The sequence below is a fragment of the Dermacentor silvarum genome, chromosome 11, assembly GCF_013339745.2.
Source record: "Dermacentor silvarum isolate Dsil-2018 chromosome 11, BIME_Dsil_1.4, whole genome shotgun sequence".
Classification (NCBI taxonomy): domain Eukaryota; kingdom Metazoa; phylum Arthropoda; class Arachnida; order Ixodida; family Ixodidae; genus Dermacentor; species Dermacentor silvarum.
The window spans coordinates 101,133,893-101,382,884 of NC_051164.1; the positions used below are offsets into that span (position 1 = coordinate 101,133,893).

The 248,992-nt window shown below is 47.6% G+C and overlaps 1 protein-coding gene and 1 long non-coding RNA gene across 2 annotated transcripts in view; both read left to right on the forward strand.

The window, feature by feature from the left end:
* Positions 1-14,717: 14,717 nt before the first annotated feature.
* Positions 14,718-140,360, forward strand: LOC125941477 (uncharacterized). The gene is made up of 3 exons (XR_007464362.1): positions 14,718-15,295; positions 87,105-87,141; positions 140,308-140,360. It is a non-coding gene; the product is annotated as an uncharacterized LOC125941477 (long non-coding RNA).
* Positions 140,361-195,304: 54,944 nt separating this feature from the next.
* Positions 195,305-248,992, forward strand: part of LOC119433519 (latrophilin Cirl-like) — a 290,667-nt gene continuing 236,979 nt past the window's right edge. Inside the window, 1 exon segment of the mRNA XM_037700760.2 lies at positions 195,305-195,367. The gene's annotated coding sequence lies outside the window, so the exon portion shown is untranslated.

Sequence of the window (248,992 nt, forward strand, 5' to 3'; positions counted from 1 at the left end):
CTCAAGAGGGCGCGACCTACAATTAAGCCGTTGTGCAACGACTTTCTACTCTTCAGCGCACTCTATACAGTGCGAGATTGTTTGCACGACTAGTGAGTATTAGCGAAGCGTTTATTTTTTGAACGCGACGCGACGAGCGGCCTCGGGTCGCGTTGGAACGTTGACCGATTAGGTGTGCGTGGGAAGTGGCATTGTCGTTGTATAGTATCTAGTTTAAATTAGCAGACGCCGGGGTTGCTCAAACCGCACATGGCGAAATGCTGTGTCGGTGTAGGCGGCAGTGTGCGCTGCCCTGAAAGACCTTTCTGCAATGATTAAAACGAAGCTTTTCTCGCATAGCCTTTTCGCCTCTTCGTGACGTCACGTAGGACCAAGCTAGGCCTACAAAGACAAATGTTAACGGGGTAACAGCGCCCACAGACAGGTAGAGAATGAAAAAACAGAAGGACACAGCGACCTAGCGCTGGGTCCTGTTGTTCTTCACTCTGTCCCTGACTGTGTGCGCAGTTTCCCCTTTAAGTTGATTTACCAACTAGCCCACCAAGCCATCCCTGTGAAGAAAAATGTGTTGGAAATAAGCTTCATGCGACTGTTCTTGAAGTGTTATTCCGCAAGGTTATTCAGTTTGTTAGATGGTATGTAGGCCGGAACTTTTGTGATACAGCGCTTTTGTTCGACGTATATAGCACGACTTTCTCGCTGCTACCCGCACTGTCACGGAAACAAACCTGAATTCCAGTGACCAGCGGCGGAAAGGTCGAGATAATGCGTCAGTAAACGAACCCTCGCCCCCCAAAATGTGGTTTCTGGACCGTCGAAACCCTATTCCAACCAACCCTTCTTCTCTCACTCGCTTGGAGGCTTTAGAACAGCCCTGGTTACGGTGGCAGTCCCCCGACCACCGTGCTTCCAGGAAGACGTAGAACCTCTCATAACACCGTCTTCGCTTACCCGAGTTGTCCGACCCCGCCCCCTAATGGCGGCACCAGAAGCGCGCGCTGCTCCTCCTCTTCGGAGCCATTGTCTGGGACCCGTTATTGGCCGGTGGAAATTCCGCGCGAGCCGCCGGGATTGAGCGTTATTGCCGTTACCGGGTGTCGACCTGCTCTTCGCTTCTCTCGCGTCTTCTTCGCACGAACGCGTCGCCCTCTCCGCCGTGCGGCGCTGGCCCGGCCGCGTGTTCACCGTTCCTAATAGACACCCAGAAGAGGGGGATGGCAGAGGCAAGCTATAGGCAGGTGAGGCAGCAGCGGCGGCGGCCACTAGAAGCGGAAAGGTGCGATCTCTGACAAATTACGTCGGCCGGCGGACGCGCGAGCCATCCACCCCGCACCACCACCGCCGACGCTGTAGCGCGCAACACTTCTCCGGCGAAACGAAACACGAACTGTCTGTCGGACACACAAAAACAAAACGAACAAACAAAGAAACAAGAAAGGGCATCGCGTCTCGGGCGCCGCGGGGAAATAAGACGAAAAGCGAGTCGACAAATTCGTTTCAGCAGCGGGCGCCCCAGCGGAGTCCAGTCCTAAATCAAACTGACCGGGCGGCCGGCCCTATAGCCGGCCGGCCCGACCCTTCCCTTTGTAGTTTGCCGCCGTCGCCTCCCCGTTCGCTGCGGCGGCGTGTAGCCGGCCGTGGCGCGGGATGATGATTTTTTTTTTTTTGTTCCTTCTCTGCTGTGGCACTGCTCCTCCATGGGTTCATCCTCTCAAACCTCTCAGCGTCCGCCGGGCATCATTCCCACCCTCGCGCTATATACATGCCAAGTGGTTGGACGCGCTCACGGAGCGGCGGTGCGTCGTTCCCTATAAAACTTACTAGAGGCACCTTTGCCGCTGGCATTGAAAAAAGTTAGAGATGTATACAAAAATACTACAATGAAGGAGGTGTATAGCGTACCTGATTAAATCAAGCAAGCTAAGTGACTGTTTGTCACTGCCCCGTTTCAGACGCGATGTCAATAAATCATCATCATCATGAAAAGAGTGATCTATTGCGAAGGATGGAGAAAAAAAAAGACCAAGTATATTTACATATGCGCCAACGAAAGAAATTGGCAGGGGAAATGTGCACGATTACACAATTGGCAGTGTTTCCAGAGGGGGGGAAAAAACGTACATTCGCAACAGGAGGAGGCATGTGTCTTCTGCAGAAAAGGTCGGGAAACGACTCGGCCCATCGTAAAGGAATGCCACGAAATTCTTTCCAGTAAGAACCGCAGGAAACATCCACCTTCGAGAAAAGCGCCGGGATTCAAAGCGGATGGAAGTATTAAGCGTTGAGGCGGTCGAGATAAGCAAGAGACGTTCGAAGCATTGGTGAAAAAAATGTAGGGAAGAGAGTGATGGAACCGGAGTTGTTGCAGGTCTAGGTAACTCCACAGTGTACAGATAGATCGTTTTATAATGAAGGCAAAGATCACGGAGAGATAGGCATACTATGAGACTGCGATAGATGTCTTGTCCTTTAACGTCGCTTCCAAAGGCCAATACAAAACAAATTTTTTCTCGCTTTTTTTTTTATTGGAAAGTCTGCCCTGCAGTATAAAACGTGTGATGCATGCACGTCATCATCAGCCTATATTTGTGTCCAATCCAGGACGAAGGCCTCTCCCTGTGGTCTCTACCCCTGTCTTGCGCTAGCTGATTCCAACTTGCGCCTGCAAATTTCCTAATTTCTTAACCGCACCTACTTTCTGCTGTCCTCGACTGCGCTTCTCTCCCCTTTGCACCCATTGTGTAACTATAATGGTTTACCGGCTATCTGCCCTATGCACATTTCATGACCTGCTCAGCTCAATTTTTTTCTTTCTTTTTAGTGTCAATTAGAATATCGGCCATTCCCGTTTGTTCTCTGATCCACACAGCTCTCTTCCTGTCTCTTAACGTTAGTCCTAACATTTTTCGTTTCATCCCTCTGTACGGTCCTTAACTTGTTCTAGACTTTTTTTTTTCTTTAACATCCAAGTTTCTGCCCCAGAGAGTGGGAGAATGTAATGATTGTACAATTTTCTTTTCAATGAGAGTGGTAAGCTCCCACTCAGGACTTGGTATGGCCTGCTCTACGTACACCAACCCATTTCTATACGTCTGTAATATTTTTTCTCATGATAAGAGTCTCCTGTGAGTAGTCGACCTAGATAAACGTACTCCTGCACAGACTGTAGAGGCCGACTGGCGATCATGAATTATTTTTCCCTTGCCAGGCTATTGAACATTATCTCTGGCTCTGCATACTAATCTTCAACCCCACTCTTACACTTTCTAGGTTAAGGTCCTCAATCATTTGTTGTAATTCATCCCCTGTTTTGCTGAAGAGCAGAATTTCATCTGAAAACCGAAGATTGTTGAGATATTCGCCGTTGATCCTCACTCCTAAGCCTTCCTTGTCTAATAGTTGAATACTTTCAATAATTAGTTAAATGCAGTTAATAACATTGTAGAGATTGTGTCTCCTTGCCTGACCCCCTTCTGAATGGGTTAAAAATTATGGGGTTTTACGTGCCAAAACCAGTTCTGATTATGAGGCACGCCGTAGTGGGGGACTCCGGAAATTTTGACCACCTGGGGTTCTTTAACGTGCACCTAAATCTAAGTACACGGGTGTTTTCGCATTTCGCCCCCATCGAAATGCGGCCGCCGTGGCCGGGATTCGATCCCGCGACCTCGTGCTCAGCAGCCCAACACCATAGCCACTGAGCAACCACGGCGGGTAATCTGAATGGGTAATGTTCAACTTTTCCTGTGGAGAAACAAGGTATCTGTGAAATCTTTGTAGGTACTTTCGCAAGATATTCACGTATGCCTCCTGTACTTCTTGATTACGCAATGCTTCTATGACTGCTGATATCTCTACTGAATTAAATGCATTTTCATTATCTATGAGAGCTATATAGAGAGGTTGATTTTACTCCGCAGATTTCTCAATTACCTGATATATGACGTCGACGTGATTTATTGTAGAATATCCCTTACTGAAGCCAGCATGTTCTCTTCTTTGATTGAAGTTAAGTGTAGGGCTGATTCTATTAGAAATTGGTGAATATTTTATGCAATAGTGAAAGCAAACTGATGGGGTGTAATTCTTCAATTCTTTAACGTCTCCCTTTTTATGGATTAGTGTAATGTTGACGTTCTTCCAACTCTCTGGTACGCATGAAGTCGTGAGGCAGTTCCGTATAAAGGGTCGCAAGCTTTTCAAGCGTAATATCTCTTTAATCTTTGACATAAGCGACTGGTACGCCATCTTATCCTGCTGCTTTTCCGCGGGACATGTCTCGCAAGGAGGCCCTTCTTGCTCCATCGCTACTTATAAAAGGAGCCTCTGTATCCTGTTCATTACTACTTCCAATGAAGGTTGCGTGGCTGTTCTGGTTATTGCACAGGTCAGTATATAGAATTGTTCTGCTGCTTTTACTATATCTGCTGCTAATGACATTACCCTGCTTATCCTTCACTGCATACATCTTGGCCTGCCCTACGCCAAATTTTATTCTCACTGATTTCATGCTGCGGCCATTCTTTACTGCTTCCTTAATCTTTCCGACGTGATAATTTCTAATACCAATAACTTATATTTCTTGTTTATCATCTTTGACAGTTGAGAGAATTCTATCTGATCTCTTCAGTTAGACACTTTCATGCTTTGTCGCTTCTTTATTAGGTCCTTTGTTAGTTGGGTGAGCTTACCTACTGGCTGCCTTGGTTCCTTACCTCCCACTTCATTCGCTGCTTCTGAAATCAGCGTGCTTACGGTTTCATTCATTACATCTATGTTATCTTCAACTCTCTGTTATAAAGCTATATATTTCTTTGCGAGCACCAGCCTGAATTCGTCTGCTTTTACATTCACTGCGTCTGGGTTGGCCTGTTCCTTCTTGACGAATTTCGCTCTTTGTGTCTTCAAATTGAGAGCAAGTCCTAGACTTCACTAACCTATTGTCACAGCCATTTACCCTACCCAACACTTATAGATCCTGCACTATGCTGGGATCGGCAGAGAGTATGGAATTGAGGTTGTATGTACATGTTGTGTACTTTACATGCAGAGGTTGTGCTCGATGAGAGAGAAACATTTATTATGATAGAAAGGCTGAGAATTCGGCCTTAATCAAAGTTCTCACCTGCTACTCAGCGCTGTGTGCTTGATGATGTCCAACAGGTATCTATAGTTCGAATCATAGATCCATATACGGCAGTCACGTAGGGCGGCTTGGGTGTAGCCCTTCTCTTTATAGGTATCTCGCGCCTTGATTAGTGCAGTCCGGCACAACAGCACCTCTTCTGCGACCGTGGCCTCACGCACAGTCGCGACCGCAGCTGACACCGGCGAAAAGGGGTGAAAAGCCCTAGTAACAGTTTCCATGTGAGCGCCCGCACTGGCAACACGATGTTGGTGCAGCTCTCTCGGAACCAGAGTGTATACGGAATGCCCACGGGGGTGGTCAGACCATTCATCGCACACGTGACCGTTGACATCGCAGCGACCACGTGATGACGCTGCGCACTGTGCATGGTAGTGACCACTGGCAGCCCCACCGACGACATACACGTTGCAAGCCGCGGTAGTCAAATATTTTTTGGTCACCAGATATTCGCCTTCTAGTTGGGGACAGGGTTCGGGCTGATCATTGCTATTCGGCCTAAACGGGCGCATGTGAGCAGCACCCCAGGTCGTCCGCTCGTGAGACCAGCGTTGACAGACAGAACCTTGGTGACAGGGCCTGGGCGAAGACTTACGGTCGAAGCGAAGGACTGCAAGAAAAGGCAGGTGACGTTGGTAGCCTGCGGGCCCGACGGTAACAAGAGGACCACGTTCACCGTCGATGACCGGGCAGCCAGCATCAACGATACGAGTAGAGCCTTGGAGGTCATGATATTTACGGTTACTCAAAAGTTCAATACTTTTATGTATCGAACGCAGTAGACCTCGGGGAGGCAAACTATCCAGGGCCTCTCCCCACATGGACTCTCCCCGCACGGAGTTTCCTACAAAATGACTAGAGGGGAATGAGGTGCTATAGTGTCTATACAAGAGCTTCAAGCACGCTGGTTTTGGCTGCGTGGGAATCATGGTTAGGGCATAAATTTGCCTTGAAGATCGTCGTTCTGGCTTCAAACGGCTTTGTGACTTCAAGAGCCAGTCATTTTCAACAAAATCTTGTGTTGTAAACGCCGCAATTCACAGGTATTATGCACGTGGGCAGAGTAGTTATTGCCTTCGGCGTTTATAAATGTTGAATTTCTTCGAAATTTAGGCCTAAAGAAGGCGGAAAAAGCGTAGTAAACAAAGCCAAATGAATGTCCTAATCAACCAGCACGAAGACCAGACCATGTACTACCCATCTACTTTACACGCCACTGGCGTGTAAAGAGAGAGAGGGGGGAAGGAAGGAAGGAAAGAAAGAAAGATGGAAGCAAGGAAGGAAGGAAGGAAAAGTGGAAGGGAAAGTAAAAACTAGAAATATGTGTTCTCATGCGCGTCCTTCCTTTTATGAAGCGAATATCTGTCTTGAATCGTTCGGCTATTCGCTTAAATTGTAGCATTGTCGATGGTTCCTGCAAAGTCTTTTTTTTTTTTTTTGCGTGTGAACTTTCTTTTTCTTTTTATTTGGAGATCATGCGGAATTTTTCAAAATCGCTGGTGACAGATGGCATAAGTGTAGTCCTCGAGCTGGATTACTCAAAGAGGTGCACATTACTTACACGACAAATTGAAATGTCTGACGGACTAATGAACAAAAATTAACTACTTGACTTTTACGTTAATTACTTAACCGCACATATGGCAATGTATGAATGGTAGCCGTTCCAAGATGGCAAGGCCATCTTGGAACGATCGGACTTTCACGATGGCACCTGTTTCGAGATATTCATTCCCAATAGTGTGCGACGAAATACACGGGCGCCACGTTTCACTTATGCTTCAATACATAAAACGCTTGTTTGTTAAAAAAAATGAAACAATAGTGCATTTACCGTTAGTGTCACGGCGCATATCACGAAACCCGTGCAGTCCTTGAATGTCGTTTAAGTGGATATGCCGTGCAAGCTCACCGGCTGCAATTTGCAAATTGCAATGTGTGCCCTAATGTAAGTAATTAGTGAGTTTTGTTCATTACTCGGTTATGCATTTTTCGAATAAGCAAGCACAATCACAACCATTACGTTATTTGCAACAGGCAAACTGTGCTAGAGCAAAGAAGACTACGCACGTACTTTACTAACCTTAGAGGAACGTCCACCCAGCTCCGGTAAACCTATATTTCAAACCATCCTTGTTGCTCAGGTTCGAATAATGTTGTTGTCGTTCAAAATGTTTAAGGAAATGCAACAAGTTTCGAACTCTCAAAGAGCGAATATAATATCTTCTTTCACACAAATCTTTTAGCATATTGTTACGTGTAGCTGATGTCCAAGGCCATTTACAATTTATTTACACGGAGGCCAAGATGGCGACGCTATATCAAGCGGGAACACGTCGTCTTCCTTCCCCTCATTGCAGCCACACTGTGGCTTCACTGCTAGGCTATCGACCATGGGACACTTCACTTTATTTTATTTTTTTCCTAAATTTATGAATATGCCCTCTCAAAATCAAAATTTCTGTTGGCATTGAGTTGACTATTGCTTTGTGTTAAATGTTTGCCTTTCCCCCATTATGTGTTTTGTTAGACGCACATTTCAAACAATCCAATGTGGCCAATCTACCCTGTGGGTACGAGCCATATTTTGAGGCAACAACAACAACAACACTGTGGCGCCTGTTCCGTATCATCACCCCCGGCAGTATAGAAGCGCCGTCCCGGTGCTTAAGCCTACACATCCGCGGTGAAAGGTGTGTGATGTGGCTTTAGTATCGCTACGTGAACGACGTCACTTGCAGCTGATGACGACGCTGAGCGGTCAGCGAGGATGATTTCATATGCGACATCGGTAACTTAATTGTCGCACCACGCGGTATGGACTAGTGTAACGCGACAGCAGCTTTGCGGAAAGGCCTACACGGTGGATGGGTGACCAAAGAACTCGAAGAAAAGTGCACGTCGCGATGGTGGGAACCGTAGAGGCGTCTCTGATGCTCTTTTGAGGGCAGTGAGGCCTCGAGACGGGTGCGGGCGAGCTGCCGCGCGTGGTCGGCGCGTGCAATCGCGCCGCGGGCGCATTCAGTGGCGGAACGAGTGGGAACGAGCAGCAAGGTGTCCGAGGGAAACGCGGGTTCTCGGCCGTAGAGGAGATTGAATGGTGAATAGCCGGCAGTGTCGTAAGTCCTGAGGGCTTTACAGGTTTTTCTCCGGGACAGTGGCTTGGTAAGTTCTATATGTACGGTAAGCAGTTCATAAAGATTTTACCGCATGAAGCCGTTTTTCTTGAGCTCTCCCGCAGGCTTCCCTTCCGCAGAAACTACGTGACCGCTGGACATGCATGGCTCAAAACAGCACAAGCGCACGTTTGCGAAGTTGACGAATTTATTTAACGCGTGTACAGGGTGTCACACGTAAATTTAGCCAAACTTAAAAAAATACACAAATGCCATGTAGCTGGACAGAACCAAGGAAATGTTGTTTGCCGTCGCTTGGAGATTCTCAGATTGTTTTCTTTTTTTTTTTTGCATTCCACATAATTACCCAATTAGTCTTAATTAATTGATAGGATTTTCAAATATATTAACATGAAAAATGTCAATGAGAAAATTGTAGAGCAACATGAGAAACTCCCGGTGCAGATTTCTGTTGCTCAATACGTGCTACATAATCGAGTTTTTCCGAGCATGAAAGATGCCCGCGAATACGAGTAAATTGCCACGACCGGCCAGCCGCACGGCAATTTTGCGTGTATTCACGGGCTTCTTTCACGCTCGCAGAAACACTTTTATGGAGCACGTATTGAGCAACATAAAGCTGTACCGGGAGATTTTCATGTTGCTCTGCAATTTACTCATTGACACTTTTCATCTAATTCTAATATTCCAGAAGTTAATTAATTACGATAATTACGCATATAGGCGGAATGCAATAAATAACCTGAGTATCTCCAAGTAACGTCAAACAATGTTACCCTGGTTCTGTCCAGCTACGTGGCATTTGCATATTTTGAAAGATTGATGCATGATAGCTGGGACACCCTGTATATGTTTACGACGCGATATTCAAGAATTCAAAGCTTGTCCTTCGCTTTGTCTTCTAGTATTCAACCTCTTTCCCCTAAATGAAGAAATTTGACATTTCGAAGAATAATTTACCAATTTAAGTTGGTTAGGTATTTCTATTTGTTGCCTCTGAAGTTTGTGCCCTGTAGAGCAGCACTGTCAGGACTAACATGTGCCGCTCCATGTCGCCGAGCTCGTTGCTGCCTGCGTTCGCAAGTGCGGGGAAAAAAATGGACAAAGCTCTGTTTTAAATGTCATATTTGCCCTCGATAAATGTGCAAGTTGAGAGAGGGGTTGTCATCGAGCAAACGCGTCACTTTTGAAACTCTGGTGGCCGTAATACGCCAATCGCCGATGCAAACAGTAACAACGTCATCATTCGATGGAGTCTCCCGGCTGTTTCTGTTTTTTTTTTTTTTCGATTTTTTATGAACTGTTTTGCGAGCGGGCTTAACAACTACGTTGTTTTCAAGTTTAGGGGCGACGAATAGCTTTGTCAACAGAGGAGGTTCAAGAGTTCATTCTCGCATTGCAGAAGCTGCAGAGGGATATAGCGACGAGTGAATTCGATAGGTAGTGCGTTGGTGCCGTTAGGAAAGGTCCTGGTTCAGCAATCGCTAGTGAAGCCGAAGTGGACATGATGCGGGACACAAAATCCGCGACGTTGCGAGATCAGGTTGCTGCACTTCAAACCTGGAGATAAACGCTGCGACTGCCGAACACTCTGGGAGCCGACAATGTCTCATAAAGAGCAAGTGCACGCAACTGATGCTCGAATGCGGGTGCGCGTTTGCAGTGGCACCCCACAGTGCGTGGTTCAGGCGGTGCAGTTTAACTTCTTAGAGACAGTGAAGCAACTGCGCGAAGATTTCGAGATTATGGAGATCGCAGAAGGAGCCTATTTAGAAGATGTGTACTGAAGAAGAACGAGCAGTATGCACTGCTTCAAGAAAGACGACGACGACGAGTTGGTCGAAGCCGTGTGCCTGTGTTGCCTGCGCTGTGTAACCTCTCGTTGCAGTGCTCTACGCCCTAATTAATTACACTATAGTGCCTCTCTACATTTGGTGGAGGTGCTGGGCCCTTTACCGACCTGGAACTCCGCAGCCGGACGCTCCCTCCCGTCTCTGCCATGCCTGAGGACGCCGAACAGCCCGATCCTCCCCAGGCTTCGCCTGTTGTCTGCTCCGGTGCCCTACGCCACCGCGATCCTCCTGTCTTCAGTGGCGCCGACGATCATGACGTCGAGGATTGGCTCTCCTAATACGCCCGCGTAAGTGCGCAAAACAAATGGGACGACAAGGATAAGCTGACTAACGTCAACTTCTATCTTTCTGGAGTCGCTCATCTCTGGTTCCGGAATCATGAATCCGACCTTACCACCTGGACTGCTTTTACTAATTATTTCAAAGAGGTCTTCGGTCGCCCTGCTGTGCGAAAGCTTCGTGCGGAACAACGCTTGCGTGGTCGCGCTCAGCAAAAGGGTGAAAACTGCACCAGCTACATTGAAGATGTCGTTGACCTTTGTCGGCGCATCAACCCCACTATGCCAGAAAGTGAAAAGATAAAGAATGTCATGAAAGGCATCGACGATGATGCCTTCCAGATGCTCTTGGCGAAAAATTCTCGAACGGTTGACGAGGTGATCACCCTGTGCCAGAGCTACGACGAGCTCCGCAAACAACGCCTCACTACGCGCCGAGCTGCCGCGCCGGACGACACGATTTCGGCCCTCACCGACAGTTTCAATGCTGCTCCCGCCCACTCCGCGTTCCTCGACCAAGTCAAACAATTTGTTCGAGAGGAAGTGGCGCGTCAACTGTCCCTTTTGCCTGCTACCCGGTCGTCTGAGTCCTCCTTGTCTCCGGAACTACGTCGGGTCATACACGACCAAGTGAGCGACGCGCTACCTCTCGCTCATCAGCCCCCTCCAGCGCCGGTTCCGCTCACGTACGCTGCCGTCGTTGCCAGTCCAAGACCTCCGCCTGCAGTTTCACACTACACGCCCGCAAGCGGCTTCTACGCGTCGCCTTCTGCAGCTGCAAACTACGTGCCCAGAAGCGACTTCTGCGCGCCTCCGCAGCCCCTACGTCCGGCTCAACATTGTGCACCCCAGCCTGGGCCCCCTGTTCACAATCCGTGGCGTACCCAGGACAATCGGCCGATCTGCTACGCGTGTGGCTGCACCCTATGCTCCTGACTCACTAGTCTGGCTTTGGGTTCCCGCCACCAGCCCTGGTCTTTCAGCGAAACTCGTTTCCAAGTACCAGGGTCCCTACCGTGTGGTCAGTCAAACGTCTCCTGTGAACTACATGATAGAACCCCTTGAGCCACCTTCGGATAAGCGCCGCCGAGGGCGCGAAATCGTGCACGTTCAGCGACTAAAGCCTTATTTCAACCCCCCTGTGCTCTCCTGCCCGTAGGTCGCCGGGACGGCTCCTTTTCTCCGGGGAGATAATTGTACTGAAGAAGAACGAGCAGTATGCACTGCTTCAAGAAAGACGACGACGACGAGTTGGTCGAAGCCGTGTGCCTGTGTTGCCTGCGCTGTGTAACCTCTCGTTGCAGTGCTCTACGCCCTAATTAATTACACTATAGTGCCTCTCTACAGATGCAAGGAATACAGTTTCCTATTAATGCAATACTACTTCGACCAATGCCGATTCGTTTATGGGGGTTCGTCAAACGCCGAGGCAAGTAAATATTGGCTTCTGTATTTCGTCGTACAGTTTACCTTAAGTAAAACCTCGTTCTAACAAAGTTGAAGGGGCAGCCAGACATACTTTGTTATATCCATTACGGCATGTACTGCGTATGAATCTCTACGGGGATTTCAAGGGGAATTTCACCTACTTCGTTATATCCATAACTGCATTATATCGTTTCATTATAACGAGGTTTCAATGTACATTAATATGTATGCGCATGATCGAAGTGTTGTATATACATCCTGTGAAGAGATATCGTATATGGAGAAGGAAAGGCAGGGAGGTTAACTATGGTCGTGCTCACACACACGTGCTCGGTGGGGGAAGCTTTTATTGCATTATGACACTTGTGCGTTCATCATGTCGGCCCGTATCTTGTTTGTACCTTGGTTTATACGCGCAGGTCAGTAATTTCAGACCGTGCTAAAATTTTGCCACTGATTAACATATGGTATGCCGGGGTGTTTACCGCCAGTATCTTCGCATCTCTGATCTCGTTATCATCCTCCCCCATCACTCACCACAGCTGCTTTTCTGTGAATAACTTCTCTCTCTTTTTTGGTCCGTAGTACTAAAAAATAAGCAACCATTGCTACGGAAGTTTGTCTAGTGATTTCACTTGCTGATGCTTTCTGATTAGCAGTCCTGTCGAAGAATCTAATCAATTGTACTTTCCCTTAATTTTGATAAATATGCATTAAGAAGGAAGGATCTAATTGGCGCACTAAGAAGCAACGCCATTCTGAAGTGATTTCCCACAATTCTAATATTGTAATATGTCGTTTTACTTGACCCTTCTTTGATCTTTTCGCAAAACGGTGATTTATCTCTTCGGCTATAGTTTTGACTTTAGAGGATTTTATGTGCAATAATGATTTTTACTACTTGAATGACTATAAGACTATATAACTGTGAAATCTTACATTGTGATGTGCGTATCATAGCCTCATTAGCTATTGTGCCATACAAACTTACATAGCTAATCTTCTTTCTTTTATTTAGCGAATGAACACTGATGATTACTGGCAAAAGTAAAGCATAATGAACGTGTTTTCTTGACCACTGCACATAAAACTCGTTGTCGTAACATTAGTTTGACGTCACAGATTCCAATCTATTTTCTCTTAAATGCGAGAGATTTCCCGCAACTTGGTTCATGTAAAGTGTAATGATATCTTTCTTTACCGACAAGGTGTTGATAGTGTCTGCGCAGACACTATCAACACCCATGGCGCCCTCAATCGCATCATATCTCTATCATTGCCGACGGGAGGTATAACGCTAGGAAATTTGGAGACTCTCCTAAGCAAGAAAAAAAAAATGCCGGCAGATCCCACGCCTCGTGGGAATCGATGTTAGGCGAAGCAGTGTGCGGGCAGCCTACCAAGTTAACGAAACGACCATGTGAACACCGAGGCGTAGGCGGCTGTTTCATGACCGTCATGACATGCGGAGATTCATGTCATGCCAAAGGACGCTCATGTCATCACTTATCATTTATGGCCGAACCCATTTCAGTGGTTTTTGAGTGTTAATCTTTTTTCGCTGAGTCATTGTCACTTTTGCTGAGTCATGACTTCTACCATGTTCTTTTAGTGTTTCCTTCTCTTAGTGCCCACATCCAAACCCATTTCAGTGGTTTTTCAGTGTTAATTATTTTTGCTGAGTAATTGTCACTTTTGCTGAGTCATGCTTATGACTTCTCCCATCATCCTTTAGTGTTTCCTTCACTTAGCACCCACGTCCGAACCCGTTTCAGTAGTTTTTGATATTAATCTTTTGTCGATGAGTCATGCTAATGACTATGATTTCTACCATAATCCTTTACTGTTTCGTTCACTTAGCACCCTTGTCCGAACCCATTCAAGTTACATACCAAGTTAATGAAACGACCATGACAGCACCAAGAATTAGGCGGCTGTTTCATGACCTGCATGACACACGTGTCATGACATTTATGTCATGACCTATTAGTTATGTTCGCCATACACTTTTGTCATTTTATGCCTATTTTGGTACATACCAAATTAACGAAACGACCATGAGAGCACCAAAACCTAGGTGGCCGTTTCATGAACTACATGACACACATGCCATGATATTCATGTCATGACCTATCATTTATGTTCGCCATACACTCTTGTCATACTATGCCAATTTCGGTTCCTACCAAGTTAACGAAACGACACGAGAGCACCAAGACGTAGGCGGCTAGATATATAGATACTGTAAAAGTGGCAAATGTTCGCCAAGAAGTGCTTCGCATTTAAATGTTTCGAGAATATGGACCCAGAATCAGCTACAACAGCGCTTCTTATGGCCGCAGTCAGCGTGAAATTAACAACAGCGGTAATCGTGCAGTTGTGTTCGTTCGCAAACGTCAACTCCATGCAGCCGAGCTCCATGAAAAAGTCACTGCCGCTCCGCTACTCGGATCGCGCGCCGCTCTCCTCTTCCAAGCCGGCATCATCGTCTTCGGCGTCGCGCGCGCTTGCGGGCGCTCGAGCCGGTTCTAGCGACGACCGCCAGGCGTCGCACACGTCCCGAAGACGACGCGGCCAATGGGAGCGCGCCGGAGCCTTTGAGCGGTCAGCGCCGGCGTCGTCTGCAGCGTCACTCCGTGTCCGGCGATGTTGGCTGAATCAGCTGAGCCCCGGAGTACCAAACGGGCGTTCGAAACACGCGCTCGCGACCCGGAGTCCGCGCCCCAGTGACACTCATTGGGGCTGCCGCCGCCGACGTCGTCTGCTGTGCCGCGCGCCAAACGTGTCTGCTCTTCCGACCCGGACAGACGACAGAGACCGTCGTAGTCGTCTGCCGCGCCGTGCCACGCGCTTTTGGTCCGTCAGTTTCTATCTGAAACGGGAGCAGACGACGGCCTGAACTGTCGCGGTCGTCTGCCACGGAGCACCGCCTGTTCCGTCTGGTCCGTCGCTGTCGTCTGCTACACCGTGTCACGTGCTGCTGCTGTGGCAGTTCCTCTTTTGAAACGAAACAGTCGAAAACCTGAACCGTCATCCTCATCTGCCACGGAGCTCTGCGTGCGCATCTGCTCCGTCCGCATCCTTCGCTCCGTGCGCGCCACGTGCTTCGTTGAAAGTCGTGCTCGCTGATGAAAACGAAGCTTTCAACTACCCAATCGCGACGCAACCATCCACGAGGCGCTTTGATAATCAACTCGCACTCTTTTGACGAGCCACGTGTCGACTGCTTCTAGTTTCTCGCCTGTGAGACCCGGTCCCTGTGTTTGTCCGCCTTCTTGGGTCGCCTGTGCTTGTCCGCGTGTTTGAGCGGCCTCCGTTCGACGAGTTCTTTCGAGATCTTCGGAAGTGTGTTGTTCCCACGTCGAAAACTCGCGGAATTAAGTGCGAACACGTGTTCCAGAGACGTGCTTGCGGATCGACAGAGACAATCATTGGCCTGCCATTAAAGACTGGGTGAGTCTGTAGTCCGCATTCAGTGCGTTCGAATGGAACAACCTGATCAGCGCGCTGGTTGCAGCATAAAGCGGTGCTCGCGTTTCTTTGTTGTTTTTTTTTTCCTCGTTAGAAACGGGGTGAGAATACAAATGCGACCTTTCTGTCCCGCTATAAGGCAAATGCGAAACGAATGTTTCGTGGCCCGAGATGCTAAGCGTTGGATTTAACGTTGTCTTCTTGGAGGGAATCTATTACTAATGCACGACGTTGCTACAAGAAATGGTTAGGTTTAGTTCAACGACCATGCACCGCGTTTACATCTGTTTCGTGGCCTGGCGAGAGAATTAACGTATTCGAGCAGCTCGCTCTCCGCAACGATTAAATGCACGCTACACTTACAGCGGGGTTAAGCATCGCTTGAAAAAAAAAACCGACGGAAGAAACGTCCTCATTTGCATACGCGCGTTCTGCTTCGTATTCACGCCGCGCTGTGATTTGAATTAACGAATTCAGACTCGTCCCGCCTGCAACGTCCCTAATACCCCGCGCACGCTTAAGTTGCCCGATGCCGATTCATTACCGTTTCTTTGTTAGATAAATTGGATAATATCTAGCCATTCAACCGGCTACCTCCTTCTTAAGCCGTAATGGGGCATTGTTCTTAAATGGTCACTTCTTTTATTGCACCCAGAAATCGGACTTGAAGAGCTTGTTGGCCTAGTTGCCGTGGTAATTAAGGCGAAGACTTAGTCTGCTTGCTACAAAATTATTTTTTCCCTTTGTATTCTTTGTATAATCGACCCAATTGCGAACGATCAAGCTATGTAAGTTTTTCTTTTTCCTTTGGTTTGAAAGATAGCCCTCTCCTAAAGTTCTCGGCAGCATGCAAAGAAAGGCGATTAAAGAATTCAGCCTTCTTGATAAAGCGTTCGTGAACTAAGCCACGGGTGAACTCGCAGTAGTGCCGACTTGCCAATACATTGCAACGCAACTAATATCCCGCCGACGCCCTTGCGTATGGCTTTCTTCGTGACGCCAAACATGAGCCATATCTTATCTTTCTCTGCTGACTGGTATGGCTAAATGTCTGCGCCACGGTACAGAAAAGGCGGCAAGCAAAACGACTGCCGCTCGCTTCAGAATGAATGGGAACCCGTTGGCCAGTTGGACCGTGCCGACGTTACGAAACGCGGAGGCGATCGCTTAAAGTGCACCGTCATCACTGTATGTCAGCTCGTCATCGGCCGGCGCAAAAGAAAAGAAAAATGGTGACCCGACACACGTTCTGGGAAAGGGTTCAAGCGGAGCTTTGTCTCGTCTTTGTTAAAAACGCTGTTTTTGTTTAGCGACCGTTTGCAGGTGTAGATCACATGATCAAGTAGGACACCTTTTCCCCAGCTAACGCCTCGCTGAATATAATTGAGGCGCTGGAACATTTTAACGGCCACCTCCGTGTCACTTCACGAAATTTCTGTCAGCAGGATGCTAGTTTGGGAGCACCTTATAAATTATCGTGCGAGTCGGCACGCCTGTCTATATTACTTCGTAAGCGCTGTGAAAAACTTTAATGAGCAGCAAAAAGCGACCGTCGCTAGAAGATGAGTTCACACGAGTCGTATTAGCGCACTTACTTATTGGTGCGCTTATTCGTTCAACTGCATCTGGCCTACACGCCGATCGGCAATCACCGATCCCCACTTTTCAAGCCACGAAGCGAAAATGTGCACGCAGTGAAAACGCTGCGGCTTGTGGACCGTTCCAAAATGGCGAATAGATTCTCTATAGCGGTCTCTATAGTTTCGTGGTACACTAGTACTCTGTGTCGGCACCCGGAGACGTATACAGCGTTTTGGCATTGAAAATGGTAGGGAAGCTGTTGTGAGGTGGGGATACGCTCGAATGGCGAAGCAATGATGATTAATTGCTCAATTGGTTCAAGTAGCCAAAGAAAGCCGATTTAAGATTAATTAATTAAAAAATTAATGTCTGGGGTTTCACGTGCCAGAACCACGATTTGTTTATGAGGCACGCCGAAGTGAGGGACTCTGGATTAACTTTGACCACCTGGGGTTCTTTAACGTGCACCTTAATGCACGACTTAAGATGAAGCTTTAGCTCGGGCAATCCTATCTAAATACGTGGGACCGCAGAAATCGTTTTTCTCGGCAACCACTACGGCGATTTTGATAAGTTATGTTGCATTTAAACGAAACAAAAGAAAGATCTAGTAACTGTAAAACGGATTATTTTTATTCATGCCGTCATTTTTTTTAAGAGAAATCGGTTAACTTATCGATTTTCGAGGATTTTTGCACAACTTTCTAGGCCCTCAATCAAGAGTCTGTTTCCTAGAGTCAGTAGAACTCATCTATCTATCTATCTATCTATCTATCTATCTATCTATCTATCTATCTATCTATCTATCTATCTATCTATCTATCTATCTATCTATCTATCTATCTATCAAATGCAACAAATTATATCCAAATCGGTCGAGTCGTGTCATAAAATCTTTTCTGCGTTTTACATGTATTAAAGCAACGAAATCGGAGTTGGTACCAAGCTGAAGCTTTGGGGAAGTTTGTCATTAAGGTTTATGATGATGATCATCATGAGCCTATATTTATGTCCACTGCAGGACGAAGGCCTCTCCCTGCGGTCTCCAGTTACCCCTGTCTTGCGCTAGCTGATTCCAATTTGCTCCTGCAAATTTACTAACTTCATCACCCCACCTAGTTTTCTGCCATCCTCGACTGCGCTTCCCTTCTCTTGGTATCCATTCTGTAACTCTATATGCTCCACTGGTTATCCATCCTACGTGGTCTGCCCAGCTCCATTTTTTCCTCTTTCCTATGTCAACTAGAATATCGGTTATTCCCGTTTCCTCTCTGATCCACACCGCTCTCTTCCTGTCTCTTAACGTTAGGCCTAACATTTTTCGTTCCATCGCTCTTTGTGCGGTCCTTAACTTGTTCTCGAGCTTCTTTGTTAACCTCCAAGTTTCTGTCCCATATGTTAGCACCGGTAGAATGCAATGATTGTACACTTTTCTTTTTTTCAACGACAGTGGTAAGCTCCCAGTCAGGATTTGGCAATGCCTGCCGTATGCACTCCAACCCAATTTTATTCTTCTATAAATTTATTTTTCATGATCAGGGTCCCCTGTGAGTAATTGACCCAGATAAACGTACTTCTTTAAAGACTCTAGAGGCTCACTGGCGATCCTGAATTCTTGTTCCCTTGCCAGGCTACTGAACATTATCTCTGCATATTAATCTTCAACCTAATTCTTACGCTTCCTCGATTAAGATCCTCAATCATTTGCTGTAATTCGTCTCCATTGTTGCTGAATAGGACAATCTCATGTGCAAACCGAAGGTTGCTCGGTTATTCGCCGTTGAACCTCACGCCTAAGCCTTCCCAGTGTAAGAGCTTGAATACTTCTTCTAAGCATGCAGTGAATAGATGATAATGAGGATTTATTACCCTCCGCGTTATCTCAGTGGCTGGGACGTCGAGCTGCTGAGCTCGAGGTCCTGGGTTCGATCCCGGCCGCGGCGGCCGCATTCCGATGGGGGCGGAATGCATAAAACGCTCGTGTGCTTGGATTTAGGGGCACGTTCAAGAACTGCAAGTTGTTCTGGAGTTCCGCGCTTTTAGCGCGTAAAGCCCCAGAACTTTATGGTTTTTTTTTAAGTTTAATCATTACCTCGGAAGTTATCTGGGATTGAACATATAATTTTGCTAGGCGTCAACTGCACCAAGTTTGACGACAGGCCATCCTTTCCTTGAGAAACATGCTTGAAAATGGAACGAAAATGATTGTAAAATGAAGCATCAAGTTTGCCAATGTTTAACAAGGGAATGAAAAACGATATAGAAATTATGTAAACTGCACACATCGACACATCTATATGGTAGAAAGTTGATGCATAAAACAATTTTTCGAAGTATATACCGCTGATTTCTGAGTTGGACTTTTGCAAAACCCTCCTAAACTTTGTAACGTTTCCAAGTAAGCTGTAAATTCGTGTATAAAATTTCTCCGTTTGGGATTCCTTAATAGATTCAGTTAGGGATTTATAAATTGCTTACTTCAATTTTTTTTACCTGACCAATTGGCGATAATATTTCGACATTTTCTCTAAAATAACTATAGCCCTGATTTAAAATACTGCTTCCGCAGTCAGTAGAATTTCGCTTTTTCTTTTAAATGAAACAAATTTGATTAATATCGGTTGAGCGGTTCTTCCAATCCGAGCATATCTGCGTATCACCGCATCCTTTACTATGCGTAGACAGCCTGGGTTACCAGTCTGATATATCAGACAGAAGTGACGTTCGTTACATTTAAACTGGCGTGTATTTCGGTAAATTTAAACAAACACCGGCAATGCTCTTTAACTTGTATGTCTCCTTTCTGCTGCTGAGGTTGAGGTTGTGGTTTCGACTACCGCGTTGAGATGAAGGCGGAATGTAAAAGCACTCGTGCACGGTGATTTGGATAAAACATTAAAGAACCTCACGTGGCCGAACTTGATCAGGAGACTACTGCGTCCCTCATAAGCGTGCAGTTTCAGGGCGTTAAGCCCCGTAAATTAATTTATTTCAACGTGATTCATTATTTGTAATTTAAGTCATCGTTAGTTGTAATGATAATCTGCGTGTGGACCTTTCTCGGTGCTGATTGCTCCAGTGTTCTCGTGTCGTAAAACGAAACTTCTTGTTTCTTCTTTCTGCTCTTCCTTTTTTTTTTTTTTAACCCACTTAGAAAGTGAGACGATTCTAGACAATCTTGAGAGAACAAAATGGTCGGCGTTGTTCTGAAGATCATTTCCGTAAAGAGCAGTGTACTCGCTCGGAAGTCTGTGCAGTACTGACGTGATTCTTGCCGGAGAAGGATGCCGGAGGGGCTTAGACGAGTGCGTTGATGCTTGCGAATTTTCTAAAACCGATACCTCATTCTTATACGTGTAGTTAGTCATGAATCATTTGTTTTACCGCATTGTTTTCCTAAACAAGTAGACATGCGAACACTGTTGACGACGCGCCACTGCGCCAACTTTCTAAAGTGACTGAAAAGAGAGGGGGAAAAAAAAAAGTGAGGTTGTCGACGGAATTCAAGGTTCTCCCCATAGATGGCGCCAGCTGTAAGGACCTCGCCGCTCCGGATCCACAGTTACTCCGCATCGGACGTCGCACTTCGGAGAAGTCGACGCCTCGTGTCCTGCCAGAGAAAAATGTAGATGGAGAGGGGGGAAACGTTAATGACTATTTCCGACTTATGCAAATGGGGATGGAGGAGTTAGAAAGGGCCCACAATGGCGGTACGTTATGGGTGTACCCTGCACTCAACGACCGTGAAAATCGCCCGGGTCATCGACTTCCTTTCGTCGCAACGGTTACGACATCGAATGACCCTCGCGCACCTTTTCCGAGCCGAGCGCGACTTCGCAGTCGCGTAATGGATAACCTACGTGGTCAGCACGGCAGTACGCTGTTGATCTTTAACTCGTTTCCTTTTTTTTTTTTTTTTTTTGGGGGGGGGGGGGTATTTTTTTCCTACTTCGCTTCTGAAGACAAGTAGCTTGATCGTTTCCCGAGTAATATACCAAGATTGATCTCTTGGCGCCACCTTTATTTTTTCTAAAGACCCCCGGTATTTCAGGCTGGAGGACGATGTAGTGTGCAAACGTGTGCGTTTACTTGGACTCCTGTTGCACGGCTTTAGCAGCAGGTCAGCGAGGAGGTATAGTGTGGTTTGAATTCGTGACTACTGAACAATAGACGAGAACGCTGAAACAGTCACAGGGACAAGCGCTTCTGTGACAGTGCTGGAGCAATTGCATGCAGTGCAACGGGTCCTCTTTCACGCTTTAAACGGACAGTATATATAAGCAGAAACAATAACTTTGCTCAGACTGGTAGAGCATCCTTTCAAAAGTTTTTCATTTAATTTCGTTGTAAGAAGTTGATGATCAGACGACAAAATGAATGCAAAAGTTCCTTTTCAAAATACAATTTGGAAAATACGCTTGTGTGACGTCACGAAATTATTATTATTATTATTATTATTATTATTATTATTATTATTATTATTATTATTATTATTATTATTATTATTATTTCGTATTTGAGTCGTTGTGGAGCAAGAAGTGTTCTCAAAACTTGCTGACCTTAATGTTTGTCTGACGTTTCCCTGCATTGCGAATGGTATAGCTACAACGTTGAGAGTATGTTTGCCCAACTCTGTGTTACGTTCCAATAAGAAGGGTAGCAGATTGCGCTAGCTGTTATTTCATATTGTTGCACGACGGTATTGCGCGAATCAGTAAACCAGGACGAGAGATCCTAGGACGAAAGGCCCGACAGGTCTAAGATGGACACAGAAATGCTCTCAATGCATGTATCCTAATGTACGCAGACAGTGGGCTTGTAAGAAAAGGACAAGTGTTCCACCTGCTGTGAAGCATGTCCCTGTGTGCTATGTATCCTTTCTTTTTTTCTTTTGTGAAAGAAATTGCAAGGAACAAAGTAAATGCGGGATCGCCGAACACATCTCGATTTGTTGTTTTTGTTCATGGTTTATATATATATATATATATATATATATATATATATATATATATATATATATATATATATATATATATATATATATATAATGTCACGAGCTATCATAACAGAGGGCAGAAACAGCGCGAATGCCCGCGGGGACTGTGGGTGGAGAAGGAAGACGACGTTCGGCTGGTTGCTTTTGTACCGGCTTGCAGCACGCCAACCGTTCTGATTTATCTGCCCGGCAGATTTAAATAAACGCTTCATGGCGTAACATTATATATATATATATATATATATATATATATATATATATATATATATATATATATATATATATATATAATGTCTGCCAACGAGGATTTGTATAGCGGGGTTCTGTTATAGCCGAGCAGCTCACTTAGTCATTACATGTTATTCTAAGAGGTTTCACGTCCACGTGGCCTTGGCCTATCGTTCGTGAAAGTCACCATGAAAATCCCAAACTTTCGGCTGCCAGACGACAAAACCCTCAATTCCTTCCCGGTTTTTCTCTTTGAAATTAAAGCCCGATTTTCAACCCCAAATTTCAAAAAAAAAATACAAAACTCGAAAATGAAGGACTTCAAGGCTATAGACATTTGTCAAGGCTATAGACAAGGCTATGGAAAGGTTTGTACATTAAGAACTGCGCTGTATTCAACATACACTCGGGAACCGTTAAATCCCTGCTGCCATCGTCCGTCCATTGTGGTGGTTACGACAGCAGAATCGAACGTCCCTCCCTTATACATTCGCTGACCTGAAACAGTTACTCGTTGTCGCATGATGAATAACCGAACAGTTTCAGGGCGCCTTCGTGTTGCCGCCCCGTTTATATTTCTCGGCTAGTTCGAGCGTATTGTCATGACGGGGCCCCTTGATCGATTGTCGAGGATCACTTTCGTCGCTTGTCGAGTGTACTTCGTTTTCTTTCATGCTGTACCGATTTGTTATACTGTCGCCGAACGATCGAACGCGTGCGCAGCTAACCCGGCCGTACCCCGTGTCGTACGGACGTTGGCGGCGTCGTGCTTGTTGTGTGAGCTGCTGACTTTCTTTCTGTAACATTTCGCAGTTTAACTATATCATGGTGCCTGTACATTGTAATTGTTCCGATGCGGCTTTGAAGTCTATTTGCTGACAAACGATGGGGTCTTGTTGCGTCTATAAAAGCTTGAACTGGGCATATAACGAGCGCTTCGAGCTGGACACTTCGTTGGTTGTTTCTTTACTTACTCATGCCCGGCTTAACCAAATGGAAAACTTTATGGGAGACGAAATGAACACGTGCTTTCGTTAAAGTAGCGAACTTCTTTCTGCAAGGGCTGGCGCGATGCGATAGCCTTGCTCTTTCTTTCTCTCTCTCTCTCTCTCTCCTTTGGGAGTCAGACGCTGTAATACAGAACTACGCATTTAACTTGACTAACTGTGGTTCGTTAAAGGGACACCAAACGTGATTAATAAGTTGAGATTTTTTTTTTTTGTGAGTTGCGTTTCTTCAACCGCAAAGCGACCGCTCTCACCACCAGAGGGGGTTTCCAAAGCAGAATGGACGCTAAAACCAAATACCGGTGGCGAAGTCGCCGTGGAGTTACCGCCTCAGATAGCCCTGACGTCACGGATGTTGAGTATAATCTGGACTGGCTTCATCGCTTCATTTATTTGTATAAAATTGCTTTGTCGACTACTGTGTCACCGGCTTCTTCAAGAAGATTAAATTGTTCGCGTTGAAGATCGGGCGAGTTGATATAGCATACTTCTCGACGCGCACACTGCTCCATCTTCCGACAAATAAACTGTTTTAATTATTGAAGCAATATATTCTTAATTGCAAGTTTACTTCGAGCCCAGAAGAATAGCATATAGTACAAGGGGCTAACTGCCCTATTGAAAAAACACCGTATTCCCCACAACTCCTATATCCAATCGCATCATATGACATATAGGAAAAACTGGTTTTTGTATGGCATCCTATATGTTTCATAACGGATTATGGGGCATAGAAGTTACGGGGCATATGAATGTTTCAATAGGGTGGTATAACAAGAATAACAACTGGTGGTATAATAACAGGTGGTATATTAAAAATAACAAAACAATAAAACACCACAAATCCAAAAGAAACCATCGCCCTTATTGCAGTTATAGTGGCCGCTGCATCGTACAGCTACGATTCTTTAATCTCACTCAATCTACTTTTATTGTGCTCAAATAGAGTACAAACAGGCATTTCAAGTGGCGCTTAAAGACCATATAAAGGTCTACATAAATATACAGGAAAAAAGAAAGAAAAGAAATCCCGCAGGAAATAAGCAATTAAAGTCAACGAGCCCTTAGCGTCGTAGATATCAATACCACGCATCTTCGCTAACGATCGAAACGATTTGCGGGAGCTGACGCTAACGCCGACCGCCTGCTATTATATCGAGACGAGATGAACAAGCTCGCCGCGTTCTCTAAAAAAGCTGTGTATAGTACGTATAGTCGCGCGGGGCAGCTGTTGGGGCCGCCGGCTTGTCGGCGTAGAGTGTATCGCCGATTGCTCCCAGCGCTCTCGACGAAGCGTTCGAAGCCCTGGAGAGGCTGAGGGCGAGAGATAAGTGAGAGAAAGCAGACCGGGCCGCGGCGGCTTATAGCTTAGAGGCGAAGTTCGCAGGTTGGATCGCACGCGCGGCCAAATGGAGCGTTCACACGCGATCGTCGGAGGGGGGCGATTGTTAGAAGAAAAAAAAAATACAGAAAAAAATACGGATCGACGGCGTTGTCCCGCATGAACTCGGTGCCCACCGGGTGCGAAACTCGGCGCTATGGCCGAGCTGACTCTCGTAGTACCGTATTCTCGCGCGTACAATACGGCAGTGAAAGGAGGGCAGCGCTGTCACTTCTCATTTTACACCGAAGCTGTATATTCCCAGGCTGAAACGCTCGTGGTCCGACCACAGAAACCCTGCGGCGGAAATACAACTATCGAAAACTCGCGTCTCGTTCACTTGGTATATACCAAAGTTGGCAGGGAAGGGTACAAATGTATGACTAACGGGACTGATAGGTCATGACATCAATAACATCACATGCTCGTCAGTTACGTCACAATTAACGACAATAGAATCACGTGTGGCGCATACCCGCATTTGATTTGCGGTTATGAGCCAGGGACAAGAAAGAATGAAAGAAAGAAATCACATGGTGGGCTCATACCGGGGCCGCACATTTCAGCTTCGCTGGTTTACCATCTGTACGGGGTGCATGGGCGGTGAATCTATTTTTTGGTTTTTATGCGAAGTTTATTACTTCGCCTTACAGGAAATGATAGTTCCTTCAAGTTGCTGGGCGAGTCGGGACTTGATCAACGACGACAAACCGCGAAAAAGAAGCATGCGAGAGATACTATGAGTACAAGGAGATAACGAGGAAGGAGCGAGGGGAAAGCGCTTGTCCGGTGTTCCTTCCTCCCTTGTCTGTGTTTATTTAACGCAGTTTTTTTTTTTCACACAGATAGATTCGTACCAACTAGCTCGCATTCATACCCTTTTAAGACAAGGAGATAATCGATATATTACTCTGAAATTCGTCGTGCAAATCATTCACGACATTCAACCATATTTCAACAGAAATTCTATTCAACGTAACGAAAAGTCAGCTGAGACGCAACTGAATGTCAAATTATTGTTCTAAGGGAAAGTAATATAAAGTCAATGCAATAGACATAGCAGTTGATTCCGAGATAGCGCGATACGTATTTCCGAGCCCAGAGAAAAATTCAGCGCAATGACCTCCCGACTCTACGACGTATACAAAGGAACGGAAAGCATTCGTGAACGTTCGGTATACCCTTCGGCTGGCACAACGAGTTGTGAGCGTCAGCGCCGCCTATAATGTACGATGCCTGGGAGTCTCTTTACCGGGGTTAAATGTACCGCGCGTTCCTTTTCTTTTTATTGTTCCTCTCTGCCACCTGCTTTGACTTTGCGATAGCTCAATGGTCGATCCGATTCAACCTGGCCGTGGGTCTAGACCCCTTTTGGCGTTCACTGTGCGCATATGCGTGTATCACCTGCCGTTTGCGATCTGACGAGACCACCGGGACAGCATGCCAACTGCGAAGGGAATCTCGAATGAGCCGGCTGGAGAATATCGTTGTGTCTATCAGCAGTGTTGTTTATTCTTTCTTTCTCTCATTCTCCCTTTATTTCATTCTTTCATTCCTTCCTTCCTTTGTTTCTTTCTTTCCCTTTTATTATAGGAAGGCTCACTTAGCTGCCGCTTCTTATGCTGCAAGCTAGCTTGCTTATTGGGAATGGCGATATCTGTATGGTATGTTTAAAAGTAAGGCCGCAAAAGTCGTATTGTTCCTTTATTGAGGCGGCTGGTCTGAGCGACCTCCTCTGACTGCCAGTGAACGTTCCTCTGCAAACGTGCCCACAGCTACTGAGTGTTTATTATCTATGTTATTTTCCTCCTCGTTATCTATCATCCTCCTTCCGCAAGTGTATAGGAGAGCCAATCAGGTACGGCCTTGATTGGCTCCTGTGCCTTTCCTTCTTCGTCTTATTATTCTTTTTTTTTTCATCTTTCTTTTTGTATTATATATTTTTGAACAATATCATAGCGAGGGTTTAATATTTGCTGTAGCTATTACCGCGTATGTCATCGTCGTCGCCATGTTTAACGTCACGTTTACTTGCCAGAACAAAGAAATTCATTTGCACCCATCCAGATTTGAAAGCCGAGTTAGACTGTGAATCACACTTATCTAGAATGGTCGAGCGGACCGCTGCCGCCCTCAGACTGCGTCAGCGTCGCCTATATATAGTGGTATAGCGTCTGGGTTCGAGATCTGTTATCTACAAAAACCCCTTATGTGGATGTCGACCTGCACATTTGCCAAAGTAAGTACACCTGGTAATGAAGCTTCTATGGAAGCCCACACGTTCAAAACATGGCGAGTCATCGATCGGTGGTTCATGGGGATCAGCGCGATCTGTGGGACAGGGGAACATTTCCGACGGAAGGAAGAAATAATGTGACGTAACATTCGTTTAAAACAGAACTGACGTCATACTTGTGGTCGTAGGCGCGAAAATTGTTTTCGTGATTCGTGTTCTCGTTTTCGCCATTAGCGCAGTACTGGGGTACATCGCGCGACCAGAAATTCAGACTTGTAAGCGTTGACGAGCACAACAACACAACCTGTGAGGAAGGCGTACAGTAGGCGGTGAACTTCATAAGCGCGCCTTTCTGCTTGCACTTCGAGAGTTGCATTGTATTGCAGTTAAGAGTGACGTGAACGCTCCTTTTTATAGCGGGTGCTGAAAAAGAGGTATTTTTATTAAATGACCAAGAAGAAGGGAGTTCCTTTTTCTTTCCTCTCCATACGTATGTTACATTGATGAGGGATATTATTTTCGTTGAACTAAATCAATCTGCTTCTTGTTTTATTTAAAAGTTTTTTTTTTCTCTCAATGGTTGTTCCCTCCTCACATAGTCGCGTTGAAATCGCTGCTCCCATAACCGCAATTGCTCATATCGATGACAATTGGTTCTGGACCGCTTTTCGCCCGAAGCTTCGCGACCCATTTGGATTGACCATGCATTTACTCTGAAACGATGGCGAAGGAATCTACTTTTCTTTTTTTTTCGTTTTAATGCGGTTACCAACGCGGGTCGACGCGGTGGCAGCGAAATAAAAGGCGTGGCCTCGCCGATCCTTGTAATGCTGCCTCATTACAGTCGTTCAACTGTGGCCAGGCGACATAACCGCTTTTGTTTTATGCGTACGAATCGCCAGGGTCTCAAATTAACATGCATATATCTCGACTCGCGCTTTCCTCGATCTCTGCGCGCATCGGTTGGTATAAACGCTCGCGTCGCTTGTTGCGTTCGCTGGTCGCCAATCCCTTTCGCAAACCCACACGCCACTGTATACTAACACACACACGCAAGCCACTCGAGCGGTCGTCGTCTCGGCAGTTTTCGGTCGCCGCTCCATTTGTCATAACTCTCGATAATCGCCCTTGTTCGAAAGAAAGCGACGCCACCACCGCTTATTCTTTTTTTTTTTTTTTTTTTAAGTACTGCCTCAACTCACCCGCATCTCCATTGACCCCTTCCCCCTCTTCAGCCACTGTTCTTTTCTTTTTTTTCGCGCTATCTCTCTCTCCAACGCGAAGGACGTTTTCACGGCGGCGTTTACACTCCATTAGGTCAACGTGCCGCTCCGCGACGTGTACAAACGGCCCGGACTTTTATCCGGCAGCCGGCTAGACTGACACAGTATCAAGCCACGAAACAAGGCCCAAAAGATACATACAAACTAACAAAAAGAAACAAGGACTGCGTGTCAGATCGCGCTAGATCAATGCGAGCTACAGCAACAGATGCGTGGCCTCTTCACTGCTGTTACGCAAAGCGAGCAAAAAGAAACAGTCAGTGCTCTACTGTCGCGAAAGGAAAAGAAGAAGGAGAGAAAATGCTGAATGCGCACTGCCGGGGTTTAGACTCCCCCTGAAATATTGTCGTGCCGCGAGATCGGCGCTGACGTTGTTATGGCCAGTGGGAAAGGGCGCATGGGAGTTTTGGAGGAGGGTGTTGGGGCTTTTGTTTCTCTCTCTCTCTCTCTCTGTCCCTCATTGCCTTCTTGGTGTTCGAGTTGTTGCTGTTGCTTCCTTGTAGTCCTCCCGCTGTTGTCGCCGCCGCGATTTTGTTCCGAGTACTGTCCGTGCCCGAAAAGCTGTGTGCCCCGATCCGCCGTTGTTAGGGCTTTCTCCTTGTCGAGGTGGTGGTTCGCAACTCTTGGCGCGCCAGGCGCGGTGACGTATGCGGCTGACGCCCGACCTCTGACCGCGGCTTGGTTTGTTATATCGTATATACACTCGCTGGTTTCGTGTGTCTTTCGGTTGGTGTGCCGAGTCGCGGCGCTGGTGTCGGGGATAATGAAGGGCGAATCTCGAGCCGAGATTTCACCGCTTGGTGCGGCCGGCGTTATACGAGCATCCTTTTGTCATAAAGTTTCTCACTCAAATTACTAGGGGGAGCTCTGGCGCTACTATTATTCAGTTGCCATGGAAACTATGGTTAGCAAATTGATTTGTCTAATCTTCCTGCTTTTGGCTTTAGACGTTCTTTAGACTTCGTTTGCTGCGGTTTATCGGCCCTTAGTGCTTTAGCTCCGGAGCAGTTCTGTTTTCCCTAAACATAGGAAAGAAACAAGACTGCGCAAACGCGTAATCATTGCGAATAGGGGATATGCAAAATTTCTTGAGCAGGCTTTCCAACGCACCTAGGTTGACCTAACCACGAATACTGACCTTAGGTTAGAGTTGTAATTAAGGTGCCAGCATGCGGGCTGCTGACACCATTCCTGCTGCCCTCCATCTCTCGCACCGTCCAAGCTTTGAAAACGCCTGTCTCAGGTTTAACAGTGCGACTAGCTTTAACGGCGGCCATCTTGGTTAGGGCAAGTTAGCTGCGTGGGAAAACCTGCTTAAGGAATTTCGCATATCTAGTATTGTTGTGTTTATAATGCAATGTTTTTATGGAATCTGATCAATTTGAAAAGCCACAAGGCCGTTCGAAGTCCCGTGAACGAAGTTTAAGCAAATTTATTTTATAGACCCGTCGTTTTACACACTGGCTGAACGGCCGTGCTTGCAGACCACCCAGACACTAGCACCACACTTCCATCTAATAAATATTTGTTGAAAACTCCATGCCCTTTGCATGCATGGCCTCCGACATCTACGCCCAATCTCAGAGGCCATGCCCTTTACCAGTAATTCTCGTCATGGCTGATTTGATAGACGAGAGATGACGCCGTGGCGGAGATTAACACAATTCAGCGAGCGCTGCCGCGAGCAATCTGAAACGACTTTCTTATTCCCCACAGCCGTGAACAATAACGTCAAAAATAAGATTTTTTTTTTTTTAGTTTAGGCCGGCTCTTCAGAAGGCAAATTTTAACGCACTTTCGGAGTCCGCAGCAGTGTGGCGCCAAATGATAACTGCTGATCACAGCACCGTTACCACGTGCTCCGCTAATTCAAGGAGTGGTATTTGATGCCATCGCAAAAGCTGTCGCTCATTGCCTTCTAATTGTCCGTGTTGTTGCATGTAATTAGTTATAGACAAGCGGTTCTCATAAACTTCTTAAAAACAGAGCTTTCACTATTTTACTGTCTGAGAAGGAGGAGAAAAGAAAAAGCAGGAGACAGGGATGTTAACCAGAAATGCGTCTGATTAACATCTTAATGCTGGGGGAAGGGAAAGGGAATAGAAATATGAGAGAAAGAGAGAAAGAGGGGGGGGGAAAGACGCGGTGAGTTCGCGCATGCGCGTGGAGGGCGCCACTTAAGTCAAAACCGTTCACGTACTCCATTCGCCCTCAAGAAACACGATAGTGTCTTCATAGCCTTGTGGGTGGACGAGCGTTGGGGACGGTGCTCGGGTAGCGGCTGCACGTTCAATGGCCGATCGTGCAGTCGTCCCTGCAGTACGATAGATAGTGTGTCTTTCCGACTGAAATGGACGACAGTGGCACAATATCTGAGAGTGCAGCGAAAAAAAAAAAAAAACGCGGGATAGCTTACCCGGGGTAAACTAGCAATGTCTACCGCATTTCACGCTGTTAATCCACGCTCAAACGAAACGAGTATACTTACTGAACCACCCTATAGTATGGCCTCCAACGCTATTTCAGTCGTATTCCCGATCATTCAAGCATCGACTCTCCAAACTTCGGGGTAACTTCAAGGCCAACGAGACACGAAGCAGGGAGTACAAACCGCTGTTCCTTGCCACTCCTAAACGAGCGCTTCGCGTGCTCCATCTGTCACCTGAACCTAAGTCGTCTCGAGTTCTCAGGTCCTATAGGGCGCTCGACTTGTATGTCGCAAGAACTGGGGAAACTTCTGCTTTTTTTCTTCGTTCTTCTTTTTTTTCTTTTTTTCTTTTCTCTTTTTGGGGCCTCATTGTTCACCACGCTCTCGTCTTTCTTGAGGTACGACTGTCCCCTACCACTTCGGAGTAGTGCGACTCAGGCACTTTCTTCAAGGGGAAGCGCACCACATACGCGAAGTTTTAGGGCGCCACTATTTCTTACGACCCGACTGCGCCACCGACACCCCTACGGTTGACGGAAACACTCTAACGCCGTAACTGGGGTCCTCCCGCCTGTTTAGTTTCTTTTGCTCGCTTTCTCTCGAGTGCTGCTGCTAATTTGGGACGCACGAACGAACGCTTTCTTCTTTCGAACAACAGAGGCACTAGCAGTATAATCCAGGCAGCAACGTGGACAGAGCGGCGAAGCGCCATTAGGACAACCCCGCCGTAGGGAAGTGACTGACATATTCGCGACCCCGCTCTGACGCGACCGTGACGCGGCAGGACGGGGCAGACGTAGGCCTTTTTGTTTTTAATATATATCCAGTCTGCGCGACTCACTCGCGAAAATTGATTTATAATGCAGTTAAAAAAAGGAGCGCTAGCGTCATATCCTCGGGGATTCCTTTTCTGATTCCTTCTTTTGTTTCATTTGTTGTTTTCTTCCTTGACACAGTATAGGAAGCGTGACGGGGTGTTGTCAAGTCGCGCCTGTTCCGTCCATTGCCTAAACGAACCACTCCGCGCAACACCCCCACAAACCCAGTGCACTACACGAACACCCCCCCCCCCCTCCCCCCCCAGCTTGCGTTTTACTTTTGTCCTGTTCTAACTCACCCCTTGTCCCATAGCGTGCCGCTTGTAATTTGCTGCTACAGACAGCGATACAAGAGAGAGAGAGAGGGGGGGGATAAGGGTAGGGTGTAGTCTGGAGCATGATTCTCTGTTCTTTCTCGTTTTGGGGCTCCTTCTGGATGGCTTCGTTAGTGCGGTTCTGGTTGTTTTTCTTCTGCTTCTGGTCCCCCGAGCGACCCAGTAAACGACGCACAAAGTGCGCGCGTGCGTGCGAGCGTGCGCATGCGTATAAGGCTTTGCCTTCTCGTCTTGTTCTTCATTCGGTCGTGTTACCTCATTTCGTTATAGTGCAGTGCGAGCGGACGCGTCGTGCTTGTTTCGCAAGTGGCGCAACACGCGTTTTTTTAGCCACGCAGGCCCGTTTCGCTGAGCTGCTGCTACTGCTATACATAACGGCCGTGTTGCTGGACGGTGTTTGCGACACCGTGCCGCCTAGCGGGCGTGCGGGTTTTACGTGGGTTGAGTGCCCGAGCGTTGTCTGGTTGCCGAGCGGGCCCCGCTCTATGCATTCGTGGAGCTCGCGTGACAACCGCGAAAGCTTCGCAAACTAAAACCGTACACGTTTCTGGAAGCTGTGTAAGGTGGACTGTTGTGGGGTGCGACTGTTAGAGGGCGCGCGCGTTGCAGATAACTTTTTTTCCCCTCCGCGGAACATAGACCCACTCACACATCAGCGCGCCTAGATTCGTCGTCTGCTCACTGGAACGGTGCGAGCAGACGATAGTGCAAAACTGGATTCTGCGGCACCTACACTGAAGGGCGTTTGAGTGACTGAACTAAATTGAGAAAGCCCCAGCTCTGTCCGAAACTGAATCTCTTACAATCTCTTCTCACGCTATGCACTGGCAGAGGGACCTCGAAGTATCAATAACGCTGAGTGTATTTAGGGCGTGACAGTGTTTATAGCGACACTGTTGGTTGCGTCGCGTGTGGGCGTTTATTATTATTGTTTTCGGACTAATGACTAGACATATCCCTCCGCACGTGTGTGACACCAAAGCCGAGTTAGCAACACCGCTTTTGGAGCAAGAGAAGCTCTTCATTAACGCTGCGCGTTTGACGCTGTATATATAGTGTTGCATTACTGGATCTAAGATATCAACGCGAAATTTTGCTAAACGAATTCTTGTTTTTTTTTTTTTTTTGCCGTCCTGTTCTTTACCCGCAATGTTGCAAAAAGGGTATAACGGTGTTTTGAAATGCCCGTCTCCGAAATTACATAATGACGATTTATATCGCAGTCATGTTGTCCCGCCCTTAAGTGGCTTTCCGCGTTATTTGACTCCGCTGCTCCGCTTATAACCTTCTTCTAAGTTTTTTTTTTTTTTCGTTTCCTCTCTTTTTGTTTTGCGCTCGGTGTCATTCGTCTCTGATTCATGCCGCAATTACGGCCCGATGTGAGCCGGAGCTGTTCATTATTACCGCAGCTGTATTTGTTTCTGCCTTAACGCCGTGCGCGACATCAATCTACTCTCGTTCTTCGAATCGGGTTTTTTTCTCATAGCGTTGTTCTCTCGCGGTTGCGTACAAGTTCGTTCTGCGAAAAAGAAACGGTTAATGGTATATAGTCGAACACTTTCTATAGAAAAGCTGTGACACCATTACTTGCCACTGTCCAGCAAATATATATATATATATATATATATATATATATATATATATACAGCGAAGGCACTGGCTTTTGGGCCGTTGCGAAAGACTGGACGAGGACTTTTTTTTTGCAGTCGGGCAACCTCATACGACGGCTTTGTTCCTGTGCTTGGGTGCTAATCCTCTATAAAGCTGGCCGGATAATGCGACACGTACGCACAAAGCCGAAGCGCTACGTCTGCGCTCCGACAAGAAAAAATAAACGAAAAAAAAAAACGATTCAAACAAATAAGAATGGTGGAAGAGAACTCCAGCAGTCGCCGCCTCGTTTTGTGCCCCCTTGGCGTAGCATTTGCGGCCATTGTCGGTGGTGCTGGGTGTTGGCAGGTGGAGATGTGTCGACATCGTAAGGCCAGCGCTCGGCGTGCACGCCTGCGTTGATTAGATTCGTGGAACGCGGCGCAGCGCCGAAAACATTTGTCTTTTATGACGCGTCCGAGGTTGTATATAGTCTGCACCCTTCTCAGTTCGGCGTAGAGCTGTGGAAGCTATATGCGACTGGCACTATATCGCGGAACTTCTTTCCTCCGCGGACGCTGGTCGTCTGCTGCGACGTTCTCCGGAGCAGACGACGTTGCGAACTTAATTAACTATGATACACTATGGCGGTGATGAGGGGCGCATTGTGGGAATGTCTGTCGTAGTTTGAAAGAAATGGGCGTTGAAATTCAGCAGAGGACACGATGTCAAAAGTCTGCGTTCGGGGGTAAATTATTTGTAACGGGCACTGGCGTGGCAGGTGTTTTTGTTTAGGTGATTTGTACGCACTGCGTAACAATCGTTTGAAGCGCGGCTGCGCCGTCTGCTACGTCAGCCACCTTGCACAGCGAGCACTTCATTGGAATTCGGTCGTGTTTCACAACATTGCGCCACATTTGTGCTTTTTCGTTCGCCATTCTGACTAAATTCATAAGTGCAGCCATAGGTTTTGAGGTTTCAAGCGCTTCGGATCAATTCTCCCTATAATGAAAGTTCGTGAACGTATGCACACCATATTAGGCACACGAACATGATCCTCATATTGAGCATCAGAACACCATCAGCCACTCTACTAAGCCACTGCGACTGATATCTGACCCACCAGTCTGATAAATTAGGTATGGCCTTAGCTGTGGTCTCAGCGCATCAGAAATTATTTTTGATAACACGGTCTGTTGTTCCATGTGGCAGTATGCCACCTTCTTTGAAAAAGAAGCTTCCCAGCTTAGCCGAGGAGTTTGACCATAGAAGCACGAGTTATCTGCTCCATAAGGTAACGGGAATTCTCCCTATAAGAAATCCAAGCATGATAAAAAAAGAAACAACTCTTCAGAGCATAGGTCACAGCAGACGTCTCGGTCAAGTCATCTGATTAGCATTTTTCCAGTCGACTCCATTTTGTTCGAATACAGCGCTGCCCTCGAAGAGATGAAGCTTGGCTTGAGGACTTGATAACTTTGCTCGAGGACGTTCGCTCGACTGCCTTCGCTTTCTTATTCTTCCTGGCAGTCGCGGTCAGCGTGAGAAAAAAGAAAATCTTGAATGGATTCACGCACGGACTGACCGCACCGCGTCGCTGCGTGCCGCCCCCGTCGTCGCCGCTCGCACAACGCGTGTCGCTCAGAGATTGAAGACTCGTGGCTCGTCCTAATATGTATGCAGATCCACTCAGCGGTCTCTTCCCTGTTCCATCATGCAAGCGGCCAGGGAGCTTTAGCTTCTTTCTTTTTTTATCTTTCCTCGCGATTGACGCTCAGCTTTCTTCAAGACAGTGATGCCGACCGTATGCCACCCCCTTCCGTTCGCGATAGATAGATGCGTATTGTGAGCGAAGGGTTCACGCGAGGCGGCGCTGTCGGCGAGCGCTCATGATTGGGCCGTCGGGCGCGGAGAGAAGACGGTATGCGGAGAGATGGATTACTTACCGGAACCGCTTGTCTTGGCTTGGCTCCTTTTGTTTGTCCTCTCTTCGGACACTACCGTTTCGGTGACGGCTTGAGATGGAGGAGTGGGCAGATTACGTCGTGACAGCGGGCTGGGCCGGGAATACGGATTTGGTGTCGGCAACTGGACGTCCCTGACAACCTTCGCATAGAGATGGCTTTCTTAGCTACACTTTGCGGTGTTTTTGACGAGATAACTCGTCATGACAAAGTTGTGCTGCCTTGTAATTTTGACGCATAAATAAAGAATTCACAATGTCGTTTGCTATATTTTTCTCAACAAGAACAATAAAGGCGCTATAGGCATTCGTGGTATCATATTTTTAAAGAGAAATGGCAAAGTAAATGCAAGTTTTACGTAATTTGCAGTTTTCATAAATTCAAACACTACTCTTGCGGTTAAAAGATGCCAAAGTCACTGTCCTAACTCGTGCAGCAATGGCAGGTCTTTGAGTGTGTTTTACAAGGCCGGAGAAATAGTGCAATTAACTGGTTCACGTAGAGTGTTCGCCACACGTTTTGTTCAGCACTGGCATTAGATTGCTGCTTCAAGTTGCTTTCACTGCACAATAAACGTCAATGAGGTGAAGCTAACTCGCTCCTAGTGGATTCTGCGAACCTTTCATGTGGGTCTGTGAATTCCACTTTCTAGTGTGAATAATAATGATTACAATAAAACTTTGTAGCCATTACATGTGTGAGCATCCACGTACCTATATTCAGTCCCCTAGTGTCATTCTGCAAAGAACACATGCAAGGAAGTCATCTCCAAGAAAAGAAAGATGGCAATTACCTGCGTTTTGATCGCTTCGGTGCGTGTGGAACATGCTTTCGTGCGCTCCCGCCAGCCTTTCCTATGTCTGCAGCTTTTCAGACACAGAAACTTCTTGAGTGGGCATTTTGTAGCTGTTCTTTAGACGTTTTTAGTGCGAAATCTACAAGATGTCTGTAGATATCCTTTGAAATCACGCTCTACCGACACATTCTGCGTGCAGCCGATTATTCGTACATGTTGAAAATAAATATAATCCGTATCCTTTCGCCGCACTTGCCGACGGCACGCTATTCGCTCTTCAAGCGCGCGCTGATTAGTTAATTAAGGCTGCAAAGTAGGAGTTCCGGTCTCTCAAATGCACCGTGTAGCTTTTATTCATTACGCGGAGAGAAAATAAAAACTGCGAAATCCAGAATGAAGTTATACTGTCGCCCTCATTTGAGATCGATCTAGAAACTTTTTTTTTTTTCGCAGCTCTTGTACCGTCAAAAGGTTCCGGCAAGCAGAATGCCGTACACGTCTGCATTCGAGGGGAAAACTCAATTGCTGCTTCTGCTGCGGCTGCTGTTGGATGTACTATATCGTTGAAATAGGATTACTTCTAATCCGATTTCACCTCACTGGTTGCGTTAAAGGTATATATGCCCGTGCTTGTTTCCTTTCCGTAAAATGTGGAGAAAGAACGGCAAGAAAGCAAACTTAAGAATGCCAGCGCCTTGAACTGCGGGCTCTGTGCCGATGCATTTTGTCTTGCGCGCTCGCTTAGCTCGACTTAGTTCTCCGGCGCTGCCGAAATACCTCTCGCGACTATTTTATAGGGAGCGTTATGTTGTCGTTGCATGTTCCTCTTCATCAGGTTTTCCGTTTCAATTTCTATCTTCGTTCGCTGCTTACTGTTTCGCTGGTTTTACATTTCCTGTTCCTACTCTTGTCTTCTTCAGGTTCCGCCTCTTCTTTCTAGTTCCTTTCTTTCCTTCGCTTTCTGTGTTCTCTCGGCTTCATCTTATTTTTTTTGTACGTTTTATCAGCTTTTACTCCGCTATCTCATCCAGTTTCCTTCGGTTTGCTCTGCATATCTGAGTCTTTTTTCGTCTTCATGTGCATAGTTTTCTTACCCTTGCTATCCTTCTTCTTTGCACCAGGCCGCTACCTCCTTGAGTCTGTACATCTAAGTTCACAATACTTATCGTATTTGTCTTCTGTATCACGCTTTCATAATGGTTACTTCCTTTGTGGGCTTGACCCTATCGGAATTGGATGATCAAAGGGGCTGTCAGTGTATAAGGTGTCTAGTTGGACACATGAGGGTGACGCAAGAGCCAGGCTGTGCAGGAGTGATGCAGTGTCACCAAGTCCTAGGTCACAGATTAGGTGTCCTGGTTTCTCTAGGGAAGTTTAGAAGGTAAAGGTGAGGGGAGGGGGGGGGGGGGGCAAGGGAGTCTTGCCCAATCCCACTTATCTGTCCTTCAACAGCTCCCTCAACTTCTCATTGCTCCTGGTTGCGGTTGCATAAGGCTCCTGCATTAATACGCTCCTATACGTGAAGAGTATCCCACCGGACAGATCTAGTTAACCTCCCTGCCTTTCATTTCCTTATTTTCTCTTTCAGATCTTGCCACTTCATCATTCACCATGTTCTTCGTCGTTTTCATAACCCAGTCGTTCTTCCACGTTTTATTATTCCTTCTTGAGCTCTTCTTCACCGTCTTCCTAAACTTCCTCTTCTGTTTTCCCGCTCTCAACTTCTTATCATCTCGCTTTCGCCTCTTCTTTGCCTTCTTCCTGGTTCCTCAGACCTGCAATCGAAGGGTCGCTCCCGCTTCTTCATCTGCGGCGATACATTTCATCAGCTGCTGGCCCCGCAAGCTGCTCTCACTTACCCCTCCAATCTTCCTTTCTTGCTTTTGCTTTTGCGTTCTAAGAGCAGCGTTTATGGAAGCATCTAAGCGTATAGTGTGTACATACATTCATATCTGACCTCCGCCTCCTCTCCGACTCATCGCGGGGGTCAATCCCATTTGTAAGCGGTGAAGGGGAAAGCGGGTGTGTATGTGTGTGGAGGAGGGAGTGCAGGTTCGGCACGCGAAGGAGTGAAGGAAGAACACTTACTCTTATTTTTGAGATGGACGCGATACGAGACGACGAGGAGAGTTACACGAGAAAGGGCTCATGGCCGGCCTTCCCCGCTTATAGCGTACACGCCGGGCTCGCGCGATAAGAAAACGCCAAAGCGACACTCGGTGGTGAAAAAAAAAAAAAAAAAGAAGCGAACTGCAACTCCGCTAACTCACGGAGCTGCGCGCCAGCGACGAATAAAAGAAGGGTGGAGACGAGAGGCTCGCACGCAGGGAAAGAGAATTCGAGCAGATGTTCGGTCCAGCCCCGGCACACGCGGCCGGCTGGGCCGTCGAGAAATTCGGATCCCCGCGCCGTTGATCCCGTAATGACCGGTTTCTGCTTGCTCTATCCACAGCAGAGGGGAGGGTTACCAGCCGCCGCCATGTTTGGGAGCCTGGCCGCGTCTCAGCCCTTCTCCCTCTTCGTTTTCTTCTTTCATCTTTCGCGTGTACCGCTACCGCGTGCCGGCCAGCGCATCTTCCCTTACCCTCCCCGCTATACGTGAGGTTATATGCAAGGGAGCTCGGTACAAGAGGCAAAACAATTTTCTTCCACCCCCCTCGACTCTCCCCCCTGTTCATTTTTTCTCTTGCCGAAGACAAACGGATGGACTTTTAATGGACCCGGAATTGGGGGCCCTCCCGCCGAGGGGGGCTTGAGGTGAGGGGGGCAGACTCCCCCCACCCCCTTACCTTCGTCTTCTACCCTCTTCTGCCACCACGAGAGAAAGACCACTGGTTCCCCTCCCTTCTCCCGCGTCGGCTCTATACGTGGTATATATACCTCTGGCCAGCGCAGCGCGGCGGTTCGGCTGCGGAGGCTGTTGAGGTCTCTTAATATTCAAATCACGGCGGCCCGGGCCGGGCAGATGCGGAGGCCCCGAGCAATAGCGCTTTCGGCGGGGCAACCTCAAATCACGATCACGCCGGCGTTTCTCGGACGATGGCGATGCTGCTGCTGTTTTGTTACCCTCCAGCGCACAGGGGTCTGATGATGTCGATGCCGCTCGGGGCGAGAAGATGATGATGCAGGCGGGATTGGTGGAGAAGCGTGCGTCGGTTGCTCCCGTTTGAGAACCGCTATAGTATATATGTATTTATACATACACACACGCACACGTACATGGTGATTTCGCTGGATCGTGTGGTGGCGAAGGAGCGCTGCCCTCTGAACCAGGAGACCAGCTATGCTTGATTAGCTTGTTCGAGAGCCATCGTTTTAGTATATCCGTTCATCTTCGGGAAGTGAACGCAGTTAATCTCTAAACTTGATTTCTAACCAAGATTGTAACGGCTTCTTAGCTTCGCGGGATAGTGGTCGGTGTTAACATTTTCAGGCGGCTCTGAACCGACGAACTATCGAAAGTGTGACTGCTCATCGAGAAATCTCGTTCATTCGGTAAAATGTCCTAACGTACCATTTGGCCCGCTGCAGCTCGAAGATCCCTTTTGGGATCTTCGAGGCTTCGAAATGTGTCATTTCGTCTCGGGAGAACGAGCAACCGTAGCTCCGCACGTGGAACTTTTCTGTACACAATGCGAGTGCGCGCTATTTAGTTCAGCATCGTCTTGCTACTTAACAAGATGCCAAATTGGACTAGCTGGTTGTTTTCACAACATTATGTTCTAGTGATCTGCACTACATAAAGCAAGGAATGCAATAAGACCGAAATATGTCTTCCGTTTACTTTAATTTCATTGTCTTACGTGATGCAGCTTGTCCCAACGTCTTTATTTTGCTCCTTGAAGTCGAATCAATGAGCCGTACATTCGGCTACCGTGAACGCCGGAACAGCTGGGCAAGTTGGTGTGGTAACATGATGAAACAGCTCCAAAGACAGACACGCAGAAAAGATACAACAGTACAGTGTCCCGTGTCTGATGTGGACAATGCCCCGTGTCTGATGTGGACAGTGCCTCGTGTCTGATGCGGACAGTGCCCCGTGTCTGTTGTGGCGTCACAGTTACTCGATTAGAATATCAAAGTGATCTGACTGGGGGAACTAGGCAATGTAGCCGTTCCGGTACGCGACAGGAATGCTTGCCGTGTCACGAAAAAGCCAAGGGATTTTTTTTTTTCGTTTTTTTTCCAGCCAAGATACCTCGCTTGCTTGTTCAATGACTCACAATCGTGAATGACCCTTTGCATGCCCCAAAAAATGTTCGCCTATCATTGCCGCCTCTTCGAGTTTTTTTTTTTTTTTTTTTTTTTTACCCGTACATGTGCCCCCACTGCGTGCGTATAGCCGCGGGGTGGGACTCTTCTAGCTTCGCGAGCCATGCCGACGCGCCCCGGTGCGGCAGAGCGGCGGAACCGGTTCGGCCACGTCATAAAGGGGAGACGACGCGGCTTCTCCTCCTGAGAAGAAGCAGTGGCTAGGGCGGCGGTGCGGCGACTGCGGCGGCTAGCCGGGCTAGAGCTATTGTGGTTCGCTCTGGGCGAGCTTGTGATATCCGCCGTAATGGCAGGCCAATTTGGGCGCGCGCGCGCGCGCGACCCCCTTCCGGTCCTCCTCCTCGACAGGCCGAGGCAGCCGCGCGATTAAATACGCGCGTCCTCTACTTCTTCTTCCTCCTCCACGTCGTCGTTGTCGTCTTCTCTTGTGCTTCGTCTTTCTCTCTCGCAAGGCAGCTCTCTCGGAGTGCCCGCGACCGCCAGAGGGCGCCACGCTCGCACGGGCCGCAAGGCCTGCAACACTGCCAGTCTCCGCCGTATACTAGTTCGGTGCAGCCGTGTCGCAGCTGAAACTGTGTGCATTTTTGTAGCTTCTGCGCTAAAACATATTTTGTTAGGCGATGTACTCACTCATAACCATGTCTACTCAAACTCGTCGAGGCACTCGCTCGCGTTTCCTATTGATTGTTCGTCAACCCTCACTCGCGTTCATAGTCGCTTCCATTCACGCTTAATACTGCACACTCACGCTCATACTTAAGTCAACTCGCACATCACCTACATTCACTCGCATACACACTCAGGTCCGCTCGCATTTGCCGATATTCACTCGCATTCATATTCACCTGCACTCAAACTCACCGCCGCTGACTTTCGTTCGGGCTCACCGCGTAAACCGGCACCAATCCCATTCATAACGACGCGCTTTCACACCCTTAGTGCCTTTAGTCACTCCCCAATGCTTTATCTCACGCCAACGAAATATAATGAGGAGTCAGTACGACCCAATGTTCGCTAGTAAGTATGTCGACATGTGGTTCACGATCAATGCATTCACCATGATAAGCGGGAAAGATGTTTTCACAGCACTTAGGGTGTGCTGTCAGTTCAGCGTAAATCGGACCCGCCACCGGCGCTGTTCAAACCGAACTCGCAAATACGTAAACAAATGCGTTTCAGAGCGCTTGTTACTTAACGGTGCACAGTAATTTCAAATGCTGTTTTTGATGGTTATAGAGTAGTCCTTCACAGAGCTCACTCAGGTGTGCAAGCGTGGGTAATATTGTTCTCTTCTACGGAGACGCGTACGGCTCGTATTGCCTGTATAGCGTATTACCCTTAACATAATAGAGAGCTCTAGCTTCTCCGTAAACGAGCTACCGTTTACGGTGTACCGGGTCACCCGGGGTCGCGAGCGGCAGTAGCAAAGATGGTACCGACATCTTGTGACACTTGATCAAACTGCAATGCGTTGTAGACTGTTGTTTTGCACGAGTTTTCTCGTCGAAACAAAGTCATAAAAAGGCTGCATGTTACCGATTATGTTGCTACCAATGCTTAACACCAGCAGTCAAGCTGAATATGATAGGTCTCTGAAATGTTAACTTTATGTGGTCACTGGCTAAGCGCTTTATTGCAACGTCGCTACCAGCGTTGTTGCTGCCGTACATCTATCCTGCAACCCGATGTCCCGCTAACAGTAATAAGCTTACGGATAAGCTAAAGCTAATACCGGGTTACCGGAGACGTGGAGGGCAGTGAAACGCTGCTATTGACATCCTGCGACTCTTTGTCGAATCACAACGCGTTAGTAATGGTTTCGCGCTACACGGGTGTTCTCGTCGACTGACAGTAATAATAAAGAATAGTACTACATGTTAACGATTATTGTGTAGCCAATTCTTTACACTAGCAGCTAAGCTGACTAAAGGTCACTATACCACTGCAATAAGAGCTCTCTGTCATTTCTGGTTAAACTATGCGGCACAAGATGGTGCCACGTAAACTTGCTGTATACAGACTGCAGCTAACTGAGAAACAAGTATAGCCTGTACGTATTCGTATTGCAGTTTACGGAATACCGCTTAAGTGTAAAGCACAGCAGCAGAGCCGGTAGTGACATCTTGAGGCGTCTTCTTAAACTACAGACCGTTAGATAAGGGCTAGCTCGACGGTAAGAAACGTTCTTGCGTTTTTCTCGTCGAGTAAAAAGAAAGCGCCATTGTTCACTTATTATTCTGCGGCTGGTAGCGTTTTAACGCCGTCCGCTTACAATGGCCATGTCGAAATGCAATAGCTTTTCATTAAAGAAAGTCCGTCAAAAGCTGCATGAGTGAACAGGAAGACTTTACAAGGTCAGCGAACACTTTTGTAAGGAAGGCTAAGTTAATTATTGCATATCAACGTTGTGCACAACCCGTCCCATCATTAATTGTAGTCCAGCGCGCTCTGATTAAATTTAGCTGAAGTATATAAAATTCAAGTTTAACACTGAGTGCTGAATTATATTTCTCATTTTGATATAAGCAACGTGGTGACTAAGATATATATGTTTTCTGCTCCCCGCCTTAAACAAACGCGATTGAGACTGGGACTATTTTCAAGGGCGGAATGTCACGCTTTGCGCCTGGCCTCCATGGCGTTCGCTTCATTGCAACAGTTTGCAAGTGTAGACACACACACACACACACAAACGCACGCACTAACTAACAGAGTTAGGGGAGAAGCACCGCCACGTTGCAACTATCGACACCCGGAGAAAACGAGAGACAAGAAAAACTCGAGCAAATAAACCAAACAATAGGCACAAGAAACGTCACGAAATCGTAGTGAAGGGGCAATCTCTTTTCACGGCCCCAACGGCATCGAGTTCGTTTTTTTTTTTCTTGCGCCGATATTGCGTTGCGTATTTGAATGCGAGCTCCGACTGCGAACGAGACTGCATGCGCTAAAGAGAAAGGGATTTAGATGGTCGGGATGTCGGGCGAGATATATGCGTATATAGAAAAAGGAAGCAAAAAATAACGACAGTATACGAATTCAGAAGGATAACCGTGGGAGGGAAATAGAATTACGATTAGAAGAAGGATGTGAAAGAGGGTGGGGGATGGGGAGGGGAGGGGAGGTTGGAGTGGGGTAAGGGTGGAGGGGGGGGGGGGGGTCGAGTGTTGCGAATTTCGCGTCTCGCAGACGAAACGCAAACCGGCCTTTGTTGCGGGGGCGAAGATAGCGTAAGAGAGAGGGTGTACTTGTGCGTCCGGTCGAAAAAAAAAATAAAGACGGGGAGGGGAATTTACGACGTCTAGAAGGCCCGGGACACCCGAACATGCTAGCGAGCGGGCCCGGAGACTCGACAACAGTTTTGTTTCGTCGGCATCGCATCGAGCGATCCTAGCGGAGACTGCAGCCGCGTATATATAGCCTTTCTCTTCTTGTCGTTGTCGCGGCTGCGTTTTCTGAGATGTACGTTTTAAATCTCCCGGCGCGTTCTCCTCGAGACGCGACAAGGTCGCACGTCGTATTTGGCGAACCTGGCCTCAACCGACCTCCCGTCCCTCTCTCCTCGCTACCTCCTCTCTCGCCGAACACTGCGTAGATGGCGCCGTTATCGTAGCCAGCATGCTTTCTATGGTGAATAACGTAGCTTGCTGTATGACATTATTTGAATATTGATACGTACTCATAGTATCGCTCGACATCAGCTTTACATACTTGTGTGTCCCAGGTGACATTAGGCAAACTCTTCGACGAAAAGAAATATGAAAAAAAAAAGAAAGAAAGGCGGTGCAAGGTGCAATTATAGCATCTTTGGTGTATGGTTGTCATATATCTGACGGCCGAACACCATCGATCTTAAAATCGTATTTTGCACCGTGTTTTGGAAATAGTGTTTTTTTCGTTTTTCGTTGAGGAGCTTGGCTAACGTTAGCTGGGACACCCTATATAGAGGAACATCTTAATCGCGCTTAATATAAGTTCCAGCAAATATGTGGATCGTACGAGCAAAAATTGTTTCACATAGTGTCGTTTATGAGGTACGATATTAAGAGTTAGTCACGCGCAGTGGCTTCAAAATCGAGCTTGTGGTACTTGCCACCGTGAATCCCGCCTCAAAGGGGGGTGGAGGTGCAGGGGAATTTGTGCTTGTGCCTAACTTTCTTGTCCTGTTTTCTGGCGCTGTTGTTAAATAAAAAAAAATGACCCAACTAGCCCCGCAGAAAACTCTCCTAAAAGAGAAGTAGAGAGGAAGTAGTAGAGAGAGGAGAGAGAGAGATGGTAGAAAGATGAGGTTGTGGTAGAGAGGAGGTAGAGAGGTAGTGAGGAGGTAGAGAAGATGTGGTAGAGAGGGGAGAGTGAGATAGATGTGTTCGAGAGAGAGGAGATGGTATTAGGAGTTAGAAAGGAAAGAGGTAGAGAAGAGGTGCTCATATAATCGTCAGCACAGCCGACCTCCTCCGTACAGTACTGTTGGGGCTTATCCGCAAGCCTATGCGTGCCAGTGCGTCCATTTGCGCACACGCTGGTGTGCATTTGAGAGTGATGCCGCCACGAGGTGGAGACTCCAGGATGATAATCTCCATAACTGCAGCCATGTCATGCAATCTGTCTACTTTTTTCTTCCACGGGAGACACATACGACGAAAATGAATTCGCGAATTACGCAAGTTGCACGTATGCCAGGCGCTGTGTACGCCATTGTGTGCACCTCAAGATAGCGCATCATAAGCAGAAGCACTGATGATGATGAAAATGATGATCATCATGTTTAAAACATATGTCGCGTACGTCTTGGCACTTCTGATTTAACTTGTCTCCAAGTGGGAGTAATGAGTTAAACTGTGTCGGTGAAAGGAACTGGAAGGTAAACGTCTGGGTGCTTATATTCTTGGCGTCAGTGTGTTGTCATGTGCTAGACGGTTCACTCCAATCATTGTTCGCGACAAGGGTTTGCCTTCGATATATTTTTTCAAGTGTCCGGGTAGGTACAGGTATGCTTCTACAGGTATGCCGTACATGAAGTAGTTTGTCTAATATATGACGCTGATGTATAAGTTCACGCATGGAGTCGATATTCTTCAATATTGTTCAATAGTTCAATATTCTTAATCTGCTCTGCCGCAGTACGCTTTTAACGGTCCTTAAGACGCAAGGAATGTGGTGAAACTTGAATTTCAATAGAACTGAATTAATTGGCGCCGGAAGAGGGTAATGACGGTGGTTGGCAGTAGCTGTCATTCAGATAGGCTAGCGTTAATTAATGAGTTGGTTAGCCTTCCCTGCCTTTCCTCTCCTTGATTTATCTCTCGCTCTCTTCTCTCTCTTTCTGACAACGCTATTATGCGATGCAATGCTAACTGAGGTATAACACGTGTCCAGCTATCCTGAATCACCATTTCTTTCATCGTTGTTGCTCCCGCTGTCCTGCTTAAACAGCCGAATCACGTTAGCTGTAGTTAAGACTTCCGCACTTGGGGCTCTCTTGAGGCTAAACCTGTAATCACATCAGGTACTAATTACGCTTACTTACTTGTAATTGCTGGTTACCGTTGCTAGCACGTAATTTTGCGCTGTCATCGGCTTGTATATACCGTGAACGCCTATGCGCGGCCGGTGGTTGGTGACATCGTCGTTTTCTTCTCGTTTCCGTAATGCTTTTGAGGACCGGTATAGCCTGCGCCATTTTCCGCATGCCAGCTTGTTTTTGGTGCATGTTTAGACGCAACAACGATACCAAGAACAGCCGAAACAACACAGATACGGCAGCCGATGCAGACACATATCTGTGCCCCACGGCGACTCGCACGCAACCGATGGGAAAGCGACGCGGAGGTCTCGATGATCATCGCTAAACATAAATAATTGGCTAGCCTAAGGACACGGGCCGACGATTAATTCATTCGCACTAGAATTCGTTCAACTCTAATGCGCTCTATTGAAGTAAAGAAGGGCATCTTGTGCGGGAAATGGCCGTATGTGTGTATACACTAGCAAAATTTTTCAACCCGCAAAAGCGCACAGTGGCGCTTTGTCAAATAAATGTTTGTGAGAAACCCTTGCGCATTAGAACCTCATCGTCCGAGTCGCTGATAAGATAATAGTGACAGTTTATAGATACTAGGAACTATACGCCTGACATCTGTGAGGGATACCGGAATAATTAAACTCAGCGCCCATTTCAAGCCGCAATGGCCACTTAAGAGGAAGCTACGCTGGAGAAACTTTTACTCGAGGTGTGTCTGTTGAGAGCAGGGCGGCTGGGCGATTATGGGATATCAGTCTGGGAGATGAGTATAGGGGGCGTTAGAAGCCGCTAGAAGCTAGATCCTCTTTACTAGAAGCCGCTATAGAAGCCAACGCGTACCACGGGAGTCTCGCAGATTAATAGATAAAAGCGCAAAGAGCATTATCTGTCCACCGGTTACTCTCGTCGCATGTGCCCTTGGATTGAAGCCCTCAGGTTGACGCTCAGCCGAGGCTTCGCGAGGTCGATGCGCTTCGCGTTCGGCGAAGTGTCAGTTTGTTAACCCAATATAAAGCCTGAACTACATCGTATACCGAAGGCCGTGAAACAAGTCCAAGTAGTGTTTAGGGCTTACTTCACTTTGGGCACGCCGCAAATAAACTTTACCTGAGGAGCTCCTATCTAGATACGTGGGAACGCAGAAGTTTGATTTCCTCGGCATCTATACATCACTAAATTCGATAGCGTTTGTTGCATTTAAAAGAAGCGGATAAAATCTGATCTAGCAAATTTAGGAAATACATTTTTGATTTTATGACATTAGTGCTTCTTTTTAGAAAAAAAATGGCGAAAGTCGCTAATTTTTGAGGAAAAAGCTTAACCACTAAGTTTAGAACTCTGTCGAATCAGCAGTAAAACACGATGTCATTCACACTTGTCTATGGAGCACCTATTGACGCATCTGAAGCGCACGAAATCGTCCTAATAAACGCGCCACTCTGGAATGTATCACTATACTCGCGGACAACTTTCTGTGGCAATGAAGGGAAAGCTACGGAGACAAAGCGTTCACAAGTGAGAGCGCTTCTGAAAAGAGTCCCGTGTTTAAATCCACGTTAGTATAGGCTGGAGAAGAGAAAACATAAACACCTTATTAGAAACAGTTAAATAATACAGAACACACCACTGAGTGTAAAAGATTGCTTATTTTGCGGTTTTTCCCTTCTGCGTCTCGGCAAGCGCGAAACCGTCGCACGTGGAAGCTGCGTCGATTCAGCGTCTGTTCCGAGCAACCAAAAGCACTGTCAAACGCTGCCGGACTACTTGGCGCGGTAACACATGTGCAGCAGCCACGCGCCCGTAGCTTTCCCTTCATTGCCACAGAAAGTTGTCCGCGAGTATAGTTTGAGTATAAGCACGAACCAGGAGGAATATTTGGTCTCTAATATACAAAAAGGCTGCGGCGGCTGCTCGCGTACGTGACGTCATCACGATGGCTGCCCGCATATTCTCTCGGCGCGCCTCCTTCATCGCGATTATTTCGGATTTCCCCCGGAGCTTATAGAAGTCTTACGCTCAACTCGCTTCTCGAGAGCAATTAAGGCCTTGTTTTGAATACAATGAGAAAAGGATGTGGATGCGCGGGCGGGGAAAATAATGCTTGCCCGATCAGTATGCGTACATACTCCTCGCTCGCAAATGAGCACTAGGGCACCACCCAGAAACAAACGCCGCCATGCTGTGCCTGACGGGGCGATTTTTCTCTCGAATCCTCCGGTGCAGTTACTTTTCTCCCGCAGTTTCTAATTCTAAGCCGGCGCGGTGGCGCGTTCGGACTAAATTATTCGCCCGATCCCACCCGTGAGCGCCTTCGCTTTGCTGAGAGAGAGAGAGAAATGGGGTTGAAAAGGCAAGGAGGTTAACCGGAAGAGAATGTGGTTTGCTACCCTTTACTGGGGAAGTGTAAGGGAAAATGAAAAACGGGAAGAATAGCGGAGAGATAAAGGAAAGGCTTCCTGCACGCTCCTGTAGCGGCGGGAGCTCGATTTTATGAAGTGTGTGCGAGTCCACGTACAGTAAGTACTATACCTTTCACGGGAACATTTAGCGCAGCTTAGTGAAAGGCCTAACGAGTGTCAGCCAATTCGGAGACCGATTGGCTCTGCCTACTGACTACGACGATTAGCTAATTAGTGGCTTTATGGCTATCTTTTTTTTTTGCGATTTCATGTCCCATTTGAACTTGTTCTTTTTTTTTAGGCAATCGATTATTTGTGGAACCTGCCAGATGAAATATTGATGTATCATTGCATTTTACAGACTGTCTTGTTGTATTCGACTATTCGCCAAACGTCCGTGTGCTGCTCAGTATTGTGGTGGCTGCAGGTCCCTTCAAAGCAACCCGAAACAGCTTTTCTTTCCACGTGTAGTACTTACTGCCTTTGTAGCTGTTTGCTGCAAATAAATTCAAATAAATTTTATGAAAGGGGAGATTTCCTACTTCTTGCGTCGTGTAAAGAAACGGACATCACTGAGTGCACGCACTGCGACACAACGGAGGCTTCTTGTTATTTCGTTATAAACTTTTGACAGTGTTTTACATTGACACTGCTTCACAGTGAAACCGCAGAAACATAGCGTTGGACATTGTATGAAGTCTAATATTTATTTCTCGTATAGGCAACAAAGTCGCTTTAGAAAATTCATTAAACTTGAATTGGCTTTTTTATATGACGTCGGAGGGAAGAGAAAACGATGTCACCTTGAGAAAAAAAGCTGTCAGGTCATGATGGAGGCAATTTATACCTGGCGCGAATTTATTTAGGCAACCTATACATGTTTTCCTGTGAAATCGTAACATTGTATTTGTACCGTTTACACAATCTTTGTGCTGCACGGTTTTGTCTAACAATGTTTCTAGACTTGGAGAAGCAACTCGTGTGGAAGTCTCTCGGTGACAATTGGCCAAGGAAAATAGACTTGTTAGCGACTGTTAGCTGATATAGCAGCAACGTAACACAAGTGCATCAGAAGGAAAAGTGCATCCGCATTCATGAAATGCCTTCTTACTACCCCTTTCACCACAACACTTACTACGTTTTGACTTTCTTTTTTTTTAAGTGTGAATTTACTTCGCGACAAGACTCTGAGATGTCGCCCAGTTATCGATTTCATATATACTCCACGTCGTTTGCGTTTTATAAGTGGTTTACGACTTCTTACCTTCTTGGATATCCTTTGTTAAAGTTGATCGAGTCATTTCACGTAGGCTACTGAAAAACATATCCTTATACTGCTGAAGAGATATTGGTTGGCTAGTTTGTTCGTCATTATCGTTCTAAATTCAGCGCAGGTGTGGACACGTGGGCTAGCATTCATACTGTTCTGCTTCAGCATTTAGAGTGAAGGGCTTTCGATGGGGGCGAAATGCGAAAATACCCGTGTACTCAGATTTAGGTGCGCGTTAAACAATCCCAGGTGGTCAAAATTAATCCGGAGTCACCCACTATGGCGTGCCTCATAATCAGATCGTGGTTTTGGCGCGTAAAACGCCATAATTTTTTTTAGGGTGAGGGCAATTGTTTAATAAACTGGTAAGGAAGCAAGAAACAAGATGGTGGTCGTGGGAAGGAAGCAAGAAACAAGATGGTGGTCGTCACGTCGGAAAATGATACTTTGGCAATTAGTGAGTTCAGAGCAGAATGAATCGTTGCAGTCTGCTATTATGGTCGATCTTTTATATCCGGTATACCACTAATTACAAATTGAACAAAAGTGTATGGCCCTCTACAGGCCATCTGTAGATGTCTACCAACTTAGATTTATGGCCCGTTGAAAGAGTGGAGAGAACATATCTGCAGGGAAGGCTATAACTTACACTTTACTACTTAACTAGCCGCTCTGGGTCACGTGAACTGGGCCTCTAGATCAACTCGCGCCATTTAAAAGCTTCCACTCTGTTGCACCGTTTTTATCGCCTCAAGAATAAGAAGGGCGAGGCTTCACTCTGCAGCCTGCAAAGGGGAGCGTACAGTACGCATCGCAGAGGCAGAACACACTTAGGTGCAGAAGGGCAAGAAAGCGCGGGAGGGCGGTGGTGGGGGCAACACTAATTAACATCTTCGTAGCATGGACCATCGCAGCGCGCCATGCCATTATTGATCAGCGAAGAAAAGGAGCGCGGTACATAAATTCGGTGAAGTAAAGTATTAGCAGGCATTCTTTCGGGCCGATACAAGCGGGAAACTTGTTTTTCGGTGCAGCATTATAAGACAGAGAGAGAGAGTTTTGTGTTCAAGCAAGCAAGCTAGCAGCAGACACCGGATAAGAAAGCGGCGAGAAAACCGTTTTACTCACTTCGTTAACGCGAAGCGTGCTTCTTAACGATGCACCCTATAGACTCTCCCCCACCCCTGAGCCACTCAATGTGTGTGTGTTTGTGTACGCATGTATTTGTCGAGGTTGCTGGCGGTTCGATGCAACGCCCCGCTCAAACTCAAGAGAATCGCTTATTGTAAGATGTACTCGCTGAGAAATCCACTCCCCCTCCTTTCCTCTTTCCTCCTCACTCATCTCCTCCTCACGCTAACCTCGAAATCGTTTCATACGCTGTATACTCGCTGAAAACCTCTGGATGCCCCTTGCCCTCTCCCCCCGTTCACGCATTATCCCGCTAACCTCGAGATCTCGCGTCGCTCTCGCCCGTTCTTCTTTGCCGCCGCGATAAATAATGCGATCGTCGTCGCTTTCGGCGGCGCCCCGTTATTTTCGCCGGGGAAGTTGAAATGAAACAGTGTCTGTCTCTCATTGGTTGATTAGGGGGCAAAAAAAGCACAATGACGAAGCGATTCTTTGTATAGTTTCTTGTATTTATTCATCGGAAGGGCAGCCGCTCCGCGTGTATATATGTATATGTATGCATATATATGGTTGTCCGTGAAATTAACGTTGCTTGGCAACGTTGAGCTGCTTTGCTTGCCTCGTCTCGCTTCCATTCTGGGCAATCGTTTCGTAGTCGTCTTGTATAATTTATCAGCCATTGGAGGGGGGGCTTAATTTTACTCCCGATCGCTGGTGGACGGAGCGTATTCTTTAATTCCTCCTCCCATTGTCTCTTTTCGGAGTAAATGAATTTGAGGAATAAAGGCCTCGTATTGTTATTGTCCGCATACAGAGCTGCTCGGAATAACGTTGTATCCGCCTCCTTGCAACTGCGGGGTCGTCTCTCGGTGATTAATGCGACGCTGTTGATTAGATTCACTATGGAGGCCTGCTTTTCTGTGTTATGGGGGTCAGTGTATAGAAGTGCGCTGCTTACATCTGCATTTGTTGAGGGTTCGCGCGTTCTAAATTGTTTCAATTTCCTTCGGACTCGGAAGGCCATCGAATTCGGTGTTGCCTCTTTTGTGGATGGTTAGCATTGCTCGGTGCTCGTATTGACGTATTGAGAAAAAAATATATTTGAGAGAAAGTGGCACGGCAGCTCCAGGTGCTTTACCTCTGCCTCGTTATTGTGCCGTAAGTTATCCCGCAATTAATGTTACGTCCTTAATTAGATTATGTTTGCAAGTGTCAGCGCCCCAAGAGGTGTGATGCCTGCAAGAAGGTGGCGTAATAGATATATCATATTGCGATCTCGGTCGGGATGCTCTCATTCCATTTGCTATGCTTAGCTTTTCATGTTATGTGAAACAGTCATCAAAATCGCTGCCCATCTACAGCACAAAAGGCCATGGGAAACGGACAACGCCATAACGCCATATGATTTGTTCTCGTTGTCAATTTTGATCACGTACCTTAAGTTGGGGCTAGTTAATGAAGCACCCTTTTAGTTCAGTTTGTGCACGTTGATATTACATTAATCGACATTAATTCCCTCTTTGTATTCGGTGCGCAACCAATCTTTTTCTAATTGCGACTAGAAATCACGCTTTGAGACTCTAGAATAGAACCACCCACATTTGTATGACTTCGCATACGTATATAGTACTGAATGCCCCGTTATGTATGCTTCTCTGCTGTACGACATTACTCATTCTTCAATTATGCACCCAGCGGTCCCCCTGAGATTGAAAAGGACAATATTCAAAATCGTGTTCGTCACATCAATCAGAACCAGCCGAATTCGATTGTCTTCGAATACAGCATAGACAGGTGCCCCCTCAAATGTTTCAACAACGCCGCTTTACATATCCTTTACTTATGCACCCAGCGCACCCTCTGAGATGGAAAGAAAGTACAAACAATCCAAATGGCGCCGAAGAGTCCAGGGTATAATGCAGCCAGTACACTACACACAGTCCCATAGATTCTGAATCGGACCAGCTTGTTTCCACAACCATTTCCGTGCAGTACAGTCAATACTCATTTTACACGGGATTCTCTGCAATGTTTCTTTAGATATATGCACCCATGAGCACGCTTTGAAATGTAAACGAAAGAAGGACAGACCAAATGGCGTCGATAAGTCTACGGTGTATGATACAGCCAGTATGCTGCGCATGTATTCCCAGATTTCGAATCGGGCCAGCTTGTACCACGCCCTCACACAACCCCGTGTGTTCGCCCGCGCACCACGTTTTGCAAACCGCTGCGCGCGTTCGCGTTCTTTTGTTTCGCACTCGGTGCGCACGTGGTTCCACGAGGGTCCCTTTAAACGCGTAGAACAGCGCTCACCGCGAAAGAATAAAAACTGAACGCGTGGTATATGGCTGACAGCGTCGCCAGGGGTCGCTGTTCAACACACCGCAGCAGGGCGACAGCCGTTCCAAACAGCTTTCCCCCTCACCCCACCCCTCATCTACTCCCGTCTAACCCGGCACCTTGCACTTTGGTGTGGCACGGTTCTCCCCCCCCCCCCCCCCCCCCCCCTACGTGATCAGGAGCTCCCCTGACTGGCCTGTCTGCCACGCGGGGCTTAAACCATGAACCCGGACGCCAGTTGGCGCTGGGGAGAGCAGGGTTCGCCAGCAACAAAGAAAACCATGTTTTCCTTTTAAATTTCTTTTTGCTTTTTTTCAGAATTCGGAAACAATACAGAAGGTGAAAGGACAGAATAAAGCGTTCGCGTTCCATCTGGCTTCGGTCTCATTGTTCATCGACGTTTCCACTTTTTTTACCCAGCGACGTATTCTTCTTTACTGTTCTTTCCCCTCCTCCTTCTTTATGTGTCTTTTTCTTAATTTTTCTTTACTGCATTTTTGAACGGCATAACAAGTCCTATAGATTGCGTCCCCTTCTCCGGTTTTATTTATATCCATGACATTTCTTCCCAAATTCGTTTCCCCTTTGTTTGTTTTTTTAACGCGTTTTTACGCATCGACAGATTCGGGCGTGTTGCCTACACTTCACATATGCTCTCTGTCACACGCACGCGCACCCACACAACCTAACCATATATGCACATACAGACCTAAATAAACCAACATAAAGCAAATGCACACGCACATATAAGTGCACATGCACACGTGTACACATTCCAGCCACACAAGCAAATGCATACACATACGTAGTAGACACACACGTGCAGACACACATACACATACCTATGTGCACATATACACGTGCGCACATGCTACCCGCACAAGCAAATGTACGCACATACCCCGGCCGCTGGATGGAAAACCGTGTGCCTTTCAATCGAGCGGCTTCGCGTGCACATACATATGTACATACACACGCGCAGACACATATATACACGCACAAAAGCGCGAGGTATACCTGCCGCTGCCGATGTGCTGTCAGGCCAGCTCAGCCACGTCTGGCCTTTGTTCGTCGGCTCGTTAAAAATGTAACGGGCCTAGCGCACGGTCGTCACGTGATCGCGCGGACGGGAGCACCCGCTAACAAAGGCGGGTTGCACCGCTGGCGTTGAAGCAAAGAAGGCGCTGCCACGGCTGCGCTAACAGTAAGAAGGCAAGTGAGAAAGCTACATGAACGGTGGTGCAAAACGGAAGTAAGGGTTGATGACGAGGTGTGGGAGGGGAAGGCCGACCGAAGGTTCGAAGCCTTGAATTTGGACGTCTGTATCTCGTCGAGAGTACGTCACGACCGCGGGCTGACGTGATCCTGTTCACCCGTACAGCGAGATGTGCCTGTTTTTACGCACGACGACGCGAGGCTGGCAGGCGGTGAATATGCAAATTACGCACGCGCCCACCTACTCGTGCATATATAACCCCGCGGAGGGCGTCGATCACGCGTGTATAGCGAACGGGGTGACGACACAATTGTCTGTTATAGGCAAAAGGCCTTCAGGGAGCTGCGGGATGAAGAAGAAAGGTGCTTTAAATTATGCTGTATATCAGCACGTTATGCAAGAACACCCCGGCGGATGGGAGGAACGGTGGACGCTGGTGCGTGCTTGGGCTTGTGAAAGCCGCTTGAGCGCTGCTGTAGCTCGTATCGTTGTTCTTTAAAGGTACGCTTCGAAGAAAGGTTGCAGACCTTTTTGTGTAGGGTGTAGGGGGGGGAGACAGAAATATCGCCAGACCTGTTTAATAAAGACCAGCGTTTGCGCGTGAAGTCAAATATAAGAAGGCACGAAACGAGGTGTCTCTATTAAACAGAACCGAGAAGTGGGGTTGTCTGACGTGCGCCGACAATAGAACAAAACAAGAAAACGTCATATGGTGAAATGCTTCATTTGAAAGGCGGGGCACTTTTAGGGTTTGCGATGAAAGGACATGCTAAAGGTGTGCTTCTGTCGAGGAATCAGGACGTCGTTTCATTTTATGAAGATATAAAGGAGTGTTGCTGATGCGCTTATTGAATTGGTTGTCGTTTAGATAAGCGGCTGCCTAGTTACACCCGATGTCGTTAAGCTAAGCTCTGAACGTCATCCCATGAAAAGCGCTGTCAGAACTGGTATCTCGCTTCTTGACGCAGAGAAGATGGCGCGTTTTGTCGCTTTTTTTTTATTTCTGAATTGTTAGTGCGTGTGGTTGAGGCGTTGGGCCAGGGTATGGTTGCATGTTAACATGTTCCTGTGCCTGTCCTTTTGCGTAGGGACGCATATATATATATATATATGGCAAATAAGTTCTGTGGCACTCCGCAAGGTGAAGGAAAGTAAATGAAAGGCATAAATTGCTCTCCACTGGTATTGTAGCACGAACTTACTAAGGAAACCAGCACTGGTCTCTCGGGAAGTATCGCCTTTTTAGCTTCGTTTTACAAGATGCGTGGATGACAATTTAGCACTTCCATGAACTTTCCTCGCTTCAACTGAGTTGATTTCCTATCTACAACTCTAGTTTAACTGGTCACTGGTACGTTGGTCAGCGCGTTAGGTATTCTCTCGTCAACGTCGCGTTTCCCGCCATAATTATGGCGGGAAACGCGACGTTGACGACCAGATGCTGGCGCCACTCGAAATCAATTTATGAAAAGCAGGGGACGAACAGGATAACCCTCGATTAGGAGCCGCCGTTTTGACGAGGGGCTTCGTTTTTGTCAGTTTTCTCGAAACCCTGGCTCTTGTCTGAGGCTAATTTTATCAGGTCATCTCAGGCTAATCTTAAGATTATACAAACCTTGTTCTTCTTGCGTACGCCTTGTTTTGACTTACTGAGATGCACGCATCACTTCACCCGCCACTATTCGTTAGCGGCCATTTCAAGAACGCGAAGGATATTCTGTTCATTATTTGAGCGTAAAATAATGCTTTTATACCGTGCTATACTTCGCTCGGCTTTGCTTTTTAACTGACAGCCACCTTTCACGTAACGTTTTTGTTGCGGTACCAATTATATGGACACTCCAAGCGAATTTTTGCCGTCGTCGTCGCCGTGAGGTACCCTATATATTTAGGTATATGTGTGCTATATGACATGCGCTATATGCAGGTTATATTGCCACACCATCGTACCACTAAAATTGCTCATACCAGGTCTTGCATTCTTCACAAAACTATTCCTCAGTATTTTGAAAATAGCAGCTCACAAACAAATGTCACGAAACAAAACACTGGCAATGCATGTCCTTTTGTCTTAAATCTTCTCAGACTTTTCTCTTTCCCCCCAGCTACCAAATCGCCGGACAATCCCCTTTAAGGAGCCGCCGCTTATTCTCGTGTATGATATCGCAACCCTATAACGCAGCTCCACTGGAATCCGCGATCACTCCTTTTGAATTCTTTCCAAGTTTCGGCGTTCTTTCCATTTCTGTGTGTATACACCAAGCGCGTTTCACCGGTATCTCACGGACGCGTATACATAGGAGTCGGTTTGGGTGCGGCAACAACCCGGAGTGCTGCGAGCTCTTTGTGCCGCCCCAGGCGGTCGGATTAAAAAGAGAGACGGTCGAAGGTAACGGAGTGCTCAGTAAGGCTTTGGGAGGGGGGAGGGGCTGGGGGGTTGTAAAGGAGCAGAGGGGGTAGACCGGGCACCATCAAGTCACTGTAGGAGACGCGCCAATACCGTGAGACAAGCTTGAGGGACGGGCTTCTCCGGTTCTTCGCGCCGGCTAGGCCCGTGCGGCGATACATCAGCGGATTAAAAGAGGAGGGATAGACGCGGTAAGAAATGGTGGGTTGCAGAGTGCGACCCCCCCCTCTCCTCTTCCTCATCTTCAGCTGTTCTTTCTTTCTTCTTCACGTCGTTTCTCATTCACCTGCATAGCTGCCGGCTGCTGTGAAGCCATAAACTCCTTTCATTTTGGCTGCCGCAAGACGCTTCGGCGGAAAGCGAAGTTGAGTGTTGCTCCGTGAGGTTTAGCGTTCTCGGCCAAACTTTTTTTCTTTCATTTTTTTCTATCGAGGGTACAGATCAAACGGGGATTGGGTGTCGCATCGACGCCGTCTAAGCATAGCGAGCCTTACACGCGTCGCCTTTGGATGTCGCTTTAGGTGTCACTTTGATGTCCGGTGAAGAAACTAGGTCGGTCTTTTATGTAGAAGTGTGTATGTGTGGTGTGTATATGCAGTTGGAGACAGGAGGATCGCGTGGTTTAGCATGCTATTGCCTGTCGATCCTTTAGATCGTTCAACTCACCGGTAATGTACGAGATCGGTTACAGGGATGTGGAGGAAACTTGTCTTTTCTTTCATTTATTTCGAAAGAAGAAGAAATGGGGGTGATGCCTTGGCTTTAACGCCCAGCAGAGGTAGGATGAAATGCTGTATTGGAGTACATTGTGTATATGTATATATATATAGCTTGCGTGAAGCCTCGAATCGCGCTAACGGTGGGCTTCTATTCTTGAAAGAATTACTGCCCTTTAAATTTAAGCTTTCTACGGGTCTTCCCTCTCTCTCTCTCTGCCGATGCTTTCTGCACAACTTATTTGTATTGCGAACGCTAGGCAATTCGTACGCAACCGCGATGCTTGAGAGTACGCGTAGTCAATACAGCATCGGTTAAGTCACGTATTCTCGACGTAACGAGTGATACAGAGAGTTGGCAAGGTAAAATATACCTGGTAGCGAAGCTTCCATAGAAGCCCATACGTTCAAAACAGTGGTGGTTCATCGACGGTTCATGGTGCTTAGCGCCATCTGTGTGAGAAGGAAACACTTCCGGTGGAACAAAAAATTATGTAACGTCATATCCGTTAAAAACAGAAGTGACGTCATTTTGTTCTCAAAGGTGCGAAATTTGTTTTCGGAGGTCTGTCATTAAAGCTATATATTCAAATGCCCCGCCACTCGACTGGATGGGCGTTCCGAGCTTTCAGCGCGGAAAGCGATACAGGAAAAGGTCAGCTATAAGGGTGTCGAAACCGTAACCTTGCACAGAACATACTTTCTTTCGGGGCCGACGAACGCTTTGGGCGTAGAGTGATCATCCTTTCGTCGGACGCCAAGCCCGTCGACCAGCGCTGTCGCACGAAAACAACAAACAATTATCTGCCGGTCGCAACTCGCTACTTTTAACTGAACAGGTTAAGAAACAATGAAACTACCCGCGTCACCAAATTGAGACAAACTTCGACAAGTAAAACAACACAACATGTGAGGGAGGCGTATTGTAACAGGTGAACTTCACCAGCGCGCCTTTCTGCACACTCCAAGAGCTGCATTGCATTGCAAGCGATAGCGGCGTCATCGCCCTCCGTTATCGGTGGGTGCTCTTACGGCGGGCGCTGAAAAAAGGTATTTATTGATAATGATCAAGTAAATAAAGTTGTCTCTTCTTTTCTCCCCATGCGTATAAAAAATTGATTAAGACTTTTATTTTCGTTGAATGAATCTGTGTCTCGCTTTAACTAAAGAACGCTTTTTTTTTTCTTTCCCAATGTTTGTTCCCTCCAAACATAGTCGCGCTTCAATCAGCTCCTCCCATAACCACGCTTGCTGATGTCGATGACAATTCGTTCAGAACCTCTTTTCGCCCGACGCTTCGCGACCTATTTGGATCGACCTTGGAGTTGGTGCGACTATCTAGCTTCGCACCCGTCATTCGAACTGTATGATCCTATGATTACTTACTTGCAAACCTAACATGTGCGCTATCTCGCGACCGCGTGGACATCGTGTTCGCGATAAAAATCTTGCCCATACGGGTCTAGCACGGAATCGGACGCACAATAGAGGCATGTTGTTATCGTCGGGCGTCCTATATGCTCCGGGAGACCTAATTTTACTTGTACGCTTACTACAGTGGTCTCGCTTATCAGCCGGGGGCACGTGTGCGCGCCAAAAACGCGGCAGGGTTGGCTGGTCACCCAACTACAACAAAAGCGCTGCTGCTATGGACGTGACGTGGCAACATCTACATCACGCCGGAGTGGTTTCCTCGCATACAATGCAGAACAAGCAGGCCAAAGTGCATTCGAAAAAGAAAAAAAAAAGTAAGAAAAGATTAGGGGGGGGGACATCGAGGGGTTGCCCGTGTATACGGGGGAGGAGGTGACCACTCCGTGACCCGAACAAAAGTGACCACGCGGTCTCGTACAGAAGGCCCGGCTGGCGGAAACCAATACCCACCCATTATCACGCGTGGTGCGTGCGGCTTTGCACGCATTTGTTGCGTGTAAAGCCGCACGGCGTCCGCCGCATTCGTTATCCGCCGTACAGGGTGCTGTTAGTACCGTGCAGTAGCGAGAAAGGCTTGAATGTGAGAGTAGGCCAGCATGTCCTTGGACGCAGTTACTAATGCCGCTTTCACAGCAGAGCGATTGGCTAAGCTTACGAACGGCCTTCGCCTGCTCTTTAACGTGAAAGAGCGACGTACAATGTAGCATTGAGATGTCGCCTTCTTCCTTCTGTCGCTCATGGTGCAAGCAAGTTGAGAACACCATTTTTTATGTCTCGAAAATGAGAAGTCGGGAAATGCATGTACTCTCACGAAAGTACAAAACGGTAGCTAAGCCAAGCAGGGTCGGCTATGCGAAAGTTCGCGGTACAGGAGTTCCAGGGCAAACGTGAATTACACCGCTGTGTTAAGGCATGCGGCGCTTTTAATTTAATGGATCACTGTGTAGATCGCAAAAACTACCGCAAAGTAAATTCGAGAATTTGAGCCCAAGCTTTGCGGGGAATGCAGCGTTTTCGGTGTCACGTAAACGCTGCATTCACGTAAATACAGTGTCATGTAAACTTGTGCGGGTGACTTTTCATTACTCACTATGACACGATCGTTTACGGAATACACACTGTTCGACCGTGATGAACTCAGTCCATAAGCGAAGTAGTCATGCGTGTTTCATGTTACAGTACTACTTGCTGCTTACGCACGTATTAAACGCTAATACAAGGGTCACCTGCACTGCTTACATTTACGCCCGAACGTATCTGCAGTCTACCACATCGACTTCACGTACGTGATATGCATCAGCTGTAGGACGCCACGTTAGCCATACTATATATACAGTTGGTATCGGAGGCTCAAAAATTAGCTCTCGTGGGCCTGTTCGAGACGTCAATGTCTCTGGTATCTGTCTACCAGTGAATGAAATAAGGGAACAAAAAAGTCGCGTTTGGGTTCGTGTGCTCTTTCCCGGTTCGCCAATTGATGTTCGGACCTAGTTACGGGACAATGGTTTGTCCAGACGAGACAGCTCGGGTCGAAGCACACAGTGGCGGTGGGGACGACCCCTTCGTGACCCGAACAAAAGTGACCACGTCGCTCATCTGGCCGGGGTTGCCACCCTAGCTGGGGTGGTTGAAACCAATACCAGCCAATTATCGCCCCCACCACCCGCGCACCCCCGCCAGTAACACCTCGTGTTCCGTGCGGCGTGAACGCGTGCACGCATTTTTTCGGTTCCCCCTTCGCATTCAACGCTCGATCGTGGCATTCGTCATCGGATTAGGATCCGTTTCGCTGCTGAGTTCCGTGCAGCACAACGTAAGCTTGAGCGTGCGAAGGGCTCCCTTCTTCACCGTAGGGTACACACTGTCTTATGCTCGGACTTTCTCAGGACTGTGCTTCGTTCAGTGTTCGGCCACTTTCCCGAAGGCGAGTTATAGCTCTGCTCAAGAGTATCCTGGCAAGGAAATAATGATTCTCTTTGCTCTCGTTCGGTTTGATTCCATCCATGGCAATCCACTGAGCAGTGGATTGCCATCCACTGCTCCGGATGCCCAGTTCCGGTGCTGGCGCTTTAGGCATCGGCGACGCGAATATCACACAGGAAGTTTATCATCATCATTAATGAATCGTCCCTTGGCGACAAAGCGGCTCGTAATTACGCGTAGTCTCGACTGCGAAGACTATCTTCTTCCGCACTGCCCATGTAGAGTTGATGCAGACTAATACGTAGCCGAATTCCTGACACCGCTGCATCGAATAAACTGAAGCCGAGGTTCGCAGACGCTGCTCAGGCGAAAGCGGCTGTCGCAGCCCCCTCGAAATCTTTCAAACGGCCGGCCACGCGAAATCGGTTTCGCGGGATTATGAAACTGGGGAACGCGGCAGGCACAACTGGGACTCCGGCCCGAACCCATAGCGTGCCATTCGCACTCTCCCGCCGTTCGCGACGCCGCCGCCGCCGCTGGAACTCGGGGTTCCCTTTACCGAGGCTTTCGCCGAGCACACCAGCTGCCGATTCCCGCTGAATGCCCGGATGATCGCTGTCGCTTGGCTAGCGGCGAAGCCCTGTCGCCGCCGCGCGTCGCCTTTTGTGTCCCACGTGACTAAGTGACCCCTAAAGGGACCCGCCTCGGTGCCCCTTCCCTTCCTCCCGCGCCGCTAAGCAAGCAATACCCCCCTCTGGCGGCGTCGATTGAGACAACTTTTCCGCGCGTGATCCCCCTCACTAGTCCTAGCTGGCAGCGGCGCGCGCTTGATCGCCGCCGGCCAAGTCCTTTTTTTTTTTTTTTTCTATCCGGCCGACAGATGCCGTGAGAACGCGATACCGACTCATCCGACCGTTGTTTGCGGCCGTGTAAGGCCTCCTTTGTGTCCCTTTTGTGTCCGGGATTTGTCGACGCGTATCTGTTTGGCTAGCTCGTGTTCGGAAGCCGAACTACAAGCGTGTATGTTGTCTGTATGTGTGTCGGGCCAGGGATTTTGTGGTGTCGGCCTTTGAGGAGCGTCCGGACGTGGTGCCGCGGTTAGTATGTGTGGCGTGATCAATGGTGGGGATTTACTCTGGGAGCGGCTATGGCATATCGGCGGCTTGTATTAGGCGCGGCCGCGGCGATGTCTGAATACGGCCCCTTGTAGGTGCGTCTTCGCAATTCTGGGTTTAGCTTTGACTCGGATGACAATAAAATGAAGCCCCGTTTCGGCTTCGTCTTCTGCCTCGCAGAGTTACCTCTTCTTTACGAGTTAGCAGGGACAGCTGAAGCTTGCTCACCGCGCCCTCATTCGCGATGTGGAACCCTATAATCGGTGTATAATGTTGCTTTATTCTGTTGCGATGCAACGTGTTTCTTGAAAGAGGCGTTACAAGGAACAGAGGTTAGCACAGGTTGTTCGGTGCTTTGCATGTAGTAAGAACGAACCGCATAAGAAGTTGATTTATACAGCGAACTAAGTGAACTAAACTGCACTCGAAACTGGCCAGAAGTTAATCATGCATGAAGACAGGGCCTGAATTCGCGTTACGGGTGCAGCCCGATGGTAACACAATGCCTGTTTCCTTACGGTTTAATACTTTTCGAGCAGCAATCACGTTTTTCACGACGCTCCTTTCGCGTACAGGCATTTACTGTGTTGCTTCATTGGTTATCTTTTCTGCGTGTATATATGAACTAGGAAGCTGTATTTACTTTTAACTACAACTGAAATGTTAGGCCTAACGTTAAGAGACAGGAAGAGACCGGTGTGGATCAGAGAGCAAACGGGGATAGCCGATATTCTAGTTGACATTAAGAGGAAAAAATGGAGCTGGGCTGGCCATGTAATGCGTAAGATGGATAACCGGTGGACCATTAGAGTTACAGAATGGATACCGAGAGAAGGGAAGCGCAGTCGAGGACGGCAGAAAACTAGGTGGGGTGAAGAAGTTAGGAAATTTGCAGGCGCAAGTAGGAATCAGCTAGCGCAAGACAGGCGTAATTGGAGATCACAGGGAGAGGCCTTCGTCCTGCAGTGGACATAAATATAGGCTGATGATGATGATGACAACTGAAATATCAACTAGCGCATGTTTCTTTATATATGACGGCATCTTTCTCATCGTTACCCCGTGTGATCGGCCTGCGCTTGGAAGTGCTTAACAAATGCACTGTAGGTCAAATTACACAGGGAACGTCGTTAAAGTTGTATGCTTATACAACTGTATGTTTACAAGAAACTGTAAGCTTACGCGTTTCCTGCCAGGGGAACCTGCAACGCGACTTTGTATGCGTTGTGAATAAATTTGAATTCGAAAGTGTGGGAAAGTAGCAGAGATACGACCTTACAGAACTGAAGGGACCAGCAGGGCAAGATCTGAGGAAGAGCTCTCACCACTAACGGTGAGGGACAAGGGACTCTGTGACTTCGCTTATCATCGTCGCCAGCGGGCTGACTGCACGGCGAATGCTTTGTCTTTGGATGTCCAGTTATCGTCTGTGTGTGTTGCGTTCAGTCTAACTTACACTCTGCCTTGTTGTGCAAGTTGGGGGTCCGAGTGGCCACGAAGGTTCCGTGGCTGGTGATGTTCCGGGTGCCGGGCGAGAGGGAGGTCCAGAGCGACGTCCAAGAGATGAGAAAAAAAAGTTTTACGTACAAATTTACATGATGATGGTTTACAAGAACAGAGTCCTGATTCTCGGAGCATCGGAGCACACTACATGTCAAAGTCTTTACATGCCCGAGCACTCTCTACACCGCGCTCAAGCTCCGCTTTATAAGCAGTTCATTTCCCCATTTCGCTTGACGCGGGAATTCAATGTCCTTCTCTCGGCCAATTGGGATTGTCGCACAGCCCGCGAAATCCAACCCGTGCTGTCGCGCCACGTTGCCGGACTCCGCCTCTGGTGTGCAACCTTCGACCCGCCCTCGATGCAATGAAGAGGCAATTGCTTGTGAAACATTCGGTCGACGCTGTTCCCACAGAAGTCGTCGTTGTTGGCTCCTTGCAGGAATTAGTGGGCTCTCCGTAACGGCCAGCTTGTAGCGATTTTCGTCCCGACTGTCGCCACCGCTTCTAAAGAATGCGGCGGTTGTGCTCACCTTGAAGGGTCACCTTCGGTTGTGGTCACCTTTGTCTGCCCGTCAGTAGTCGGCGCCGGGCTCCGTCGCAGTCCGGACGGGCGGGCGCTGGTGCTTCACGGGAAGCACTCAAAGTACGATGATTCCTTTAAAGACGCGCGTGGCCGATGACCAATTATCAGTTTGGGGTTCCAGAACGCGTGTCGTTCGTCAGCTCTGGGTCGTGGAACAGATGAAGACGCGACAGCATAATCGCTTGTCAATTAGCTTGAGGCGACGCTGATTTCGTCGTCAGCGCTTTGGCGTCAAAAGCGCGAGGAAGCGTGAATGGCATTCCATAGCTACACGCTCGCCGGTGAAGCACCATTTGTCCAGAAGGACCGCCAGGCACAGCAGCCTGCAATTTTGTTCTTTAAACCTCATCAATCTATCTAATCTTCTACCGCCCTAGACTGTGTTACTCATCCTTCAGCATGCGCTCCTTCGCTGTGTAGAACGCGCTGAAGTAGTTTAACCACTCAGTTATCTTGTTGATACGACCAGAACCGGAGTGGGCAGACGGGCGATGTGGTTAATGCCTGATAACTGCACATCGATCGTGTATATTTTTTTTTATATTGTGAAACGTATGTACTCGAAAGGTGCCCTTGGTTGAGTGTATGCATGTGCGCGCAGGTCGGCCCCTTTTTGTTTTTGTATTTATTCACTAGTTTTCGAATAAAAAATATCAGCTGTCACTACTTGTTGCTGGGCTAGTTTACACTCATTACGGCGTAGTAGGACGCGTAACGATGTGAACTGAAACCAGGACAAAGAATGGCGTCCCTCGCGGCTACGTTTATTCAGGAATACAGATTACCGCTACAAGGAAAGAAAGACTTCATAAGGAACGCCCGGCTATGTTTCTTTCTACTCGCTCCTTTCTATAAGTCTTCTTCTTGTGGCGCTAATATGTCTTAGCATTCAACCGACTCGCCCAGCCATAAAGCTTACCAATTTTATACAGAGCAGACAGGATCTATCTGCTCTGAACCTGTCTGTCATTACACCATGATATATCAGTTGTAAGTCATCAGCGCCTGCCCAGTGTACATTATACCGTGTCTTTCTTCCCTTTCATGCCGTTTCAAAAACGATCGGAAGTAATGCGACGACTCTGTTTGGGTCCATGTTTAACTGATCTACGCGGTGCCTCGGGCGAATAGGCAGTGTACACTCTGTAGCTGCCCAGACGTCGAAGTTCTTAGCCGCAGGCTTCTCGTTACAGGATTCGCTTCGTGCGTTATGCAAATGCGTGCGTGTGGTCCTCGCCAAAAAAAAAAAAAAAAGGAAACGAGCGACGCCTATACGTCTCCCAGAAAGGTTGCGAGGCCTAGCTTGCCATGGCAGACGGTATAATCGTACAGCGAACCAAATTACGTGTAATCGGTCACATCTCTCAGCTTATAGACCCCCTACGCGAGCGAGCGTGTCTCGAAGACACCGTATACTCGTATAAGAAGAGCCGCCCTTTTCTTACGAGGTCAGTGTATTACGCGCGCCGGACAAGTTGTCCTTTAGGACCGGTCGCCGCGCGCGCGCACCCCCACGAGCTTTGCACAGCGGGGTATGCGATATTTCTCGGCGGGGTGGGACGTGTACTTTGTTTTCACTAAGAGGGTGCAGCATTGTGTAGGCTCAAACTTTGTCTCGGGCGGTGAAGAAGCCTATAATTCACGAAACTCCTCGCAAGGCAAGCACAACAACTCGTGGAAGGACGTTCCACGTCCGCCGCCATGACCGGAAGTGACACTGGCTAACGCTCCCAAGGCTTGTTCTATACGGTCTATTGGTCTATTTAAAGCATGAACGAACTAGCCCAACATCGCATTCTGCTACGCGGTACACTTACACAGCTACGCAAGAATGTGGATGGCGAGAGAGCCGCCGCCGTAGCTGAATTGGTATGCCTCACCAAAAAAAAAAAAAAAAAAAAACGATTGCTATACTGTTGTGTTTCTGTGGACTCTGTCTTCCAGTATTCAATGAAATGTGTGTTGAGATACAATTGAATGTCACGCATTATTTCTCTCTAGGTAGATCATCGCACGTGTCAAGCCGAGATTGTAAGCTCGGCTCTAACAGATGGCAAATTGTCTTTTCTCCACCTTCCTTTCCTTCATTCTCTGTGGGTTCGTGTGGGAGGAACTAAAGTAGAATAATGGAAGTGAAAGGGCATCAGTACCGTGTGAGCGTTTTCACGAGACAAAGCCGAAGCCAAGTCGTGTCGAAGCTTTGAGTGAAGTCTTTATCTTGCGCACGGGGCTCCTGCCGAGCAGCAAAAAGCTTTGCGAGCACCACGCCGCGTACTTGGCCAACGTACGTCTCCTGCGTCTCCGACAACGTACGTCTGAGACATGCGAGTCCTGTCGTCAGAATAGTGCGCCGACGTTTTTGTTGCAAATCACGCGGTTAGCATAACTTGCAAGTAGTAAGCGGCGTTGCCGAATCTACCCGCGTCCCTCGCGCGTCTCCATCAGGCCACTATAGCACAACGTCAAAGCTTCGAGCTTGCATGCAGCGTCGAAAGCTACGCCCTTTTACGTGCGCCGTGGTTGTCATGATCTGATCGCCACCATCATAAACTGTGCTAATGCTTTGTCTGAGTAACGTAACTGCGGTGGTTCTTAAAGAAATCGTGTTAGTGAGGAAGCTATCGCTAATGGATGTCGTACGCACACAGATATGCTTGTGATTTACCTTTCAGGCGACATGCCATAATATAGCCATAGAAGAATGGAGGAACATTAGCAAATAGCCATGGTGGCATTTCAATGTATGTCTTCGGCCTCTCGGTAAATTTTTTTTTCACTTACCGGGTTTGTTCAGACGCCGAAACTAGCAAACAAAGAATTCTGGTGTTTTACTTGTCAAAACAACGATCTGATTATGAGCCATGTCGTAGTGGGTTACTCAGGAGTAGGTTTGACCACCCGGGGTTCTTTGACGTGCATTTGAATTCGAGTCCACCAGCGCGTTTGCATTTCGCCCGCATCGAAAAGCGGCCGCCTCAGCCGGGGTCGAACACGCGACTCGACATCGAAACACTCCTGCTGGGTACGGCAGTGACGGGAGAATGTCGAAGATTAATTCTTATCCATACACTTCGCCAGCAGCTCACGACTTCCGATAAGCGGGCGTCAAAATAGTCGGAGAGCTCCGGAGGGAATGTTTGTGCATGTTCGCACAACCACATGGTCGAGAAAATTACGTTAATGTTGAATTGTTGCGGCTGCTTATTAAATGAAATGCACAATTCAGACGCGTCTATCCCTAACCAAGCTCGCGGCTGACAAAGCAACGTGCAACATCGAACTGAAACTGTCAACATATTTTAGTTTTTCTGCGGTGCTGTAGCATGTCTTTAAGCATGCGGAATGTGCAAGAAATCTAGTTAATGGAGCACATTCTACGGCAGACAAAATATATTTGTTTCTATTACGTAAGAACAGCATAATATCGACGGGGAGGCCGGCGAACGATGAACAATTCCCAAACGAACCCGAAAGTTCGGCGAATTAGGGCCCGGGTTCGGGAACTCGAACTCCTTCAGCTCGGCTTATAGGCCGACATTCGGCGAGCTCTCACCCGGAGCTGCACCGTTTTAAGCGTAGCAGGGCCTGGAAGAAAAAAAAAAAAAAAAGCACCGGCAGGCGTCCCAACCTCCTTTGGGGCGTCCCGCCGCGCACGATGCACTATACGGCAAAGCTATAGGCGCGCGCCGCGCGGAATGCCCCTGCTCAGCAGCAGCATGCGGGTGGCATCGGCCTCCCAAAATGCGCAGATCGGGTCGTCCTCGTCGGGACCGCCGTTGTCGTCGCGATGAGGAGAGAGACGGTAAAAGTAAAGAAAGAAAAGGAACAGAGAGAGAGAGAGAAGAAAAAAGGTTGCCTCATTTGCATCCGTATTTGCATTTATCGAGCCTCTTTTACGGCAATCGATGGATGCCGCCCAGCCCGCCTGCCTGCCTGTGCGTGGCATCGCGACTCTCGTGGCTTTCTCTTTTACCGTCGCATCGCTCGCTTTCTCGACGATCTTTCTTTCCTTCTTTCTTGCCTGCTTGCTTGCTCTCCATTCTTCTCCCGCTTCTTCTATTTCTTTCAGTCTTACTCTTTCTTTCTTGCTTGTGGGTTTGCTAGCTTTGATTCTGTTTCTTCTTTCCCTTTCCTTCTTTCTTTCTATCATTCTTCCTTCCCGTCTTTCTCTTTTCTTTCTTTCTTTCTTCCTTCTTTCTTTCTTTCTTTTTTCTTCTTTCTTTCTTTTCTTTCTTTCTTTCTTCGCGAGTTGTGCTGTATACCGAACGCGTGCATCTCTCTAAGCGTCGCCCATTCCGCGCTTTAGCGGCTTTTCGCTAACGTTCTGTTTATGCAAGCTTATTGCGTTTGTCTTCCGTTTCCCAGCGCTGGACGTGATGCCTGCGAGCTTTGCCGATTGCGCACGGGCGTTAAGAAAAAGGAAAAAAGGCGAGTGTCGAGCTGCTGCTTTTTCGCTGACCTCGCGGGTTTCCCACCCTTTTGAGCGAGTCGGAAGAAAAAACACTTTCTCGTTAGGTGCAAACAAAAACGGAAGCACGGAGACTGGAAACAGCGAGCGTCAGTGTTTTCGTTGTTTCTTCTTCCGGCTCCCTTTCTATGCTTCCACCCTCTCTCTTTCACTCGGCCGCTCTCTGTCTTTTCTCCGCACGCGAACTGTGTTCAGACATTCAACCCTGCAATGCCTCAACGTAACACACATGCTACGCTGTTTTGATACCTCCAAATGCTGACTTAAGCGCAGGGAACTTAACCCATAGCCTAAAGTAGAGCTCTTGATTTTCTTTCTCTGTGTCTCTCTCTTTGCCCTTTTTCCCACCCCAGTGTAGGGTAGAAAACTGGAAACTGGTTTGCCTCCCTGCCTTTCCTCTCTCGCTCTCTCTCTCTCTCTCTCTTGATACGCTGGAGCTAGTTTTCTGTTGTGGATAGCGTAATAGACCAACTGCTAATTAATTACCGTATTAAGTAACTTATAGCTCAAATAACATTACATTCTGTTTTTTTTTTCTTTTTTTTTGTGTGTGGAAATATACACTCCGGGGCAAGAAATAAAGGTGGCAAGGTTGTTCTAGTTTTCCTTGATTTGGAGCTGTGTTTGGGCCTTACAGGGCAAAAGAACGCTTAATACAATTCCTAAATCAGTTTTACACTAATGTGGTATTATTCTCAAAAGTTCATTTTCTTCAATTTTGCGGGAAGGCGTTGATTATTAGAAGAGGAAATTAAGATTAAAGTTTGTTCTCTCTCTCTCTCTCTCTCTCTCAATTTTTTTGTAATGTTGAGCCGGAAAAGCAGAGCTGGTTCGTCAATGCGCTGTCACGTATTTCGAGGTATTTTCACGTATCGTGCAGGACCTTTTTAAGCACAGAAACACGAATATGGAGGACGCTTAAGCTTCGCCTTTAAGAGTGGAACGTGATAGCATTCAACGATCCCTGGCTGCTTATCAGGCTTCCCGGCAACTGAATTATATTTTCTCGCATATTCAAATTACAATACGACGCTATCACGTCTGTAGGTTGAGGTTAAGTCGTACTTCACGATTTTTCCGACGGATTTTACTTTGAGAAATTTAATTTTTGTTCACTAACGCCTTGCGCCACGCGGAGGGCCTGCGCAGTCGAGATGGTTCGGGATGATTATTTCTGCCAATTAACGATACCGGCGCGCCCGCGCCCACGCCGATGCTGAATTTTCTGCGACACGGGGCCCTTAACGCTATCGCGTTAAAAGAAGTTATCAAAGCTTGCTACGCTTACTCATTGATTTACTTACAATGCGTCGTGTTCTTTTTGTAAGGATAAACTAGGCAGGAGGGAACGCAGTCAAATCCTTGACGTCACAGGATCTTGGTGCGGGATGGTCAAGGTGGCGTCGCCGCCGGACGCTCGATCTTGCGCATGCGCAGATCTTGCGGGGGTAAGTTCGAAAAGGCACTTTCCGGCTTATCTGAGCTTACTGTGAAAGTGGCCTATCCGGTATTCTAGAAACGTAATTTACTATTTAAGTTTAACTTAACGTTCCTGGTTGGTGTTTCAAAGCAGACCCGAAACCCGCATGGCAACGTCTTTAATCGCGCCGCCGCAATTTCTGCACTCGTTTCTCACGGCTTACTATGCGCACAGTCCTTGCTCCTTGTGCAGAAGCGACCTCACAGCTCCGCGAGCTTATCGATTACGAAGAGGCTTCCCATTTGAATATCCGCGCATAATACCCAAGTAACTCCCGGGCTCCGTCTGTCTCTGACTTTCTGAAATATTTCATCGGGGGCTCTTATCGCCAGGTTGAAGCACGGCTTGTAATGTGTCGTGCAGGGCACGGGAGAGAGCTGCGGTGAGCGGTTCCAGTGCATTGTCAATAGCGCACACACGCGGTCTCGTATAGCTTCGGTCTCAGAAGGCTTGAAGTTTGGTTTCGAATGGCTGGGCTTGTCCTGCACTGTCCCTCGATATAGAATTTCAGGAGTGCATAAATTTTCACTGACGCGTGCTGATAACTGGAACTTGTCGAACAAGATGTGCGGGTCTTATTCCGAACAACGCGCGCCTGTCTGTGTGTGTGTGTGAGAGAGCGAGCGATATATGTAGAGAGAGAGCGCTAGAGAGGAAAAGACAGTTGAGCAAGGCCGTTGTGTTCTGTGCTGTTTTGTTCTGTTATCATTTCTGCGTTGCAGCCAGGCTTGGTTTCTCGGCTTCTACAGGTTAAGGAACTTGACTTTAATAATAAACCAAATTTGAACAAAAAGTTGGGAGCGCGGGGGGGGGGGGGGGGGGGGGGGGGCTATAGTTGGCAAAGGGTAACTTGTTGAAGGCACTGGCTAAATGCCAACCAGCCTGAACTCTTATTTCAGCAACGATAGCAGTGGGCAGTATGATTCAAGTACACCCTTAGAATGGAGTATTGCGCTTCGAAGCCTTAACTCAAGATTTACATAAAATGACTTGGGTGATTCAGCAAGTTATAAAGGATGCCTATAGTCGCTGAAGTGATTCAAGCTCCTCCAACTGGTGATATAAACGGCTGGACGCTATCTTGTGTAGTCAGCCAAACCGATAAGGGATTTGTAACGACGCTCTATGCATCAAAAGTTAATAGTCTGGCTGATCCTGATGTTCCTCTCCGCAATGTACGTTCTGGGATTAGTTCCATTTACACCCTTTCCCCCGCCACAGGGTAGCCAGCTGGTCCGCACTGGTTAACTTCCCTGTCGTTTTCTCTTTCTCGTTCTCTGAGATATCCTAATAAAAAAAAAGAAAAATTAGTCAGACAACCATCAAATAAAGCTGCCGAGATTGATATCCATCCATTGTCCTTGGTGCAATTAATAAACCAAATATACAAGCCTATTATATTGCCGTGGGATGCAACCCTCAGTCAGACTCTGTATATACCTTTTTTTCAAATACATTTCGTGATCGTGTATGTATTAATGTGCGTGTGCTTTTTGTTTTTGTTCTTTCTATTTTTCTTTCGTCCCTTTTGTTTCAAGCTTCATCTCAACTGGAGTAGCCTGTCTAGACTGCCGCTAGTCGAAGCTCTCCAGATATCCTGAATATTTCTCTCTCTCTCTCTCTGTCTCTCTCTCTCTCTCTCTCTCTCAGTTTCGCATCTGTAATCTGTTCTAGTCGGTCTAATCAGCGGATACTCCTGGTCCAATAAAAAGAAAGTATGCGCTTCTTTTGTGAAAATGCAAAAATTAATGTCCCGTGTTTACGTTTTACCTCGAAAGAGTGCGGGATTGAATGTAAAAACTAGGAAGAAATGATTCTGTGAATATGTGGTCATTTGTGAACTTACATTAATGGAACAATTAACGACGAAAATTTTAGAGGTGCCATTAGCTGTGAGTCGCACGATTTTCTTGAAGCAGCCTGACGGCCAAGGATAGTTTTGAGGGGTGGTTCGGCGCGTCTGTAGTTGGTAAATTGGATAGGAGACATATTATCGCGAAAATTAGAGTTGGCACGTCAGCGCCTCGGGAATCTGGGATAAAATTATGTTCTCAGACTGTTGCTACGTGCGAGGAAGTTCCAAATGATGTGTCAGTGGCGCTAAAAATGGCCGGGAGATACAGAGAGACACAGCCGGACGCCTTTTTATTCCAGGCAACAATCTTTTGCTCGAAATTTTGTCATAGCTAAACGTTACCAGCACACACTGAACCCTCACATATTTGTGACTTGTGATTAAAGGGGCAGTAAAGACTACTATTGGATCATTACAGACAAAAAAAAAAGAAAGAAAAGAAGGAAAATAGACAACAGTTTGCTGTAACTACAGGACCACATGAACAAAAACCAAAGGTGGATGACGACATTCAGATGGGACGTTGGCTATATCTTTAATACATTCCCTGCCGTTGAATGTGTGCAAGTCCTTCCCTATAAATAGCGTTCTTTTGTCCTTTTCTGATGTAAGAACATCTTGTTCCTGTTTGTTAATTGTTTAAATGCTTGCCAAAAGTGACTGGTGTCGAGCTGTATTTTCCTGATTGTTACCTTTAAATCAGAGGGCAGGCGTCGCGTCAGTCTGCTGAGTGCAGCAGCTTTTATATGGCTGGTTCTTTCATTGACTGATTGCTTGCTTTCTTGCTTGATTGATTGATTGATTGATTGATTGAAACACAAGTTAGTCAGCGCTTGTCTTTTTCCGTTATCCAGTAATCCTGTAGCTGCGCCGTGTTTGATTATGTCTTTTTGTAGTAGTTTTTTTTTTATGTTGCTTAATCAAATAGCCCAACACCGCACTTTTGTACTTCTGGATACTAGCCTACGATCCAGACTTACAAAAAGCTTACAAAAAATACACTTTAAAGTGTATTTTTTGTAAGTTCAAGGCTTTATTTTCACTAACTTCTGCGAAAAAGGCTGATTATTAGTGTAGAAAAATTAATGAGAAAGTTGTTTAACTGCCACTGATGCGTCAGCACTGGTAAGTGCATATACGTTTGTGTGGTCCCCTTCACAGCATCGACCGATGTTAAGCTAAAAAGAAAAATTTTTAAAAGGTTGCCTTGAGGTTGCAGAGAGAGAGAGAGAGAGAGAGTGATTGGAATGACTTCTAGAAAACTTTTCCAGCGTCTTGCAGGATATAAATCGGGCACGGTATACAGCTATAAAACGCCAAATTGCTCTCGCTAGACTTGGTACTTTTACAAATGCGTTGAGCCATTGCTCACCTTAGACCTTCAAGGAGGTTTGTAGAAAACCTAGCCATAGATTAAGGTCATCACATGGCATGGTTCTTTTGATTGTATTTGTATTATTTGTTTTTCAGATGCGCGCAACCTACATTATGTTTATTTTATTTCCATTACGCGTTGATGCCAGTGCATTTTGATGACTGGGCACTTTCGGCTGTTGCTGTTTTGAAATATTTTGTCGACAATGTACTTTCTTGCGTTTAGGATAAATTATGAATTCTAGATATCTTGGTCGCAAGTAATAATTTTTTCTCAATATTTTGTATCTTGCTGACTGTCCGCGTGATTGCTTTATATTGTGCTTTATATTGCTTTATATTAAAGCGCTTTGTTATTTTCCCGTCTTCTTTTTCTGCTATGTTATCTATGTTGCATATCTGGCGTTAAGTAGGCCTACTTTTCCATTTAAATAAGAAAGAAATGGCCTTTGTAGTATCACACGAGGGCCGGGCCCGAAAGGGCATTGAAACATGACATTCAAGATACTCAGTAGCCTTCTATTTTTTCTTCTGTTAGTACCCTGTACGCGTCTAGTGCATTGTACCCGCGAGCTTTCAGCTAAGCGCTAAGACTTCGGGATCACGCTCGAAGAGCGCGTTATAGCGGGCGATCTCGCGAGCAAGAAATGCCAAAAGGCGCACGGTAGCAGCGCAAAAGGCACCAAAAAAGGAGCGAAGCGCTAAGCGCTTCAGACGTAGCCACCCTTAGTCTGGCAAAGGCCGCTAATTACCACGTTGCTTGGCAGCGTTCGCGAAACGTTTGCTGCTGTTGCTGTTGTCCCAAGAACCTTACCGCTGCTGCCACCGCTTCTATCGGTGCAACCGCTAGACGGCGTCGTTGTCGGCGTCTCGGGCGGCACGTCTCACCCTATGGCCGGCACGTCTGGTCGCGGTCGCGGCTATTTTGCGCTTACACTCACCTCTTCGGCTGGTTCTCTCTGCCTCTTTTATGCTCAGATGCCTTCCTTGCTGTCTGTTCCATAGCGTTGATTGTCGCCCTGCGTCTTCTTCAGGCGTTCCCACGAGCGCTGTTTTTTCTCGGCTGTTGATGCTTATTCTGCAGCGTGCTCTTCCTCCTGTCCGACCGCGCCGGCTCTGCTGTTGTCGGTGCCCTGTGTTGTTGTTGCTCGTGCGCTGTTGTTACTCCGCTTGTTGCCGTTGTTGCTTGCCGATCCTCTTGTTTTGATGCCACTGCTGCTGTTTCCCCCTGTAGCTGCTGTGTCATTGTTGTTTTTCTTCTTGTTGTTGTTGCATGCTCTGCCGGTACTGCTCGTTTTGTTAATCGATGCTGGTTTTTCTTTTAATTTCTTTCTTTCCTTCTTTTCTTTTTTCCTGTTGTCGCTGTACTACTGTCGTTGTCACGTGCCTTCGACGCGGTTGGTGTAGCGGTTGCTGCTGCTGCTGCTACGGTCGCTCTCTTTGTTGCATGTTGCTGTGTCGCTGTTGCCGTGAGCTGCCGTTGCTGTCGTAGCGTGCTGTAGTGTTGTTGCGTGCTATTGTGCGGGTTGTGTCACGTTGATACTCTTATCGGTGTTGCGGCACTTGCTATCGTATCTTTGCTTATTCCGCGTATACTTTGGGACATCGATAACGCTATTTTATATCGCTGCATGCTGTCGCTTTTCTCATTGCTGCTGGCGTGCTCTCACAGTGTTGCTAAGCGCTATTGTTTCTGTTTCCGTTTTTCCTATTGCTGCGCACTGTCCCGGCGCCGCTGTTATCGCTAACTATACTTTAAATGCTAGTTAGTTGTGATTTCGTTATCACCGTTTATTATTTCCCCGTTTCAGCGCACGAAGCGCGGCCGTCGCTGCAAGTCGCGCCGTCTTGCAAATTCTTGAAACTGTCGCGCAAGTTGTTTGAGTGCACTCGCCTTCCTAGAGACAAGCTCAAAGCCCTGGAGATTAGCGCGCTTCGTCGTACGCAGACAAAAGGTATTAAGCGGCATATAACAAGAAATTCGTTGGCTCTCAGCGAGAAACTTAAGGTACATCAGCACGAGTAAGAAGCACCGTTCGGGTTTTTTTAATTAGTGAGGCTTAACTATAGGCTAACAAGACTAATGATTACGTATAGAGAAAGTGGATGACGCGACACTAATAGCAATTTGATTTTCTTGTTTCGTTGTCTCTTCTTTCTCCTTCCTTTTTGTAACGACGCATCGACTGCCATTCTTAAGCTGCTGTAATTCGGGTACCTTAAATATTCAGCGCTTGTCTTAAGTGTAAAGCACGTTTGAATCTTCTCTATCTCTTTTCTTTTTCTCTTTTTTTCTTCATAGCCGGCGTGGTTGCGCTATATGACGTTGCGCTATTAAGCCCGAGTGCGCGGGATCGAATCTCGCGCGCGGCGGCCGCATTTCGACGGAGGTGAAATGCAAAAAACGTCCGTGTACCGTGGATTTGGGTACACGCTAAAGAACCCCAGGTGGTCAAAGTTAATCCGGAATCCCTCACTACGGCGTGCCTCATAATCGGATCAGTGGTTTTGCCACGTAAAACTCCAAAATTAAAAAAAAAAAACGCTGCTTCACGGTTGTGGCTTACTATATGTGTGCCTATAGTGCGTGCCTGATTGCACACGTCACGTGGTCACAGAGAGGCGCTCGTGCCACATGCTCGCGCGTCCGTCGTCTGTCTTTCTTCGCGTTACTCCTGCTAGAAACACAGATGGTTCCTGCTGACGTGCTTTGTTGTTGCTTACGTCACAGTTTACTCATGGCACTTTATTTCCATCGACACGGTACGTGTACCACATTTCTAGTACTCTAAGGCTGTCACTTTTCAAGTCTACGTTATCCTGTACACTTATATTGTGGTCAATACTGAAAGATGGGGAAAGTTCGACAAACGTTTGGCGACGGATGATAATCATATCGTGGAGTACGTGATGGTACTTGGAAGCTGGGATGGAGGAAATGCAAGAGAGTTTGGCCTTGAACTAAGAAGCTGATTAATTAAGTGATCTCGGCAGGCATGCAGTCGCCAAGAGGCTACAGTAAGTGCAGGTAAATGGAAATGCATAGTGAGGGAAAAAAAAAAAAAACAAGATGAAAAGATCGACCGGCTAAACTACAAAACGTTTGACGGCCGCAAAGTTGCTGCCTGTGATGCAGGTATTCAGTAGACAGGTGGTAATACTAACACAACACACTACCTACACCTACGTGCACTAAGTACAGTACGAGTAACTTGGGCTCCATGTACATGATGCACATCTCGCGAGGAAAAGTTTGAAGACGAATGGTGACACGAAAAAAAAAAATGTTTTTCTCCGCAGCCTGGGCATATTATAGGCTGAAACATAGTTGTACAGCCTACGTGGGCGTACTCGACAAATGCAATGTATTCAGGCAATTCCACGTTGCGGAGCTGTGCTAGAAGGCATTTAATTCTTTCTGCCGATGACGTACGTGGTCTCGAAACTTCTGTTCGCGAGTGCACTTGGCGAAGCTTCGCACTATCTACCACAGAAAACACATCACAATGCAAGTATTTCCCTATGCAGGCTGCTTCGAAATTATCAACGTATCAACTGAAAGCCCGATGTTGTCCCGAATGACCTTACCGTATCTGTTATGTTTATTTCGTGTTGCGAGGTGTTGTGCCTATTCCTGAGCCGGTTGATACCTTTGTCGAATATGTACAGTCGCGTTCAATACGAGCTGCAACACGATGTCCATGATCGAAGGGACCCCGATACTATCTATACGGTGGCGTCAACATACGAGAAACTGGAGAATTAACACCGTTCCAATTACTCGCATTGATTAAATAAATATTTTTGAATTCAGGATCCGCCGTGCAGTCCTGGCGTTCCTTCGACCATATAGCGCCGTGTTGCAGATCATTCAGAACGCGACTGAAGAAACAAACAAACAAACCAAACAGGAACTAATCATCCCGTGTCTGGAACTCCTCGCTGGTGTATTCGTGCACGTCCCAATGATTCTCACTTTCACATTTCCCCGTTTTAAGCGTGCGGCTCATTCATCAACCGTTTCGCCTAGAATAAAGCGATAACTTTCGAAATATATATATATATATATATATATATATATATATATATATATATATATATAAACAGAGCAATGCCCAATCAAAGGGGATGTTGAACTTCTGTCACGTCGAAAGCCGGGAAGCAGAATTGCGCAGCGGCGCATGGCGACACTCACCCTCGCGGCAATGAATCAAACGGAACAAAGAAAGAAAACCCTGTGTCGCAGCAGGCGTCCAGTTTTTGATTGAGCAGTCAATCTAAAACGAAATTTCGCCCCAATGTATGAGAGATGCTAACGCTTCTCCCACAGCGCTTTGCGGTGACGATGGCGATGGAGATCACGGCAGTCTCGCGCGATCGCCATCGCCATCACGTAAATGTTGTACTCATTAAGAAAGTGATTTGGGCGGGCAGTGCGAATCAAAGCGGACGGGCTTCCACGGTACCGGTGCTTGGAGCTTTGCACGTCGCCCCGTCCTATAGGTATAGCCTGCTGTTTTTTGATCGCGGATGGAAACTTCGTGACGAAGAAGGGGAGGCTACTCTGCAGCCAGCCACGTCTCTATCACGAAGCAATTAAGGAATTGGCGAGTAGAATTTCCTGTTTCCCAGCTGGACCGCTCCTCGCGTGTCCCGCTGGGCCCCATTTGACTGAGCGGCGAGCGCTGATACGCTGGCGTATTAAAACAGACCTTGTTTGTGCTGCTGTGTGTTTCGTCGTGTGTGAGATGTAGCAGTCCGTGTTTCTTTAGACTAATCGCTTTGTGGAACGTGTACTTGAGTTTGTGTTGTTGGTTTACCATCTAGCATTCATGTTAGGATTATTGATTGACTGATTAATTGACGCACTTTTTTGTTCTTTCTTTTTTTTTGCTAGAAAACTTTCAAACACTGAGCGGTGGGACAAAATGTAAGAACCCCCGTCTACCGTGCATCGGGTGCGCGTCAAAAAAGAAAAGTTGGTGGTGAAAAGTAATCCGGAGTTCCTCACTACGGCTTGCCTCATAATGATATCGTGGTGTTGGCTCGTGCAACCCGATAATCCCCCCCCCCCCCCCTCCATTCTCGGTTATCTCAGGCGAGATTGAAGAAACATCGCTGTTTTATAAAACTCTTTGTTGTCGCACTAGCGTCGGCTGCTTACAAGTTCCGACCGGCGCCGTCGCGACGTCCCAAAGCATGCTACTCGGCAAAGCATGCAAACCCCACCTCCTCTGACCACGTCTTTCGCTATATACCTGCGCAACTTCAGGCAAGCACTCGTCTCTCAGCGACTGACGAGCGCCGTGACCGCCTCCTAATGTGCTACGGGATCGGAATGCCGCATCTCCTGCGAGGCAGATCTGAATCTCTCCTTCTGTTATCTGATTCACCGAGAGCCAAACAACTCCTTTGTTCTTCGCCGTTTCTGTTCTCGTTTCGTGTCGTCTCGCGTTTCCAGCCCCGCTGAGACGTCCTCCTGATCTCGCCGATTCCGCAATAGCAAGACGCGCGCTGTCGTTCCTCCCATTCCTAAACGGAGCGTAGTAGCGCGTTGCACCGCCAGCTCGGCGTGTGTGTGTGCTCCTGTTTCATCAAGATTTCCTGCAGCGTTGAATAAAGCACAAGCGTCCCCGCTTACTCATCGTATGAAATTTTGTTACGAGTGGGCGCGCAGATAGATAGATAGATAGATAGATAGATAGATAGATAGATAGATAGATAGATAGATAGATAGATAGATAGATAGATAGATAGATAGATAGATAGATAGATAGATAGATAGATAGATAGATAGATAGATAGATAGATAGATAGATAGATAGATAGATTTTAAAGTATGCTGCTCTCTTGCATTTAGATAATCAACGAAGAGTGCCCCTCATTTGATTTGGTTTGGTCGTTTTCCCACTCTGCATTGATTTGATTTGACTAGCGTGTGCGCATATCGCGGATTCCGCACCGTATTAGCAGACAAGGCACGGCTTTGCTTGACGAGGCACGCGAATGCTTTTTGCGTCTTCGTTTACGATTACAGGCAGGGTGGGCGTGCCCACCTTCTTGCCTTCTCCTTTCGCGGTACTCGCACCCACACCCTCATCTTCCTTTTTTTCTTTTTTTTTTTTTTGTTCCGGCTCTCTTGCACGTTGTCCCAAACGTTCTGTACAGTGGCTAGCGCTGCGCGCACTTCCTCCTTTTTGAATCATCCCCACCCAAATGCGTGCAGCAAACATAGCTCCACCCTGCCCTTACTATGCTCTTCATAGAGACGCTATCATCCCGAGGATTCTTTCTTTCCTGCAGTTTTTTTTTTTTTTCGGTCTCTTTTCTCGCCGAAGGCGAACAATTACCTCTCTTTGTGGGCCCTGAAAAGGCACAGCGTTTAGTTCCCATTTTCATGATGATTTTTGTTAAGCAGTACGCCGGCAACACCCTCTGCTCTTCCGCACAGTGCTAAGTATTTTCGATTAACTCCTCTTCGCGTCTACAGCTGCCCCCCCCCCCCCCCCCCCCCCCGCCTTTCGACTGGAATTTTCCCCTCTATCTCTCTACCCATCTCTCAATTGATGCCCTGCAAATAACAGCGTACTCCAGCAAGAAGCGATATGTGTGTTTGGCCAAAGGAGAAGCTGCGTCTACATTCTTCTGTTTGGATTTTTCGCTAGTCACTGTGAGCGTTTTCTTTTCCGGTGTTTGACTGGTCTACGAGTAAGACGAGCCTGCGCGATTGCTGAAGTAAAATGAGAATACGGAGATTAAGATCGCGGCCATATTTTCTGTAGCTGGGCTGAGCTTAATTGCGGAAGGGAGTTGCTCGTCGGTATTGTGGAGCACGCGTAAGCGGCATATTTAAGAGAGATATTAAAGGCTCCCGAAACGATGAATATGAAGTTATCCATGTAATGCCCCGAACACAATTCCAACGTCAAGAAAAATTATAACTACTAGTTCATCTTCATTTCTGGCCATGGAGACAAAGAAAAGCGATGAACGTTACTTGAGTTATAACCTAATCATCATAGTAATTAAACAGTACTTTGTTTTCTGAACTATCCACTACTGAAAACTCTCCAACGTGTCACAGAACACTACTTTAGGCTATGCGTTAAGCTTCGCGTGGTATAGTGAACGAAATCAGCGACTCTTCACTGCGCGATACTTGCGGGGTTTTCTGTAAGTGTCCACCTAGTGGACATGTCAATTTCGTCTGCTGCTGAAGTGCTGATTGGCTGGGCGCTAGTCTACCTCTGACGAGTACCCCAGAGCAGCCAATCAGAACTTCAGCAGCAGACGAAATGAACATCTCCACTACGTGGACGCTTACAAATACATGCCTTGATCTGGCTCCGCTGCTCTTTCCGAGCTGTGCTCGCTGGCCCGTTGCGATCATCAAGATATCGCCAACAATTTGGTGGAGTAGCGGGGCATTTCAACTTCTGCATTCTGCCTCAACAATGCCAAATTAAGCCAACGGACGAGGCACTCGCTGTCAGCCCCCGGCCGTTGTCTGTTTCTGTAGCGTCCGCGACAAGCACTCAAATCAGAATTTTGACGCATTCAAAAGCGTGGCATATATAATACGTTGCGCATGACAGGGCTAAGCTGTGCTAACATGTAGTTTCTCAAGAATTTAAGGGGCCCTTAGTTATCACTGCGGGCATGAATGCGATAGCATTGCGACCACCAAAGGTCGAGGTTTCGACTCCCACCAAAGGTGGTGAGTTCGAGTGCCTTAGTTATATATATCCTAATTAAACCAGCGCCTTGAATAACTTTGCATCAATTAACTGTGCCTTAATTAACTTCGCCTTAATTAACGCCAACGGTAGTGGGCCCGACTCCCGCCAATGGTCGTGGGTTCGAGTGCCGCAACGAACGCTACCTTAATCAAACCTGCCTTAATTAATTTTGCCTTAGTTAACTTTGTCTATACTTGACGTCATCAGCTGCCTCGCTTGGACCTTGGACCATCGTGGTCACGTCAACGCCGGATTCTCCGCCTCACGAGCCATATAATGCTTTCGTATTTATAACAGGCTACTCTATCGAGCGGGGCGATTGGGGTTTGGTGGTCAGTAATTTAGAACTGTCATTTTAGGGCACATATCAGGTACGAGGCAACGTCAGCACATCCATACAAAAAGGAACGAGAAATGGGTTTCGTAAGAGAATACTTTGGAACCCGTGATGTCGCAATCACTTGCTCAGGTTGAGGATTCGGCCAAAAGATGTAAAGGAGAATTGGTATTGGAATTTGTTTATTTAAACATACTGTTAACCCTCATGCGAAGGTCATTACAGGAAGATAATACATCACAAATACAAAACTGACATGGAAGAAACTTTGAAGTATCATCAAACTTCAACAAAGCATCATCAGAAAATATCAAGATCATCGAACAAGTTGCATAGAATGTTTGACAGGAACGCAGAACACCAAGAAAACATTGAATGAATTTCAAGGAACAAAACTGTCAAGAAAAGTTTCAAACGCTTTTACATCAGTGCATTCAGCAATATGTGCAGGTAGTCCATTCCATTTTTCGATGGCATCAGGAAAAAAAAAACGAATAACGAAAGACGTTTGTGCGGGTGGCATAAGGACGGATGGCTGCACTATGATTTATTCTCTTGCTAAGTCTACCAGGTGTACGTATGTACCTGTTTTTATCAATCTTTACATGACCATTCAGTAATCATGAACCATTTCCCACCGAATGCTTAAAGATATGTATTTGAGGAATTTCTTGCCAACCTAAACTGATTTAGTGCTGTTCGTTGGCGCACCTCGTTAACCTAATGTTTAGTGTTGCTGTATTGCTTTTTCAGTCATTGTAGCGCACATAGCAGCTTATTTTAGAAATAAAAGACGCGAAGTTAGGGGACCCTATCGACCAGGCGTACAAAGGAAAACGGAGAGAGTACAGCTAATATTACGCAAACGGCCTACAAATGAGTTTGGGTTTTCGGTTACGTAAGACACGCTATTTCTGAAACTCCCTAGTGTGTTTTGCTCAATGCATTGTTATCATTAGACGGAACAGTAGGGAAAGCAAGATCCTTTGTCGGGCTTTATGACCTTCTAGCTCTTACTCCTCTTTTTGTAGTAGAGAAAACGCCAATAAGCATTCAGTAAACTTACATATGACATTCAACACACATACACAAACATCCAGAAAGAAAGAAAAAAAAAAGCTCTAACGTCCCTTTGGTTCGCTCATGTGCCTCCCTGGTATACAGCTTTCACGCAGAAAACCACCCGGCGGCTGTAACCGTTCTGGCGGAAACTGCTGTTTTCGGGTTGGAATACGTGACCGGCCTGACATTATAAAACAAAGGTGCAAAAGAATAAATGCGGCAGGAAGTCGGACACGTCCGGTACATAAGCCCCTCCGGGCAGTATTGAGGCCGCAACTGGCGACCCGCAGCGTGAACTGCAATGCCGACCTGCGGTCTGTTCCCCACTGGTCGTTTTGTCGTTACCTCACGTCGCGGTTACCGCTGGACCGCTGGGCTGGTGGCGGGAACGGCGAGCGCGCGCGGTCAATGGATGTCTCGGAAAACGCACGGAGAAAAAATGATCCCGTTCTGGGCCTGCCTGGGCCGTCGGTTGAGTTTACACAACGGGGGACGCGGTGTACGCGTCTAATAGCTGGCCCTCCCCCAGTATATAGTGCAATGTTTTGCGCCGATGAATCAAGGGCCGAATTTATTGTCTACATCCAATTAGAAGGAAACGTGTTGTTTCAAGGGGAGGGAAAAGGTCAAGCTTTGTTTTTTCACCTGGACTGTCACGGTGTGAAGAAATTTAGCTGTTTGTCGTCTGTGGCTTGTTGTCGTGCTTGCCAAGTCACGTTTTTAAGTTTTGCAATGTCGCGCTCTAAATTTTTACACTGTCGTGTTCTTAACGTTTCTAAGTTACGTTCGCAACTTGTACCGAGTCGTGTCTTCAACTTTTACTAAGTCACGTTCTGAATTTTGCCGTCAAATTCCGGACAGCGAGCTTTTTTTTTTTGGTAAGCCAAAAATACGCAGATGAAAGACTGGTGGCGTCGACTGCTTGAAGACGGCGTACCGGTTATGCTGGGGAAGTCGGGGGCTTTGACAGCTTCTGCTCTCATGTCGTTAACTGTTGATGAGTAAAGAAGCATTACGTTGATATTCTTACAGCACCAATGGTTTTACCGTGGAAGCTCTGATAACTTTTTTTAACACTCAGAAACGGTCCAAATACGGGTAAGAGAAACAGCAGAGAGAGAGAGAGAAAATACAATCTTGGAATTTATAATTTCACAATGACGTATCGGCACTTCTGTTCGAGCACGCTACTCAAGACAGCGTGGGGAAAAAAAAAAAAGAAAACTTCGTTCTTCGCGCTAGTAAAAACCTGCTGAATAACCCAGTCAGCAGGTATCGCCAAAATTTATAACGTCGCGGGACGATATAGTGCGCTAACTCTAACGAGGCATCGCCGCATGTCTTGCGTTTTTGCTCTCTGGCTGTCCTAAACGCGTGCTCACCTTAACGTTGACTAGAAGTGTAATGGTCAATATAGCTTAATTTAATATTACTCTTTAGTGTCTTTTTAACGCCTGCATAAAAAGCAAATTAGACTTGTCGTTTCAGATCGATCCGATGAAGGCTAAGAAGGTCGTGCAAGACAGTACCGAGGCTTTTTTTGAAAAACAGGGAGAAACCCTCCTTCATAGATGCTGGAGATATGTATACCTGATCATGTGCACGGTATGCTACGCTTATATCATACCGTGTTGGTGAAGCAGCGCACTGACCAGGACCAACACGGTATGATGATTAGTCACCAACTCGCCCAACTTTCCACATTACTGATGCTACTCTAAAGCTGATGAGGGTTACATGTTAGGGATGTGTTCCAATACTCGCCGCAGACGGCAATGCACACCGCGGCCATCTTAAGTTTCGTTCCAATCCCGAGGAAGCCGTCAAAGAAGACAACTCCGGCAGCATCGCAGTAGAAAACGATGCAGGCTACTTTTGCTGCTCCAAGGTTCAGTTACATGGTGCAACTCCAAGGAGCTACCCCGTAAATTTGAGGCTGATGCTAGAATAGCCCGTTGGAGCATCATTGGAGTAGTCCAACTAGAGTAGTCCGTTGGAGCCGCTAAGGTTGGAGGACAGACAAGGTCCGCGCTCACTCTGCGCACTGTATTCTAACCGAACCAAATACTGAACTTAGCAAGCTACACGTAATTACTTATTACTGAACCACAATAACCAAAATATTAAGGGATACTGTAAAATTCGTGACGTCACGCCGACGTAACGTTGCCGGGGCATAGACGCGAAATTCGAAACATCGAACTTTGACCTTCACTTTCTCTTCTAATATACAAGCATATGACCGGAAAATTAACGTAAAGAGAGTGGTGAAAGAATACTTCATCAGTCTAAGCTTCTAGTGTTTATCATTAGCGTCCATTTGATGTCATTTTACGCAACTCTCTTATCACTGCCAGAGCGCTCTGAAACGTGTCAAGAGCAGTGCATGAGGTGGCTGCGGCCGGAACCGAGCCTTGTTCTGTGGATGCTTTAGCTTGGAAAGCGGCGCCGTGAACGCCGTAGGCTAGAATTCTGACACGTGGATGAACTTTGTCTCCTCCCTCCGACGCCGGTTCAGCACGCGCCGATGCCGCTACGGCTAAGAGAGCACATAAAACCGGCCCTGGGAAAGGAAAATTTGCTGGGTGTGGCCTCAGACGTCGCTTCCCGTTCTTCAGCGCCACTGGCGCGTGCACGGTCGCTGATGGATGTCTTCATCTCGAGGAAAACGTCCGCAGCAACACCTATTCTACTGCGAGGCGAAGGATGTTATAGTGACGTCGATTAAGCCGCCGTCGGGGTCTAATCATCGACGCACTCTAGCGTCGTCTACTCTATACCCGCTTTGAACAAACTACGAGTACCTGTTACGACAACTGTGGCTCTGTGGAATCGGTGCAGCCCATTACGCTAGCATGCGCACTGAACAACGTGAAGAATACATGGCATACGGGACAAATATACGCGACGAATGCGGAAATGCTCTATCTCGGCCGTTTCACACTTAAGCGCATATTAGGTACCTGGCACTTTCCGTCAGCCCAGCGTCAGGCACTCGATTTCTTGTTTAATGACCTTTAATCCACTGGACTGCCTCTCAAAGCTCTAGCTGCCATTCGGACTCCAACGCACGTTATGTAAAAAAATCAGAAATGCTGATGCTGCAAATGTTAAATACGTTTCACGGAAAGCTTCCGCGCATTTAGAAGGACAGTTAATTTTAGGAAGCATAATTTCGCAGTACAAATGCATCGTCTCCTATACTTTTGAGCTGAAAGAGAGAGACAAGTTGGGCAATAATTATCGTATACAAAGTAATCAAACAAAAACACCAACAGTACATACACTGTAAAAAAAAAAAATGTTATGTAAAAAATCCTGTAGTGAAATCAGCATAACAGGTTGGACTCAAATGGACTCACTGAAGATGCCAAAAGTGAAATCACCATATCAAGTTGCTTTATTTTTGCATTTCGCTTTCCTCTGCCCTCCTTCTTCTAGGGTCTTTCTCTCCCCTCTTTTCCCTCCCTTGCAGAGTAGAATGTAGGCGAATACTTCTACGATGGCAAATATGGCGGATGGAAATTAACTGTAGGATCGATAGAGCATTGAGTCTTGCAGGCGCAGCCTTGACAAGCCAACTCCTCGTGAAGCCATTTCGTTTGATTTTTCGCTAGCAATATCGGTCTAACACGTGGCCTCTGAAACTCGGCGCATTGGCGGGGAATTTTCAGTTCTCGATAACGTTTAACCGTTGCACACTTGGTTGACTGCCCTGCCGCAGCTGAGTCTAGCCAGCGAGAGTACTAAAACCTACCGCGCTCTCTGAGGTGGCGATCACGTGTCGGGCTAGCTCGTTTGGCTTCAATTGTATTTCGCGATGCTCTCTCCTAATTATTTCTATCCTCCATATATCCGGCTAGCAGGGTATCTGTCTCTCTCTCTCTTTGGGTCCGAAAACAGTGTAGGACGAGAAACGAGTCGTAGATCGCTGGAAAAAAGCGCTGGCGTTCTTGTGCGACCTCCGTAAAAAAGGAAAGAAAATTTACAAACTCACAGCTCAACTCGCTGAACGTTCTGCGGCCGTTGTGAGGCACCGGGTGCGCTTTACACGCAACGGATGTGCTCCAGGTATTCTTGAAAACTACAGTCATTTCAAAAATAATCCATGACATTCAATCGTATTTCAACTGAAAGTCTGTTGAGTGCAACGGGAAATCGTTTGGAAGGTAACAGAATGTTTATGGCGCCTTTTCTAAAGGCTTTTGTAAGGTCTTAATGAGACTTTGTGAATATCTTTAGTTTGTGTATACGGTGTCCGTGCGTGTATAATGTACTGTTGGCGTGTTTGTTTGATTACTTTGTGGACGATAATTATTGTCCAACATGTCTGTCTCTCTCAGCTCAAATGTAGCAGACGCTGCATTTGCACTGCGAATTTCTGCTTCCAAAAATAAATTTCCTCTAAACGCGAAACTTTTCTGTGACATTTATTTAGCAATTGAAACATCAGCATTTCTGCTTTTGTTTCCCCTGCCCCGTCAATCCCATGTCATAGCGTAATGCAATTTGGCGTTATACTCGCAATTCTGGGTTAATAAATAATGAGCAGACAAAGTTCAAATGGGCAGTGCCGAAACCAGAACTCAAAGTGCCGAAGTCAAAGTGTAGACCAGAGTTCTCGACGTAGCAGAAACATTGATTCGTCTCTAATCAAACGGCTAATTTTGTGTCAGTGAATGAGGTTTGGCTTATAGGAATATTGTGCATCGTTCGCATGTCCGTAAAGCGAGCGCGTGGGTTAATTTTGTTGAACGTGTTTCTAAAGTGTTTCAAGACAGTATTTTGTTGCAGTTTCACTGACTTAGGCCTCACAGCTGCATCTCTGATGACTTACGTTACGTTGCGCCTAAAGTAATTAAATTACCAGCCGTGCGCCATGTTTTCAACCCACAAGTGCCCTAATCTCCCGCACGTTCCATAATGCCTTAATTATATTCTTTGTTCATGAAGGAAAAATGCCAAATTTGTCTGATCGCCGACCGTTCTTTTTCTTCCAGAATGATCCTGGCTTCAGCGGGCCACCGTTCCTGAAACGTGAGTTTATACTTTTTATTTTCGTCAAGGAATTTGTCGAAGAGGCTTCCTGTTCCTTTCGCATTACTGTACTGAGTAATTGTTTCCTGCAAAATATATTCCATAATTTTTTTACGTGCAAGTGTACTTTCCATAACTAGAAGTAAAGGCGGACAAGTTCTTCAATTTTTACTTGATGTGAAATGGTGTTTGGAGCTTTCCATTACAAAAGTAGTTTAAAATATGTTGCGTTTATGTTTACTTTTTGTAGTATTTCTGTTGAATTGATGCAGAATGTCACGTATAAAGGAATCGAACATTGCAAACGACATCACTGAAAAGGAGGCGGTAGATACAGCGCTTACTATTAACCATTACTTATTGTTTATCGTCTACCTGTCCACTGTGTTATAGCCTTCAGGAAACTCAATTTGCCCAGCAACCATAACGACCATTTCATCACAGGCCGCTGCTGTCCGCAGGTTACCACAAATCCAATGTTTGATAGTCTACGTACAGCAGTGGCCTGTGATGAAATAGGTCTCGTTGTGTTTTCTGCGCTGATTGACGTTTCATATTATATTGCGGCTGATATGCAAGAAAGAATTATTGTTAGTCAGCCCTGTGTCTGCCATGTCCCATTAATTATTGTCGTCTGCAATGGTCGATTCCCTCCGACATGCACCAACCAGCCCAGTTAAGCACACTCCTGATATGTCCCGCATCGTTCGTGCAATAGTTGTTCGGTTAAACGAGACAAGCAGTTTTGTGAGGCTCGAAAAGAACAATGCAATCTCGCTCATACATCTTTGTCGGGCGTATGCTTGTCTGCTTGCATTATTTTGCAAGTCATGCATATAGCGTCTTTTATCCACGCATTCGTGCTCCAGAAATAGACTGCTGACCTTTCGAGTGGTTTGGATCGGCTTCACGTTTCGTCAGGCTGATCGCAATCGAGCGAGTGAACGCGTTTGAAGCATACGTGATGTCCGACGGGATGAGCTCCGTTATAACTGTCGCCGAGCACGCTATACATAACGCTCGCTTGCGTGTCGAGTTAACCCTAACCAAGCCATACGTGACCACTGTCGTACAGCGGGGGCTACGCAACCGTATGGACTGAATTTCGATGTCATCTCTGTAACACGCCGTTAAGCGATTCTCTCGTCTGGAAACCGTTGTTTTGCATTTTCCTTTTTTTTTTTTGTCATCGTCGTTTTGTTGCGGGTGTATATTGTTTCGGTCATTGTGTAACAGTCGGGTGTGGATTGTTTGCTGTAATGGGACACGGCGACCTCGTTAGATCGACCAAGCGTTTCTCCGTTTAACTTTTCACGAGGTGATATTGACTGCGCAGGTTACAATGTGCGCTTCAGAATGCAGACGCGTGTGTTGAATTTTTGGGCATTTGTGCGAGATATAGCAATGGAAGTAATAAAATAAGATGTTTGTGTTGCACGGCGAGCCCTAAACGTAATTCATCCAGTCACGAACTATTGCGGGGTTTGGAGACATTATGATACGATATAGAAACATTATGATATAGAGGCATTTTATGGCTCTACATCATTGTGGGAAACGATGCAAATTCAAAGTGAGAGATAGAGAAGCGCTTTCTTGAAAGGCAGACATTTTTGATGGCGTGCACGCAATCGCTGTCGTGCTGCTCTGCAAATAAAATGGGACTTAAGCTTCCAGGCTTGAAAAAAAAATATTTTGAACATTAACTGTGTCAGTTAACCTTATATTCATATTTACAAGTGCGGCGGTGTCGATCTTCATCCGAGTAAGTCATCGAGACGTGTTCTTGTTCAACCACGTGACATTACCAAGCAGCGTACCTTGGTTAAAGCTTTTCGAGAATGCCAAGTTATGAAAGGTATGGGAACAATGAATTCAAGGCCCGCCGCTGTGTTGACAGGCAAGGTCATATGAGATCTAAGATGTGACGTGTTATATCTTAGTGGAGCATGACAAATTATGTCTATTTGGCGCTTATGGCAAAGTTTCTCGTCGCTGTACGCGTGGTATTAAACTGATGTGTGCATCACTGTCTGTGTAAACTACCGCGGTTATCACAGTAGGGGTCGGCGGTACGCCCTAAGCGACGCAGATAACTGTTCCTGCCTGCTGCATTCAGTCGAAACAACCTCGCCCGTAGAATGAACATTCAAGCCAGTTCTCACCTGCGCTCATAGTTATGAACAATGTAATTAAGTGATTCAAGGTACAGCAACTGCCAAAAGAAACGAACCCAGTGCATGGATAAAACGTGTGGATAAAACGTGAACTTGGATAAAAGGCGTTGGCGGGCTGGTTGTTTAGAATCCATTACAGAACGTGTAAGCGCGACTGAACGATGACGTAGAAATAAACAAACACACAGACAGCACTGTCTCTATGTTTGTTTATTTATACGTCCTCATCCCCCCCCCCCCCCCCCCCCCATATATAATTCAGCGACTCAACTTTCGGCCTCTTCGGAGCGATGTTACATCTATATTACGTCATTGACTGCAAAATTGACAACTCATTACCATTTGCGCCGGGTGCTCTTTGGGCCACATTCTGGCCCTTGAGTCACAACACAGCATATCATCATCAACACTCAGAAATTGCGCAATGTCAAAAACAACGCATATGCGCCACGGACGAAATCAACGAACCTGTGTGCATTCAACGAATCCTGTGCGCTCGGCTTTAGCGGTGATTCTCCGGAATTTGCAATCGACGAACCGGAGCTTTTCGAATGCCGCCCTGTCATGGCTTGTTTCTCGTCTCTCTAGTCTTTCAGAGTTAAACATTCTTCCCGAAATCCATGTTTGGGCTGCGCAACGAAAACATCCATCCGTTTTCCTTCTTCTTCAGCGGGCAGCCAGCAGCAGTATGCAACATCTGGGAGCACGCCAGTCCATAACAAGGGGCCTGCGCCTTAGCGCGCAGCGAAGCGCACACACGCGCTCTCTTAACAAGCCTGCAGATCGGGGGGGAAAAAAAGAAAAGAAAAGCCTTCCCGTTTTCGAAGACGTCAGGCTGCTGGCCGGCCCCTTCCAACGGAACTACAAATCAGTTCAAATAAAGAATTGAATTCGACACAGCTTGGACGCTTCTCCGCGCAACAGGGCGTCTTTTTCCGGGGTCGTGGATAAAGAACAGAGAAACCTTTCTAAAAGAAGAAAAAAAAAATAAATAAAAAGAGAGAACGCTTCTGCCTCAGCGTCGCTGGCCCTTTATACATACGCACGGCTGTTTTGCTTCTGATGCCCTGATAGCAGAGCGTTTCGTACGCGATATATGCACGAAGCTAAATGCGCGTGTCGGGCCTATGCCGCACGCGCACATGCGCGCGCGAGCGAAAGACAAAAGACCCGCCATCGAGAAAAGCCGATGAATGTCGCACGCTCGCGTCAGAAGGGGGCGCGCCGCGCGTAGCACGTGACATTATGTCGTTACGGTGACAAGGTGTCCTCCTCAAGCCGACGACGACGACGACGCGTCTATCGAACACACACACAGGCACGCCGTATACACGTTACTCCCCGCTTCCTGATAACCTTCTTTCTGTTCTTGTCTTGCTTTAGTTTGCATTGCTCGTGCCAACGGGCTTCATAGAAGCAAGCGCGAACGCTTTTCTTTTTTCCCTTTTGCGTCGCGTGTCTGCGGGTGGATGCGGGCAAATGTGCGGCGTGCCTCGCAAAAAACAGCTCGCTAGATCCTTGCGTGGTGCGCTCGTTGCAGTTTGTCTACATAGCGCGTGCTGCGGCGAGAGAAGGGTGATCGTATACGCTAAGCTGTCCTCGAAGAAGGCCGTTTCGGGTACGACACGCATACAACGTTCGAGGAAAAACAAAGGGAGAAAGCTCGTTGCCTCGCAACCACAGAAAAAAAAAAACACCCAGCCGCTAAGGCCTTTCCCGTACCGACGGCTGCGTAGGGAGAATGGGTATTCGGGAAGCCAAAGAAAGAAAGAAAGTGAAAATGTCGAGACGATCTTGTGGTGCACGTGCCATGGGAGAACGAGGTGAAAGAACGTTGCCCGTTCTTTTGTTTTTTGCGTTCGCCACGGTTCGAGGAGCGTTCGTATAGGAAGGTAAGGGATGCGCGCATCTTTTGTTTTTCGCCCCCGGGGCTCTGCGAGGCGGCGCCGCTTAACCCCTTTCCCCACATCCCTCTTTCGCGTCCCCACAACCAACAAACAACCCCAGCGCCCCCTAGCCGCTTCGTGCCACGTCGTCGTTGCCGCCGCCGCCGAATCGTGGCGTCTCGAGCTGTTATTTTTTCCGATGGGAAATAAAGGAGCGTTGGGGAGGGGTTGGTTGGTTGGGCAGGAAGACGCGTTGATCGTCGTCTTCCCTTACCGCCGAAGAGTGATCGTGGCGGCCCGGTAAGCTTTTGTCTTTTCGCGTACGACGTGGCGCCTGCTGGGAGAGAAGCTATATGTATAGGGGCGGTGATGTTTGAACCGTGTTTGCGTATACATACGTGGCGCGTGATGATGCCGCGTCGTTGTCGTTCTGCCGAGGCGTGCCCGGCGTCTTGCGTTCTTTGTCGTTCCGACCGCGCGACCCCGCCTGTCGTCACCGCCCCACGTGCCGCCTCAGTTTTGTTTCTATTTGGCGTTTGCTGATCGGCGCGCGTGGCGTCTTCCGTGCGTGCTTCCGACCCCTGTGTATCGGAGCGCGAGTACCGGGGATGCCAACCCGGGCGGTCGCCTAATGCTGATCTAAACGGCTCGCGTTCCACGTTAAAAAAATGAAAATAAAAAGAAAAAAAATGAGCGCGCTTGTCCTGTTCTTTTTTTTTTCCCCTTCCTGTTCTTTTTCTGTTTTTGTTCTCCCTTTCATCTTAATGCCTGGACGCACTTATCTGATAACAACGTTCGGTGCTTCTTGTGTCCCTATAAATATTCGGGCTGTTAGGTGTTCGCTGACTGACGCACCACTCGAGGACAACGACGGGTGTGATAGAACGCCCCTGTCTATAGAGCGCTACAAAATAAGACCTTGACGGGTACTTTTATTGAAGGCAAATAACGACCTTTGCGATCAGTACTTAACTTTTTCAGTCGGATTAGCGTTTTCGAGCAGTCTTTAGTAGACGATAAATATAGTGACGAGTTTCACTTTGTTGTTGACAGGTGATACGTCAGTCAATGACACCCTAGGGCTTCTAAATAGGGATACAGTTATTGTATATAGCATGCACAGTAACTATATTAGCCTCCCGTCCCCTACACACACATTGATTGAGAGAGAGAGATTCAAAGGGCGTGCCAGGAATTTGAACCGCAGTTTTGGAGCCCCTATTATCCAAGAACTCTTGATTATGCAACTCGACAGGAAGGGATCGACGATGACTACGCGTAGTACACGCTGAAGAGATGACGCGCTGCACACATGGGATTCGCAGTATTCATAAAGCTACCCTTTATCAATCTTCGTCAAAGCGAGCGTGTGCCATTTATGGCGAAAAAAAAAAGAAAACAAAAGTTTCAACGTTTCGTTCTTCGTTTCGCCCTATAAAGGTCGAAAGAGCACGATATATATTTACCTGCGCTCATGAATCATACGGCCTTCACCCGTTCGTATACATCGGAACTCCTTTTTCTTCATCCATCGCCGGCGCAGCTAACGTTATCCCGAACCCCTTCTGTGGCCCGGCGTTTCGAGATCTGCTTCCTCGTTTCCCCAAAGCCTCCCCGCTCCTTTTCTCCTGTTTCGCCTTTTCCGGTTCATGTCGCAATTTCTATGCTTCCTTCTCCCCAGTGCGCCGTCCTATTTGTCTAAGAAAATTCATGACGCAGGCACGCGAAAAGTAAGGAAAAGAAAAGAAAATTGAACGCAACGAGAGACAGCGAAGGAACTCTATCCGGCCGTGCATGAGTCCGTATATAATGTACACACCACGCGCAGCGGAGAAGTCCTTTCAGACCGGGCGAGATCCTTTTCTCCGATCTACATAAGCCATTAGCAAAACAATGACCGGAACCTTAACCGAATCGGCCGACTTCCTTCCTCCATTCCATCCTTCCTGCCTGCCTTCGCTCACTTCTACGTTCTCTTATGTCTCGGCTGTGCGCGCCCTCTACCGGCAACTCGTTGCATTTCAATCGCGAACTATAGAAGTCAACAGAAGAAGAGTGCAACGAGCTTCGAGAACGAAACAAGAAACCGGAGAGAGCTGGAGGCAGTATTCAGAGCCTCCTGTCCTCCGTCGCGTTGCTGCACACACACACACACACACACACTGCTTCGAGTCACCGTCGTTCAAGGTTTCCTCGTGCGTGATAAATATTCGGCGGGCCCCGGGTTCTCTCCTCTCTGGCGGCTGGCTCGGCGGCTCTCTCGAAATCGACTCTAGCCTCGAGGCGCGCCTGTCTTCCCCTGCCTGCCTCGCCGGTGAGACCGAGTCGGCGGGCGAGCGAGAAGCGAAGTCGGCGAGGAAAGATGAGACGAGCGTATGTGCGTGCGGCGGAGAAGCGGATCGCCGAGAGAAACGGAGCGAGGTGCGCGCGCTAAGTGCTCGTGCGACCCTGAACGTCGCATTGTTTCTATGGCTCGTATTTGCGTTCTGGACTCCATTTTTTTTTTGCCCCTGTTCATCGCAGTGCCCTAAAACCGTGCATCGCTGTGGGAACTCGTACTGGAGTTCCAGCCAACCTTGGCAAGAGTATGACTGAAGAGATCTACACAGCTTTTTTATTAATATTATTATTTTGATTTTGATAGACTGCGCATAGACAACTTATATATACTGCTTTGGTTCGCACACTGTGGGTGGTGGGGCTGTCGAATTCATATTAGTTGTATCGGCTTATTTTCGATATATGATGTTTGTGGGCGGTGTCTAGACAGTTCCTATACACTGCTCATGGTTCCTACAGGGAATACAGAGTGGCCATCGCATATAATATTCGATATATGATCACGTAAGTGTACTTGCAACAGATATGCGTTCGTATGAGATTGTTGGCTGTTTGTAATTGGTCACTTTTTTATACATAGTATGCATGTCTATTCATTTTGTGTGCAGGTCTCCAGAAAAATGCTGTGTTTATACGTAGCATCATGCTATTAGTCAAGTATTCTTGATAGGATGTCTGCACATTTTGTATGAACTAGACTGAAAACTCTATCGGTATTCAAAGGAATGAGTGTGAGTGATTTGTTCTGATGACTTTGGAAACGTTGGCAGCTGTTGTGTCGCTGGCTTCTTCGCAAACAAAGGAAGCTTACTAGCTGGGTTATCAGTGCATCCTGCAGATAATAATTTAATATGGCATAGGCCTATATTTTAGGCCTTACATCTTATTATACAGTGGTATTACTTACCACTGTATAATATGCGAACTGTAAACCTACTACATGATCATGGGAAGGAAATTTACAGAAGACTAAAATTGGGGTTCGAGTGCACACGGCAGGCGTTACCAAATCCAGACTGGAAGCCTACCACTGTCGTGAATAGAAAAGTGTACAATCATTCCATTCTACCAGTGCAACATATGGGACAGAAACTTGGAGATTAACAAAGATCGAGAACAAGTTAAGGACCGCAAAAGAGCGACGGAACGAAAAATGTTAGGCCTAACATTAAGAGACAGGATGAGAGCAGTGTGGATCAGAGAGCAAACGGGGATAGCCGATATTCTAGTTTACATTAAGCGGAAGAAATGAAACTGGGCAGACCATGTCATGCGTAGGGTAGATAACGGGGACCACTAGAGTTACAGAATGGATACCAAGAGAAGGGAAGCGCAGTCGAGAACGGCAGAAAACTAGGTGGGGTGATGAAGTTAGGAAATTTTCAGGCGCAAATTGGAATCAGCTAGCGCAAGACAGTGTCAATTGGTGATCGCAGGTAGATGACTTCGTCCTGCAGTGGACATAAAAATAGGCCGATGATGATGATGAAACCTACTACAGAACATTTGTCTTAAGCTGTCTTAAGCCATAGAATGTATTCCGAACACCAGTCAAATTTAGGGTAATACCACGGAGTAAGTCTTATCTTACTCCGTGGGTAATACTCCGTATTCTAGGTAATTATTATGCTGTGCATTTGGCCTATGAAATATAGCCTTACAATATTCGCAGAACTTGTTCCTATGATGTGTACTGATTATACGTAAGGCAAAAACAAAAAGAAATAAATAATAAAAGAAAATACAGGAGGTGTCTGTGAGGCGTCTGTATAAGGGAAATGCGTCTCTGCGCGATCTATTAATTAACGGCATTTTTTACTAGTGCATAGCTTTTGTTTCTTTGCCTAGTGGTATTTAGCTGGTCACGGCCACATTACAACCACTAAGATTTCCTTCCTAACCGCGAGTACCTTTTCTAAATTCAGCTCTGTGTAGCCGCACTGTTAATTTACATTAAAAAGGTGCACTGGCTTTTGTCGACATTCAGTTGACTCTGTTTCCTTTAGTATTTACACCGAATTTCGGTGGACGTTCCTGCGAGAGTAGTTTCGAGAATACTGCACGCTATTATCGCAACGGTGTGACACCTATATAGAAACGGCGCGAGCTGCGCCCTGCGACTGCAACGTGTGTAAGGCACGGAACGCAGTGCAAAGAGCTCGCGGCAAAAGCGCTGAAAAGGTTCGGGGCACCTCATTTGTTATCGTTAAGTAATAAATTACTCCTCGCCCGCTTTGGAGAGGCTCCGCGGATGTGGCTCCTGCCAGTGAGTGAACGCTGAATAATGGATTGTCTCTCTTTTCCTCGACGGCTCGTTTTTCCTTTAGCTCGCACTGGATGCGCTATTCCTTTTTCTCTGCTCGCGAATGTGTGTTCGCAGCGCCGCAGTTGGTGCGCGTGTGTTTGTGCCTTATTTTCCTCCGTGCGCTCCGTCCCTCTCTCCTCGTTCGTTCAACGTAACACGCGTCGTAAGGAAAGCGGCGGCGACGGCGAAGCCTAACGGTCTGCTTCGGTGCATGCCGCGTGGGGACTGTCATAAACTGCGTTTACGTGAACCCGCCAAAGTCGAGTCACGTAAAGTCGAGTCAAGTCCATTCGAGTCAAGTCGAGTCAAGTCGAGTCAAGTCAAGTCGAGTCAAGTCGAGTCCAGCCGTGTCCAGTCAGCCGTGTCCAGCCGAGTCCAGCCGAGTCCAGTCGAGTCCAGTCGAGTCAAGTCGAATCGAGTCGAGTCGAGCTGACCATTTTCAACAAAATATTTCGTTTCGAACGTTAGAATTCGCAGTGATTCTGCATAAGGGCAGAGTCTTATGGTCTTCTGCGTTTTGAAAAGAAGGATTGCTTCGAAATATAGGGTAATAAGCGTAGAGAAAGCGTGGTTAAAAAAGCGACAAGAACGTCTGAAGTGCGCAAGCACGAAGATCAGGCAAATCCATGTACTAACAATCATTCCGGCGGTAGCTGGATGCAGTGCGAAAGTTCGCTCGAGTAAATTTACTACGAAACTCTATGGTGGCACTTTTTAAGCCTCCTTGTTTTCTTTCAGTCATCGCCTCCGAGATTTGGGCGTGGTGCGCTCACCGCGCCCGTCTGGTGTCGGAGGCCATGTATTAAGCGATAGGTGCCGGAACGAGTCCGTTTCGGGCTGCCGATGACGTTATACCCTTTATTCGATTCTTTTCTCTATTCCTGGCTTCCCTTACCAGAAATACTCAAGCCTGTATTTGGTGTGTGCTTGTTCATTCGCCATTCCTCCACATAAATGTTCACTTACCCTACAAGCTGTCTATACAAATCAGGTCTACCGCGTGTTGTCATTGACGTCGTGAATGCGCACGAGCCGGTCCAATTTTCATTCCTCTTCAGCGCTATTCGACTTCGCGGTTCTTACTTCTTGATTGAGTTATTGACTGATTGATCGATTGATTGATTGATTGATTAATTGATAAGGCGATTTGGATATTTTGTCGTCTGCTTTCCCAAATTTGTCATGAGGAGAGAGAAATGACATGATGTACAGAGAAGTATAACTAACTCTAACTCAAGTTTGCACACATTTTGCACACTAATTTAAACAAATAAGAACGGGCAACTTGTTATTTCGCCCATATAAGTGATACAAAGAGTTAATCGAATGAAGCCGTTAAACGTGCATGTCCTTTGGTCTCACTGCGACCCGCAGGCTCCCAAACTGTCCGCTCATGCCTATACGCTTTGTACAAACTAGCTATGTCTACATCTCTGCAAGAATCTTTGTTGACATTCTAACGAGTTTAAATTGACTCTCCAAACACACCAATGGAGTATTTTAAGAGTCTGTTGAGTAATTTTCTTTGTTGAAGAATAAAGCCATAGCCAAGATGGCGTCAATAAACATCGTATCAACTTTGTATGGACTGTCTAAATCTTCTATTCAAAGACTCACCGTTCGCCTTCTAATTGCTTGGCTCCCCATACACAGGAATAAAATGTCTTGACAAAGTCCGTTGTGGTCTATATTTTGATTTTGGAAGGGTAAAGCCACTAGTGCATATGGCGTCTATAGACATCGTATACACTTTCCGTGGACTGTCGAAGTAGATTCTAATGGAGGCTCTACTGCTTCAGCACGCTGTCGTGAAACGCTGCCTAGGGTTTGCCCTTTGTTTTCGAGGCCCGTTCTTCGCTCCTCGGTTCGCAGTCTCGTTCGACTTCCTCTCATGCATCTTTCTTTTCTTTCTTTTTATCTTCTTCTTCCTCGTGTCTTTACCCGGCTGCCGGTGCCCCCGTTGTTTCGGGGTCGGAGAGTGCGCGCTGCACCAATGCGTCTTCGCAAGGTACGCTGCTCACGGGCTTGTCGCTTTAATTGAGGCTTAATGGCGCGGAACTAGTCGATGGACTCCCCCCGTCCCGCACAGAAAAGCAAACAGGCAGGCGCACGTACTACGTGTGTCTGTGGGTCTAAACTCGCGCTGGAGCAGTATAGGTACGAGTGCTTCGGCGCCTCGAATCCCCCAGCCTCGTTAATTCAAACTGTCTCCCTCGCTGTATCCTCGTCTGGAATACTTGTCCTCACTGATCATTGCGTGAGGGTCTTCTGTCTTCCAAACGTTCTGCGCACCGTGATTATTTTTTGTACTTCTGGTGCTGAAGGAACAAAACGCCTTCTGCTCGTTACAGACGACGAAGCAGCTGAAGCAGGCGCGGTATTTTTTGTCGTCTGTTTCCGGTGTGCCCTTCGTCTTCTGCTGCTCCGCGTTCTCGCTCCCAAGAACGTTGAGAGCTGGAGAGAGCAACGATCCAACGCGAGCCACTCGTCTAGCCGTGTGTATAGCCGCTCGAGCTACCGCCAATATGCACGGCTGAATGAGCTCGGCCGCACCGCCGTTCAGCACTAATGACCGGCCCCGCCGATGGTGTATTGCTCGCAATCGGCTTGCCCGCATGAATGGGAATCGATTTGCGGAAGCTTCTCACGTCGATCTTATCGCCGGTTGGTCGTCGTTTTTGTGGCCGCGGCTTTAGTATACACACACGCCGTGCATTATATGAAGCTCGAGGGTTCTGTCCGCGTTTATTAGCGTTGCCGCTTGTGCGCCGGTCGTTGCAGTAAATCACCGGCACCGGATAGTTTCTTTGTATGGATCTGTTTGCCGAGGCAGTTTTCACGGACGATGAGCTGGAGAACGTTAGCGCGCGCTCGTGCGCGTCACTGGCTCGCTTCTCTGTCGCGGGTTTCAAAAGAGACACCCGTAATGGACTTTGAAGAGGAATGATATCTCTCGCGAGCGTCTGGGAGGTCCGTTCCCGCGCGTCGCGGTTCGCATGTTTGCGAACTAGAATCCGCATGCACGTGTACTGGCGGTGTCGGTGAGTGCGCTGGGATATGCAGGTGCATATCGAGCGCCGATGTGATTCACAGTAACGTCATATCTATAACGTTTGTCGCACATGCTCATCCATCAGTTGACAACTACGCTCAGCGACAGGGTAAAAAAAGAAATGATTCCGTATAGAGACACTCGGAACGTCATGAACGCGCTCAATTTATGCACTCATGACGTGGCGCCACCTCGTTCTCAGCGGATGCACCGTCACGTGCCCAGTGACGCGCGCACTACGTCACACCTTTAGTCAGCCAGAGCCGTGCAGCCGCCGTGGCGTCGAGGAAGTGTGCTCGTCTCGCACCTCGGAGACCCTGGTTCGATTCCCACCCAGACCTAAATGTACCAAATTTTCTTTTCGTAGGTTTAACGGAACCTCTCTGCCAATGTTGACAACAATCTGCGCGTTTTTGACTAGTTTTTACTATTGGCGCCGTCGGCCATTTTTGGTACCATCGCTCTTTCACGCCGCCGCAGCCGGATTCTCGCGTAATGGGGCATATAATGTTTTCGCATTAAAATACCGTCCATTGTGCGATGTTGAACCGTCCAATCTCGAAATGCAACAGCGCATTGCATGAGTCGAACATACACATCCGCGGTGCGCCACTTGGTATCAGCGTGAATGTGTAGGGCTTGAAAAAAGAAAAAAAAAATCACGGCAGCTGTGCTCATCAAACTTTTTCTCGCGACTTGACGTGTAACCAACGCGTCCCGCTAGACAACCCATGGAAAGCATGCTGACATGTCTTTTGTCAGTTTCACTTGTCGCTTCTGCAAGGTTCCTTGCGCATAGCCTAGAGCGTAAATGGTCTGTTTTTGAACACAAGTACTACGATGAAGTCGCGCTATATATAGACCATGCGCCGAGCACTGTAAGACATTACAGCTGCATGAACGCGGAGCGCACGCAGGTAACGTGTTATACCCGTCGTCCCGCGACAGAGAGTGCACTACGCAGGAAGCGAGCGTAAGCGTTAAAACGTTCGTGGGCTTAATTTCATTTCCACCCCGTGTTGAGCGTGGGCGTGAAGCGGTGTACTGTATAACGTCGCGTCTGCAACTCGCGAGAGAGGTTTGCTTCGTATAAGGTACGCGGGTCCCGGGACATGGCTTGCCGCTGACTTTGCGCTAAAGGACACCCGCCGTCCCCCTTTCTATTTTCTTTTATCGCCATTAATGGCAGCGGCCGGGCGGGGGATGGCTATGCTATACACCGGAACATCGGGGAAGTAAAAAGTCTCTTACTTTTTGGTCTTTGGCTTCGTCTCGTTCTTCGTCTTCTTCACCTTATAGACTCCATCTTATCCCGCCCTCGCTATATCCACGCACGCGGCGGGGGGGTTACGGGGTTACGACCGAGCACTGTAGCCGAGGTCGAGTCCCTAGTGGGCCGTGGAAAACGATCGGCCCCTTGCGTGACTTGGGGGGAGGCTTCCTTCTCTCACGTAATGTAGGGTGCGATGCAGGCAAGCCCAACACGTGGCCAGGGAGCGGGGTCTCGATGCTCGGTCGCAAGGCGAGAGAGAGAGGGAGCCATTAACGGTAGAGAAAAGGCCTGTACCGAAAGCAGCACCAGCTAGTGACAGGGCGACGAACCCTCTAGTGAGCCCTCGGTGCCCCTCCACTCCCACTATTCCTTTCGGACTCGCGGGAAACTGCCGATTTGAGCCCTCCCCGAACGTTGCTTCTTCGCGATTCCGAAACCCCCCGCCACGCGTCTATATGGCAACTTGGCGCGCGAAAGCTGTTCGTATATAAGAGTTGTTGCAACGGCAATCGCGGAGAGTAAAATGGCTGCGACGGGGGGCTTGAAATCGCGCCATCTGACGGGGCGTCGTGATTGGGACGATCGGTCGTCGTGGTGCCGGACCCGTCTATGTGGAGGCGACAACTTTCGCGCGTCCAAATACGCGGGAGAATTTGTTGAGATTAAGTTTGCGCAGACGCAGTAAAAGGCTCGATGCGAAGTCGATGGAAAGTTTTGTGGGTACGAAAAAGGAGGAGCAGGAGGAATAAAGGGGCCAGGGAAAGACATGGAGCGCGAAGGTACTAGACACGCCTTTATGGTTCTGTTTTAAAAAGTAAAACATTCTGAAAAATAACGAAAGAAGCGAACACGCTATACATGACGACGCACTCGCACTGCAAGCAAACATCCAGCCGTCTAAGTTGCAATTTGTTCTTTAGAACATTTTACGCGTTTTTTTTTCGGTTTTTTTTTTCATATTTGAAGTGGAAGTCCAATCAATAGTGTTTCACGATGTACGCGACTTGTTTGAAAAATAATTATTTTCATTAGTACACCCTCTACTTTCGCTCTCGATGACCTACCTCAGCGCGCACAATTGCGCACACAATACCTGAAAGGGTCGTGGACTTTCGAGAAACCCACAAAGGCGTTAATCGCAAGCTGAAGCTCGCAGCAAGCTTTCTTATCGTTTACCTGTGCGTATAATGCTCTCTCCTAACTGTTCGCTGGTGCAGTTCGATCGATTCATTCGTACCGACCTCAGACGTGTTGTCAGAGCTTTCTCCGATAGCACGCGCAAGAAAAACACAAGCGCTCCCCGAGCTTGTTCTTTTGACATTTCATTAAGGTGGAGGACAATTCTAATGAACTTCCCGCATTAGATTCATTATCGAAGATTAACCCATCTTAGAAGATGTCTGTTTTTTTTTCTTTTTGCCATTGCTTCCGGTGACGACATGATACACGCAGACCACCGCCCGCCTTCTCCCTTTAAATTTTTTTTTTCGGTCTGTCTTTCACTCATGTCAGCGTTGTTGGGCGCGGCCGTCTTTTTCATTACGCAAATGGGCCGCGATCTTTGGCGAAACGTCCCCGACCCGCTCTCAATCTATACTCAGGCAAACACTGCTATGGAGACGCAAAAAGAAGTAAGAAACAAAAAATAAAAGCAAACGCGGTTGAACCGAGAAACACATGGAGGGACCGAAGTTGGAGGGGTCGCGATTTGTGTTACGTCATTTCCCGTCAGCCCCCGACCGCGCGCTAAGTTGAAAGCATTCCTGGACGCATCAGAGAGATAGGAGTCGCTAAAGCGACCGGCAGGAGATTGCTGGCGGCTCTGTGCTTTCTGTGTATGCGTGTGTATGAGACGGACGTTGGTGCTGGAGATGTAAAAGCGAATGGAAGTGAAGCCTAGGAGGAAGGGCGCGCGTGCAGTAGCGGATGTTGGAAGGCACGGGCCGCTCCGAGAAAGAGCAAAGCTCCAAGTTCTCTCCCACACCAACAGGCGGCATGGCGGCGCGGGAATTACGTCCCTAATCCGTTTCCGACGTTCACAGTCACGGAAGGGGATCTCTGCTGTCACGAAATATGCCGCGCAGCCGCTGCTGTATTCTTGCTCTTCCACTTCTTAGTTCGGCGCCTCGCACTTTTGTCTCTGGCTTGTCCCACTACGCGTTCCTTTTCTCTATATTATTCTTCTTGGTTCAATCCTTTTTTTTTTTTCTATTTTCTTGTGTGCGAGGACTTCGGCCGATTCGCTTAGATTCCGCAGTGACTGTCTGTCTGTGCTTCCGTCTGCACGTCTGCAATCCTTGTCTGTGCGTGCGTCTGTCTCGTCTGTCTGTGTGCCTGCAATCCTTACGCCTTTGCGTTCGTTTCTCTGCGTCTGTTTGCACGACCCTAATCCTTACTTCTGTCCGTACGTCTGCAGCCCTTACATGTATGTGTGCGTCTCCGTTATTCTATACTTTTGCAATCTGTTCTTCTGTCTGCCTGCGTCTGCAGTCTCTCTGTCTGTTCGTACGTCTGCAATCCTTACGTCTGTTTCTCCGTCTGTCTGTGCTTTTGCAGTATGTACGTCTGTCTATGAGCGTCTGCAGCCTCTGTACGTCTGTCTGTGAACCGCGTTTTCTCATCGACGCCCCACTTCCTTTGCTCGCCCTCTCCTGTAATCTGCTCCTGCGCTTGCTCCAAACATTGACAGTGTCCGCGCATTTCCCCCCATTTGTCGATATTGCCATCCATTCCGTGCCCTGATGCTCCGAAGAGCAAGAAGAGGGATGCTCGCTTTCTCCCGCCAGCCTCCGCCGTTGAAAGTGGGGGCGCTACGTGCGTGTGCGGAAGGTCATGAAAGGAAGCAATGGTAGGACGAGAAGTTAACGCGGGAAAAGAGAAAAGCCGAGTGCGTTAGGGCTAGCATGGCCAGGTCTGTACGTTCCGTAACAAGAAACGTGTTCCGAGCGATGTGCTGAGTTCGTTGCGTAAAAACAAGTAGTGGCCAGTTTCGGAAACGCTTTGCAGTGTCCATGTTGCCTGCCTTCTTGTTTATCGTACGGGGAAAACTCTGCCCGTCAGAGACTATTTTTTATAGGTAACCGGCGTTCTTTACCGATAACGGCTATTTGCAGAGGCGTTATATAATTAATAACCACCAGCATTACCTTTGTACGTGAAACCTGGCGCTGCAGTTACGTATCGTTGGCTGCTGCGAATTTTACTCCGATTGATGAAACTTTAGGCCTCATATTCATTTAGGCCTTTATTAGCACTGTTTAGGTGAAATTATCATTATTTTTGGCAAGTTACCATTTCCCAGAGATTTCCTCCTAAGTTCGTGTGCACATATTGACGTACGCGAGGTCACCTCACAACGTCCATACAGTGTCACTGACGCCAGTTCTTCCACACAATGTTGTGTGCACAAGGTCAGCTACACCGCACCGTATGAAGGGCGGAGTGCACTGCGTCGGTGTGTGTTCCTCTGTTCTAATTTCCCGATACGAATGCGAGGTTCCACTGCACTGCACGCATCTATTGAGACAGCCTACACAAATGGAAGCAAAGGCAATCCCCGAAGGGGGGATAAAACAATGGCACGAAAGGAAATGAGAACCGAGGCGACTCGATCGACGAGATTCGGGAAGCTGCCGCAAACCCCATTCCGTGCCATCGCGCCTTTTCACTTCTCCCTTTCGTGGGTTTCAGCGAGGCGTGCGTTTTCCATTTTCTTCTCCCTTTTTTCCTTATTTTTTGCATGTGTCGTGCGTAACCCAGAAAAAACAGTGGTGTCGCCCGGAGCTCGTTCGATAGAACCTTCCTGTATTGGGCGGTGCTCTGAAGCTGTACGACTGCGTCATTAGAGAGCTTTAGAATGCCGTTAGCGAGCAAACGTAAACGCCTTGCATACGTAAACAAACAGCGCTGTCCTCACTGTGCGTGCTTCGTACGCTGTTTGGTTTTCTGTGACTTCTGTACGCTATGTAAAACGTGCGTTATTGGGCAGCATCAACGTACTGAATGTTTGCGTATGCTAAGAGATGGCGTTGTCACAGATGGCGCCACTGTCGCTATCATTGATCGTCAATAAGTTGTGATTGAAGCCTTCGCGCTTTCTCAATTCTCTGAATTGCAAGTTATGAGTGGCTTGCGCGCTCAATTTCTGATGCCGTTTGGTGATTCCCACGTGTGCAAATGCACTGTCCTGGCGTGCACGGGTTTGACACACCCTGACCAAAAAGAAAAACTAAACTTCGTTTTGCTCCTCACAACATTCATTCGTATATTTGCAAGAAGCCATTCTTTCACACACCACTATTGGACACCGTGAGTAGCTTCTGCGCTTGCTGCTTATAGATATACGAGTATACTTTCAGCGATGCCTTGACTGCACTGCTCGAAAGTCCCTGCCTATCCGAAGTCATTCTATCCCTTCGAAACTAGTCCCGACTTCTCCGGCATTAATGACTACGGGGCCATTCGCATCGCGTTGCGCATTGGCGACTGTCATTCCGTTCTCCTCGATCCGTTCTCCGATCGAGTCTCTCCGTCCGAATCCTCTCCGACGTACTTCAGTCCCGAGTCTGCTCGGGGACCGCGATAGTGTCGTGTGCAGATGCCCCGGTGATTTGCCGTCGGCCTGTCGACTCCCTCTCAATGACCGGACGGCCGTATATATATTCTGTGCCCTCTGGCGGGGTTTCTGACCCGGCGACAAGCCCAACCATCGACGATGCTGGAGCGCTGCGGAAATTGGACGACCACATCCAGACTCCCCCGCCTTCCTCTGTTGCTCATTTGCCCCCCTTCCATTCAAGCCGCCAGCCCAACATTCATCCATTCTCTTGTTAGTCTTTCATTGGGTTGTGATGAGGCCAAGTATCAATGAAAGGGTTGAGCGGTGCTCGACTGTGTTGTTGCTTGCTTTCGCTGGCTCGGAAACCGTCCCGTACAAAAATATGAGCGTAGAAGCCGAGCGTACACTGTGTCCAATAGACTTTCAGTATACCGGGTGTTTCAGCGAACACTTTCAATAATGTTTTAAATGCCTGCGGTAGATAGCACAATTCTAGTTCATGAGCTGGTCTACTCGAAGAGGTGGACATTACTTGCACAAAAAAAAATTGAAATGCATAATCGACTAATTACCAAAAATTTACTAATTCAGTTAACTAATTGCTACAAACTCTAGTCGTGGAGTTCGCAAGTCGATCCGGATCCACTTGGAATGAATTATATGGATGACATCAGTTTCGAGATATTAATTCCCGAACATGGCGGAGAAATGCATTGGGCGTTCCAGTTACTTTTGTGTTTCAATGCTTATAACGACGTTTTGTTAAGAGAGTAGCTGCAACACCAGTACATTTCTCCGCAAAGTTCGGTAATTAATGTCACACAAAATATTAGTTTGAAGTGCATATGACTTTAAAAGTCGCTGGCTACAATGCGTAACTTGCAATATGTAGCGTAAAGTAACTCATTTAGAAGTAAATTAGGATTTTTTTTTCATTAGTCAAGTATTCAGTTTCATTTCTTGAGCGAATAATGTCTCACTCAGACTGTAATCTAACAAGTAGAATTCTGCTACATGGTGATCTTAGAAAGTCTGTTAACATTAACCTAAAATACCCCTTATAAAGAGCCCACTAATGTTAACCTATAAGCACCCCGTATAATCCACTAAAGTTACCGAATATGTGCCAAAGGAAGGGTAGCTAGGGACGGCAGAGAATTAGGAGGCGTCATGATATTCGGAAATTTGCAGGCATAAGCTGAGGTCAGCTAGACGAGACAAGGGTAATTGGAGATTGCTGGATGCGACTTTCGTCCTGCAGTAAGCATAAATGTGATGGCAGTGACGATGTCGCCTCCAGGCCTGAACTGCTGCTTCACACGAACGTATCGAAGGAACTGTACTGTTCAGGAACCGAGCCCTTTTTTTTCTGCGTGTACCAGCTTCTGTGTTCTTACTGACGGCTGTGGATGTCTGTACACATTCACTGTTTTATATAGGCTGACGCCAAGTGGGCCGTAAGTGTAGCACAAGGGCACGCTTTGGCGAACTGCTCGGACATCAAAAAAGCCCACACGTGCCATTTCCGGCCAGTATAAAGTGTTTAGCAGCATTTTGTTTGTTTCTTTGTTATCGGTCTTACCTTTGAGGTCATTCACACGAGTTAAGTAGGGCTTTGTATGTAAAACGCAAGCGGCGTGCGCGTGTGTCTCGTAAACGTTTGCGGAAGACCGTACTGACCTCTGCGTTCTTGCTGACGGCAGTGAACTTCTATGACGTCACTGTATTAGGCTGACGTCAAGTGGGCCCATAGGAAAACAGCTGCAGGTTTCGGCGAACTTGAAAAAAATGGCTTTTACTGAGTCATTACATATCCGGGACCAAGTGGTGCGACGTGCTGGCTGACTATTTGGACATCAGAACGCCCACACACGCAACGTTCGGCCCATATAAAGGGTGTACAGTAGGATCTTTATTTTGTTTTTTGTTTACTTCTCACACCTGACTCATTCAGGAGATGAGTCACGTAAGGCTTTGTATGTAAAAAGCAGGCGGCGTGCGCGTGTGCCTTGCAGGTATCGCCCGCTTTTTTGTTTTTCCGCGTTCAATCCTCGGCTACACGTACGCCCGTTGTGACGACAGATAGTCGCGGGCCGACACTCCATCATCGCGCGTATACGCAGCGGCGAAAGCCGAGACCCCCTTCGTTTTCCGCGAGGCGTGTTTGCGTGAGGAAAGGTGTGGCGCGCGAGCCGCGAGTGACGGCTCCACGCTTTCTGCTTGTGATGTGTGTACGCGTATGCACTGTACAGAGGCGGCCTCGCGAGCAGTGCCGTGCGCCACGCAATGTAGAGACCCGCCCGTGACGTGCTACTCACAGATCGGCGAGGAGCTGTTGCAGCTAGACGCGGACGGTGGCGAGCCCGCCCGATTGTGTTACGCTTTCGTGTCGAGGACAGTGGACGGTGTGGAGTTACCCCTGGACGTGTGTATAGGCATCGAGGGAGGAAAGAACTAGGAGATAGAGCATTGCGCAACACGATTGAAGCCAAAAGAGTCGGCCCAACACGTGATCGTCACTTCAGAGCGCGCGGTAGGCTTTAGTGCGGCTGTCCTGCCCGCTCTGCAGGTAGACCGACCGCAGGACAGCCTAACGAGTGTACACCGATTAAAAACTACCGGGAGCCAAGCATTCCCGGCCGATACGCTGAGTCTCAAAGGTAACGTGTTGGGCCGACACTGCAAGGGAATAGGCGGAGGGAATGGCCGCTCGCAGCGTCACGTAATGCTCCCTCCTAGTTTATTTGGTTGTTCCAAGTGTATAGATTTCAGCAGTGAGCGTGCGTATGTAATAACCGTGCCTCAAATGACCGAGCTTTGAAAGTGACGGACACAGTCGGTCAAAACATATCATTGTGCTAGTTGCTTTTTATGGCTCGCAAACGGCTCGAGAGAACTCACCTTGATGTCTCCTTGCTTGTCCTGCCTGTTTTTGTGTCGTTTCGTAGGACACGGTCGGCTCAGTTCAAACAGAAAATAACTACAGCTTGAAGAACTTGACAACGGCGGTGATTTCGCGTTAGCTTCTTCGCAGTGATTCAATCCTTTCAATAAACGTGGGGTAGGTTGGTCTCTGACCGCGAACGCTATACGATGGAATGTGGTACACACATAACGAATTGGCTTTCACATAGCAGTCCGTATTCCCTACAATATGCCAGTGCCTGATTATGTCCTCTACGGGATTTCGCAAAGGTGCACTAAAGGTTATATACTAAACATCCTCACAGAGACCAATTAACTTCAAGCGCTTAATTCCTTTATTAATATGAAGCTTTCTTTGACTTTCTCTGTGAGGTTTGACGCGTCTGCACGGTCAGTTTCTCGCCGAGTAAGGTACGTCGATCCCGGAAACAGCTGGATTCCACACTGTCGTGTGGGTCACGTGGTGTGGTTACGGGGTGTGTAACAGCATACATCTCCTCGAATGCATGGCAGGCTTCTTGCTTCGTCCTCTAGGTGGCTCGAATAAAATGATGCTCAACGAAACCACAGCTGGTTTCAAAGAAGCTATAGCGCTGTCTTTGACAGTCATTATAAATGGTTTCTAGCGGAAACTTTTTTTTTTTTTTCATTGTTTGAACTTAGTCGACATGAGCCTGTACTAGCTTCTGGACGCGATCAACTTATAGCGACTGGTTGTTAGAGCTTCTGCAACTTCTCCATTGAAATAATAAATGTCATCGCTACCGTTATGCCTCCCACTTCTCTTGGCACTCCACATTATTAGGTTAAGTGGAATTGGCCAGCGGCCTCCGACAACACTTCCGGTGCCGAGGACCAGCGGCTACTTTGGTATAATGTACAGGCAAGCGAGCGAGCCTCTGCATATACTGGGTAGATCCTCCATATTGCATGTCTTCATACTTTACGCAAGCTTTCGCTTGCAAGCGATGCACCATGTTTTACACGGAAGCAGGCTCTGTGTACGCTGTGTGTACTGGAACCTGTCTCCGTATATGAACATATGTCTTTATGCAATATGGATACAAACCTCCGTTGCATCTGGTCGTAAACAATGGAGCTATACGTCCGCGCAAAGCTCGCATCTACGGGGAAAGCGTCGTCCCCGAATCTCGGCCATATAACTTGCGCTTCCTAGTGCTCTGTTTACAACCTCCCTCAGCGCTCGCCCCGCATACTTTCCCTTAAATAATAAACTTCAGTTACTTCCCCTTATTTGTCTATACGCTCTCTCTTCCAGCGCCGTAGTTGCAGCGCTGTGTGTCTAGACATATAGCTATAGCTACCGCCGTATGAGGCGAGCATATTTGCTTGCTTGCCGTAAAATATTCAGCCGCTAACTCGCGCGCGGTCGCTCGCTGTGCTCGCGCGTGGAGGCGGTGGCGTCGACGTGCATCTTTCCGAACCTCTTACTTAATTACGCTGCCGGCCTTCAACGGTGCACCGCGAGTTTTTCTCGAGAGCGACGGTAGGGAGAAGGGGAGAGATGGGAATGGGGCGGCCCTAACACGAGATGTTGTATTTTCCCGGTTAAGTGGGAAAAATCTGCCCCAGCCACGGAGCGCCGTCTGGCGGGCGCATCATTAGGCTAAGAGAGAGTTAAGCCTAACCCGAACTGTCGCGTCACAGTACTAGTGAGGCACTGTGGACGAGCTCGCTATGCGCAGAGCTAGAACAGTGCGCTGCAGTAAACTCTTGAACCTGTTGCTGCGAAGTGAGTGTCGTCGAACTGGCAACGCAGTTCGTCAGAACTGTAACGTCATTATTGAAAAGTTTCCGTGTAACGTATGCAGTAATTGCGTGCGCTTCTTGGTATGTTCCCGGAGTCGCGACGGGATTCGCACCTGTTTCTGTGGTTTCTTCGAGAACAAGCTTATAGGGCTCTGTAATATATTTGTAAACAATAAACATGTGTGCGCATGTAAATATATATGAAATGTAAAACGCTGTTTTCAGTTGTCATAAAGTGTACACTGCAACGAGACACGGTCCCTGACCACAAAAGTGTACGTCAGGTCAAATGCCTGTACACGTGCTTGTTAAGCAAGTATGTCTCGAGACATTCAATGAAGTGTTGACTATTGAACACCGGTAATACTATGCATCATCATAAGAGAAGGTGAGAGATAAGTCTATAAGATCTTTGTGCATGTTTATAGACTGCTTGTTCTTTGTATTTCTTTTTTTTTTTCGGCAAGGGTATAGTGCTTTTGGATTTGTTACCTACTTTTCTTTATGCCGACAATCCATACAATATATATTAGGCAAGAACAAAAGTATATACGAAGGCGAACCAATCTCCTGCGACTATGCTATAAGACAATCCTTTGTCTGTACATAATCATCTTCTGCAAGGGATGGATTTTCTACTGATACCAATAGGAACTCGGCGTAATGTCAATGCTGTGTCGGAAGCCTTTTTCAAAGGTCCTTGTTCGTTCGCAAACTGAGACTGGTGGTGAGACTTCCACGCAGGCACGTTGCAGTCACTGAGCTGCACTGCTTTTGGCGACATGGAGTCGTCATGGCACGGAGGGTATTATAACTGAAAGCGCAGTCACACGGCCTTGCTTGCTACTTTGCGAGCTAGCGCCGTTCCTTCAGGCTAGCTATAAGCGCTGTCGAGGTCGGTCGTCGCGTACAGCGAGCACTGAATCGGCACGCGACCGCAGTTGCTGTGGTGTATGTGTGTGTGCGCGTGCAGCGTGCAGAGTCGTAGCTATAACAGCGTCGCTGAATAATGCAGAACCGACGCGACGGCTGGCCGGTCGGTGTCTGTCGAGCTAAAACCGCGCACTGCGCTGTCTCTGGGACACGTGCATGCACTCTCGGCTTGCTATATAGCCCACGAATGGGAGTGCATTTCTGGACGGCAATTTTTTTTTTCTCGCCGCACCGCGAGTGGGACTGAGGTATATCTGCGGCGTCGCGTCGTTGCACACGGTGGAGATGGCCGCTTTCGCTTCGAGTTGACCGCAGTGGCATCTCCGTGTCTGGGTGATGTTTTAAAGCTAAGCTTCCTTTGGCGAAACCACCCGGATTTTCCTGACCGTGGCTGCTGGGTGTCGCTGGGTGCTGTTGCTTTGATTTGATAAACCGCTTCACGAAATCTTTGATTCACATCGATTCCAAGATGTGCGTTGAATCTGAATATCTATCTATCTATCTATCTATCTATCTATCTATCTATCTATCTATCTATCTATCTATCTATCTATCTATCTATCTATCTATCTATCTATCTAATCTGTGTGATCTGTCTGCTCCATCATTGTTAATTGCTTGCTATACTTGTTATTCAGTCGTCTCAACAGAAGTTCTACTGGAGTCAATTAACAAAAAAAAAATGGATAAGAAAAGGTGGTCTCTTCAACTACTTCTGTAAGGGTCTTGGATGTTGTCTGGCTGACTAGCCTTTTATAAATATCGATTTAGATACTCTGCAGACCTCTGTGTTAGGCGTATTTCCGTGATCTATAATTTTCGTTTTGTCAATGCAAAATATTTAGAACAGCTCTGGACAAAATCATGAACGTGCTTCTTCCAGGGTGGCCTTGTGGGCCGGGGCCGTTCACTATACGAACCGGTTTATTACGAGAATAAAATCTATCGACAGACTCCGTGTCACGCCGGTCGGCGCCGTCGAGTGAGTCGCGCGGTCAGAGACCTCGATCAGGAGCTAACGACAGGCGACCGGCGAGCTTCGTGGAAACTTGCCACGCTGTGCTTTAGTACATAGCCTGTACGCTGCAGCCAAGCTCATGCAAGATGCACGTCACTGGTCCAGCGCGCGACCACAGCTGAGCTTATGGGATGCTGCTTCCCTGTTTGTTTGTTTGTTTGTTTGTTTGTTTTTTCCTCGTTGATGCGCGGACGGAATGTGTATAGCCTGCGTCCCCCTGTGTCGCCCAACTCTTGTCCTTCTTCTTCCGGCTGCGATGTCATCACGGCGACAGCGTGCTTAGAAAGCCTTGTTAGGAATCGGGACCGCGGTCCAGGGTGATGCAATAAGCCCAGGCTCGGGTCCTGACTACATTACTCCGGAAGGAGCAAACAAGCGAACGTTCTTGGCGACTTCGTTAATGAGAGCGACCCTGTTTGCTCACTTCGGAGAATGGATATAGCGGGACGGGATGTTTTCGGATATCGTTATTTGCGGCGTCGACTTCGCGCTTACTCTGTTGTGTTATCATCGTTTGCGGTTGTTGCTTGGCACTCATATTGCCCATGGATCTAACAGGAATCGAAACTGCCGTATGCAAGCCGCGAAATAACAGACTTTCAAGATTACAGATCTCTGTCGCATCATTGTTTTTTTTTTTTAAGCTTTAGTCAGGACAAGCTTTACCGCACGCTACTTAGACTGTATTGACTTTAAGTGACTTTCGTACGCCACTGAGTTTGCATTGAGTGAGCTATTATTGACCTACATTCACGGAAGCGTTCTTTGAACTCAGTTTACTTGAAAGCTGACTTTTGTTGATGTTTGCGTAAAACATCGCAGCAATGTGAAGCAAACCAACCGTTTAAAGATCGATAGAAACAACTACAACGTTAACAGAAGTCTTAGGAAAGTAGCATGAATATAGCTTTCAAGGCTTTCGGTAAGAAATAATGCGTACGAGGGGGGGCTAGCTATCCCTTTCCATCACTAGCATACCGACTACCCAAACGATTTATCAATTGTCCTTCACTTGCAGTCACGTTCTGAACCCAATAACAACATAAAAACGAACGAGCCATTATGAACTCAGTAAAGTCATTATTTATTTATTTATTTATTTATTTATTTATTTATTTATTTATTTATTTATTTATTTATTTATTTATTTATTTATTTATTTATTTATTTATTTATTTATAGGGCATTACACAGGGAAAACAACAAACAATCACTTCATCAGTAATAAGTCACACAACTTATAACACACTTAACTGGTTGTAGAGACACATGACTATACTGAAAAGAACAAAAAGGCATTCAACATTGCTTTAGAAGCTCGGCGAACCATCAAAACCTCAGCTTGGAAGCGCCCTTCGTGCTTTTATTTTTTTCTTGAGGATCGCAGGCGCCGCCGTCTTCTGTCGACTCTGACAAAGACACTCTTGGTCGAGGCTTGTGATAACACAGCTCAGTACCTAATTCGCTGGTCGGTCTTCGTGGCTTGCATAGCTCGGATACTGGATAGTTTCCTCCGTACAGTATAGTTTGCTAGAAAAAAGAGAGTGAGAGAGAAATACAGACAAAACTATAGGGGCCGGATATAAACGGCCTGCAAGGACTCTCTCACCGTATACTACACACGCGCAGACACACACTGAACGTTGGCCGGCACATATACAAACACATACATGCCCAAACGTACGCTAGACGCACACTTTGGAGCAGTTGACGCGAGTCGCTTGCCACGGCCTCTGCCACCGCCGACGCCTCCTGGGAAATCTTGCGAGCCGTGCGTGGCAGGGAAGCCTGACGCCGACGCAGTAGAAGCCTGACGCCTTGGGTATGGGACCGATTTCTCCATCCCGGTTGGGAACACTTTGTTTATCTTTGCCCCATCGCTTCTTCTTGCCATTCGTTTTCTCACGTGATCTGAAAAAGTGGCATTGCTTAGCGACCTCTACCGTCCCGCGTGTTTTCCCCACCAGGGGGAGCTTTCTTCGCTCCAACTCTCTCGCGTGTAGCACGCACGTATACACACTAGGTTGTATCTCCTGGAGGGAAGACGTCTTTCACAAACTCCAGTGGCCGTGCCGTGTTTTCTTTATTTGCGTAAGGTTTTCGTCCCTCAAAGCACCGGGGCCTTGCAAAGCTGTCACGGTTTTGCAAGATCGCCGACTTGTATTTTTTAACCTTGTGCACCTTCCCTTAAACTACACGGAACAAAAATGTTTCGCGGGTGGTTATTCGGGAAGTGTTGGACCGATGTCTCGCGCGAAGTAGTTTCCTTAAGGAGCTAGAGATCGCGCAGCCCGTCAGCAAAGTGGTTTTAAATATCTCCTTCTCTTGGTGAGTCTGCAACTTTACTTCTGCTGTTGTTTATTTGTTTCCCTTAGCTCACAAGGAGTATATCGCAAGTATACCAGGAGTTGTTACTTTTGTTTGGTTCTTAACGCACTTTAAATAAATGGAACCTTCATATCTCACGTAAACGGTTCACTGGGATAACTAAAAACAAATGCTGTTGCAGGAAGCGGAATATGCATCTGACAACATTGGTGGCGTATTTCCGTCTGTCAGTCCATTCGTAGCCGATCGTGAATGCATAGAACACTATATACGAGTGACGTGACATGGGCAGTGGCTTCAGAGGTAACTCGTGTAATCTGTATTTTAGTGTAGCCATTTTTCTAGCGCGTAAAAAGCAAAGCAACAAGCAAAGAAGAAGAAAGCGTCTCACTTAATGATCTGCCCAGCCCTATTTTTCCCACTCAACCTCAGCTAGATTGTCATCTAACTGAGGGTGGTCTCTATTCCACATTACAGTCTCTATATCGCTTATCGTTACGCTTATTATTACACTTACAGTTACTCCTATCATCACGCTTATCGTCGTTCGTTGCCATGCATGCAAGACGATCGTGCACAGTGCCAAGTCGCGCTCGTAGTTCATCACGACACGAGCGATTGGCCATATGTTCACGCCCTAGTTGAGCGAACTGTCGAAGCAACTCCGGCAAGATCGTTCATTCGCGTTTTATTCTGAGAGAACGTTTAGCACCATCATTGTCCTTTCACGAACTAGTGGGTTCCGTCTCTTCAATGCCCGCCCTTTCAAGTTCCAATTACTAGGAGCGCAGATTTCCGCCTAGACAGACTCGACTAGACAACTTCACTCCTCTGGAACCTTTATTGCCAGCTAATCCTGCCATGTACTTTTTTTTTCTTTTTTTCTTACCCTGCCACCACTTCTGTCGTTTGAGCTCGAAGTGCGCCCACCCGAGCTCTACATCTCGAATTCCCTAAAGGGCACTCGTCAGTGCGAGGTGTTTTTGAGCTCCGGGTTTGAATAGAAAGAAGTCTTTCCATGGCCAGAGAGAATGAAGGCAACGAAAGATTTGCGAATAGACTCTCTCGATCCGTTGAAAGGATCTGAAGAGCGTCAACACGCGCCGACCTCTCAACTCTCGCTTTTAGGCAGCTCTCACCGCGACTCGAAAATCACTAAGAAAACAAAAATGCTGAGAGTTATTTCTGTCGCTCAAAAAATTGCTCTCTCTTTGATCTCCAGATATTTCCACCGCTTCGTCTCTAATGCATAGGCAGCGCTCCAGTCTGTCTGAGAGAGCTTTCCAATTTGGAATGACACGACGACCAGCGCTCTTTTCGCCGCTGTGTATGATGGCACCGCGTCGTTCGTTTATTAGTTTATTGTCGATCCATACAAGCGAAACGTCGTCGTCTTAGTCGACGGCTTTTCGCTGCGCGAAAATAAATATAATAGATGGAGATATACCAGTCCATTTCCTACGCGCGTCTCCTTTGTCGTCTGCTCTTTAACTTCTGCCTCTCGCGCGTGTCTTCAAAGCATTACCCGCTCGTCCCTATAGCGTCCTCCTCTCTATATGAAGAGTTCGTCGTCGTACGGTTGACACTCGGCGCCACTTGATCCGAGTATATACCACTGCAGCGCCGACGAGAAATCCTTTCGACGTCATCGCGCTTCTTCGCGCGCCTGGCGAGATGGGGCGAGAGGGGACGTGCCAAAGCGTGGCGCGCCGTACTTCGGTCACGCGCGAGGCCTAGCGATGGCCGGGATTTCTCGTTCGGCCGTTCGAAGAGACGCGAGATGGATATATCGAAGGGGGGACGACGACGACTTCCGCACTTTCCTTTTCTCATTCTTTTTTTTTTTCCTTGCTTATTTGCTTGTGTTCTTTCTTTGTTCTTACTTGCCCTAATTCTTGCATTGCTTTCGTTTCTTTCTTTCTAACCTGCTTGCTCTTCTGTCTTTTTCCTGTCGTTTTCCTCGCATCTTTCTTTAATCTTACCTTCTTTTTTCTCTCTTTCTCTAATCCTTACTTAGTCTGTCTTTTTTTCCTTTGCTTGCTCTCGCCCCTGCATTCATTCTTTCTTCTATCGGCGCCATACCTTCCGCCGACACTCAAACGTGATCCACGTCGCCGTGATCCGTCCTTCGCCGGCACCCACGATGCACCTCGCGTTTCCCATAATCCCCGGCCTGAGAGCCAAGCTCGCCGGAGAGATCTTCACTCGTCCCCCTCGCTCGCCCCACTTTCTTTCTTTCTTTCTTTCTTTCTTTCTTTCTTTCTTTCTTTCTTTCTTTCTTTCTTTCTTTCTTTCTTTCTTTCATCTTCTTTTTCCCGTCTCGAGTGCAAGGCGACAGCGCGCACTTCCCTGTTTTGCTTCTGCAGCTTTCCCCCACAGAGGCGCCGCAAGATCGCCTCTATCTGAGCGTACCACGTACGCGTTGCTTGTTCTACAACATCTGCTTCGAGGTGCAATCGAGAGACAGTGTGCTTGGTAGCGAAAGTGAAAGAAGCAACAGGGGGGCGCGACGTCAGCCGAAAGCGCGCGCGTGGGCTTGCGGGAAAGGAATCCCGCGTTTAGGCTCCCGTACGCCCCTAGAAACCCCTTTTCCAGAATCCCACTTTTCCCGTCGAAGCCTAGGCGACGACGCAGTGCGTGGGTCGGCGTCGTGTTAGCTCCGTATACACACGACTTGCGCTCGGCGTTTCATTTCTTCCTTTTTTGTTTACAAAGCTCAACTTTATTGCGCCCTTCGTCTTGCTGCCAGTGAAGGCACGTGTGTGTGTGTGTGTGTGTGTGTGTGTGTGTGTGTGTGTGTGTGTGTGTGTGTGTGTGTGTGTGTGTGTGTGTGTGTGTGTGTGTGTGTGTGTGTGTGTGTGTGCACGCATGCATAAGCAATCCGCCTCCGCTGCGGGAAGCGAAAAAAAATTTCCCGCGCTTGCGGTCGTATAAGAAAACGGAGCGCATCCACGGCTGTTTTGTTTCGTTAGACGAAGACAAAAACGCTTCGACAGCGAAGCTGTCGTAGCAAAGTGCGCAGTTGCAGCCTGTATAGGCAGCATCTTTGATGCCGCGCTTGAGGAAAACGAGCGAAAAGGGCGCTTCCGAAGCCGACGTGGGCGGCCGGATGTATAGGTAAGAGGCGCTGAGCCGTGCTCCCTTCATAGGGAAGCGCAAAAATAGCGCTTTGTTTTCCTAGACTACTTCTTTGTCTTCTCTATCGGTATGAACAGGTAAAAAAAAAAGGATAAGGAGGTTGAAAGCTCGAATTTCTGTAAAGATGGTGGCAGAATGTGTGCCTCGTGTGCGGTAGTGAAACTGTCTATAATAACAGTATGTATTCAATTCGCCTACATAGAGATGACGTCACCCTTTCATTCATACAAAGGATTAACGTTGTGATGCAGGCGACTTACTTGTAGCGGGGGTTTTCTATCCTATAATCAATAAGTCTGCTGAGACTAGCATCCTGTCTATTGTCTCTTTGGTTGTCTCAAGGTTAAAAAAAAATGGTCGAAATTACTCGGAGCCCTCCTCTACGCCATCTGTCTTAGCTCCAGCGTTGCTTTGGGGCGTTGAACCCTGTGAACTGGTTAATGAATTATGCTTGTCTAAGCGGATGAATCACTGAATCTAGGGGCTTACCATATTTAAAGAAAGTCGGCGTGGAAGCGCGCACTGCGCTAAGGCAGGAGACAAACGCGACGCAATCGATGTGTTTCTTTCTTTTTTTTTTTTTTGCGTATGTCTGTCCTTATTGCAATACAAATTAATAATCATACACCACCGACAGAGAAGCTGCATGTTATCCAATAGGTATAGCACTGGCAATAAGAGGAGTGAAGTGTACAAAACTTAATAAACTGCTGATTTATATGAACGTGGTAATTTCCCAATATCCATGCAGTACACGGTATAGAAGCGGCAACGTAAAACCGACCAACATCGCCCAACGTCCGTTGGTACGAGGGAAACAGTTAAAGTAGATCCGTGTAAATTGACGAGCAAACAAATTGAACCTCAGCGATATCTTTAGTGCGGACGGTTATATGTCATTCCATAAACTTACGACGGTAGGTCTAGAAGTTCGGCGAGGATCTAATAACAGAAAATAATGAACACTCACGTTCGTTGCGGAAACGACCAGGGCCAAAAACAGTGAGAAATCCCATAATTCCTATCTCTGAGAGATGCGAAAGAACTATATGAACCACGTGTATGTATACAAGGGGCTGCAGCAGCACCGGAGGGGAGAAGGTTAAGGGCTCGTATCCCCTTACGTCTTTTACGGCCTCCGTCCCGCCGCCTTCTCCGGCGTTTGTCGATATAATGTCGCCGCCATATAGAGATATATACGACTCGGGAGAAGACCCATCTACTTGGGACCCGTTCCGCGGAAGACGCAGCGAGAGAATCCGTCTGGCTGGCGGCGTTGGGTACGCCAAGATGGAGGACGGGTGAAGCGATGGGGAGGGAGGGGGGGGGGGCGAGACTGCGAGGAGGAGGATTGAGGATTAGGCTAATCTGCGAGTCGGCCCTTGCAGATAGTTTCCTCGCTTCGGGCCTTTAGAACGATGCATGCCGCCAGATCGGCGCAATAAAACAAAGTATAAGCGGTGCTCCCGGCTATATAGCGTCGTCAGTGACGTACGAGCGAGAGGGGTTGCCGACCGGCTCGTGCTGCGTTTTATCCGGCCTGAGGACTGAGGGGAGACCGCTTGGAAGATGGAACGAGCGAAATGGAAGAGGTGCAGGAGGGGGGGGGGGGGGGGGGTTAGGAAGCGACATATTTAATACAGCCCCTCTCCCTTCCCCCTCAAATCCTAACATCCGTTCGTCCGTCTGTTCGTGGCCTGGTTGGCTCTGTACTGCATCGCGCCGCATATATCCCGTATGCGTGCTTGCGAGGGTGCATAGCCGCGCCGCGTGTGTGTTTCCGGATGATCCCGATAATCCCCGGGGTCCCGCCGTTTTCACCGCATTCGCATCATCCTCTCGAGCTGTTTTTCTTCTTCTTTTTTTACTTATTTATCAGTTTCTTGTTTCGGGCTCTTTTATAGCTTCTGTCACGCCCCCTGCCCCGCGTTCAATATGTGCGTTTTGGTTCTCAATACTGTTCTGATGCCGACGCTGTACTTATCTTTCCCGCGGTCTCCATCGATTCACAACGCATTTCCCTTTTGTTTCGGGTGTTGATTTTTTTTTTTTTTTTAGTTTCGGTTTACACAGCTCGAAACAAAAAAAACTTTCTTACGACTCATTTCTTTTCTCATATATCTGGATTTTATTACGCTTTTTTTTTTTTTTTTAAGCTGCGAGCTTTATTCGCGACGCGCCGTTCCGTTCTCCAAGTGGATCCCCGAACCCCCTCTCCCACTTCTTGTCGGGAGGTCTAGGTATGGCGGGAGAAGCCGCCTTACAGGGGGAAAGGCTCTGCCTTCTAGCGCCCTCTAGGGAGATTTACTTGTCCAGGTGATGGATGGAGGAGGTGGGTTGGTGCTGCTTCCCCGCAATACACTGTTTCACTTCGTCTTTTCCTTGCCTTTCTCTCTTTCCTCTCCTCGCTTCTATCCCAAAGCGATATCGTTACAAAAAATATTCAAAGTTTCGTTTTCCTAATCTATCTTTGTGTGTGCACTCCCACCATTACGTACACCCCCCAGTTTTCTTTGTTTAGTGTTCTTTATGGGTTTTTTTATTTTACTTTTTCACGTGAGACGTGTTTCTTCAATGTATTACGCGCGGTGTTTTTATGCGTGCTTGCATTATGAAAAGCGTCGAATACGTTTATTTTGCCCCACCAGGGCTTATACGCATATGATTGCAAACTCCTCGGGGCCCCGAACCCCGAAGCAACCTTTTTACTCTTCCTTCTACATCAAGGGCAAGGAAACACATTTAGTTTTTGTTTGCTTTCCTGTGTACTATTGTGTGGCCTTCCTGGTTTTAAAGTAAGTCTTCTGCACATTCAAGTGGCCTGCGTTGTAAAAGGTATCTGCCTCAAGCTTTTCTGTACCTTTCTTTCTTTTTTATTCTTTCGTAGAGATGGTGGACGCGTCTGCTTCAATCAAGGCGATTGGCTCCTTGGCGCTTGCCTAGAAAGTTTATCGTCTTGCGTAAGGATTCTAGCCCGCTCTCTTAAGCACGTATTCGTGCTACTGTTCAACCTGGCTGTAATCACGAGGGCTGCAGTCGCTTTATGTATCAGCACGTAAGCGAGGTGTGTAACGTTGGGCCTCCTGACTACAACAAGGAGACTCATCAGACGTGCCGAAGTAACCGACTTAATTTTCAACTTTGAAGGCACGGTGTTGGGAGCGTTGGAGGCTTGTTGCTAAAGCGTTGTTGCTGTGTAGAGGACAATGGTGGTTATGAAACGTACTTTCGTGAGTGAGCCTAAGCTAACTTGCATTAACTCGACTTTGAGCTTGACAGCGTGCGACATCGTCTCAGCTAAGCGAATACGACACGGGTTCGCCTATACCAATCTTACGGCTTCGACACCCCTGTTATCGCGTGAGAGATGCGATTTGTATTGTGTGTTATGTGCATGTTGAAATCGGTATGTGTGCAACGGGGCACACGTTCAAACAGCGCTGTTCGGTTGAGTTTATGCAAATGCCTTTGTTACCCACCGTGATTCTGCAACTAGATTAGTCTGTAATCCTGTAGTTTTGTTCTTTCGCCGCAATTTTCGAATGTGAGATTTGTGACATCTCACGGTTATTGAAAATAGACATTCGTTGCTGTGACTGCTATAATTTTCGGAGCTGCTAGTCCGGCGTTTTTAAGTTGTGTTCAACGGTTCCTGCGCTCCCTGTGTTCAACACCTGTGCTCAACAAGCTGTGTTCAACAGTTCTGACCGTCTTACATGAGGGCTTCTAATATTTTCTTATCTTTATCACATTCTCTTCGAAATGAAACGGAGTCGTCACTTTAGTAATTAGTGAAGAAACGTTTCTAACATGCTTCCTCTTTTCTTGCCAGTTGTAGGTCACGTGCTTTTTCATCAGGCACCCTAGAATCAAATAGCGACTAAAGACAGCATACTCGCATAGGTTAAAAAAAAAGAAAATATGACTCAGTGGGTCAGGCGCCGTTGTAAACTTGGTCCTTTCTGTTTCAGCAAGATCTGGGCATTGACACTGCTTCGTCCCGGGATAAGCCCCATTTCTAAAACTATTTCAAGCTCCCTTGTCCTGCGTTTAGAGCCTCGGCAGACCCGCCCAACAATGGACGAAAGCTGCTGCACGCGCGTTCCCTGACGCATATCGCGACGTAAAGCGTCCTTTTCTTTTTCAAATTTTCTTTTCGGTCGCTGTTGCGTTGTGGATGTACGCGACGAGATTGTGTGGTTCTCACAATTGTTCGCTTGTCCGTCTGTTTTTTCTCTCGGGCGTCCGTCTGTTTATCGGTGAAGTTCAAGGTGGCCTAATCTGCGCAACTTTTTCTCCCCTTAGTTTCTTTGGGCACACTGCTGCGTTCTTCATGAGGGTCGACACAGCCACGTAATTGAGCAATTGAAGAGCAACAAGACCCTTTGTTTGCGATGCGATGGGGAGACTCCGATAATCCTCACCGGTGCGACATTCAGAACGCTTTCTTTCTTTCTTTCTTTCTTTCTTTCTTTCTTTCTTTCTTTCTTTCTTTCTTTCTTTCTTTCTTTCTTTCTTTATCATTATAGCAAATGTCCACGAGTGGCGCTGTTATCTCAACCCACAGCAGCGTTGGTGACGGCCCCCATACCTCCCGCGCAGTTCACGTAGTTTCGTGCATCGCGCCTCGTGGTCAAAGCTGTTTGCGCCCCTGCCGAATAGGGGCCTTATTCGAAACGGTTGCACTAGATTTGTATATGTTACGGTAGCTTTGTATCAGATTGTACAGACAGTAATATAAGTCCGAACGCTCCATGATTTCTATCTCAATGCATGCCAAAGAAGTCGCAGATGCAGGCGAATGATAGCGAGACTTATCTATCGCTCACGCGTCGGCCATGGCCCTACTGCACGGAAGCTAAGCTAGTGTCGCTCGCGAGATCAGGCTGTTCTGTGCACCACAGATAGTGATGGAGCCTGATGGAGTCTCAACGCGATCACTGCGCTGTCATCAAGTACGTGCTCTGTTTTTCAGTCGCCCATTGTTCGAGAAACGATAAGTCGGGTCTTTGACCGTATGCGGTTGCACAGTTCCCGCTCACTACTTAGTTCTGCGATATAAGAAAACTCTGCCATATTCATTCAGAACGCGAACTATGCGTTCTGAATTTAGTCCTATAATCCCTAGTCTACCAGGGTTGCAATGGGGGGTTGTTGGTTCGTCGGTTCGAGGTGCGTTATAGTGCAAAGAAAGAGAGCTCGAGGATAGAAGAAGACACGTTGGACTCATTTGGAAGTACTTTCAACAATCTGGCGACGGAAATTTAAATAAAGATTTCTGCTGAAATCAGCGCCGTGTGTGTACAATGTGTCTTGCGTCGTCGTGGGTTTCTGAGCTATAACTCTCCTTCGCAAGCCCGTGCGGGCTTGCGAACATTCTCACGCTGTTCAGCTTCGATATTCACTGCACCGTATTCCGCTCGTCGTGGCTCGGCAGTGCCGCTGATCCACAGTGAACGAGCCATTGTGAAGAGTCGCGCCGCCGCTCGCTCGCGTTCCCTTGTCATCGCATCTGGGAAACTTCTTATGTGGGCCGTCAGCTCGCCCGGTGTTTTCGACCGCTCGCGCGCTCGGCAAACTCCCCGGGGTTGACCCCTGCGCGCGGGCATCTCTCGCTTCCCGAGCTCTTGGCTCGGCTCGGCTTGGCTCTCGGGTGATTGTGGTTCTGCGGACGCGAGATTGTCGCCGCCGCTACCACTCCTATATAGAAGACAGCCACCGCTGTTTCTGTTGTCCCGTGGACCTACGCGAGCTCTCTGCCGGCGTTCACGACGTGCTGCAGACAGTCGACATTGAAAGACCGACAGCCACCGGAGCCCAACGCCACCCCGGCTCTCTGTTAGATGAAGAGCTCGCTGGCATTCAACGACGTCGATGCCTGATCCGATTAGAGCGCGCCGAGGAGACAGACCTCTTTTGTCGACGCGTCTATGACTCGCAGGCAGGCTGGCTGAGCCGCGTTTCTTTTTTGCCGATTCGACGCGTTATTTGTACCGGCGGCGTATGCTGGTATAGACGTCGACAGTCTGTGTATATGCGGGATCATTGTGAATAGGGCGCCGCCTTGATACTGGCTTGGGCGCCGAGAAACCACCCTATAACTGTGAACGCACAAACAGCTATAGCAAGCAGCTCAACTCGTGTTCACACATAAGCGGGTTGCGTCGCGCGCGACGCTTGGGTCGACTGAGATAAACGTCGGCTGGCTCGCACGCCGTACACTTTTTGGTGCCTCGCGCGTTCCCAAGCATATCGACCCCACGATTTTTTGTTTCTCTATGTTTTCACCCCCAGATTAGACACAAGTGGGCGCTTGACACGTTTGGCTGTTTTCGAGCGTAGCTTCGGTTTCCATCTGTCGAATTTTCGGCCCACAGCGAAGGCCTGTCACTCTCGAATGGCTCTCCCAGCACTTTGTGCGGAAATGGGGAGTTATAACGATGACGGCAGATGCGAAATCCGGTCCAGAGTGACGACCTTGGTATCGCTTCGAATGCTCTCAAATCTGGGAGCCGGCTCCAACCTTACGCAGTTGCTTCTATATAATAATTCCTATCGAGTACTGCGGCTTCACCGCGGTGCCCTTTGTCTGCTTGTATATACTCTCTAATCTGTCTCGGTCACCTCACCCGAGGGATTTATTCGTAGCCGTAGTGCTCGAAGCTGTTGCTGCATTTGCTTCGTAATGTCTTGCCTTGTATAGCAGCAGTCACGAAACGTGATTTAAACTCTCCTTTCGCAGCTGTAAGGCAATCTTGTACCCATTATTCCTGGAATCCGTGGGACGTGTACGTTCTGGGTTAGGGTTACGTTGTGTCAGATAACTTTTTTTTTTCTTCTTTTTCTTCTGAATCCAGATATGTAAATTGTCATAGTTCATTCTGAATTGCCCTGGGTGACGCTAACCACGGTAAGTGACGCAAATAGACACACCTGACAGGACGAGAGAGCGCTAACTAACAACTAGTTTATTGTCGATGAAGCGTTCCCCCTCATGGGTTGTAGTCGACTGAGCATGCGCAGTTGCCAAGGCTAAACTTTCTGGTGAGTCTATTTGTGTTACTTACCAGTGATTAGTGTCACACTAGCGCAGTTCATAGTGAATAAACAGCAACTAGTCCAATTCATCACCTTGCTCAATTTTCATAGTGTTGCACAGATATCAACTTCTAGACGAGATCTGCCTGATAACGCATCCCTCGCGTGGCGCCCCCTGGGTAACTTGCACCTGACTATCACGGGCTAGTGAGAGCAAACAAAAGGCCAACTAGTTTCAGTCCCCAGTATCGCTTTTGACGTTCCAAGCGTCGCTCATGTATGTACAGTAGTCATCAATATGAATGGTCACACCTAATTTTTTTCAAACCCCCGTAAGGGCAAAGCACACATAGCCTCCCTAAAAGTGTTCAATTATACGAAACGTTCATCAGGAAAACTCATTGGTAGGTATCAAGTTCCTATAGATTTGTAATCCATGCATAACGAGTTACCGTAGTTTAAAAAACAAAAACATTCTCTGTTCCCTTTAATATTGATGACGAGTGTACACTCATTTTGGAGTTAATAAAATAAGAATGCTGCGTTGTGCAATTGTCGCCGATGCCGGAGGGTTCGTCGAACTAAGAACGCGCGTTGTGTTTTCTTGATGCCCGTTACCGACTTGCGGCTGACTGTCGATATCCATAGAAAGCGAAAGGAAAGGAGAAAGAAATAAGGGATTTAAGTGAAAAAAAAAAAACGAGATAGAGAGAGCAAGAAATCTGAATTCCGACGTGTCATTGTTACCAGTGTCGAACGGCGGCATATCGGAAGGCTTCGAAAGAACTCCGTTGTTTACGTCTCCGCGACGGAGCTCTGTGCGCCGCGACCGACGAATATAAATTTCACCTCAGGCACTTTCGCACTCGGCATTCTTCAGCGCGAAAGGGGAACGTGTCTATTGTACGCCTTCACGGCCCAATAGAACAGCAGGAATTGCGAAAATAAAAACGAAACAAAGCAAAGAAAGAAAGATAAGATCGAACCTATATATACACCATCTCAGTATAGTTATCCGCAGCATATGTAGAGACTACGAGGTGCTCCGCGGATCTTTCGCGGGAGGCGTATAGTACTCGGAACAAGCACTCGCTGTTCAAACGCTTAATGCACTCCTTAATATACCTAATCTTTTAATCGAGTCGTGTTTAAGGTTTTGGCGTTTTGTATGCTAAAACGCAGGAACACCGAGAAAGTAGTTCCGAGTTTATTTCCGTAATGTGGGACACACGGACGAAGAAATCGGGAATCACCTCATGATATATTATTATGCAACATGATAGACCTGAGCCAAGTGTGTGACGGTGACAACGAACAGCTAGCCTCTGTTCATCGCTAACGCTGTGTAGTAAACAGCGAAGGATGGGGGTCCGGGATGTGCGCTGATCCTGCTCGACATGGCGTTGGTAGAATTCTCACAGGTGACTAATGTTTCGAGAAAAACACGTGACACAGCAGAAACACGTGACGCTTTTCTATTGTGTCCCGTATTTCATTACTTCTTCTTTCTGGGGTTTTACGTGCCAAAACCAGTTCTAATTACGAGGCACGCCGTAGTGGAAGGCTCCGGATTAATTTTGACCACCAGGGGTTCTTTAACGTGCTCCCGTATTTTATTAGCGCTTCTTTATTCACCGGGAAGCCTGGTCCCATAATCAACGATTCTGTTTGGTGCCATCGTGATTGCTAGCAGACAACAGATGCGAACACATTATTGGTACTAGGATACGCTATCATTGCGCAAGTATGGCCGACAGAGGTAACAGAACACAGGACAAGCCAGTCTGCCAGCCAGTCTGTACTGCGCATGCGCAGTACCGTTTCCCCAAGCGCCAGGGGGCTCCAACGCTTGCGTGCCCCTAATCTAAAGTTCTCTAATACTGCGCAGAACTAGCGACGTGGAGAGAAAGCCATCCCTCTTCGCTCAAGCTTTCCTCAACAGGCTCTCCCCTGTACCGGCTATATACCCTACAGGCCTGAGCGGACGTGTATTCTTAGCGCGTCATCTTTGTTTTCTTTGTGTTTCAAAGTTGACGGAGCCCCAGGCGCGAGTTCGGGCGACGTCGAGAGAGAGAGATCCATATACCTGGCGACGACGCCCCGCACGGCTTCGACGCGCTGTCGCGCTCGGTCCATTGTTGCCGCGATTCGTATTTACGGCCTCTTCGGTGACGCCGCCGGTGCCGAGTTTGGAGAAGAGAATCGCGCGCCGGCTGCATCAGCCGTCGGCGGCAAAGACGCGACGTCGCGCTGTAGCACTCGCCGGCATGCAGGATAAATATAGGCAACCCCGGTGCGCCTTATACGTCTTTCTTCTCTCTCTCTCTCTCTCTCTCTCTCTCCAAGACGTGTTTGCAGATGCGATTCTGTATAGCGTCTCCCTCGAAAAAAAGAAAAGGAAACAATACGAAAGAAAAGCGGATGGTGAAGGAAACCTGGCGTGGCCAGAAAAAAACAAAAAAACAATGAAGTCTTGCCACTGATGTCTCCATCTCTGCCGAGGTGATTTTATACGCTTTCGTTTTGCTTTTACTTTGGTTCTTTCCGCCATCCATGGCGATTTTTGTGGTCGGTTAATCTTGCAGTATTTTTGGCTCTTTCCTTTCGTTCTGTGATGAAATTGACTCCGCGCTGATTCGGAAGACGACGACGGAGTCGCCCGCGCTATTGTGTACGGGCATCGAGGCGGCGACAAGCTTTCTGATGCCAGTCGCTTTCTGATGCCAGTCGCTTTCTTCAGTTTCTTTCTTGTTTTTCTAATTTTCTATTCCTTTTTGTACTCGACGGCGTGCCCATTGTGTCCGGATTCCTCGCAAAGGTCGCGACTGGAGAACGACAGAGAGCTGTTTTTAAAATACGGTGTTCCCGAACCAGCAGCGACTGTTGTGTCGAAACTTGTCTCGTTTCGTTCTTTCTTCGTTAAAACTTTCGGCTAGTTTCATCTGCTGGCACACGCTGGTGATGCCACTGCGCTGACTTACGGCGGATAATTACGGGCCCTCTCAATAAGCATCTCTGGTGTTTTGAAAAGAAGAACGGCGCAAAAATGAAGACATTCAGAAGAAAAGAGAACAACACGTACCACGAAAGCATGTTTAACGATCTAGTCCAGCGTTACATCATATACTGAAGCCTCTCTTGAGTGACCGTACGTATATCTGTCCCTGTGCGTGCTCACCTGTCCGTCTGCTGATCGTCTGTTACCCGTGTATGGTCTGTTAAGCCGTGTCTGTTTCTCGTGTAAGTCTGTTGGTGAACATGTATCCTCATTCTATTGCGGGATCTAGTAAATCTTAAAACAAATACGCGAAATTTAAGACGAAGGTTATTTCCTGTGCACACACACTGGAGTTACTTCTTAAGGGGGAGATTAGCACACGGGCTCCTATCTAAATATTTTGCAGGACAATGGAGGAATCGTTTTTCTCGGCGCCAACTGCACAAATTGGATGAGATATCCTGGATTTCAAAGAAAAAGGTAGAGCCCAGTGACTTAAGAAAACGAAGTTTTCATTTAGGCCGTCAAGTGTTATATAAAAAAAAGGTTTACAACAGAACAACTCAGGAAAAACAAAACAAGAAAATTCGAATATCAATAAACTCTGTAACTCAGCAATAAATGAGCTTGTCGAAATTATCGGACCTAATAATGCATTTCAAGCTCACAAAATTGATATATTATACCCCGCTCTGAAATGATCGCTAATGAGTTGTGAGCAAGACATTTACGAAACCCTCGTGAACATTGTATCAATTTCACGCAAGCTGTCAATTCATATATCAAATTAGTCCGCTTTGCAAGCTCGAACAGATGTAGTTTGCAACAACTGCAATATCTGTTTTTTTTTTTTTTTTTTTTTTTTGCTTTTTTGTGCAGAGTTATGGATTTGTAACATTCGTGCTTCAGTTTTTTTTTTTTCATCTTCCCAGTTTTAGAGAATCTTTGTAAATTTAGGGGAATTTTGTAGAATAATCGTGGCACTTACTCTCCATTCCGCTCAGATTACTGTGTGCACTGCAACGGGGTATGCGCACTTCTGTTCAGTATTAACTCTAATGTGTGTGCGCGAATTCATACTAGTAATACGAATTCACTGCCCTAAGTCGGGCCGAGCCCACTCTAGGCTTCGTCGCTTTTGCAGCCAAACGCACTGCGCTTTTCTGGATACCTTCTAGCCCTCCACGCTCGGGCCGCGCATGCGCCGTTAATACCGAGACATCACGACGACGGCGACGGCGCTGAAATCGCTCCGAGCGTCCCTATAATTGGTATCACAATAAAGAAAAAGAAGCCTACAAGCGAGCCAAGTTGCTGCGCATTTCGAAACATTGACACATGTGGTCGTTTGTGATAGTTCGCGCCGTCATCAGAGTTTCTTCACATTCGACTGAATATATTAGTTTTTTCGCTAGTTCTAGTTTCTAGGATTTGAAGCGATGCGCGAGTGCACAACAGCAGAAAGTAACGCGTGAAAAAATCCGTGGGAGAGTGGCGCAATGTACACTTCCTGTTCACGATACAGTGAATCTAGCCGGCATTATACAGCGTCACTCCTTGTCATGGCATTAAAGAGAAAACAAAAGCAACAAAGAAAACAGTTGTAGACCTTCCGTGAACTTTAATTTCTACTCCCAGATGGCGCCAGTGCATCGTCGTGGTTCCGGAACTAGAAAGTATTCATAGCTCTGCCGTCATTCCCCTTTTGTATTTTTCATCTTCTCATTCACTTAAAGGCATTGCTCGTCCTTTAGGACGGTAATTGCTACGCACGAATGCATACACGTCGAAGACGTAACGGCGCAGAAAACAAATTAATTTGCTGTTTCCTCAAATGCCTGCAGCTCGCCTCGCGACCAGTTAGGAAGAGGGCGTAGTTAAAACTCGAGGCAGTGAAGTTGGAATGATTTTTCCTCGTATTCGGTCTCTTCGCAGCCTCGTAATGGATAGCAGCCGTTTTTTTTTCGACCGCTTAAGCACAACGGATCCGGTCGCGCCACTAGTATGCAGCATGTATGCATTGGTAGCAACTAGAGAAAATAAAACGAAAAGGCATAACAAAAGAGGCATCGGACGCTAATGATTCGTTCCTGCAGAGTGACCCGTACTCCGTGGTCCGATGGGACACGCTCTTTGGCGTCACGAAATCTATATGATAATGAGTTCGCGAGGGGGCCAGCCAACGAGCATCTGCAGCAATGCCGCGCGCCGCGTTCCTTCTCTTTTTCCCCAACAGTGGTCACGAAACTAAAAGGCCCCGCTACGAGTTTTGACGAGCATTATAATACGCTCGCAGCATCTCACTGCAAATGCATGCACTCGTGCTATCACCCCCCCCCCCTCCCCTCCCCCTCCTCCATTTATTTTGTAGCCTATCTCATTGAAAACATGTTTGTTCTATTCGACGAGTCCGCCTTTGTGTCGTCTGTTCTTCGTCTGTTCGTCGCCTGGTAATGAGAAAGAACCTGCTAGTAGTGCCTGTTCTGCAGGCCAGGATGATATCCGGTGTCTCCTTTGCTTCTGGAACAGTGACGCGGTGGTGGCGTGGCTGATAATCACGCGGCGTGCCGGGGACGTCGACGCGCGAATCCATCTTCGTACTCATTAGGACTTTCGAGGAAGCTTCAGCGGGCCGCGAGAGGAAGAAGAAGCTGAGGAGGGTTATAGCAGACGACGCGCGTCCCCCACTTTTCGTCTAAATGGGGGCCGCTGGAGCCGTCTGCTATAGCCCGGCGGCCTGCAGACGCGCCGATGAGAGCGACGACGCTGTATCACCTTCTGCTGGCTTTTGTTTAGTGTATATGCGGTTCTTGTTTCTACATCTTTTGGGTAATTTTCCTCCCGCGTCGCGTTGTGGGCGCGCTTCGCGTCGTCTAGGGGGGTCGCTGTATTTTGCGACGCGTCAAAAAGGAGAGACCGATTAGTGCGCTAATGGCCCACGGCGTACATATCTCGGCGTTATTGTTGGAAGTTATATATATCTATATATATACATACGGCCCTTCGTATCCCTCACGGCATCGTATATTAACGCCGGTGCCGTTGCCCGGTGGTCGGGCGATAACGTATTGTGTGGGCTTATATAACTCGAGAGTGAGTGTGTGTGTGTGTGTGGCGGTGAAAAGGATAAGGGGGGATGGGCGAAGGGAGGGGAAAAGATGTTGAAGGAATCGGGGCACAAAAGATTGTGCTACCTCTTTTTAATCTTGCTTTTTGTTTTCAAACCTCTGTCTAATCTCTACCATGCCGCCGAGATTAAGAGAGAGTTTGCTGTGTAACAACCAGCCACACTTGATCACATCCGATTTTCGTTCTCTGAAGCTGGCCCGCAGCCCTGGCAGTCTAGCGTTGCCTTCCCACAGGCGCAGGTGAAGGGTAAAACAAGAGGACAGATACTGTAACTGTTGGTTACTTCACGTATACGAGAGGCTTAGTTAATGATTCTTACTAGTATGCCCCGTCGAGTGAAATTAACAGAAGAGAAATGCGTGAACTGCGAAGCCGAAAAATGCAGTTGCAAACAGTTCTCTCTTTTTTTTATTATTTCTCTCTGTCTGTCTCTACACTGAATGGGAATTCATCTCTGCCCCATCTTCGTGACGTCACTCTCTGAGTCTTGTCAAAGGGCATATCCGCCGGCGACAAGAACGTCCATGTGTTGTTGGATGTCTATAGACTTCCCATCCCATCCACGTACTTTATATTGACGAATGTCTACCAGATGTGCCCAGGATTCTGTAGATATCTGTCCCGTTCCGTCTATGTACTTCCCATAGAAAGCGCGAATGCAGGAGGCTATAATACTATATATGCACTAGAACTATGTACACTGCAGACTTTCTATATACACTCAGAACTCTACTCAACGGCTGTAGACATCGCGTTTATATACTTTCTAAGAGGGCGAATGTACAGCCTCCCGCATTTTTAGCTACGTCGCGTGAGAACACTATAATATGGTCGTACGTCGTCCTGAAGGGAAGATCGCATTAGACGACTCTTGCACAGGAGAGTGCTTGGTGCACTCGAGAGTACTTCTGCCGGTCTCCCTGATTATCGCCGCTTAAAGGACGCTAAAATGACGCGTGATGGACGCTCGCGCGATATACCTAAACATGCGGGAGGCTGTACAACGGACGTCTACAGGATGTCTACAGACTTCCCATCCCATGTGTGTACTTTGTATTGCCAATGCCAATTTTTGTCAAGACTGCACCCTTATGAGGCTAAGAGGCTGTGGCGCTCTGGTGATGTACGCGAGGTCGAGGGTTCAGTTATTCTCAACGGCGGCGGCCGCATTTCGATGGGGGCGAAATGCGAAAACACTCGGCGCGGTTCCTACCGGATTGTCCTTTTTTTTCGCCGGTGATCCTATACGTCGCCGGCTAATGGTCGTGTCTCGGGATTTCATTGACGTCGTGACGTTAAAACGACGCCGATAGGGGCAACTCATTTTAGCCGAGGTCGATATAGCAGTGCTTGTACCGCGAACAGCGAGCGGGTCATTTATTGACGCAGTCTCGGCGCGCTTTCGAAAAGACCGCACATTTACGGCTGTCCCTGAGCTCTGTGAGCTTTGTTTCGTTCAATAAACGGAACAGAGTTCAAAGTTCCCCTGAGCAAGGCCTTTTCGTCAGTAGAAATTGATTGAAGGCGGGCGCCTAATGAAACACAAACCTACCTTGATTTATGTTATAGTAGTGGATAAGTTCAAACGGTCAGCCACTTCTCTTAATATCTTTTCGAAAACTCTACCGCCTAGAGGGACGGACAGGTGGAGAGGTTTGAAGTAGGGGCTTCCTATACTGCTAAATGGCCGTTCATATCTGCATGGACTTAAGTGCTATGAGTGATGATAATTACTAGAAATGACTAAATTACGGACAGACGCTGGTGCTCGGCGTATACAGCTTTGACATGCGTTTTCTCATTTTATAATCACCATAATACTTCGAAATTAACGGAGATATTGTTCTTAAAGGATACATCCCCAGTTTAGGCATATATTAAGTGTTTGTCTGACGATGGTGACTTAATGGCATCTCCTTTGAAATGGCGTGCTGTCAAATAGTCACCTATCCTGCTAGATTTAATCAGGTATGCTATACATGTTTTCGTCTACCATTTTGGTATAGATCTTGCTCTTTATTTTTTTCCCCTAGAAATTACCTTGTACCGCTACCTATGACTGTAACAGATCCGGTCGCGTCAATTTCTTCCGTGCTTTTTTCCCACGAATATTCAAACGTTTCTTGGTTGTCTCGACTGCTGACCGGTTCATGCTTCCATCCACTTTAAACCCAAGCGCTTCTGGAAGGTGCACGTTACCTACGGGTCTCAGTAGGTGAATCCCTTCGCATTCCATTAGGATGTGCTGAAGGTCTCCGGAGTTTCGCTGCATCATACACGTGCCCCATCTAGTTCCTGACATTTACTCCGGTATGTTGTTGTCCTTAGGCAACCGGCTCGAGCCTCAAATAGCAAGGCACTGCTCTTCATTGCGTTATCGTGCAGATTTTCCTTTCTAATGTATTTATTCTCATTCTTGTAAATCTCCATGCTCCTTTTTGTTTTCATTCTCTGTTTCCAATTCACTGTCTCTGTTTCTCTCACTTTCTTTCTTTTGGTTGTCTATTTACAGTTTCAATTATCCTGTACTTGGTTGCCAACTGTCTTTTGTTCCTCTGAGCGACGCCTGGCCGTCAAAATTAATCAGACGCCTGTCACTACTGCGCCTAGCATAGCTTCCGTGCGGTTTCTTGGGCGTTATAAGCTTTCGTAAGTCATCGATCACCATCACGCTTTCGCTCAGCGTGATGACAATCAACGACAAACGCATCTATACCGGCAAAGGAGTATAGGTCGTGTGCAAGCGAGTTTGCTTCTTCGCAAACGTGTACATTACTACTCGAGCCACGCGTGGCGTTACGCTACGCCATGTCAGAAAGGACGGTCGATTTCTGCATGCGGCTGCGAGGGGCCGCCGTTGTTAGGCAAGTTGTAGCCACTACACACAGAAGGACAAAAAAGACTAAATCAAAAGCAATTTCTGCGGAATGTTTTATTTCTCTTAAAGAGAAAAAAGGCTGTCGTTATGCGAATCGAATCCTTTGCACGGGAGAATAAGTAAAAGCCGTTGTGTGTGTGTGTGTGTGTGTGTGTGTGTGTGTGTGTGTGTGTGTGTGTGTGTGTGTGTGTGTGTGTGTGTGTGTGTGTGTGTGTGTGTGTGTGTGTGTGTGTGTGTGCGTGCGTGCGTGTGCGTGCGTGTGTGTGTGCCGCACCTCCTCCCTCCCGCGCGGCTTTCCCGCTTTTCCTCCTTTCACGGGGGAGATTGAGTCGCCAGTTGCCCTTGCGCCCGGTCGCAAGCTACGCAGTTGGTGCCGCAGCTAAACGTCGCCTCCCCTCCCTCCGTCCTATCCCCCCACGGCATTTCGTACGACGGAAGACGTCGCGTTTGCTCTCCGTCGTGCGTTAGCTCTCCGTGATAGCGCGCGTCCTTCGCGCTCCTTCACTCGCACATACAGCATGCAGCGCGCGGCGACGATTTTATCGCACTTGGACTTTATACGGAACCTCACGGCGACGACGACGCCGACGGCAGAAATCCGCTTGGAGTGTCCATATAATTGCTATCGCAATAAAAGCAGTGAGTAAGATCGTTCTGTTCGTTTTCCATTATACTCCGCTACTGTCGGTTTGCTTAGTGGGAAGCATGGTGGCTTCCAATTGCTTTCGCGCTATTGTAATAAACCTCATATGTCTGCTCCGGTGACTCAGTGTCTATGACATTCTGCTGGCGAGCATGATGAGGTCGTGGGTTCGATTCCAAGTTGCGGCGAGTCAGATTAATGAAATAGCACCCCATAACGTCCATGTAAATTAACTTTTCTGCTCTCACTGTTTTATTGCGATAGCAATTATATGAACACTTCTACCGGATTTCTGCCGTTGCCGTCGCCGTTGCCGTCGCCGTCGCCGTGAGGTACCCTATAGATAAAATCTTCGCCGCGCGCCGTATGCCCGAGCGGAAGCGTGCGGGGACGCGCGCTATCACGGAGAGCGAACGCACTCAATCACCCACGCGCAAGCAAGGAAGCGGGAAGCCAGCGCTGGAGGGAAGCGCGCGGGGGGGGGGGGGGGGGGCGGCGCACTTCTACGCTGCCAACAACCGCGCTCGTCGCTCGTCCGCACCGTCTCTTATCTCCACACGGCTCTGACCTTTATGCGCCGTGCATTCGCCGCTCAGTTTCCGTTGAAGCGATAGACCGCACGTACCTTCGCCCGCTGCTGCGGCGTATATATGCGCTTGCTGCCAGCGTTTTGACAGTCGTTGTCTGCATCATTCAGTGTGATCTATTCATGTTTGTTTGTGCGCGCTCACACCACGCTTGTTCAATCAGTTAGTAATAGTCGGGCCACATTTTCCAACGCACGCTACACATGCAATGCTCCCCGGGTCGGCAGTGCAGCGCTACAGGTGTGTCCCTTCGCACGCGCTGCCCACGGGAAGCGCTTCTCATCAACACCACCGTTTCACACGCACCTCCTCGTGGTCATCGAGTCTCTCTTCATGTCGCTCTACTTACGCCGCAGCACACCTGCTTACTTAATCAGCTCATGTTTACTACAATTCATATTGCTACCAAAGCCACTCACCTTACTTCGTATGACATTGCTGTGTTGCTATCGCATTCATTGCTTCGCCCTTAGGGCGAAACTGTGCCATTTTTTTAGATGCGAAGCAGCTTATGGAGGGGGCTTTGTTCGTCCCTCCGTCCCGCGGCGTCCCACACCCCCACAGCGCATGCGCGTCCCCTCCCCCTCCCCCTCTCCTCTCCTACGCTCCCCCTTTCTCTCCTCTAGGAATTCTCTACGGAGCGGCGCCCGCGTCCCACACCCCCACAGCGCATGCGCGTCCCCTCCCCCTCTCTCCCCTCTCCTACGCCCCCCCCTTTCTCTCCTTTAGGAATCCGGAGCGGTGCGCACGACAGGTGGTGCGACAGCTGCATACTCCGCTGGGGGCACCTCGGTAGTTCCGCGGTATGAAAATGACGGAGCGCGCGCGCCTCATTCTCTCTCCTGCGCAGCGCCGCGATGAGCGCCCGGGCCGCTGCCGCGAAACCACCTCCCGCTCAAGCTAACCATTTCCCCGCTGCTTCGCATCCACACATGGTTCCCTTTAGTGGGTGATGGAGTAATTTTTTTTCTGTTCGGAAGCTGTTAGATGTCCTCTTCAGAAACTGTTGTCGATATCCTTCCGGGAATTCAAAGCGGTCCACAATATGCGCATTTCAAATTATTATTATCATTAGTAGTAGTATTGTTGTTGCTGTTGCATAGAAGAATATTGTTACATTGTCGTTTTTTATCAATGCCTGTTTGCATAGCAGACCATTATAATTAGAAACGTATGATAACCATTGTTGAAGCTGCACGTGGGGGCTGGGATCTTTTTCAGGCGTGCCGTCCTGTAGTCCTTCTTCTTGCCTTGAACCGTCAAGAAAAGTAAATGCTCATTCGATACTCGATTAGTTAAAAGCAATGCTGTCTATGAGGTAGTTTACGAACAGTCCCAAACTAAGTATCCTTTTTAGCTGTTCCTGATTTCTTTTGTATTTATATCTTCAGGCACATCTTATTAATAAAGCACCTCTAACTATTTATAAAGAAAATGGATAAAGTACATCCATTCGGACGATTACTGTCTTCGAATTACCAGCCGCGATGAGCAACTGTCAAATATATCCCTAAGTTTCAAAGCCTCTTCCTAAAAGCACTCATACCTATTTTTAAAGTGCGCCGTACCTCTCGAGTAAGAAAAGCCATCTCAGAAGCCATTTTCTTTTCCCGAGGCTATACTATTACCACGGCCACGCAAAATAGACCCAACCCAAACAGAAGGCGACTATGAGAATATCGCAGTCGATGGAGTGTCTTCGACGTAATACCCGTATCTCGACAATTGACAGGTTGTTTCAGGACTCTTCTCAAAAACGTCCGCGCACATTTTCACCCCGAAAATGTGCGTCGGCCCGGTCGTCTCACGAACATAGCGCCATCTCGAACGTCGTCGCATGTATGACCCCCAAGGCCAGCGACACATACTAAGCCTACTTTATTCTTTTTATCACTCTGCACCGAAGAACCGGTGTGCACTTTACCTTATCGCCAAGAGCTTTCGCATGGCCGAGCCGGCACCGTTCTCACACAAGGGCGATAAGTATATATATAACCGACGAACAGAAAAGCACGAAGCAACGACGCACGTAAGCAGACGAACCAGACAGACGTAAAGCAGACGAATCTCGTCGTCTGCAGTTCGAAACTCTGAAATGGCTACTCGTTTCCCGAGACCATGGCTAAGGTCTGGTCGTAGGGCACGGATCGCGCGCGCCCTACGTCGCTATCTTCCGCTTAATACGACCACGCGGAGTAAGATAGGCCTTTTGAAAATCAGGAGCCGCCCGGCTCGCCAGTTCCTCGAAAGCTTCGCCGCTCGCAACGTCCCCTCTCCAGCGTGGAAGGGGACGTTGCGTTTAATGTAATGGAACCATTTCGAATTCAATTTGAGACATCCATCGGCTTTCGCCTTTTATGTCTGCAGCGGGGCCCAGCACGGAAAGATTCGTCCATCCCGTCTCGCTTGATAACTTTTTTTTTTTTTTTTTGCTTTGTCTCTTCATTTCGTTCTTCGCATCGGTGTAGGTCAGAGAGGTCCCGTTTCTGTGGCCGATCGTTGCCGCCAGGAGCCTCTTTCATCGCTCCATCCCGTTTATTATTATTTTTTTTTCTTCGTGTCGCCAGCGCCGCTGACTATGATAATTTCCCATATAGAAGCGGCTTCACTCGAAGTAGAGTTCTTAGGCGAGGTCTCTGTATAGACGCTCCTCAGTTCAGGCCTTCGTAGAATAACTAAGGCAAAAGAAAAAAAAAATAAAGGAAAGGAGGCCCAGAGAGGCACGAAAGAGCACTTCCGTCGAGTATGGGGAGAGAAACCTCGAAAATTCGAGAACACGTTCTGTAATCTAAGGGCCCTCCTTAGGCAGGACCAGAGACGGAGGAAGTGGACGACTTCACCCGAGAGCTTTCTATATAGCTGGCTGTAGCTGCCCTCATGGAAGATAACGAGCAGAGTGGTCTCCGGAGCTGTGTGGAGAGAGAGCCCGAGATTGACTTTCTCCGAGGTCTATTTCTTGTGCCCCTTTTTTTTTTTAATTTGATCTCTCTCTCCCTCTCTCTCTCTCTGCAATTTTTCTACTGCCCCGCGTCTTGACCAAACGGGCGTACGATTAGTTAGCCACTACTTAGAGAATGACGTTGGGGAGGCGTAGGAGCAATCTGGCGCGATTCGTTTTATTCCGTCTGTACATAGATGCAGGGAGATGATGGAGAAATTTGACACAACTTCACAAGTTTCCTTTATTCTTTAAGTTGATTGACGCAAAAGCGATTGTGTGTGTGTGTGTGTGTGTGTGTGTGTGTGTGTGTGTGTGTGTGTGTGTGTGTGTGTGTGTGTGTGTGTGTGTGTGTGTGTGTTGTCACACACACACACATACACACACGCACGCGGACACACACACACGTACACGCACACACACACACACACACACACACACACACACACACACACACACATATGCCACAATATATATTGTGGCATATGTTTCAGCCTCTCTGACGTGGAATCGTGCGCTGTTTACAGTATACCTCGCGCGCTGTCCTCCAACTTGATTGTGGACTTCCTGTTCATTATTCTCTGTGTACTATTTTCTTTCTTTTTACGTGTCTCATTTGTTGCCGTCCATGGTATTAAACGCAATCCCTATATTGGTCTTTTCATTTTTTATCAGTCAGCAAAAGACCATTAGGTTTTTCCTATCGTGACCTCTGCCCTCGAGTGTGTCTTCATTTTTCCATTTCTATCCGCGATGCCTCCCTCGACTTCGGGTCGATCCACTCCTCCTCGTCTGCCTACCAGTGCGTGCGAGCTCTGTCGAGTGCGCATTTTTCTCAGCTTACTTCGATACTTGGGGCCTTTGCACGTTCGGCTTCTCGGTCTGTGACCGTTCGTCGGTATCGTTGTTTCCGTTTCACGTAGTCTACTCAAGTACACCCTACCTGAAAAAAATATAAGAATGCAACGTAAAGATCAACCTCCAATTGCCGACAGCGGTCGGCTGGTCTTTACTTTTTGCGATAGGCTGTATAGACGTTCCTCCGTGGACGTGCCGCGTCTCAAGGATATGGTTCGAGGAGTACATATAGGCGTTCCTTTGATGTTTTGAAATGTCCGGACCGGCGATATTCCTTCGGTCAGACGCGTTCTTCATTCCAGCGGTCCCCTGAGCTCGTGCGCTTACTATTATTAGCTTGTTTTTTGTCTTTGGCGAGGCTATGTCGCTATCGGCCGTTTGCGTTTCGCTGTGTTTGACTTTGCTTTTGCCGCGGTCTGTATAGACTGTTCTTTGTGCGTATATCGCGCCAGAGCGAAGAGAAGCGGGCCGTACGATATTCCGCTGGGCCACGTGTTACAGCGAGTGGTCGTGTGTGTAGCGTATCTGCTGGATGTGCGGCTGCTGGAACGCATAACGGCGCCTCGGGCTTTGAGGTATTTTTTTTTTTTTCGGGGCGCCGGTCGAGGCGCCTCTGCACCTCGAAAGTTGGCTTCGCTTGCGCGAGTTTTCTAGTCACGTAGTTCGTGTTTGCCAAACGACAGCGCCGAAAGGGAGCGGTCCGAAAAGATAAAAATGTTTTATAAAAGAAGAAGCAGAAGAAGAAAATCTGCCCGTTTGTATGTATACGAGAAAGGTGCGGGGTGCGCGCGTGTGTGTAAAAGTTTTTGGTTGACGTCCGTCGGGCTTTGAGGCCAAAGTGGCATGGAACTACGCGAGACGCCTGCTTCCGGTGCGGCTGCTTGCTTGCCTCGTGTCGCAAGCACCCGAAAACTTTGCCTTCTCGTTTGTCTTTCTTTCTTTCTTTCTTTCTTTCTTTCTTTCGAATCTTCCTTTCCCGCTTTTGGCGTGCAAGATGGCCCAGCCGTTTGTTGCCCGTCAGCCCCGTCGCAGCGTGGGCGGCGCGTGCGAAACAACAATGTTGCTCGAAAGAGACATCATTCTCGCGTTGATTTAGTAGCCATTCGTATGCGCGTCCTGTCCTGTATGGCCTGCCGGCTCCGCGTCGCGTTCAACGGCTGCCACTCCCCCCACCCTACCTTCATAGTACGCGGGCGCGCACTGCAAGGCACGACCCGTCTGTGTAGTTTTTGAAATCCCATGTCTTGTCTCTGTGGGCGACGCCGCCCACGTTTTTTTGTCTTCGCCGCGGTGGGATTGAGCGACAGGTGCTCTGAAACCGCACGTTGGCGTTGCGGGGAGAGAGCGTTGCTCGAATGCTTAGCCTACGGTGCCTCGATGCCCTCCTCCCCCGCCGCTCCGTAGGGAGAGGAGGACGTCGGGGGAGGAGGACATCGAGGCACCCTAGCTTGGTCGGTCTAGGGTATAGGCGCCTACTCAGCAGGACGGGGCGTATCAAAAGTTTACTGTTTTGTCGCTGCCGCCTGGAGAAGCAGCAGCTGCCTCTGTTATGGCGGCCAGCCGCTTCTCCGGCATTCAGATCCAAATTTATTCGGTTTCAGAAATATTTGCAGGCGTTTGCATCCTTAGAACTGTTTGAGTCCTTAGCTGCAAGCTATATTGACGGGTCTGAATTTCACGGTACGTACATTCGTGCAAGATAAGGTTTATGCAATTCGCAGTAATTGCGATCGTACGCGAGTATTTATACGAACGTGATAATGACGACATGTTAATAAATATTATCGTAGACGTAGCTAATCGTGTTCTGGGAGTGGGACTTGATGACATATGTTGACATCTTAAATTGGACTCAGAGGACACATGTTAGAGCACAAAGACGGCGTTCTTTCGTTGTCTGAAAGCGTTAATTAGCCTCCGAGTGTTTAAAACAACCTCGGATTCTTTTATAGTTATCGGTTTGCTTCCGATAGTTGTAACTAATAAAAAATTACCCCCCCCTCCCCCTCATTCTCTTCGCTTATTCTAGGTATACAAGTATGTCATGTGAACTACTGCAATTGTTAGTGCCCCTGTATCCTCAGGTCTAAATATATGAATATTGTACAGCTTACACCATTATCCATCGGTGCTCTGTGCATGATAAATATACGTAAGGCAATAACTTTACAGAGTCTCTACGGAAGGAATATTGCGCTTACAATGTTCGCTTTGAGCTCTTTGTGTTCGGATAGAATGTCCAGATGCTATGGTAAGAATTCACGTCGAGGCAGAAGTTTTTCGCATGAGCGATAACCAAGATCACGCTCATATAGAGCCTGCGTAAGCATTATCTTATCGCAAAGCGATTGCCGAAGCAATCTTTATATATATTTATTTATTTGTTTCTTGCAGTGCTGAGAACGTCGGACTCAGCCAGGACACTTTCTCTGCATTTTCAATTTGGTAAGTTCTCATTGCACGCCTCTACATTTTTTTGTAACTTCAACATTTGTTTTTCCTGCATCCTGAGTGACAAACGACGCGTCACAGACGGCCACCACCGTTTTTTTTTTCTGTTCACCAACAGCACTCGTACCATTTCGAGCTCTGCAAAGTGGCCCGTTTCGTTCGTGGACTCGCAATATTATGGTCTCGTGCCGCTTTGAAAAAAAAAACTGAAAAAAGAAAAATGAAAACACATATAAATGACCCAGCGTCACTCGTAAATGTACGTATATGTATCGTTCCGTCCAAAATATTACCAGGCCAACGCGCGCGCTCGGACATTACTTCGTAGCCGCGACGACCCAGCACGCCGCTCCATAAACCACATTCTGTATCAGCGCTCTCTCTCACAACCAAATGTCTTCCACGAGCCAGGGGTATCGACGTCGGAATAGGACGATTGATTTAACGGACCCGGCCCCCACTGCAAAGGCCCTTTATCTTAGCCTGTTCAAGGTTGAGCCGCCTGAATCGGCGTCCGTTGATCTTCTCTCTTGTAGCACGCGTAGCCGAGCAGCTGGATGTGTGCATAAAAGCCGAAAGGGAACATCAACCGTTGTACATGTACGTATACGCACGAAAGTCTCATGGCCCGCCGGGAAGGATGTATAAATTGACGGCAGATTTATAACCTCCACGAAACGACCGTCGGCGCCAGTTTCCGTTATTCCCGGAGTCTCCAGCGCGTATCTTGTCCGGCCGCGGACAGCCGACTTCGAGGATCGGCGATACCGCTAAGTGGCGCCCGCTTTGTGGCGAGTGAAAACCACCTGTGACCCAGCTAATCGGGGCAATAAACGCCGCGTCACCAGACAAGAACCGCCTCTGTTGTATGCACTCGCAGGTATACGCGCTGTTCTGTTCTTGTACAGAAGTCAAAGTGGAGATATTCTGGTAGATACTATACCTCGGCTACTGCGTTTCTCTTGCATTCCACAGCAAAATCTGCAGGAAATAAATTATAAAAGACATCGTAAAGGTAGTAATAAAGATAAGGATACATGACGGGGAGTGGAGTTATCTAACTGTAAAAGCAAAGGCAGATGGATTATCCCCACTTTTCACAGGGAAGAAGAGAATTGAAGGTTAAGAGAGAGAGAGAGAGAAAGAACTCATTTCGTGATGTCCTTAAGTCCGAAGCGTACAGGTTCGTAGTCGAGAGAGTTCGTGTGTTTCAGTTTTTTTTTTTTTTTTTCGCTTCTATTTGGGCAATGTGACCCGAATATTTCGCTCCAAAGTGTACAGTAGCTATGTGTAGCTATGTATTAACGGGGCTATCGCAGAGACGCTCCCGCTCGTTCGTAAACAGTGACACACCTGCACACGTAGAGTGACAGTGCGCATGCGCGAAGCTTCTAAAACGTTCGCTCCTCGCCGCTTCTCGATTGGGCCACGCGTCGAGCACCGGGGACACGCGCTTGTCAGGCCCGAAACACCGATGATGCGTATAGCAGAGTGTATATAGGCAGACGGCGCGCCCTCGTCGGAGATAAGCCTCCATAGGTGCGTCACAAGAGGTCCGTGGCTCGGCGGATATACCGTGTTTCCTCGAATACAACAAGCGTTTGTCGCCGCTGTGACTGCCAAAGCAGTCGTCTTTCGGCTTTCCTCTTTAGTTGAAATTAAATTACGGGGTTTTACGTGCCAAAACCACGATCTGATTATGAGGCACGCCGTAGTGGGGGACTCCGGAATAATTTGGACCACCTGGAGTTCCGTAACGTCCGCCTAAATCTAAGTACACGGGTATTCTCGCATTTCGCCCCCATCGAAATGCGGCCTCCGCGGCCGGGATTTGATCCCGCGACCTCGCGCTTAGCAGCCCAACACCGTGGCCACTAAGCAACCACGGTGGGTCATCGCATATGTGCATGTATGCTATTTTGAAAACAAAGATATCGCGTTCTCTCTTACAAGCTGCGATCTGCGCGAAATCGTATGTTTTATGGTAAAGGGTTATTATGCAACAGTTGCGATTGCTTCAGCTGCATTGGCAAATCAGACTTCTGGAATGACAGCAAAAGGCCGCTGTGACCGTGAGCAGAGTATTTTGGTATAAGTAAGATAAGCAGAGCAAAAGTACAGCAGACCAGTGGCGATGCCACGCTGATGTTCGCGCACGAGTTTTATGTGACGTCATAAATGTTGCTAGCATCACTATAGTTAGAGCTGGATTCACACGACGCTAATGACCTTATTGATGATGCCGCCCGGTCAGCCCCATAAGGAAACCCTTATATTTCCTGCACCCTTATCAAGGACAGACGTTGCGAGGGGTCTTCGTTCCCTCGCTCAAACCAAGACTGAAACGTCGTGGAAGACCACGATTTTTCTCGAACCGTTGTCTCCACCGGCAGGATCCTACACTGAAGCTGCAGATTCCATCGAACTTCCCCCGCCGTGATGCAACTTAACTTTGCCGCCTCTGGTTAGGGGCGGCTTTTACGAAAGCCTACTCATTCCTTACGCGCATGTCCGGCACACCAATCTGTGACTCGTGCAACGGTGATGAGACTTTCGAGCACGCGTTGTGTTTTTGTAATCTTTATGACATCGAACGCGACGTTCTTCTGAGTGTGTTAAGCAGTTTAGACAGCCAGACCGTTTTAGAGACAAAGATTCTTGGACCATGGCCCCACGCATCACAGGCTTACAAAGCGACGTGGACATAGCTACAGTTGGTGAAGTCGACTGGCCTCAATGACCGATTGTGAAATGTTGGACAACCGCACGTGTTCACATGAGTGTACCTTCTTCCCTCTCTCTCCTTTCTTTCTTTTCATCCCTTTGAACCCCTTCCCCCGTGTAGGGTAGCAAACCAGACCTGCGTCTGGTTGACCTCCCTGCGTTCCTTTCTTCTTTTTTCCTCTTTCTCACACGACGGACCGAATTCTGCTGACAAGCATGGCGCGGCTGAGCGGCAACGAATTGCGCCGCCAGCAGCATATCCGCTTTTCGCGTGCAGCGTTCTCTGCAAACGTGCAATCACTGTTGTCAAGAGGAAGCTGAGTAAATAATGATATAAGAGAACGGCAATACAGTGCCAAATAAACAATGGCGTCGCGATCAAACACCCAGATATATTGTTCTAACTCTTGCTCTGTCAGTGTTTACGCATACGTAAACACTCCTATCGAAAGACGAGTGCTTTTGTCGAATTATTGGCTCCTGCCACATTCCTCGTTCGACCAATGTTGATAACTTCTGCGTGTTATTTTCTGGCATTAAGGGTCAAGCCAGAAGTGTCCTATAGCATGCCTCATTAATTAATTTTGATCTTCGATGCCTCATCTTGGCGCCAGCGCCTGAAATGCCTTCTACAGATATTCTGTAATACAGTAAGCGAGAAAGAGAGAGAGAGAGATGTCATAAGGGAAAGGCAGGGAGATTAGCCAGGCTGAGGCCCGTTGGTGACCCTGCACTGGGGAAGTGGTACCGAAAGATGGGAAAGAAGAGATAAGTTCACACTTTGCACTGTACACACACGCACAATCAAGCGTTCATCGTTGAGTTGATCGCAAGCAGTCACGGACGATCTTAAGAATCGCCGCAATGCTTTTGTGGCTGTGAACATTGCAGACGCACGAGACCATGGTCCCAAGATCTCTTCTGTGAAAGACCTGTCTTATATATGTCCTAAGATTTCCCAAGGGCCACCCTCTCACCTTCGTATGTTGGGCACGTCGCCCAGTGGAAGTTTTATCATTTCCATTCCCCTTTCCCTTATCCCCAGTGTAGGGTAGCAAACCGGACACCCGTCTGCTTGACCTCCTTGTCTCTCTTATCCTTGCTTTCTCTCTCTCTTCTACGCCACATGTGTTGCAATTGGCACTTGCGAAAGAAACTCCTAGTCGCAAGCGGTACAGTAATTTTTTTTTTCTCGTCGAGTAAAACTGGCTAAAGGTTATAATTTCATATGTGGGTCCACGGCAGAGACGAATTCTCGCTAGGACAGCTGGAACGGGCCTATACGCGCGCGAACGCGGTACGCCGCCGAAAGGGCGACCGTTATCTAGACGAAGCCGTCTGGCGGTGAATCCATTTGCTCCCGAAGAAGCTCGCCAATCCATCATCGGCCTGGGAGGGAGGGCGGGGGGGCGACGGCGAATGGGTCCGATGCGTTTGCCTGCCCGCCTGCCGATTGCGTCTTCGGCTCGCGTCCGTCTCGCCGCTCCTACGTAGTACTTCCTTCGCCGTGAGGCGGCGTTGTCTTTCTCTCTCGGGTTGTTTCTATACTGCGGGGTGCCCCAGCTATGGCTGTCGCGGCATTGGACGCGGCCCCCGATTGCCTACCTACATACTCAGGCGGCCGTCCATGCAGTAGAAACAGGCCTGTTGTTGTCTTGTTCGGTTCGGCAGCGACGGCGAATTAGTGCGGCAGCGTGGCCCGTTCGCGCGTGTTACACCCCGCTGTACTTGCGCGTCTCCGGGAGGAGGGAAACACAATCAGCAGGCGCCTACGGGGTCATCTCGAAAGACGCAGCTTAGAGAGACGTCCTTGCACAAGTACACGTGTCAGAGATGGAGGCTCGTTGACCCGTATTGTTGTTATTTTGTCTTTGTCGTTTTTTATTGTTGTTGCGGTCGTCGCTTTATAGTGTCTTCTGGATACATCGCTTCGACATGTCTCCCGGAGACGAGGCCTCATGTTTATGCTTATGTATGTATGTATGTATGTATGTATGTATGTATGTATGTATGTATGTATGTATGTATGTATGTATGTATGTATGTATGTATGTATGTACGTACGTACGTACGTACATGACTGTGTGTGTGTGTGTGTGTGTGTGTGTGTGTGTGTGTGTGTGTGTGTGTGTGTGTGTGTGTGTGTGTGTGTGTGTGTGCATAAGGTCGTCAGGTCTGGAGGGAACCTGTCATTAAGTATTCAAGTCAGTGCAACTTCTGCTTTCGAGGTTGCAAATAGTGTAGACGACGAAGACAAGAGAAACAAACGGGTTCAGCTTTTCCACTGTCTGCGCCATTCAAGGCAATGAACCACAGCCCAGTTTATAATTCGTAGCAACATTTCTATATTCATTATCGGGGAAACGGCCGATATGACGCGTTTGATAGACGCGCTGGTAATGAAAAATGAGTTTGTTGGTGTTCGTGCCGAACTTATAAGGCTGCTATCGATGCTAATGCTAATGAGGCGTGTTTCCTTAGAAGTGCAGGACCTCGCACACGCGTCAGATAGGCTAAGAAGTGTAAATGTTGTTCATTCATATCCAAATCGCCCAACCTTATCCTGGTATCCCTGGTATGTGGAACAGCTATACTTTCGGGTGATAAAAAGTCAAACTCAGTCATCCGACGCTTCGTACCACTGATCGGCCGTGCCCACTTTGCCTGATAGAGGGAGTCACTGCTATTTTTCGGACACGGTTCTGTCGCATTAGGGCTTGCAGTTGTGGAATCTGCTGTTAAAGTTGCACTCAAGACAAATGCGAAGTCGAGCAGGATTAATAAATTGCGGTTTTAGGATGTCACGAGGGTGGTTTTTACCGTGGCCGGAGCCCGGTTATCCAAGAAACGCCCGAAAAACGACATTGGAATCACATTTCCATCACACAAACGTCATCTTTATTTTCCCTATTTAGCTTACCTGCGCCCTAATACTGGGCCGGTATTTTGTAGCGATGTCTTTCCAGTGCTAATTGTACGATGTCATAATCACCTGTCACCTACCTCTCTCTGTATCTCCCACTTCCCCTTACCCCAGTGAGGAGTAGCAGGCTAGAGACACGCTCTCCAGGCCGACCTCTCCTCCCTTCTCTTCATTAAAATCTACTCTCTCTCTCTCTCTCTCTCTTTCCAGTGCTAATGCCTTTTCGCGCTTTTCGTGCTTGGTCAGTGGTCAGAGCGACGGTGCGCTCACGTTATTAACGGGATCAGCCGGTCGTGAGCAATGGATGATAAGACTATTATAGAATAAAGCATAACGTCCCTCTACAAAATACCAGCCCTGGGCTACTTTAGTGAAGCAGGATGAGAGAGAGCTTCCTAAGCCGCTCTCAAGTTGTTTTCTATCGCAATAGAGCAAACAGATCTAAGCGATACACTCCAACAACACCCTTTGGGACATATCTTGTGCCCAGAGAATAATCGTCATCTGTCTTGCTTGCGTTTCCTCTCTTGAAAACTCAGCGCTCGCTACTTTCCTGTCAAGAATGCCATGTCACGCTGATAGCGCATGCGCCGTTCATGACTTGTAAGCAACGGGCGTGCAGCTTTAAAGAAAGGAAAGGCACGCATGAGAAATGTTCATCATTGTTTTGTGACAAGAAAGCCTCAAAACACGCTAACTTTCCTTAGTGCCCAAGGTGCGCTAATAGATGTGCTTGCTTCGTTTCCGATTTCATTGAAACAGGGCCGTCCGCTGGCTTGTTCCACTGGAAAATCAATACGGGCAAGGAAGCCAAATATTAGCTTTTCAATAGCGATACTCTTGCAAAACGTGGGAATGTGTGAAATGTAGCAGTCCGTGTAGAGGACGCGTGCCGTATTGCACTAAAGTGCGTGTCGTTCCTGATGAAATCCCCACCCTCTAGAAACGGCTGTTTCCATCCCTAACGCACTTCAAGTGCTCTGTGGTGAACACCAGTAAGCAAAATTACGAATCCTGGTAACGCTACAAGGAAAAAGACTTGGAAGAGGCTTGACAGAGCCTGTGACCTTTTCGACGTCACAAGTCGTATTCACACAATTGCTTGTGTCGTATGGAAGACGCGTGACCCAAAGGCATTGTGCTTTGAAAATGGCGCGTTGAAGACAAACGGCGAAGGAGGTTTTGCAATATACATACTTTTATGATCTTGCTAAGGAATGTGGTTGCTGAACTTGGTGCCAGTGACCCACAAAATGCATAATTCCGTCCATCTGCGAGCGTTTCCAATCCCATAAGGGCTTGTAGCATTTCGTATTGAACGTCCCCAACACACCTTCTGAAACGTACTCACGGCGCCTGCAATTATCGACCGTGAACGTACCAAGAAATCGCTCTTCGTCCAAAGAGAAAGTCGTCTGCTTGCGAAGTAAGCAACAAAAACTAAAAGCGACCTTTAAGAGAGATTAACTTCGTCGTTGTCTTTTTGTTTTCTTCTGTTTCTTTACCGAATCAGCGCCGATGCCAACCCCACCTTGGATAAATCCCAAAGCATGCCCCTTCTTAATCGCCGACGCCGCCTACCACCAAAGCGCAACCACTTGTTCGACGGCTATAAGCCGTCCTCGTGACAGCTTCAGTCTCGTACACACACAAACTGCAAACACATCGCAGCTTTGAGCAGACGGGATGCAGACGACGCCCGTGTTTTTCTTTTTCTCTTGTTTTTTACACGGGCCAAATTTCTTCACATCCGCCTTCTGCGTCCCTTTCGCTTGCAGTCTATTCAGTTCGAACCGACATGACTCGTTTAGGCCACGGCGCGGGCTGGGCCCAGACCCCACGCGGCACTTCCATATCTGAAAGGGGCTTGGCCGATCGAATCGGATTTTGCATTCCGCGCGAGCACTCCGTAGTGTCATCGTGTTCCGTCGACTCTCATCTTTTCCCGGCGCGCCCCCTATTCTTGGAGCTTGCCGGCTTCCTCGCTCTCCGATCCTTCTCTGAACGACCTCCTCTTGAGAAAAGAGGTGTGTGTGTGTGTGTGTGTGTGTGTGTGTGTGTGTGTGTGTGTGTGTGTGTGTGTGTGTGTGTGTGTGTGTGTGTGTGTGTGTGTGTGTGTGTGTGTGTGTGTGTGTGTGTGTGTGTGCGTGCGTGCGTGTGCGTGCGTGCGTGCGTGCGTTGTGTGCGTGTGTGTTGGCGATCGCGCGTCGCGACGTTTGTCTGTCAGTGCGTTAGGAACTGCCTTTCTTGTGGCGTACTTAGTTGGTCATTTGTGGTTAAACAGTTACACTAATGAAGGTAAATAGCTATTCTATTATTGCGTTAGGTCCCTGTGGAAACGGTTCATAAGTGCGCGATTGTAAGGAAAAAAGTTTATGCAAGAAAATATGTGCAATGAAAGAGTAGCAGTTTGCTTTTATTAGTAAACATACATATGGGTGTGTTGTAAATGCCTTGCTGTAATGATTTATTTCTTGTTTTTAAGTGAGGAGGGGGTGTGCAGTAGATAGCAATAAGTTCACAGGTTCGAGTCCAACAACACATGTAGGAATTTCAGCACAAAGTCTGTTCTTTTCACTGCTGCCGCCGTGGTTGCTGGAATCGAACCGTCGACCTTATTCTCGGCAGCACAGTAAGTCATAACCAAGCCGCTGTGGTGCGTCGGTTAAGAGCAAGCCGTAAGATTTAAAAAAGATATTAAAAAATTAACTAATTAAAAAAAGTAGATCCGTTTATACTGACTCACTAAAGGCACGTACTGTCAGTAACTTCACTGTATATCAGTCTGAGATCTCTTAGACTTGAACTCTAACTCTATTTCCGACACTTCACAGAAATAAAGGGCTATGTTTCTTCTTTCGTTGGAAGACTTAAATTTAGCTTATTCTACTTCGCACGGTCTTGGCTTCCGGCAAACATTAGCTTAGTTGTCCGAATTCGCGCGTCAGTCCCAGAGCTCGCGATGGCTCCTAGTGCCTCTTGCCAGCCCGTGTAACCTTTAGCGTTTTATTTAATTGCTCTCGCTCGCTTGCTTGGTTCTAATGAGGGATTACATTTCGCATGAGAGCCTCTGTTTCTTATTACCCTGTAGCCCTCTGATGCATGAGTGCCGCAGCTTTGGCGTGTTTTGCACGGCACGCCGCTCTCGCAAGCTTGCAATATATTCTGTTCGCAAACTTATTTTCTTTCTGGGGACTTCCTCATCTTCTGTTTCCCGAACGAGCGTGCGCGGATATTCTTAATTTCGTTTTCCTATCTTACGATTTCGTTAGCCTACGGCGCTTGTGTTTTTATCATCATGTTGTGTCGTCTGTTCTTGCTGTCAGTGGCGCAATTATGCGTTTTCAATTTTGTCGTCTGCTACCGAAGACCCCTTTCATGGAGGACACATACACGCGCATGCACGCATGCACGCACGCACGCTCGCTCGCTCGCTCACTCGCTCACTCACTCTCACTCACTCACTCACTCACTATCACTCAATCACTCCTTCAAAAGATTGATAATAATTTACTGTATTCTACTTTTGTCTCCGATTGCTTGGTTTTTGCCTGAACATTTTGACCACTTGGGATTCTTTAACGTGCATCTAAATGTAAGTACACGGGGGTTCTTGCATTTCGCCCCCATCGAAATGAGGCCGCCGTGGCCGGGATTTGATCCCGCGACCTCGTGCTTAGCAGCGCGACACCACTAAGCCACTAAGCAACCACAGCCACTAAGCAAACTATACGGCGGGTCCGAACCATTTGTACAACATGTCTTGTCCCGCTCACTATCTTACTCATCGATTCAACAGCATCCATGCTACATGTGCTTTTCGTTGATTGTATGCGTGTGTCTGCATGTGTATTTATTTGCTCGTTTGCTCATTACATATGCAAATTTATTTGACAGTCAAGTATTGCGGAAGAGTCCGCGACAAACATTTCCAACGTTCCCAGCATCATTGAGGTAAACCAATCCGATCTATCAACAGCAGGAAAAGCCACGTCGACTCGCGGCTAATAACGAATTGCAAAAGTCAACTAAGGTCTTTAAGAAAAGCCGCAAACTCTCGAAGCTCCAGCCGATAGAATCTCGTCCCCAGCCACACTGATGATACATGTTATGAGCAGCTCTTTTAACCAGTTGATTTATAAAGTATCAAATTCTCGACGTTCGAGCCGACAACATCTTGCTCGGAGTCACCTTGCCGTTCAGTTAGGGCTACTTCGCTAACCAGTTGACCATGCGGCTTATTAATTACGTAGCAGCGTTTGTCTCTGATTGTGACGCTTTGTAATTGAACATTGTGGTGGCCTAAGGCGGCTAGAGAGTCGATTAATTATACGCAGTTAGTTACCTATTTATTCTGCGGTTTGAACGTGCTATTGTTTTAGAGAGCAAGACGACAGTGAACTGCTCTCGCCTGGTTTCTTTCTTCGTTACCTCGCAAGAGGCCGGGAGACATATTTTTAAAGCGCGTCTCTTTCTTTCTCTATAGCGCTGTGGGAATAATGAGTTATTACAGACTCTCCCAATTTACCGTCATGCTGCTCTTCACTCCTTTCAGAAAGAAAAGCGATGCACAAAGTACAGCGTATTGTGTTACCTAATGTCTGTTCTTCAGTTCCCATACACAGGATCGGTGTAATTTTTCCTTTTTTGAGCTTTGCTGCGGATATAATACCTGCTTGTTCCTACTTTCGTTCTTCAATAATGATGTCTCGCCCCTTGTCTCTTGTCTATGTTATGTCATCTGCGACCAAAGTGCCCCTTCTCTGTTATACTGGTTATGGAGCTCTGATGTATGCGTGGTCAATTTAGCCCAATTACTAACGGAAACTCTGCCGTTATAGCGTTTACGGGGAGCTGAAAATGTCGCGGTTTAGCCATCTTGGTAATCATGGAAGTAAGTACTTTGCCTAAACTTCGTCCTTCTGCCTTCAGACGGCTTTGCGACTTTGCAATATTCTTGAGTTGCAACAACAGTTTGCGTTATACATACAAATTTCGCAATGATTACCCATGTGCGCTGGGATTACTTGCCTTGCCGTGTTTACAAAACCACGAGTGCTTGGAAATTTAGAAACAATAAGCGTTTAATAAATAACCTCAGAAGAACATTTGAAGCCACGAGCCAGAAGAGTATAGGCAAATTCATGTACTATCCATCATTTTCAGTGGTAGTACAACGATCGTTGCGATAATGTTCACTCTAAAATATTTCTGGGAAGCACTTATGGGTTTCGGTACCCAAGAGGTGTATGATAAGCTGACTCGTGCTTGCTCGTTGTCATACTTTAACGCGCGAGGATACGTTTTGCAGAGTTTCTACAATTTCGAAACTATGTGTCAAATATGCTGCTCTAACCTTCGCTTGTGTATACCTGTGGCTGTCTTCTTGAATCCACTGCGTGCCGAGTGCTTCGCCGAGACGAATTTTGTGTCCAGTTTCAAGAGTCGATAAAGAAAATGTCTCTCCCTCGGTGAGCGACCCTAATTCACTTCCTCACCGGTAACACGTATATAGGAAGGCAAGTTTCGAATCCCTCACGGCCCATCGAAAAGTTTTCGCCAGGAAGGAAGGACTCATTGAGAGGATGGTTAGTTTCGAAATCCGGCCCATACATTTTGTAACAGGAAGACGCCAGCATCCCCTCAGCTCCCCTACCTTCGACTTTCGGGAAAAGAGTGTCCGGCGTCATGCTCTTCAACCGTATGTGTATACAGCACAACTCGGGGTCCAAACTTCGCGCGGGGGCGTCGTCGTTCGAAGGCCGCTCGTCGCCTCCGCCCTGGCCTCTCACATTTTCTCATCCTCCCTCCCTCGCTCGCGCGAGACCGGCGGTGTTTTCGAGTGGTCCTTGGCCTGTCGCTTCCTCGGTGCATCGTTTGGGCGCGTCCGGCAATCGCGTCCCCGCGCGGTCGTCCTCCTCTTTCGACCGCGTCGCGCCGCGTCCACGCTGGGGTATAATTGGATTTATTGTGGCATCCATCTCCGAGCCCCCGGCGTGGGCTCCGGCGTCCGGGAAAAACTCTTTGCGCGCCACCACCGGAGGGGCCATAGCGGTTAGTTGCGATCGTGGCCAAGGAGAACGGAAGAATGGCCACCCGCCCCTCCCCCGCCACCGCACCCCAAAGCTCTCCCAGGCGGTCGTCCCCACTTTTCGAAGCGTTGTCTTGTCGCCGTCGACGCCGTGGTGGCAGAAGCTGCTGCAGCGCGCTTGTGGGCAGCTCGTCGTCGCCGTTGGGACGTACGAAATTGAGTTATGCGTCCCTTTCCCTCGACCGCCGCCGGGCCTTAACGGCGCGAGCGCCCGCGTTAAAGCGCTTCGGAGTGGACAGGCGTTCCGAAAGAGGGGAGACGGACGGGCGGACGTCGCCGGTGGCGGGGCAAACCATAGGGTTTTGGGAGAGCACCCCGACTTCCCCACTCTCCCACTTGTTCTCCTCCCCCTTCGAGCCATGCCCGGATTCTTACGGTCGTCGCTGTCATAAATCCAGTCGTGTCGTCGTCATCGTCACCTCGGCTCTTCTCGACCTCTGCCAATCCACTGCCGTTGCGCTACACCCTTTCCTTCTACGCCTCTCCTCCTCCTCTACATACTCTTTCTTTCTTTTTTTTTTTTTCTGGTCCCCGACCCTTTATTCGCGTGGGTGTCACGACGATCTCGCGTGGCGCAGTTTCGCCGCTTGCACCCTGAGATTTGCCGCCCTCGGGAGGCCGACTTGGTCGCTCGCGTGGGCCTGCGAGAGGAGGAATCGATATCGGCTTTGCTGCTTGGTCGGTATACGAGGCCGTTGATTTCCTGTTTTGTTCGGGATAGATAAGGAAGGAGAGAGAGAGGGAGAAGGGTGAGGTTTCGAAGGAAGGCTTGTCATCTCAGATACGGACCAGAAAGAGAGGTGATCGAAGTACAGGGGAGGGGGAGGGTTGGAGATTAAGGAGGTAATCAAGAAGATTGCGCAAAGTTTTCTCTTCGGTTAGCTTCTACCTTACTTGCCCTGTTCTTATCCCTACTGCACGCCTCTTCTTCGCAATTTTCCGGCAGTGATCGTATATACAGTTTGTCAACTGCCTTCGTCCACCACGCCCAATGGCTCAACTTTGCCCAACCATTAGTTCATTTATCGAACGTGTGTGCTGCAGACGCTGGCGTCGTGTCTAATGGCTTATCTCTTACTTGGCCCATTTTTCCTTGCTGCAGCGTCACGGCTCCTTCTAATAATTTTCCGGCAGCGAGTGCACAATTTGTCACCTGCGTTAGTCTGCCACGCGTACAGGCTCAACTTTTCCTAACCGTTATATCTCCTGTATCGAATGTGGTTGCGTTGTAGACGCTGGGATCGCGTGTCGATGTCAGTTTGTTTCTCTTCGTTTGGCCTTGCGTCTTACAAAATTATGCATGGTATTCAATTGGGCTTCAACAGAAAGTCTTTTGAGTGTAACACCGTATATTATTTACACGTTGATCGCTCGCGTACACGTACGTTCGAGAATGCACACCACTATTGTTGTGTTCAGATGGCGCGTGCAATCTGATTAGACAAGATTATTTCCTGATAGAATCGGCGGCAAGATTCAATCCCGAGAAAGAAATTTGGGCACAACTCATCATCATGCAAACGGCTGAAACGCGTAATGTGTGGGGCAAGTACTGGCAGCCGGCCCCCTACAGTACTTACCCAGGCGGCTGTAGTACTTGCCCCATACAGTCCGAGTCTGGCAATACAGTCTGGCAACACAGTCTGGCAACACAGTCTGGCAATACAGTCTGGCAATACAGTCTGGCAATACAGTCTGGCAATACAGTCTGGCAATACAGTCTGGCAATACAGTCTGACAATACAGTCTGACAATACAGTCTGACAATACAGTCTGGCAATACAGTCTGGCAATACAGTCTGTCATTTCAGTCTGACAATACAGTCTGACAATACAGTCTGACAATACAGTCTGACAATACAGTCTGACAATACAGTCTGACAATACACTCTGACAATACACTCTGACAATACACTCTGACAATACAGTCTGACATTGCAGTCTGACAATGCCAAGAATGCTATTCGCATTAACAGAGTTACCGGCAAAAGCAAAACAATGTATGTGCGTCAAGATGCACCTGAAAGAACATGTTTACGTCAGTACTCGAACTGTGCAACATATTACTTAAAGATTGCAATAAATTGCTTGTGATTTGGGAAAGTTCAGAAATACATCCAAGTTAAATGTGCCGGTGCAGGTTCAAATGTCTGAACTTATTACTCTTGTACCCTTACGCTGTGTATACGCCGCTGGGGATTGTTGGTCGTATGATATTGTTGTGGAGCCCGAAGGAAGACTTGTCAACGGGTTTCGTTTATGGACACCATCTGTACCTTCTATTGTGAAAATAAATCTATAAGTCGCCAACAATCAGTCTACCTGAAATGTGCCGACAGTCTGTGGGCACTGTGAATAAAATCTGAGAGTAGCGGACGACTTTGAGCTGTCGTTAAACAGATATCTAAAAGAAACGAACTTCACGAAACGTACTTGAATTTGTGTTTTTAATTGAAGTTGATGAGCCGCAATAACTTAAACACAAGAAATACTTGACGAGCATCTGGACCCGTAGCATCCACTATAGTACGAACCCAAAATTCCATACATTAAGAATATCGCTTTTGCCTGCAGGCCTACATATATTTGCGAGAAGGGTAATGACTCTCAGCTTCTTCTTCTTCTTTTTTTTTTTTTTTTTTGCTTTATGCAGGCTGAGGACACGTTGCATTCCGTATCGAATTTCAGCGTTTAAATGCTACTTTTAATCACCTAATCTCGAGCAACTCGCGTTGACGATTAGCTCGAGGCGGTCACTCCTGTGCTCCGCTATAAACCGGATTCCCTGACAACGGAATTAAAAAAGGGGTAGATTGGAATATCTCTATTAAGCGTGATCAACGGGCGGACTCGATCCCTCCGGACCGCTATATACTTTCCCAGAAATACAAACCTTCAGAAAAAGACCTCACTTCGCTTGGAAAGAAAAGGCGACCTCTCCGTCATGCTCATATACGTATACTATGTAAAACAGCTGACCGCGGGAGCCTATTAATCGAGCTGCGTGGAGGGCGTGTTACATGTACACGCTTGCAAAAAGCAGCTCTCCAGACTCAACGGCTGTTCGCAGAAAGCATCGATTCTTCCGCCTTTCTGCGCTCATCGCGTAAATGAACTCACTTTCGGGACAGCAATTTTTTTTCCTCTGTTCCTGTTCTTGTCATTTTTATTTTTCTGTTTTTCTTCTGCTACTATCGCACGGGTGGCCCAGGCGTAGTAATTAGCGGTCACGGCGGGAACGTCCGCGCTGCCGACACAACGGGCGTCGCGCAATTTTTCTTTTTTTGTGTGTTTTTATATCTGTCTTTGGATTTTTCGGTCGAAAATGAATTGAACGCTCGCCTAGCCAACGGGCACGCCTTTGCATGTCGCGAGGCGCCACTCCCGAGAATGCGCTGCAAGGCAGCCTTGAAACGCTTCTTCGGTGTTCAACAGGCGGAACGGCCTGATAGGGCTGACGTCACCTCCCTTACCTGGAGGCTCACTTTTTTTCTTTTTTTTCGCGTACGGTCAGTGCCATTCCACAAGACGCGTATACAAGCAATCTCGAAGTGGCGGCCGCAGAAACTCTAAGACGTACCGAGAAGGGAACGCCTTCATGATTAAGCGTCGTCACGCTAAAAACCATGCACTTTTGGGAATATGCCAGATGAGGGCTCAGCGAATCAGTGGAGTGCGTTTGTTCCTCTGTATACGCTCTACCGCGACGCGCACATCTTGTCACGTCGTCTGCATACACCTGAAGAACGTTGAGCAGACGACATAACGTACCATATCTCTCTTTTCACTCTATAGCCCAACGAAGTTCGGGGGAGAACAAAAAGAATCTGGATGGATTTGTTGTTGAAACTTTGTTATATTTGCCTTAAGGGGTAAACCGGTCGAACAGTGAAGCATTGCTAAATCTCGACTTACCCGTCCGCCGATCACAAATTCAAGCTTGCACCAGTTTAACTGTGTCCTGCCCTGCGGGACACAGTTAAACTGTTAAACAGTTAAACTGTTTCACCGGCCTGTGCCGTCTGCTCTACATAACAATTAGCAGACGACGTTCTTCGCCCAATGACGATGGTACGTGCAGCTGATGATGAGTGGGTGGAGAAAGGACGGTGGGACATAACAAATCCTGCTTTGACGTTTTTACGGGATACCTAAGAGAAACACTAAATTAGTTTCGAGCGAAAGAATGTTCTTTCAAAACTACATTTTTGTTAATTTCGCTGTAATGTTTTAAAGCGAAGCTTTATATGGCTAGGTGAAAGGAAAAAGCGTCTGTCCGTCGCCTGTCCACAGAAAAACTGTCATCATCAGCATTGGCTCGAGCGTCGTCGTCGTCTTCCGCAGCTGGCTCGTTGGCGCCCCTCGGGTTGCGCTCGTGCTCGGCACGCGCTCGTGCCACTGCTACCGCGTTCGTCGTCGTCTTCTTCTTCCACAGCTGGCTGCGTTGCCGCTCATCATTCAAGCGTAGAATTTCACTTCTGTCGTCGTAATGGGGAGGCCGCGTTTACGGGGGCATGAGCCATTGTTTAAGGGGGTCTGAGCCATTCATTGTCTTACTAACGGACAGATTTAATTTTGAAGCAATCTAATTTTGAAGAATCGCAAGCGGAAATGGTGACAACAGCGGACGGCGGGCATACCGTCGTTCTCTCCGTCGCAGCCGAACGTCTGTGTAACCTCATAATTGAGAAATAACTTAATGAACCGTCAGGATTAATTAACCCAGTGACAAACACCGGGACCACACGTTTCAGCTTCGCTGGTTAACCATCTTCAGGGTGTGGAAGGGCCGACGAATTTTTTATTAGAAGATGAAATGAATGTCAGCTTCATTTTTGAATTTCTCGTCCAATCCCTCAGCGCACTGATTAATATTTCAAAACCCTATTTGCAATAACTTCGCGGTTATAGGTTGATCATGGGAAGGCAGTATGCAGGTCAGACTGTCAGTTTTTTTTTTTTTTTTATAAGTTTCTCACCGGAATTCTCAGCACAGCCATGCCAGTGTGGCGTTACGGATATCAAATAATATTCTCATAATTGAGTGGTTATATCTCAGTTTGCGACACTAGCTAATTCCAGTTTTTGGCTCCTTAAAACACAATGATGTCCATTTCTGTCAATGAAAATTTTTACTATAACCCCCAGCAAATGCCGTGAAAACGGGGATCTGAGGCGCTATGCATCGTAACTTTCCGCCATATTGTCAAATTCTGCAATGGCGGCATTTTGACCCAATCGGAGACGCCGTAGCGTCCCTGTGGGCCAATCAGAGTTGACAAGATGGCGGATTCGACAACGTGGCAGAATTTGACGATTGCAAACCCCGGTGCGGGAACTTCATTCGCTGTGGTTCTTTCTTTGTCTTCGTCGTTCGCGCTACCGTTATCCTGCATGAATCAACACCAACTCGGCCAATTTTCCGTTCCTTGAGCCGGCGTTGCCATTCCGTTGTCGTTTCTGGCTTAGCATGCCTCTTCTCCCGCTAGGGAATGTTTCTCTGTTTTTTCTTCTTTTTTTCTTGGATCTTTTTTGTTTTTTTATTTACTGTCTTTACTGAGGGGGCAGGGGGGGGGGGGGTATTCTGTAATGGTAATTTACTGCTATGGCTTAAATAATTGTTCTATTTAGTGTCTATTTAATCCGTCGCAGTGGGGCAGTTCGATTTCCAGCCGCATTTCAATAGGGTGCGAAATGTGACAAAACTCGTGTATTTTAATTTACGTACAGGCTAAAGAACCCCAGGTGGTCGAAATTAATCCAAAGCTTTCCATTACGGCGTCTTTCATAGCCGCAGTGTTTATTCGGTACCGTTAAACCCCAAAAATCAACCAAATCGATCGGTATGCTTCTGATTTCTGCCGCAGTTATAAGCAAAAAAGTGAAGCACACGGAAAACGCGACACAAGGATAATGTATATCACACTGCGCATGGCTACTAATCCCACAATTCGCTTGGTCGCTTTGGGTCGTCACACCTCTCTCACTTCTGCTACACTCAGTGACTTGTTTCTTTTTTTTCTTTTCGTTTTTTTTTTCGTGCATTCCGCAACGCCAGGCAGATTCGCACAGTCATTCGGTCGCCCCGACTAGCGGTGACACAGCCGACTAAATGCACGCAAATGCAAAAGCAGGGAAAGCAATGAGGAAATCAAGAAAAAAAATGCGAGACGGAACGAAACAGGAGAGGAAAACACAGGGCCAAACTGCGCACAAAGGGCGAGAAGGCCAATCGCAATTATGCAAATCTACCACTCGTGCCGTCGGCGTCACTGCCGCGCCGCGCCGGCGCCATATATCCCTCCCATTTGCTTAGGCAATCGCACATTCAGCGTTCGGTTAAATGAGCGTTCCTCCGCGGTTTTCTCGGTTGCCAGAGGAAGAAGGGGGGAAAAAAATAAGAGGTGGGAAAGGCTCGCCAGGCTTGCCTACTCTCTGGTCGTCTGTTCCGTAAAACAGACGAAAAGCAGACGACAATAATAAAACCAGGTCGAAAGCGTAGGCATGCGCGTGCAGACGCACACACACACATGCACACACACGCACGCACGCAGACCAACTTGAGCTTGGGGAGCAGACGTACGGGAGTTTGGGGAACAGACGAACGGGAGTTTGGGGATGGCGGGAAGGCTTTGGTGTGTGTCCTTATGGGCTTTTCCCGAGGAGCGCTCGTGCGTGCGTGTTTTAGCGAGGAAAGGCGAGAGTTGTGGAAAAGGGGAGGGGAGTATCTGTGGCGGGAGGGAGAGGCGAATTTGCTGCCGACCGGAGCAATCACATTCGAGCAGTAGTCGAGTCGAGGAATTTCCGCCGACCGCGCGCGTTTGCGTACGCGGCAGTTTGGATCGCGTGGCCCGAACTCTCGCCTCACGCTATTCCCTATCTTTACAGCCCTTTTTTTTTCTCTCTCTCTCTTTTTGCCTTGCTACAAAAGTGTGCAGCGTTGTCACCACCAAAGCTGACGCTTAGCCTTTTCGGAAGCTTAAATCACAACGAAAGTTTGTGTGTGTACGCAGATGATTCCAGAAGTGCCGTTGTTCGGGACGTTGTATCATTTGCGTGCCGTGGTTTTTCTAACTGTGCATTTAGGTAGCCTGTAAACGGCTTGTAGACGTCTGATAGACGTATTTGCCTTCCTGGAGAATTGCCATCTTTATCTGTGGCCACTGTCGATTAACTGTTAGCATTTGAAGGCACGCGTAAGCCTTAAAGTGCATGCATGGCTCATGGTCAGTCTGTGGTCTTATGGCGTTAAATATTGTCCCCTTCCCGCTTATAGTCTTATTCGGACGTAGTTTATGTACTTCTAGAGAGATTTGAGGTGGTCTATATTATAGAAACTGTTTATAGACAGCATCTATCAGATTTTTGTTTTCCTCTTTACATCGATGAGAGGAGATGCTGCAGCGTGAAACTGCCGGCTACTCGTTTATTTATTTGTACATAAGACCACGAACGCCGACATTTTCTATAGGCTGGCAAATAAAAAAAAATGGCTAGCCAGCAGAACACGGTTTTCAGCCCATCCCGAACCATTCCAACCTGCACTGTCCTTACAAGAGCTATTTTAAATCTGTACGTTGTATGTAAGCTACAAGGAGACTCTTTTGCAATTTGAAGAGTTGCCTTGGCCATAAAAATTGTATACGTATAGACAAATGATGCCGACAAGTTTTTTTTTCTTTCTCCAAAATTGTAGTAAAACAATTTCCAATCTATTTCTTTGTCATTGAAAGCCTATATGCATTAGTCGACAAAATAAAAGACATCATTGCTTCGTATACTGCCTACCTCAATTTAATATAATATACATATTTTGATAATTGGGCTACGTCAGTAGTTTTTAAACGTACAGATAAAAACATAGCTATCCCTTACACAGACCTGAAGCCTTTCTTGCGCCATCAGTTGCGGAGATTTTGGCAAAGGCAGTGGGACAGCGAAGTTTCAAACAAGCTACATATGATCAAACCCAGAATAGGGAAATGGATGACAGAGAAAACGGCAAGACACAAAGAAGTGCTTCTCTGCAGGTTAAGAATAGGTCATACCTATGGCACACACTCTTACCTCCTTTCTGGAAGTGATCCTCCAAAATGTGATAGGTGTGGAGACATTCTTACAGTTCTCCATGTTCTTGTAGAGTGCCCTGAAATAGAAGCCCAGCGTAAAAAGTACTTTTATCTCGCCTATCGTCAGCAAATCCCTCTTCACCCAGCATTCTTTCTTAACCATGAACCGCTTTTTGATTTTAGTACAGTCTTAAAATTTTTAGCAGACGTAAACACTTTACAAATCATCTGGCCAGGGTATCTGTAGCGCAACCTCGTTTTGCAGGTTCCAGCTGCAGTAGAAAAAGTGTTTACAGCACGTGCCTCACAGCCCTTGTTTTCAAGGAACCTCCTGAGGCACTAGTGCTATTGTATACGTTTTAGTACATCATTAATTCGTAACGGAATTGTTATAGTCATAACTCTAATCATTAGTCATTGTCATTATTTTAATACCAATATATTTTACGCAATTTACAGCGTCTTTCTTTTAGACCCTTTTACAGCCACGTTACATCACCCATTCAACTCATAGACCACTCTATTTATAGTGCAAAGAAAAACTATCACCATTTGTCATGGCGCTCTTTGGCCATTTCTGGCCCTTGCGCCAATAAAAACCACATATTGTTATTAATTGGGCTACGTTTTTCTTACCTCAAAAATAATTCAGATATATGACACATTTCACAACTACAGCATTGCGTATCATCCTATACTCATGTATTTTAGGTGCAGAGGCACTTGTTGGAAGGGTTCAGCTAATTGAATTCCTGAAGGCTATTGACGGTTTTTACACAAATTATGAACGAGTAATATTTTTCTGGAATATCCACGAACTATAGCTACCTTATTGGCACGTTATAGTCAGGCATGACTGCTGATCCAACAAGCTTAAACCGAATAACTTTGCCACGCGGTACAGCCCTGATTGGACCATTGATTACCACTAGATGACGCTATCTTTGATTGCACTGCACGAAACTCAACCACAGACTTCGAGGAGATAAACGAAGATTTGGCCATACCCTCCTCCTCACCCCTCTTCCTCTTTCGCTGACTCTTTCTTTCTTTTGCTTCTCGAGCAAGGCGGCATTGCGGTTTGCAAATTTCACCTTCTCGATGGCAGGGCATAAAAACCGCGCCATTCCAGTCTCGTCCCCCCCTCCTCCGCAAACTCCGCTTGCAGAAGACGACTATACGACGACTAATACGACTGCGCTGCAAGACGACTATAACGGGACGGCGCACCGCGGTCGTTACCGGCGCTCCTGAGTCAGCTGGCGCCGGGGTTTCGCCGATTCGAGGAGAGAGGACGAGTTTCGTGCTTCTTAGAAAAGCCGAAGCTTCTTGTGCACGCTTGAGTTCTCTCAAGCCTACTACAAGTGCCGAGAAGCTGGGTGTATAAAGTAGAGGTTTTGACAATTCTAGGAAGGGACAAGCGGAAAGAATTCGGCACATTTCGAGGTCCGGAGGAGAGATGGTGAGGTTGTGCGTTTCTAAGATTGCGCGCTTTCGTTGTGAACTTGGTTGAGGAAGAGTGCTGGCGCAGGTGTTGAAGAAGGTCTACTAAATGAGTTGGCCGACCCTAATTGTCTGAAACTTGTTCTCAGCCGGTAGGGGAAAGAAACTAAGAAAAATAGGAAATGTCACCGAGTGTGCAGACTCAACACTAAGCATGTAGACTTGTGGATGTTCTCTCCATACAGAGTCAGTTTACGCTTTGTCGGAAGTGATTACGTCAAGTCCGTTAGCGTGTTTATGTGCTGATTCCGCATTGAAGGACCTTAACTTCTTCAGGCGCTTGGTGGTGCTATTTGAGGAGCGGTAATTGCGCTTCTGATGGTGGCTTGGTACGGGAAGCGGAGCCGCGGGTACTTTAAGTCTCTGCATAGGAGACAGGAATGCACTCGTCGCAGGATTTAATGCGCGATATAGTCTTTTCTAAAGTGGTGCGCTCTAACTACACCCGCCTTTCCTTAACCTCTCTTCCTGTCGCTAACTCATTTGTAGCGGTACCGGTCATTACGAACGCAGAGTTGGGAATTTGCCAGTCTTGAGATAACGGCTTGATTATACGCCGGCAGTGAGCTGTTGTCGTACTTTTTTTCGGTATTTACCTATAATTTTGATTTGCACTCGTAGAATTGACAGATCTTTATTTAATTATTTTTATTTAGGGAACAAATGTTTATATGCACCGACAGGGACGTATTCAGTGCTTTCACGGTTTAATCACATTGGCCAGTTCACGAAAGAACTGTGTGCTTCCTTTAACTTAGTAACTTCTTGAAACCACAAAAATCTCGCAATTCCACAATTGGTTTCAGGACAGATGCGTTTTGGGACTGACGCTTTCACGTAAGGACACTTTTTGTTGCATGGAAGAAATGTTTTTCATCCTCTTCACACCTGTTAAACCGACATGCATTGCGATCGGATTATTAGGGTATCGTTATTTATTAATTCTATCATTATTTCTTATCGTTTTAAGCACCGGATAGCTATGTGTGATACCGTGTCGCTGCCAAGCATCGATTTCAGGGCCTTATGGCTTATCAAACTGTCAATAGACAGTCTTTTTTCCGCAGTCCTGCCGCCTGTACTGGTGAATAGGCAAACACAGACTTAGAGGAGACACAGACACGGCAGGACAGTACACGGTCCTGTCGTCTCTGTTTCGTTTCTAGACTTCTTCCTTTGAGCTATAATGATGATGAGTCACCATACAATTTCAATAGAATGGATCGCTTGATGTAGTGTTGATATAGCAGAACTACTGAGAGTTCAGCAAGTTGGAAGGTATTCAAGTTACTGGAAGGAATGCACGTGCAAAGGACACACATAGGCACGAACAGGAAAAAGAAAAAAAAAAAACGTCGTCTGTCTGCGAAGCTACATGCATGGGGCAAAAGGGAGGATTCAAGGACACGGCACTACAGGACACTCCACGGTCCTGCCCACTGGACAGGGGCGACCGCCTCGGTACTTCAATAACGTTTGCTTGCGTTTCATTGATGATGTAGTCCTTCGGAGCTGTACTGCAGCACACTAAGGGTAGTAAAAAAAAAAGACCTAGAAGGGACAAAAAAAAAAAACGTCGTCTGTCTGCGAAGCTACATGCATGGGGCAAAAGGGAGGATTCAAGGACACGGCACTACAGGACACTCCACTGTCCTGCCCACGGACAGGGGCGACCGCCTCGTGTACTTCAATAACGTTTGCTTGCGTTTCATTTGATGATGTAGTCTTCGTAGCTGTACTGCAGCACACATAAGGGTAGGAAAAAAAAAAGACCTAGAAGGGACAGGCCAGAGTGCTGACCTTCAGCTAACAGTTTTGTTCAGGGCAGCTCACCAATTTATGCCAAGGCAAGATGACAGAAGGAAATTTGGCTAGTATCTTCTTTTCCCTGTGTCGTCTTGTCTTATATCGATGGGACCTTGGCATAAATTGGCGAGCTGTCATCGATCTATAAACTGTTAGCTGAACGTCACCATGGGACCTTGGCATAAATTGGCGAGCTGTCATCGATCTATAAACTGTTAGCTGAACGTCACCACTCTCTCCTGTCCCTTATTGGTTTTTCCGGAGTTTATATGGTGCTGTTTATATACACTGCTTCGAGGAATGGGTCATGCTGCTTCCTTCCGTCCACGCAGCTTCGCACATTTTCCAGTATTCACCTGCACACGTTATCTCGAAACTGCACGCTGAGCGCGCCCCAGCACGACTTCCAGCCGTGCCGGGCCTATTTTCGGCTTCGCTGCGGCATCGGACCGTTAGGTATATGTGTGTGTGTGTTCGGTAGACGTTCTTTGCTTCCTGTTTGAGCCCCGAAACAGTTTGGTCGTTTTTTTTTTGTGTGTGTGTTTTGTTTTTCTCCATTTCCACCTACCGGCGCACCACGTCTCGAAGAAACCGCACTTTCTACTCTGTCGGTTCGTGCTCAATGCACCCGAGCATCGCAGTCCTTTTGAGTCGGCGGTGGAAGAGCGTCCTCGGAAAGGAAAAGCGCCCTTGGTCAATGATGACCGCGACCTCATAGAAAGCAAGAGGATTCCCGATGAATAGGTCGGGCAGATGGAAAACGAACGAGGTTCGCCCACGGTAACAGAATGCGCCCGTCTTTGAAAGAACGTTCGGGCTGGTGTTTTTTCTTTGTTTGTTTGTTTGTTTGTTTGTTTGTTTGTTTGTTTGTTTGTTTGTTTGTTTGTTTGTTTGTTTGTTTGTTTGTTTGTTTAACGTGCGTGTGTAGAGACGCGCTGACCCCTTGCTATGACTTGTTCTTTGAGTTAAGGTTTATCGTTAGGAACGTATAGTATGGTCGGTCGGAGGCAAAGACCGATGTTACGGTGTTCCGTCGACCGAGTGAGTTTGTCGACCGTGCTATGCACCTGGTTTGGCACGTCGTTCTACCAGCGTACCAGCGCCGTGTTCTGAACGTGTACAGTCATTAGCGGGAGTTCAATAACAAACAAGCTAACAAACAAGCAATCGTTCCAATTTGTCAGCGTGTGTCGACGATTTCGAAGTCTTATACGCTACTAGTCGATAGGCGTACGCTGCGCACTCATCTTCTTGCGCACTCATACTATAGCATCTTAACTATAGTGTCTAGAATTCACTATAGTCTAACGAACTTAAGGAGCAGGCACAAGGCTACCACAGCTGCTACAGCTGCAGCAACTTGTGGATCGGATTGGATTACAGAAATGTTTAACGTCAGTGAGGTTAGCTTGTCTTTGTATTTTTCATTCCGTACTGTAATCAAATGAGCATGTCAATTTAGATTAAACGTTTGCTGAAAAAAACGAAAAAAAAAGAAAGAACTGCTCGTTAGAATGGAGTAAATACATTATATGCCCGATTTTATGGCACGTGCTTTTCGCGTATACAACCCGGTAGCACGGAATATACATCAATCGTTTTTGTTTTTCACCTCACTCCTCCCGCCCCCTTTTTCCGTTTAAAATTTCTCGGATGTGTTTAATTTCTGAGTAAATGTACTCAGTGTGAGACTGCCCGGCTCTCTCTCCAGCGCTCTTGCCAGGAATGAGCGACCCTAGGGCGTCGTTAGCGACAAAGACTCCTCCAGCTAGGCTTTATGTTTTTCGTTTTCCGTGCCTTCTTCGCGTCTCGCCAAAGATTATTAAAACGGACGACCGTTGGGAGAGTATATAGCGACGAAACAGACACGATGTATCATTGTTTCTCTCTTCTTAATATTTCTTCCTTTCGGCCCCGCCTTCGTCCTTCTGGGAGGACGTCGGCTGTTAGAGCTAAGCTCGAAAGAAAAGCACAAGCGCGGTTCAGAAGACAATGATGGAGCCTCTATCCACTTTGGGAACGCCCCGACAGCTATGCTAACGGCGAGGGTTTTAGTAGTTAGGCGTAACCCGAAGAAACAGGAGGAGCCGGCATTTTCAATCGCTGGAGCTTTTACTTACAGTGCGCGGCGCGGTGCTTGAGAATGAGAGGCTGCTGCGACTTCGATGACAAACGAGCGGAATCGATTAGAGTGTACACACTAACGCACGCACGCATGAAGGATACGCTCTGACGTGCGCGTAGCGCGCGGGTCATGTGATCAAGCCATGCGTATGGCGAAGAGAGAGAACACTCAGAGACAAAAGCACGAGCGTACGCGCGCAGGACGTGTATTCAGTGAGTCACCCGCGGCTGCGGCGTCATTTGCGTTCATAATCACACATCGTGCTCCTTAATGTCACGTGACGCTGAGATTACGCTAAGTAGTAGTTCAGTTAGTTAAGTAAGGTGTCTTCCGTTACTTCTCTTTCTAACTTGTCTGAAGCGGTGAACTGCACGATGCGTTTCCAATTCGAAAAAAAAAAACATAAAACAGTGTAAATCTGGACCTAGGCGCTCAGTATTACGTTCGTCCGTGGAATCCTGCGATTGACGCTGCGTCTCGAGCACCCGACACCATAAATCGCACCCCCATCTACGCGCATTTTGATCGTGGAGGTCTTGGCTATTCGAGAAAGGGTGTCAAGCTGTTCTAAGCATGTATCGTGTGAAGTCTCATCAAGATGAATGATTGAATCGAATAATGAATCAGAAGTTCGTGGATTAAGGCTACTTGGTTACGTTTTTGAACGAAGTGCACGTTGAAAAGAAATTTTGACAATAGCGCACCAGTTGTCTTGCGTTCCTCTCAGTGTTGTTCGCCTATGTTTGTACCCACTATGCCTTTTGTTCGAGAATGAATGAATAAATTAATTATAGCTGCGGTTTTGGTGTTCCGACGCTGTTGCCTATGAGGAACGACTTAATAGAGGCCACGAGTTTGATTTTCGACCTCCAGCGGTTTCCTGAAACGAGCACGGTTATCTACACGCGCGCTTATTCGCATTCTGCACCGGTTGAAATGCAACCGCCGAAATCCTGAATCGAACCGGTGACGTCGGGATCATTGCCAGAACGCCGTAACTGATGAACCACTGCAGCGTGTTAATTGGTTGAATGAATGAATGAATGAACTGCGAGATGTTTTCTGCCTGCTTGCTTTTAAAAGCGAAGTTTTTCTTTACAAACCTCGCCGGGTTTTCGTGACCGTGGGTGCTGCGGTGGGGCTGAAAAGCCCGCACGCACGCCGCTGTGTTCCTTGCACTACCACCAGATGGCGCTCGCCTGCGCGCGTCCGCGGCAACGGCGGCTGTCCGGGGGAAAGAAAAATGTCACAGTTTCGCCCTAAGGGCGAAGCAATGAATGCGATAGCAACACAGCAATGTCATACGAAGTAAGGTGAGCGGCTTTGGTAGCAATATGAATTGTAGTAAACATGAGCTGATTAAGTAAGCAGGTGTGCTGCGGCGTAAGTAGACCGACATGAAGAGAGACTCGATGACCACGAGAAGGCGCATGTGAAACGGTGGCGTTGATGAGAAGCGCCTCCCGTGGGCAGCGCGTGCGAAGGGACACACCTGTAGCGCTGCACTGCCGACCCGGGCAGCATTGCATGTGTAGCGTGCGTTGGAAAATGTGGCCCGACTATTACTAACTGATTGAACAAGCGTGGTGTGAGCGCGCACAAACAAACATGAATAGATCACACTGAATGACTGCAGACAACGACTGTCAAAACGCTGGCAGCAAGCGCATATATACGTCGCAGCAGCGGGCGAGTACGTGCGGTCTATCGCTTCAACGGAAACTGAGCGGCGAATGCACGGCGCATAAAGGTCAGAGCCGTGTGGAGATAAGAGACGGTGCGGTCGAACGAACGACGAGCGCGGTTGTTGGCAGCGTAGAAGTGCGCCCCCCCCCCCCCCCCCGCGCTCCCTCCGGCGCTGGCTTCCCGCTTCCTTGCTTGCGCGTGGGTGATTGAGTGCGTTCGCTCTCCGTGATAGCGCGCGTCCCCGCACGCTTCCGCTCGGGCATACGGCGCGCAGCGAAGATTTTATATATAGGGAACCTCACGGCGACGGCGACGACGACGGCGACGGCAGAAATCCGGTAGAAGTGTCCATATAATTGCTATCGCAATAAAAGAACCAGAAAGCTCGCCTTCGTGCATCCGCGGCACAGCGGCGGCATTGCATTAGCCTCTCTACAATGCCTGAATAAAGCCTTTCGTGTCCCTTTGTGCGGACATTAAATAAACACAAACTCGCGTGTCGACTCTTTATGCACTCTCACAAAGCTTCGCCGTATATGCATTCCAACTCGTTGGATCTGCTGCATTTTTTTCTTGTTCCTTGAATATGCAATGCTGCGGCGAAGTGAACGGTTAATCGCGTTTACTTATCGTGAATCACTGGTTCATCTCGTGAAGGTTTAGATAGTGTATAAGCGTGCCTCATAATCATAACTGGTTTTGGCACGTAAAACCCCAGAAAGAAGAAGTTATTGTATAAGCGACACCACGTCTCCATTTTTGTGTGAGCGACAAAAAAAAAAGAGAGAAAAGCTCCCACGGTTCCTTGTTGTATAAATTTAAGCTGAGACTTATTTCCCTTCAATATATAGAAATGCGGAAGACGTAGGCGAAGTTCCTGGTTAGCCGTTTCGGCGGTAGCCTAGTCGATTGTTACTTCTTATACGGCTATACATCTCGCATAAAAACTTCCGGTCGCCTTCGTCGCGATAGTGCATTCTTTGACAACTTTTTTTATTATTAATGTGCGAAGAACTAAGATATGTTAACATCTTTCTCGTGATTCGTCCGGTCGGGGAGCAGCAACGCCCGAAACATTACATCCGAAGAGACCGCATAAAGCAGAATGATATGCTAATGAGGCTTTCGGCTGCGGTTGACCAGCGCGTATATAATCCAGCCGCGGAGCAGCGGCCGGTGTCAATGGCCTCCCGGCACCGCTGACGTTTTACGGCGTTCGTTAGAACCCGTCGCACGCTTGACGGCTCAACGAGGATTCGGCGAGCTCGGGGAATCGCTACCGGCTCTACTGTTCCCGGAACCACTGCACAGGCCAAGAGTCTTTATGCTGGCTATCGTGGTTGGACATAGATACCCCGTCGCGCCGAGTCCGTGCAGTGCAGTTGTAGCTACGGGTCTTACATTTGATCATCATCTTCAGTCTACATTTATTCCCACTGCAGGACGAAGGCCTCTCCCTGTGATCTCCAATTACCCCTGTCTTGCGCTAGCTGATTCCAACTTGCGCCGGCAAATTAACTTCATCATCCACCTAGCTTTCTGCCGTCCTCGACTGCGTTTGATAAAACAGTGCCAATTAAGAACAGGTGTTGGTAACATAAAAACACGAGCACTGATACTATCGGATCTCTCACAAGAACATTACAGGATAAAGAAAAATTCTCACTTCTAAAAACCGCAAATTTTGTACTATACGGGGTCATCATTGCAATGGTTTACGAAATTTTTAAAGATCACCCGTTGCAGATAACGTAATTCTAGTCGTTGAGCTCGATTATTCAGTGAGGCGGGCATTACTTGCATGAGAAATGGAAACGCACATTCAAGTAATTACTAAAGATTAAATAATTAACTTCTTAGTTAATTACTTTACGACGCGCATTGCAATTCACGAATTGTAGCCTGTGAGCTTGTCAGGCGTATCCACTTGTAATTAATTTCCGGAATGACACCAGTTTGGATATATGCGCCATGAAACTCTCCGTAAAAAATGCACTGTTGCTCCACTTACGTTTTTCACAAAAAAACAATATTTTATGAATTGAAGCACAAGGTAACTGGAACAGCCATGTACGTCCCACACTCTGAGAAGTAATATCTGAAAACTGGTGTCATCCTGGAAATTCGTTTCAAGCGCTTGCAAGCTCAACGGCTGCAATTCGTAAATTGCAATATGTGCCGTAATGTTATTAATTAAGAAGAGCATTACTAAACTTTGTTAATTAGTTGAATCTGTGTTTCGATTTCTCGTGCTAGTAATGTCCGCCTCTTCGAATAATCCAGCCCAAGTACAAGAATTATGCTAGCTGCCACAGGCAATTTTTTTAGAAATTCCGTGAAACTTAAAACGATCACCCTGTATAAGGGCAACTGATGCCTTGCTAATGCAGTCGTCCCCTCCCATTTCAATATGCTGACCACCATTATTTCTTCTTTCTTCTGGTCCTTGTGCTAAACAAAATTGTCATCCGCCGCGGTAGCTTGGTGGCTTGGATGTTGCGCTGCTGAGCTCGAGGTCGCGAGTTCGAACCCGGCAGCGGCTGCCGCGTATCGATGGAGGCGCAACGCCAAAAGGCTTGTGTACTTAGCTTTGGGTGCACGTTGGAGAGGCCCCAGGTTGTCAAAATTAACCCCGAGTCCCTTACCACGACGTGCCTCATAATCTGATCGCGGTTCTGGCGCGTTAAACCCAGCTAATTCTAAATTCCCAAACGAAGTTATTAGATCCTCTGTTATCAGCTGTCATCCACACCACGTGCAGGAAGGCAACAACGATGCAAACAACTTTAATATCGTGCAGTGTTTGCTGTTTATACATTACACCGTTTATAAGAATAGCCGAAGTTCGAACTAGAAATCTGGCGAATGCGCGACAACCTTGTGAGACGTCGACGCGGCGACATTGCGGTCCACGTGAGTGTCTTTTGCTGAAAAACCTTTTGCAGTGGACTAGCAATTTTGCACGATTCTCGTTATTGAGTGGCCTACGTGATAGGCCTACAGCTTTGACCACGCTGCACGCATTTTCACGAGTTGAAATATAGATTTACTGTCTGGGATACTTGTCGCAGAGTTTGTACGTGTGCCACGTTTGTATGCACTTAGTACACGGGCGTGCCGCTCGAGGGCGCGACATTTGCTAAAAAAAAAAAAAAAAAGCCTTCCGAGTCGAATCGCAGCGCGCGATTTATGGCTCTTTAACGGCTTCGTCGAGCACCAGTCGTCGTCGTCGGTGCTTGGATATGTAGTCAGGGCGAAGTGAAAGTGCTCGTTTGGAAACGAGACTTGGACCTTTTCTGGGATTTTTTTTTTAATACTCTCGTAAGGATGTGGCGTTTGATCAAACGAGCCGTTGCGTTCATCTTTAACGATCCGCGTGGCTGTGTGACTCGGGCGATACGTGTTCTGAGAGCTTGTTTCTCCTGGTTGGCCGTGTGTGACTGAGCAAAAAAAAAAAAAAAAAAGAAGGAACGAAATGGCGGAGGTTTGTGGTTAATGTGGTCTTTTACGAGTCGAGTACCGTGCTATGGTATCTGTACTTCTGGACTCCGGAGTGTGCTTTGACCCGACTCGCGTTCTTTAAAGTATCTGAAGCTCATCTTTATGTCGGATGCGAAGATGCGTACAAATCGATGTTGACTTTTTATGGAGTACGTATTTACTCACGTTGAACTTCAACAGTGTGTATTTTGGAGAATCTACTGAATTTCCCCGTAAGCTTCTATAATGGTTAGATAGAAGACATCTCATTGAAATCACTGTTGACATTCTATTGAACTGGCATTTACTTTTCGTTATTGATATGTGATTAAAGGAGAGGTAGACTCCTTTATTGGCGCCGACAACGCCATTTTCGCAGGGCAAGCAGGACTAAAAGCAACAGAACACTCGGCGAACTTGGATAATTTCTTTGAAGAACCTGTTTAATCTCAACGTAAAGTTTTCACAAGGGAGTTAGGTCGTTTGCGTTTGGTCGGCTTTTGGCCACAAAGTAATACTAATACTTAATCTTGGATCATCGTTTGTGCGGTCTTTTACGAGGCGAGTGTCTGCTTATAATTTCTCGGCGGCTGTACTCCGTTGTGCGGCTTAACTCGACGCATGTTCTGGCAAGTACGCGAAGCTTGTCTTTGTGTGAGATACTCGTATCTGGCTGTCGACGTTCTCTTGATTTTGCATTTACTTGCGTTGAAGCTTAATATAGCCTTTTTTAAGCATAATTTATATGAGCGCAGGGTTTTAAAAGGTTAGAAGTCTGCATTCGCTAGCTTTTTGTGACAAAGAAAAAAAAAACGTTGGTTTGTAGTTAATGCGCAGTTGTACAGGTGTATTCTTGGCCCCGATTTCGCTAGTGACTCGGAGTCTGGGTTGACTTGGCTCACGTTGTCTCATGTGCGTTAGGCTTAATTTATGTGGGAGACCATCTTAAAGAAGTTGGTCTTGACATTTGTTGAGTTGGCGTTTGCTTACCATGAACTTTAATAGGGTTTCTCGGGAGAAATTGCTGAACCTCAAAGCCAGCATTTTATAAGTGTTAGAGAGCTTGCATTCGCTTGGCTGCTTATGAAAGAATAAAAAAAAAACGTTGTTGTGTAGTTAATACGGTCCCAGTCTTAGCTCTGATCTCGCTTCCGGGCTTGGAGGGCACCGTGGTGTGACGCGTGTTCTAAGCTGTTCCTAATGCTTATACCTAACAAGAAATCGTTGTTGAAGTCTTGTTGAGTTTTAGAGATTTTCAGTGATCTTGGATAGGGTTTATTTGGAGAACCCAATGATGGAGGCATATTTTATTGATATAACCTTTTAGAGAAATTGCTGTTAGTCTGTGTTAGCTTGTGCTTGCTTCGGTGAGCGTTACAACAGTTTCTTTAAGGGACTTGTGAACTCTAACTTAAAAGTACATATAAGATCAAGGTAAATGACGTGCGTCAGGACGACGAAAACGAGGCAAAGCAACTGTTGGTGTTATAGCGTTGACTCGCTTTCATTCCAATCAAAGAGGACCGCAGTGTTTTAAACCGCTCCTTAAAAGAAGAAAATAAACAACCACGACAATAAAGGCGCTCAAGCAAGGTTTTTGCGATGTCCTTGCTCCTTGCTTAGAGAGTGAAATAGAGTCATAACTGCAGAGAATTGCTGAATGTCTGCTGATTATAGAGATTACTTGTGTTTCCGTAGCCTTATCCAAATATTTCTTGGAAGTTTTGTTCTGAGATTCTTCGCACCTTCTACGACGTTCATGAAGCTCATACTTTCGAACCTCCATGACGAGAACCGATACCTCAAGCGCAGACAACCACGTCTACATACCTCACGGTCCAACTGTAGTGTCGACGTGCGTCTCCAGATGGAGTGGTGATCTCAGCGTTACTCTCTCTCTCTCCTTTCTTTTTATCCCTTAACCCCGTTTATCCTGCGTTGGGTCGCAGACCGGGCGTGCGTCTGGTTGACCTTCCTACATTCTTTTTTTCCTTTGCTCTTTAGATACTGAATTACGAAAGAAAAATTCAAACTGAAAAAGCCAAACTTTTATACGTATTCTCTCGATTAACCACTTCAGACACCTATTTTTGCCATTCCTGTGCAGTGGTAGCAAGAAATATAGCACAAACATTAAGCTTATGGGAAAATTGAACATTCTGCTAACCTAGCTATATTACTTTCATTTTACTTCTGAGTGATATGTATCGTTAAAGAGTACCGCTTTGGTGAAGGCACTACCGTGTTTTACGTGACGTTTGACGTGGGGCATGTCGGTAGCAACCTCGTAATATATATATATATATATATATATATATATTCTTGAAATGCTTGTGACCAATGAATAACTTGTGCGTGTAATTCGAGCGGGTGCGCCAATCCTTCTTATGAAGAAACTTAGCATGACTGGCTTTACAATATTCAAATATTTAGTTAATCTGTAATTATGATGACTCATCATAAAATGCACAAAGGGTCATTCTACCACCTTGATTTGCTTGCAGTCGAGTCTCAAGCACGCTGACATAAAATTATGCACGTTTCAACGTGTATCGACAGTCGATCATAATTCCTTTCTGAAAGGGTTAACGCTTCAAACCGGCAGGCGACCCGTGCACATATTGGCTCGCGAACTCTCACGCGCAACTTCGCTTAAACCAGACGAAGTCCATGTGACGCGAGTCGTCGCTTGATATCGAGTGGAACGTGCGGTGCCGCAAAGCGGGCGTTGATTCGATCAGCGACAACAAGAACGTGAATGTCTTGGTTCGCTCAGCGGTTCTGGCTGGCGAGCACCCGGGCGCCGAAGCCGCGGCAACTCCATACGTCGCGTCAGTGGCAGCGTGTGTGCGAGCTGGGAGATGGCATCGGGGCTATATTTATTGCCCGGGCGTGTTTCCCAAGGCGTCCTCGTCCAACCCGCCTGCCTCTCCACCCGTCTCGTCCCGATGACTGCGCGCGCCACTTTGTCGGCATCGCATATTTATGCTGTCGTTCGGTGTCTCCATCTGTACTTCCAAGGACTCGTGTAAAGGGTTTTGCTGTTTTGTTTTTTGTACGCGCGCGAGATCTCGCTTCGAGACATTGGTGATCGCGCTGTGGGCGAAGTTGTAATGCGTCATAAAGCTCTCACTGCGGCCGCTCGATCTAACGTGGACACGTGCTTGTCTCTTGATGTATTCGAGTAGCTTACCGTCAAGCCGGTCGGATTCAGGACAGATTTCTCAGTAAAAATACTGGGAACGTGGCACATAGAAAAGTTGCTTGGGCCCTGAGATAGCACAGCATTAAAGCGATCTTGCTCTGGAAGCTTTAATAACGTTCTTTACTGTAAGTGACAGTGTGCCTCTGCATTAGCACTTAGTATGTCCTCGTGTGTTCATTTATTTTGTGTTATTCGATTGAATTGATTGATTGTTTTGTGTTTAATTGAAGAATGTATCCTGCTGTTTTTAATATATTCGCTGTTTAAGCGTGCTTACGAAGCGTTCTTTATTGCCGCAACGTTTTGTTCATGTCACCTCATGTTATTGTCCTTTGATCTTTGCACAATTCACACTCACTCACACGCGACAGCCGTCGCTGGCGCAAACAGCTTTTCGCGCACCAATGCTGTTCTTGAGATGCTCCAGACTTAGTGTGCATCTTCAATAGTGCGCGCAGTGGTCACCATTTCCCTCTTAATATGTATTCCCCCTTTCCCCAGTGTAGAGTAGCAAACCGGATGCTCGTCTAGTTGACCTCCCTGATTTTGCTATCTATCTATCTATCTATCTATCTATCTATCTATCTATCTATCTATCTATCTATCTATCTATCTATCTATCTATCTATCTATTTTACTTGGAGCATGCTAGGTATACTTACTCCTTGCACTGGTTCCTAAAGCCTTTTGTGTTGCCAGGGGCTCTTTGTGGGGTTTATTTAGCGTCCCCTAAATGTACAGTGGGTTATTAGGCATGCCACAGTGCAAGTCTCCGGAATAATTTAGACCATCCGGGCTTCTTGAACGTTTCACATGTCTGTCTACACGAGCGCGTTCTTTTGCATTTCGCCGTCATCTAAGTGCGGCCTCGGTGGCTGGGAATCGAACCAGCAACCTCGAGCTCGGTAGCAGAACGCCACAACCACTGAGCCACAACACTGAGGTGTCATATGTTGCGCATCTGAGATGTGTAATCTCCCAACGTATTGAAACAAAAGTGAATATAAAAAGCCCGACGTAAAACTGAACCAGAGCTATACTGACAGCTTGCCACTGAAGCCTTAATCCATCAACCGTCTACAGTATTCATTGAAGTTAAAATCATTTCCTTGAACACGTCTTCCGCACACGTCCGGTAGCGGGGAAAGGTGTGTAAGGTTTGATGGCTGCAAAGAAAGCCGTTGCCAAGCGAGTGCTTTACCGTCTTCCACCAAAGTGTGGGGTTCCGGCGTGACCGCAATATAGAAACACTTTATATCGTATTGCTGCCTTCTTTCACCCGTCGCTGGCTTTAAGGTTCGCAGCTTCTCTGAGGCGTTGATTTCTACAGCTCCACCACCGCTGCCTACCAGAGAGGGCAGTCCTTCGATGGACAGGTTGGCATGCAGTCTAAAGGCAGCAAGTGCAGACGTGACTGGAAAGACTCTGCTCAGGCGAGCGTCTGTTGGTATTCCTGTATATAAGCGCCCACTCCGTTATCCGGCTATTATTTTCCTTTTTTTTTTCGTTTTGGTCCCAATGAACAGATATATCTCTCTATGTCAATCATATTTTCGAGAGCACAGGGGTCGCCGCATCAGAAATATATGTCGTATACGACACAGCGACAGAACAATATTAACTCATAGGGTCTAGCGTACTGTCTTCACAGCAGTCTATTTTTGTCATATTCGGCAGTAGCGATTGACAAATTCCCGCGAGTCGCGCCAAACAATATTCTATCCTGTCAGACTTGTAGGCGTCTACAGTTCCACAATAAATGACTGCACCGTCCGGTGACAACGGATTTTCATGGACCGTGGTGTTACGTCACGTGTTACGTCACTTGTTAGTTTATATGGGCTTTTGGTAACACTCTTCGCAGCTTTCGCCTTTACTGGCGCCTTCCGCTTGTTCATATATCTCGTGTTCTCGTTAAAAGTTCAGTTAAAAGACAACCTTTATTGTGTTGTCCGTTATTTTGTTCGTGTGTTATTGGTCGCTTTGTCTTAGTCCTTCACACACATCCGGGTAAACAAAATAAGTTTTAACAGAATGAGGAGGAGGTGGTGGAAATAAGGAGAGAAGGCCGGGATGTTAACCAGAAATCCTTCCGGTTGGCTACCCTATACTGTGGCACGGGAAAGGGGAATAGAAAGATGAGATACATGGAATATAAAGATGATATGTGGGCGCAGGGCCCGACCAAATCACAGGCGTTCACCCAGGCCAGTCGCCCTCAAGACAGACAAAAGTACCTTCATAGCCTTGTCGGTCGACGAGTGATGGGGACGGTCTTCAAGTATCACCTGCACGGACAACGGCCGGTCGTTCAGTCGTCGCAATGCGATAGACAGTGTTTGTCTTTCCGACTGAAATCGATGACCGGGGCACAATAAATCTGCAATGTTCTTTCTCTTCGCTACCGCAGGCGTCGCACGCAGCGCTGTCGGTCATTCCAATCAATGCAGTGTAAGCCTTCGTGAAAGCCACTCCCAACCCCAGCCGGTATTGTAGCGATGTCTCACGTCGGTGAAGCCTGGGGTGGAGGTCGGAGTTGGAGCGAAGGGTTCAGTTCGTGTAACCTGGTGCACCTTATATTTGGGGTGCTCCACTCTGTTAAACAGAACTAGCGTGCCAGGTGACGAATCTGCCTTGCAGCGTCTGTCTTGGGAAGAGGAATAGGAACGCTCTGTTCTTTTGATGTCACGCTCGGAGCAACTTTGTCTGCGTGATAAAGTCTTAACAAAAAGGTTCAGAATGAGCTGCCGTGATATCCTACATTAGTTATTTTTATGTAACGTTTGTTCCTACCACGTCACACATGATCCAAATCACACGTCACGTTTATTGTCGTTGCCTTCGTTCGACCTTTCTTTTAATTTTTATTTACGCTATAAATCTAATGGGGGCATTACGTAAGGGGGCAGGGCGGCGACAATGAATAGAAAACAATGCAACAGTTGTAATACAACGATGGCATAACATATTACAGCAAAATATTGGATACTCGGATCCACATTATACACCCAACCTTTTCTCGCCACCCAACCCATGAAACCTGTTCAAGTGTGCCATCCAACAGTTCCAACCATCAAATCCTGACCGCGCGGTAAGTTCAAGGCGAAAGATTTTACTGGCTTCTCCGCATTGTATGTATCCCCGCATCAGGCTCTGTGTACACCGTGGTCTCCTCTCCCCGCATAGCTGAGACTACTATGTGTACTTACACCTTGAGGCAAGTGCGTTCGCATGCTACAAGCTAGGTATACTCGCACCGTTCACGTATATACCAGGGGGTGAGAATTACAGGCCCTGTTTCTTCTTTATACGCTGCCTGTCGTCTTTTAATGCTGTCGTTTTATTGCCTGTATCGGCGATGCAGATCTCGACGAAGCCTTGCGAGGCGGTTTCACGGTGTTGGAACTAAATTGTAGCGAAAAGGTCCCCGTTCGACTTCGTTTGGCACTGGCAACATGTTTCGAGTCGTTTGTTGATCCGATCCTAGGAATCTTCGACGGACGATTCTCGTCGGTCGCAGCTTTTATTGTCGACCGGGTGTCGTATAAAGAGTTTGCGCGGTGCGTCAAGATCCCAAAGTTCGTCATTCTGTTTCTTTTATGCTTTTTGTGTTCTCGCCATCGCCGCTTTCGCAATCTCCACGAGATTCTTCGTCAGCGTGCAGTCGTAAAAGACATTACGATTTTTCGGCAGTCGGTTCAACGAACTTTCCGCGGTGGTTGTTTATATCGCGTTTATGTCAAAAAGAGAGAGAGAGAGAGAGAAAACCACAATATACCATGACGCTTTGTTTTACAGTGGAAGTACTCATTAAAATTATTTCTGTTAGATTTGTTATGTATTATTATTCTATCGCACCAGCTGGATTCCTCAAAGGCCGTGATTTTTCTTTCTTTTTTTCTTTTAGTTTTCCACAGAAACTTAACAGTGTTACAGAATTAACAGAGATACACCAATTGTATTTAAAGTTATTCGAAATTAATTTTTATTGTCCACCCTGCTTGGACCTTGAGTCCGCAGAATGGAATAGATAAATAAAATTCATTTGGCGAGGAGAGGCTGATTGCTAGTGCAGATGGTGGTGCAAATAAATTTAGTTAACATTCACGTATTTGCCTTCGGCCCTATAGGTTGGTCTTCATCTCCTAAAAGAAATCCGGGACATAGTTTATGATACAGTAGAGCAACATGAAGGCGACACTCACCTTTATTGAATGACGCGCCATGCCACAACCGACAGGTCCGTACGTCAGAGTGGCGTCATCGATTTCTGTTTCTCTTATCGAAGCTGGGGCGTTCTGGAGCAGAAACAGTGTTCTATACTTGCTAAGTTGAGGGGGTTCCTTTTTATTTTATTCTGTACAATGTGCTGTAGTCGTTAACGGTGACCAGTTAACATCCCAGAAGATGCTGTCACAATTCGTGACGTCATTGCGTTGTGGTGCAGGAGCTTCAAGCTGGCGGCGCCGTCCCATTTTTTACATCGTTTCTGACTCGCGGTAAGAGTGATTTACTATAGTGCAGCTTAACTTAACATACCTCGTTGTTGTCCTTTAAATTAACACTGAAAGCCTAATCATTGGTATTTCGCCAGCTTTCATCAAATTTTAGGTGCCGTTCACCGCCCCAGCATTCAATATTGACGCGTTGCGTGTCATAGAGAATCGACCACGAAAAGACATTTCCCTTTCTTGCTGCGGCCTCCAAGATTTCCTCGTTCCCGGAAGTGTACCGTCCGTGCTTTAGCGTGATCGATGCACTTGGCTGGGTGCGGGAGTGATCACTGCAGCCTCGCCCACACCGCACGACACACACGATGCTTCGCGCCGCGATCAGCACGCCCGCAAAACCTCTCTGAACGCAGGAAATTTGCATTCTGAATCTCGCACGCGACGCCTGGCTCATATCGCTCGAAAGATACAATCGTTATTGCTTTACTTTGTTTCTCGCTGTTGGCGTTCTCCTTCGCCTGACGCCGCGACATCCCTGCGACTTCCTTTTTCTTCCTTAATCTTCGCTTTTTTCTCTCGTCTGCTTCATTGTATTCTCGAGATGCTTCTGGACCTGGTCTTTCTTTTTTTTTTTTTGCTTTCGTCGTCTGCTTCTTTACGTTCACTCCTACGCGTTTTCCTTCTTTGTCGTCTGCTTCTGTATGCGCTCGGTGTTCGTCGTTCTTCTGCGTTTTAGTTTTACGTCGTCTGCATCCCTACGCTTTGGATATTCCTCCCGCGTTTCGTGTGGTCTGTGTCTCCCCTATATCCCTCGGTGTGTCGTCATCGTCATCCCCAAGATTGGCTCCACCAGCCGAGGAAGAAGGACGCTGTGAGGGTGGGCATAGTGGCGCGCGCCCTTGTTCCTCGCTGAGCGTTCCCCTGACTCCTCGGCATGTACGAGTAAGGCTTCCGCGAGCCCCTTCTCGTCGCAATCTATACGCACACATGTGTGCTAGATGTGTGTGTATGTGCCCCCCCCCCCCCTACTATATACACCACGTAGCTTTACGCACGCATTTTTGCGAATAGGGAAGGCGGGAGAATGTCTCCCGTCTGACGCCTGTCGTCCAGGTCTGGTTGGGGAAGCCTCCCGTCCACCCGAATCACACTCCTTCGTTTCCTTCTTCCTTCCTTTCCGCGGTTCTCTCCTTCCCCTACGCTATCCCTGATTTCATTTTAGGCCGGTCGTCGGGTCTCCACGCGAGACGGCGCCTTTCCTCTTACTGTATCTTCTTCCGTGCCCTGCTCTTCTTAGTCTTTTCTTTTTGAGCGTTGTTTTCGTCTTACGTGTTCTTTGGTTCCCTATTTTTGTTTCTTCATTCCCTAGCAAGAAGCTACGCGGGTTATATGCATGGCGGGGTGGTTACAGAGAATGCGCGAAGGGAGAAGTTGTCGCGAGTGTGTCTGGGCTCCCGCCTGCTTGTGCTATTTGCTTCCCTACTTTCTTTCCCTCTTTCCCGACGAGAAAAACTTCTTGTGCTCTATTCGTGGCGCCGGGGAAAGGCGGGGTGGAGGACGGCGAAGCGGCAGCGAGGTTGTCGTCGGCACTTTAGCGGTTTTCCTTTATCGCCCCAGCCTCCGCCGCTTCCTCCAAGGAGCTATAGGGCCCACTGGCTAGACGACGTAGCGCATTCGGGCGACTCTTCTTTTGTTCTTGCTTTTTTTTTATTATCCCCGGTATCTCCGTCATCTCTTCCTTTTTTTCCCTTTATTTTAGATTGCTCGTGCTACCAGGGGACAAATCTAGCAATACGCTCGCCTCTTGGCTGTCGACGACGTCCAGGAGACATCGTTTGCCTATTTTTCTGCTAGCCTTTACTTCATATACTCGATCCCCCGGGGGTGTCGCTGCTGAGGGAGAAATAGGGAATAGGAAACGCCCCCCCCCCTTCCCCTCGCCGCTTCTCCCTTTTAATCCCCTCGGCCACAGTCTACCGAAAGTGCTCCCAAGCTGCTCGGCAAAAAGACCGTATATACGAAGCCGTACAGTAAGCGCGTGCCGATCGATGCAGACACCAAGCGGCTCGCTCGCGCGCGCGCGCGCGTGGCCAGCTAGGCTTTCCCAACGTTCCCTTCGCGCGGGAATTGGGGAGGAAAAAGTCTTGGGGAAACGAAATCCCCCAGGCGGCCGCGACCGCTCCTGCTGGCTCGAGCGAAGCGGCGTGCGTGCGCGCTTGCGGTGAAGACGGCGACGACGCGCGCTCGCTGGAAGTCAGGTGGAAGGTCGGGCATCGATGTTTGCATTGGTTCGATCCGCGAGCGCTTCCCGATCTCTCTTGTGGCGGCTGTATACTGGTGCGTGTGCGGCTCTCTTTACCGGCAGTCCGTGCTTGTAGAAGTGAGAAGCTGCCTTTTAAGCTAGCTTTCTTTTCTCTTTTCTGTCTCTTTCTTGCATAGGACACGCATGTTTCTGTATAGCCTCTTTTCTCTTAGCCCGCTCAGCTTCAGCTCTTTTCGTCGAAGCGCTTTATTTGCCTCGCGTATCTTCTGCTGACCTCGTATGGTCCGGCCGTTGACCACGAGTCCCGATATTGCTATATTTCGATTGATTTCTCTTTAATGCCAAAGGAAAGCGGCCCTTCGGACGTACCGGTGAATGTTTGAGATCAGTCATAACTCCGCTGCTTCTTTGTCCACCATTTTGTTTTCCTTCGTGTGTTGGTGAATAACTACACTTCAATCAGGTTATGTGCGAGAGATCGAAGGCTTCTACGACTGTGAACCTAAACCTTTTCTCGTTACAGAATGATCATGGATGTTTGTTGCTGGCTGCTTGCGAGAGCGTTGACCGCGCTGCCTCAGACGATGGCGTTACTTCCATTAAATGCGACTGCCCGAAATCGCTTGAACACTTTTGTCGCTTTCGGCTTGTGACGAAAATGCGAATGAAACGTACCGGCATTCAACACAATCCTGTGCTACGGGAAAGCTTCCTTCTCTCTTTGATTTCATTTGTTTGCGAGATATAGCGGGATTCCAGTGCAATTCGGGCGGGGTTAAATATTGAGATGCCTTATGCAGTGTCTCCATTGCTACTGCGCGACTAAATTCATTCTGGAGCTCTCACCACTGCTGGACTCCGGGCTTTATAAATGCAGAATCTCGTGCACAACGCTTTCAGTTTCTGCCATAATGCGAAGCAGTGACGTCATAGCTGGTGCAATATTATGCGCAGTATGCCTTGGCCTCTTTCGTGCGGTATCGGTCGGAGTAAACGCTCGCAGATGCGCTTAAGCGATCTCCTTTCGGAAAGAAAACTTTTAGTGACTCTAGTCTCAGCCATTTTCTTTTGTGGAGGTGGCGCACCCTGGTGGTGGGGGAAGTGGCGAGACACGGCTTTTTGTTACTCCTCTTTCGTATTTCTACCTTTCGCTTCTTACCGCTGGCTTCTTTAGAGTTCCTTCACCTCGGTTCTGACTGATGAATAAGCCGCAGAGCGCGTCATCAGCCAATCATATCACGTTAGCCGACCATTCTCCTGCTGTCCTTCGAGTATCTTCCCACTCAGTGAGCCGTCGAGCAATAAAGTGATACTGCCGTTAAATTGTTTAACTTTCTTTCTTGATAACGTCCTCTTTTGGCAACCCACTGCGATTCTTATGCTTCGCGTCTTTCTGCCGCTGCGTATTCACCCACAAATGAGGCTTCATGCTCCCGTTTTTTTTTTTAAGTACACCGTGCGCCGTAATTGGCGGCCTGTATGCTACGCCGCTAATTGCAAACTGCTGCTTTGGCATGTTAATCGTCAGCCGGGCACGCTGTATAGGCTAGGAAATAACGCCAATGCGACTCGGGCCGGTAGAACAGAAGCCAAGGGCCGAAAGCGAATCCTTCCTAGTGTAGCTCTGCACTTCCGGCGTTGAACGGACCGGAAGGCACGGGGAACTCTGAATGACCCAAAGGAACTTCTCTACTGGCCAAGCCCGCGTAGTCCGGGCGTCTAGTCCTCGGAGCCATCGGCGTCCAAGATCGATAGGCATTCACACAGGGCTGTTTCGTCTTTCACTCTCACCCTCTTCCTCCCCTTCCCTGTCACTCTCTCTCTCTCTCTCTCTCTACCTCTCTCTCTCAACGAACTCATCTCGAAGGCCGACGACACACACACGCTCTAGGTGAACCCTCGTTCACCACCGGTGCACCCCTAAACCTGCACCCGCCTCCTCCTCTGAAACCCGCCTTCGTCGTTGTCATTCATTCCCGTTTGCCTCCGAACGGGACCAGGCTGGGCTCACCGTCGATCGCGCCCCGGGGTCTGTTTGCCCGCCTCAGTCCACTACCCACCTCTGATCCCCCCCACTCGATCCCTTTGTCGATCTTATCGCATCTCCGCGAAAAAGCATCGATTACTTTCTTTCGGACGCGAACCCGTGGGTTCAGCAAGCAACGCGCGAATGTGTAGCGGAGACCAGTATCCAGCGAAAGCTGCTTCTGCTGCTGCTGTTGCGAATCTATGCTCGGTCGGACCGAGCTGTACAGCCACGCTCGCCTTTGTTTCCCAATCGTTTGCGCAGCGCAAACACGCTACAGCAGAACCCCGACCCCACTCTGCGACTCTTCTATAGCAGTGTTCACAGTGACAAGACATCTACCCGGTTCCTGTTGTTGCCTGCCCTGGAGCGCCGTATACTGTGTGCGCTTGCCTCGATGCGCGCGCGAGATCTTATTGCATAGCCCGCACGCGCGCGCAGCCTGAACGGTCCGGATCCGTATCGGTGTCCAGTATCGGTACGGGAGCTCAGCCCAGCCAGTAGGGGGCGCGGTGGGTAGGGAAGTCTCTATACTCGTCTCTGCATTGAGCCTCTGTTCTATAAAAGCAGCGAAGCGTGGCTAATTTCCGCGCATGGCGGCGCGGACAAGAGGAGGGGTAGATAACCGCTGCGGTCTGGGCAGGCTTTAGGCTCCGTTGACGGCCCGTCTCTATTTGCGTCCGATTGTTACTGGGATGAGTTACACGGCGGATTCCCCACGGAATGGGGTGGGTTTGGGTGCGGTAGTTGGCGTGCATTGGCTAAGGAATAATTAATGCTACCGGTGCGCTCGCTGGGTATGGTCGCAGATGCGAAGGATTGTGTGTCTTGTTCGCCAGTGCATAGAGAGCCCGAGGTTATAGGGAGCGAGGCTACTATACATCCGCGCTTTGTTGGGTGCTCGGTGGAGTAGTAATTATTACTACCACTGTTCCGGGCATTGCTTGGAAGACGTGTGTGCTGTTCTCTTCCTAACCTAGAAGGCTAAGTTAGGTACTGAAGCGTACCGGCCTCCTCCACGACTTCATGTTGTGGTCGCCCATTTCTTTTGTTTCGTGATCTTCCCCGCAGATGGTTCTACCTGAGTGAGCGGCACTGGTTCGCGTTCTCATGCAATACTGCTGCGCGTGCGTTATCTTTTTTTTTTTTCAGTGGATCGTTTTTGATCAAATTCTCAGTGTTACAAATCATCCGATGATATGTCCGCTTAATCTTGAACGTTGTCGTTAATTCTGTATATATTCAGATGGCGCGCGTGATGCAAGTAGTTGAATATACGTAATTACTAGTTATTATCCTGTAATGTGCGGTGATACATGTTTAAAAATTGGATCGACTTGAACGATTACATGGAAATCGACCAACTTGCTGGCTGCTGTCGTTGTCATTTGAGTGTTGCTAACTATCCACCCGATGAATAGTTAGATTCTATAACCCACGTAAATGGCAGTGTTTATTGTTTACCGTCACTACAGAACGCAGCAATATGAACGGGTGTTAATTGTACGCATGTGTTGCACATGTTGTGTTACTCTTGCGTTGCAAGCCTGTTGCTATTTGTGCCTCGTCTAACGCCATTGACATCGTGGCTTCGCACACGACCCAACCATGACTCAGCAGCATTCGTGCTCCCAGTGCCTTCGTTTATTTCGACAAAGATTTTACGTCTTCTGTTTTGTGTGAATCAACATACCGGCATATTATCTCGCCAGGAGAGAGAAGTATCGGTAATCCCGAAGTGAGCCGTAAGCAGCCGCAATATTGCTTTCACTCCAAATCTTTCGCAACTCTGAACACGTTGTGGAAACAGATGGTCACCGTGTTTCCGTCGCTAAAATGCTGCTTCATGTGGTAAGTGGGAGCTCTTTTTTTTTTTTTTCTTTTTCAACCAACATGTCACACGTGTACAACCGGACACTTCCGTGAAGGTCTCCGTGCTGTGTCCATGTAATGTTTGCGCGCAAAACAGGTGTTTATCGCTAAGCGACGGTCGTTCCAAGCTTCGCAAACATCTCGGCTCGTATACACACGTATCGACAGCCGCCCGGCCATACAAATGCGAGTAATCAGAGCTGCCTGGCACAGTTCCAAAGCTCTCGCGTTCCGAAGCTGATATAGCACTTGAAAAGGCAATGGACCTTCGCATCGCTTTAGAAACACATAGGTTGTACCTCCCCTGTCTCCTGCAAGGCGCTTTCAAAGAAGCTATCGCGAAATCGCTTAGTGCGAGCTTCATTAGCCACACGTTCCGCGCTCATGAAGCTGCCATGCGCTTCTATTGATTTTGAGACTTTCGAGGCGATATATAGGACTTCCTTTACGTTTCATCCTTTCAATGCACTTTTATCTTTGGAAATACGCATCGCGATGCTATTTCTCGCCGTGCTTATCCAAGCAAAAGGAAAATAGGAAAAGTACTAACAAGACTTAGGGCTCCGTCGCTCTTTATTGGTGCGGTCATTAGAGGCGCGAACGACCATGTTAAAGGCGTTAGGAAGCTTTAGTTGTTTAACCTGTACACACAAAATGCTTGTGTATGCAGTAAGGAGGCGTATGTGTTTCTACTGAATATGGAGAGAGCGTTTGCACAGTTTCAGTTTTGTTATAGAATCCCGTGTGGTATGCTTTACGGCGTGTGCTTACACGCCCGTTCAACGCGTTACGCACCTCGTAGTAGTTAGAGCCCGACACGCTTTCGTTATCAGTAAGGCGGCACCGAAAAGCTGTTGCTGGCTTTGCATTCGGGTTTCATACCGGGAGGCTATTCTTGACACCTGCCAAATTGCGCCATTTTGGCGTTTTGAGCCAACCAGAGGTGCCCTAGCTGCAGCTGCGAGCCAATCGGAGATGACAGGACGGCGGCAATGGCTCCGTAGCTTTTGACGGCGAAACAATTCTTAAGTTTGGACTTCAGAAAAGTACTTCAGCTTCCTAAGCTTTGTGTGTGCAAATCTCGCCTACTAGTTTCTGCGCCCCTCGCTAGCAACGGTGGGGTATAAACACACGACACGTTTCACGCAGTGTCAGCTTTTCTCCCAGCGTGTCAAAAAACGCCGCTTCAGCGGTACTTATCGCGGTGCATGCTTTTCCTTCAACCTGATTCTGTTCGCGTTTGCGCTTATATGTGCGCGTATGCCCTTATTAGTGTGCGTGCAAGTGTTGTTGTTGTTGTTGTTGTTGTTGTTGTTGTTGTTGTTGTTGTTGTTGTTGTTGTTGTTGTTGTTGTTGTTGTTGTTGTTGTTGTTGTTGTTGTTGTTGTTGTTGTTGTTGTTGCGTCTACCCGCGTGTGTCTCGCCTTAGTAGACAAGCTCGCCGCTGTGTGTGGCGTTTTCATCGAGAGTGACTGACAGCGGAGAAGACAACATGCTCGCCACGCGAAACAGATGGAGCGAAAGCGAGAAAGAGTGATGCCTCGCGCGCCGCGAAGAGGCGGCATCGTTTAGGCGTAATTGGAGCGAGCGCTCCACGCTTGGCGCGTTGGCGCTCAACTATTCATGGCCGGCCGTCCGGCAGGACGAACGAACGGCGGGCCAGCTGGCCGGTCGATCGCCGCCTTTTTTTCCGGCGTTGCCGCTTTGTGCGCCGAGCCGATAGCCAGGGATGCCGTATAAACGTACGCGTGTGTTTGTGTGTTCACAGCGTATATACGGGGGCTGGCCACCCCTTTTTGGCGCCATAGCAGCCCATATGGTGGGTTAGCTCTCTTCGGAGTGCAGGCCTCGGGGAGATGATGCTCGCCGTTACGGGGCGTTCGATGTGCCGGACGTTTGCTCCTGATCATCGGCCCGTTCGCCCAGAGCTCTCTTACATTTTTCATGACTTAATATCGCAAACGACGCGCGCCTTTGCTATAGCTATAGCTGGGATCGGTGGGGCTGCTGCTCCGTGTCCTGTCATGCGCAGCTGCGGGCGGCGATGGCGTGGAGGATGTTGCTGTATTTAGGTCACGGCCGTTAACGCCGAAGTTGTGCCTGTGCATGTTTGTGTTTGGTGCGTGCGTGTGCGTGAAAGTTGGGAAGCTTCACCCAAGCAGGCTATATCTTGCCTTCGACGTAACGCCGTAGAGTTATTGCTTGCTTGTTCGATTCTGAGTGAGTAGGTTGAGTGATGGAGATGGAATAAGTTGAGCCAGTTGAGTGAGGTTAAGCTTAGTGAGTAGAGGCTGAGTGAACGAGTGAGTGAGTTAGAGCAGTGGCAGCCTCCCTCATTTTCCCTTTCGTTCTTAGATACCAGGTTCACGGGCATTATGTCGATGTTGCTTTAAGATGACGAGAACCGAATACTATGCATAGCTTAGCTTTAGTTTCTTGTTTCATTGTGTTGGTTTGGATAGCCATAGAAATATTGAGTGATCGAAGCACGTTGTACTTGCCACCTTTAACCAACGCGGTCGGCGAAAATGCATCTCAAAGCCCCCCGGCGAGGTTTATGTGACGCATCGCGGCGTAGGATCACCCTGTGCACATCGCGTATTCGTCCGCATTCGATGTATGTGCGGCCGTATATCTTGTTTGTTGTGCCGCAAGACCATTTACAGCAGGCGCAAAATAGATACAGCTTGTTTTTGGTCTCTACACATCGGAGGATCTTGCCCGTAGCGTGCGCAACGTTTCTGTTGTCCTACTCGTTCATCCTCCCTTTACGCGTTTTCTGCGACTGCCTTTAGTTAAACCGTGAACCCTCTCCAACTTGCTCAACGTTTTGTTGGTCTAACCTTGTACATTTTACTGCGTGCTTTCATATTCCACAGAAAGACAGGGAAAGGACAAGGCATGGGAGGAAGAAGGGTTGGGGAGGGGAGGGAGGAGGGGGCATGCTTAGATTCTCACGAGTCACGATTTCTCTCTTTAGGGCATAAACTTGCACCCTTGTTTTACGGGCATCGCCTTTATCAACACTGGAGGACGCCCGCACGACAAACGAAAAACAGATCTCTCGACGAAGACCACATACAGCCGTTTTGTGTCACCCGAGTAGGAGATGGAGAGAAATCCAAGTATCGCGAAACAGAGCCGAGCGTACAGCCCTGCCAAGCCGAGCCGATCCGAGCCGCGATCCTCGCGGGTGTAACGAGACGGCCGTCGTGAAAACGAAGACGGGATGAAAAGGCGCGCCCGCCCGTCAGCGCCGTCAACTGGTGTCGCCGAGGCGCCGTTTAAATGGCAGGGGCATTCATACGTCGCACGAACACCAGTCTATACAGTCGACTGAGATCGGCCAGATGCTCCATCACGTGGGGTTTTTTCACCTCCCCCGACTGGATTCGCGAGCCGCGTACGGCGTTTTTTCGAGACACGAGCTACATTCCTCCTTTCCCGCGGAGCGTGCCGGCCCTGGGTCCTGACGCCTTTGAGAGAGAGAAGAGGCTGGGTAAGGGGCCTCGTGAAAGAACGCGTTTCGACGATAAAAGAGTCGTGCAGCATGCTGCGGGTGCCTCGAAACAGGTGCATGGTTTAATCGTTTGCATACTGCGATCTTAGGGTCTCTGTTCAGTAAAATCTATACGTAGAGGCGACGCAGTAACAACAGAAATAATCAGCAGACTTCCTGCAGCTCCGAACTGAAAGCGACTGCAGTTACTTTTCCGACTAGACCCTAATACCCCCAGCTTTGTGCTCGACTCCTGCAGCATTTGGCGAACGCCCCTAAATGTACAGTCAACCACAAAAGTTTACGGACCACGGGAGCTCGGAAAACGCTCAATTTCCGAGCAGCCTGTAGCAGTAGTCAGTGCAACCGAATATCACAATATTTGCTCACATATACTGGTGAAGGCTGTAAATGCTAATACTAGGCTCCGTTGTGAGGCAGCGCAGATATTCAGCTTTTACAAGCGTAAGCTGTTATGGGCTCATTCCAATAGCCGTGTCGGTTCGCGATGGTGTCCGCCGCCGCCGTTGTTGACCGTTACCGCTGCCGCTGGAAATGCGAAAAAAAGGACCCTGGGGGGTACCCGCCAGGATCGAACGCGCGTCCGCTGCGTGGGAGCCAGACACTACCACTGAGCCACGTAAGCGCTTGCTATCGGGCAGCGGAAAAATGCTCTATAAACGTTTCCTAGGCAGGCGCGCAGGCGCAGACGACCCGAGCCTCCGCCAGTATGGTGGCGCCATCTAGGTAAGGCGCCTGCAAACGCAGTAGGCGCAGACGACGAGATGCGATTCAGACGAGGCGCGCAATCAACGCGATCCCGAGCTGCCCGAGCCTCCGCCAGTATGGTGGCGCCATCTAGTTAAGGTGCCTGCAAACGCAGCGTGCCCGACATGTAAGTTGCAGTTGCAAGGCTAGATCGGGCTCAGCAACCTCCTGTGCAGAGAGCATTACAAGCCGCAGCTCGCCGTCGACGCCGGGCGGACAGTTCAGATCGTTCTCGTCAAAACGAGGCGAAGAGACTTTGCCGCGAAGACCATGGTGTGCGTGGTGCCGAAATTGGAGCTACACTTGAGCCGCTCCACCAGCTTACGCTGTGACTGTGCTGCGTGTGCCGAGCAGGCCTGTGACTTTTTTTTTTCTGAGCTCTCGCGTCCCGTAAAATTTTGTGGTTGACTGTACGTAACGACGATGACGCTATAACTACTGAGGCACGACGACGCAGCCAACAGCATAACAGAATGGATGGATAGAGAGTTACGGTGCTCTCTCGCGATAATGTGTTACAAGTGGTGTCCGCATCCAATACTAATTCAAGGCTGCATTGAGCACAGCACGATAACCCGTTTCGGTAGCCATGGCGTTAATTGCGCGCTGCTGTGCTCGAGGTCGCGGGTTCGATGTCGAGGCGAAATTCAAGAACTTTCGTGTTGTTTGATTTATGTGCACGTTAAAGAACGTGCAGGTGGTTAAGATTAGTCAGGAATCCCCCACTACGGCGAGCCTGGTAATCAGATCGCGGTTTTGCCACGTAAGACCCCGGTAACTAATTTTAATCCCAGAACAATGACGGGCAAGGAAAAGTGGAGTATAACGAAGGGGAGAGAGAGCACGGCGTGCAGAGGAGGCAGAGTCCACTTGAACCAACATGATCGCATGACGGATGGGTCATTACGTTTCGGCTTACTCCTCTTAGCCCTAACAAAAACCAGGCATGGCAATCAACTGCATTTCTACAAAAAGTCGATTGAATGCAACACAAAGTCTATGCTAGCGCAACATGATTTCCATAATTACTTTTGTGAGGGCTAGGCAAAAGGTTCCCGTACATATCCGGCCTCGCAGATATAGCCAGATATATACGATATGGCTGGATATATACGGTATGGCCGGATATGTACGATATGGCCGGATATATACCAGATATGTCCTCGCAGATGTGTCTTCTCAGACCGTATAGACACTGATGTTTCCGTCATAGCGTCCGAATAAAGCCGCTAAATATTTAACGGCATTGGGACTTCCACAAAAAGGAAGCCAGTCGAATATGCGCGATGCTTTTTTCGCTTCCGTCCAAGAACTTTTTCTGCACGAGAAATATCCATGGCACGAGCACGTATGAAGATAGCGTGTGCGCAGCCGACCGCATCGCCCCGCGTACTATCGACCCCTAGCTGCCCATCGACCGCCACGCGGGGCTGCGAATTTAATTTTAGCCACCTCCCGGCGAAGTAATGGCGTGGCCGCCAATAACAGTTAGGCTATCGAGCGATGTCCGAGTCGAGAACCAGGCTGCAAGGAAGGGGAGGGGGGGGGGGGGGCGGAAGGTGGCCGGGGATGTTCCTCTCTGTGTTACCTCTTCCCTCTCTCCCCTTTTGCGCCACTCAGCGAAAAGCGCCGGAACTTAATTCCTTCTCTCTTTTTCTTTTTTGCTTCCCTCCATTGTTTCCTCTTTTGACTCTTCTGTTAATGTGCAAGCTCTGCGCAGTGCAGGGACTGACTGTATCACGCCGTTCACCTTTTGCGCCATTCACTCGTTCGCCTCCACTCAGAATGTCAACCACAGATGATCGAACGGCGATGTGCTGCGCACGGGGATGGCTTGCGGCCGCGCCGCCGGGAACTGGGGGAATCGCTTTGTGGCGAGTGCGAACGCGTTTTGCGTGGTGTCCTATAATGTGGCAAGCTTTATCGACCGCAGTTTTCCTACGTTAAGGTGATCGATGCGCTGTCTAATTCGTATATGCACACCAGTATCAGCCGGATCTTCCTTGTTTTTTTATCCCCTTCCCCTCTTTCTTCCACATAGTGGTGGGCTTCCCGAAAGGAGAGCCGGGTGAAAATGAGAAAGCGGGAACTTTGGTATACATCTGCATGTCTTCGTCTAATCGCCCCCTGACGACTTTGTTTACTCAGTATGAGAGTATGCTGATTAAGCTTCATTATTTCTCGTTTCGTTTGATTCTGGCTCCACGCTCGTTTATACAACGCACGTACAGCAATCTGCGTTTGGTCGAGGGAAAATCGAAACATTCTCAGTATGCAGCTAAACGACTTTGAACCACTGTAGATGCTGCACGCGCATCGTAAAACAATGCTAAAACAAAGCGAGTAAGGACGCGCCCGGAGGAAACGGGTGCAAATACCTTTTAGGCTTAATAACGTCTGCTTGCTGCAGAGTAATAAATGACGGAGGGAAGATTTGATCTGTTCTCTAGTGCATGTTTCATGCATCGTTTGTCATTTCCGCCAAACCTGCTAGTCGCGCGCTAGTCACGAATTGGACGCGAACGCGTATAAGCATTCCCTCCTGCGTGCATATCAATTTGTGTTTCATCAGATCCATCTGGAATAATACGCTAGGCGTACCGCCAGGCAAATCTCTCCAGGACTCATTAGAGATCCATCTATCTATCTCTAAGCCCGCTTGCAGTGTCTGCTGCCTATATTAGCGGCTCTTTGCAACAGATAGCTTCGCTCCAAATGTGTCGCAGTCACGTCAATGTGGCAAGACTCACACAGAAGCTGACCTAAAGTTTTTTTTTTTTTTTTTTTTTTTTTTTTTTTTTTTTTTGCATAGACTTACGCCAATTGAGTTGCGATGGCTTGTGCCGGCCGCACTACCGTCAGATTTTACTTGTGAAAGCAAGTTGTGCTTTGTGTTAGCACTGGGTCGCGTCATCCTGTCTGAACCCTCTTGTGTGCAATATCTAATAATTGAGCAGAGAATGAAAAGCAGACTCAATGTTGTTCCTGGCCACCCGCCGCGGTCGCTCAGTCAGCTGAAGCGTTGCGCTGCTGAGCACGAGATCGCGGGATCGAATCCCGGCCGCGGCGGCCGCATTTCGATGGAGGCAAAATGCAAAAACGCCCGTGTGCTTGCGTTGTATAGTGCGCGTTAAAGAACCCCAGGTGGTCAAAATTAATTCGGAGCTACGGCGCTCCACTATGGCGTGCCTCCACTACGGCGTGCCTCAAAATCAGAACTGGTTTTGGCTCGTAAAACCCCAGGGAGAAGAAGAAGATCTTGCTCCTGGCCGTGCTGATTGTTTCATATTGTATTGAAAAGATAAATGTGGACAACGACCGAGGTATATAAATAAGTGCGTATGACTTGTATATGCTTTTAGGATTTATTTCGCGTTCAGTAATGTTTTCAGTACAATATGAACCAACCAGCTTAGCACGGAGCAATCTTAAGCTTATGGGAACGCTCATGCTTTCGAAGATTACATGCCGCACTGAGAAACTGGCTGTAGGATGGCGATGCGGGCCAGGTTGTTGAAGTTCATCATCAGTGGTATCAAGAGCACTGACAGACAGGTATACAGGTACGACCGCGCATTTGGGACTTAGTCATCAACATTTGGGGCTTAGCCTTTCATGTGGCTATCTCTATCTAACTATCTATCCGTACGCTCTAATGTACTCATGTTGAATTTCAGAAGACATTGCCCGAAGCTTTTCGTTTGTGAGAATTATTACCTCGACAGGTTCATCGGTGGTTGATCGACGAACGTCGTTGCAGGGAGCTTGGTCAGATTAGCAACTGCTTTCCTTAGCAATGTTTATTTACGCGCAGCTGACGTTGGCTTCAGTGACATTCATTGTTCTACTACTGTTAATAACTTTAAGCCTTCCTCTTTCTGTGAACTCTTTTCTTGTTTGGATCTCAACAGGGCGTGACTGCGCATAAACGGGTAATTGACGTTCGTCCCTATAAAACTTGCACGAAAGGAATGCAAAGCTGCCAACAGGCGTTGCGTTCCTCCTATATCAAGATCCATTCAATTACTTCTCACTTTTTTGTTCTGTTTATTTTCTTATGTCGATATCGAGCTTAATCTCTTTCCACGCGATGACGCCGTGCACGCCAAGCGCAATTGTTCATCGCGGTTTATCTATTTCACGTTGTCGTTTCCGTCCGTTTCTGTCTGTTCTTTATTAATGTTATTTTTAGCTCGCACATTTTTTTTTTTTTCAGGACACGCACACGCGCACACGAAGTGCGGCTTTCGGGACGCCCAGCTCGCGTCCCCATTGTCCTTCCTTACGCGGGTGCCAGTTTTATGTGTTTCCGGCTTCGACGGTGGATCGAAATTGGACATCCGGCTTCGGATCAGTAGTTGGCTCTATAGTATATTGCGGGTGGGAGTAGGAAAGAGGCAAAGGGGGAGGCGGGTGGCAGAGACGGTCGAGACTTCTGAGCCCCTCGGCGGCTACGGGTCCGAGCCATCTCCGAGCCCATGGCTCGATCGGTTTTCTTCCTTGATCCTTCGATCATAGGCTTGGAGCGCAGAAGGAAAAAGCGGTTTTCTCCCTCCTCCTCTTTCAAGAGCTTCCATTCTTGTTACCTCCTCTCCCTCATCGAACCCTCTCTTGATGGAGTTTTCTCGTGCTACTCTAATGCCTCCTCCTCGCCACCTTTTTCCGTGCTCCACGGTCCTTGCGCGGTCACGGAAGACTCCCATCACGAGGTTCGCACGATTGTATAGCCTCAACTGCGGCTTTGGCGACCTCTCGATTCCCATTGAACTGTAACGCGTGCTTCTTTAGTCCTTGCTTTTTTTTAGTTTTCGCTTCACCAGCCACGATGGCTCAGCCTGCTATGGCGTTCTGCTCCTGAGCGCGAGGACGTGGGTTCGATCCCTGGCTCAGAGGCCGCATTGCAATGGAGGCTGATTGCAAAAGCGCTCATCCACTCTACTTTTGGTGCCCATTTAGGGAACCTCTGGCAGTCAAAGTTATTCCGAAGCTTCAACTTTGTACATCCCACTGTGGTCACAAAATTCTTCTACATGTCTAGAAGGGTCTTTCCACCCCCTCACCCCAAATAGAATAGGGCGCAAGCTGTTTCGCTTAGACTTTTACAAACCGGCACATATCCGTGTCTGGCAGTTCTGCACGAAGTTTACCCAGACGTATATCGCGACGACGCCTGCCCGTCCTGCGGGCAGACCTCCACTCTAGCACACATGCTCTGGGAGTGCGGGTCGAGACACCATAGAGTCTAATGGAGATGCTCCAGAGTAAGCCGTGGTGATTTTGGCGTCACCCCAAGTTCAGCAAGGATGAGTGGGACTCGCTACTGCGTAGCCCAGCTCTAGACAAGCAAATCCTGGCTGTCCGACGTGCCCGCGACCGGGCCGGTGGGCTAGACCTGCCGGTCCCGACGTGGGACTAGCCGGGTGCGCGACAAGTTCGCGTCCTCGCCGGACCTCTAATAAAAGTTATTTCACTCACTCATCCCATTGTGACACAAGAGGTACATAATCCCTAAATAGGGATTCGTGTCGTGGCCGGTACGTGTCGTAATGTTCCGTGCATACAACTGTCATCACCATTACTCCCCAACACCACCTTGATAGCACAAGGCCTGTTCACTCCGATCCATGACGACATGCTACCTGGCCCGACTGCCATAGAGTCTAATGGGGATGCTCCAGAGTAAGCTGTGGTGATTTTGACGTCACCGCTTTCGTCACGCCGGCGTTGGCAATGGAAGTTTCGGCCCAGGTAGCATGACGTCATGGATCGGAGTGAGCAGGCCTTGTGCTATCTAGGTGGCGTTGTGCTCCCTCCACAAGCGCCTTCGTCCTGGTGACATCGCTGCCCATGCGTCTCACACTGCGCACGCGCCTGGTTTGGTGCTTGCATTTCGACACAGCTTGTGATTGCTGTAGTGCATAAGAATAGGAATTTTATAAAAATAAATTTGGGACCTTTGTTGTGCAAGAACATACACGTTGCGTATGATGAAAGCAAGCGCCATTGTATTGCCGTTAGTTTTATAGCATTTAATTAACCGCTTGAGTTATGTTTCGCTTGACATTGATTCTGATATGTGCATTAGATCTGCATAATTTTTTTTTTTCTTCCGGTCTTCTGGGTCACGATTTTGTGGCGATGCCTTTTCCGATGCCATTCCTTTTCGTGCTTTTCGCGATTCGTCAGTGGTCAGAGTGGCTCTGCGCCAGCGTTTGCAGTGGGATCAGGTGGCCGTGAACGGTGGATTATAACAGTGGCATGGAATCGAGTCGAAGGCATGGCTGCGAGATCGCGGCCCAGTTCTCGATAAGAGACGGTGCAATGGGTCCCTATCCTGAGCATTGAACCACTCCCGAACAGGGCTGTCTAGTACCGTGCATGCAGATTAACGCCAACGTGTGCAGTCATTCGGGCAGGCCTAATTTTCTTCCCTCTTCTTTCGCAGTGTTTCTTCTGGATGAACGGCCACCGTATCCTGCATTGCGATTGCGCCATGCCCCTCCTGCTGTGAAGGTGAGTGTTACATTTCCAACTCATTGCGCGCGCTGTGTATTGACATTTTAATTCCCAACTACTATGTGATGGAAGGTACACGCCGAGTGGTCATGACGCCGGCTTTTCATGTTTAACCACGAGCCTGCTTTCAAGTATACTCTGGGCGTCCAGAAAGAAAACTCACGACGATCATGTCCTCCTTCCCTAGCGCCCTTTTTCCCCAATACGTCCCAATTCCACATCTTCTCATATTGGCCTGATTTATCACGAAGAATGATTTATCAGACCTAATGCACTGAACAAACACGGCGAACATTGCAGGTGACGGGACAAGCGATATCGGTTTTTGGTGAAGTTTGTGATTTGTAAACATTTCTGATTCAATTATTTTAACCCTATAATGCCCGCGTATCATATCTGCAGTGCTGTTTAGCTTGCTCAAAATTTGAGTTTGTATAGGCGTAGGAAGCTTAACACATATATCATTTTGTAAATAGGTTTTGATGCGCTGTGGCATGTTATCATTTGCGAATAGTTCAGCAGACTAGTTAGCAAAGAAATAATTACTATGGTAATTTTGCTCTAACTTAAGTACTGATTCATTGGTGGTGTTCATGATTTTTTTTTTTTTTTCAAAACTGTGTTCTCTATGGCCATAAATAAAGGTGAACACGTTTCTCTAATCTTGATGCGCAGCTGTTTTGGGGCATTACACAGGTGTCAACTTACCAATTTTCAAAAATGTTCGCAAGAACTATACAAGACATGAATAAAAGTTCTGCTTCCTGCAGTTGCTAGAATTTAACTTTATCTCTCAAAGGCAACAAATGTTCATTCGAATCGGTCCATCGGTTGTCCCATGAGAGCCGTTCTGCGTTTTACATGCGCTTTCACATAGGGAGGATAGGATAGGAATAAACTTTATTATCTCAGTTAATTGGCGCCGCGCTGTAGCGTCCTCTCGAGAAAACCCTTTATTTAAATACGTCACATCGCTACGCAAACTTTAAGGCCGTAGCGGGGTTGCTTAACACTGGACTGTTGGACACTTTCTGAAACTGCTCGGAACGCGATATCTTATTACCCACTCGGCTTCGGCCGTACGTTCTAATTTTTCTTGGGTACAGCCTGCGCGCAATAGAATAAAGTACTGATTTTTACCCCCACCGTTCCTGGTCGCAGTGCCTGAACATGCTTCCTGTAAAAATCGTGTTCTGTCTTCTTGCTCTCATCAACGAGTGATCATAATAGAGCGTAACCAATACAGCACATCACAATCTTTACGGCAAGGTATATCTCCCGTTATATGACGTCAATGTCATGGAACGGTCGTGTTTAGTTCGGCCTGATACCGCATCTGCGCGCTGCACATCCGTACCAGAATCAAGACCGTATGTATACAGTGCTCATGGAATGAAACGCGACAGTAGATCATTAAGGTGGAACAATTAATATGTGCAATTCCTCCAGAATTATATACAACCTCGCGAAGGATATGGTCACTAAAGGTGACGCGGACTGATCTAAGTGTATTAAACAAAATGACGCCGATGTCGCAAGAACTGCCAACGTTGCAAACGCAAGTATGCGCATTGGTTAGGCCTAAATTGACGCGTTCCATTCCGTGAGCGCTGTACATCGTGATGTAGGATTGTTTTCACGGTCTTTGGGTATCCATTGATGTGTAGGAACACATGCATTCTTGCAATTATGAATTCGTGATTTATAAGCGCGGTTCAGTAGCAAAAGTATCGATCTAAGGGAATGATAAAACAAGTTTCTACGGTCCTCAGACCTTATACCGAAGCTTTCTGACTTGCTTCATTGTGTATATGTGTGCCTGTGAGTGTCCGTGATCTTTCTGTGTTGTGGGGTCACTGTCTACTCTATTATAATTATCACTCAGAACCTGGAGTATGATGCCAGGCGAGCAGCCAGACTAACATTCCCTGCTTATCAGTAATGTCTGCGCATCTCTCTCTTCCTTGAACAAGTTATCTGCCTTCCGGTATCTCGTGTCCAAATGTAACCGTTCTGCCGGCATGCCAATTTCGTCTCTGTGACACACTATCGCGCTACAAAAAAGAAATTGCTTCCTTACCTGCGAGTGACACTGCGCCGTCTGTCTCCATAAAACGGGAGCAGACGATAAGGTACGAAACTCGTGTCGCGAGTGATGAACCAAAACGAACAGACGACGAAAGCTCCAGAAATGATTGCTCCGTCGTCTTAAATTACAGCATACTCGCGGCTCCCTTTTTTTTTTTTTTACCTTTCGTGCTTACCTTTTTCTATTTCGAATAACCTTGTATTTAGAGCGTTAACGCTTACTTCGCCGTGAGCTCTCACTTTCTTAGAAGGATCCGGAAAACCGAAGAACGAAAACTCGTGTCGTCGCTGTCAGCACGGCCTTACAAGCAATGACCAAATAGCAAGGTGGAATACAACCGAAAAAAAGAAAAAAGACAGCTTCTAGATCCTCATATCTGCCTTTTCGCGAAAAGAACTCTCATTTTCCAATTTCCTTACAGCTTTCTCATCTCTCGCCCGCTGCAGATGCTTCTCTTTCCTTTTTTTTTATTTCGGAAGTGGAGTTTTTCTATTTGAATCTTTTTTAGACGCGTGAGGATTTTCATCCGACGTTGGTCCTGGCGCTCGATTTGCGAGCTGCACATCTTTTCGCTGCTCTCCTATCGCATGTACTTGCTCTGTTTGAGATTGTGTTTCATTTTGCGTAATATATTCTCTTCCCTTCAAATATGGTTCTTTTTTTTCCTTTTTTTCCCTTTCATAACCGTCGTCTTACGACGGCCTCCTCTGTCTCAAAGCCAATCCGAACCCCGAGGTAAGGAAAAAAAGGGGGAAACGCAGGGGAAAAGGGGAGAAAGGAGCTAGAGTTGCGTTTGTACATAGTGTGCTACCGGGAAAAGAAACTCCTCTCCCATCTTTCCCCAATGATTCGCTTCCTCTTCATACTTTTCATCCCTTTTGACAAGCCTAATTTATCACTCGACTTCCCTCGCCTCCCCTTTAAACGTCTTTCTGCGATGCCTCCTTCCCGTTTCTTCTTCTTTTTTCCCCACAGCTGCCTTTTCGTTTTTGAGGAAGCCACGTTGTCGTAGCCGATGCTCTCGGTGACAGCTACTCGACGTCATTTTTTGTTCTCTCCGCAAAACTCGTGCTCGGTGAGATCCTGGCTCCTTTCGTCCCCCAACTCCTCCCACCCGGCACCTCTGCGCGCAGTCCATATTTCCCTTTTTTCCCCTCGTTTTTCTGCAGGCCTTATCACTTTCAATCTTGTACTCGTAGGGTTGTGTTTAGTCGAGTGTCGCGTCAGGATGGAGCTTGCGTAATTTGTGAATCGTCGGTTGCAACATTAGGCAACCGTAGTGTCATCACTGTGCGCTACTTAATGAAGCGTGTGCATAATGCATCCGAGATTAGGTGACGGGTTGACGAATATTTAACACTTACTCGGAAACTCTCTTAATAGCGCTACCTTACCTTATCTCTCCTTTAGTTGCTTTGAAGAACAGAAATTAAAAAAAAATGCTAAGTAAGCACGCAGGACTTTGAATTCGGTGATTTGGTTCATTATTAGTTGGGAAATGCAGCGCAAAGAATAGAGAAAAGCTTGTCTAGTGTTCCATATTTTCTTTGTCCCTGTCTTTGTGCTGCATTTCCCAACTAAGTAAGCACACCTGAATGAAATAATAATACGATGCTGTTAATCAGACGCGTGGAAGCAATGGACTACGACAAAATGTATCCATTGTTTACATGAGCAGCACGGCAGTGTTTTGTTCATGAAGCTAGTTCGATGGAGGCGAAATGCAAAAACGCCCGTGTGCTTGCGTTAAAGAACCCCAGGTGGTCAAAATTAATCCGGAGCCCTCCACTACGGCGTGCCTCATAATCAGAACTGGTTTTGGCACGTAAAACCCCAGAAAGAAGAAGATGAAGCTAGAGCGGGTAATTCCTCTGTCAATTAGTCATTTATTTTTATTCTTATACTTATGTATTAATAAATTAATTTGTTTTAAATTTCTATGATAATACCACCCGGTTCGTGGCCTATCCCCCTCAGTGGGTTCTGCCAAGTGTTGGGGCATCATCATCATCATCATCATCACCTCTGTGCATATTGCTGCATAGATGGCCTATTTTGCCAAAGCTGTCTGGACAGCTATGTCATTGTATTGTGTCGTGTGGCCCTACAGCAGGAATAATTTAAGCAGTTTCCTTCGTCGTATTTGCTTATCCTATATTTCAGATCCGCCGGTAGCGGACGAACTCGTAGGCTGTGTTATGCCTAATTAAGCTGCCTGAACGAGATCGACAGCGCCTCAAACTTGATGTGGAGGGCTGTAAAGGGTTGGAAATCGTGCAAATTAGCGTCGGAAGCACGTTTCGACTCAATATGAGCGTCAATAAATTCATACACGAGCGCATTTGCGGCGATATTCACGTTGTCGGTGCGATGTTCTCACTCGGCGGCCGCTCGCACGGCGATCAGCACACTGGTTTTGTCGGCGTCGTCGGCACGAAAGCTTAACACGCTACGATCACTCGCTGTCGTCGGTCGCGTCGTCGGTCGCGTCGTCGGTCGCGTCGTCGGTCACTTCTTCGTCATACTTGTATTATAATATAGGTCTCCCACTGGCCCAGTATGACAACTGCAGCCGGCCGAGCGTTGGCGCCGGCGTGAGGTCGACTTCTGACCGACATCGGTGTCGTGTGGACATATATTGTGATGTACCGAACGTTAGCCGAATATCGCTGGGAACAGCTGAAGGTTCTACCGAAACACACAGAAAATACCGCGTCGTCGACCGGCACAGCGCCGACAATAACGAGTTCGCGTCCTTGACGACTATGCTTCATACGCGTGCGTCGTCAGCTGCACGAACCACCGACGCCGTACAAAGCGTTTTCGGCGCTCGCCGCTAGGGTACAGCGCATGCGCACTCGGGATATGCAAAAGGCGGATTGAGGTCACCTCAACTCCTCACGAACAGCTGCTGAATCATGCCATAGTCACTGACCCAGCCGTCCCCCCCCCCCCCCCCCCCCCCCCCCTCGGCGGGTCAGGTGGAGTTACAGCACTGATTATACGTATCGCAATCCTATTTTGTAGCACATGTTTTCTTCAATTACGAAAGTGGCTTCGCTCGCACGGGTTATCGCGTTATGCTGGGAAGTTTCTTTGAAATATCTCGCATGATCTTGTTGCTTCGGCCCTCGATCCTCGTGTTCAGTTGCGGTAAATCAGTCTACTCCTTCGCTTGTTATAAGCAAATGCTGGGTGCTTCATTTATAAAGCTGGCTTCTCCCACAGGAGTAATCGAGTTGCGTTTCGAAGTTTGTTCGAATTATCTCGCATGATTTTTTTTTCGGTACGGCTCCTTTTCAGTTGCGGTAAATCAGGCTACCCCTTTGCTTGTTTTAAGCAAATTCCGGCCCGCGCACTATCGGCACTGTAACTGGGGCTATAAAACTATTCGAAGGTAAACCGCACGCTTAATGTGACGGCAGTTTTTTGGAACGCACACGCAAACACGATTTGCGCAAGCACGCGTCATACAGCGAATCACCCCGTTTATTTTGTCTTGGCAGTACACACACAACTTGCAGGCCTCGACAGAAATTGTTGTTCCGAGAAAAATGGACGTGTTCTCTGAGAAATATGATCTGCCGCTGCACAATTGTTCATACCCATGTTTTTACTTTTTTTTTTCCTTCCTCCTTTCGGACGAAATAGGTCTCTCTTTTTGCTCACGTGCAGAGCTGTACTTCGTTTTATCAGTTCCATTCAGCGTAGCCAAAGGTATACGAGTTGAGCAAGCCGCTCGGCAACGAATACTCCCATTTAAAAGTCGTCACAAAAAAATAAGTGGTCTTTCTGTTCACTTTTTGGATGTCTTCAATAGACATTCTGTTGAGTTGCAGTAGAATAACACGCATGATTTTTGTAAGGACCGGCCTAGTGCGCCAAGAACGATCCTGGTCGAGCTCTGTTAAACGATAAAGCGTGCGACAAGGGTAGGTGGCTTTTCTGCAAGGTCATCATATTGTGCAAGTTAGCCTAATGAAGGTCTTCATAACGGGATGACTATAAAACACGAGACGTGGTGGAAATTAGCAGTTACAACTAGTTGAGTTTTATTACAAGTGACTTTACATTATCCGTGTGTTTCCTGGTTAGAAAAAAATATATAGTTGTAGTTTCGCCTTTACTACAACTACATCGATTGCGATAGCAAATTAGTGGGCAGCTATACGAAGTAAGGATAATCGTTTTATCGGCCGTATAAACCAGTAAACAAAGGCATACTAACTAAATGAACAAGCATGGTGTCACGCGCGCACAAGCAAATATGAACAAATCTCACTCGATGAGCGCGGAAACTCGCTGTCAAAACGCCGGAGTGAGCAAGCGCGGCGGCAGCAGCGAGCGAATTGACCTTCGTGCTGGGTCTCGCATCAACGTTAACTAAACCGCAAGAACACAGCGCACGGCGGACTGTGTCCCCGACGCAGATGGCTTTCAAGATACAACGCGCGGCCGCCGGAGCCGCCCTGAGTTTCAGATTGGTTTGAGTACTTTTGGTTCCAGATTGGTTTGACGCGACATGTAGGCATCACCGCACTGCACGAAGTCCCTCTCGGGCCGCGCGTAGCAGCAAGGGCTGGCCGCGCCTTCCAATTGTTTTGGTGCCCCGGTGTGCTTTTTCGCGTTTCGTCCGTGTAAACACAGTTGCTCGACATTGGAGTTTTCTTTTCGTCTTTTTTTCTTTTTTGTCCAGGGCGTCGTTGCCCTTGAGGCAGTGATAAAGTGAAAGGACGAAAATAAGAATAAACATGCAGCGTACCGCCCGTTTCCATGGACGACCATTCGACAAAGGCAAGAAATTGTTAAGTGATTAAAATCTCGCTAAATTTTGTGATTTTATTGTTATGTTACCAACACTGGTTCATGGCGGACAAGCGTAGAGGCATTGGGCTGGTTGGTAGCCTAATTCGTGACAAAACTGACTCGGCGCGGAAGACAGGGACAGGTTTATAGAAAGACACACACAGCGCTGTGTTTGTCTTCTCTGTCCCAGTTATGCACACTGCATGTGCCCGTTTTAGCACTGGTTAATAGTCCCCCCGTGCATCATATGTATCTATAGCACACCTTACTACAGCCATTTGTTATAGGTTTAGTTACTATATATGTGTTTCGCACTTATGCAGCGAGTGATGTTAGGCGTCATGTATACGGCCATGTTACATCTATAGGTGTACCCACTGTAATTCATCAATCCATTGAATGCTCGACGCCATTTTTTTTTTGGCGCTCTTTGGCCTTAGCTTGCCCTTGCACCATAAAGCCCCGTATATCATCACGTGCATCTTCCTTCGGGCATGGATGTTCAGCCATTGTTCATTTTCTGTTCCCATTTCCTTAACCCCGTAGTGGGGGTAACAAACCGTACGCTCGTCTTAGTGACCTCTTGACCTTTCCTCTCCTTGATTTCTCTCTCTCTCTCTCCCTTCGTCTTCTTTCCTGCAAAGGGTTGATGCGATTCTGCGGCGCTACGCGTCTGTGGTAACCGCTAGGGGGCGTCGCAGTCGCAGGAAGGCAGCGCTGCAGGCAAAGCGTCAGCGGCCGCGCGCATCCTGCAAGCAGGCCCACGGCTGTTCGGCTCGCTCGCCGGGGCTCTACCCCCGCCTGGTCTTGCGCGTGGGGTCGCTGCTAGTCATTAGCGAGCAGGGAGAAGGGCTGCCCGGAGCGATCTCGGCCGAATCTCGGGGCTCTAGCCCCTAATCCGATTGGCCGACAAGTCCAGCGCTCATCGGGCTGACAGGAGCACTCGGTCACCGGCATTCGTCTCGCGGTATCCACAACGCTGGAAGCTGCAGCAGCAGCTGTTATTTCTTGCTGCCGTCCTCGGTGCTTTTCCTTAGCTTCGCTACTGTGAACTTCGGTGCCGGAGAAAGAACGTGCAGTGGTGTAGAAGCTGCAGGGAGCGGGATGCTTGGACCTCGCAGGAAATTTATTCCGCCTACTTTATTCGGCCTGTACATTTTCTTCGTGAAGTTAACTATGGTCGGTATCCGCAGAGCCGAAGGACTATCTACAGGTGCGCCGTGGACTGTAGATTACAATATTATGTGTCACATACCCCATACGAGTTACGCAGTTCTATAAACCTCATATACAAACCTCGAAAACGTCCCGACTACGGAGAACAACAATTATTTTCGCAAATTTCACTCAACAAATACATTTCGCTTCGTGGTGCATAAAATTGCATGAGATTGCACGTTGCGTGGGATGGCTGTAAAAACACTTGTGCGCATCACATAGCATTTGTTTAACCACTTCACCAAAGCTTTGCTTCACGTATAATGCGGCATGTGCATCATACCTGCACAATTATTTTTTTACAACTAATCTAATTATTTAAGTATTCTCCGATGCATCTAAATGCTTCGGTGAGTGTATCACTGAATACCTGCCAGAATATTGTACTTTGCTTTCTGCGCGGATGGAAGAACCGCTTTTGACGCCGGAGATATAGACGCGTGGCGTTGAGCAAATTTCAATTCAATATCTGTTTTTTTATCCCTCATAACAAATCAGTAGAAGCGTCTATACAATATGCGCCCCCTTGAGTATTATTTCTTCTGTTGACAATATATCGCGCAGTGTTTATTTGACATTTTATGTTAATTGCTCTCGCCGACGCTGCATTATCACTACTAATATGGCCTCATACGGGGCAGCAGTATTTCAACACAGATGAATGGATGGACGCATGGACCGAGTGACGGACGCACGGACTGATTGACGGACGGACGGAGGGACGGACGGATTATCTAGATTGTCCTTACATGTTTTTGTAATTCGTGTATTAAATTGAATCGTGGCGAGAAAAAAAATGCAGGACGCTTAAGCTTCACCTTCAAGAGTGGAACGCGATTGCATTCAAAGATCCCTGACTGCTTGTGACGCTTCCCGGCCATGGATGGATAAAACTTTATTTCATCTAACTAAAGCTTCCCGGCCACTGCAGCTTATGTAACCGTAATGTTTATCGGGAAACGCTGGCGATGAACACTGTGCACGAATGCGCGCTTTCTGGTAGAAACACGGCCTCTTGCGTGGGCTGATCTTCTGTTATTGTTTCGCATTTTTAAGATTTCAGTCTGAGAATATTTAACATAAAAGGAATTCGTTGTCGGCGTTTTGTTTCGTGACACTTGTTTGATTAATGTAAAATCTCAAAATTCCGAGGAATAACTTTGTAAACAATGTAAGACAAGGTATGAGCAACTTTGGTGGTATACAAGAAGTACTTTAGTGCCGTATAGAGAGTTTTAATTGCGCTCACAGGATGCCACCGGCGGCTACGGCGCCGGACGCCAGACGCTGGCATCCTGTGAGCGCAATTAAAACACTCTATAGGGCACTAAAGTCATCGCTGTGCGCTACTTAATGACGCGTGTGCATAATGCATCCGAGATTAGGTGACGGGTTGACTAATATTCAACACTTACTCGGAAACTATCTTAATAGCACTACCTTACCTTATCTCTCCTTTAGTTGTTTTGAAGAACAGAACTTCAAAAAAATTCTAAATAAGCACGCAGGACTTTGAATTCGGTGATTTGGTTCATTGTTAGTTGGGAAATGCAGCGCAAATAGAGAAAAGCTTGTCTAGTGTTCCATATGTTCCATTGTTCCATATGCCAACGGCGGACGCCAGACGCTGGCACCGGATTTTCTAGTGCTAGAAGGCGAACTTTAGTGCCGTATAGAATATATATGGTCATTTTCGCTCACGCGACGCCGACGCCGAATTTTCTGCTATACATGGGGCCCGCAACCAACGCCTCAACGCTGTCGCATTAAGAGGCTTTGCCCTTATTCTCTTGCGGAAGGTAGGTAAGGACGGAGGGATGTGACAATATAGGGAAGGGACACGCGGCGTCTTTAAGCGGGAAAGAGACGCGACATTTTTGGCGACGAAGAAGAGTACGTCGAGCGAAACCGGAACGCCTCCTCCGCGCTCCGCGCGACACCCACCGAGGTCCTGCGCTGGCCGGTGCTGCTGCTGCTGCTGGGCCGGAGAAAATGTCCCCCGACGAACGTGCCTGGGAAATTTTGATGTCCTGTGATTACAGCGCAATGATGGAAGGCCGGTCTCTCCCTTCAGCAGTCCCGTCACACGACCCTCTGGTCATCGGCGCGTGCTACGAAACCCTCCCCCCTCGCCCCCTCCCCTTTTCTATTTCCCGGACCCGGGTCTCGTTCACTGCTGCCTGGAGGTTAATGAAAGACACTACGCTGTACACACACGTCGAGAATGCTCGCCGCTTTCTTTTCTCTCTGAACTGCTTAGATACTAGCCTTCCACGCTCTGTTTTGTTTATCTTTTCTGGAGATTCGGGCCGGTTTCGCTTCGGCATAGACACGGTGCCTGTTATAACTACGTTTACTTCGCTTTTACTTTTACTTTGTCTCCAGTACGGATTGAAGGGCAGGGAGAGAAACGTAGGCATAGTGAGAGAACTGAAGTTCATATCCACAAGCTTTTTTTTTTTTTTTCATTTATCTGCCTTCTGCTTTTTCATGCTGTTTTTTTTTTTTTTTTTCTACCCTATCTTCGTGTCTTGCTTTTTGCGACATACACAACTCTTCCGCAAATCTTCCTTGAAACGGTGCCGGCATTTAGCAGACCGTCGGTAAATCGGCAGAAAAAAATCGCGAAAAGCAGAACGTAAACGCAATGTTAAATTGAATAAGTAATATAAAGGCTATCTGTAAAGACACTACTGCAACACACGCTGGCTAACCCTGAGCTCTCCATCCTACTCGGCCCTTCAAGTAGTATCCAGTCTTTGTTTCATTACTTGTTCCAGATTGCTGGGTTGTTTCTTTTATATGGCAGAATGCCAGTTGCTCGATCGTGATGTTTATTCAGTTCGGTGATCCTGTGCAGTGGTCCCAAATAAATTCCAATACTCATTGACGCTGTGCGGACGAAAGGAACAGTTGCTTTTATTGCCTAGAAGTCTAAGTGCTCACGTTTTTCCGAGTTAGGATCACCCTTGCTGTTATTGTTATTAGTACATCAATAAACTTTCCTTTGTAGTTGGTGTCTAGTGTGCATGGAAATTTCCTGTAGATACACCATATCATGGCATCGCGTATACATAATGCGGTGTGTTCCTGTTCTCTATTTACCAGGAAACACTTGTGTATGTGTACTCTAGCATTTCTGAGGAATTTAACCGTTGTCTTGTTGTTGTCCTCACACACTCGCTCGCGTCAGGCACATAGCTGTTCGTTTTGGTCCACCTGCTAACGCATTGCATAATTCCGAACGATGCTGAATAGCCAGCTACTAGCAAAATGCTTCTTCGCACAATATCGATACCCACTGTTCGTAAAATCTGCATAATATTTTTTGTGAGGGTAATTCGCAAAGCCTTCTCGTGCAGTAACAATTGCTGTTCGGACCGCTCGCTTTATACATTCATTCAGAATTATTACAATGTGAGCTCACGGACTTGAAAAAAAAAAAAAACTGCCAAGGGGGCTTCTTATGAGTTTTAACAACACCAGAACGAACGCATTATTGTCAACATAAGAATGACAACAGAGAAGAAAGCGGTAATTTTGAAGCTAAGTAGGGACATTCAAAGCAAACATTCCGTTTAAATTGGGCCTCGTTCATTGCAGAAACAGAATTTACCAGTGCAGCCTAACTCTTTAGTGTACTGTTTTGATTAGCGTCTTTTTATCAAGCGATCATCCAGAGCCGGCTATCCATAGACATTGAGGCTACCCCTTTCGCAAAACAACACGTAAATACATACCAGAGACGTAGAAACATACTGCATCTACATTAAAAACGTTTCAACACGACGAGAATATTGCTAACCAGATAAGAAGCGTCTCATATTGCGTTCATTGATAGAAGTTCATGCTGACTCTGCAATAATAACACTATTATACGTGCTCATACGAATGTCATATTGTACTAGCAGTTTTATAAGGAAGCAGAAAATGTAATTAGACTTCGCGAGAACCTATATATCAAAGCAAATTAATTAGGCCTTCGTCCGCATGGAACTCTCGTAGGGCTGCTAGAACATATATCCGTTTAGCGGGGCGGGCCATGGACCAAGTATTTTGTTTACAGAAAAGAGAGGAGTTTAATGGTTTAATGCAATAGCAAAAAAAAAGTTATTTACAGTCTCATTGTGGCCTGTATCCCGCAGGAAGGCTCTAAGCGCTTCTTTTTTTCTTTAGTATGTGATGTTTAGGAGATGTTGGCGCCTCCAATAGGCGTCGACTGCTCGTTTTTCACATATAAATGCAAATAATGAAGGCCACCGACATGAAAAAGTTGCCTAGTGAAGCGCAATCTAAATCCCGGACATCGCCACGGTTCAAGGGTCCAAGTGTATCAAGTGTCCTGTTATAGACTTTACAGGGAATCATATACTTTCGTAATTGCTAAACAAATGAATAAGCAGTATCATCCGTATTCTCCCCGAACGTACAGTCTCCCTATTTGTCAATCCTGAGATAACGAGCGCGACCGTGTACCCTATACACAAACGAGAGCAGTGAAATGCGGTATAGATATAGGGCGAACCCGTTTCTCGGGTGGGGGTGCGTCGGCGCTCATAGAAAACGGCGGGGGCGCGTGCCTTATGGGAATGGCGTTGAGGGGGATGGTGGCTCTTCGGGCGAAATGGGGAAGCCAAAAGTTATGGCGTGTAACCACGTCCGGAATGAGTCAAAAGCTCGTTTTCACGACGTCCGCCACCCCCCTCCCACATCCCTTTCGGTGCCTGCGGCTGTACTGCAGTGAGAGACGTGAGTAAGGTCTTCCCTCGCTCCCCCAAGGCTCTCCCATCCCGTCGGCAGGCTATCTATCCACTCGACGTAGTCGTCGTCGCGATATGCCACCCCACCAAGTCGGCAGAAGCGTGTCTAGGTTCGTAGCGTGCAAGTGCGATATACTATGGTGTATGTGTGTGAGCGACTCCATGAAAACCGTGCAGCAATGGCGCTGCTATACTGAAACCGCGCGGAGTGTGACGAGGTAGTATCTCGCAAGTGCGCGAGAGAACGTAGTTCCCCACCTTGGAAGGCTCGTATTCGGCGTCTTTCGGCTTTCTGGAGCAATTCACCCGTGTGTACCGCTTAGTCGCGGTGTTGTAATATTGTCACATTGTGGTGGCGGTAAAGAACCAGACAGTGTATGATTATGTGTGTGGAACGATGTCCCACACACTTAAACATAATTCCAGTAACAGGCGTTAGAAGAATCTTCCAGATAAGAGGTACGGGTATGCGCAACGCTGTTCCGGTAACAGTCGCTATTTCACTGGAACATACTTCCACATATGTATGGTTATGTGAATTTAAATATAAAAAAGTTCCAATATGTGAGTCGCCGTTCCTTGTCTTCTTCCATTTTATGTGGAACGCCGTTTCACTTAAGTCGGCGGGAAAACGTTTGAAAAAAAAATCCACTTATTGCTGGAACTTAAGTCGAACGAGATTAAGTGGGCTTAGGTAGTTGTTTGGATTGGAAGGTTCTTTAAAAAAAATATCAGCTTACAGAGCGCTGCAAAAACTCCACATTTGCTTCGGCGGACTAGAGACCTCCTTGGAACTCCTCACAGCCTCCACTTCCCTGCACCGTTTTCCTTCCGGTAGTGAGCGTAGAGTTGGGCCGCGGCGCTTCAAGTATTTAGAGAGACACCGATCAAGTATGTACGTACGTGTATGTATGTGGCTGCAGTGTCTTCTTGGCGGGAACCGGCAAGACTTTTCTCGCCTCGTACGGCTTGAAAGTTAGAAAGAGGGGCGCGGCAGGCAGGCTTGTAAGTGCGGGGTCCGGGCCCTCGCGACTCATAACGTTCGCGCACCCCCCCCCCCCCCCCCTTCTCCGCAACGCCCCCTGTTGCCATCCTCACGCCTCTTCTGGCGTGATGTATGCTCCGTGCCGTCTTTATGGCATTGCCCTTCAGCAGCGCCCCCTGGACCGTTCTTCATTGAAATGGTTTTAATCTCTCGCGGCTCGTAACTGCTCTTTTCCAAGCGGTTTTCGTCTTTCGGAGGAAGAAATAAAAATAATAATGACACTGTAGAACCCCGTTATTGTGAGCCACTCGGGACCGGGCAAAATGTTCGCTGTAGCGAGAGTTTTCTTATATGGGGAGTCACTTCGTATACAGTCAACATTTCAGAAACTGTAATGTTGAATTGCTCTGCTGGCTTCGCGCCTACCTCTTGATGGCAATATTTCCACTTTACAAGTGGTTCATATACAGTATCGTTTACAAACTGCTACAAACTAACTCGAAGACAGGAACGCAGACACTTGTTCTGCGTAGTGGTTATAAAGTTTGTTGTAAAGGGGTATCTGTGACACACCAGCTCATCAGTGAAAACTGCAACAATGTAAATCGAAAAAAATAGGCTACGTCGGTGTGGAATTCGAAGATTCGCCAGAAATCCGCTGCAAACTTTGCGGCGCATCGGTAGCTTTAAAGTATACAGCGAAGTCTTTTGCCCTGTAATCATTCCCGGAGCTCATGCTTTGGCAATAAAGTTTTATAGAGGCTGGAGAAAAGAAACGTATAACGCAGGGATGTTGACCAGAAATGCGTCCAGTTGGCGCACAGAAATCCCGATACTTTAATCGGGACTAGTGCTGTTGTTCGTTGTAACGAAAACATTTACTCTGTATATGGATATTCTAACGCGAAATTTAAACATATTAGTACTTTTCAGGACCACATCTTCTCGCCGAGACTATTTATTTATTTATTTATTTCATGTGAGTGACTTAGGCTGTACAATTAACCCCTTCAGAGTTTCGTGTATCGGCAGTTTCCACCTATTTTCGATGACGAACGTCTTTCATGACAACGGCAATTCGGCTATTCCGATACCCTGACAACTGGGTAATCCTACTCGTTGGTGATGAAAGAAACCGCCACACAAATTCGCAAGGACGCGCTAAGCGATGAGGCTGGCATGATACGGTACACTTTGTACGCGTTCGTTCGCTCATGTGACAGGGTTTAGTAATGTCATGCAAACGGGTTCGTGGCATTCGATAGCGCCGTCATTGACTTGGGGCGCCGGCGTCCATTCGTGGAGTTTGCGTGATTTTTGTCTTTAATGGTGCTGGTGATGCCTTTTCTCCATATTACCTCATGACCAACCTGAATCTAAAGATAATCTCTCTTTCTTTTCTTTCTCTCGGTATTTCATGTCCATCCGTCTACCCTCGCGAATTCTGTGGCAAGCGCATTTTCGAGTGGAACGATAAGTTAGCAGAGAAAACGTTATAACATTCCTCAATTTGGCACAATTCCGCGGGGCTTATTTGGCTGAGAGTCATATAGTCGAGATCGAGCCGGCTATAACACTATAGTGAGTGCGGGCGCCAGGGACCGAACGTAATTACTGCAGTGGCTCCAAGTTGGCGCAGGGGCAGAAAAGGGTTTCCTCGTATAAGCATCTTCGTGCGCGCACCTGGCAACACGGCGATCGCTGCGTATACCACCCGTGGAAGTACGGGGCTATTAGAGCTACATAGCCTCTCGGAAGCCGAACAAGGAGACCTACAGACGACGGGGGTGCCGGAGGCGAGTGGGGGTCGTGTTTGCCGGGGTACACGTATCCGCAAACACGGAAAATAACAAAAGCAAAGAAAATTGAAGCCGGAGCACTCACAACGGGCATCGCGCAAGCAACGCGCCTTCCAAAGACCGACAGGAATGGAGGCAGCGAGCCCTCCTCCGGCACCACCATTTCTTATCCGCGACCATGATGTATGTTGCCAGCCTTCTTCGGCGCTGCCGCCGCTGGCGCGTTATTGTTTTTTGCGACGTTACGCTCCTTTCTTGTTTTTTGTGGCGTAGCGCTCCGTTTTTTTTTTTTTTTTTTGTGTGTGCCTGTGTGTGTGTTCTCACGTCTGTTCGCGTGGCATCCAGGTTATATACCTGCAGGCACCGCTGTTATGGTGGTGCGCGGATTACACCCGCGTATGTGTGTTGCTGTTGTTTTCTTCGTTTCGTCCCCCCCCCCCCTGCCAGCCCTCTTACCTTCCCCACCTTCTTATTCCCTTATGGTATATGGCGAGACATAGGAGCTGACAAATGATCCGTCGGCGAGCGGCGTGTACTATCCGCGCGGCGGCGGCGGCGGCCTGCGGGCCCTTTACCGTTGTGCCACGCGCTCTCGACTCGCGAACAAAAGGAGCGAGTTGAGGGCGAGTCCGACGGCGCAAAACAGGAATAATGGTACATATGCGGCCCGCTTCGTCCTTCATTACTGGGACCACCACCTTCAAGACCCTGTGTGGCCTGCATTGCGCAGGGGCGATATTAAGCACGTGCTTTTTTTTTTTTTAAGAGTGCGTTTTGCACTTGACTCATTGCGCTGCATGTAAATCGAATACGTGTACCCCCGCCCCATTTTCTGTGTGTTGCGAATGACGCAATTGACCGGGAACCTCAGCCAGGGGAGGTTGCCGGTACGGTGCGGTGTAAGGTGCATCGTGTGGGAAACGTGCGTGGTACAGTGTGGTATAGTGTGGTACATGGCATGGTGCGGGGCATGCGGCGCGAAGTATACTGCGCACGATGTGATTTACGTCATACGGCGTGGTGCGTGGTACTGTGCACGGTGCCTTGTACGCCACCTGCCTGAATAGAGCAAGTCAAACGTCAAATTCAAACCCTTGGTACCCAGTTCATTGCATAGTTTCGGGGCCACGCCAAGGTTTTGATAGAGGGAAAGATACGCAGATGCACACAAGTAAAACATCTTTAATTAGCAGCTGCACCGCTTCCTTATAGGTATAACGGGGTCCTCATACTAATAAGACACGCCGACTTCTCGCATAACACAGTACTGACTAACAATCACTTACCCCCAGCAACTCCAAAACACGGTAAAGCTACCGATCGCATTTTCGCTTGGGAGCGTGGTCGACGTACACCCGCGATGTCCTCAAGCGCACAGGCACAGCAACCTGCAGTGAAAGCTGGTCATCCTTTTACTCGCCCATCCCTTTCCTTCCTCCCTTCTCTATATCTCTGATCATAGGATCGGCTCTAATAAGTCGTGGGGAAATACAGAGAGAGAGAGATAAATGAGATGGGAAAGGCAGGGAGGCTAACCGGAAGGTATATATCGACTTTGCTACCCTGCACTGGGGCAGATTTCAGAGCTTCCTTTAGCGAGTCTTAAATCGTTTCTTCATTCGACTGCAGTCGACTACTGCCACCGTTTAAATTTGGTCTTACGTGCCACTTATGTAAATCGCGATCTAAAGAGAGAAGGATGTGCCAGGGGCTCCGGTTCCGATGTCTACGTATGCGTACAGACCTTTGCCTATCTGCTGCTTCTCCGATTCAGGCATTCACCCAAACCGTGGACGGCGGACTGTGGTCGCAGACCTGGAACGGGCTTTGTTTTGTTCTCTCAGATTTCGCAATGTTTCTAAGTGCATCCACCTCAGCCAAGAATATCCGTCCGCCAACCCTGCTGCATAACCAACCCTGCCAAGGATGTACGCTCCCCCCTCCCCCCCCCCCCCCCTTCTTACCTCTCACCCACTTTCCAACCTATACCTTTCCTTCAAGTTGCCCCTTTATGTTCGAGATCGCCGAGGAGCGCCTTTATCGTTCGCGAACCTCCGACGGATCGCCACTGCCTATCTTGCTCTGCGCTTAGTTCTCTCTCTCTCTCTTCTCTATGTTTTTTTTTTTTTTTTTCACCTTCCTCGGCACCAAGAGCCTGTACGCCTTTCAACCTTCAACGCCGACGCTGATTCCCGCCGCCGTGGCTTCAAGGTGCGCGCCTGCAGTCGCAGCGAGTAAAAGCGAAAACAGCCATTTACTATTGCATTCTTTCTTTCTTTCTTTCTTTCTTTCTTTCTTTCTTTCTTTCTTTCTTTTCTTTTCTTTTTCGACGCCGGTGCGATCGGCCCGGCGGCACCGAGCGCGCGCGATTTGTTAGTTGCGATAGCGCGGCTGCCGGCCCCCAATGGATTCACGCGTTCTGTTCTTATCCCCTCCCGCCTCCGCGCCAACGACTTCACTGACGATGCCGTTGTCAAATTTTCTTCCTTGCGCGATCTTTTCCCACTACAATAAAAGAAAAAGTTACCCTTTACGTTTAAATCTGTGCAGCATTGCGCAAACTGGGGCTGGCTTCAAGAGTAGGTTTTTGATTGAGCGCGTGTAGGGAACGTTTCCATCAATGACTTGGGATATCTCGTTCGGAAGGACTGGCTTCTTGGTTAACTAGTTGGCCTGTAGAAGACATACTGGCGTCAGTGGGACATTACATAGCAGTTGAATGCAAGATATATATACCTATGCGGTGCCCCTGTGAAATCCATATTGAATCATTCGGCGGATTTATGGTGGGATCGTTTGCAAAATGAAAGGTGATCCCAATTTCGGATATGTGGTCTTATGAGGGTACCTGGACTTGTTTTCAGCGAGGATGAACGGAGAAAATAGGGGCTTTCGTTGGTGTCAACGTCATAGGCTACTAGTCTAGACGATTTTAAGCGATAATCTGGTTGCGATTAGCGCACGTCATGCATGGGCTTGCTCTTTTTCTGGAGTGCCTCGTTTCACGCTGTACGTCTTGCTTAGCTATCATGTTTGACGGGTTTCCGACTAGCTGGTTTTAACGTGGCTTTAAGATGGCTTCCAACTACGAAGTTTTCACCTCGTAGAAAACGCAAAGCTTCTACGCTGTGAGCCGTGACATACGTCACAATATTGAACCGGGAGCCCGTAATATTAAATGGAGAAAAGCTAGAAGCGGGTACAGAGGGGCCTGTGCCGTGTTCATGATTCCGTCTCGACACGTGTTTGGCGTTGGTGACGTCGGCTCACTTGTTTGACGCCGTGCTTCCAGCGTGTAAGCCTTGCTTTTTTTTTTTCTTTTTACATTGAGGATGTTAACTCCTGGTATCACAAGGACGTGATTCATTGAACCGCACCTGACCTCTAGAAATCTGCCCACTGCAGGTTTTCAACCATCATTATAACGGAAACGCTGCTTTGTATAAGCGACTAGGCCCTTGGGCTGGTGTCGGGGTTCGGCACCAGTAACGCAAGCTAAGACCACCGAGCAAAGCCACCTAGCCGTTCATTCAACCGTTACTACGACCGAAAGAAAGTGCGTTGGGGACTTCGTCTTTATTTTAGACAGCCTTATCTCCGGCGATTTACATCGGCCAAATTATACACGGTGGCAATGCAAGAACAATTCATGCGAGTGTTACCTCCGTGACCTTTTTTATTTTGGTTTTCAGTGAAATAGGTAGGTGTAAACTCATACGCTCTACGAAATATTTACACCAACGCTTTAACAACACTGATGTTCAGCTTCTGTCTAGAAGTTACCGCAAAGTAATGACAGAATGTGCGCCTATAATAAAGGTTATCGCGATGGTTATACCGCAGTGTCCATGTGGTAAAGTCTGTTTAGAAGTTACTACACCAAAGTTGACACAGCAATAAAAACAAACATGTGCACTTAACTGCGTTGAGAGTGCTTAAGTGCGACCGGCTTTACTAAGCCGGCCCTTCATTGGCCCATCTTCCACGATGCTGCGTGGTATTAATGAGACGTCGTGTTATACAACCCTCGTACTTTCGGCGGCAGCGCTGGCCGTCAAAACGCAGCAAAACCGAGAGTCAAGCAAACCCCGTTCGCCCGCGAGAGATCCAGCTTATCTGAAGAAAAGGGGGGGGGGGGGGGGGGGGACGTTCGCGAATTGATCGCCTCATTCTAACATCTCTCCTTCCAAACCTTTTTACTCTCGTCGTCTCGTTTCTTTTCTTTTTTCCTCTTACGTCATATCTCTCCACTCCCTTTTTTTTTCTTTCTTGCAGACGTCTCCTCTCCGGTTCGTGATGTCTTAGGAGTGTATGTACCAACGTCCCGAGTGGATGCCGCCTTCCTTAGAGCCGCAGCGGTGGGCGCGAGCGTTGCTATAGCTTGGTTGGCGGGGGCAGCGCGCGGCGCGGATTACTAATACGCGAGCCTTATCTTGGCGTGAAACTGGATACGCGAGTGAGCGGGCGCGCGGCTCTCCCCGAACTCTTATCGCAGACGGCCTACACGTCGTCGTCTGTCCGTCGTAAGTCGCCTTCAGCGCGCGGGGATTGGTTTCTCGAACCCGATCGACGGATCACCACCACGATGAAGACAGGTGTGCGTGTGTTTGTACGTAGGCGTAGGATGTGGAAAGTTTAAGCTACGCGGCGGACGGGCTTGTTTGTTTGAAAATGTCTAGGAGACATCTTTGAAGTCCCGAGTACGTTTTGTGTGTTTGAAAACGTCTAGAAGACATCTTTGAAACGCCGAATACGTTTTGTTTGTTTGAAAACGTCTAGAAGACATCTTTGAATTGCCGAACACGTCTTGTTTGTTTGAAAACGTCTAGAAGACGTTTCTGAAATGTCGAAAGCGTTCTGCTTGTTCGAAAACGTCTAGTTTACGAAGCGCGGGGCCCGTTTTTGTTGTTTGAGATTGTCTCGAAGACGTAGTTGAGAGGATTGAAAGGCAGAGATGTGAAATAGAGCTCGCGTGTGGAGGAAGCGATGCTTGACTCGCGCGACACGTCTTTAAGATGAACTTATATGTGCTGAAGGTGTGGCATGCGATGAGAACGTTTGTATTGCGAAATTCTCGGTGTAAGTTCTAAATTGATTCGGCGCGACTGTTGCGCAACTTCGACTGCACATCGCCATCGTCAATTACAACTTAGATTAGAAAGATAAATGTTTGTGCTAAACGCACGTGTTTGATCTCCGCACGGAGACGGTCACTCCTACGTTTCCGACGCTGCTGTAGTGAAGGAATGTCTTCGAAAAGAGCGATACGGAGGGAGTGGACATACGCAGGAGGTTAGTTCTTGCTGGGCGCGCGGCGGGATCGCCTCGTCGATCAAACAAGGCATAGTAAATGAGTGCCTTGATGAAACCCCGGACGTGTTGATATTTGCTAGGTTGCTGGTCGGCCTAATGGTGCAACTCACTTTGAGAAGTCGGCTACGGACGGGAGAGGGAGGGTAGGTGAGGTCAAGAATGTAAAAGGAGTTTTGTCAAATATGAAGTGAATACTGAAAATTGGAAATTAGGAGTAACACCGATATGCATTGAATGATTGTTATAAGTGGTAAATATTACAGTAAAAGAAGTGAGAATAGAAGGAATTATAAAAATTGAGCATAAAATGTTTCGGTCTTGCTCGGTAAATTGTAAATGGTTCCAGAAACGTTCATGGGGCTAAAACAGAGTGGTTCCACCCAAATCAAAGACCACTGGAAGAGTAAAAAAAGTTCAGGCCAAGACTTTTGAAAGGTATGCTGGAAAATCCATGAAACTAATCGACTTTTTTTGAATAGTTGTTTAGATACGTGTGGGTTTGATTATTATTATTATTATTATTATTATTATTATTATTATTGTTGTTGTTGTTGTTGTTGTTGTTGTTGTTGTTGTTGTTGTTGTTGTTGTTGTTGTTGTTGTTGTTGTTGTTGTTGTCGTCGTCGTCGTCGTCGTCGTCGTCGCATAAAAACGTGAAACAAGCTTATTGTATCTGATAGCTAGGACAGGAATTGAGTGACAATGGGAAAGTAAAAAGATAATGAAAATTCAAAAGATACCGATCATAATTTAAATGAAAGAATGCTTAAGAAAGCAGTTAGCCTTGCAGGAGTAGGAAGGAAACATTCGGAGGAAAACAAGAATGGCTGCTTGAGTCTACGATTTCTGAGCGCGAAAGTTTGAAGCCTGCTCTCGAAATTCAAATTTTATAGTGTCTAGTTTCTCGTCTTTATCATCATTTGCAAAGTCTTCTTCTTTATTTCTTTTTTTTTGTATGTTAGGAGGGGGGTGACACGGAAATAGCTAGCTTTTCAAAAATGTTCGTCCATAGTCGGTCATAATGGTCAAATCGATCGGAAAAACGACCGTTCCTGGTTCTCTACGCTTACTTGATGGCTTAACTGCTGCGGTTTGCTTGTTCCCGATGCAAATGAGCGAAGCCGTCGAGTATCGAGAACGTCGCGGCCGAAGAAATCGCGAAACTACAAATGCGACTGTGTGTGAACGCTTAGCGTTCACACACAGTCATTAGCGCGGAAATGAGGAGAATCGCAGTAGAGATCGCGTATCGAAACGCCATCTCCTCTTAACGCGCGTATCGAAGACGTTTTTGTGCCGCTGCGTATGTGATGAGGTGGGAAGGGAGTTGTTTTCGAGCACGTCCTTCCGGTGGCAGTGAGACAGAGCTGTCTGCATTATGAATTGTGAATAGTATGCTGCTCTCGGATCATTAGGAGAAATGCATGTGCAAAGCAATGCGGGTATAGTCCAATGTTATAGTCGAAGCGCCTTGTCGCGAGCGGCAGCACTGTTAGAAGTAAACGAGCGCTCTCCAAGCAACGAGAAGAAAGAATAAAAGATCAAAATAAAACGAGTTGGCGGCTTGGGGACCCATACGCGTCCCTTGTTAACGGATGGACGTGAAAGAATAACCGTGCCTTGCGTTTAATTACCGCAGCGCTTGCGCATTTTTTTTTTTTTTTACTTTACCTGATGCTCGTTCCTAGGATGATATAAAGCAGGATAAATAACTGCTATAGTTACAACGAAACTAATGAATAGGACTGGTAAACATTTATGCAAGAAAATGCAACAAAAGAGGACTAACTTGTTTACACGTCATAGTAGCAGCTTGCTTTAGCTTAGTATAAATGTCTCTGGTCTTGCGTTGGAACTTATCGGAACCTTTCAGAAAGCAGCTGCCATCGTTTAGGACCGTCCTTTCCAAAAGCATGTTTTTCATATGCATACGTCCCCTGCCTGCCTGAAAGAAACTGCTCGCACAATACTTGAAAGCATATCACGCTTTGGCGCGCTAATAAAGACCGATAAGCTTCTATAGTGATAGCCCAATTTTGAGTATTCCTCACTTTTACTGCTCGGAAGTTTTGAAGTGCACGTGATTCATCGCTTCTAGGAGTGTTTAACGTCTGGGTAGTGGCTTTTTCGCGACGCGTTTGACAGGTGCCTTGTAAGGAGCCGGCCAACGTTGTTCAGTCAACAACAAAATTTTACGGACCATGAGATCTCGGAAAACGTTCAATTCCCGAGCAGCCTGTAGCAGTAGGCGGTAAAACTGTTTACGAGAATGTTGTCAGCATATTCTAGTCGAGGCCTCGAATTCAAATATCAGGCTGCGTTGTGAGGCTAAGGAGATATTCGTCTTTTTCTCAGATTTCATGGTCCGTAATACCGACTGTACCTTCGGTGTTTCAAAAACACTTACTGAGCCACAACTGATGTTTTTTTTTTTTTTTTTTTGTAATCCGTGACGTAACACTGATGCGCTGCCACTAAGCTCCGGCGCGAAATGTAAATAAAAAATAAAAAGAAAACGAAGCAAAAAAGATGGAACCTTGACATTTATTTTCTCTCGAAATACACGACCAAGCTCTTACCTCCGAATTATGATAAATAGAATTCTTAAAGAACGCTTCATTAGTCTAAACTTATTCGGCGTTCCATTTTCGTGCCTCTTTGTGCTATCCTGCACCATCGCTCATTCGTGGGGTCATTATGTTGTCAAATCTGTGGTGTGCATCTTGTTATATGCGCCTAATTTCACGACCTTAATTACTCGTACTTTGGGTCGCGCGTGCAAAACACGCGGGTAATTTATGCCGTAGGGCATACTGGCGCCAATAAAAAAAAAGAAAAGTAGGAAGGCACGCGCGAGCGCACAGTATGATTCAGTGTATACCACCAACTCGGCCAACTTTCAGTTCCTCTTCACATTAATTATTAATCGAGTGTACTAGTTCGACGGTGCACCGCTGCCTTACACCTGAGACGACACCGAGCTTTGTTGTTCCCAAACCTGCTGATCCCCTGCGAAGCTCGCTCGTTTCCCACCTGCACTCGAAAGTTCTTTGCGAACTTTACGAGTCTGCAGCCGGCTCTCATTATAAACTCCTATACGACACGCAGGCCGTTACCGTCATGAGACGCGGCAAGCAGGTGCTCTTGACGCTCCGATAGTTCAAAGTTAAATGAATTCCGCTTACGGCAACGTTTCCCACAAAAGCGTCGGTCGCATCACATCCGGCATTTTTCCCCTAACGCTTCTCAAGCGCCACCACCGGCCGCAACAGATGCACCGGTATACGCTCCTTTTCACTTCTAATCCCAGCGGCGCCGATTGGACCGAACTCATTCCCGTTCAAACCTACCTTCAGTCAAACCTCTCCATCCACTCCCTTAATTCCCCCACCCAAGAAAAAACGACCGAACGACACACTCGACGCCATCGAACGCGGCCCAGACACCGCTGGCTTCGCCATCAAACTCGAAACCCGCCATCTCCTGCTACTCCCCTCCCTCTCCCTCGCTCTTTTATCAACGCATTCATTGTAGTACGTACACCAAGTGTGCCGAAAACGACCCGGTACGCCAACCGAAAAGCGAGCGAAATGAAAGGCGCGCCCTATTGAAATCAGGAACACCGGCTCCGCGCCGACCCTAACCCCGGTTTCGAAGAAGCCAAGGGTCCATCGTATTTCCCGAGCCGACACCACCGACACTCCCGAAAAACCCTGGCCTCCCTCTCTCTCACTCTCATACTCTCTCCCGAGGGACTACCGGGAAAAAAAAGCTTTCCCGACGGAGTACGACGCGGCAGATTGCCTTTCGAGGCGCGCGAGAGCGCGCCCGTGTCAACTGCTCGAACCCCCACAACGCGGTCTCCTCGTAGACTATGCAGCCAGCTAACGGTAGCGCCGGCGCCGGTGGCGCCCCCTGCGCTGAACCACACTACTTTGCTGTCTGGCCTTCTCTCTGGGCAGCCTTAGCGCCGGCAACAACGCGCATATTTCACGCCGTGAGGCGCCCCTCTGCGTTCCTCTTCTCGAAACTGCTCCCCGATGACTTGGAACTGCAACCCGCCTTTTTCCCTATTCTCTTCCCGAAACCTTAGCGTGACGGCGTCTGCGGTCGTATAACGCGAGCCGGCGGGAGTAAAAAGCTTTGGGGAAGCGGCGCAGGGGTATATATGCACGCGAGCTCTCGTAATATACTGCAGAAACTGTACGCCCTGGCGTGGCGCTGCCGCCGCGAAACGCCGTTAGCGCTAGGCAGCGTCGGTGGTTTGGCGTCCGAGGCTGTTGCTGTAGCGTTTTGTTCCGGCGCCTTTGGTGGCGACGCGCGCGCGGAACAGCGCCTTGGAAGCGGAGACACGACTGAAGCCTCTCTACACTCGCGCTACCGCATTCACTCAAATATAACTTAGCTTTAGAGCTTTGCACTCAAATCTATATTTCGGAGCAAAATTGATTCGCTTGAAATATTCGGTCTCCGCTATCGTCTTGAAGAGAGTTCGCTACGTCAGGCACCTATTCGTAGAGGCTGAAGTGCGTTTCCTAAAATTAATGTTTTTTTAAATATAAAAATAAGAAATTATATCAAGGTCACTTTTATTGCTGGTGGTGTGGTTGTGCGCAGTCGAAGCACAGCTGATGGTCTTCTCTATAACAAGATGCGCAGCATGTCATCTGGAGAGCTAGCCTAGGCTAGTCGGTTCATATTCATTATGGCGTAATTTAAGAACAGGACAGTGTTTTAATTAAAATCTAAAATTATGCGACATTTTTTTTAATGTATTCTCCGTGACCAGAAATAAAGCTGTTTTTTTTTTCTTCTTCTTTAATGCTTGGTGTGGAACTCGTTTGGGCATTGCAGGGCATAATCGAGAAAATGTGGTATAAGGCTGCTGTGCGGTTCCTCTTCGAGTGCGAGAGCCGTGAACCTCCGTGCAAGAGATCGCGTTTTGCTTGGCGTTGCGACCGCGCCTCTTCTCCGCCGAGTTTAAATATTCATTCAAGGGCCCCGTCATTAGGGGATGCCGCACGTGGTTGTGAAGTGCACTTTCTAAGGCTTGCGATGCGCTAGAATATACAGGGCGCTTCTTTTTATGCGGTACACTTCAGAAGAACTCGTGTCTAGGCCTCTACGACTTTTTTTTTTTATTATTATTATTCGAAGCATTTCTTGGCGAACATTTGCCACTTTGGGAGTATCTATCTAGCCGCCTACGTCTTGGTGCTCTCGTGGTCCTTTCGTTAATTTGTTTTGTAGCAAAATTGACATGGTGTGACAACAGTGTATGGCGAACAAAAATGATAGGTCATGACATGAATATCATGACACGTGTGTCATTTAGGTCATGAAACAGCCTCCTACGTCTTGGTGCTTTCATGGTCGTTTCGTTAACTTGGTAGGCTCCCCCCGCACACTACTTTTCATAACATCGATTCCCACAGGGCGTGGGATCTGCCGGCTTTTTTTTTTTCTGATAGGGTACGTGGTTAGGCAGAAATTAGCAGCAAGAAAATCTTTAACGATAATTCAGTAATTAACTAAAATATGATAATAAATTTTTCAATTACTAACCTTAGGGCACGTGTTATAATTGCGATATTGAAACCAGGCAGTCGTGAAGTCATATGTCTGCTTATCAGAAAAAAATTCTTTAACTAGCACCAGTTCCGAGATATCCGTCCCGAATCGCTAGAGGCATGCTTTTAATAAATTTAACTGTTACGCGCCAATGTAATTCGTGGCACGTTTTAAGATTGCATATCTCGAAAGGGGAACTAACCTGCATGGTTTCTGTTTGAGGATTTCACTACTCGTAGGCTTCAATTTCGCAATTACAATATAGGCCCTTAAGTGAATAAGGTAATTGAAGAAGTAGCGCATTTATGTTAATTAACTATATTATCGCTGACATTGTTCGTAATATTTTTTTTATTCCTTCGGACGAGGCCTAGGCCGGGGCTGACGCCCGCCACGAATTAACTTCGCAGGACTCTCAATAAAGTCGTTCAATCAAAAATCCTTCGCCTATAGCCACATATAGACTATCGGCAGACACGGCAGGGGCCTAAGGATTTGGGCCCTGCCCAAGTAAGCAGGGCCCTCAGTAAAGGAACACGTTGTATGTGCGCGTTATTGCCGTAGCTTTTGCCATGCTGTCCGGGGGCCGTGGTATAACGACTCGGTTTTTTGCTTAACTGTATACGAGGCGCTCCGCTAATGCTGTCGCGTGGTGCGCCATTTTTTTCTTCGCCAGTGAGCTGCAACAGACGCTCTATTTATTCCAGTTCTCAGCTTTCCCTCTCTGCCTCTCTCCTCCACGTTTCGCACAAAGCAAGTATATCGACGAAGAGACGACAAAAGAGAAAATAGAACCGAGCAACATGTATAGGAACTTAAGTTGATCGTCTGCACTTGCGACTCTCAGGCGACGTCGGCACGAACTGCTTTAAAAGCGTTAGTATGCTTTTAAAAAGAAACAGGACTCGTTGAAAAAATGTAGAATGTGCGAACTGATGCGTTCCTTTTTTGTTTTTTCATCTTCTCTTGTGTTCTGATCTTTTCCGCCCTTACTCCATCCCCCTGTGCAGAGTAGCCAACCGGACACTTAACCTGGTGAACCTCTCTGCCTTTCAACTCTTGTTTTTCTCCTCCCCCTTTTCTTGCCTCTTGTTCATTTTGTCTATCCGGGCACCTACCCGGCAGTGACACACGCCTATATATTCTGTGGGATTCATCATCATTATTTATAATGATGATGATGAAGCTCATCATCATCATCATTTATAATATAAGGGGAGCTAACCTGAGGGTTTCATCATCATCATGATCATGATGAATCCCACATAATATATAATTAAGGTGAGGTTGGTGGCATGAATTCATCATCATTTATAATGATGATGATGATGAATTCATCATTTATTATGCCCTTAAAGGCCCTTGCAGGTATTGGCCAAGAATGTTCAAATATCCAATATGTCTCATGCCCATTTGCTCGTACCCTGTGGACCTAGTCTTGTGAAGACAGTAGCCAGCGGGCCAGCAGTGTGGAGGGAACACGCACCGGTAGCTTCGCTTTGAAATTAATATGCCTTAGAGTCTGTATATCCCCTCTCCGTCCGTCCACCCTTTCCACTCAGCCGTCGTAACGCTATATAATCACTCTCGATCACCATCGCATTCTTGAAAACACAATATTTTGCCTACGATCGCCAGTAGGAATCCAGCTCGCACCCCTGCAGCAGTTTGTAATTTGCTATTGGTAGCCGGGCGTGTTAACCATTGTACCACTTTGCCATTTTGGCCGCTAATTTGTCTTAATTGTGCAAGGAAATCTTCGCTTTAAAAAAAAAGCTGCTCAGAACAAACTAACGTCTTTTTTTGTGTGTGTGTGTGCGCACATGTTATAACGGCCAGTAAGTTCTTAAAACCCTTTCCCTACCGAGGACGAGCTAGGCTAGTGCTTCAAATACGTACCACTCCTACCGAGGACAAGCTGGACTCATCCAGATTAAAGACTGTAAGCACACGTTCGGCTTCATCGCGCATAAGTTAGTTCGGGCATAAGTTATAAGGAAGCTCATCGAAGTGAGTGCATCCCTCTATTTTAGTTAGAGCAATGAACACGCCTGACCTAACCTTAGTTTTGAAGTTCTGCCGTGAAATTTTCGTTAATACGGCGCGCAAACAAACTGTCTGTTTATTTATCTTTCTAATATCGTCAGCCCTGTTCTCAAATAAAGGTATTCAACAGTATTGTTCGGCTGTTTCTTTCCGCATGTGCTTGTCTGAACCAGTAAACGGAATTCGGTATATTTGGGTAGCTTTTGCTGATAGTACTCGGTAAAGCGAAGGAGTTAGAAGATTGTCTTCTGTGTTCTCTTTTTTCCAAGTTCTCCAGAAAACAGACGAGGCAGCTTTACTCGCGTGTGTTGGGCGCTTAGGATCACGCACTCAGCAGCAGAAAAGCCTTGGGAGCCAAATTGCTTGGCAGCGTGAGCGGCTGCTTCGGCTTCGGCCTTGACGTTCTTTTTTTTCCAACGAGATGAGACGTGCGCGTCAGGAACGTGGCGATGCATGATGAGCGAAGCTGCTTTTACGCATTCTTGAATCCCAGGTGTTCCTGCCGGACGCTTATTCTTTGTAGTTCTACTTTGTTTTCTTCTTTTTGTGAATCCCCGGCACCTTGACATGACGCCGTCTGCGCGGAGCTTCGCGTCTCGCCGCGCCAAATATTCCCGACGCGCACCATATATCTGCCGCCTCGGATTTCTTTCCTTCTTTGATTTAGCATTTCCTTTCGAATGTTGGTCACTAGCTGAGCATGAAGCGTCGTATGAAGCGTATGTTCGTATGAAGCGTCTAAGAATTCCGTCGGGTGGAAATAACGCTCCGTCTGGCCTTATTTTCTTTTTTGGCTTTCGCTCCAAGCGACGTTGAAAATGAAGCGGCAGCAAAGAAACTATGACTGCCTGCGTCGATAAACGAAGATATGAGGGCGTACTGAAAACAAAAATGCGGTAGCAAAGTGAAGGCTTCATTCATCTAAGGCTGGCTTCCTTTGAAGAAGTGCTTATTAAGTGTCTCTAGATCTGTTGCTCACATTACGCGTAGATAGTGCAAAATGAATCTCGAACGCCGCAATGCGAACATGGTCGCATAACCGAAAAAGGTTTCGCTCCGGGAAATGTAATAAAGGTGCAGTTGCTTTTTCTATAACGGAGATCGGTGGACCGCACAACCAAATTAGGATCCACGACACTAAAAAGCAACGTACATTGAGCACAATCTTTCATCCTTTTATCGATAGAGTCCCTGGATTCTTCTCATATACGTATGATGAATTTGCTCTTCCGTTAGCTGCACTTATTTTATGGGGAGGTTGGTGGCAGTCATAATATTAACGAAGGCTTTGAGGTCGTTATTTCGTTCTTTGTTGACCTTATAATGAAGTGATAAAGCTGTATCAACGGCGCATCCTCTCCTGATTTTAACGCTGCTCTTGTGATTTTTCACTGAGTTCACGAAGATGTGTCACTCGAGCAGTCCAGTGAGTGTGTATTACCTTAGCGTATTTTTTAATGTGAAAGCATTATATGTCCCATGAAGCAGAAAAGCCGGCGTTGTCCTCAACGAGTGCTACCAAAAATCATCATCAGCGGGGATTAAGCTTGGTAGAAATTAGAGCACGGTGGATTAAGATTGTTACAAATTAGAGCAAGGGGGATTAAAGTGGATTAAGATGTATTAAGGTTAGTACAAATTAGAGCAAGGCGGATTAAGATTGTTACAAGTTAGAGCAAGGGGAATTAAAGTGTATTAAGGTTGGCACAACTTAGAGCAAGGTGGGTTAAGGTAGAGTTGTGAAGAACACGACAATGTATGATGTCACCTATCATGGACTTAACCAGTTAATTGGAGAAGTCATAATGCTTTCGCGTTGAAATTAAGTAAAGATCTTAAGTGACTGTCAATTTTTTTGTCAAGAATTCAACTATTTTTCGTGCCTATTTAATTTTCTTTCTTCATTCTGTGTATTTATTTGTACGACTCCTCTTACAGTGCGAAAGCATGCCGGCAGCAAGGAAGTGTTAGAGTTTTTTTTTTTTTTCAGGAAAGGCTTAAGCGTCGCTTGCGCTGCGCACTCACGGAGTGCCGACTCCGGTATCTTAAGCTTCAATTGCTGGGGCAATCAAATGACTCTATAGAGACCTCGTCTTAGTTGATTCCGACGAAGTAGCTATGCTTTGCTAAAATTCGGCATCCTCCTTTCAATGGGAATAGAGTGAAGCGAACTGAAAATTGCAAGCGCACTCACTGTTGCAGTTTTCATTAACTCCGCGAAAGTGTAAATCCAATTATCGCTCACTGGAAACCGTCGAGGTGGACAAACAGCGCCTGCCGTATATATAGCATTTTTTAAGAAAAACGCCGCGAAAGTTGTTCCGAAACGCCTTTTTTTCTTTATTTACGTGCTCCAAGAAGTTACGACGGCAAATAATGTCCACTCCTACACGGAGTAAACGAAACTCAGCCGCTGGCGAGAGAAAAAAAAAAAAAAGAAGAAGAAAGAAAGCACCAGAGTAAACACGCAGTGTCGTCTACGGTTTCCGGTCGTTTCTTTTATCACTTTTTCTTTTCTTTATTTTTTCTAAATTTTTTAGCTCCTGCAGATCCGTCGTGTCATCCGACAACGTACACGTACATTCTAGCTGTCACCATTTGCGGTGTCAACTGCTCCTTCTCTTCTCGCCATAGTTCATCTTGTTCTTTCATTTTCCTTTTTCTATCTCGCTTCGCTTACCTCTACCGAAACGGTACACGACGAGAACACAACACGGCGACGACGACGCCGTTGCGTATAGTCGTATGGTGTGTGTGCGCTTCTTGGAAACCGAGCGCCTTGAGGTCCTCGCTCGCTATCTCTTGTCCTCCCTCCTCGTCCCATGACTCCCTATATAGTACACCATCCACCGCGACGCGCGTCCGTTCTTCGTCCGGCGACGATATTTGTCCTTCGCCGTGTTCCCCGGATATACCTTATTGAACGGGCGCCTACTTCTTCCAGAAGGAAGAAAAAAAAAAAGGAAAGACGAGGGCCTCATATTGGTTGCCTCCGCTATTTGGCTTGTGGGTGGAGTGTTTCCGGCCCAAGGGCGTATATATATATATATATATATATATAGAGAGAGAGAGAGGGACGCTCGGCGCAACGCAGTGAAAGCATCTTCGTTGTCTTCGTCTTCGGTATGGACTCTTTCTTTCATATATTTCTTTCTTCCTTCCTTTCTTTCTTTTTTTCTTGGGCTCTCTCTCTCCCTCCCTCTTTTTCTCTCTCTTTCTTTCTTCGTCAGGCAAAGAGGAGAGCGAACGAAATTGGGCAGGAGAAAAAGAGTGGTGAGGAAGACGAGACTTGGGGAGTGGTAGCAAGGGAAAGCGGGAAAAAAAAGTGGGGATGAGGAAACGCTAGGGAAATATCTAGAAATGTCTGGTTTAAGCTTTTTTTTTCTGCAGGCGAATGAGCACGAGCCGCAGTATATAGCGTAGTGGGTGGATATGCCGTTGCCCTGCTGAGCTCGAGGTCCTGTGTTCGATCGCGGTAGCGGCGGCCGCATGTCGATAGGGGAGATATGCAAAAAAATGCACCTGTACTTACATTTCGGTGCACGTTAAAGAACCCTGGGAGGTCAAAATTAGCCCGTAGTCTCCCACACTTCGGTGTGCCTCATAATTAGATCGTGATTTTGGCACGTAAGATCCTAGAATTAAAAAAAATGAAGGTAGGGAAGTGGGAAAAGTGTGACTTTAATGAAAGGAATAAGTGTGGGGAGAATAAAAGGAATAAGGGAGCGTCATCCAGCTACTGATCGGCAAAATTGGGAGTGCGAGATTTTTTAATTAGAGAGAATGCTAAGGAATTTAGAGACACCTTGCAAGCGAATAAAAACTGGGTAGGAGGAAAGGGAACTGGGAGAGAGTGTTAAGAAGTAGGGAAAGCGGGAGGGGTTCAATGAAGATCCATTTGAAGGGGAAAGTGCCCGACAATCCTTTCCTCTAGCTCTTTTCCCTTTCGTCCAGCAGAATAGCGAACTAAATGAGTTGGGTATGAGGAAAGGCCTAGGAAGAGAGGGAGGGGGGGGGGGAATTTGGGACCGCCGAATCTGAAGCAAAGCTAGGCAAAACAGGAGTGCCACGGTCCCACTTGCTTTAGCCTGATCTTGGCATCATACAGGGTGATTCAGTGAACACTTAAAAAATTTTTTGAAGGTTGCCTGTGGAAAATAGCGCAATTCTAGTTCATCAGCTGTTCTACCCGAAGAGGCAGACATTAGTTGCACGAGAAATTGAATACCATAATCGACTAATTAACATAATGTCACTACTTAAGTTTTTAACTAATTAACTTATGGCCCATATTGCAATTTATACATTGTAGCCGTGGAGTTCGCAAGGCACTTGGGACGAATTCTCAGGATGAGACTAGTTTCGAGATATTAATTCCCGAACTTTGCGGAGAAATGCAGGGTCGTCTGCTTACCTGCCGCGTTCTCGCTTGCCATTTTTGCCACTGCCGTTATCATGCGCCACTCGAAGAGCAAAGGACAAGCGAATGTACGACACCGCGGTATACGGCCTGTTCAGGGTATCGTTTACACCCAACTCGAATGGTAACTGTAACGGTAGAGCAGCAAACACATTCCTCTAAGAAAGTCCGTCTGCTCTTCTCGGTAACAGACGTTATGGGAAAACGGACATGCGTCTGCGCTGTGGATCAACACAGTGGTTCTGCACACGGTCGCTGTTGTGATTGGCTGCCGCCTATAGGCGGACTGCAGCTTTTGAGGTCGTCGCACGGCTTTATTGAGGCGGAGTAGGTACGATCACCTTCTTCCTCTCTCTCATTTCTTTCTTATCTCTTTTTTTTTTTTTCGCTGCGTTTTCGCGTCGACGTTTCGCTCGCCCTAGGCGACTCGATATCTCCGCAATTTGGTTGGTTTTTGGCTTGGTCTTCCTCTACGAGGAAAAATTTCTTGCCTCTGTTTGGTTTTGTTTCCTTTCTCGTTTTCTGTTTTTTTCTCTTCTTTCGTTTCTGTCTGTCTGCTTTCTAACCGGAGTCCGGACGTCGGGCTATTTCCGCAGCCTCGAGTTGAAAGGACTCCATCGAAGAAGTGGACGACTACGCTTTGCAGGATGGGAATGCGATTTTCATTTCGATTTCTTCGAGAAAGCGAACGACGTGGTCCAGCCAGAATAGATGCATGGCTCCGAGGCAGGTATATAGGAAGATGGCCGTAATAGCCGATGTTATGACGACGACGACGACGACTCGCGCGATTTCAAGACGTGAGTTTGAAGTTGTGTATGTGTGTATAGTTACATGTATAGGCGCGGAAAAAAATGTCGTTGTTTGTATAAGGGCATTGCGTTTGGTGACCTCGGGGCTCTGTAGCTACATGTTACGGCTGGACGAATCTCGCTCGTCTAGGTGCTTCGACTTTGGCTCGGGGCACTGCGCTCACTGAATTTGAGTGTGATCATCATGATGAAAGGCTGTTCGCTGATGTAGACCTCCGTCCCCATCGTTCCCTTCTGATTTATTTATTTATTTATTTATTTATTTATTTATTTATTTATTTATTTATTTATTTATTTATTTATTTATTGCTCCTTCTTACGCCGTGTATTGAATGACGACGGGTTATCACGGGGATATGGGATAATTTTTTTTTATGCTTTCTTGTGCAGAGTGAGGGGGAAAGTTGCAAGTAGCCGAGTCTTTGACACACGAGATGGTGGAAAAAATTTTGGGTTGTGACGGGATTTCTCCGCTTGTTACTGCTGAATTCCGCGAATTTCTTAGGGGACCCGCCGTGGTGACGTAGTGGCTTTGGCGTTTCGCTACTAAGACCGAGGTCGTGGGATCGAATCCCTGCCATGGCGGCCGCGTTTAGATAGGGGCGAAATCCAAGAACGCCCGCATACCGTGCATTTGGTGGACGTTAAAGAGCCCCAGGTCTTCAAAATTAATCCGGAGTCCCCGACTACGGCGTGCCTCATAATCATATCGTGGTTCTTGCACCTATGAAGCTCCAGAATTTAATTTTAAATTTTAATTTCTTAGGGAGTGGCGTGTGCAGTTTTCGTCAAAAGCTTACGGAACAGGGAATCTGACAAAAACGTTGAATTTCGAAATAGCTTTGTGGCCGTAGCCAATGAAACCGTACAATACCTTCTTCGCATATTACAAGTGCGGAGTGGAAATTCGAAGGCTGCGCGCGTAAGCTGCGGAAATATTGGTTATTACCGGTTCCCTGATCACTATACAGACCCTGATTAGTACTGCATATTTTCAAAGTAGTATAAGTTCTGCCACGCGCTTCTCGAGCCCAAAGGGATCACACTTAGCAAATGTGAAGGTTGCGAAACACTTAAAAAGATGCTTTACTTTGATGCTAATGTTGTCTCTGAATGCCGGACTTAATGTCAGTGACGCAAATTATCGTGACGCCATGGCACGTGGCAATATATGGTGACGTCTTGTAGCAATAAGGCTACATACGTTGCGTTGCTGATTCAAGAAAAGAAAGAGAAAAAGCTTAAACAAGAGTGCGTGTGTCTTAGGATGCGCTCGCAGGAACGGAGCGAACCAACGTATCTTAGTCATGATGCATCCACTCTCTGAGTATACCTAAATTGACTCGTGGAATGGTAAATTAAGGCGGTCTAGCGTTTTCCAGTAATCTTTCAAAGGATTACAAGGTATTAACTTTTCTTTAACGCCGAGACAAAGAAAAGAAAGACAATTCCGAATGTCATGCTATAGTACGTGTTTGAACTTTGAACAATACGGCGTGGGAAGACAAGCTGACTCAACGGCAGCGCGAAGTCTTTAGTGCCTGAAGACAATCGCGTTCCTCTCGCGCATATTCACGATGCGGGGGCGGAACCGGCTCATACATGCAAACACACACGGGCAACAACCGAGAAAAAAGAACACGTACGCGTCGAGGTCGGCGAAATGCTTGCATGCATCAGCCAAACAGTGATGCGTGCCTGGTCTTCTCGCTTTACGCGTCGCCGACGTGCTCGTATACACCGTATGTATACGCCCGTTCTCTACGGATTCACGTGTGAAGAGAAAAACACACGCTTCGCGCATAAAGGAATCCGCGAAAGCACGCCTCCGTTCACGTCTCTCGCGCGAATCGCGCAATGCCTCTTCGCCCATGTACCCAGCAGCAGCAGCAGCAGCCAGCATGCAGCCTCCAAAACGCACGGCTAAATGCATGCGCTGCACGCGCTATAGGGAAGAGACAATGGTAAACGTTTTCTCCTTCCTTCCTCGGTGTGACAGCGGTTGCCGCGCGCGTCGATTGTGTGAGAAAAGTCCTTGCAGCATGCAAGCAAGCGTTGCCGCGTCAAGATGTGCTGCGGTTGCTGTTCTCTCATCAGCGGCAGCGCGCCCGCACGGCGTCGCGGAAGTCAAGGCCTCCGCGTCACGTCACTCTTGGGTGTGGAAGTGGCGATCACGTCGAGGCTGTCCAGGGTCTGTGGAGGTCGCCGCGCCCGAGGGGAGATGCGTACGGCGTGGCACTGGACCGCGCTGCTAGCGAACGTGAAACAGAAAAACGGAAGGAAGAGAATCGAATAAAGAAAGAAGTGTGGGTGGCAGGACACCCAGGCATCCTGAAGCTGCTTTTCGCCTGGGTGTCCTGCAACTATGTTGTTGGATGTGAATTATGATTGATTCATTTATTGGTTGATTGATTGATAGAATAAAGGAATAATTGAAGAAATTAAGGGAGGGATTTATAAAGAAGGACCCACTGTTTGAAGGAATGAACAAAAAAATGAACAAGGAAAGATCGAATGAAGTGCAGAAAAAAAAAGGATTGGCGGAAGGACATCCCTCGATCATGTCTCTTTCGGGCACTACGGTCACCTTCTACGGTCACTATTATATTCTCATTGTCTCTGCCAACTTTAGCTTAAACGTCCGTGCCTGCTATAGCCCAAACGTCTCCCTCCCCCCGCCCAATCTCTCTTTCTCTTTGTTGCTCAGAATAAGAAGAACCTTGAATTATAAGCTAAAACGACGCAACAACAGCAATGCAGATCCGCCTTCAACGGGATAAAATGTTTTTAAATCATTGGCGTTATACTAACGGGCCGGCGGAGCTTCGGTTCGTATTTGAAGTTCAAGAAGAAAAACTGATCGTCATTTTTCCTTCCTAATAACCACCCATTTCCCGCCAAACGAATGCAAACAAGACAGTTTACCAAACTAAACTAACTTATAGTGTTACTTTTTAGTGTCTGTTTAACCGTTTGACAACTCTCCTCGGGTACCTCGGTATATTTACTCCCCACTCGGCGCCTCGTAATTCCCACGACCACCCGAAGCCTTATAGCGTATACAGTCTCTGAGAAGGAAGGCCGTTATCGACAATCTACAGGACAAGAAGCTTCGTTAACGCGCCTTCGTACCGGGGAGAGTTCAATTTGCCCGGCGCGCAACGCGTTCTTCGTCGAACTACGCTCCTGTCGAAACAACACGGCATGACTTCTTACTTTCAGCATCTTACTTGTTCGACAAGCCGTGACCGGCGTTTCAATGGGCGAGATGACTTCTCCATCGGAACGAGAGCCACGCGAAACGAAGCTAAAGAATGCCGCGTTCTCGCAAAGCGGCGGCAGCTGGGCGAACAAGACGGCGCGAGGGCGGTGGCTCGGAAAGAACATGGCGGCACGCCAATGGCAAGACCGCAAGCGGAGAAACGGTTGGGACGGGATAATTGTTATTAATTCGCGACACGTCGCGCATTAGCATGCGGCCGACGCGACGCTACGTCGCTCCGCCCTGCGGCAGCCAACGACGGCACATCCTCTCACGGGGGTCGCGGTCGCGTCGCTGGCGCTCGTGACGTCGCCTGCCGTTTTTTGATTTATGCGCGTCGCTGGGATGCTGGCTGGCGAAGCGCCCTTTCCCAGTTCTCTTTGCATTGTCGTGCTTCTCCGCTCTCTCTCTCTCTCTTGATCTTTATTAATGAGGCATCGCACTCTACACGGACTTCTCTCATTGGCCCGTCTCGCTCGATCGGACGTCCCGGCGGAGACAGGGACGAAGGATGGGAGAGGGGGGTTAGGAAGTGAGGGTGGGGGAAGGGCACATGTCATCTCTCCATGTAGCGCCGGAGCGGCGCGCCGGCCTTGTCTACTGGCCCGTGTCTCCTTATGTTCTCGTCATGAGCTTTCGCGATGCCGTTGGACGGACTCCCTTTGTCAGAGGTGAACATCGTACACAGTAAAACTGTATACACCTTTAAGGAGACTGTTTTGTCCGAGACTTAAAACCCTTACCTTGAGGTGTAAAATCAGATGGCTGATGGAGACGAATGAAGCTTTCCTTTTTGGGGGACGTGATGATAGCTGCGACAGACGACACTATAAAACTGCTTGAAAGCACACGTTTACACACGTTTACACACGTCGCCATCAAAGTTTAGCTCCGGTCTCAGTGAAGCGCACTGTATAGGCTCTATAAGCTAAAGCTCTCGATTAACGTGGTTGCCTGTGTAGCCTGCAGCGAGTGCTTTGACCTCAGAGTAACGCTGGTAGTTCATGCGCAATCAAGGCGCTTTTGTTATTCTCCTGAGTGATAAGCTGTGGATTATTCAAACCTGGTGCACAAACCCGCTCTGCACCGAAGTTCTAAACGTTTTCATCCGCCCTTGCGCCTCGAGTGCCAGAGTCAGCGCAGCGTTCTGCTTTCAGCTGCGAACTGCAAACACTGGCCAGAGAGCACCGGACAGTAAGCGCACTAAACGTCAAGCTGGCGCCATCCAGGTACTTCACTGGACGCTGAAAAACGGCGACGGTTTTCCGTCGGTCCCATCTGCATGGCGCAATATCGAGGGTATACCATGCCTGCAAAACGTGCAATCATATATATATATATATATATATATAGCGGTGCTCATCGTCATACCGGCGTCGTGAGAGGCATGGTAGTGTGCCAGGACGCTGTTACTTCTTCATCCCGGCAGGATTGCGTGCTCCGTCGCGGCAAAATCTCGCACCGGGGTGCTGTTAGAAAACCGTACGAAAATAACCAAGCTCAATACTAAACATTGTCACCGCTCTCAATGGTTCGCTCATCGTGCGAAACTGCCGAATTGTTTTAATTCGTTCAATACATGGGCTTAATTGACAAGCTCTACCATATTTACATCAGCATCATCACCTCTGCGTCCCCTGTACATGCCGCCCTAGCCCCATCCCCCAGTGCAGAGTAGTGAACCGTACGCGTAATCTGGTTAAGGTCTCTGCCTTTCACCTCTTGTTTTCTCTCTCTCTCGCTACCATGAGCATATGAGTTCCTGCCTTTTTTTTTTTTCCTCTCTCTTTCATTTGCCGCTGTTCCCCTCAATGAAATGAACAAAAGTTCATTAATTAATTAATTAATTAATTCAGTCATTCATTCATATGGTTTTAAGTCCCAAAGCAACACTGCGACTATGAGAGGCCGTAGTGGAGGGCTCCGGTTTAACGTACATATATTATCACTCGCTCATATGCACCCCCATTAATGCAAACACATGGGGTTCTCATATCATGCACATACATTTGAGCCAATCGGAGTCCGCATTTTATTGTCACAAATCCTTGTCAACTTGTTGTATACGAGCAGCTATAGCTTTTCGGTACTTCTTTGGCATTTTTACGCACATATATCAGATCAATTAAAGTAAGATTATGTACGTAAAACCAGTGTTGCACCCTGTGTGTCGACGATATCCAAGGACGAAGTACCATGTGCTGCATGCTTACGCCCACATCGTTCGTGGCTCGTGTTATATATATTGCTCGCGCGCGCCAAGTACACCGACGAACGACTCGTCGCTCAGCTTTTCAATTCTCGAAAGAGAAACGAGCGGTGCCAGTCCCTCAAAACCGCGGAGTGCTCGCGCGCGAGCGAGAATCACCGCTTTCGCGTCGCGCATATAAACGCAGTACCGCGCCTCGGGGCCCCCTAGCTTGGTTCGTTCTCTCGATTCTTCCCATTTTGTTCGCTGCGGCTGCTGCTGCTGCCGACGTTGCCGGCGCCGTGCGTTAGCGCATCAGCGGTATAGCAGCCCGACGCTCAGCGCGCTGTGCTGACATTCCCGGCGGCAAGCAGCAGCAACACAGAGAGAGGCACCGCTCCCCCGAGGGACGGCAGATATATCTGCCTAGGGTCCCCCGGCGGCGGAATTCCGGCGACGACCGCTCGGTTACTCTCTGGGACTGGCCCCCGGCCCTGATTGATTGCGTCTGCCTAGTCGCGATGTCTGCGCGCCTATCACGTGACCCAAGATAGAGGGGAGGGGGAGGGGAGGAGGAGGAGTCTGCGAGTATTGAGAAAGAGGAGACAGAAGCAAGCTCGGTTGCTGTAAGCACACAACGCTGTCGCGTATACGTATGCGCAGCCACGCGCCCCCACAACACTAACTATAGTTCACTCACTCACAAACAACTCACTGTCACTCGCACGTGAACACGACTGTCTCAATCACGCATTCGCTCACTCTCGGTCACTCGTAGTGACTCGCGAGCGCAATTAACTATCGTTCACTCACTCGTTCGCCCCATTTCGCTCAGTGGCTTGGTCACAAACACAACATACGCACGCGTCGCTGAAGTTCGTTGGCTAGTGCGTACTGGTTGGCATTCAGCACTACGTCGCGGTTTCGATTATGGGCCGCGACCGCGGTGTTCCGAAGGGGGAGCAGTGCGAGAACGTTCCTGTAACTTAGATTGAGGTACGTGTTAAGGAACGCCAGGTGGTCATAAATAACCCAGAGTCCTGGCCCTCACCACCACCAGGCTATTATTATAGGCCGTTTTTACAGCTGAGGTGTTGCGCCAAGAGCAACAATCCCTCGTGAGAGATTTATTAATTCATTTCATGAATGAATTAATAAATCAACCGGTCACTACGGAACCCCCGCATGCACACACACGTACAAAAGAAGACATTAAAACGCAACCGCTTCTTGTTGTGCCGTTGCCTCTCTCCGGCGGTCTTTCGGCTCTCGGGCACACAATCGGTTGCCTTTTGTGTCCGGCCACTGCAGTGTCCAGTCAGCTTCCTTCTCTCCGCAGCATCCTCTCTTCTCTCTCCTACCCCGGGGTCCCTTTTAATTCGCCTTTCCCAATCAGAGCGGCCGACCGAGCGTCCAGTAGCCGCCACTCGAGATTCGTATCTCTCTCTCTCTCTCTCTCTCCGGCCAAAAAAGCGAAGCGCTCTTCTCTACGCTCTCCCACAGTGCGTGCGCGCTTCGCTGTTTTCGCTCGGGAAACGGGCGGGGTGGCCACACAGCAAAGCTCGGCAGAGGCCACGGGCCACCGCGTCGCGTTGCCCCCACCAGCTCGACCAGAGATCGTCGCTTCATCTTTCTATTTTTTTTTTTTTTTTTTTTTTTCTGTCGCGGAGACAAAAGGAGTTAGCTACCCGGCGGCCGCCGCTGCTAACGCGGTGGGAGGGACCAAGGAGCCATCTAATTTACTTCATTATGTTTCGTCGTCCGGCGCGCCGCTTGCAATTAGCCTCTCGAGCCGTCGACGTTGTCGTACGGCGTGCGGGCCAGAGTGCGCGAGGAGGTAGGTGGTCTTGTGCGGACGCAACGAACCGTGGAAGGCCTCCTCCCCCCCTCTTCCTTCCTCGGCCACCTGAGCAGTGAGGTCTCATCCACTTCAAGGTCTCGTCTCTTCCCATCAACCCCCGCGCATCGTCGCCCTCTTGCGGCCGGTGGTTGCGGTGTAGTAGTGGTTGTAGTACAGGGCCCGCTACTGGTACATATCCTGGCGTTTTCAAGGATTAGGAGGATTCCTGCGGGGAAAAAAAAAACAGGAAAAAAAATCGAGCCTGTTTACTTGACGCAGAACATCTGCCGCCCCGCGCTAACTGCTACCCTACGAACGCGGGAAATGACGCTGGCAACTTGTCAAGCACGAGCTCATCCTTCTGCAAAAGGAGTGAACAGCGGGTCCTTTGTTCTCAGCGTGTCTCGTTTTGCCGGCGTCAGAGGTTCTTAATTCAGCGCATTCATTTAGGCAAGTGTAAAGCCTGGAAATGCGCAGACGTCTGACGTCAACTGTATCTGTGCGAAGGTTTGTCGTTGCTTGACGTTGACTTGGTCTTCTGGAGAAAACTACACCGAAAGATTGCGAAAGCTAAGCACGGCAGTGAAGAATCCTAAGTGGGAAGCGAAAACTAAGCAGTAAATGAATTGTGATTTTATGAACTGGATTAGGAAATGGTAAGAACAAGGTATAATAGCCGAGGGGGGCGTCAGCCGCTGTCCAATGTTTTGGCCCATGGCTGGAGGGGGTCACTTTAGAGCACCTTCATATTTTGTACCTCAGCGTCAGACCTCGACGCTGTACCTCACGGCGTCAGACAAGAGTCGCTCCGCGACCACCACCACCACTCGACTCGCTGGCTCAACTACGCCGCGTCTTCTTCCATGCAAAGCACCCGGTCGATTAACTCAGGGACGCGGTGTTTAATATATGACGTGCATCATTCTCAAGTGGCACTGATTGGGCAAGCTTACCCGTCGAGTAACAAATACAGTTACTGTTCAGTATAGACGGTTTTTGACGTCTTCGCTGCCTTCAGCCCAGCTCACGCGCCGATGTTGATTTTTAAGGCGAACGCTTTATATGTCTCATGAGTCAGTCGACCTTGAGCGAAAACGCGTGGACTACACGAAAGGTACAAAAAGGCTACGAACCCTCGACCTTTGGTGGGAGTCGAACCCATGACATAGGTGGGGGTCGAATGAGTAAGCGAATTAGGAGGGATGACTAAGCGAAGTCCACTAAGCGAATTAATGGAGATTTGTACTTCATGTGTCCGTCTTTAATGCATCGGCACTTGGGCTTTCGCCTTCAAGTCGTCTTAGGGATAACATCAGAGACCCTGTGAGTTGATTATGATGAGTTGGTAATGGACATTTTGGCAACTTCCGACGCTGGCTTTTCGACAACATTCGATTGTCGCATGAGCGGACAGAAATGACACGAGGAAAAACACAAACACACCTACCACACGCTCGCGCGTCGGAGACCTCCAACGAACTCCTCATCCTTAAAGCGCTTCGGAAATGAGAAAGCGAAGGCCGGCGCTCACGACTTGGCAGAGTGCCTCGACTGCTGTCACCGAGAGCCCAGTTAGGCCGGACGAGCTGCGCGGCTTAACGTAATGGTGTCACGCTCCCTGACGCTGCTGTCGCGGCGGGAATGCGAGGAGAGGGACAAGTCAAAACTGAAGACAAATACTGCCAACACGTACACGTGAACAGCATTTCCCTCTTCTTCCAGCGCGAAGCATTCCAAAACGTCGCGGCAGGTGGCAGCTTGCAGAAGGCCAGCTTTAAGCCCCAACCACAGGCATGCGTCGGCACGCTTCCGCGCGCGCCGACAAGCGAACGCGCCGCTTCGCGTCGGCTGGAGGAAAAGGACGCGCAACCACAGGATACTAGCTCTGACGCGTGCCGGCGCTCGCTTCTCGGCTGCGGTGCACTGTTGCTTGACCATTTTGTCTTCAACCGTCCAAGTGCGGCCTAAAACAGCCTTCTGTAAACTGAGCTTGAAACAATAAGTCAGTGATCTGTATGCTATTTTAGATATAAAAAAACACGTTTGATTAATGAATGTACGCCGGCCGCAACGGTTTCCTTGAACATAACTGCACAAGCTATCGACATCAGCGATTGCGTTCGCGTTGTCGTCTGCAAGATCACTTTGCAAACACCTGCACGAGCATGGCATGTCACATCAATAGCTCTCGTACGATCTCTTTTTTTTTTTTTTTTAGTTCGTTGCACAGCCAACTATGTAAGAATTACCTAAGAACTACGTAGGAACTACGCAAAGTATCAGTGAAAAATCTGTGTTATAAATATAATTATGCTTGTTGGTGCATGAATGAAACGCGTAAGTGGGTTCTGAGAAAATTAGCAAAAAAAAAATAAATAAATAATTGAAACACTTGTGGCGCTCACAAAGAGACATTTCAAACAGCCAAAATTTACCAGTTTCGTAGCTTGTCCCCTGATTCTTGTTTGTCTAATCTTTCCCATGGAACCTTTAATTTTTCTAGGTTGTTTTGAAGCATCAACACCGCATCGGGAGGCCTTGCAGCACTTATTCGTACTCTTGAAGCACTTATTCAAATGTATGGGCAGCTCATTTGCATAATATGAAAAAATATATGTAAACAGGTTATTTTTAAAATTTATACACTTCAAGTCCCCACAAAAAAAAAACGGAAAGAAATACCAGTTTGTTTATTGTTTTCAGCCTACAATGATGTTTCGAATGAGAGACATTCAATTTGTTATGTGAGGCATGTAACAATTGCTGTGCCATATATTGCACAATACTGGACATGGCAGCCAACCATTATTAAACCCCAGAAGAAATTAATGGCACAATGCATATGATCAAGCAAACAGCGTTTTATTACACTTAATGGATGCTTTAAAAAACTGTCACACTATAATAATATTGCACAAAAGCTACTGAACTAAACTAATATACTAATACATATTTAAAGATCAATTTCATATTACAGTAACAATAACCAATCAATCAAATGTTTATTATAGGGCCCTGAAACAGCTAGAGGGCCTCTGACTGGTGCACTTAAAAAGCAATATGCGAGACAAAATGTACAGAGAACACAAATGTGGAAGACAAAACAATGCGAGATAGAGAAACATATAAGGGAAAAGAAAACAAGGAAGCGTAAACTGCAGTTAATCATACAACATGATTATCTACATATATACAATACATAGGAAATGAACTCTGAAATATGTCAATGCAGGCACAATTCCTATCATGTTTTTTGGAGTCGAGCCATATATAGGACAGTCTTTATTGGAACAAGGCCAGGCAGAGAATGCGGAATGTTACCTGGTATACTGTTGCAGCACGACAAATTGCGCAGCTTTGAGAAAGTATAATGCCACGGACCACCTTATACAGGAACGAAAAGGCATGATTTAATAAGTCTTGGATGAGTGACTAACAACTTCATTAATCGAAGGGGTGAGGTGTAAGGGAGTCTAGAGGTGTGAGTTGAGGTACATTTGAGAGTGCTGGACTATGGTTGCCAGAATGGCAAAAGTGGTGTTGGAAGACAGATATCAATTTATTCTGGATGCATGCAGTGATGTCAGAATTAGATTTGCATGTTGTACCTCAATCTACAGAGACATACTCTAGTAGTGGAAGGCACACAGCAGCATACGATTTCAGAAACAGAACAGGTGAGTGGTCATCATGCAATATACGGCATACAATTCCAAGAGAGTGAAGGGCACTTTGTGCATATTTAATGTGTGAACAGAAGCTTAGTGTTTTGTCGAAGTACACACCAAGATCTTTGATTTCATCGACACTGGACAGTGGAGCATCCCGAAGGGCGTATGAAAATTGTACATGGTATGTTTTGCACGTGTAACTTAATGCCATAGTTTTGGAAGCATTTAAGAGTACATACCATTATTGTTTCTGCACCAGCTTGAGAGTGAGAAAATGTCTTTTTGGAGGTCAATTCAGTCGTGAACACTGTTGACAGTCTTAAATATCCTTAAGTCGTCTGCATACAAAGCCATGCTGTCCATGTTCTTAGCACTAACAGAAAGCAGGGAATGCAATACTGATTCAAACACTTTTGACTCAATGCAGCAGATAGATATAGGCTGGTAGTTAGTAACTGCACTCGCAGCACCCGATTTGTGCACGGGCAATATCCATGCTACCTACCCAAGTGCTAAAAAATGTGCTAGACTTCAGGGAACTATGGAAGATGCTTGCGACAACAGGGACGCTTCTATACGTCTTAAGCAATGTGGGAGGAATACCATCAACACCACAAGAAAGGGAAGGTTTGAGGCACTTCATACACTTGAAAACAAGGTCTTCATTGACTGATAGCATAAACACTGTGCCAGGCTGAGAAGGAAGGTTACTTGAAGCATCCTTTACACAATAGACACAACAGAAATGTTCTGCAAAGGCATCACCAGTGTTCAAGACATCATCACCATTTTCATCAAGAAGACACCTCTTTGGTGCTCTCTTTAGAAGAATGACAGCGCACGAAGCTCCAAAAATATTTTGAATTATGTGTCATGCTGGCTTCAACACCACCAATGTGGTTGTAGGGATCATTATAACTATAATAATAACAACAACAATAATAATAATAATAATAATAACCTTAGCAGTACCATGGCACTCTAGACAGCTCGCAAGCTAAAAGTAAGGCTCATGCCTGCACGCTAGAGCGTGATAGTCAGCCATCTAGAGCAGGAATTTGCTCTAGATGACGCGCTCGCTCGCTCGCTCACACACACACACACACACACAAACAAACAAACACGCTTGCTCACTTGCAGAACACATCACACGCACATACAAGCCAATAACTGGGAAGTCGACGGTGCACAATGCACAGGAGTGCCGTTTCACTACGGTCGCAAGGAACGGGAGTCCTAATGGAGAGAAAGCTCTGTATAAGAATGGAGTTGCGGCGTTGGACTGTACAGGTGTGATGGGGCTCAGGCTGTCCTGATGGCTTGTTCAGACAGGACAGAACAAGAAATATAAGTGTTTCCAGAGAGCCACACAGCGCCCTGCAGAATAGACGGACAAGTGCAATTTTGCGCTGGTATTGCAGGGTGCGCCACTTAAGGGCTTTGAGGTGATCCTTGTAGGCTGGCATGAGCTTGCGACGATCGAAAAGATGGGAGTAGAGGGTGTGCATTGCCCGGCGCTGAACAAGCTCAAGTTTGTCAGCGAGATGAGTTTGGTAAGGGGACTAAACTGATGAGCAGTACTCAAGCTGTGGTGGTACGAGAGAAGTGTAGAGTGCTCTGAAAACCTCAGGTCCCCAGGGAAGGGAGAGACAGGTCACAAATCCCAGAATGCGACGAGCCTAGTGACTTGTGCGGAAAAGTCGAGAGAAGGGCTGAATATTACACCCAGGGTGGGAAGGGTCCGAACGGTCTTCATGGGGGTGCCACTGAGGAAGTAGGTTGGGTGCACAGAGGTTGTGGTGTGGCTGATATGCATGGCAGTACTTATTTCAGTGCTAACACAGTTTGTTATTGTAGGCCCAGTCGTCCACCCTTTACAAAATGTATTTATTTCAAGCGCATATGCTGCACTGCGTATTGGCATAATGTTGCAGTGCAAGTGTTAACTAGTGAATTAAACACATTCTGCGAAGATGCATTAGGAACTTGGTTACAGCGAGATGCATTTTAGTGCAAGCTGAAGAGATTTGGGCAGCTTAAGCATACAGACTGCGAAATGCACTGATGACACCTTTACCCCTTCCCTGCAATGCATGCACTCACACCACCTGCTCTTTTCATAAACAAAACAAAGATATATCAAAAGCCAATTGCAGTTTCACTGACTCAGTACGTGCTGCTTGTCAAGCAGGCATCGAAGCAATCCTGGTATACGCAGCAGCATGCATAAGGTCCTCCTTATGACGCAGGTCCTCCTATGCATTGCACACGGTGCACATAGTGCAAACAGATTTTTTTTTTTCCAAGTGCTCAACTACAAGAACACATGACAGTGTTGTATCACGTTTCCTACAGTGTGTCAGCGTTCTTGAGCGCATGCACGAGCGATTTATCGCCAACTAGCCCATAAGACACCTGCACTTGAAAGAAGTGAGTGAAGGAGTACTGTGAACTTGTAGTGAACTAGATTTCACACGCCGAATCGAAGAGTGCACTTTCAACTAAACGAATGGCATGGCTGAAGATGTACGCGTATTTCCCATTGCTCGGCTACTAGTGTCTTTCGCTTTCGCAAGTTATCTTTGCCGCTGGAAACAGCGCAGAGCTCGCCCGTTAAACCAGAGTCCCGAGACCACATAATTCACACACGAAACACGCCGCGGTTCACCACCTGAAGTTCCACACGGTTCATTTACACCACACCACACACAGCACGAAGTCAGGAGAGCCATATTTCAAATCACAGCAGCGCAAAACGTAACTGAAATTTCATTTCCTTCGGCAGAGTTTCTCAGCTGGGCTCGTTCACCGCCGGTCGAACTCGACGGACGCGCTAGGCCTACGCGTAATGTAAACAACATCGGCGGTAGACGAGTGCTGATTATCCAGACTTCGCACTTCGAAAGCAAGTTCCCATTCGTTTCGAGCACAAGAAAATATACATACAACAAGCACAGGCGTTGCCGCAATCGTCTGCAATCGTGATTAGGTTGGATGTTTTAGCAGACGATCGCACTGAGATCGGCGGAATCCAGCGGGCCGGCAGGTTGGGTTCGGCGGCGTCGTTCGAACGCGGCACAAGTTCTCGTCGCACTTCCACCACCCACGGTCGTGGGTCGTGTCGGCCTAGTATCACAACACTGTCTTTCAGAAACACTGTCGCGCGCGTCGTGCGTCCGAAGCACTCGGACGATCGTTGGTGTCGGCGCCTTCGCATCGGCGGCCATCATCAGGCGTAGCAGCCAGAGGCTTCGCGGACTCTGATTGGTGGACGCCGGCGACGGTTTGCAGGCTCTGATTGGTGGACGCCGGCGTCGCGTCGGCTCGCGCCGCTGGTTTTCTAGCATCGGCAGCTGGCAAAATCTCCGCGCGCCGGCACGCGTCTCTCCGTTCGCGACTGACGCTTTTGACGCATTTGACGCATTTGCGCGTGCCGGCGCGTGGCGAAGCGTGCCTGTGGTTGGGCCTTTAGGCCAGCCCGTATAACGAACCTTCCGTTTGCTCCGGCGTCGACGAAAACAACCACACGCGCTAGCTGATTTCGCAACTCAAGCCGCCGTTTAAAAGTGTCTCCTGTGGGTGGTCGCCGTATCAGTAAAGTGGTGGTTAAGATAAGTACCATCCCTGTGCCCGTGAAAGAAGGCGAGACGAGTGAGAGTGAGTCGTGGTGAAGTGCAGAACGGAGCTACGTTCTAGAACATTGCACTTGGAAGTTATATACGTTTATAGCTTCACGTATACAAGATACTGACTGTAAGGCTTACCGTATTCTGGATCCGGGCGAATACTGAGCGGCTTACTTCAGCGCCAGTTCCTATGGTATCGTGAAACACGCGTGACAGATTTCTTTTTTTTTATGTTAAGCGACATTTGGTTGGTGCTGTCTGTGTGTCACACTTGGATTTCGAAAGGGCCTCGCGAATACCGAAGTAAGGCAGTGCAAGGCTTAACACACGAAAGCTCCGCGGTCCACTGTGAATCTGCTTTCCTTACAGTGCTTTGAACTTGAAATTATAGACGCACTACGCGTGAGAAAATAGCAGGCTTTCTAGCTCCTGGCTGAGCTCGCACGTTCCGTCTTCGAACGACCGGGATCCGCTCAAGAAAATAGTAATCACTCGGTCTTCGCGCGCGACTACCACGATTTGCATAAACGATGAATTATCGCGAGCGCCCGAGGCAACTATTTCGCTCAGCGTGACCGGAGCGAAAGACAGAAATATTCATCGACCCTGACCAAGGACTGCTATAAGGTTTCTGAAGAGCGCGCATAATGATGTCGCTAGCAATATTCAATGAGCTGCAGGAAGGCTAAAGCTACGGCGTGTGCAACTAAAGCGACGACGAGTGCATCATGCATGCGAACATGATTGTATTCGAGCGCCTTACGTTTCTTAAGAATTCTCTGGAACTACTCTTTAGATGATTGCGAAAACATATTGGTTCAGGTACTGAGGCCGGTTGATGCCATTTTGATGACAAATGAAGCTTTATTTTTGAAGCATATGCGTCGTATTTCAACACCAGACAAAGACTACGTGCCGCATGTGATGAGATTCTCGCGTTTTTGTCGCTGCCTAGCTCGACTATATGCAATGTTTCTATATCCTGCAACGGTGTATCCGGCATTCCAAAACTGGACGCCTATCCGAGAAACTGCATCTGTGTGCACCGTGAGAAAAAAACAAATTCAGCCGCTTTCTTGGAAATAGCACATATTGTAAGTTGAACGTTTGAGCCGCAGCCTGAACGTCCTACGATTCATTGCAGTTGGGGAAGCCATACATGTACGTATAACTTGCATGCTACACACGTTTTATGGCGCAGGGAAAGCTTCCGAATAAAAACTCTTCTGACTGATTGAAAGAGAGAGAGAAAAAAAGAAGGGAGAGGGGGGTATGACTGATATGGAACATAATATTAAAAATAAACATGAGCCGAGCAGTTACACCTGCATACAGGATTTGTGACGTCACAACTTCGTTGCTATAAGAGCTGCACCGCCCAGATAAAGCATGCTAACGCTACGTATACACTCTTAATTCTCGCTCCACTTAGGTTACAGCTATAAATGGGGGGGGGGGGGGGGGATGTAGAAATATTCTCCGCTTACGTAATGGAACGGCATCCCACATAAAAAATAGAAAGTCCCAAAATTTATGGAACGCCGTTCCATTCACTTCATCTTCGTACTCTTTAAACACGCTACAATAAATATGTGGGACTGTTTTCCAGTGAGCTATAGCCACCGTTGCCCGTGACAATGTTCCACACACGAATACCTGGAAGGATGTTTAAATGTGTGGAACGATGTCCCACATATTTACTCGTTTATGTGGAAGGCCGCTGCATTTATGTAAGCGTAAAATATTTGCACAAATTTTCCCACTTTCGTACAAATTTAGCACCAATGTTCCCACATGCAACGTGCAAGCGGAGCACTGCTCGGACCGGCCCAGGAGCGGCGCTCTTGTCGTCAGTTCTATTTTTGCGACGTCGCTGCCAGATATAATCAAATCCTAAGCGTCAATATTTCAATGTGACGTCATAAATTTCACACTATTCTACCTCATATGGGCCATTTCGGTGCTGGAAAGGTTGGGTCTTTCGTAGATTTAGTACCTAGTGCAGCCCTTCTATAAAGGTAAAGAATTATTTAGCTACATCCGAGGAGACGCTTTCAGTACGCTTGACGTCAAGGCGACCTGGCGGGAAATTGAAGACGGCCGCCAGCCACCTGAAAGAGTCTGAAACGATGTTTTATTGTTGTTTGTTTTCATCTTTTATGACTTACCGAGCCTACTCTGAAAGCAAGAGTGGCCGCGTTGCTGTAGCGAAAGGCATACTTGAGTATAATACAACTTAATTTGTAATAGCTGTGTTTGTCTTGTCTTTCTGTCGCGTTATTATCGGCGTTCCTTGCCTAAAGAATGGAATAACTCGCATTCTAAGACATCCTTCTTATCGCACCTCTTTAGTGTACCTTCTGACACACGCCGACAAGCTCAGCCCCCTGGTCTGTGTCGAAAACATGCAGCCGCGGAACCATTATTTTAGACCCGAAATCCCAGCCTCAGAATTCTTTAGGAGGTGGCATCGAGGCTCGCTGGAGGAGGGCCGCTGCGAAACGGCGAAGTGCACAACATTTGGAAGCTTGCGTACATAGATCAGCTACAGCATCGCTCGTAAAAACCGTTTATACACTTGCGCGTATGAATTTAGCAATAGCGAAGCGGGAAGAACCTTTTCATAACATTTCGAAGCTTGTGTATATGTAGAGGTGGAAGAGGCTGCACGTCTATACACTTCCATGTACATCAAATTCGCACTCCATGTCCTGGCGTACAGGCGACTATTTGCGGAACGATCATGCTACCTGCAATGCGGTGCTATATTCACCTACGCTCGACTAAAAATAGAGAAAGTAGGAAGAAACGTGAAAGAAACTCAGTTGTGTACAAAATACTTTCTTCTACTAACAAAAACTAAAATTTTTAAAAGGGGCTCACAACGCTCGGTTACGAGGCTTGGATGGGCTCCGGAAACGGCCCACACAGCCCGCAGCCAGCGAAAGCGCCCGGCTTGTACGAGCGGTTCGCAGTTTTAAAATTTTCACGGCGCGTCCGCTTGTAATATAGCCCTGGCCGCTTGCTGCGAACGAGATCACTACACAGCTGGCCGCGGAGTCTCGCAAGGCGTCCACCGCTGCGTCGCGGGGCGGCGCGGCAATTTCCCGGAAACAAGGAACCGCTATAACATGGTGGCAGCGGTGGCGAATGGGGGGGCTTCGCCCGGGCGATGTCCGGTCGTCGCGCGCTATAGTGCTGTGTGAGGCTTTAATATTCCACGAGGTCAAGAAATGAAGATTAGTTTCGATCGAGAAGCTCCCTGCGCGCGCGAACTCTCGCTTATATGGGTCTCTCTCGGTCGCTTGCTCGCGAGGGCAGAGAACCCGGGCGCCCCCTCGTGGCAAGAAGTCCCGCAACGTCTTCTCTTGCTTCCTGCGTGCGCGCTTTGCCGCCGCGGGGCCGAATTAAGTAATGCATGGAGCGGCTAGCGGCGCAAGAGAGCGCGTTTTATGTTATGTATACGTACGAAAGTGTGTTTGTACGTATACGCGGAACTTCACGAAGCCCCCTCCACTAACCGCGGCCGTGGTACGCTGAGCGTGTGCGGAAGTGTGTACACGACGAGAGCCCACACGCACACACGAAAAAAAGCCCCCGCTTCCCAAATTATAAGTGTTTGCTTACGTGCGAGTACTTGCATAGGCGATGCATCGTTGAGTTAGTGCAAGGCGTTCGGCTTCTTAGACTATACCTGTATGCTTGTTTGCTTGTCATGAGTAGTTCGGAAGTGTATATGGCTGTAGCCACGACTGTTAAAGGACGGGGAGAGGTGTGCTAGGAGGGAAGAAAGAAAAAAGGGACATTCTGGGTCAGAGCGTCAACCGGCATTTTATTAACTTACACCACAACGTTCTGATCAGAAAGCGAAACAGGTTACGAGCAGTAAGCTGTTGCGTTAGTTTGGAATAGTTCACGAGTTGCAACTTGGTTTCGCATTACTATCACCAGTGAAGTCCTGTCTTCGTTAAGGGCTAAGAAGACTTGCTTCTTCACAAAACCGGTAGTGTATTTTGCGCGGGCGTTTATGTTTTCGTTAGAGTGCGTTCGTTCGGTTAAGTCGGCCGAATGCCTGTTGGCGGAAGTAGTGTGAAATGAATGCATGCATTATGCTGTTAAGCGCAACGGCACACCTTTCTTCTGTTGTTGCAAAAGCTTGTAGAAGCACACCAGGGTGCGCAACGTCGCATATTATAGGCGAATGTTTGCCGTGTGTACATAATAATGTTATCATTATTATTTGTGTTTGCGTACGTGCTTGTGTGCCACAGTGCGTGCGTGCGTGTTTGCCAAACGACGCAGTCCTTAATCTGAAAACGCGTGCAGCCTATCATCTTCTATACGAATTCAATTACTTAGCCGCTTTGACTATTCAGTTTCCCCTCCCGCGTCGTTCAGTAAAATGAAGCACTGGATACGCGCGAAAATTCAGGAGTACGTTTTGTGTGAATATTGCTACCTCACTAAAAGTTATTGATATCACCTAAGAAAAGTCTGTATTTTCCTTGAAGCTTATATTGATTTTATTACTTCATTTTCCTTAATGTTCCTTGTCTATAGAGATCCTGTGGACTTGTGGTCATATACACTCATTGTAAAGTTTTCTCCAAATACACGCTAAAGCAACCCCTCCGCTAGTCTGGACCAAAATATACCAAGAGAGAGAGAGAGAAAAAGGTAAAGGAAAGACAGGGAGGTTAACCAGAGGTTATCTCCGGTTGGCTACCCTGTACCGGGGGAGGGGTAAAGGGATGCGAAAGGAGAGAGAGAGAAAAATAAGTGAAAATAAAGAATAAACAAAAAGGAAGGAAACAAGAAAATCACACACGCACACAAAACAGAACTGTTTTTGTGGGCACTGTCATGAAGTCCGCGAAGGCGTTCTCGTGTTGCATTGTCTGAACGTTCCGTCCTAAGTAACACAATGCAGAGTCACAATTTGTCACTGAGTCCGGTGTCTTTCAAGTAACGCAGCAGTGCCTTCAGAGCGGCTCGCGCCGTTGTTTGTGTAGGCCAGTTTCCAAGGATGTTCTTTTCTGTTATTGGGCGTTTGTCCAGTTGATCTATTGTCGCTGAGAGAGCTGCTCTCTGCGGGTTGAAACGAGGGCACTCACAAAGAAGGTGTGCGATTGTTTCGTTGCACCCGCAGGATTCACAAAGTGGGCTATTGGCCATTCCGATACGAAAGGAGTACGCATTTGAAAATGCTACTCTAA